The sequence below is a fragment of the Homalodisca vitripennis genome, chromosome 5 (assembly GCF_021130785.1).
Source record: "Homalodisca vitripennis isolate AUS2020 chromosome 5, UT_GWSS_2.1, whole genome shotgun sequence".
Lineage (NCBI taxonomy): Eukaryota > Metazoa > Arthropoda > Insecta > Hemiptera > Cicadellidae > Homalodisca > Homalodisca vitripennis.
The window spans coordinates 128731778-129020135 of record NC_060211.1 but is presented as its reverse complement, the minus strand read 5'-3'; the positions used below and the strand labels follow the sequence as shown (position 1 = coordinate 129020135).

Below are 288358 nucleotides of genomic sequence, written 5' to 3'. Positions count from 1 at the left end.
ACATACATAACAGCTGAATGGTTTCATGCATAACCTGCTCTCTTACGACTTAGTTGGAATTTTCTTTACTGATGGAAGAAGATGTAAAAGAAAATAAAAAGTGAAAGTGAGATGGTAAAGTAAAGTTAAAGATAAGGGAAGAAGTATGTACAAGACGGTACGAATGTTGTCGTGTCAGTCGAGGCTCGGCGGGTGGTCAGTACAGCAGTGATATTGCATGGCACACGCTCGTAGTGCTACAACAGATGTATGTAGGACCAGAGCTACATCACGTTTTATATTAAATCAAACTAAACAGACCCAGATGATTTTATCGAGCTTCATAAATTTCGTCGTCGTCAGCCGGCACGATAGCTGCGCTCTTAAAAGCCTCTCTCTGGTTGGCTGAAAAGAGATGAGCATCATTCTAACGTAAAATAACGGATGCGGTAACATAGTTAAATGAATTTGTCCCTGTATGCTATTACAATTGAGAAATATTTTGAACATTGAAGTCATGATAGCTTAACAAAAGTACAGACTTTACTATATGTACTCTCTTCAACTCCCTAGAATTTGTTTCCTTTTTATTGAAAAAACACACACTCACTTAATACGTACTTACCTTCGAAACCAAATCAAAATTTTATAGATAGTGACTATGTATCAAAATATGTCAAAATGCAAATGCAATACATTGATACAATTAATTCTATCCAAGTACACAAGAAAATGTAACGCTAATGCAGTTTAAGAATGCCCAATTTTCATATGAACCCTACTATTCAAAACATTAAATTCACCTAATGTGTTAGCAACTTTGATGAAAATGCCATTTATAATTAACTTTACAGCATACGCTGTTTGCTTACAAATTTGTTTTTTCTACACTTTTCTCGTTGTGAATATGGTTAACAATTAGTCCCGATTTAAATGGTATTTTAATTGTTCCTTTGCTGCCCTTTAACCTTTAAAACCAAAATTAAATGGCTTCTTCCTTGGCCAAAGCGCCTGCCACGATTGTAACATAAGCTTCATGTATCTAGAACCTTTCTATGAGGAGGATCGCAAAAACGGACGTACTCGACAGACACGATTTTAAGAAGGACCTAACGGATCCTTAATTATGGTATTATTCAACATTAATAAAAAATTGATTTGATTGTTAACATTTGTGGTGACTGTAGTTGAAATTTTATTATATGTAATCCTGTAAATACCAAACAAAATAAGTGGTCACATTGTTATGACTAATTGACAAATTGAAGCCTCAACTCTAACACGCACCGAGGCCTATTAACACGACCCACAAAGTGGTACTTGCATTTTGTTGGATTAATGTCATGTTAACTGAGATTCAACCCTTAACTTTCAGCGCTAATTTGTGTTTGTATAAGCCTAATCGACAGCAATCGAGTACGTCTAAAGAACTTCAAGTCACTTAGCTCTGAAAAGTAACATTTTTACTACCCGAGGATAGTTCTACACAGGAGAGGAGAACCTACACAGGGTAGCAAAATCCGATGTATCACATAAGGGCAACTCAGTGGTTAATGTCCATGATGGGAACATCACTAACCATAAATGTCCAGATGTGTTGTAATGGGTGGGGCTTCCTTATTGTTAAGGTGTGTTTGCAAGCCTAAACAGGAGTGAGTACCACCCCTAGTCCTTCTTTGAGCCTGAACCACAACTGGATTTCCTTCTTCCAAGGTGTCATGACTGAGATACTGCCCACCCCAAGATGTACGTGACATAGGCAGAAGGCCACCCCTGCTCCTTCCAATCATCTTAGACATTTATTCAACCGGAAGCATTGTAAGAGTCCTTTTAGGTCTAAATACAATCAGAGTTCCTTAGCTTCTTGTACTAAGTTAACAAAGAAAAAGAAGAAAAACCCCTACATTTTTCAGTGTCAAACAGTAATTTAAAATCTTGATAATTAGTCTGTGTTGTTGTGTTTGCTGAGGCAGCTTTAAGACATCCACAGTGATCACCATATTCCACTTCATATGGTAGATTAAGAAACCCTTATTGAAGATTCCCCTAAGTCCAGATGCAAACTGATTAAGGAAACTATGAGATAACCAAATTCTGCACTATGAAATTGCACAACACATAGACAACGTTATTTGATTCGGTAGAGACGGGTCAGCCTCAACGACAGATTATCTTTGTACTTAGTCTCTTTCGCAGTGACCGATTCAATCAACACAGGCTTACCATCTGAGTGTTGCCGACTGTGTCAGTTTGCAAGTTTTCGGCGTCGTTTACCAAAGCAGTTTGAAAGTATGAAAGCATTGGAAGCAAATATATATCTGATTGCTGAATAAGCTTATCTTATTATTATTTCTATTAGTACTATAATGTATATTATCACAATCTGGGGTCCCCCAATGATGTTACTTTGTCGCAAATCTTGTAAAATTCGGCGTTGTAAAATATTGTGTAATGCGTGATATTTTTATCAGTAAAATACCGTACTCCACGGAATGCCATTGAACCAGACGTACCATCCTATGATCTTCAGGAAAGAATTGGTTGGAAAACTTGATCTAAATGGCGAGATCTTACAAAACTTTTTCCCTGAAGTGATAAATCGGTTGAGCGGCGAATCTCTATTTGTGCATCCTCATCCTACGTTGTTTGTACCATCCTACGGACGCTTCGTATTCCGAATGAGGCAATAGGCACCATGGACACTCATTTTTTCGAGCACAGTCACTTACTTGGTGGAGGATTTGTTACTTCTATCTACAATGGTAAGATATCTAAAAGCATCCCTAAGATAATCAACGATCTTTGCAGTCCTTCTATCTCTCTACTATAGATCCGGAAGTGGTTTTAAATTTGGGTGATTTGCGCAAGGAAAACTTTTGAAGATCTTAGATGTTAGATTACTGTCCTATCATTTTCAGGGTGATTCTGTAACATAAATCGAATTTGATACAGGACAGGAGCGTTCATTTCGAGATAGAGGTATAGGCAATTTTCGAAATCAACAACATAGATTTAAAACTAACAAGAGTTGAGTTGAAGAAATTTAAATAATTAAAACTCTTTTTAAAATTACCTTTTGTTGAGAAGGCGTTGACTTTGTTAAGGACACCATGATGAATCCTAAGTGTGATTGAAGGAGCTGGATTATCCTATGTATAAATATGTATATTATTACTGTGTATAAACGTTAGAGTGAGACCATAGCATCTACTTGTATAAATTTATGATTGTAATATAATATTGTTAATATCGTCTTAACAACATATATTATGACGATAATATATGTTGTTAAAAATTAAGTGAAGGCATTATTATCAACTTACTCTTAAAAAAATAACTTAAAGGTAATTCCTTTATTGTTAGTAACAGTTGATTCCGCAACGTGCCAAAATATATTAGCCTACAATAACTTTTGAAAATTATATTGGTGTGTAGTAGCCTATTAGCAAATTTTTCATTTACATGATGTAAATAATAGTCAATAATTAATTTTTAATCTTATTTTTATGAGACACTAGCGGACCCGGCGCGCTTCGCTGCGCATTTCAATAAGTTTCCCGCGGCTTCGCACGCAATTTCCCGTTGAAAACAGTACACTATATTCACTTATTCATTTTCTATCACATTTCTAAACATTGCTGAGATAATTGATAGTCGTTCCTTCGTGAGTAGCTTCTTGGGCGCATTATGAAGGTATGTACCACATTCCTGATACTTCTGTCAAAAAAAAAAACAACTAAGGTTGATTTTATAACATTCTTTATATTTGTAGCCAACGTAAGATAGTAATTATGATATCTGCATTGCTCTTCTGATCAAGCATGAGCATGGTTTATATTAAAATAAATATTGCAGTTAAAGGTGAATTTTTACGTCAAATTTGAATTGTATTATCTGGATAGTAAAGTCTATGTTTAACAGTGATTGCAGAAACAGTTATTAAACAAAATTTGTCGTTTCTCTTTAAGCTTACTCTATGCTTTAAAACTATAAGTGTAGTAATTAAATTATATATAAATATATTTTTTTGTCGCATTATATATGTTTACAAAGAACAGCTGATTAAAAATTTGAAAAGACTCTTTCACTTAATAACATATGTTTGCTGCAATGCATTTCTTACGGGTATTTCTGTAACCAGTGGGCGGAATCCTGAATCGGGAAAGGGATAAAAAGTATCCTATAACCTTCTACAGATCAAGACGAACAAATTAAAAAAAAATTAGGCGAATCCGTCCAGGCCGTTTGTGAGTGATGCTGTTACACACGAACAGTTTCATTTTTATATAATAGATATGCATTGTTTACTCTTAATTTTATGGTGTATTTTTAATGTTGGATTTGAAATTAGTCGGGTTTAATCAATAATGATGTACTATTTTGGTCTTTGATTTTTATATGTGTAATTCATGTGGTTAGTTTCACATGAGCCTATCGCACTCAAATCAGTAGTTAAATACAAAAATAATTGTTTTAAACGCCTTTCAAACGAAAATTTAAAATTATATTTAAAAACCGTTAACTTGAAATTCAAATTTTTTAAATGTTAACGCAGTATGGATGGTAATTATATATACATTTTTTTAAAGTAGCTCTGAATACTTTTTTTGTAGCACCAAATAAAGTTTGATTAGCATTGATTATGGCATTTAACCAGATGAATACTATTATTATTTAGATAGAAACCTTTTATACTAGCAGTTTAAAAATAACCGGGAATAAGTCTTGGTATTCGTTCTCTCGACTTGTTTCGCCATATCGATTTATTTACAGGAATCTCATACATGAGGCAGAAGTTTTTTTCAGATGTATCTAGAAATGTTATACTACGTTGGTTTTCCTAATGAGAATAATCGTATTTATTCTTTAGTTTTAAGTTTAATTTTTCAAAACTAAATCCTATCCATGCTGTAAAATATTTTCGGAAACCATATCAAATCAATGTTAATTTTTGTATGGTTTTTATTAACCCTAAATTTTTTAAATAATGGGAATCTTTGTTATGAATAAATTAGGAGACTTTCCTAACAAGGGTAAATCAATGATGAAAGCAAAGCTGTTTGTACATTGTACAAATGTATTGTTCCACACAGCTATTTATGGGTGAAATAGGCAATGAAACCCATATCTACTAGTACAGCGTTGCAATCAATAGATGATAACATACCTACTTGCGCAAACTTGTGCGTAGTAGAAACACGCAGGTGATTAGTGGACCTAGAAGCAGAAGAGAGACAGGACGTGGAGTTCCCGTGGCGACCCAGTATCGAGCTAACAACTCCGGCCTCACAGCACACAGCGACACACCAACGACCACATACACCAACACAACATCTCTTCTGTGTTCTCAGTGTGTCGTCCAGCAACTTAATACAATGGCAAATCCGTCAAAAACAAATAACTGAACCAGATTTATTTTCCTTTTTCTATTATTAAAATAGCAAACCTTCAAATAACTGGAAGGACAAAATATTTTTTTATTAGCATGTTACATCGCACTTTATTAAGTTTGTGTTCTCCAGTATTTGTTTCTTTACTTTTACTACAAACACTGGTCATCTTCAGCTCTGAACTCGTACAAAAATAAGTCAACGCTCAAGACGCTTAAGACCTATGCCTTCTTAATAGCAAACATATAAACAAGAAGTCCACAACTAAATATATTATTTTGTGAACGGACTGGATCTAAAAAGTTTTGAGATGTCACTCATGATAGACTCAGGCATAATGAAAACTTTTCTATGCTAGTATAGATATTTCGACCAGTGAGCATTAAGGGAATTAAACATATATTAGGCAACCTATAAAGGGTTAACAAAGTTTTGTGAAATTTCAGGAACATTCCAAAAACATTCAAAGGAATTTCAGGAACACTCAATAAGTTAAAATCCTCCCTTCTTATTACATAATTGTTTATAAGGTTTAGCATGAATGGGCAGTAGCCGTGCAAGTATCTCATTTGCCAGGATTAAAATATACATGATTAAAATATGTATATAAGAGGGGCCAAGCGGCTCAACTCCTCTTGAAACCTTAAAAGACAAACATTAGTGTTGGACACAGTAGTTTGTTTCAAGCTAGAACACATTTATAAGGTCTTAAAGCTCAACAATTATTCCTTGGGGAAAGATTTCCCCTATTTTAGGAGTGTACGTCCTTCATAGACCATTGAGTGAGTCAGCCCACCTCGAAATAATTTTCTATATACATCACTACTATGAATACGAGTATATTGCTTCACATAACATTACTAACAGTGTACTTTTATACGCAGCAAACAAGATAAAAAACACTTGGTTTTAAATTATAATTTGTTAATTATCAGATATTTTCTCTCATTTGTATCTGGTTTGTACGTGAAGTAGAATTAAAATGAAGTGCGTAAAGATCCCTATAGTAATCATGACTGTCTATTATAGAGCAAAGTCATAAAACATTATCATTATTGCAGTTGGATAAACGCTTTCTGGCCTTTATCGGCACAAATGTTTGAATTATAGACTCAAAATGAATGCCTCTAGCTAGTTTGGATTCAATTGATCAAATTCCAAGATAGGTAAACCTTAGCATGGTAGGCAGACGCGGGACCCGCGCGCGCTAATGCTTAGTGAGATATCTCTAGGTTTTAGACTCTACAAACTTAGCTTTTATATTTTGACTTTGAAAAATCTAAATTTTTAATTCGTGATTCTATGTTATAATATAATATTTTATACTATACTAGCGGTGAGTAAGTTGTTACTCCCCCCCCTCCTCCCCATGGAATTGAGCCCCGTGATTTATTTTCCTCTACCTCCCTCACTGTGAGAGTGGTATCACTGTCAACATTTAATGAACGGGAAATTTTAGTGTTTAGAGAGCAGTTTAGAGTTTAGGCTAAATAATTCGGAAAATCTACGAAATAATATATGTTTGCAGACACTAACTATATTATTAACTAATTAACTGTAATACAATTAGTAAACATTATCTTTTGAGAAGTAGGTTACAATATTTGACTATATAGTTGCTAAGATCTCAGCGTTAAAAAAATTGGTTATACCTTAAAGTTAATTACGTAACTATTGCTGTTTATACAAATAAACATAGGGATTCCCATGTAAAACGCAACAGTTATAAAAAACAATGCAGTGAATATTTGAATCAATTTACTAACATTTGTTGATGAAGAGTGCTTTTGCGACCATTTCTCTTCTGATTACCACTGTCGAGCTCGATAAGTGGTGGTAATTGACATAGTATTAGTTCGTATATAGGACTTTTGCCTTCCGTACATTAACAGGATCCCTCTGACAGCAATGAACGCAATGCCGCCAAGTACCAGGCGGTGCAATATTGAGTCAGTGCCACTAAACCAAATATCTCCCACGAGTTTAGCATAAACAGGCAGCATCATTCCTCCTCCGACGATTTGATAGTAAGACGTATTCCTAGGCTCTTCCTGTATAGCATTTGGAAATTCTTCCGGAAAGATTCTTCCGATAACTGGTAAGTTAGAGCATCTAGAAAAAAATTATATCAGTTTTATTTTGTAACACACTATTGCGCCACAGGCAAATCGTTCGTGTTTGTTGTAACTGGTTATAAAAATAGTGATTACTTTTGGAATAGTGCTTTTAACTTTTATTTTGCATTCATGAATAATAATTTCTGTTGAAATTGTTGTCTATGTGGTCGCACAAGTATTTATTTTGAATTAGTAAATAATCTCCGACAATTAATCAGTTGATGGGTTTAAGACCTTCACTGTTTATTGTTACTAAGTAAGTCAACGGAGACAAGTCTTTATAATTTGGCTGTATTTAGTATAACATTGTTTGAACACTACTTAAACCAAATGAAAATTGTGTAATAAACAAAATAAAATAATTATGTTTTCATAGATACGGGCTTTCAATTTAATGAATAAGTACTAAATTTATTGAAGATTATAGTCTCAGTTTATATTTATTTAAAATGAGTGACTAATAAACCAGTAAACGTAGTTTTACCTGTCTTTACGATTAAAAATTAAGAATTTATTTTTACGTAGTGTGACTGATAAACTGGATAAGAATACCAACAATTGCTTATGTATTTTTGCATGCATCTCAATAAAATGTTTGACTAAGGGATAGCATTTCCTTCTACTGTACATACGAGTATGTCGGAGATATTAGTATATTACTTTAGCTAAACTGTTTTAGCTCGGTTTTTTATGAACTTAATCGAGTAAATCTAACTAAACTTTTGTTATAAAAAGACACAAATATAACTAGACAATATGTTGTTTTGTGACAAATAGAATATTTTAAAAGTTGATTCTTTAAGAGTTTGAATATTCTAGCAACAAGAAAAGTTGAAAAATATTAGATTGCGTTAAACATGATTTGATTAGACTTTATCATTTTGGGAAACATTTTAAACGAGTTTTCATTTTGTCTTTCAGTTCTGGATAAAGCTAATTTTTGCGAGAGACACAATTCTCTGTTCATGAAGTAATTTCAAATGACCATGACAAACATAAAAAAGTGTAACATAAATATAACATGTAACGATTACAAATGTCCAAAATCCTATTAAACTTTAAAACCTTCCATCGTGAACAACAATCTTTAAACTAAAAACTATAAACATTTTCTACTTACGAACTATTTGTTGCAAAATAAGCACCTGCGTAAGCCATACAACACCATCTCCTCCCATGGAAAGATATCTATGAAAATGGCAGAGTAGGGTATGCTCATGCATAGCGTCACAGCAATGATTGGATGCAGGGACAGTACAATCTTCTTGGCCCCCTCTGTCCCATAGATGTAAGCAAGCGCCATGAGACCGTACGTAGTGAGTGCCGCCTCAGAAAACACGTAAACACACACGACATGAGTGTAGAAATCTAGCCAGGTGATTATTTTGCTTCCATAGGCCTCTACAAAGTTGGTCATGCACCCCTTTTTCGGAAAAATGTTGTAAGGTGAATTGCAATCCCCACACGTTGCGTTGACTCCAGGATTCGCAGCCTCAAATTGCCGTATTTTGTTACACAGGCAGCGATAGTGGAACTGTGTTTCAATTCCCTCACAAAGACATACGGCTTCCAGCCTCTCATCGAAGTCGGGTATTTCCCCATAACAAACATCGCACCTTCTCAACAAGGTGTTCTTTCTCGGTCTCCCGGGAGGTGTTTCCTGCCGTTGTATTGGCATTAGCACTGCGTTATTCTTAATAGGAAATAGGAATAAGGAAATCTTAATAGGAACTATAATTTAAGTTGAGAGATACTTTATGTTGAAGAAAATGCTTAGCAACAAATCAGTATACTGATGTGAACGTTACAGTTATTCAAAAATAATTGCAGTTTTGGGGGTTTTTCTCAACATATCAGTAACGTGTCTTCTTTGATAATGCCATTAATTTTCGTCCTTGTGTGTAAACTGTTCTAGTTTACACTTTATGAAGTGATAAAAACTATGAAAACAACCGACCAAGCCTTCCTGGGGAAACTTAGCATTTTTATAAAAAATGCTAAAAGTGGCTGAAACGATCCTTGAAGTAGCCTAACGTAGAACTCTCAGTGTTCCGATGCTACGTCTTGTTCATTGTACACACTCTCTAATGCTGTTTCTTCATATAATGCCCTACCATTAGTCCCACTATAGGACAAGATCTGTTAATAAACAAAATCAGATACATCCCAATGAGAAGGCGTATGATGAAGAAGTCTACTACTCATTCTTACACCCAGCAAGGCGCTTTTCAAGTGTTCATCAAATTCAAAATTGCTCTAACACACTTACAAATTGATTCTCCGAACGGTTGAGATTAGACAAAGTTTCATGCTAAATCCATGTGTGACTACTGAGTGTGTGGGTCTTTCAGTTCTTCAAGTTCCCGTGAGAAATGGGTTCATGGCTTGAAACCAAATAAATGTAAACATTACTGATTTCTTGTGTTGAAAAGAGAAAACGATACAGACAGGTCTTGAGCTGAATCCATCGCCTTTAAAGCTGTCTGGTTTATGATTGGACACTTTTATAGTATTACCCCTATTCCACAGAAGAGGGCAGTGACTTCTACTTCCTACATGGCTTCATCCCCACATGTTCAAGTTCCCGGGTATACACCATTAGTTTCGTTGATAAAAAATGTTTGCTGCCTTCGGACCATGTTAGGACGGATCAAACTCGGATTTGTAAAAGGGAATTAATTTGAGGCACATAATTAAGATTAAGTTGCAACTTTTGAGAAAGCTTCAAAATAACCTTTTCTGGAAAACTTCAAGATAAGGTTTGAGGTCAAGGCTGGATTGGCAAAAATTAATAGTTCTACCAATCATAAAGGGAACTTCATCCTCAGTTAATCCATCTAAAGCAATAAAGTAAACAGTGCTTACCCTATAAAAGCAGAAAGTTCTTTGAACATAGGCAGCATTGTAGTATGTCTCCAGAATGAGATAATGTGCTTGTCTGTTAAGATAACATGACATTTTATTCTGTCAGAAACCATCTTTAGAAGCAATCATTATCGAAACAACGTTTCTATAATTTATAAGATAATTCCATAAACCCAACTGTTAAAAGTTAAAAACTAAGTTTAAAACAATTTCAGATTATCAGTATAATATTTGATTGTTTGAAGTGTGTTTGATTCCGACTGTTTAAAACGTGTTATTGTACTGATAAATACAACTTTATTTTTAAACTTTGTACTTTGAAGATGTAATCCATAACACAAGAAAATGATTTACTACTGTGTTACGAAATATGTTTTAAACGAGTATTTAAGAAGACAAGATTTATGTTTATGTAAATAATAATGTTTATTCATTTGTAATAACATGAATTAGTTGGGACAACTAATATAACAAACAGTTATAACTGAGTTTTACATAGGCTGGAGTCAACACCCTACTCTTATTTAGAAATAAATACATTGACAAGACTGTATATTGTATAATGTAATTTTTCTTCGTGATCTTTATTTACAGCTAGGCAGAGTATACAGAGGAGGGGCTGGAAAAAACATTTGTCGAAGGAGCTTGCAGAGGGAATCAAGGAAGTCCCAAGGTCTAAGGATAGAAATACAAAGAATGTGTAAAATGTAATTCAACAATTTGTGCAAAACTTAAAAAAGTTATGGCTGCGAATCTTTCCTCAATTAAGAAAATTATATGACTAGTACATAAAAATATTTTAATGAGGTATATCATATACCGTAATAATATTACTATAAAAATTATAGTAACGCTGAGTGGTTAGTTTTAGCGTAACACTCAAGTTGTTCAGGATCGAATGTTGGTACTTATTACAATTTTTTTTATTTTGATAATTAATCAGTCACTGAAACGATAGTAAAATTTTCCAGAACCACTTTAAGTCACCCAAAAAGACCCAATAGGTTGTCGCATTGAGTTCTGTGGAAACGACGAACTCAGTCTACCTGTTGATTTTTCTTCTTCTGGTGGAGATAACGACCCTATTAATAAGGACGCTTGTATGCTGGAACCTACAGGATCTCGAGTATAAAGCTGTACCTCTAACTCGATGAAAAATGTAACACATATAATGAGCCTATAAGGTACTCACTTCTTTGAATTGTTACGAGTATAAATCTAATAAGTTTACTTGAACAAATAATTGAATCTGTTTTCTAAATGTATTTGTGTCTCTAACTACCAATGTTATATTACAGATACTTACTGATAAAAAAGTGACTTGCCCAGCAGTTACATATGGAAAAAAAGCTATTCAAGGAATTAATCATTGTCTTAGAACCTTTTCAAGTGACTTAAACAACGGCAATAAGTGATAAACTGAATCTAATTCCTTGAAGATAAACTTGTCGCTTGGTAAAGAAACTTGCCAAGAGTCTGTCGAGAGACTGTTACGAAGAGGAAGAATGTTGTGTGATTCAGAAACCTAGTAAGTAATAGTTACATTGTTTATTATTAATTACCTGTACTTAATAATTATTATCACTCACTGAATTTCTTTATAAATACGCCAAATCCTCTAAATGTTTTGTTATATTAGTTGTCCCAACTAATTCATGTTATTACAAATGAATAAACATTAATATTTACATAAAAATAAATCTTGCCTTCTTAAATACTCGTTTAAAACATATTTCGTAACACCGTAGTAAATTCATTTTCTTTGTGTTATGGATTACATCTTCAAATACAAAGTTTAAAAATAAAGTTGTATTTATCAGTACAAATAACACGTTTTAACACTCGGAATCAATCACACTTCAAACAATCAAATATTATACTGATAATCTGAAATTGTTTTTAAACTTAGTTTTTAACTTTTAACAGTTGGGTTTATGGAATTATTTTATAAGTTATAGAAACGTTGTTTCGATAATGATTGCTTCTAAAGATGGTTTCTGACAGAATAGAATGTCCTGTTATCTTAACAGACAAGCACATTATCTCATTCTGGAGACATACTACAATGCTGCCTATGTTCAAAAGAACTTCTGCTTTTATAGGGTAAGCACTGTTTACTTTATTGCTTAGATGGATTAACTGAGGATGAAGTTCCCTTTATGATTGGTAGAACTATTAATTTTTTGCCAATCCAGCCTTGACTCAAACCTTATCTTGAGTTTTCCAGAAAAGGTTATTTTGAGCTTTCCTCAAAAGTTGCACTTAATCTTAATTATGTGCCTCAAATAATTCCCTTTTACAAATCCGAGTTTGATCCGTCCTAACATGGTCCGAAGGCAGCAAACATTTTTTATCAACGAAACTAATGGTTTATACCCGGAACTTGAAACATGTGGGGATGAAGCCATGTAGGGAGTAGAAGTCACTGTCCTCTTCTGTGGAATAGGGGTAATACTATAAAAGTGTTTCAATCATAACCAGACAGCTTTAAAGGCGATGGATTCAGCTCAAGTCCTATCTGGGTCGTTTTCTCTTTCAACACAAGAAATCAGTAATGTTTAAATTCAATTGGTTTCAATCCATGGACCCATTTCTCATGGGACCTTGAAAAATTAAAAAGCCCACACATACAATGGTCACACACGCACACATGGATTTAGCACTTTGAAACTTTGACTGATCTCAACCGCTCGGAGGATCAATTTGTAAGTGTGTTAGAGCAATTTTGAATTTGATGAACACTTGAAAAGTGCCTTGCTGGGTGTAAGAATGTGTAGTAGACTTCTTCATCATACGCCTTCTCATTGATGATGTATCTGATCTTTTTTTATTAACGGATCTTGTCCTATAGTGGGAATAATGGTAGGGCATTATATGAAGAAACAGCATTAGAGAGTGTGTACAATGAACAAGACGTAGCATCGGAACACTGAGAGTTCTACGTTACTTCAAGGATCGTTCAGCCACTTTTAGCATTTTTTATAAAAATGCTAAGTTTCCCCAGGAAGGCTTGGTCGGTTGTTTTCATAGTTTTTATCACTTCATAAAGTGTAAACTAGAACAGTTTATACACAAAGACGAAAAAGGCATAATCAAATAAGACACGTTACTGATATGTTGAGAACAACTCCCAAAAGTGCAATTATTTTTGAATAACTATAACGTTCACATCAGTATACTAATTTGTTGCTAAGCATTTTTTTCAACCTAAAGTATCTCTCAACTTAAATTATAGTTCCTATTAAGATTTCCTTCAGAATAACGCAGTGCTAATGCCAATACAACGGCAGGAAACATCTCCCGGGAGACCGACAAAGTACGCTATGTTGAGAAGGTGCGATATTTGTTATAGGGAAATGCCCGACTTCGATGAGAGGCTGGAAGCCGTATGTCTTTGTGAGGGAATTGAAACACAGTTCCACTATCGCTGCCTGTGTAACAAAATACGGCAATTTGAAGCTGCGAATCCTGGAGTCAACGCAACGTGTTGGGTTTGCAATTCACCTTACAACATTTTTCCGAAAAAGGGGTACATGATCAACTTTGTAGAGGTCTCTGGAAACAAAATAATCACCTGGCTAGATTTCTACACTCATGTCGTGTGTGTTTACGTGTTTTCTGAGGCGGCACTCACTACGTACGGTCTCATGGCGCTTGCTTACATCTATGGGACAGAGGGGGCCAAGAAGATTGTACTGTCCCTGCATCCAATAATTGCTGTGACGCTATGCATGAGCATACCCTACTCTGCCATTTTCATAGATATCTTTCCATGGGAGGAGATGGTGTTGTATGGCTTACGCAGGTACTTATTTTTCAACAAATAGTTCGTAAGTAGAAAATGTTTGTAGTTCTTTGTTTAAAGATTGTTGTTGACGATGGAAGGTTTTAAAGTACAATAGAATTTTGGACATTTGCAATCGTTAAATGTTATATTTATGATACACTTTTTTATGTTTGTTGTGGTCATTTAAAATTACTTCATGAACAGAGAATTGTGTCTCTCTTGCAAAAAGTAGCTTAATCCAAAACTGAAAGACAAAATGAAAACTCGTTTAAAATGTAACCCAAAATGATAAAGTCTAATCAAATCATGTTTTCGCAATCTAATATTCTTCAAATTTTTTGTTGCTAGAATATTCAAACTTTTAAAGAATCAACTTTTAAAATATTCTATTTATCACAAAACAACATATTGTCTAGTTATATTTGTATCTTTTTATAACAAAAGTTTAGTTAGATTTACTCGATTAAGTTCATAAAAAACCGAGCTAAAACAGTTTAGCTAAAGTAATATAATAATATCACCGACATACTCGTATGTACAGTAGAAGGAAATGCTATCCCTTAGTCAAACATTTTATTGAGATGCATGCAAAAATACATAAGCAATTGTTGGTATTCTTATCTAGTTTATCAGTCACACTACGTAAAAATAAATTCTTAATTTTTAATCGTAAAGACAGGTAAAACTACGTTTACTGGTTTATTAGTCACTCATTTTAAATAAATATAACTGAGACTATAATCTTAAATAAATTTAGTACTTATTCATTAAATTGAAAGCCCGTATATATGAAAAACATAATTATTTATTTTGTTTATTACACAATTTTCATTTGGTTTAAGTAGTGTTCAAACAATGTTATACTAAATACAGCCCAATTATAAAGACTTGGCTCCGTTGACTTACTTAGTAACAATAAACAGTGAAGGTCTTAACCCATCAACTGATTAATTGTCGGAGATTATTTACTAATTCAAAATAAATACTTGTGCGACCACATAGACAACAATTTCAACAGTAATTATTATTCTTGTATGCAAAATAAAAGTTAAAAGCACTATTCCAAAAGTAATCACAATTTTTATAACCAGTTACAACAAACACGTACGATTTGCCTGTGGCGCAATAGTGTGTTACAAAATAACACTGATATAATTTTTTTATAGATGCTCTAACTTACCAGTTATCGGAAGAATCTTTCCGGAAGAATTTCCAAATGCTATACAGGAAGAGCCTAGGAATACGTCTTACTATCAAATCGTCGGAGGAGGAATGTTGCTGCCTGTTTATGCTAAACTCGTGGGAGATATTTGGTTTAGTGGCACTGACTCAATATTGCACCGCCTGGTACTTGGCGGCATTGCGTTCATTGCTGTCAGAGGGATCCTGTTAATGTACGGAAGGCAAAAGTCCTATATACGAACTAATACTATGTCAATTACCACCAGATATCGAGCTCGACAGTGGTAATCAGAAGAGAAATGGTCGCAAAAGCACTATTCTGCAACAAATGTTAGTAAATTGATTCAAATATTCACTGCATTGTTTTTTTTTAAACTGTTGCGTTTTACATGGGAATCCCTATGTTTATTTGTATAACGTTACGTAATTAATTTTGAGGTATGACCAATTTTTTTAACGCTGAGATCTTAGCAACTATATAGTCAAATATTGTAGCCTACTTCTCAAAAGATACTGTTTACTAATTGTATTACAGTTAATTAGTTAATAATATAGTTAGTGTCTGCAAACTTATATTATTTCGTAGATTTTCCGAAATGATTTAGCCTAAACTCTAAACTGCTCTCTAAACGATAAGATTTCCTATTCATTAAATGTTGTCAGTGATACCACTCTCACAGTGAGGGAGGTAGAGGAAATAAATCACGGGGCTCAATTCCATTGTGAGGAGGGGGGAGTAACAACTTACTCACCGCTAGTATAGTATAAAATATATATTATAACATAGTGTCACGAATTAAAAATTTAGATTTTTTAGAGTTAAAATATAAGAGCTAAGCTTGTAGAGTCTAAAACCTAGAGATATCTCACTAAGCATTAGCGCGCGGGTCCCGCGTCTGCCTACCATGCTAAGGTTTACCTATCTTGGAATTTGATCAATTGAATCCAAACTAGCTAGAGGCATTCATTTTGAGTCTATAATTCAAACATTTGTGCTGATAAAGGGCAGAAAGCGTTTATTCGACTGCAATATTATGATAATGTTTTATGACTTTGCTCTATAATAGACAGTCATGATTACTATAGGGATCTTTACGCACTTCATTTTAATTCTACTTCACGAACAAACCAGATACAAATGAGAGAAAATATCTGGTAATTAAAAAATTATAATTTAAAACCAAGTGTTTTTTATCTTGTTTGCTGCGTATAAAAGTACACTGTTAGTAATGTCATGTAAAGCAATATATTCATAGTAGTGGTGTATATAGAAAATTATTTCGAGGTGGGCTGACTCACTGAATGGTTTATAAAGGACGTACACTCCTAAAATAGGGCCTCGGAAATCTTTCCCCAAGGAATTGTTGTGCTTTAAGACCTTATAAATGTGTTCTAGCTTGAAACAAACTACTGTGTCCAACTGTAATGTTTGTCTTTTAAGGTTTCAAGAGGACTTGAGCCGCTTGGCCCCTCTTATATACATATTTTAATCATGTATATTTTAATCCTGGCAAATGAGATACTTGCACGGCTACTGCCCATTCATGCTAAACCTTATAAACAATTATGTAATAAGAAGGTGAGGATTTCAACTTATTGAGTTTTCCTGAAATTCCTTTGAATGTTTTTGGAATGTTCCTGAAATTTCACAAAACTTTGTTAGTTGATATCTTCCAGCGGAAATTCTTCGAGTGGACTACATTGTTTGTACATTTCCTGCAACATCTCTTATTTCCTTAAAATAAATATTTTTGTTAAGCACATACATTATTTTTATAAAAGGTCTCTGGATATTTTTACGATAAAAAGTCGGAGTTGACGATGTGAAATAACACTTTTTGTTTTTTGGAAAACATCATTGTTTAAAGTTTTAACTGTCAATATGAGCTAGCAGGCGAATCTCGTAATAGTATTTTCTTGAACTCGAAACGAAACGTTCAATTAATTATGTTTACTAATTAATTATTCTTTTTTCATAGAATTGAACTTTGAAAACTGTATAGAAAAGTCTACCACCCAAATTTAAAACGTGTTTTTTGTGTTCTAAGTATATAATATTTTTGTTTCTCAACTGTAATAGTATAGTACAAATTGTAGTTCTCTTGTTTAATTGCTTGAAGCAAATTACAATGGCAAATGTACTCGTATGTAACAGTCGCATTATTACGTTTCATTCACAGTTTCTCAGTAAAAGAATTGTAATTTAATTATAGTCATAGATTCAACTGTTGGACAAGGCTATGGACAACACAGAATTTGATGCGATTTTGAAAAGGTATAGGCTTAACCACCAACACAATATATAATGGTTCCTGGACTTGATTTGCATTTGCTGGTGTCGAAGTTGTTTCTTTAGATAGCAATATTTTAATTCTTTTCCCAGGTGGATGAAATACTAGTTATCAATTGTAAAGAGGTCGTATATTTGGTGAAATGCACTTGGTATTTTGGCCAAATAAGTTTGCAGTATTTCAGAGAACTATAACATTGTCGACTTATGAATTAGGGAACATTACTTTAGCCAGTGTTGTTCTTCACCACTTTCTACAAGCTAACAATTCTTTCAGAATCTAAACAAAAGTCAAAACTTAAATACGCCAAAAATGACTAGGAAAATAATAATATGTCAATTATTTTAAAATAATAGGAAAAACATCTTATATCTTAGTAAAAAAGTAATTGAAATGTGTAAATGCTTTTAAAGTAAAGTAAACCTTATGGTTAGTAAATATATTACTTTAGGCACCGCACCGCACAAATATATACGTTGACCGAAATAGTGCATTTTAAAATTAATTTTCAGTACTGAAGTAAAATAATCTAAAAACATTTTATATTAATTCGTTTCTATTTTTATTTTAGCAATTAACATTAGAAATATTTGTTATAAAGAGATGGGTGCGAGAAGAATGTAACAAAAAATACAAAGGTTGTTAAATATACATGTGTTTATTAAAGGAATGATTAAATGTGTTCTCTATAATTTTTATTCTATACCAAAATGCCCAAGGTATACACAGATTTATAAAACATTGTGATAAAGATATATAGATGACCAATACCCAACAACTGACGCCTTCTTGTAAAGACAACCATGGCAGCCTTGGTAGGGTAAGATGAAGACCTTTAAACGAACTCTTCGAAATCCAACGTGATGAATTTCGCACTGCGTCCAATGGACTCCCAATGTGGGTCAGCCGTCATTTTGGAAGATTCAAAATTGGAAGAATTATACTCCTCAAAATTCCAAGGAATACTCCTCGATCAAGGGTTGACATGGAATAATCGCATCGGCCATGTGTGCACCAAAACTGTCCTCTGGAATATATGTTTTGAGGTCCTTGGTCTGGTACTGCCTCAGCCATGTATTGATTGCAGCATATTATGGGCTAATTCACTCCTACCTTTCCTATGGGTGGTTGTTTGGGGAGAATGTGCAAGCAATCATTTACTGAGGATGTTCAAATTGCAAAAAAGCTATTCGTACTATCGCAAAATTGAATTTCAGAGAGTCGTGACAACACTCTCATTCAAGCAACATTCTCACAGCATTCAAGAATTTGCAACTGTTGACTTTTCCCATCCTCTACATTTTAGAAACATCTTTGTTCTGTTTGTCTAAATGTGCCCTAACCCGGGGACGTGACATACACGGGTATGAGACTCGAGGCAGAGATAACTACCGTACTGGAAGACACAGAACGGTGGTTTATGAGTACTTGTCGTCGCAGGCATCGCCCAATTCGACGACTTCCAGCGATGGAATTGGGTTGAGATTGGCGAAGGGTGAATAAGACTTGAATGTATGAGCAATTATGTAAATTTGGACGTGGTGATAATGTGGCGTGAAAGTTTAAAATTTAGAATAAATGATGACGTTTGTCATACAATGTGCAATTGTTACGAGCAATTAAAAGTTTGATTTGATTTGGTTGACACTAAAGCCCATCCAAACACACTAGTTTCCCAACAAGTTCAGGGCAGCACTGGTCAGTTCTGTTACTATTGTATTTAACTTGCCACTCACAAGAATAACAATGTCATATGCATTCCCCTGTGCTAAGACACCACTGTTTTTAAAGACACAAGCAGGTCGTCCGCAACTAGGTTCCACAACAAGGTTCCAGTAAATTTGTTGAAAAGACGCCATCCTGTGGACAACCCCTCGTAGTCCTTGTAATGGTGCTCGCTACCATACAAATGGTGGTATCCACCCCTATACGTGGCCATTATCTAGTGACATATTTGACTATCAATATCACATCTCGACACCGCATTGACAATCGCCTGAGTGCCTGTATAGTCAAAAGGTTCCCTCAATGTCCAGAAAGACACCTATAGCTACTTCTTTTGCTGTTACAACTACTCAATCCTGCTTATCAATTAATGCAGGGCTGATTCACATGCTCATTCTGTAGTGTAAGCATGCTAATATGGATGTATGGGGCGCTCCAAAAGAGATCTCTCCCAAACAAACCTAGCAATAATCCTCTCCAGGATTTTTAGACAGAAGAAGGACAGACATATCGGCCTAAGTACCTTAGGTCGATCAAGGCTAAACCATCCCTGCTTCGGCACAAACACTGCCCTGGATACTCTCTAGGGCATATGAATGTACTTGAGGATTACAGAGGCCCTGAACAGCCGGGGAATAAGAATACTCAACACCGCTGCAAGCAAACCGGTCTTACTACGTCTTATAGTCTAAGGCCTAAACTTGTTAATCGCCCTCTCAATCCTTATGAAATTTATTACGCAGCACGCCAAACTCTAATGTGAGTGAGTGGCGTGCTCCATAGGTCTCCCTCTACAGCTGAGTGGTTGATCCTTGTCATAAATTATACAGTCGGAAAGTATGTTTCCATCATAACTTTTAGAACTCCCTCCGGTTCAATAATATATCTACCACGATAGTCCTTGAGACTACCAAGTGAGTTTTTACTAATAGTTTTGAAAGCCTTGCACAACCCTACATACTATCAATGTCAGAGCAGAGTTTCTTCTATACGAACCTTGCGGTTGTTCAGTGCGAGAGCCTCATGGTAGCTCTCCTAAGTACATCAAGGTTTTGCTCTCCTTAATGAAGCCCTGACTCTCTTCCTCAGAGAGGCCAATTTAGAGCTCTTCCAGGCTACTTTGGATCACTTCCTGGTAATGACAGCACAACTGAGGCAAAATATATCCAAAATCACAGAAGTCAGACTGCCGGCAGATTTGTTTGTATTTTATTGTACTGTACTGTATTGTTAATCCGTTTCGGTTTAATACCATCGGATTCCAGTTGTGTCGCTAGGTTGTCCTTGGGACCCTCAGTCTGTGTTTTTCGGATGCCTATACTGAACTATAAAGTTCTAGGTCTTCGATATTAAAGCACATGTGAGCATGATCAAAGAGGAAAGGCTCGCCAGATACACGAATACCATATACCCGATTAACCATACCTTCCGTCGCCATGGTCAGTTCCACGTTTGCAATCACTAGACTACGGAACATTATATACTCCAGAAGCAAGACTTACCTCTATTTTTGCGTTATCTCTGCTGCTCCACGCCTCACTGTGCGAATTAGCAGTGCATCTAATCACCAACTCCACACCACTCCTCCCAGCGTGATCCACCAAGGCAGCCATCTCTCTGAAGGGTGTGGAATCTCCATAATCATACGAGAGATTTAAATATGATGAAATCATCAGGGTTCGTCTAATGTCAGTCCCAATCAACCTGATGTTGGAGAGATCCTCTCAAGGACAGTAATGCTGAACATGAAAATCTTGTCGTTTACGACAATACAAGCCATTATTAGCATCATGAGTGCTAAAAATTCTAATCCCTGTCATGAAAAACTCTGATACGTTACCCTTACTAATACAGGATTACATTATCAAGGCCACGTGAAAATCTGCCAAAAAGCGAAGCCACTACAAGTTGACCTGAAGGACCTTGAACCACATCATCAGCTACAAACATACCTCTATTTCTGAGCTGGATATGCTCTACACCAATGAACAACCTTTAGTTCCTAACTGTAAGAATTACTGCATGCTGCTCATCTATCAACATTACCATCACTTTCCTGTGTGGACATCTCTAACGATCTTCTAGTTCACTCCGGAAATTCCAGCCTTCTGTTTGCAATGGCCTCAAGGAGGGTTGTAAAGTCCTTTCCGACCACATGACCATCAACCCTGATAGATCTTATGAGATACCTAAAATCCCCAAAGATCACCTCTTTCCCCTCAATGCCACTGACCCTCAGCCCAGGAGGGTAAAAAAATTAGTTTTACATGTTTGATGCAGATATTGATACTGTTTACAAATATTTGGATCATTTCAGTATCTAAAAAGCAATCTAGAGATTCAATGTGCGCACTAGAATTTTTACTTCATCTGCACGGCCAGACATGTATATTGTCTAGGGATGATATTGTTGCATTGTGCTCTTGTAGTTCTCTGTAGTAAAGCATAAATGAACCGTCTGGTGAATTGGTTTTTTTCATGTAAAAAGTCTGTAATTTTCCTGCTTTACTTTATTTTTTCCTTCTGAATATGTCTCTGCTCTTTCTTGATTTAGTTCTGAAATACGAGTGCCACTATTTTCACTTTCTACGTCATATCTTTCAATAAACTCTTCATCTTCCCCATTATCATCTTTTATACACAGAATGCTTTCAATTTCTTTAAGCCTTTCACATAATTGTTACTTTGTAACCAAAAATCAATAAAAGTTAAAAAGTAGAAAAAATAAAATATTCATAAGATAACTCGCGTGGACTACAATAGAAGACCAGGTTCAATATACATAATCTGTAAAATACACTTAGTTGTCTGCTGCTACTCCACTGAGCACGGTCGGCTGGTGGGAGGATAAGATAAAGCTTCAAGGTTGTGCAATGTTTCCAACCCCATAATAGGTAGACCCAATAACCTTGGACTGCAATAGAAGGCCGCGCGAACACTCCAGTGCCAATATTTTATCAAACTCAATATTTTACTAATGGAATAAATTAAAAACGAATGTTTTCAATTTGGGGTTGCACGATGAATTTTAGGTATATGGCTCATATCATTCTCGAGATTAACTGCGGACAAAAAAGAAATCTTTTTTAATCGACAGGTAGACAAACGAAAAATTAATTGTGCCATCGTTTATTTAGTTAAAGACTTCAATGATACCCAGTCACATCCCATGAATAAACATGCACCTCTATCAACCTCAATCTCGCCTATGTAAAAATGTATTGTAGAAAAAGTTCCATACAACATTTAAAGTCTACAAACTGAATCGTTCTCAAGATATTTTGTGTATAGTTTGGCTACGTAAAGGTTCAGCCAACTTCCATACAGGGAAATGGCAATCATCAAACATGATGTTGTTTAAGTGGAAATGACGTTACATGGAAATGTTCAAGTCCAGACCTCAATTCGTTCTTGAGCAGAGACCGTCACACCGGCAAGTAGACAGACAGACATAAGAGACATTTTGCCAGAACCTTTACTGATACCAAATAAGAAATATGTAGAAGTTCAATTATTACTCAATTTATATCGAGATATCATCTACATCTTTGTCTGTATAGAGTTTTGCTAACGTTCAGCCAAATACCATAGAGGAACATGCACCATAATCAAACTCGATCTTGTCTGTCTGTATACAAATAACTGATACAACGGCGTATCGAGAGTCCTGCCAGGTAATCCACCAAATACCACAATATGTTACAATACCATTTTATTGTATTGAGTAGATTTACGAATTTGTTAATTTTTTGAAGTGAAAACTTCTTTAGGCGCGTTGAGCGTTTTGGTAGAGGGTAAAATCCTCGGTTCGCGTCACCGACATGCTAATGATACTAACCTGCATGAAAAAGTCAGTCTCGCTGTGTTAACCGTAGACTTGGCCGCGGACTACTAACCTGCATGAAAAAGTCAGTCTCGCTGTGTTAAAACTGACCCGGCGGAGTATGAAAACAGACTGCGAAAATCAGTGACCTTTACGGCTTCCTCTCGCGATTTAAAAGTGAAGCCAATGTCGTACAATTCTGTAAGATGCGTCAAATTAAAGCTCTTAATATTGGCAATCTATTGGTTACATTTTTAAATATTAAAAAAATTTCGAAATAATTTTGATTATTTTTTACATTTTACATAGCGTTTACAATGACAAGAAAAAAGTAGTAAGCGAGGATTTTTTTATTTTTTGGTCAGACAAAATTTGTCTGCGAGAAAGTTGTGTGAAAATAGATGAATATTTTTTTTTGTAATTTATCATTTTTTTATTGGAAGTTTAGTTTAGCCTGTAGTAGTAGCGTATGAAGTGATGAGTGAACGTTTCTGCCGGAACTGTAGTTGGCGCATTGGCTCACTGATACCGTATTAACTCAATAAATTAGTTTATTGTGCAATAAAAATACCTTTACGAAAGAACCAAGTTAATTTAACTAATTTATTAGTTGTAAAAATATTGTGGGTTTAATTGTTATTGCAATTATATACTTTATCCGTAGCAATAACTGTATTATTTACAACGGTGTTCAACTCACTGTTGTTCACTCGGTGTTTACTCACTTATAAATGAATAATGAAAACAACGAATATATTTTTAAACATTTTTAATATTTGTACGAATATTTGTATTTAAAATTTAGCATTATTCATTTTAATTATGTTTTTAATATTTAACCTCTTCATCATGAAATGAGTTATTACGGTATAAGATTTATCTTACTAGCGTGGTAAAATAGATTTCTAGTTATTTGATAATATTTTTTCGTGGATTTTTATTTTCACGTTGCCATCATGGTTACCCATAAAGCCAAAGTAAAAATGTTAGCTACCGTATGCACCATCATCGAAGTCGATGTTCCTCATGTAGAAATGAAACGTTGTGGAAAGTCTATAGCTCAGTTTGTTCTCGAGTAGTAGTACGGAGACAGACAGATAACCAGGCAGACAGAGAGACAAATTCATTTTCCCAGCACCTCGAGATATCTTCGCTGATGTTCGGCTTGTTATTTATATTATACCATTTTAAAGTTTTTAAAACTCGTTAGGAGCAATATGATTTATATAAGCAGAAAGGTAAATATAAGAGGGTAAGTTGGCAAATAAATAACTTTATAGGTAGGGAATTTACGTTAGATTAAACTAATTGTACGTTATAACAACCTAAATAACTATAAATGATTATGTAGGTAGTTAGGTAAGTAGATAAGTAGGCAAGTATGGCATGGTTATATACTGAAATGAGATTGAGCCAGGCCATTGAGAAAATCCCAGAATTAATGTTAATAGATAAACTTAATAATCATATTACGTTTTAACATAGTATTATTAAGACACCTAATGACTTTACTTAGTTGGATTGGTTAATAAAACTTTGTTACTTTTGTAGTTGTATCGGTTTATTTCAATGCCCCTGTAGGATTTAACTGAGAGTTTAAATAGCCTAACTATAAGCAGGATATCAAGAATGATTTTATTTCTAGTCTAAATTTTGCACCAAAACTCATTTCTACATAGGCAAAATGAGTTCGATGCTGTTGGATGTATATCTAAGGGGATGTGCATACAACTTCATCAAACCTGTTACGTGAAAATTGGTCTGGCGTACTCCTACCTTGGCCGAGTGTTATGTATAGAGGTAAATAAGTAGATAAGTTAGGTTACGGTGGTCTAACTCACTCAAGGGCATATAACCCTGGCCTACTTATCTATTTACTTACCTACATACCTACCTAAACATACTTACATAATCGCGTTAATAAGTGAGTTACTATTCATGTTCCTTCGTAGGTCTTGAAAAACTTACCAAAGTTGCTATCGGAATATATTTCAAAATATTGACCGGCAAAAAGTAAAAAGCATAGTAAAGCCGCGTTTACACAGGTGTTTAAAACACGAGTTGCAAACAGAAATTGCAAACATCTCTAAAAACGCCCATTTTAGACGAAACATTTCGCTGTTGCAAACAGTTTTCCAGTGTTTTTGTTTCCACCTGAAGTCGGTAAAGATCAAAAGGAGTTGCAAACTTTTGTTTGCAACACTGGTTTCGGTCACTATGCGCCGTTGAAACATGAAACAGAAACATTTCCCCGCCACCCCCTACGCTGCCACCTCCACTCTCATTCACGTGACCACTCGCACCACCCTGTCTCGACTCAAGTGTCATTTCCTCGCACACCTCAGGTACAAACAAAGATATGGTTGGTTTTGATATATTGAACAGGTAACTCAAGCTTGTGTATGAATCTCCGGTAGCTAAAAAGCGCAAGGTTACTGCTAGTTTTTCCGTTACAGAAATAGCCTTTCGGTCATTCGTATCCATTTTCGAAATTTTGTGACCAATCATTAAAGTTAGATAATCAAAATCCTCACTGGTTATTCTTACAAAGTTTTTAAAACTTCCGTCCGTTCTCAGTTCACCTGATAGAGGGTCAACATCATCTCTATTTAAATCGTCCAACAGGTCGTTTCCACTGTAGGCTACGTAGCTCTGGAATGCAGAGACGGCCTCACCCAGTATCGTCTACGTTGCTTTGACAACACGACACACGCCGCTGCGGCTAAAATGACATCCTCGACACTTGACATCCTGGGAAGGACTGATCCCAGGAACCAGAACATAGGCGAGTCATAATCAAGGTTGAAAGTGTTTCAAACATTTTCATGAAACATGGAAATAAAACCATGAAATAAAAATTGCAAACTTTTATTTGAAACTACTGTTTGCAACTGTTGTTTGCAATAAAAGTTTACAATTTTTTGTTTCAAACTTAGGTGTAAACGCGGCTTAAAGTATACTCCGGAAATCATGTATTTATAATTTCACCCCTTACGTTCATGTAGAATTTTGTAGAAAATCAACTTAGTATACGGTATATAGTCTTTAAATAGCACGAAATCTTAGCTTCCCTTTCGCATTTACTATGTAACCAACTGTTACTTATGTGATTAATAATTATAAGATGCACCAGCCCGCTCTGCTCGTAAACAAAAATCAATTCCTTCTAGATATTTTAAGATAATATACCGGTTCAGAGGATCTGATCGTGATTCCGAAAGATTACAGGTTTGAGAATTATAATTTTCAAAGTTAACATTAAAAGGATTATTCTTCCCGTATTTGGAAATATTATTTTTGTTCTTTTTTTATGACTGTTTCACCTATACTTTGAAGACGAAAGATGATGAAAGACACGTTTACATCTAGAACAAAACACAAGTGTCATTTACAAACTATTTTTGGAATTCATTAAAAAAAGAATTTTTGAAATCGGAGTGGCAGTTAGTAAATTCAATACTAACACATAAACCTATTCTGGTTTAAAAGTAGTTTTCAATACTCTGAGACGCTACTCTAGAAAATTGTTCGGTCATAACCAAAAGTATCACTAAATAGATCATTTTTGTGAACAACACAGAAAATAGCCTATTAGCATACAATATTTTCTCCCTTCTGGTTTTAGACACTAATCCATTTTAACTTCAACATCCGTTAAAATGGACGTTTTTGATTGGTCTTTCATAGTTGTAAGTTCTGCCGCCGACTGCTTTCTGCTCGAGAATTTTCTCAAGTTGAAGTCGTTATTCGATTTGTTGTAGGGTTATTGTCATCCACTTATTCTGTGGTTATGTACAAGTTAGATTCTGAAGCAGATTAGTTACGAGTACATTTGCGGAGTGTTTCTAAATAAATGTATGAACATATTCCTTAAACAACTGCTTGTTTAAAATTTGTGTAATGATCTAAAAGCTATATTGTTTTGTAGTGGAAATTCTTGTTTGATACTAACAAACAAATATTTTTTTCTATTTCAGGAAGTGATAAGTGGAAATTTACTAAGTAGTAGACTAGGCTAAATTCTATGAAAATTACTTCAGTAATCACTGAAGCTGAACAAGCCAAACAATAAAAAAAATGTCAACCAAACGAAATTATGAAGGTATGCAATAATATTCATTTTTGTAAGTGTTAATTTCTGTAGGCTATTGTAAAGTAATGTGCTCATATTTTCATGTAATTAAATTATTGAAGTTTTTTACATTGCTCAAAATAATCCAAGAAACAACCACATTTTAACACTGTTATAGATGTCATATCATGTTGTAGACTATTGGTGCTTTAGGTTAGGCTATTTCTTTTGTTGGTTAGGTAATTATCATATTAACGGCCGGAGCGGAAAAATACGAGTTTTGCGTTATTAACTTATTGGAATCGTCCTATAGAACAAAAAAATAAGGTTTGATGGGGTGGAAATAAGAAATAACGAAGTTCTAGAACATAAAAAATGGAACAACTGTTCACGCGCGCGCGGAGTAATATTTTCATGTTGTAGCCTACATCCACGTCGAGCGTCACGTGACCTTTTATGGCCATGATTCAACCTCGTGATGACGTCATCAGATGCGTCGCCATCTTTGCAAACGTAAATGAAAAATAATACTGAAATGAGCAGTATTTTGATCCAAATGAACAATGTTTTTCTTAATTTTGAGCTGCAAATTAATTACTTGTTATCGAAATGAGACGAGTGCTTCCTGCCATCAGCGCGGGCTTCGGCAGCACCTCCGAAAAGAAAGAAAAACATCCCTCGAGATAGTATCTATCAGTAAAATATCAAATTCTAGAGGGGCTGATCAGAAATATAGATTGAAATGTAATGGAAAGGCAATTATGTAAAGTGAAAAAACTTATTAAATCATGAAAAACTCTAATATAAATATATAGATGGATATTAACAGAGAACACTTACCATTAGTGTGTTGGCGGATATAGCTGAGCAGCAGCAACAAAAAAGTGGATTTTTTAAAATTGCAACATTTAAAACTTTTTTTACTACTTTTTCTAATTTTCCTATCACAACGAAATAACAAAGTCTCCCGGTTTAAAAACAACATGCGACCGCACGATGAACAAATACACTCATTATTAAAAATTCCATGTTCAATTAAAAGGGAAATAATTTCGTTTCGGTTAAAACGTAAACTCTTTACGTGCCCTACTAAAACACTCCGACACATACAATTCACTAGGGTTGGTCGAACTAGTGGATGGTTGATTCATAATTGTAACGCACTCACTCAATCCAACCTACTGAACACGATATCTTGTGAAGCACTGACTCATGCCCCGGAGAACTCAGATAACAGATACGCTATCAGGCTGCTATCAGTCCCGGCCGCAGATAATATTCAAGTAAACAGATTATCCAGATACGGCACACAAACTGAACATTAAAACATTAGAAACTTAACTACTTATGAATATACCCCGTAAAATCATGTTATTTGTCATTTGCACCCCCTAATACTATATATTTTTTGTTCAGGAGGGTGAGCTGAATACATTTATAACGTCAAATTCGTGATTTGCTGCCTCGGCCTTTAATCTTATAATATCCTTAGAGGTACCTAGATACTATTGAATGTAAAAAAATTTTATATTAGTGAGGTTAACGGCTAGAGTAGCCAATAAAAATTCAACTTTATTAAAGTAGTCTATTCTGCTCATCCTACTGAACAAAATTATATATGGTTTTAAGGCCTGGAAATTACAAATAACTTTGTTTATTAACAATTTAAATGTAAAGTTACGGTTATATCCATGTACTGTACTTATTGTCACCTATTATTTTTAGCTATATCTGTTCCCGATAGCTTATCTGAGTGTTCTGTGGTCAGAACACCTAGGGTAGGGTACGATAAGCGGACCCGGTTTTTTATATCGAAGAATGTAATCATCGATACCTAATATTCGCATCTCAAATCCTAGACTATCAATTGATATAAAAGTATCTGTAGTCCGCAACAACAAACATGTTTTAAATTAAAATGTGAATTTAATATTAACAGTAATCAAACAAATTATTATAAAAAATTAGGAAAACTGAAGACGACCATATTTGCTCCTCTCACAGTTACATTTGGTTCTTTCCCACAAATTTCACATTTAAAGGGTTTTTCGGTACGAGTCCTACATGTTGAAGCCACAAAAAACATGTCTTATCACCTTTCAAAGCAATATTGTGTCGTTTTCTAAAATGGACTGCCATTCTTAATAATCAAATGTTACTTATGTAAAATTGAAATATTACCTTACATGTATTGATATAGATTATTTAAGTTAATTGTCCAAAATAATTAATTAGTATCGATTGATTATATCGATGGTTATGATTGAGTAATATCGTTTGCCAAATTCAATATAAAAACCGGGTCCGCTTATTGTACCCTATCCAACACCTTAGTTAAGAACCATTAACTGCTCGTGCAGTACCCTTCACACCCTCGATAACAATGGCATTCAATCACGGCGCAACTCTAATACGTCTAATTAGTTTTGAAAGTTATGTACGTGTTTGATTGCAGATTGTGTAAGCATCGAAAATATTAGTGAATTTAAAATATTTGTTTTTTTTTTCAAGTTGTGATTCCTATAAAGCAGTAATAGCTGAATGTGTTCATCATCAGACCATTTAGAATTTGAGTTTTTAGTAATAGGTACTACCTCGAGGGATTTTTGCATGTGTTGCCATCGAGCAGGGCAGCCCTGAAAAAGCCTTCAGTGCTGCCCTGCGCTGATAGCTGTAGGCATTTGTGTCAGGCTGACTTTTATTCTTAGAAGGTCTAAATTAACAAAAACTTCTTTTATTTGGGTCAAATTCAGTATTGTTATTTTACGTGTACAAAAATGCGTAACGGTAGACATCAGCAGCAACCAATAGCAGCTCTTGTTGACTTACGATCATAATAAGACAACTTGATGCCCTTAGAACAATGAAATATTACTCCGTGCTAAAAAAGTTCTCATAATGACTTTCTGGTATTAGGTTACTCGGTAACCAGTAACAGCTAGTAGGCTAACCAGAGTTGCCATGAAATGCGTAACTGATTACTCCTTCCACACTCAAATTACATCATATTACCATAGTGCAGTTTATAATTAATATAACATATATGATTACGTTTACTAATTTAATTCTGGTAAGAGTTATGATTCATTTTCATCATTCATAGGACTAAAAATAAAATAAATTGTGTTAATGAAGAAGTAATTAATGACAAATATAATTTGCTTTGCTAATGCAATATATTATCTCACCTTTGCCAGTGTTTCACCTTACTCAGGGCCAGATGATGAGGAGAAGAAAAATGAGGAGACTGAGCAATCCGAAGACCAAAACAAAAGGCAAAAGATGACTTTTGGATTCACAAAAACCACACCAAAGATATCAAAAGGAATTAACATTAATAAACCTGTGAAAGGAATCAATATGAAGCTGGAATCCCAGGTATTTTGTAGAAAATTGTGTACATTCATAATAATAATATTATTTACAACGTATCATATGTTCAATTTTGAAACATGTAACTAGTAGACAATAGACAATATTCTTTATTTGCAATTTCTTTAAGAAATACAATGGCGTCAACATGTGGTAATTTTGCTTTACAATTTTATGTATCTATTTATTTATTAATTTTGTGTAATGTTTTGTCATCTTATAAAAGGTCAAAAAACTCCTTGGTCAAGTATAAGGGTCGCTCCACTAGCCAGTTCTGAAGTTCATTTTTTAACTGGTTTCCTCTCTTGTCCTTAAGGTTTTGTGGCAATGAGTTGATGATTTTGCGGCCAATGTATGAAGGTTTTTTACTAAATGTTGTTGTGTGGTGAATAGGAAGACTGTAGTCGGCTGCTCTCCTAGTGTTGTATGAATGTATGTCTTCATTTCTTGGAAGGTCCAGCTGATTGGTGTAGATGACAACTGCAAGTATGTAGAGTGATGTGACGGTTAAGATCTTAAGTGACTTGAATGCTTCTCTGCAGCTATCTGTAGGGCCTAGGCCTGCAAGTGTTCTAATAGTTTTTTTCTGGAGGATCAGGATTTTGTTAAGGTTGGCCTCGGATGTTGAGCCCCAAGAAATTAATCCATATCTAATGTGAGATTCTACCATCACGTAGTAGGCTGTTTTGGCTAATTCCGGGCCTCCCATCCACATCATTCTTTTAACTACAAATATCCCAGATGAGAGTTTCTTGGTCAATGCATTAATATGATCTCCCCAGGAAAGGTCAGCATCAAGTGTAAGCCCCAGTAGTTTTGTCTTTTGTTCCGTTGAAATATTGGGAATATCTGGTATTTGTTCATGTCTTCTGCTAAAATTGATATGCGTGGTTTTGGATCAGTGGCGTAGCGAAGGAGGGGTCCAGGGGGAGGAATAAAAAATAAAGCATGGAGCAGGAGAAAAAAGGAGAGTTATCATTACTCTTGTCTACAAACATTAAATTGATTGATTTAATTGATTAAAGTGACCGTTGTTAAAAATATAATTGTCCTTTCGTTTAAATCATAAAGTATCAAACGATACTTAGTCTATGGGCTCGGCCTTTCGGATAGTGTAGTGTAATCACGGTATTTCTATAGGGCGCAGTCACCTGACGTCGCAAAGTAACCTGAACTGTAACATGGCGAACAGTTTAAATTAGTGACCACTTTGTTCAAATTCGTCTTGGGAACGTAAAATTACTGCTTAGAATTAAGTTACGACGTTGATTTTAGGTGTCATGATTTTATATCGAAATAAATATAAAAAAATCACTTTCGATCGGAAAATACACTTGAAAAGTTCTACTGATTAACTAATTTGGACTTCAGTGATTTGAGGTAAACGTGGTGTTTTCGTTTGAGTTAGGACGACAATTTTTGTTATCATTAAACTGTACACTGTACCTATATAATTATCAAGAAAAAAAATCACTTCCGGTCGGTAAATACCGAAGAAAAGCTCTCTACAGATTCAAGTTTTGACGATTTTGGATTTCACTGGTTGAGTGTTTGAGGTAAAAGTGATACTTAGAATTATGTTAGGACGACCATTTTTGTTATCATTAAACTGTACACTGTACCTATATAATTATCAAGAAAAAAAATCACTTCCGGTTGGTAAATACCGAAGAAAAGCTCTCTACAGATTCAAGTTTTGATGATTTTGGATTTCACTGGTTGAGTGTTTGAGGTAAAAGTGGTACTTAGAATTATGTTAGGACGTTGATTTTAGGTATTAATTCAACGCCGACTAATACATATAATTATAATTATCGAGAAAAAACAATAAAATCATTTCCGGTCGGAAAATACCGAGGAAAAGCTCTACTGATTCAGATTTTGACGATTTTGGATTTCACTGGTTGAGTCGTTGAGATAAAAGTGGTACTTAGAACTATGTTAGAACATTGATTTTAGGTATCAATTGAACGTCGACTAATACCTATATAATTATCGAAGAAAAATTGAAAAATCACTTCCGGTCGGATAATACACCGGAAAAAACTCTACTGATAAGAAGTTCCGACTACTTTGGATTTCACTAACTGAGGTATTATTTCATTTTCCTTAGTATATTCCGATCAGAAGTGATTATTTTTGTTTTTTTTTCTCAATAATTATATATTTATTAACTTAGTCGGCGTTGAATTAATACCTAAAATCAATGTCCTAACATAATTATAAGTACTACTTTTACCTCAACCACTCAACCAGTGAAATCCAAAATCGTCAAAACTTGAATCTGTAGAGAGCTTTTCTTCGGTATTTACCGACCAGAAGTGATTTTTTTTTCGTCGATTATTATAATGGTATTCGAGTACAGTTTAATGATAACAAAAAAAATTGTCGTCCTAACTCAATCAAAAATACCACGTTTAGCTCAATAACTGAAGTCCGAAGTAGTTGATGTTCTAATCATTAGAGTTTTTCAGGTGTATTTTATTTCCGACCGAAAGTGATTTAAAAAAATTTTTTTTCAATAATTATATACTCGTCTACAGTGTAATGATACAAAAAATCGTCATTATAACTCATTCATAAATACCTCAATCAGTGAAATACAAAGTAGCCGAACTTCTAATCAGTAGAGTTTTTCCGGTGCATTTTCCGACCGTTAGTTTGATTTGTACCCGAGCAACGCTCGAAAATTGCCCTCCTTTTCTAAAGGGTTTTCGGCCGTCAGTGGCCCAATGTCCCCGAAGGGGTATTTCATTTCTCCACAGAATATAGTTGTGTCAATTATACGCTTGAGTGAAGCTCTGTTTTTTCTTTTTCTTTCTTATTCAGTGAATCCAACATCACTTTGGTGCCTTCTACTCAGTCAGAATCGAACTTCATAAAGTTTCTGTAGCTATACAAGAAAATTTTTGGTACTAGAGTTGCTGTGAGAGTTGAATATGCCTATTACATCTTTCCACTTTCTATAAGGCGTAGTTACTAAAGCTCCATATTTTTGGTATTTACCTTTTACTAGTGAACTCATTGGCAAATAACACACAAAACGTTCCCCGGATCCCCGGTTTCGGACCCCCCCGAACGAAATTTCTGGCTACGCTACTGTTTTGGATGGATTGATAGCTAAGTCATTTTGAAGACAGTATTGGAGTGCTTTGTCTGTAGATGATAAAATGCTAGTTACTAATTCATGTGATGTGTCATTTGCAAATAGACGAGTTGTATCGTCTGCGTACATTATAGTCTCTACATTGTCATCATTGATAAAAACAGAAAAGTCGTTGGTGAAAAGAATAAATAAAAAGGGGCCCATTACTGAGCCTTGAGGCACTCCTCTTCTCACTGGCAGTGGCTTTGATCTGTATACACATTTTTTTCCATTCAGATTTTGTTGAATTTCAGTAATTTGTGTACGATCTTTCAGGTAACCAGCCACCCAATCTTTTGCTAGGCTGTCAATACCTAAAGCTGAAAGTTTTCTCAGGATGAGGTCATGACCCAAGCAATCGAAGGCTTTGCTGTAGTCAAGTAGAATAGCTGAGACATGTTTGCCATTTTCCAGGTTGTCTGTGATTTTTTTCAAGTAAATTTGTAACAGCTGTGGTGGTGGATCTACCTTTGAGAAATCCATGTTGATTTTTTGTAATAAGTTCATTTCTTTCCATGTAGTCTAGCATTCTTGACAGAGCAATCTTTTCTATTATTTTTGAGAGTGTTGATATTAGCGAGATAGGGCGGTAATTCTCTGGTTTTATGGGATCCTTAAGTCGGATGCAGTTAAGCAATGATATGCTGAGTGAAGGGTATTAAGTAAATTTTTTATCTTTATTGATATACTGGTTGAAAATGTAGTAACTTATAAGATGCAAATTAAAGTAAAAGGTCACTGGAGTTTTTGTACCGGTTTGATGCACTTGTGTATCACTTTCGTAAGAGAGGTGGTTACAGGAAATCCAAGTTGTCTTTTTGAGGTGCCCGGTCACAGTAGTGTCAATGGGAAACAGATAACTGACAAAGTGGCAAAGGAAGTCTAGATTAACTCCCTATAAAGAATGTATTTTTTCTTCCGAATTGAAATTAATTCTAGGCCTATGTAAAATATGGTGCTTATTGTCATTCTATTCAGAGATAAAATGGATATTCTGTTTATAAATGTATTGGTCACACTATTTTGACTCATGAACTTACCAGCTCTGGCTTCCTTATGAGCTTACCTCTGTTTGTGACATAGTCCTGAGTGTGTAAGACATCTTAGACAGGCAGAGGGAGGGAGTCCTGTTATTTGCCAAATATTGTCATATATTTACGGATGACTTCCCTAACCTCAATACATCTTAAGTGATGGTTTAAATTAGTTTAAAGATTTGGATTGGATCCCAATACAATCCCTCCCAAAATTTCAGTCACTAGTGTATATGTGTTACTTACTTAGTTACAGGGTTAGGCCTTTATCAGTAATGGACTTTGTTGTGGTTAAATTTGTTAGATTACGTAGGTCTTATAATATGATTTAGTGTGTAAGTCCTAATCCATTATAGGACTTCTTTAATAATATTTTTAATTATTGACGTTATTAAGCAATGTTTTAGTTTTATAGGCTATATTTGTGTATTAGTCTTGACACTACCTTGATTGTGTGTCATAAATATTTTAGCCAATATTTCAGGGGTTTTGCTCTTACAATAACATTCCCATCAGAAGTCAAGGGTTTTCTTTTGGAGAGAGGAAGTATTCATTGTTTTCACTAAAGGATGAAATTTAACCAGCTTTGACTATTTTAGCTAATCGGTTTTCTACCACATTGAGGTTGTACCTCATCTACTTTTAAGAAAAGTCACTGCTAGCCATTTTAGTTTTATTTTTTGGCTTTTCCTCCAGCAGCTACATAAAATATAATAATACACTTTTTTGAATGATTAGCTGTGATGGACGTAGATGTAAGAATTAACTATTAGGCCTATCTTATAAATAAAAATGAATCACAAAATGTGTTGCTAAGCGCAAATCTTGAGAACAACTAGACCACTTTGGTTAATTCCTTTTGTAAAATGTTCATTGAAATCCATGGAAGGTTTGTATGAAGCAAAATATAAGAAAAGTTACCTTGAATATTTTGAAATTCAGAAAAAATGTAGTTTTTACGTTTCATAATCTAAATTAAACTGGCACTAAACAGTTGTTTAAACCATCACTTTTATGTCGACGAATTGGCTGGAACATCTGTTTACATTTAAATTTAATGAAATATTAAGTAAACAGTGATTGATCAGTAGTGTAATGCAGATAGTAAATAAAAAAATAATACATAAATTTACTCCAGTGACGAATTTAAATAATCTAATGCATTTTAAATATTATTTAAGCACTGTTATGTAACCAACCTTAATGAATTAAGTTATGAATTTTTTCACATACGTTACTTAAAACTTGTGGGCTTCCTTGACACTGTGATATGGCATTGGCTTATGGAAAACAGAGAAATGAATACTAACATGTCTCAACGATTCATTTTTACCCTGGCTACAGTCCAAAAAGCAAGACTTGTATAACGCAAAACTTTAATAACGAATATTTTGGAATGTTGCACACCTTACTAAGGATTTCCCCCTTATACCGAACGTACATAGGAAGTAGGTAGGCCTTCTCCGGGGCCGTAATAGGCTTTTCAGTCCTACTTATGTGTGTATTTTCTTCATCAGGACAAGGTAAACTCAACTATGTCTCTGGAAATATTTTAGACTGAAAGTACATTAGAAGCCAATAGTACACGATTTTGACCAAAGCAGATTTCCGAGAACTACATAATCAAACTTATATAATATTTTGATCGAGGCAATGTGGCAAGCTAAACTGTGACATATTACAAAAGATCTGAAGTAGGCACATTTTAACCGAAGTAGACTTCTCAGCCGTAAGTAGGCTATATTTTTTTCTTTGTCAGGACATGGTAAACTACTATGTACTGAAAATATCTTAAACCTGAAATATATGACAAGGGCTAGAAATAGACGCTTTTTGACCGAAGTTGGTTTCCGAGACCTATGTAATGTGTTTTCTTAATCAGGATAACAAGGCAGATTCAGCTGTGACGTATTTATAATTAGAACCAGAAATGCTCCTACACGTAAAAACATTATATAAGAATTAAGTTAAACTCTGATATGAACTTAAATAATATTTACCTGATGTGCCTATTTACATTATAAAATATTCATAGGACTCCACCATATTGCGTCATAGGTGCTTTTACTAAGTAATAAGGACTTCGGTTCTGAAAATTGCGTGCGAAGTCACGGGTAACAACTTGTTAGTAATGGTTTTATAGGGTGAAATTAGAAAATATGTCACCAATGGTTTATGTAAATTACAATTTCAACTCAGTAACAGTTTTAGACATTAGAAGTTAGTTATTGCTATCTGGGTAAACCTTAGATTTTCTCTAACGTTATAAGTGATTTTTTCAATGAGGTCGTCAGTAACACAGATGATCAACAACTTTGTTTCTCATTGTGAACACTAGTTTGTCCTTCACAAAATAATCGGTACCATTCTTAACTGCAGTGTTGCTCTTGATATCTTCTTCATACACAGAACACAATTTACAATGTATTTCCAAGAGTTGCATTTTCTTTGTCTAAAGAAATCTAATGGTGCTAGGTACTTCAGTGTCAGCGGGAGAGTTTATTTTTTTTTTGTCATTTTAAGCACTGTTGTAGAGTGCTTTGAAAATAGCGTAGCTTCTGCTACCTTCGATATGACACTTGTCAGAAACGCAATTACTTGCGTTACACAAGTGTGTTACACTTGTTACACAGCGCCATCCAGATAGTGCCGCTGTTCCACAAGTTTGGCAATCAGATGCCTGAACAACTTCTTTTCTTAACAACCCTCGTAAATAAATAATCTTCTTATAGGTGTTTAAAATGTACAATAAACATGTCATTTTTAGGATTGCATACTTTTTCTCAATTTTGAATCAATCTTTTTCCAGAATAAAGTTACCCAATTAAAGAAGCCATTGAAGAGTGTTTTCAATGATGAGAGCGATGAAAGTGAAGAAGAAATGCCACCAGAAGCCAAAATGAGAATGAGAAATATTGGAAGGTTTGTAACTATCATTTCATTATAATTTATAGTTTCTACAGTTAAAAGTCAATTATAATGTTCACAAAAATAATACACAAAATTCTCATCAAGCATATTTAAGCTATTGTCTACAGTTCACTGATGTTCAGAATTATGCACATTTATTTACTGAAGAAAAAAAAGATAATGTATACTTTTACCGTATGTTACAAAAATACACGAAATGTACAAAATTCTGTCTTAGGAATTTTATATTGTTTATGAGTAAAAGTGTCAGGCTTTAAAAGTATGTTAGTCAGTCACAAAAATATGGTATTAGTAACCTTTTATTTGAACTCTGTACAAACAAATAACACATAACTAATAGTTGCGCCTTGCAGGAAGTTCTTATCAAAATCTGTCCAAAAATGTTAAAAATTTATGATATTTTATAAATGCATGTAAAAATTGTTTATACCTATAAAAACATATCTTTTGTTTTAAAACCTGGATAGTCAAAATATATAATAAAATTTACTATAGCACAATTTTGTAATTGATCCTCTTTTTTAATAGTAACTTTACTTCTAGGATTGTCGACTCTCTTTTAGTTGATTCTTAAGTGCAATCAATCATAAAATGGTAAATTTTAATATTTTAGTAAAAATCAATATACGTCCTTGATACTGAATACAAACATTTATCACATGCAAGTGTGTTAGTTGCACTTTCTGTTTAGTGACCTTTGATTTATTTACTGAAAGTAGTTTTTAATTTATAGTATTTCTCCAGTTTTTTCAAGTGGTCCGCCATTTTCACGAACAGAATAAAAGGTTGTTGCTTGTAAACAAACCATCTTGATATCATTTTGTTCATTAAAATTATGTACACTAGTGAATTAATTGTGATTTTTTTAAATTGTGTTCCAATTATAATCAACCATGGTTTATGCCTGTTACATCAAGTGATATTAGCAGCATTATCTTGCACTAACCAAAAAGTAGTTCCTAGTATTAGTAGAATCTATTGATTCGAAAGATTATGATGTTTTCATGGCAAAAACTAAAACATTACAGCTTCAGTAAAAAGTTAATACAAACACATTTCTATTGCAAACACACATATATATTTTCTACTTTCAGTTTTCAATTTGTCTTAATATTGTCAGTGAAAACTGTCCTGATGTTTTACATTGTATAAAATGGTATGTATTAATATTGATTGGGCAGCTGAACACTACACACGCACGCACAAAGGTTAATTCGGCTGAAGACACCATGTCTTGTAATTGTCAAATTTTTATATTAAATATGAGTATTCAGAAGATTCAAGACTAGTGTACACCTTCTAGAAATTTCTAAGGCAGGGGTGTAAATTCCAAACACCTCAATATAGTGCATAGAACATCAAGAACATTTTCCTTATAAATAATAAGTATATATGTATTTTTAATGTAGTAAACGCAAACAAATTAATTCAAATTTTTGATTTGTACAAAAGTCATGACCAATATAGAAAAAAACTAATTTTCAAGAGATTAATTTTCAGTAAAACGAATAAAAGTAAAAGGTTTATTTTTTTACTATTAACGGTACAATAAAAAAGAAATATAAATATAGATGGTTAAAATCGCAACTTGTCTAAAATATTACACTTTAATTTGATTATTCTAGTCTTGTAGCTAATTTTTATTCAAATATTTTCAATTTTAGCTTATAGTGCAAAATAAATTTTACCAAGAAAATAAAATTCCTCGAATATCACTAGAATAATCGTGGAAGTTACAAACCATTGTCATAATAGTAATAGCTCACCAAAACATACAAGTATTAAATATTACTAAATGTTAATGAAAACACAACTTTTCCAAATTGTTTGTTTTTTGGACAAGGCCTTTCGAAACCAAAAGTTTCATCTCCAGGCAACTCCACAAATAAATACATCATACAATACATAAATACAAAAAAAGTAATAAAAGTATAATCTGATTGGTATAATAAAAATATCTGTATGAACCAGCTGATTAAACTCCCAAACAACTAGACATAGGCCTAAGTTAAAAAAGCCTATGAAAAATTATAGCTCAGACAAGGTAATAGCCTCAATAAATTGTTCAATGTTTAAGGACAAAAATGGATGGTTCTATCTTTCTTTATATTGGAAACTAGACCAAATATACTGTGCATTTCAGAGCATTGGCTAGTTAAAGATGAAATTGATGTGTACACCCAAATTGAAGATTTAATTTTGGCGGATGCCTATTGTAGACAGGAACATAAAAATGGAGGCCACAGCAGTTTATGTTAAAAATAATCTTAGATATAAAAAAACTTAACCTTGAACAATTTTGTAAAGAACTAACTTTAGAAATTGCCGCTATTGAGCTCTTGGACTCTTTAATGATCATCATGTCGATTTACCGCTCTCCTGATGGTGATTTTTGATGAGTTTATCCAACTTCTGGACAAATGTTTTACTTTTCTTTCTCGAAATAAGAAAAAAACTTGTGGTCTGTGGTGACTTTAATGTACACCTGGAAGAAAAATCACGGGAAGAGAACATTTTTACAAACATGCTCATTAGTCATGGCCTATACATTTCAAACAGACTACCCACAAGAGGCACAGCGTGCCTAGATTCCATGGCTACAAATTTTGATTCTTGGGATTATAAGGTGGAAGTCATTGAAACCTATGATTGCGGACCATAGTGCAGTTATGACAATAAAGTCAAGTTTGGGAAATGGTAAACACAAAGAAGTTTCATGGCATGATAAGTATAGTTTTACAAAGCGCGTCATCAAGGATGGAGCAGCTGCCTTTACTAAGGAGGGCTCTAAAAAACGGGGCTCTAAAAAATTGAATTGGGTGATCACTATTTATCTGAGCAATCCTTTGATAGATTTCTTCAAACCTTTAATTACAATTTTGATATATTTTTTCCATTAAAACCTTTAAAAAAAAATCCAGAAAACGGAACTAAATGTCAGTTTAAAGATAAATCTTGGTATACAGCAGACTTGCGCAGACTTAAAAAACTTAGTAGTTCTTCTAAATGATCATTATAAATCAGCAGTCTCACCAAAAGACCGTGATGAGTACTATGCATTATATTGTAAAACAAATAAACAATACAGACTGGAAGTAACAGAAGCTAAGAAGGCCTTCAACGTCCACACCATCAGGGTCATCCTCCAACATGTGTAAAGCGGCCTGGGATATTATAAACTCCACACAGACCTAAGAAGCCATATGCTTCCTGCTCAGAAAGTCCTGACAACATAAACAATTTCTTCATAGAGGCTTGTTGAAGAGATAGTGACAAACCTTCCGGAGATGGACTTTAACCCTCTGTATATTGCAAATAGGCCTAAGCCTATATTAGACCATTGGTTAGAGGTGCGGCCACTAGATATTATAAAAATAGTAAATAGGCTAAAGAACTCTAGAAGCCCGGATATCTATGGTGTTCCTTGCTTTGTTTTGAAAGCGGTGATCCATGAAGTAGCAAACCCTCTATCAGTAGTAATAAAACAAGTGTCTTAGTCGAGGTATCTTTCCAGATGCTTTGAAGATTGCACGCACAGTCCCCATCTACAAGAAAGGAAATCCTGAGGGAACTGGTGAATTACAGGCCAGTTTCAGTTCTGCCAGTGGTGTCTAAGGGTCATGGAGTCAATAATGAAAAAAACAGTTGGTTTGATTTTTTTGAGTCCAACAATCTGCTCAGCAACACCCAACATGGCTTCAGAAGTGGACGTTCTACAACCACTGCCTTATTATCCATAGCATCAAAGATAATGGAAACTTTCGAGGCTGGCGAATCAATGGCTCTTGCGCTCTGTGATCTGAGCTGAGCATTCGATTGTGTTGCCGCATAAGATACTACTTAGCAAGCTAAATTCCTATGGGATCGAAGGAACAGTTCACAAAACTATTTCCAGCTATCTCGAAAATAGACAACAGAGGGTATCGCTTGGTGGGGCTACTTCAGGAAGTAGAGAAGTCATGCGTGGAGTGGCCACAAGGTTCCATCCTGGGACCTTTGCTCTTCTTAATTCTTGTGAATGATTTAAGACTGGGAGGCAGGGCAGTTCTGTTTGCAGATGACCCTACGCTCCTGTCCAGAGGAAAGCTGATACACTCCGTGCTTCAGGAAGCCGAGGACTTGTTAGCAGATGCCAAGAGGTGGTTCACCACAAACAAACTAAAATTAAACGAAGAAAAAAACACAACTGATATTCTGTACTCTATAAAATGGAAACGTCATAGAGGACTGTGATGAGGCCGTTAAATTACTCGGTTTCTGGCTGGACCCGAAGTTAAATTTGGAATTGCCACATAGACAAAGTTCTGCACAAAACTCTCCAGGGTTATCTTCTTGCTGAGAAAACTGAGAACGTGGTACCAGAGCGGTGCCTGGTAACGGTGTACCACGCACTTTTTCACAGCCTCCTAGCCTATGGTATTCTGCTCTGGGGCCATGCATCAGCATGCAGCAGAATACTTGTTCTCCAAAAGAAGGCGCTACGCATCATTACATCTTCAGACCATCTGGAGCATTGTAGGCCTATTTTCAAACGCCTCAGGGTATTAACGGTTCAAGGCCAATATGTAATGAACTCGCTTATATACGTACAGGGGAGAATGAATCTCTGTTTTGGGAGAAGACAAGATGTCCATGGCTACAACACCCGCCATGCAAAAGACCTAAACACCCTAAAAATGTAGACTTTCAAAATCGGTTGAACAGTTTTCCAATAGCAGCGGTCAAACTATACAACAGCCTACCGGAAAGCATCAGAAATATGAACACTATTAAGTTCAAGGAAGCCATATGGTCCAGACTTACAAGTAGGCCTATCTATGCACTAAAGGAACTTGAAGATGACCCACTGTTCTAGTCCTGCCACCATAAACCTTTGTAAATAGTGTATATAGTTTTAAAATACTTGACAAATTGTTCTGAACAAATTGCAAACAGTTTTAAACAAAATTGACACAGTCTATCTGGTTTTATCAGTCAAAGACGAAGACATCAAGTATCAAGTAAGTAAATATCAAGTAAGATTTTTCATAGCGCGCGCAGCTGTGCAGTTTGCAAAAACATAAGAAATAGTTCCGAGATTATAAAAAGTAAAGATGTGTAATGGAGCATGAAAATGTTTAAAAAGTTTATGATTTAAGTAAATTTAAGATTTCTCTTTCTATCAATATCAATACCAATATGTTTTGATCATGTTTTACATAAGTCATAACAAAAAACAAAGGTCATATTAGAAGTGTAACACCAGATGTGATATCCACACTTATTTATTTTAGTTTTCACGGGTTTGCTTGGTACGATGACGGATACTAGCCTCGGTTAAATTAGGAAATTGTAATCAAAGAACTCTCTCTTTGGTTGACCGAAACAGAATCTTATATTTTAAAACCAATTAAACAAAAACAAATTCAAAATGAGGTAACAATTCAATAATTCAAGACAAACTTAGAAATGTAGAGAAAGTGTGATATACATAAGAACTTAATGCGTTCAAAATACCGGCACAACTACACCAAATCATGGACCTCCCAACAGTTTACTCTTGTCTGAATGGAACAGTCCAAATGGACTTCTCTCAAAGTGTTATTGTTGCAATAACATCTAGCTAAAATTTGCTAAGCAAATTTCAACATATTCCTGTTTGTTTCTACGACTTAATTGTGCACCTATTCCGTACAAAAAATATTAATAGGCTAACTGGTGACACTACTGGACTTAGAATTCATATGAGTATGCTTTACTAAATAATAAATATCTTGTCCTCCTGCAGTACTTAGCCTAATACAACTGACTGTATTATATTTTTAGTGTATTATTACAACCAAACCATTAAAGAAATGTTATGTTGAATGAAAATAAAATATATTAATAATTTAAAATTCTAAAATTGGCTGATTGAGGCCGTTTAAAATGCTATGGGTCTGGCCTTACAAATACAGTAGAGTCCCGATAGTTCGAGTCTCGATAGTCCGAGGTTCCGTTAAATCCGAGCCAACACATGTAAAAAAATAAAATGTGAAATTGACATATTTGTACAACACACTCGAGCGCATGTCTGTAAACTGAGTGCTAGGGCTACTTGGAGAAGCCGGCCGCCTGACTCATCAGTTGCCACTTCATTTGCAACGCCCCACCCCCACCCTATTGTCAAGGCCACGGAACATTGCGCCCCGTATTGTCTAAAAATAAATCAGTCCGTTGCTCATCACGTTCGACTGCGGTACGGTTGTTATAGATTACGATAGCAGTGCGCTTACCCGGCTATTTATTTACAACGTAAAGTACTTGTTGTCTAAATATTAAGTTTTAGTATTTTCTGAAGTGTTTATGTGTTTCATTGTACAGTGAACTATGAGTTCAAAAAGTAAAAGAAAGTTTTGTACCGATAAAACAAAACTAGAAGCTCTTAAAAGACTTCATAAAGGTGAAACGTTAAAAAATTAGCTGCCGAGTACGGAGTTGGTGAAGTGACAGTTTGGTGACTGGCGAAGGAATCGCGATAAAATTGAAAAAATTTGCATCAGAAAAGTTCTCGGAAAAGTGTACTAATGAGCGGAAGTCTATGAAGAAAGCAGAGTATGAAAAAACTAGAGAGGCCCTATTTTTATGGTTTTGTCAACAAAGAAACAAAGGTTGTCCTATTTCCGGACCTATTTTACAGGAAAAGGCATTGTACTTTCGCAATGAAATCAATCTAGGTGAGGAAGATTTTACGGCAAGTGTAGGATGGCTTGACCGTTGGAAAAAACGTTATGGCGTGAGGCAGTTAGAAATTTGTGGGGAGAAACTTTCGGCGGATTCCGAGGAAGTTGTTCAGTTCTGTGAAAAGTTAAAAAATCTTATTAAAAGTGAAAATTTAAACACCTGATCAGATTTACAACTGTGATGAAACTGGTTTGAATTTTAAAACTTTGCCATCAAAAACTCCAGCTTCACGGAAGGAAAAAGCTGCTCCGGGTCACAAAAAAAGCAAAGAGAGACTGACTGTGCTAGCCGCTTCAAACGCGTCGGGAAGTCATAAATTAAAACTAACTGTCATTGGCAAGTCTGCTAAGCCTCGTGCATTTAAAAACATGTCTAATTTCAACGCTTCCAGCAACTTATACAAACCAAAAAAACGCATGGATGGACAAACAAACTTTTAAAAACTGGTTTTTTAGTAAGTTTGTTCCTGAAACCAAAAAGTTTTTTGAAGAAAAAGCAACCTACCCTCTAAAGCCATCTTAACACTTGATAACGCAGGATCACACCCAGATGAAGGGGAACTGCAATGCGATGGCATACGCACAATATTTTTTGCCACCGAACGTGACCCAGCCTAATTCAGCCTATGGACCAAGGCGTACTTGAAACTTTGAAAAAAAAGTACAGACGCCGTTTGTTGCAATCAATGTTTCAAACAATTGAAGGAGAGGCAATCATAAAAAGATTTCCTGAAAAAAGTCACAATCAAGGATGTTTATTTATTGGATCGCTGAAGCTTGGAGCGAAATTAAACCAGAAACAATCCAGAAATCATGGAAGGAAGTCGGAGTGTGTAAAATTGAAAATTATGATGAAGATGACGATCTACCGTTAGTAAAATTTAATAAACATACTTCCTGGTTGCAATGGGACAAATCAAACTGATATTGGAGAGTGGATGAGTAGGGACGAACAGTTAGAGACAACAGACGACACCATAGTTGAGATGGTCACAGACATGACAGCTGACGGGAGTGACGAAGAAGAAAGTGTGCAGGAGGCAGACCCGGCAAATGACTCACAGCGCGACGGCTACGCGGCACTGGATGCGGCCCCTGCGCTACGTAGAGCAGCAAGCAGAGGCGACAGCGGCAGATACGTTATTGCTGCTTCGGCGGTGGAGAGACATGGCTGCCCGCAAAACGCTGCCATGTGGTGAAACAAAAAACTCTAGACTGTTTTTTTTAAGTAAAAATTTCATCTTTGGACCTCGGTAAGTAATTTCTTAATGCTGGTATATGTAATAAAAGCATATTTCTTTTGTTTGCCTTCAGTTTCTAATTATAACCCAATTTTTTCTCAAAGTGTTCCGTATAATTCGAGTTCTTCACAATTCGAGGTACATTCGGTCCCATTCACCTCGGATTACCGGGACTCTACTGTATATGTCGAAGATCGTCACAAAAGACTCGATACCGTGGGCAGGGTCAGATTTAAGCATGGGCCCAGGCCTAGGGCGGAACATTTTTAAGGGTAGCAAATTTTGAAGGCCAGTTAAAATTTTGCTAAAAAATCTAGAGTGTTTATACAGAATTTTTGTTTTCATTTAGATTAATTCACTAATTAAACTATAAAAAGTTCGGAAAATTTTTTTAATACATTAGGTATTTTATATTAGACTTAACAATTATTTTGCGTAGTGCGTCACTGCGTAGAAAGGGGAGTTGGGCGCGACTAACTTATTTTGTCCGGCTGGGTGCTGGTGTCAGATGATGAGTAGGAGGCGGTGGGGAGGGCAGCATCGATTACTGTATACACTCCCACCGCATTCGGCCAGCTTTGTTGTGGTTCGTTGCTATTCGGGTAGTGGTAAATGATTGTTTCTGCTAATTAGAACTTGCTTTAGATCCTGATTGACATAGCTGAATAACGTTAAATGTTGAAACGTATACAGTGCTGTCAAACGCAAGCCTGTTTATTTCTCAGTGTAAAACATTAGTGACACCATTGTATTTTAAAATTGATATGTAGTAGATTTGATTCCCTGCAGAGGTTTAAACTTTTATAAGCCTCCAAATTTAGTAGGATAGTGGAAAGTTTCGTGTTTTTATTATTTCTTTAAAAAATTGGATAGTCGAAAGATAGCAAATGAAATAAATGAAAAATAACTGATGAACAAAACGGTGAAACTTGATACTTTTTACAAGCCCAGTGTTCAGATCAGAGAACCTTTTACTTCCTTTAATATTACTGCCGACATCAATGCTTGAAGACTTGAAGAGAGAGTGTATGATGTAGTAGAGACGAAACAAGATGAAATTCCTCACGTAAGTAATGAATGAAAAGAAGTTTCAGAATCGTATGCTTCCAATCCTGATGAAACTAATAACCCTAAATCTAGTAATGATCCAGTGCATTGGAAAGAAAAGAATTGGACTATAGAATACTTTGTAAAACATGAATTTGTGCAAAATAAAGATTGTGATTTTGAAAAATCTAAAAGTGTATACCTTGAAAAAAACAGGTTCCTGTCGAAATCATTGATTGAAAGACAATTTGCTAATGGAGATAATATAGTTAGCAGAGTTCATTCTCCTAGTCATGGGTCGGTGTTTCATGGTCTGTGCGAACTATTTTGTAAATCTTCTAGTCAGTTCATCGATGGAGGGTTCAGAGACTTAGGAACGTGGTTCACAGCTTATAAAAGAACTTGAAAATTCAACTCCTCATCTCGACAGCTTATTAACGTTCAAACAGAAGGCTGCTGAAATGGGGATGATTAATAATCAATTTATTTCTCAAGTTGAGGAAGAGATCAGCTATTGAAGGACAATTCTGCATAGGGTTGTTTGTGTTATAAAATAACTGGCATCAAGAGGTCTTGCTTTTAGGAGAGATGGCGAAGTATTTGGATTGCAATATAATAGAAATTTTATGATGTACCTGGAAATTAGCTATTGAATTTGATCCATTTTTAAAATCACGTATTGATAAATACGGAAACCTAGGTCAAGGAAGGTCATTGTACAAAAAGTGTTTTTACACATCTTTAATGAACTGAAAAAATAAAATATTTTCATTCATTTGTTGAGTCCATGCTGCTCATTGTGACAAGTTTTATTCATTTTAAGGTATGTAAATGAAAATGGACTTCCAGAAGAACAGTTTGGTGGTTTCATGAAAATCCAAGGCCATAGAGGTGCACAGTTAACTGAATCAGTACTTGAATTTTAAAATATGTGCGGTCTAGATATTCGAAACTGCTGTAGCCAGTCATTTGACAACGCCTGAAATATCTCGGAAATTTATTTAGGCGTACAAGCTAGACTGAAAGAAGTCAACTCTTTGATGTTTTATGTGCCTTATTCAGCTCATTCTCTGAACTTGCTTGGATCTAGTGCAGCAGATGTGACAGGTAAAATTACGACATTTAAATATTCGCGGGGAATTAGCAGACGGTGAACCAAATGACCGTGACGCAAGTAAATCACATGTTATTGGAATTGAGATTTATTTAATTAGTTATAGAGAAATATGTTAAACTTTATACAGGAACAAATTCAAATAATTAAACTGAGCTAAACATAACCAAAATTTGTATTTACTAAAAGTACCAAATAAAATTACGCAAAAAAGCCAATAGTGGGATAAAATGACTTGCGTATTGATGACATCAGAAAGCACGTGTTGCAAAAATTTAAATAAAAAGCGATAGAAAAATAGTTAAAGAAAATAGAAAGACTTAAATTGATCAATTATAGTGAACATGATAAAATTCGATAATTATGAGAAAAAAAATTAACTTTTTTTGGTTTTGGCCCCAGAATCTTTCTTCTGTTTCGAGAGCTGAAGCAGAGAGGAGGTATCAACTTCCAACGTCTGTATAGTTCGGACTTGCCCTTTTTATCATTTTACTGGCTATCTATTAATTACTAAATGCTTTTAAATTCCATAGACTTGTATAAACAGATATATTTTCATCAAAATATAATCGTTTGTAAAGCTTTAAATGACTTGAGAAATTGCAATTCATCTCAGCTGACTGCTCACTGATTGTTGCATACAGCTGTATTTCTCTATGTTATGAATATTCCACTTTATTTAATGTTACTAGCTGTTACCCGCGGCTTCGCACACAATCTTTAGAAAAGTCCTTACATTACTTAGTAAAAGCAATTATGCGCGATTAGCCGCGGGTAACAGCTAGTTCGTCAATACATTTGTAGTATTTTATAACGAAAACTCTTGATTTTCAATAAAATACCAATTACAACCAGATATTCAGTTACCCACGGCTTCGCACGCCATTTCCTGCAGAAAAATTGGGACATAGGAGGCATATTTCTTTTGAAAGTCCTTATTACCCTTCTGAGATAAATGGTCACTGAAAGATACTCCAAGCTCATGGACTATTTAAGATTTAAATTTTAAAACAGTCTCAATATGCACTTGTGAAATAACTGGAATTTTTCTCTAATATTCTATGATTTTTGTATACAATTGAACTATATTAGCCCAGCGTGGGCAGGAGTCAAAAGTCGAATTCATTTGCACACATACGATGTAATAAATGATGGCGCTCAATGTAATTTTAAAACGAAAATAGGCATTTATTAGGTACATATTATTACAGTCTAATGATTATGAGCTCCAGATGTTTAACGAAATTGCGTATGGTTTTTATTTTATTGAAACAAAATTTGCTGATTCTCTTAAGCTTACTTTATGCTTTTAAACTATAAATGTAAAGAAATTGAAAATCGTAATTAAATTATATAAATATATTTGTTTGTCGCATTATATATGTTTACAAAGAACAGCTGATTAAATTTGAACAGGCTCTTTCACTTAATAACATATGTTTGCTGCAATGCATTTCTTACGGGTATTTCCGTAACTTTTAGAGACCAGTGGGGTGGAATCCTGAATCGGAACCGGGATAAAAAGTATCCTATGTCCTTCTCCCAGTTCTTAGCTACCTCCCTACCAATTTTCAGCCAAATCGGTTCAGCCGTTCTTGAGTTATAAATAGTGTAACTAACACGACTTTCTTTTATATATATATAGATTAGGTTAAACCAGTACAGCTGTTAAATATTAGTTTTTTTGCTTATTTTATTTGAAAATGAGTAAAAGGAATTCCTTAAAGTTTCCTGCAATCGAAAATACACCAATAGCTAACTTAGTGTTGCGGATGTGGGCAATAGCAACGATTTGAGTGATAGCTATTTGACATTTTTGAAGTGAAAACTTCTTTAGGCGCGTTGAGCATTTTGGTAGAGGGTAAAATCCTCGGTTCGCGTCACCGACATGCTAATGATACTAACCTGCATGAAAATGTCAGTTTCGCTGTGTTAAAACTGTCCCGGCGGAGTATGAAAACAGACTGCGAAAATCAGTGACCTTTACGGCTTCCTCTCGCGATTTAAAAGTGAAGCCAATGTCGTACAATTCTGTAAGATGCGTCAAATTAAAGCTCTTAATATTGGCAATCTATTGGTTACATTTTTAAATATTAAAAAAATTTCGAAATAATTTTGATTATTGTTTAAATTGTACATAGCGTTTAAAATGACAAGAAAAAAGTAGTAAGCGAGGATTTTTTTTATTTTTTGGTCAGACAAAATTTGTCAGCGAGAAAGTTGTGTGAAAATAGATGAATATTTTTTTTTGTAATTTATCATTTTTTTATTGGAAGTTTAGTTTAGCCTGTAGTAGCGTATGAAGTGATGAGTGAACGTTTCTGCCGGAACTGTAGTTGGCGCATTGGCTCACTGATACCGTACTAACTCAATAAATTAGTTTATTGTGCAATAAAAATACCTTTACAAAAGAACCAAGTTAATTTAACTAATTTATTAGTTTTAAAAATATTGTGGGTTTAATTGTTATTGCAATTATATACTTTATCCGTAGCAATAACTGTATTATTTACAACGGTGTTCAACTCGGTGTTTACTCACTTATAAATGAATAATGAAAACAACGAAAATATTTTTAAACATTTTTAATATTTGTACGAATATTTGTATTTAAAATTTAGCATTATTCATTTTAATTATGTTTTTAATATTTAACCTCTTCATCATGAAATGAGTATTATTACGGTATAAGATTTATCTTACTAGCGTGGTAAAATAGATTTCTAGTTATTTGATAATATTTTTTCGTGTATTTTAAAATTGGAAAATTAAAAACGCGTCATATTTACAATTACAGATGTACTGCTACTATAACGTATTGTTAATTACTCTCAACTTAATAGTTCCGTTTTCACTTCTATCGGCAGTCCCACGACTGCTACTGTTTTTTTTTTAATATATTCTAGATGTGTACAAATTCTATTAAAAGGTTTTATGAACTTTTTAAATACAGGCTATACATTTTTTAAAATTATTTGATCAGAAATAACTGTGGTTTTAAGTACTATGAATTTCCAAGCTCGTATTACATATACTTGCACAAAAATGGCAAAAAGGAAAAAATGACATGTCCTTACAAAAATTTACATTATTCGACTTGTGAATAAAGTAGGCCTATAATTTTTGTTTTATGAGAATAAGAATTAAACTTAACATAAAATAAATATATATTTGTGTATCAAATATTTTTTAGCTGCATGGTTTTCATCAACAAACTCGAAATTTTAATTTATTTTATATAAATAAATATTTAAAAAAATAAAACAATTTCAAGATATTATTTAGTTTTTTTTAATATATATATGTTTGTGAGCTACATTTAATAAGAACTAAAACTAAAAGAAAATTAGCTTGATATCTTAAAAAATAGCTTTTTTGAGTTTTTATACAAAACACTTTCATTTCCCCAAAACTGACGGGATTTTTGGCACATAACTTGATATAATAGCCGGGGTTAAAATAGTTAAGCAATAAAAAGTACTAAACTTTGCATTTTGTTATATCGTTTGCAAATTTATGCATTTGTTATATCATTTAAAGTTGATGAAAAGTGCTAACAAAGTACAAGTTTGGTCTTCAATAGTTAAGAGTTAAATTTGCTATAGCGTTTAGTGTAATAAATTTTGTATATTGTAGCTTTACGGTTTACAAAGTTGTAAGAATTTTTTATTGAAATGTATTATTATCTAAATACTATGGAAAATTATTTTATATTTTACTAGTTATAAGAGGTACTACAACAGTAAATAATTTACATAACAGGTAATGTACATTATTTATTAATGTGCAGAAAAGTCAGCAAAATCTTTGTTTGAAAGTCGATAGAAAACAAGATAAGCCTTAACTTAGCTTTACAATTGTTCTTTTTAATGTACATTACATTAGTTTCAATAAAATTAGTTTGTACATGCATCAACTGAAGTATATTTTCCTGGAGATAAAAATAACTTGTGGTATATGTGGTTTTCCTTAAATCTTACCAACATATCAGGAAAATTTTGTTAGTTTTAATAAAAAGATAGTAGAGAATGTCAAGATGTAACAATGATCAATGTTTTTCTGTAATGTTTGTGCTGTTTAGAGCTTTGCCAAACCATTCCACCTGTGGAACAATTGCAGTGTTGGTGACAGCCGTTAGAGCGATTCTGTCTAACAGTTCCGTTGTAACGGAATCTTATTCATTTCGCGGTCTGAGCAGGAACAAAGGCTAGGCATGACAAATCTCTGCTGAATTGAATCAGTTGTTTGTGAATTCAAAATACTGTAGATTAAGGAACAGGTATCCAAGTCAGACATGAAAGTTTTCATGAATAGGGTCCATATTCTTTGGCTGCATATCAAAGATTGTTTTGAACACATCAACTTAACTTATGTGTTTGTAAAGATTGTATAAACACTCAGTTGTACTTACAAGATAAATTTTAAAATGTTTAACATTGACAACAATATAACATCTGTAAAATGTGTCTTGTTTTAGGGAAACTCCAACTTCCGCCGGACCTAACTCATTTGGCAAGACTAAACAGGGGTTCTGTGATGCAAAGAAGGTGTTTGAAAAAAATTTAAAGAAGGCAGCATTAGAAAACTCTGGGGATGAAGATTCAAAGAAAAATACTTGAAATAATAAATTGAAGAATGTTTTTTATACTGTACCTTATATTTTTAAGAAGTTATTTTTAACAATTGTTAGTTGCAAATTTTTTATTTTAAGGCTGCAGTGCATAAATTCATGAATCTTAGTTAGTTTGTTACTAAGAAAGTTATTTTCATGTTTTAAATGTAATAAATTTACATGATATTATGTTAATATGGTTTTATTTGACCTTTGGTGTGCAGTTATTTTTAATATCCCTCTCATAATTTAATGGTTATTCAAATCAAATCAAATCAAATATCCTTTATTTCCATCAGACATGTAACATGCATGCATTGGATTGCGTCATAAATATTAAAAAAAACCACATGTACAGTTTTGTATCTATAAAATTATTATTAATCAATTATTAATATTTATATATTATAATTAATCAATTATTAAAACTAATTAATTTTACATCATACAGACTATTTATTTCCAATAAATTCACTGAGGGTGTAGAAACATTTTTCTATTAAAAAAGCCTTCAGTGATCTCTTAAAGACCATTATATCATTTACATTCTTTAGGTCCACAGGAAGAGAATTATAAAAAATTACGGCATTATAAAAAACAGTGATGTTTGAAAAAAGAGGTTGCATGGGGGGGAATATTTAATTTGTTGCTATTTCTGAGACAGTGTCCGGACTGCGGAATTAGTGACTCGAAAATGCTCTGGTTTTGCTTAAAAAAGACCAATGTGTGGTAAATATATATACTTGGAAAAGTAAGCAGATTGAAGTTCTTAAAGTGTGATTTGCAGGATTCTGATTGACGGATGCCAGCAATAGCTCTCACCGCTTTCTTCTGCAAAAGAAAGACATGGTTTGTTCTGCAATTTTCAAAACCCCAAATTTCAACAGCGTATGAAAGGTAGGGATAAACTAATGCAAAATATGAAGTTAGAAGCACATCGGTGCCCGTGAAAGATGAAAGTCTACGAAGAACAAAAATACCAGCACAGACTTTACGTGCGACATGATTTACATGAAAGGAGAAGCTAAGATTCCTATCGACAATTAGGCCTAAAAACTTGACCATTTGCTCAGAACAAACCTCTGTATCGCCAACCCAAACACTCAAAGAGTCATTGCGTCTTGATGAAATTGAAAAATCTAGCAATGTAGTTTTATCAGTATTCACGGCCAAACCATTACTCTGAAACCACTGGACTATTGAATTACACTGAACAAACGTATTTATCTCCATATTGAAACGACAAGACTCATCAATTACAAGTGATGTGTCGTCAGCAAACAAACACAACAAGCCCCTCGAAACACAACTGCTGAGGTCATTCACATACAAAATAAAGAGGAAGGGTCCAAGTATGGAGCCCTGTGGCACACCCGTCTTGACAATCTGCTCGTCAGAAAAGCATCTTTTCCTAGTATTTATGTCAACGTATGGAATTTCCACAACTTGTCTACGCTGACTCAAGAAAGATGACAGCCATTGATTTGCCAAGCCACGCACACCCACTCTGTCAAGCTTTAAATTCGTTATTAAAGAATAATTTTACTTAAATGTCTATGACACCACTAGGAAACTCTTCAGTCACCTATAACTGATGACGAATATTGAAAAATAATGTGGCACTTGAAAAATATAAAAAGGTTTACCTTTTGGTGTGCAAAAATAACTCATATTGTTAATGAAAAATTTAATAATGGAATAAAGTATACAATGGTGTTTTTTCAACAAATGAAACTGCAAAACTAAAATAATATATTTGTCCTTATAACGAGCTTAATAAAAATAAGAACACACTGAAATCAATGGCAAAGAGAATAAGGGCAGTTATAAAATTGCTCTGAATAAAATAGAAAATGTGCATAGAAAAAGGCTAGCAAAATTTTAATAAAAAAAAACTCCAATAGTAAAACAAAACGTTACTGATATGCAAAAACTTTACTCTACTCTACTTACCGAAGCTACCTAGAACAAGTCTCATGTTCCTCAAATTCTATCTCTACTCAAACAGTGGAGACTGCTTTAAAAATACCTACTTGTAAACAAGCAATTTAGTACTGACGATACACTTTCAATTGCTCTATCAGTATTGGAAAATAAGTTGGTGACTGAAGACTCAATTCAATTATATTATGACACTTAGGTTTCGCTGTTTTGAGGCTTGACAACAATGTTACATTGATTGACAAACACTTGCCATAAATGCCTTGAAGGTACAAATCACCTCTTAGAACCTTTGGGTTGTTTGTTATTACATAATAAAACACATATTTTTTCCCTTTTCATGATGATCTACACAAAATTAGTGAAAGTGATCCAGAATACATGAAACCTATTTAAAACAGAAGAAACTCATTGGAGCCTGATGATGTTTGATAGAGCATTGTATGAGTTTCTATATTTTAATTCATGTGGTACTTATAGTCTTGCTCATGCACAGCTTGTTACCAAAAAGGGTTTATTAAAAAAATTGGATTGGAGACTGAAATCCCTCTTCAAGTTGTTAATGTTCCACATTAAACTAACACTGTTACTTGTGGCATTTATGTAATATTATTTACAAACATCCTCTTACAGCTGGTAAATTCAGACTGAGGGCACTTTTGGTGCAGGTGACAGCAGACTGCCTTGTTTATTGAAACATGCAAACAATTATAACAAAGCGAGCCCAACTGGCTTACTTGTGGTACAACTACTGGTATATACTCTTGAATTCTCACATGGTATCAGAAATTATGCTCAAACCTTACTGTTTAAATAACAGTGGAATATTGAAGATGGTAGCATCAGTACGCAGCCAAATGAAGTTTGGGTTACAAATAAAGACGATAGTAAAATGTTAAATAGATTTAATTAATTTACTGATGAAACCACTACTGATCAGAAAAATCAAGCTGTAAATGTTGATTCCTTGGGCACAAAAACTAATTATAAGAGTGAAGTAAAGAATAATACCAATGGGCAGAATTGAGAAAGAAACTATCCAAGTAGGGTTTTCTTTCTGATAGCCAGGGGAGGGATATACCTGAGTTTGTTGGTATGGTTGGTTCAGTAATGGAAAAATCCAAGTAGATGATTGATTGGTTAAGCCGGGTGCAGATATTCAATATGTATGCAGTCAGACTGGCAAGTCAAATTAAGGACCTCAGATTTTATTGAAAAAAAATGGAAAGTGAACGCAAAGTGATGATTGACAACAGGATAGAATTTACTATTTTTCCTAGGTATGATGTCAAACCTGAGAATATGATTCATTATAACATAGATCTGACAAACAGCTATATCAGGGAATTAGCTCTCAAATAAACAATGTTAATCTTATTAATCTAAACTCATTCTAAAAACTTCATTTCACGATCAAAGGCCTACATCTGAATTACTGTGGAAAGAAGAAGCTTGCCTCTGTGGTTGTTAATGTTAACCTAAATTTAAATATACAACAAAATAGCATTACAAGATATACATAATACCAAATAAACAGTAATAACATAAATATCACTGAACAACGTATGAGAAATGTTATTAAGTGCTTTAGAAATGTCAAAACTGTTGGTTTTGCTCATATGTCAGGGGATTTTGATGACCCTCCTAACATGTCAACAGGTGTTGCTGTTGTCTTGACTAGTTTGGATAGCCTAAACATTCACATTGTGTGACAAATCATCTGACTGTACAGAACAATCCAAGAGTGCACTAGTGTATAGTCTTATAACAGAGAATAAATAAATGCAAGCCAAGCAAACAGGACTATGCACTGCTTTCTATGATCTGTCTGACAGTTTTAAAAGTAAGGGACTAAGAGATAGGGTGAATTTTATCTCATTTTCTAAATAATGTAATAACATTTCAACAATGAACAGAAGCTGTACAACTGTTTCATTCTTTACAAACATTTTTCCATCACTGAGTGTACAATCAGTTAATTACGTAGTCTGAGGGAAATTCCTTGCATGGCCCTGAGCAACATGGCTTCAAAAAATATAGATCAGTTGTCATTACGGGAGTTGATTTGATAGAATATATAATGAATTCTCTGGATGAAAGAGAGAAGACTTCAGGGATGTTATTAGATCTTAGTTGAGCTTTTGTTAGTGTGTGCCATAATTTACTATAAGATAAACTAAACTCTTTTGGTATTGCAAAAAATGTCTAGTCTGGTTTAAGAGTTATTTGACAAATAGGTGAAATTATGTTGAAATTAAACATGAAGTTAACAATACAATAACATACAATTAATCTCCACTATTAGAAATTAAACATTGTGTACCTCAAGGGCCTATTTTAGGACCTCTTTTGTTTTTTATTTATTTAAATGGTTTTCCACAGTTGGTCAGTGATTACCCACTAAATAAAATTTGCTGTTGATGCTAGTGTTAAGCTCAGCAATTTTAATCTATTTGACTCGGAATTAAAATCTTTAACCGTTCTTAATGATGTAAATTCTGCTCTAAATGAACATAAATTACTAATTAAACAAAGAACAACTAATTTTAGTGTATTTTCCTCTAAACACACTAAATTAATCAATTAGCCAGTAATAGCGTTAACAAACAACCTATTGTTAATTCAAATTATTGGAATTTGCATGTTGATCAAGTTATTAAAAAAGTACCTCCGGTTTATTAGTATTTACAGGATGTTTAAAATTTGCTACCTTTATTACGAAACAATCACTGTTATCATACTATACAAAAGGACAGTATATTATTTGGAGTGGTTTTTAATATCATTTTGTCGTTTTAATATAATAAATAATATACTGTAATTAATGTTGACTATTATTTTTTAGAATGATAAATAATATGGTGTCACTGAAGAGGATTTATATGTTGCGGATTGATATATGGAGCTGATAATTTATATAAGTAACGTAATGAGGTATTTAGGATACATAACAAAAATTAAAAGCATAAAATAATTGTTGATCTATCTTAATGTTCATTCTAAAACATACAAATTGTTAATAATGAAAGGTGGGACTGAAACTTGTATATATAAGACCCGAAGTACAGTAAATAGAAAGTTGTTATTGTTTGTATATCAATGGAACTGTTTAAATCACAGCAGTTCCATCTATATAACAGATTCAAGAGTAGTAAAACTCCATACGATTATACCGGTATATACGAGTATATTTGTCTGGCTGTATTATTTCATAATCTGTATAAGAGATTGTAATTTCCTATGTCAGCACATAGCCAGAATTAGAAAGTGATTAATGTAATTGTAGTGCCAGAAAAACATCTCTGAACAGTATGTGGTACGCGTACTTACAAGATTAGTAATTTAAAAGACACAGATGGGCTTAGGACAACGAGGCATGTAAGGATTGACGTCACTCACTGATGTGGTTTTTTTTCTCCTCTCATTCACCCGTACGACTCGGCTGACTTCGCATCCTCCGGAGGGCTCCCATGGGAACGACTCTGTGTCCATGGGTTGATGTGTAGTTGGCGACACAGCTAACACTTAACAAAAGTCACTGGCATTGGGGGAGGGACACATGGTACAAAGGAATTCATCAGTCTCTGGCTAAACGAAACTCCACAAATCTAATGGGTGCCAAGGGGGGTATCGTGATACTTCACATCTTATTGAGAGAGAGAGACCGCTTCTGAGCTAGAGAGAGAGAACATGCGAGATATAGACCCTTCCGTATGGGTAATATCCTAATTACCCATATATCCATATACTGCCCCGAGGAACGTCCAGGAAACGCTGTACCGACCAACAGACCATCACGTGATCTCAGGTGATATCAATTGGCCAGTGGGGAATGATCATCTGATTTAACGTCAGATCCATAGAGCAATTCAAACCAGGTTATTGCTAATTTAGACAGAGAAGACAAATACGAACCAAATTATTCTAGATACTAAAATTTAGTCCTTTTTCATAAAATATAATTGTAAATATTATACAATTCCTATCATCAGAATAATCTTTATTTATAATCTTAAAGATTACAAATGGTGTCAAAAATTATACTTTGTGCCTACAAGAAGTAATGTTGTTTAGGGTAATTTCAATTTGGAAATTACTTTTATGTAGACTTGAAACTGCAAGTATTGTAGACGTGCTTGCTAAATTTTGGTCGTGAGTCAAATGTAACCTCTCTAGAAACTAGCTTTAAAACAACATTAAAAATCCAGTGGAAGATGACTTTAGATACCTATGCTGTATTTGCTTACTGAAGATTTTAATTTTAACATTCCTAACACTTCATCACTTCCCTAAGCTATTATACTATTGTTTCTTTATTTTCTTATTTTTAATTGATTAATAAATATTTTAGTCTGTTTTAGTTTATAGTAATATTTTATTCTTTAATAGCAGAGAGACAATATATAATGGTAATTGTTTTGATTCATATTCTTTCACCACATACAGTCAATCAATATTCTTGCTATTAAAATCCTTTGAAAAATCAAATCTCTCTATTGCACATAATATTAATTTATTTAAATCCTTTTCTTAGTTTCTATAATAGTATGCTCATCATTTCAGGAAAGATCTAGCTCACATGTTTAACCCTTTGCACTCCCCGTCCGCATGACAGTACTTGTGATTTGCACTCCTCTGGCCACCTCTTATGGCCCAAGGTCATATCCTCTACAACTCTGAATATTTTGTTGTGAGCCGTGTCGTTGCACTCCTCTGTCCATATGTAGTGGCCGATGCTAAAATGCTCCTAAACTCCTCTGGCCACCTCTTATGGACAGTGACATTTAACTATATTAAATTTTTTGTAAATAATTCTGTTATATATATAATGTTCTGCCATATCTTGGCTGATTCTAAACTATATAATCAACAAGATTGTACAATTTTTTGGGGGAAATGTTATTTATCTGTTTCTTGAAATACAAAATAAAATAACCCTTTCTATTGATGACTAGAATATAGATGAATAAAATATTTTTTAAATAGTTTTATTAATTTTTATGCCACTTATTTAATGTAAAACAGCAGTAATAAATATGAAATAATATTTTTGAAGTCTGTTTTGTAAGATGATTGCCCGCTGAAACTCAGCTGGCAATTATCAGCTGGGTGACTCATGACTATTTAAACAAACCCAAACAATTACCTTCCAGTGAGCTAACGTTGTTGTGACAACCAATGAGATTCTTGTTTTTGCTTGTATGTTATTTTCGTTCAGATATTTTGTCACAGTTTGATGACGTAGTTCTAAATAATTTAAGGTTTCCATGTTTTCTTCTGTGGGTCGTCCCCCCATGGTTGGCATGTCATGGTAATAGCAAGGAAAAATAGTTTACATAGCCATATGACACTGTGCAAAGTTTATAGATGTTATCTGCTATGGTTTGTAAATTATTAAGCCGTACCCAGACTTTTCAAACACCTATATATATATTAAAATTTGCCTTAGAATTAACTACTTATATCTGTGGATTTGCTTGTAGTAATTTTGCTTTTTACCTTTAAAGAAATATATCTAAGACTTTTATTTTTAAATCCATGCAAAATATATTAAATAATCAATAAGAGAAAAATGAAAGCAACGCTTTAGCATAAAACGATCATTTAAAATTGTCCTTTTAAAATGCCCCTTTAAAATCTCCTGTTGTTGTGATTGTGAATAACATGTCAGAGTGGAACAGACATCTGGCACCATCTATATTCAGTGTAGTAGAGAACATGACCTTGGGCCATAAGAAGTGGACTGAGGAGTGTACGGACACAGCTGCTCCGAGAATTCACAGAGTGCAACAGGTAAAGCACCATGTCCATCTCTTAGGGACTGAGGAGTGCAAAGGGTTAAAATAAATATTAATATTTCATAAAAGTGTTAACCCAAACTAAAATCCATCTAGCAGATACTCGCTGCTTCACATGTAATTTCACAGGTTTCCCATCTGTATGAGAACTTCTGGTTTAAGTGAATTATATTTTCAACGCCAATGTTAAGATTGCCTTCTTCCCACGATCATATGTTAAAAAGTGTATATTTATGGTAATTATAATTTACTCCAGTTGTAATATCTTTTTTGTTCTAAAGCTGATTTTGCCTCTCTCCCGATCAAGAAAATATATGTACAGCTCTGAGAACCCTGCTTTTGTCAAAATATAACTTAGATAGCTTTCATAACAGTCTTTAAATGTATAGTAAAAGTTAGACTACATTATCTCTTACATCTGCTCTGCTAGCAGTTACCCGCTGCTTTGCATGCAGTTTAGTAGGCGTTGCACTGTTTTGAGTGAATTATATTTCAATTTTGAGTTTGCATTGTTGTCACGATTAAAAAAATACTTCAAAAGCTTATAATTATAGCTATTGTAATTTACTTTGTTCTTAGTATGTTATGTTCCATAGTTGATTTGTTGTTATTTCCCAATCAAGAAAATAGATCAGAGAAGCCTACTTCTGTCAAAAGAGAACTAAGAAGGGTTTTATATCAGTCTTTAAATTTATAGTAAAAATTTAGTACATTTAGAGCTAGAATTGGTATATTAGTTCAAAAGAACAGTCCAGCAAAATTTCTTCTAACATAGCTGTTGTCAACTGCTTCAAAAGGAGTCTTAGGAGTCAAATTCTAAACTTTTTATGTTTTAGGACATTTTATGAGGTAGATTAATACTTGCCTAATCGCTGAAATAAAAAATGGCGTTAAAAACTATGGTTACTTATTAGAAAATTGCTCACTATAAATAAATAATATATAATCTTTATTTAATATATATATATATATGTATTTTGATATATATATGTATGTATTTTGATATATATATATATTTATATATATATATATATTTATATATATATATATTTATATATATATATATATGTATATATATATATATATATATATATAAATGAATGTTTGTCTGTACAGTCTTTTATAGATTTGTAAACAATTTGACCGATCATAATGAAAATTTGCGCTGCAAAAGATAACAGTTTGAAACCGCCTGAACGCTAAAAACTGCAATTACGAGACTATATGTTATTAAATAGCCAAACACTATTTGAAGGCGCTAATTTATTATGTACATATATTTGTTTTTAAGATAAATTTCTGGTTGAACTTAAAGCTTGAGTGTTCGACCACTTTATAATAAAGCACATGCACGTGTACAATGGCTATAACCATACATATTTTCTTGATTGTGGCAACAAGGCAATCTCAACATCGGCGTTGGAAATATAATTCCCTTGAACCATAAATGCACATAAACGGGCAAATCGTGCGGAGCCGCGGTATTCAGTTAGATGAAAATAATAAACAATGTTTACACAGAACAGGTGATTACATTTGACATGCTCATTAAATATTATTATTACTCAACTTTACAGATCGAAATGGGATTTTTAAAGACAGTGGGGAAAGACCTCGTGGCCCTGAGGGATTTTCGAAATAAAAATAGGCCTATATTCATTCCAGGAACCGCAAGTATGTCCATGTAAAATTTCAGTACAATTGGTGGAATAATTTACGCGTGAAAACAAAAGAAACAAACAATGGCACTTTCACATTTATAATATTATTAGGATATATTAGGACGCATGCATTAGCATGTATGTATTTTTTCAAAAGTATATTTAGAAATTTTTAAACGTGTTACCGCTTAGAAAACCTAAACTAACATGGAAGCAACTAGTGTAATTATTCCTGTACTATTTATTTATTTATGCCTTATAGGATAACAATGACGTTATCATTGTATAGTTATCATATTATAATTTGTTCATTACGTAATTTACAATATATTAGTGCATGCAGCAGTGGGTAATTTTTACAAAACAAAATTATTATTTCAATTTATCAAACGGTAAACAAAACATTAAAATTTAATACGTTTTGGGTTGGATTCCTATTGCACACCTTAATACTTATTTATAAGAATATTATGTTAGTGGTTTTGAATAGCGCCTGATATCTCTGCATATGCAATCAACATTCTTATAGGTCCAAAGTATCATGTCAATAGAAATACAGGCGTGAAAATAAATGACTGTTTTTAGTCAAAATAAATTAGTATAGCTTATTAAATATTAGTTATGTAGCGGATGCAATTTCAGTTCAGCAACAATACTTACATTTCTACCTCTTGTTTAACGTAGCGCTTAGCTGTGTTCATTACGTGTTTACTATTTGGCTGTGTTCACAATACATTGATTGATTGGCCCGCAAATCTAATTATTCGAGGGGGTAGAAAATTTCATTTCGTTTCGTATATCTGTCCGCACCATATCTTGAAAATGAATTAACCTATACACTTTAGATTTTGCGTGAATCTTCCTTTCTATACAGGTAACATTGAGTTCGACGATGGCGCATGGAAATTGTCTGGATGTTCACAAACATGTTCCGTTGGTCTTATAAGTAACCGCATGATAGCAACGATAAAATTGCAGAATAAACAGATTTGGAAGCAAACTTGATTACTTTTATTTGAATTTTTTAGATGTGACAGAAACCGATGTGTGTGGGAGTGCCGATGGCCGAGTGGTCTAAGACGTTGGACTTTGCGTCTGAGTTAGAGATAGCGCAGGTTCAAATCCTGTCTGTGACCTTGCACTTTTTATCAGTACCATCGACCTTGTACCGTACCGACTCTCCCCCTTATTCTGTTTGATAAGATCCTCGCACAGGCCAGTGGCCCATTAGGACGGGCAGAATGAGGCATAAAGGGAGATCGGTTTCTCCTTAAAAAAAAAAAAAAAAAACCACACACACACACATAATAAGGTTAGTTTATTCGAAAAATTGGTAAAACTTTATTTGAAAAATTTAAGTTTTGTCAGGTTCTTCAGTATTTTGTTTGATCGTTTAATTATACATGTTAAGTGAGAATTGGATGATGGTGCATGATCCTTCGTTTGAGCTATAGACTTGAAACTTAATTGGAACCTGTTTGGTTACATATGGTCTAGCACACTCCTACCTATACTTAGTTAGCAACAAGTTATATTCAAATTATCTACTTTATAATAGCCAGGGTCAGGTCAGGTGATAATAACAATGGAGACCTTGCAAAGTGAATTCTATAGTGTTGGTGACATTTATTTTGTCTTTCAGCACTTGCACAAGGCAAACATTCTGCTTTCAATATAAATCCTGGTGAGTGTTAAAATTGACCGATGGTGGTTATTGCTTTTAAATATAACCTCTACACTCCGCAGTGAACAATGTTGCCAGTTTTACGTGTATGAAAAATTCGTGATCCGTTTCGACATCAGGGAACAGCTGATGGTCAGCAGCGATTTGGCAACACCGCCTCAAATGTAATTTGACTATTTTCGTGCGGGCTTCTGTAGTAATTATAAGAACCACAGTTTCGAACCCCGGTTTAGATACGTCATCACAAGCCAACAATTATTCTGTGAGCCTAGCGTGAAGAAATGCAATAAAACGCTCTGAGCCAGGGATTATAACACATTTCGTTATATCATGGGACGTAAATTATCAATAAATTATGTTATTGCTCGTAACATCTAACTACAGTTGAATGTGTTTTAAACGCTTAATAGATGTTATGTTTGGTGACAGAAAACCAAATACATAGAGAAAAGAAAATAATGTGAAAACTACTTTTGTGAATACGAGGCACGGGTTCGATTCTCGTGATCAAAATTAAAAAAAAACTCGTGCATCCCGATTTGATCGGCTCGACGAGGCTTAGATGCTTTGGAACGAGACCTTGGTCAGTGTATAATTTTATCCTGTATATTTAATATATGTAACTTTGCCTGTATGCCTGTATAGTTGTATGCCTGGTCACCATTATGAGTGAGAACCACTGCTAATACTGAATGGTAAGTGGTAAACCCCAGGAAGTGAAACGTGTGAGTACCAGTTCGTGCCCAACGTATGCATGTGAACTAATGCTGATTACTGTATTCGTCTATAGTCGTGGCAAGCGTGACAGTTTACTGTTACGGCAAGCTCATAATAATAATAATATTAATAGTAAATCTCTTTGTAGAAAAGTTACAATATAATCATTGTGCCGCCATCGTAAGTTTTTTTTTAAATATAACTAAAATGTTTGCATTCATTCTTTCTAGTACCTTATGCAGACATGTCAAATTTTTTATTCATTCGGTTCTCATTCATTCATTCATTAATTTATCACCTCCAGCTTCGGGATCAGTTACCTAATCATGTGGTGTCCCAGTTTTGCGCCTTAAAATCTTCTATAGATTAAAAATGCTTCCTGAAAACCAAACGAGCTTTAAATACTTTCGGTATTGTGGTATTTTTTTGCCGTTTCCGGCAAAGTACTGAAAACTTGAGCTCCAATTGAGCAGACAAACGTTCATAGACTATCAGTCTGGTAGTCATCCCTGCCTTCAGCTGCATACGAGTGTAAGTATCTCCCTCTTACGTGATCGTACTTTGTCTTGAAAGAAAATTATGTATCCAAAATATAGAATTGAGTCAATAGTTAAACACTTCTTAATGGTAGCTCGCACGCCTAATTCTGAAAAAGTGTGTGTTTGCACATCCTCCCCACAAGATAACACCATATGCGAGACATTAACAGATGATTCCATAATATGCCGTCAGTAGTATCTGCATTGGTTTATATTCGGAAAGTGTCTGGGGCTAGTTTTAAACACGCTTTGTCGACGTGACAACCCCATGTCAACTTTTTATCGAGATGTATACCAAGGAATTTAGTCGTGTCGACTTGTTAAATCTTATCGTCTAAGACGACTGTTGGAGTAATATCTAAATCGGTTTGCCGGTGGGAACATTTAGTGAAAGTTGATTTTGTTGAATTTATTTTGAGATTGAGCTCACTAAAGTGCTGGATTACACAGTCGAGCTTAATGACTGTCACGATTTCGAGTTCACTTTAAGTAAAGAGTCCTATCATCTACTATTATTTTAGTATTATATGGCGGCGGAAGGTAAGGATCCACAAGTCAATTAATTAGTGTAAACACTTTCATAAATCACTTAATACTAACTTAAATAATACGATCACTTTTCTACTCAAACTGTCTTGTATCGTTTGTATCGTTACTCTTCAGAAAAGTTACGTGAAAGTATACATTAAGTTTAACCATAAATGAGAGCACATTACGTAGTTGTACAGAATAAACGTTCTCATATTAAAACCAGTTTCACAGTTCTCTCCTAGCTTGGCCAGTCTCATTGTCGCATGCTGTAGAAATGGTTGTTAGTTTTTGGTAGATCAATCTATCTTTGAAACAAATATCAAGAAATTATATTATATAAGAAGTTATATCAATTAACCCTAATTATGCATTACTTGGATATTAAAATCATTTAAAGACATTTTTACGCGAAGAAAACTTTATAAGTGAGAATAAATACAGTTATAATTTATCATTAAAAAATCAGAATTGTGATTAAACCACATAGGCTTACATAACTAAAACCCTTTATATTTTATGCCATCCACATTGCAACCTATCCTTGTAGGCATTTCCTCGTTGACAGTGAAAATGTTAAATTAATATAGTTATCTGTTCAGTATCAATTAGCTGTGCTTGCTTTCTTTATATTTAATAGTTTAAAGAGTATAGAGCAGCTCTGACACTTTGTGTATACTCTATATATAATTTAATTAAAGTTGTCATTAGTCTGTGCATGTGTCGAGAGCCAATGTTTACAAGTTTTAAATTGAGACAATCAACACTATAACGAAAATTGAAAGCGTTAATAAAAATTAACTTACAATTAAAAAAGATAATTATAAAAACAACAACGAGGATATGGAGTAATAGGAACTTCTGTGTCCTCACACAGAAAGAGCATTTGGTTGCGGATCAAATTAAGTTATAGCAAATTAAAATAATAATAATAAAAAATAAAATAAATAAAGTTTTATTTAACGAGGCATTATAAATATTAACAGTAAATATTAGGTCACATATCCAATTAGTGATGAGAAAATAAAATATATGGGATTGATAGTGACATGTAGACCGATCTGATGACAAGGGAGATTTTTAGTTACGGGTATACACAAGAAAACTTTATATTTGTAGCTTCTACAAGGCCACAGTTTGATGTTGCCTCATTCTATTGGTTGTCGTTTTCTTCCTTGGCAATGAGCATCCTACCTTGGTCCTGATCGCTTTTCGATACAGGCCTGACATAGAGGCATGGTATAATATTCAACCTGGATCCTTATGGACGATTGTACAATGTCATTTTCCAATGAATCCATTTGTTTTTATCTATATCAGCCTAAACTAAATTTTATTGTAAGTTAAGTTATAAAAAGCATTTTAGATGATCGTGGTTAACATTTAAAATACGTTTCGCTAAGAGCAAACAAAGTTATTAACTTAGTAGTCGAAAAATTGTGTTTTAATGTCTGTCTTATAGCGTAGTTTCTTGTCAATTGTAAAAACCAGAGTATTCAAATTTAGTACGCCTATATATCATTACTATTTTAATATTTCCATTCATTCTCGCACCTCTGAAAAATTATCCAGGAGGAATCAATTAAATAATGTAAATGGAAACAAAGTTAATTTCTGCCAAAAAGTCTGTCCTTATTCTGGCACATAAAGTCTGACATTCATTTAAATTCCATTTCCGTACCTGGTTCTCGGCTCTAGACTGTAATTACGATTACCTCTGACATGACCGAATTACACCCAAAGTAGACAATTGCATTTCAAATAATTGAATAACTAAAGAGGTAAGACGAAATATCAAAAGTAAGCACGCAGTTCAAGTTGTGTATTGTATTGATAACTAATCGAAGAGAATTATTGGTGTACATATAACAAATAATAAAAAATAAAAAAAAAAATAAAAAAAAAAAAAACTGTGGAAATGTAATGTCTTTAAACACTGATGATATCAAGGAAAGCACAGTTAATATTCTGTATGATGTTTAGTATCGATAACTGATTGAAGAAGATAGTCAATCTTCTGACGAGGAAACCACTATCCCATGGGAGTCGCGTGTTGTGTCTGCAGAGAGCGCCAGTTCTTGCGGGAAGGAGAGATTTCAGGTTTGACAGCCAATAATTGACATGTTACTTTCCCTATCCAGAGATGCATTTTGCATTAAACGTTACGAGAAATACTCAATAGTAAAGAAACAGTTACATAGTTTAGTTATAATTCTTGTCTTTTGTGAATCACTTTCCGTTAACACAATAGAGCTCTTGTTGTGGTAGTATGTTATTATTATGAGGATACACACATGCATATACACACAAATATGCAGTATTATTATACTAGTTATTATTATTAGACTACTTATTACAAAATTTAATATTTTATTAAAAATTATATAATATCATATTTCAAACACTAATAGCTTCTAAAATATTTACAACCTAAAGTATTGCAAGAAACTTTTCATCATTTTAATTTATACATTTTTTTAATTGTTGACATTCCTTTAAAAACCATGTTTATATAACAAGGCTTTGAATATTAGGTACTAATAAAATAAAATTCATACTTATTTAAACAATATTTATTGAAAACAAAATCTCAGAAGTTAATGTCGAGTGAAGATTGTTCAATAATTGTGCGTTAAGAGTAGCAGTCTTTTTATATTTATGAATTGGTACCAACGTTGAGTGGCCCCATTCAACAACCTTTATTTTCTATTCGCTAATCCGTTATTATAACAAGGCTCTGATAAACATTTGTTATTTCCTCCTGTGACGCGTTCTTGAGAAATCCTTGTTAGAGGTAGAGAGTTAAAAGCGAAAGTTGACCGGGTCAGGAGTTAGTGGGTTAGCGAACGCGCATCTCCACCACTCTGCAAACCGGACTCTTGCCTTGCTTCACGTCGTGGTCGTGCTCTTTGCTGAATTGTTCTATTCCTGTCAACGGAATGTTAAACATACGAGTAACACATACAAGAGTGTGCAAGGGTTTCACTTCCTTCGTCTTTTCTCAGCTAATCCTTTAAAATACAAAATAAGAAATAGTTAAAACGACATTTTTATTTAATTTCTTCTTTTTATCTGACACCACCTGCCTCCAACTACCCCAGCCAGGTTTATCAACTGCCTCCTTCATTCTCATATTTTCGAGTCACTCTAACATCGTCAAATTCTCGTTAACTTTTCTTCCTTCTCTCACCTGGAGTGTTCAAGAAGGAACTTGCACTTGGCATGGTCATCTCAGCCTATCTGTTATCATAATTGTGAGTGTCTGGCTCCTTAATTAACGTAAATAAGCTCTTCATTTGCCTTATTCTCCTTCCTATCCCACCATTCATTGGTCCAAACCTGTCAATATAACCCCAATCGGACGAATCTGCATAGAAATATCATTAGTCAGTGTTATTACCTATTCCCAAACCTTCAAAAGTTAAAGTGGGAAGGACTTTTAGGAACCTTGGTATATAATACAAAACGTTATTAATTAACACAAGTACGTTTTTGAGTTTTTGATAAGTGGGGCATTACCTTTTTGGAAACCAAGACTTCATTTCACGGAAAATTGAAAAAAATAAAAGCGTTATATTTTCGAACAATTTCGCCTTAACAAGCACATTCCTTGTCCTATTATCTAATCAATATGTGCGCATAATAACTCTTCAACAATTATTAACAAACATATTTTGAAATTTATTAGAAAAATTACAATATAGTCGTATACCAAGCTATATAATAAACTTGTTGGCAATGTTTTGACTACCGCATCATATGCCACAGCACGTTTCCTTTATTGATACACAGAAAGTCCTACACCTCCAAAATATGTTTTCGCTTTTAAACAAAATAATTAGTTTGAGAACTATTTAGAAGTTAATATGTGATTAATGTTTTCTTATCTAAAATCTAGTCACAAACACTAAAGTAAGATATTGTGAGTGAGACTTGATAATGTTAAAATATAATCCTGATTTATCTCAGATCTCATCTTGAAGGTCGTGACAGAAGATGAACATTTTTGTAAAATATAGGCTTTTATATCAATATTCTTGTATGCACTTATACTGTGACAGATTCACAATCACGCCTAGAAAAGATGCGTCACAGACGATCCGTTTGACAGATATAGACGTTGGTTTTTTTAGGAAATTATATCGCAAACGCAAACCCTCATTATTCACTCCGATCTGTACTCCATGATGCTGGCTTGTGGAAGCGATAACTGTCGCAAAAAGGTTGAAACTTCGTACAAAAATTGATCTTATAAATGTCTCGGCTACGTTCGTTGGCCAGCTTGTTACACTGTTTGTTTCAATATGGCGGTAGTTAAACTAAAAAATTCACAAATCCGTTATTTATGAATCTATAGAAAAAGAAAAAAAGTGTTCCGGAGGTCTTAGAAGATATACTAAGTTGTTGTGACAAACCATTTTTGGTATCTCGACTGTTTTCGAGGTATTGAGTACATGTAGGCCTAAATACCAAGAGAATAAATTAATAATATTTCAGTTGTCACAAAATCTACCTACTTCTTCCGACTGAGCCTAAAAGTCTATTTAATTCTAAGTACGTTCCGTTATTTATAGCATTTCAAATTTTAAATTTATGCAAAAGTCATAATGGTAATTTTCAGTTAATAAGCACTTATGGCTTAGCTATTTATAAAGTGTACTCGTATCCCATATTTTGTAAAGTTAAAATTAATTTTTCTTTGTTTTCTCATAAAATCGACACCATTTTGTCTTCAAATATGCTATTAAAGTATGTTTTTTCCGTTGGGTTGAGTCAGTAGTTAGCGTAATGGACTAATATAACCGAAGGTCGCAAGTTCGATCCTACCGTTTCCTTCGTCTAATAGACCTGTATTTGCAGCAGTTGGGATGGCAGAAGCGAAAACTTGAACAAATGCAAGGTTGGGCAGATTTTAATTTGTTCAGGATAACAATTTTTCGAAACACTTTTTACACAGTTAAAATTTGGACATATTTTGATCATTGTAAAAGTGTTAAACTAAAACTGGTGATTTAAGATTGCACTTCACAAATCTAGATGAACTCAAAAATTAAATGACAGTCATTACATTAGTCGTGTAAGCTTAAAAATTAATATCCAGCCATTTGAAAACTATAAATATTTAGATATAAACGCGGGAAAGTTATGTTTAAAATGTCATATTTATGACTCACAGCAACATTTTATTCATTAAGGATGTTTTTAGAAGTTACTAAACTTTAAAAATGTATAACAACTATTTTTATTCATAAGAATTAGGTTTTCATGAGATCGATGGATAAATATCTCAACATAGTAAAACAGATTTTATATTCTTGTTTATTTATATATTTTGATCAGACGGGATATTAAAAGAACACACAATGCATATTAATATTGTAAAAGTTATTTATACAAATTTATCGGTTCGGAAATGTTTAGATTTGAAATATGTTCTGAAACGAATAGCTCCAGTTAACGAATACAATAGCAGATGAACGGGACGAGGTATATAACAAACACCTTTCGAAGACTTTCGATTGGCGAAGGCGCCTCGCAGAGGTGTTGAGAATCGTTTTGTTGCCAAATGAAAGTGGTTTCTGCTCGCATCGCTTCACGTTCAAGTTCACGAAAACCTGTCCTAAAAGCTACGCCGTGCTACGACCCCGACACCATTGTGGCATTGTGGTGAGCATTGAATGCACTAATGTCTCTATTTCATTCACTGCCACATCTGCTGCCTGTGTTACACTCGAGGGCAGTCAAACCACGTCATCAGTCTTACCACGCGTTCAAGTTTCAACTGCATACATGCAGCTTTCCACTGACATTAGATATATCATAACTCACTATCGCCCCTATAGTCTCGCTTTCTAGAAAAATAAACCACCTTTCACTAACATACTGTATTTAAGGTCGCCTTTATAATATACTGTCAATGTGTAGTTTATAATTAAAAATGTATGTATTCATTCTTTGGATTGTAAATCTTTACAAATTTCTTTTTGAAACACCAGTGAATAAATATTTTTTATTTAATTATGATGCTTTTCATTTATAAATACTATCCAGATTCTTTTAAATTTATCACTGAATAAATGAACATTATTACTGTATTTATAAATACTACCCTTTCCATTAACAAAATTCCATCTCAATTTAACTAAATTAAATTTTGGAAATGCTCGAATAAAAATTTTAAACAAAGGCTGTATGAGAAACTGGGTACCTAACCCCAAATAAAAAAACCATTACATTGAAATGGTGGTAATAATTGAATTTTGGGTCAAGAAATTGTTGTATTTATTGATTATGTGTTTAGAACATCAATCACAATAATAATGGTACTGCAGTTTATCTTTTGGAGTAAGAAATAACGTAGAATTTAGTAAAATACTCGAGGTAAAACACTGACAAAAAAGTGTTTTGGAATTGATCACTCATACGAGCTTTATTTGAACATTGTCGAAAAGTTTCCTGAAATAAATGCATAAGTTAATATTGTAAATGGTTAAATCCCATGCACCGCTTCAAGGGAGTTGTTGTGTTTAATAACCTAGTAATCATGCAAATAAGTGCATTTATAGAGTTTAAGACTACAAACAATTAGCATAATGCTATGGCATGCTAATCAGCTTATCGCGGACTCCATCTTGCCATTACAAGCAGAGTTCATGAACACTAATTTCTGTTTATCTGTTAAGCAGAGATGAGGATTAGAAATGACTTGGCACTACCGGTCTAACGTAAACCCTTTCACTCACTGTACTAATGTTATCTATAGAGACGTGACAAGGCGCAGGCGTGATGCCCGGCCGGTGCGATGTCGACAGGACACCGGTCTGTGGTCTGCTGGTGACCGAGTGACCCTTGCCCAGGCTGTCTGCAGAGGATGTGTGGGTTTCTCCGGCTATGAGTGTTTCGTTTCACTTTCTGAACATAAGATTTCTTCAATTACTACGACAGTTCATCATGTTGAGTTCTTTAATGATGGTAATGTTTTAATTCTTGCTCTTTTAACACTGATATCATCGATAACCCAACATATAGGAAGAATTAAATTATTCTTCTCAATCTTTCTTTAAATAAAGTCTACAGAAATGTGAATAATTTGACTCAAGTTTAATTTTTATTGTTTTCGACTTATTTTTATTAGTTTACTGTTATAAATTGCCTTTGGCTGAAATTAAAAAAATTTGTGAGTTCTTAGTTACTTAACTTTTTCTATCTTATGTCAGCTATACTTTGGAAACACTCCATCATATTCAAAATCAATCAACAGTAAAAAAATGTTGGACATTGTTTTCACTACTAAGAAACACAAAGCAAGAAGAATGGTGTACTCTTCGAGGTCAAACTAAGATAGCTTACTGATTCATTAAATTATTTCCTTCAAGGAAATTCCTAAGTCTCGGAAAGCTAGTGACTAGTCGCACAACAGCCTTCAGGTTACCTAGACAGTCACTCAGAACGTCAACACTGTTATGAGTTCAATAATCGCCCATCATCATCCACACCAGTAGATTTGGCAACACTCAGATTACTTTAGCCTTTTCAAGTAAATGACGTACGTGTTCAGGTTTTCCTCCTCGTTTGTTAGCGTGAGTCAAATAATGATGTTGATCAACCGTCTTAAAACCTCTTAGTCACTAACCTATTATTGTTATTGAATGGAGAAAAATATCTGGATTAAGCTGGGAAATGTCGGAGAGTGTATGAAAAGGCTTGTTTCGCAATAAGCTGTGGGAATAGAAAGTGGGAATTATAACATGGAATGTACGCTTTTCTTCAACGAACACTCCACTGCACTCTTTGACGTCAGAGCACGACAGCAGTGTGAATATGGAGCTTCAATAAAATTGGAATAGAAAAAGCTGATATTTCAAACTATTACCATTTTCCTTTGAGTTTGACGAGGAGGTTAAAACACTTTTACGAACTTTCAATCGTATGAGGTTGATTATTGAAGAACTACGAAGGTGAGTGAAATAGATTAACTACCAAATACTGATCGGAAATACTGACTTATTATGTCTTAATAGACTATTCGTCGTACATCTACAACAAGAGTCATAGTAAGAAAGTATTTCACGGCAATTAAATTAATGAAATCAAGCTTTCATTAATAAAATTAGTTACTATATGTCTCTCTTTATCGAAATGTATGAAACATTATTGTTACATAGTTAATCATCACATCTTGCTGATTGGACTAACTTTTCGATACCCACTTTTCACCATTACCACAACAAAATCATACTACAAATGGCTAGTCACCGTTGTTAAGCTACATTTATCTCAGCTAACATCCTCTTAAACTAGTCTATCACTTTTCAACGTACTTTTAATTAGTATGGAATTAATTATAAACTAGACTTGACCATAAACAAACTGATTTTGTTTTTGGCCAAAACCATTGGGTACCACTACCTGATGACAACAGCATCAACAAAATCTTAGAGAGAACTGTCTATGGCATATATGGAAATAGGCAAATAAAAAAATACCTACTAATAAAACGATACCGACATCAAAGAAGGCCGACTCATTCGAATTCTTTAACTTCCACTTGGATTAAGTGTTAGTTTAGAATAGCATTTGTAAAGAAACTTACCTCGTGTATACTATTGTTCTGAGAAATCCCATTACTTAATCCTCCAAGAGACAAGTACTGATATATATATATACATGCCTTTAAAACATACAAACTTTTATATCAAGAGTAATACAATGTAATCGTTATAATACAATGCTTAGGAGTAGAGATTAAAGCCCAGCAATCGCACTCATGTTTAGCTGAATGGCTTCTTCAGTCAACCGTTATCTCCGTTTCAAACCGGTATGAAACGCTAACGAGCTGTGTCAGTTGTGAAAGATTTTACAACTTTATCCAAGTGAGAAAAGATTGCAAAAGGTTTTTAACAAAAGTTTAACATAGTTAAAGGGCAACAAATGAAAAAGTGTTGAACTTCTATTTCTGACATGCATTAAAAAAATGTAATAATTATGTCAGTAATGACCAGCACTGACATCATGACATTGCTGACATGGAAGGACGTGCGCTATGTGAGGAACCCCGGCGCCGCGTTCAAGCAATAAGGTGAACTATTGCTTGTTCACCTTATTTGTCAATACCACTGCGCAGCTGGCCACTGTGACGTACTCGTCGTAAACTTAAACGAAGTTGCTGCTGGAAATCAGGATATCTTTTACATGCTGATCCAGTCTATAATTAAACGATGCAATTCCAAATTCAGAGTTGTCGTAGTAACTTCACCACATCGCCACATCTCCTTTACGACAATACAGTCAACGAGATCATCACGCAGTATTAGAGTACGGTGGTGGATGAGGTCTTTGTGTTTATGTCATTTGGGTGTATCACTCATTAGCTTTCGTCTGACAAAGGATACAGTTGCAGAGGGCGAGCGTGTACGAGATACGGTCCAGTGAGCTCTAAGTTGCTGGCATCTGTCACCGTGACGGAGGGTCGCCCATGAAATCCAACACCATTCAAGCGGTAAGGCGATTCAAATTTAATGTAAATATGGCTAATATGAGTAAAAGATATGTTCAGCATGTCCTGAGTCCATTAACAGAGATTATCAAATACTTTTTCAGCGTAAGAATTATCTCTAAAAGCAGCAAAGTTTATACCAACCTTTATAACATACAATTCTTAGTCTATCACACATGTGTTACTAGTTATAATACATTCTATGCTGAGGAAAAGTTTCTAGAATATTTTTCTTGAAATTTCTTCAAAAACTTAACTTATCCAAACGATCTAGATTCACGACTGTTTGTGGTGGGTCGTGAACATACGTTCCTTAAACTTGCTTTTGATTACGTAGACCTTTCTTATTCAAAAGCTAGACTGTCTCTTGCATGGTTTAAGTTTAACTTAGAAAATGTATCACATTCTGTAAAACGAGTCACTATTACAAATATAACTGAAATATACCATCTCCCAAGGGCCAATAAGCAGTTTCTTGTTCTTTATTTATGTAAATGAGGCTGACTCATTCAACAATACAGAGATCTCATGCATTTTACCAATTACATGCTTTACCTTTTAAGTCTTCCTTCAGTTAAAAATTAGTGGAAAATGCTATGTTCATAGAGCTAAACAGCTACATCCTACATGCTAGTAAAAATAAATCAACAGAAGCAAATTGATGAAATCATGACTGAGATTGAGTTCCCACGAGTTTAGTTCGACTGTAATGATCTATCATACTTGTTCATAGATTTATTAATGACTAAAAAATACGAGAACAATATTTGAGTCATTAAAAATGTTAGACAATGAGTCATGTAAGCTAGCTTTCAGAAACCTAGGGCTATTGACATTACCTTTCCTCTACATGCTCGAGATTTGCAGGTTACATACGTAATCACGAATTAGAGACAGGGGTAATTTAAGAATGGACAACACAAGACCGTCGTTTGCACACGCTTTCCGCTCTAGTGTTCTAATCGACTCACCAGTTCTCTGAGAAGAACTCACACGACCAATGCATTCAGACCTCTCTCAAAAACTTCAATTAACGTACGTAGCCTTTTACTCGGTGAGAGAGTACCTCTCTCACAGTTATAGGACCATTTATATATGTGGCTAAATGTAAGGTATTTGTATTTATGTAATGCGAGTGTGTTAGAGTTTATATCTAGATCTATATCTCAGGTTAGTGAGTGATAGCCAGCCGTACGTACAATGGCGTGCGTGTTCATAACTCATTGTATGTAATGCATAACTTTGTTGCTCTATCAATAATTTGACTGACCAAAATCGCACTATTTTTGTTTATTTAGATGTTACAGTTAGTTATCTTTACAGTTCTGTCCTCTATTCGATATTTAATTAGAGAATTGTATACAGGCAGGCAACATTCATATTTTTAGAAATGTTCGGTTATTACAATATAAGTTAATACCAATTTACAAACTAATACAACGTTTTAGTTTAATTGGGTTTTCTGGAAATAAAAATTTCCTTAACAACCTCAAAAACATTCACGAAAAAATATTGGTATTTTTAATACCAGTTTTAGTTTTCAAACGGTCAATTTTCAATACTATCACTTGTCAAGACCAGCACCCCTATACACTCACCTAGCAAGAAAGTATTTGGTCTTGCAAAAGTTCAGGTATTTGTAAATATTTTATGTATGCTTAGTGTTGGAACATAGTCTGTGTACAAATTCTGAAAACTCTTGTTCTTAGGGGCTTTTTACGCTATAGCACCAAAACTGTGCTATTATAGAACTAGCTGTTACGGATGAATAGTAAGTTCTAACATCTCTTAGAACCGAATAAAACGTATAATGACGCGAGTACAAAACAGTAAATGTATTTTTATAGTTTTAAATTCGCATTAAGTTTTTCAAAACTAAAACTTCGAAAATTGTGAAAAAAATGTTAATTCCCAAGTCCAGTGCTAAGCTATGCGCTTATAATGCGTTTTAATTCTTATTCTTAAACATACGAATTACAAAACTGTGATGTACAATTTCAGAGCAAAACTGCTATTGTACATTTTAGTATACTCGTATACAGTCTTTCAAATTGTATTCGTGGTTAGAGATGTTGGTTGCCAATATCCGCTATATGGTGAGGATTGGTATAGAAAGTTAGCTGATAGTTTTGTGGTTTATTAAGAAGAACTGAATACACCTCTCACTGAACTTAGTGCTGTAAAGGACCATTGCGCTGCTTCCGGAATTTATTCAGGAAGGGTAGGGTTGTTGGTGGTAGTAGCCGCCACCTGTCGAGTTCTCATGTTACAAGCATGTGGGAGATAACAGATAGGCCTACTATGTCTCAGTCACGTCACCTTTGAACAAGGAAACACTAGCTCTGTATAATCCTCTTCACTCAAAGCAGTCGGGGAAGATTCTCGCTCATGTTTAGATGTAAATAAAACATCGGTTTTTGATGTTTGAGTAGGTTATTCTGGTTATCCATATGAGATGGAGATCAGATTGCAATCCCTAAACGTAGTGTTAATAATTTCTTGTATCGCATAAAGATGGCAAATGCTTTGAAAACTCCTTTTTCTTTCACATCCCTTCTATCGCAAAAACGAACTTTGATCGCCGAATGTGTTGATGATCTTTGGTGACCCGACCTTCAGACCACTCTGGATTGGATAGAGAAAGCAGTGTCATCTTAGAAACCTTTCTTTAAACGAGGAAGAATAGAATTTCTTGTCTCTTGTCTCAACAGGCAAAATATTGTATAGGAAAAGCAGCAACCTTGCATGTCGCATTTATTAAAATTTTCATGCATACAGAGCACATCATTCACGTCTTTCAAACTATATGTACCAAGTAACAGGGGTAGAAAGTGATTTCACTACCACCCAGCGGCTATTCATTCTGTTACACTTTCTGACATGATGGCCATATAATTTTCTGTAGATATTATAAATCTGGAGTACATTTTAGCTTCAAAAGTGGTAGCAGAGTATAATATCAATAGTCCTATACTTTCAAAAACATCTCTATACGACTTGTAGAGTAATGGTTGAAAAGGTTCTAGAGTATGAATGAGTTATCAATTCTTCTACGAATTCTTAGAAATCACCAATAACAGTTTTTGATCACCAATAACAAATCACCAAAATTCAAGAATTTGTTCAACTGTATAATCACTAAGTTTAAAAATATAATATACACAAATATTTATCCTCTTTTGGTACATTATTTGCCATTCATCGCCTTGATGGTCGGTGATGGTTGTAAACATCGTTTAACTCTGCTGAGCTGAGGACACGGCATACGGACATGGGGAGGTGGTTGCGACAACCTATAGCAGAGCCGGTGCTGTGCGGCGCGGCCAGTGAAAGTGTGAGCTAGGAGTCAGTGTCAGTGAGCTAGTGACTGCCGTCTTCTTCTTGTGGTGACTCTCTCCTTCAGCTGGTCACCATCACCGCTACAGCTACCATGCTTCCCAGGTAACCACTACAACTCGTGTATTACACTTTATAGTTATATTTATTTTCAAACATTTTAAATGTGTATTTAGGAAGTTATTTAAATAGCGAATTCTATCTCATAGAGGACAAACAAAATACTTTCCTTTTGACTTGTTTGTCTGAATCTATATTAAGCGATTAGTGAGCTCAACAATAGAAAGGCAAGAGCACTTTTTCTATTTCAGAAGTTAGATAGTATATACATAAATTAGGAGAGTGAAACTTATTAATTTTCTATACTACGAATATTAATAAGATGATAGATTCCCATTTCGTTACTATAAAATATTAAAAAATCTAGCAGCTATAAAGAAAAGTTGGATTTATTTTATGTATGTCTGGCTGGTTTGTTTAAAAGGTTTTTTCAAATTATTTTTGAAATTGTTGAAGATAGTAGGTGAACATTTTTTATTTTATTTTTAACATATAATAACAATTTTGGTAATTACAATTTTTGTATTTGAAGGGATTATCAAACAAACTATTTCAACCTTTCTCATGTGAACTCATATCTACTATTTCACATTTAGTGTATTACACATAGTTAAGATATGATCGACTGCAATGCTCGTATGGAATCCTTCTCTACTCTCTAGTATGTGATCTGTACAGTACAGACTGTGAAAGGCGCGAGAGCCTCTATCGGTAAGTATTATATAATTATCATTCCAGTAACAAAGGTACGCCATTCCGGGACGGGGTCGAGGGCGACATCACCCAGTTTAGTCGTAGAAAAATGCTAGATACACCGCGAGCACACTGAGACCTTCCGCAGCCCTGCGGGTGCTAACAGATTCTCAGTTTCTTTTGAATCGACTTTAGACGGTAAATATTTAAATTTAGTTTACTTGGATTCTTTTTCTGTCAAACATAATATTCCCCTCCCAAAAATGGCATTTGAAGTCGCTGATGGCAAGATTTTGTATTTGTTAATTTCAAGACATTTTCAGTTCGATATTTATCTCTGACTCAAAATTGCATGTGTTGTTTTTTTTCCGTGAGTAGTAAAATTTATTGAAATTGGAGTATTCTAATTCATTGTAAGATCAGGGAATACCATAGATCAATCAGTGCGAGTTTTTCTTGATAATGATACATATAATAATATATATTTGTATATGGGGCAAAAAGTACTTGCTCCGCGGGAACTCGAACCTGGGTCTCTCATATATCCTTAGCGTTCATATCTTCTCAAAAAGATTTAATTTTGGATATAAATACAACAGAATATAAAAAATATTAATCGTAAAATATGCAGTAAAAACATGAAATATAATAATTAAATAGTCCTTGTACAATTACTGTACATCAAAACCTATAAATTATGTATATGAAACAAATTTGGAAGTAACTTACTACTATAAATTAAATATTTATTTCAATAAAAGTGGACATTAAGTGAATGATGAAAGAATGACATGAAAATAATAATGCCACCGGATGTATTTTTATACATCCGGCGAGTATAGTAGACTTTAAGATTCAGGATACCTATTTTAAACGTCAGAGGTAAGACATTTTGTAGCATATTCTATGTTTGTTTGGTCAACTGAGTGTGACTTTTTAATATATTACCAATTTAATAATACGGAAATATATATCCAGGTTAGCGGAAACGGCACAATGCAGGATAACGATTTGTTAGATTGCACAAAGTGCACGCTCACTATGCAACAAGTAAAACATCCGCTTTTACATCAGCACATGATGTTTTGCCCAATCACATTGCTTTCCCTATGAAATATGCATAAAGTATTGGGAAAGTGATAAACGTGTTCTGCCATTTGTTCCGCATTCTGTGAGATCGGCCTTGTCTCAGAGCTTGGAGAAGGTGAAACAAAGGCATCGGATCCCAGCACCAACTCATCCCCCAGCACAACGCGGCAGTTCTTAATACTTACCAGAAACAAACAAGCAATCATGGCGATTTATTTTTTTTAATCCAAAATCTACGCAGTTACAACGGTAACAGTTAGTAACTTAACAATTTGGATACTTTCGTTATACCTAATGTGTAATCAAATGTAACTGTATTTTTAATGTGTTGCACACTATAGGAGAAGATATATCATTGCAAACCTGGTCGTTTCTATAATACTTTTGAATAATTTAAAAAGATTTCAATTAACAATATTAATGCCATTACGATCACAAGTAAGCAATATTCTATACGCATGCGCAGTGAATACATCTCAGGTCTACGTGCTGTCAATAACAGTTTACCACAGCCCAGGTTGGAAATATTATGTTTTTGTATTTTGAATAAGAAATATTACCTGCATCTCTAAAATGCTACATATGATTAAATTTATTCCGAAGGCATTAAAACTGTTGTATATGTTTTATTATTAACAATGAAGGTAATATACCAAATTTTGAAAACCAAGTTGTAATCAAATAGTTACATATTAAATATTTAAATAAGGAAGAGGAGAGTTGATACAGTTACTGATAAAAATTCACAGAAGATTTGGACCTATGCTATCTCTAAATTACTTCTACCATCCAAACAATTTTGTAATGGTTGATAAAAGTTTTTGTTTTTCAAATATAAAAGTTAAAAGTTTATGCGTTTAAACCATCTTAATTGTGAGTTCTTTATCTTAATATTTGTTTTTTTTTCACTTGTGTGCTTATTATTATTGCACCGTGATCCAAAACGTGCTATACCGAATCCTTGTAATAAATTTATTACTTTGATGCAATAAAGGGGCAATAGTTGTTTGTATACCCAAGTGAAGGTAGAGTCACCACATCAACCTCACACATGGTGGAACCGAGGGTGCCAAAACTGGCAAGTACGTTTCTTACACATTCAAAGAAATTCCAAAACAAATCAACCAGCGATACAACTGACTATCGAATTAATAATATAAAGAGCAGACGGTAACGCTTTTCCTAGATCGGCAACTTTTAAGGGCAGTAACTTTGTTGTCTTTGGATTTTTTTACCCTAAAATGAACAGAGTTCCTTCTTTGACTAAGAGGACTCTACTATGTACCAAGTTTAAAGACACTACGTTAAGAAGGACTTGTCACATCCTTATTCGCCTCGCAACTCAGTACTAGCGTGATTAGAGCGAGTTCTCGAACCAATAGAAATCTCACGTGGTTTCCAGCACTTTTCCCTACACCGTAACCGAGGCCAATAGACAACCCTAAACGGCAAACCGAGCATTCCAGAGATAAGTGACGGTTCTTTGCATCTCCGGAAATACTTTCGAATCATTGATGACAAAGTGGTTGGCCACCTTGGGGTTTCGGAATCCTGAAGTTAGAGCCAAGTACTCAGTGACCAGGTGTGACGTAACAACAAGGTCTTCAATACATTTCACTTAGTAGATCCTACTGTTACACTTGTTGCTATTTTTACATACTCTTATAAAGTATGGCATTACTAGCAGTTACTCGCGTCTTCACACGCAATTTTGTATGACCATTTATGGTTCAAGTGATTTATATTTCCGATGCCAATTTTAAATTTAAATTGTTACATTTTTAACATTTTATGCATATTTTCTGAATAAATTGTGAACACCATTGATTATGTTTTCAACCCCAAGATTTTTTCGTTGGTAGTTATTACCTGCAATCTAATGGATATAACAATAAATCAAATGTTTGAGACTACTCTCCAAGAAGTACAGTTAGGCATTTAATCCTTGGGAGTAATATTCTACTTTGATTAACAGCTGGGGTAAAATTATCTTGTACTTAATTATTTTGATCTAAGAAGTAAAGCTAAAACGCTTCACCAAAACTGTTGAGTGAACTTTATCAGACGACCTAGTATTTGGAAGCATCTGGTATGGATCTCTTTCTTTAGACAATGTATAACCTTACTAGTATTTAAGTCTAGAAAAAATAAAGAAATTTTAACTATTTTTAATATAACAATTATATAATAAGTGCCCAAGAAGACACTTTTTAATTTGACCTAAATAAAACATTAACTAAATTTCCAGCAAAATAAACGTAAATGTAAGAAAAAATATAAATAATAAAGGACATAAAAGGTCCTAGAAGGTGTAGGTTTAGTTGACTGGAATACTACACTTTGGATGAATAGACGAACTTTATCTACAAAACTCCGCGGCGTTATTGCAGCTTTGTCAACCAATTCCATGAAAATGCGACGAGTGGAAAGGTAATATACTGATATAACGGAGTATCGAAGGACGCAATATAACGCAAGGAATGCGTTACCGCAAAAACGAACAGACATACGGATGGAACTCCTTTCCTGGACCAAAATTATGATCCATGTTTCAAGTCTCTAGAACAATTTAATAAAGCTTTAACGCACAGACGTATATACTGACTGATCTTTTTATTTTTTATCTCGAAATCAATAGAGTTCTTTTTTGGACCAAGAGGAGCTATATATAAAGTTTAAAATCTCTAGGACCTTGCTATCAAAAGCTATGGCACAGGCGGACTGACAATAACACGATAGGAAGAAAGCACTGTTGGTCCTTAGAAGACGTATTTCGTATTTATAGGAGTTATTTTCCTATTCTAGAGACGTTTAAAATGGCTCAAATTGCAAGCTTAAAATTTCCTCCTAGGTTCTTGTCACGTTCTTTCTTGTTGTTGTGTCCAACATAAACGAACTGAAGATTTATTCCAATTCAATTCGGGTTCCCAAAAACCAATATCTATGCTATTGGACACCACAAATTTGAAAGTTTTCTAGTCTACCAATTTCCCTACTTCTACCATTGGTTCGTTGTAAACAGTTATCCACCAATTTCACGAGTGAATCATTCTGAGCTCAATTCCCTCCTCCACTCACTTGTAATAAAATATCGCTGTGTAGTTTTGCAGCACGCTAAACACCAGCCGAGGGATGGTGAAAACCAGGGAGGGTACACGTAGCGAGTAAACTAGTTTACATATCACGTGCTAATTTTTTGTAAATATTAACGGTTTTTAGATGTCATATTAATTTCAAAGAATCTGAAGTAATGTCCATCAGGTTTGCAGTTTTACAGATCCGAGATACTTATAGTTTCGGGAAGCCTACAAGATTTTGGGAATAAAAAAATAGTACTCCAAAAGTATTTAAAATTTAAGAGAACTTGGTTTGAGACAATTCAGATGCCTGATTAATGCCAGAAAGTTTAGAGTCCCAGATATAAGATATCGAAGAGTTTTTATTTAAATTTAAATCCAAATACAATGCCATTGCTTTGTCAGCCAGCAGCGTATACAGTAACAATGCTTTAATATAAATTATCCGATTCCTAATCGTGCAAAATTAGTGTACAAAATAACTACTCTTGAATATCAGCAGTTCTAAAGGTCAGTTAGTTCCAACTATTCATGTGAGCACCTCGAAGAAGAGTCATGCAGGCTCACAAATCTTGAGGATCCAGAGATCTTGGAATATTGGAAATTAAATAAACAAAAGACTGAGAGTGCAAATGCGTCGTTAGTCATGACAATATAGAGATCTGGCGTGGCTAGAGCCTTGGGGTTCTGTGAATAAGTGCAAAAGGCCCAGATGTACTACTGCGAGCTGGGGAAAGACAAGAAAAGCAAACCGGGAATCTTGGAAGGTCTACTTACAAAGAGAATCAAAGATGAACTTTTGCTGAAAACACCGATATGCTTTTCCTCCCAAGGATATATAGAAGTATTTATGGTATATGAAAAGATCTAATCGCCTTTAAGTAGAAACAAGAGTACCACGATGATTGTTTTACTGCAATTAATTAATTAAATGGTAGTTGTAAGGAAAACGATCACTGACTGATTTCATTTTTTGGGCCCCTAGGCCTGCAAAGATTTGCGCCTCACCCCCTCCCACCCAAACGTTTGTTTGTGAGTTGTTCCACGAAAAGGTGGTAACAAATTAAATTAAATAACACTTATAATACTTAGTTTTTATATAATTTTACGGTCTTCAAAGAAACTTTTTTAAATTACCAAACGATTGTTTTATAATCATTCAAATTACGAATAAAGATTTAACACTTTTTAATTTGGAATGTTCTTACATCAGAGGTATTTATTGACATAATGGATAAAACAAACTTCTTAAAGCTATAACAATGTTAAGAGAAAGAGTTGTCAATAGCTATTGCTCACTGAATGTCACCTTAATGAATTCACTAATAACAAATTCACTAAACAAATTATAAAAATAGCTAAAAATCTAATGTTGCTACCCTTTTTGTTTGGTCCGGATCTTGTGGACCTATTAATAAATCCGTCATTTGTAACTATGAAGGAATAATTTAAAATATAATTAACATTTGCGTCATGAAGCTCATCAAAATCAGAAATTTTAGATTAATTTGCTATGTTTTTTGCTTTGTCAAAAGTCAAAAACATTTTTGCTAGAAGAATGTAAAAACATACTGGAACAAACTGACATATCTATATAGATGTTTATTGATTCGTAAAAGTCTTGTTTTTGTATAATTTCAAATTTATCAGCCAAACTCTCCTCTTTGTTGTTTTATTGTATTGTCTGTACTTAATACTAAAAATTATACGAGCGTTGTGTGTGTATATATATATATATATATATATATATATATACATATATATACATTTATACAAATTTAATGTGAATAAAAGTCATTTGACAGGTATTTGGACTTCCGATCATATGTTAGTTTAGTTATTTAAACGCATATTGTGACAGATACGGCCAAATACAAAATAATTGAATCGTAAAAAGTAAGGGCTCTGTGGTGTAGTCTAATGGTAGCACATTCACCCGGCAAGTGAGATATCCGGGTTCGAGTCCCGGCGGAGCAAGTACTTTTTGCGATTCTATGTTTATTGAAATTAAATAAGGCTATTGCCATTTATACAAATTTAATGTATATATATATATATATACATATATACATACATATATATATATATATATATATATATATATATATATATATATATATATATATATATATATATAGTCAACGTATTGCACCTATATTTTTATATTAAAGTTCACATTTTTATCAACTTTTTCACATAACAGCAATCGGTATTAAGGTACATCGAATATTGCCACCTGGTTTAACAACGACTGCAACGCGACCATTTTTACGCTATTGTCGTCGCGGCGCTGACCGTCAAGGCGCAACTTCTGGTGAGAAAAAATAGTCACTGGGCGCTAAATTGGGGATGTTTGGGGGATCGAAATTGCTCCTAGCAGAATACTGCGATGAGATATTCAGTTTGTTTTACCGCATGTGGATGGACATTGTCATACAGCAAAACATTTTTCTCGATCAAAGTTGTCTTGGATAACTATTCTTAAAATTGAAGAACCTCTTCTGATAACGAATAAATCGAGAAATGTCTGTTCATTTTCACTTTATCATTCATTTTCTGCAAAACCCGTTGGTGATCATTGAGGGTCACCCACTCTGTTTCTCGCCATGAATATTTGTTCTGCCATCTTTTAAAGTTCTTACCCATTTTAATAGCATTCCATCACTCATAATATTTTGTCCATATACTTCACAATTGTGATGGTGAATTTCAACCGCTTTGACGCCTTTAGCGCATAACAACAAATTACAGCCGTGTCAAGCCTTCACAGCTGTAAATTGGCGAGGGCATTTGAAATATACATTAAGAGATGTAAAAACTACTGATTTTTAGATGTGAAATTTCACAACAGGACTTACTTTAGAAACAAAAAAAACGCCTCGTATTTTAGAGCAGCTATTAATAAATCGCTTGAAGCGAATTAAGAAATTTGCCTAAGGGTATACTTAATGGGGTCTTATTATTTATAAATATGTATACGTAATGGGTTTCCCGTGACAAGTTACGAATAACTGGTCATGCCGGTTGTAAAAATAGCCTTCTTGTGAAATCACTCTACATTCGTTCTTAACTGAAAATGGAAACTATTTTGACTGGTTTATCTTAATACTTATTTCATATACACATGAGGTCTGAACAAGTATTATATATCATTAGACACCAAATGTTTGCGAAATATTAAAAAAACAATGGTAAATCATTGCGTTTGAGTAATTTTGTAATATGTGTGAAGTTATCTTTCTGTGCTATTCTTGGGTTTGAGTGCATCCTTAATAGTTTTTATGAGATAAATAATGATTTAATAATAATTTCAACCGATTAGAGATTGTATTAAATAAGACACAAATGTAGTTGACGTTAAAACTTACAGTAGCATCTCTTCTACTACTCAAGTACGTACGTATATACGTACAATACTCTACTACAATACGTATATTTCTAAGAGTATTCGTTGACTGTGAACAGATCTGCTTTATGAGTAACTCGTTTACATCCATGAGTAATGGTTGTGTTATGCACAAGGACGTGAGAGAATTAAAATAAGAATGGATGACCCATTTAAGAAGTTTAGGCCATTGCAACTACCACTTTCTTCGCGAACACTGGCAGAATTAACATCAATTTGTCATAAATTGTAAAATATCTGATGGTTAGATATTTGATCCAATAACCTGTCCCCGTAGCTTGAAGCTACTTTGGCAATATTCAAAAATGTTAACATGCAAAATTCCACTAATGCCAGTTTCTATGATTGTAGATGTCCACAAGGGTAATTTTTACTAAGAAGCTTATTTAAATTTCACGAATTTGAAAATATTTTCAAGAACATATATGGAAGCATTAAGTTGCGTTATGATCCATTATTTCTTTTGAATTGGTTGAATAAGGCATTGTGTTTTTTTATTACTAAACAGAATAGTAAATGCAAACGTTCGCTCTATCGAATATTTTTATTCATAAATATATACATTTTACATTTAACAACCGATTAAACCGTAACATTTAATTCTTATAGGTTAAAAATGCCATACCTATTGTTTTAATAGCGCTCTCTCGGCGTTCGAGGCCACCGGCCAAGGTTGGTCCTAAAATTCTAAACCCCAAATAATAATGAATGGACCTGTTGTTTTTAGAGTACCCTCAATCATTAATGACAGCACCTGCCTTGAGTTAAAGTTTGACTGTTTCGAAACATCCGTGCTCATTTTGAAGGTCTTTTGGTACTCCAGAATTTCAGGATGTGTCGATTTAATCGAAGATGATTATGGATTAGTTAACAGAATCAAATTTGTGTTCTTTGTTTTGAAGTTTATTTTTGACGATGGAATGATTATGAAGGAAACAGGATTTTCCGGACATTTGCCATCGTTCAGTGAAACAAAAGGTGGTTCAGTCGAAGGTGGTTGATCGACGAATGCAGACGTATTGTGACCTGTATTCTGTAGTTTAGTTTAATGATTAATGTGTTTAGTTTTTTATTAAGTGCATGTTTTAGAGTTAGTGAAGTTGACACACTGCATTGTGGTTGTGATCCTGACTTACGCGTGTCACAACGCTCTTTTATGATTTGTTTATTTTAGCTTAGTTTGTAATTATGATTTAGGTTAGTTATTTACCTGAAGAAGAGATTAGATTGCAGATCTCGAAACGTAGTGTTACTGATTTTTTGTTTCACTGAACGATGGCGAGTTTGTGTATTCATTTGAAGCTTGCGCAAACTCCTCCATAGTGCTGTGATACTGATTGTGTCAAAGGATATTGAAGAATGCCTGTAATACTTCTGTGGTATTACAAAGACCAAAACGGGTAGTTATCTATGCGAGGCAGCAACCGCCGCCGCCTAAAGGTGAATGGAAAGTTAAAAGAGCGATGAAGACACGGAGGCGCGGCGCGCTGTTACTTGAATACCAACTGACAACAATTACTGCTCTAGGACACTGACGTAATGCGGCCTGGTTACCCACAATCAGCTGACATTTACACCACGTGGTCATAAACAGCTGATTAACCTACTGGCGGATAAAATAATTATAAAACGGTCGACCGATGGAGACGAGCCGCGGCTATAGAAGTTTTAGCGGTGACGTCGATGATCGTGACTGAAACGTGGCCTTCTGCCTTTCTCCCAACCTAACCTTGTCTCCAGCAGCATCTTCATTACGAGTTGCGCAGTATGTATAAATTGAGTAACTGGGTTAAACTTATTGGAAGGGCTAATGCAATCGAAGCGCCGAAACATTGGATACTGCTTAGTCCAAGAGCTGACAGCCCAAGAACACCATCAGTAGAGTAATCTTCCCTAAGAAAAAAAAAACGATCGTCAGCCGCGATAGGGTAGGTTGAATTGGAAGTGTATCAAAAGTGGTAAAAATTTGGTCATATTTATGACCAAATTTGATCTGATACACATTTGTGTATCAGATCATATTTCCTTGGTGTGACACACTTAAACTAACAATCAGAGCCCAAAGCGAAGAACCATCATACAAAATCAGATCCAGCCTATCCTGTAAAGATAGGCGACTTTTTGACTGAAAGTGACGGTTGGTGAGATCTGGAACGATCATTTTTTCTTACGGAATGATTTGATTTTCTTTCTTACGGAATTCCCTATCGATTTCGCGTAAAACTAGGTTGTGTTCGTATACAATACAATGTGGTCTCGGCTCTTGAACTCTGTTTTGTGTCTGCTTCTGAAAGTTATTAAGCGCTGGGGACTTATTTCAAATGTCAGGTGACTTTCAGGGATAACGAGAATTCACATTCCTTTGGTTGAATGGATCGAATAAATTTCTTTTCTTATATAAATAAAATTAATAAGGTATATGGTAATAGTAAAACTAATATTGTCCTGGTATATTAGTATAAAAATATTTTGGATCCTGCATATTTTGTCCTGTTTTTGTACAGAACTCACATTTTTATCTCTAGCAACTATATTTTTGTCGGTATATTTAATAAATATGCTACAATAATTAAATCATAACATATATTCAACCTTTTCAATTCCAATAATTCTATTAAAGTTTGGTTAGTAAGGAATGATCTTCTTAAAAAAAAAGAAATACCATAAAGTAAAAAAATGAATTTAGAAACATCAGCTGTGAGGTATTTTCCCCTGTTTATTATTATATTTCAGTTATTTTTCTTGTTTATATTTAGTTAGTTTCATTATGTAATTTGGAAATATTTATACACTATTTATTGTTATCTGATGAAATATGCAAAAGACATACGAAAATTCATAAAGAGTTTACAAATATTTGGTTTTTTTTATTTTTGCATGAAGAGAATATATATATATGTATATATATATATATATATATGTATATATATATATATATATATGTATATATATTATATATATATGTATATATATATATATATATATATATTGATTAAATTGTCAAGGAAAGGCACGAATACACTATCACTGTACTAGACTTCCCCCCTAAATTAAAAACTGTAATTAACCAATTCGTTTCCCAAAATATAATGGGTAATGCCATGGCCACTGCTAACTACCTGTAAATTACGTTTTAATATAGCAAATTGGTATATTTTAAAGAAAGAAATTGAAAAAAACTAATTCATCGATATCAATTGCATAGATCAAAGTGAGCTCGTGACGATAATCATAGATGGAAGAGATTTGAATCCACAAAATGGAATCACGCGTCTTTGTCCATATTACCAGAGAGAAAGAGAGAGAGCAACCAAACGTCAAGGCTACAAAGCAGTCAAGTGGAGCGCGAAATTCAACATCAATAAACAGATCAATCGTCAAGAGAAAAATGTGTCGTGTGTGAATCTTCTCACTCTCAAGCGCGTCTTTATACCCACCAGAGTACCCAGAACCAATGAAGACTCAATAATGCACGGTTCTTCTTTTGTACATTTTGCAAGCTGTAAATATTCGTCATAATCACAGTAGGTAGAAAAGAGATACCACTTGCTGTTGATTTCAGATCGTCATTAAACATCAGTATTGAAACTGATAACCTACAAGGTTCAATTATATTTCATCTCTAGAAGACTTTTCGTTGACCATTTATGTAAGTGTCACGTTCCTACTCCACAACGACCCTTCAAAATTTGAAAAAGCGTTATCCCCTAAATATCCTGGGCAGTGTCTTACCTCCGCAACCTCTGGATTCAATACAATCAATAACTGTCTTTTTTACTCGCAAGTGGCATTTTTAAGAAGGCGATAAAACCTAAAGGAAACGAACTTCATATTTCATTGAGGAAATGTTTTCTAGAGGAGACCATATAACGTCCATGTTAAGTTAGGCATTTTTAATGCTAATAAAATATTTGTTGTACGTTTATTATAGGCATCTATGTTAGTTAGATAACAATTCTAACAAGAATATTGTAATCTGTGGTTTCTGGTTTATATATTTTAAACTTTTCGTAACTAACAACTATTTAAATTTGGTGACACTTGATGTTTTAACAAATTTTTTAGATATAACAATTAATATTTTAATTGGTATTTCAAAATATGTAGAGGAAAACTCGCTAATTTGATCAAAATTACAAAAAGTAGAATTTTATTCCAGTAGAAGAACATTCTCGTGGAAAATATTCCATTACTATCAAAAGTAACTACAAGAACTACATGATTTTTATTGTAAAAAAATAACAAATAAATTAAATATAACTGTGGTGAAATATAATTTTGTGGACCGGTTTCTTAAAATAATATATTTGGCATAAAAAAACTAAAGTAGTGTTAGAGTGGTATTTTCCTTCTATAGAAACACTTAAGTCACGTTTTGGATTCTGTTTAAAAAATAGCCAATGGGGAGATTTTTATCTATAACATTGAAACCTATGAAAATATGTTACAATAATTTGCCATGTTAGTTAGGCTAGTATATCATCCATGCTAATATATCATCCAGAATATTAGTATTGAGACCGGTCAACTGTTCTGCATTTAGCCCAGAGTGAAAGTCTCCAAATCGTTATGCAGCTGCATCAGCTCTTCTCTCTCACTCTTGGTTACAAACTGATGCTTCTCTCTTCTTCCTCTGTCTCTAAAAAAAAAGAAATCGGTTTATGACCCCGGCTCTATCGCTTTCTCGAGCATAAACCAGCTTGGTGCTGGTAGCACCCAGACCGTCGATCCGTGTACCTCAATTTGTTTATAAAATCCAAACTTTTTGATAAAAATTGGCTTACGTTTTCTGTGGCGTTTTTTTTAAAAAGAATTAGTAATTAATGTCTTCTTCGGATTCAGTCAAGACTCTACGATAAAATTTACCTTATCCATAAACTAAATCATGTTATTACTAACTGTAGACCATAACTACTTTGCATATTAAAACTGTAACCACGAAATATTAAAGACAGGAGTATTAAACTGACAAGCACACAAACCCCCAAGCAGGATATTTCTACACTTATCAATTAGTAGGACTCTTTATTTATTTTGTTTAAATATGAAAATTTCTTGGAAAGGTTTCGTATAAAACATTCCTTTTAAATTAAGTAGTCACTAAAACCTGGTCATATAATAACTTTTTGCAAACATGCAGTCATACTGCTGAACTGCCGGAAAGATGTTTGCTGTGATATCATTAAACATGAGTTCATGAGCTGCTGGTCTCTGCTGCATCACCTCTGACCCTGAGTTTATCGACGAATCAGCGAAGCGCAGAGAAGCAAGGTCATCCAATAACTTGTTGTAAACATAAAGCCATAGTATTGAAGTGCCATGAAAGACTTTGTGCTATGATGTCACTGACTTGAGGTCAGAAGCTGCTGATCTCTCTGCTGCACCACCTTCGACCATATTGACCAATTAGCGGAGGAAAGAAAAACAAGGTTATCCAATAACTTGTAAACATGCAGCCTAACTATTGAAATGCCGTAAAAGATGTTTGCTGTGGTTTCACTAACATGAGTTAAGAAGCTGCTGATTCTCTGCTGCAACACCTCCGACCCTGAATTTGGTGACCAATCAGCGAAGCGCAGAGAAACAAGGTTACCAAATAACTTGTAAACATGCATTCTTATTACTGAAGTACCGTGACAGATGTTTGCTCTGATGTCACTAACCTGAGATCAGAAACTGCTGAGTCTCTGCTGCATCACCTCTGACCTTGAATTTATTGCCCAATCAATGAAGCACAGAGAAAGGATAGCGCTATCGATGACAGAGTGGCTGTTTTACTAATGACACAACCTCTTATAAAGCCGCCAATCACAAGATATTGCCATGTTTATTGCTTGAGTAGGACGCAGTGACACCATTCGGAAAAGGTATTCTATATAGCCATATAGAATTTACAACTGCTTTCAGTTTCCAAAAAAGATTAAGAATTTTAAAACATTTTTTATATAAATAACAATATAATTTTGAATGGATTGTTGGAGATGAATTTATAAAATAAGGAATGCAAAACATTACTAAATTGCCCTTGTCGTATAGCGCTTTTGGATTATACACAGGCCGCAATTTCGTGGCAACTGCAAAATGTTTCAAACTTTCGATTTAGCTTTTAATGTTTAGTTTTTAAACAATTTAAATTATTTATTTCATATAAACTTAAATAATAATTATAACAAATGTATGGATTAGTCACCACGTAAGCGTGAGAGAGTAGTGCCATATTCCGGAATACGATAGCAAAGAAATTTATATTTTAAACATACGACCATTTAATACCGAGATGATTTAGTTACAAGAATTTCTAATACAATGTTACAATATAGGTCGAATACTCACTTATATTGCAACATATAATGATTTATATATAACAAGAAAATTACATTATGAATTCAATATAGACAATAATGACATAACTTCCAGTTGCAGATACGCTTCTTATTCATGGGCTGTTCCATGACACTGTAAAACATATGTATTGATAAGCTAATTTTATAAATTGACTAATATGGTTGAAATTGAGCTTCATTTTGTTAGGAGATATCTAAGTAAAAATAATATCGATCCACTTTGCACACAATGTTTGTCATAGACTCTACCGGAAACCCATGATATAATTCTCTGGGGTCGATTAGCAAATGTAAAAATTATCTTTCCGTTGTTTCGTTGTTACTTTCATTAAAGGGCCGCAAAAATCAAGTAATTGCTACATTTTTTGCTGTTAATTAATGCGTATAGCTCTATAAATGTAGATTTTGAGCTATTAATTCTCATGGACAGTCAAATAATGAAGATTTGTTTCACAGGTGATTAGCTTGATATTTCTTTATAAAACTGTAAAAATGCAGTAAATTTTTTTAAGAAACCAACATTTTTTCCTGTAGTCTTAGAGCGTATGCATGTAATAGGCTACTTAGATCCGATCTACAGGATTCACGCTAAATCTATGAAGTAATTATCGACGGAAGGCTTATCTATAGTGGTCATGAACACTAATTACTTCTAATCCTGAAATTTCCTTCCTGTCTCTTCATGATGCGTAGGCTGCGTAATATCCTGCTGCATAACAGCTTCGCCGCGCCGCAGAGACCTCCTTCTAGAGCGATGTTATGCTTCTAAGTGAAACCCCTCCCCCACCACTACATAACAATGACTTGAGTCGTCTTCACCACTACAGTATGATAGTTTCTAGAGTAATGTTAGTAGAGTTTCAACTGATTAAATCTGTGAAATGGTTAACTGTATACTGACCTAAATAGTATCAGTGAAGTCTTCATGAAGTATACTTCACGCTCAACAACTCATTTTATTGTATGAATTACTGTCAGCAATGACATCTTCTTTACTTGTACCATAGTTATTTATAAAATTATAGTTACGTATTCATCACAGAAATTTGTGATCGTTGGAATGGTATTTTTGGAATATCTACATTTAAACGTATTTTTAAACTTGGCGTTAACTGCTAGTAGTATGATCAGCCTGTTTTTGAGAAAAATTGCATATAGGCCTATATTTCGAAAATATCCACCTCAAGCGTTTAGCGTACTCACATGTTTTCTTGTTTAAAGATGTTGTACGTATTTATAATCATATTCAACAAGATTGGAAGTTAATTTTCAGGCGGTCGCAGTTAAGTAATCTCAGATTATTGAGACAAAGTACTGTACATCTTACGGATTACAAGCTACTTACTATGCTCAGTGGAACCAGCATGGTTGGTATTATTTTACATTAAAAGTGTCATTACGGGCGAAGACTATACTCCCTCGTGTTTAGGCTTGGAAAAGATTTAATATTGAAATAGCCCCAACCACACCCAAAAAGTCCTTCACAGTAAACCAGAGCTACCAACCAACTCTTTTTCCTTATACGTATATCGAAATTTGCGGATACTTATTTGCCGCTCCTGGGCATCCATTGGATTGCCCAGATTTAAGTGGCACATGGGTTTTTATGCACCTGGTACAGATTTTACTGACAGGTATAAACCCTCCTGGAAGTGAATCAATCTGGAATTTGTATGGCAATAAAATAGCCTTTCAAGATTAGCTAACCCTAGCCTACTCTTAGCTAAGCCTTAGATAACCCTACGCTTCGGGTGATAAGGTGAGAAACCAAACATGATAGGTGCGTGTGCATATTTCTAAATGGAATCCCCAGCCATTTATATTTTATTCTAATAATCCTGTATAATAGTTTTATTAAGGTACTACTCCCTTGGAAGTAGGCGTTACAGAATTTTTACTGATATAAGTTAAACAAGAGGAGAGTTTATTACAAAATCGGAACGCTATAAAACAGGAAAGTATACGACTTTGCGCTTGAGTAATTACACTTTTTGCTCGGCTACTTCTCAAGGCGCTCCGTTATGTTTACAACGGCTTGCGCAAGCAAGGAAGCAACAAACATGTCAATAACTTAGCCGGTCAGTTAGGACTGTTCTAAGGATGATCTGTTAGAAAATATTCTATACTATTCAGCGAAGATATTTTGGGTTCCAGCAAATTTGAAAAATTGCTATATATTTTGACTTAAAATTAAAATTCTTTGTATTGTAAATATATCGTAATAAACGGGTACAATGGGGTATTGAAGGATCACTGAGAATGTTTCAAAGAGTTATCGCACAGATGGATAGGAAGACAGACCGTCTACCTTTGACCTTTTCGACCCTAAATGAATGTAGTCCTTCCATTTGCTAAGAGGAACCTATGTGCCATGGTTAAAGTCTCTAGAGCAATTCTACCCAAATTTATAATCGGCCGGACAGACAACGACATGATTATAAAAAGGATCCATCATAACAACATTTAAATTATAAAAAATTGTATATTATGTTTTTATAGTAGTAGCATTCCGTATTAACCTGGAATTTCACAGGTGTCTAAAGTTCTACTTATATTTAAAAGGTTGAGAGTTGTTGCTATTTTCTACTATATTCCCTTAACGATATTTACAATTATCATAAACACTATTGGCTTATAATATCAGCTTGTTAGCATGAGCTACAAAATCAAATCGAGTAAATCAGTTTATTCCGAAAACTTAGTTGTTCGGAATGTTACTTAACCCGTGTACAAATCTAAGAATGTTGACAGTTATTGGAACAGTTATGTTAACAGTTAGTCAGCTCGTTTCTGACTAACAAGTTAAGTTAATGTTTTGAAACAAATGTAAGAAAAACTAAAGGTACAAAAAAGCACACTCGCTGTAAATAGACTGCCTGGTCACATGTCAGTCACTAGCATCATCAATCTTTCCCACAGACCATCTAGCAGCACATCCCTGATCTTCGTCGAAGCGTGCTCGACCCTCTGTATTTCTAATATCATCAAGGAAAACGCTCAAACTCAGTAAGTCAAACAGTAAACGACGTATTACAAATTTTTATCGATGAACAATCGTGTTGACCGATCAATTCTAGATAGTGGCTCCCCTTCTTGTGTGTTGTTTACTTATATCGGAGACAAAATTGAAATGATCGAACAGATAAAAAGATTTGGTTTTATCATTTGAATGCTCAGTTGAAAGAAAATTGAATGTACGTAGTATTTTAAATGCTGTGAGTTGTATCTCCTGAACAATTTTGTTTAACGTGCTCATTACGTCTGAGATTAAATATAAATAATACAATAATTCCAACAAAGCTGTAGTCTGTCCGATTGCTTAATAGAATATCATTAAGTACGACGTCACAGTACTTATAAATGTCTTAAGCAGCATCACCTTAACATTGAATGGCAGATACAAGAATCTCGTTTTCAATTACTGTGGATGCCAGCAAAAACTCTGTTGCATTTATTACAGCTTGCGCACTTCACTATAGGTTTGTATTCATTGTTAGTTTGAAATTTTCCCATTTGTTTTGGTAATTTAGTTCACAACTAACTGTTGATAAATCTTGCGCTACCTACTGTTTTGTCTAACATGTAATAATAGCTTCAGTATCCGGGTTCAGTTGGTACACAAAAGTGTCTAATTTGTTAAATAAACAATAAGTTTAGTCAGTTTTTAAATTTCATTTGACAATTATAAAAACCAAGGCTACTAATAAACCTGTAACACTTCACACTCTCGTGATCCAGCATAAAATTATGTCGTGTTGCTGAAACTTAGTTTGTTCAAAACTGTCATTTAAAACCACTTATTATGCGTATGCTAAGGAACAGAAATTTTACTTGTTCGGATGGGATTGTCGTAAGTATTGTTCAAAGGTAAATTAATCTATTAACAAATTATATCTTACCACGGGGTTTTTCCATTTCAAGAGGTTGAAATTATTTTAAATTTCCAAAATGGTCAAACTGTAAATGTTGTCTGTATATATTTCATCACGACATGGACGTATTATCAGCAACAGTTTTGGGTTTATTTTGTAGTAGTGCCCCATTATAAGTGTTTGTAATATTGTGTAATACTGTTTTGGGTCTTATAGTTAATTTAGTCCAAAAAGAGTCCGTCTATTTTATTTCGTTAAGGACAATAATGTGAATATTGTCGTCATTTCAGAGCCTACACGTTATCCATATGAACACAACAACAAATAAAATATCCACTTCACTAAAGACAACTTCTAACTATTCATGTTTGTCATTACACTACACACACATTTTACATTTACGTCTTTGTTTTAATGAATGCAATTCTAACCAACTTCCAGTTGTAAGGTTTCGCTCACAACTCAAATATCCTGTTAATATGTATCGTTGGTAAAGTTGATTGTGATATTTTCACACTGAAGTACGTTAGATAATCACTCGACTATTTCACTAGACTTACATTTGGGGGGGGGGGGGGAATGAGATATGCACACTGGTAGCCAGCCAGTAGTGTAGGACTCCATCCATCAAAATACCTCCTCTACACTTTTGGATACTAACCGGGAAATATTAATAATTGAATCAAGCTAGGCCTATTTTTTTAAATAGACCTTCGGGTCTCACAGGACTGGTGTCCTGGTCGACAGAAACTTTTTAAAACCTAGCTCGCAATTGATGATCTTAATGAGTTTAGTGTTTTAAAGAGTACAATAAATTGTTAAGATCTTTCTCCGGAATCTACTTCCTATACCGCCCGTTGAGAATTCTGTAATTTACTAGTGGTGGGGGGGGGGGGGGGTGGGGGGGGGGGGGGGTGGGGGGGGGGGGGGGTGGGGGGGGGGGGGGGTGGGGGGGGGGGGGGGTGGGGGGGGGGGGGGGTGTTTTAACCACTATTTTCTATTTGTTTACATTTGTAGTCTTGAAAGCATTGCTTGATAGTAGCCTTATTTAAACCTTTTCTGGGAATGCTGTTACACAGAGCACAGAGTAAGACAATATCCAGATAAAAATATTAAAAGTTTTAGTACAAATATACTTTTAGCTGTACATTTTCTCAAATATAAAGCATGCAGTGTTTGGTCAGTACTGTCATGCAGATATCAAAGACAAAGTTACTATCTAACTTTTAATATAAATTTAAAGCCTGTTATAAAGCCGTCTTAGTTGTCTTTTGACAGAAGTAGACTTCTCAGAGCTGTGTATATGAGGAAACAAGACATACAGATACCGGAGTGAATTGCAGTGGTCATAAATATATACTTTTTGGCTATATACTATTATATAGTTATGTAATAAAAAGTTAAATGTTAGTTAATGTTGCTGTTAGTTAAGTTAAAGTTAGTACAGTAATTACACGAAAGCATATCTTCTTCGTGCGTAATTCCTAAAACGTAAGATTAAGCGTAAGAAAGCAAAAAAGAACATGTCAATAATTAATTAACCATAGTCAAAGTTAATTTTGTGCTTCAGTTTTCAAAAAGTCATACATCATTCTTTATAAGATATAGCAATGGATAATTTCCGTAATCCTGATATCTTTTCAAAACATTCATCGTATATGATAAATTTTCCAAAGAAGACAAAATTGCCATTTACGTTTAAAACTGTAGTTTTCTAACCGAGTGGTCACGGATTCCATGTTCGTGGATAAACATTTGCAAGTACTCATAAGTTTGGACTGTTTCCCCTGAGCATATATTTAATATTCTGGATTTACATGGCACTGTCGTATAAAATTCCCCTTAATAAAACAGTTTACAGGTTTTAGCAAAATTTTATTGATAGCTGAATAGGTTATTCAGGAAGTAAAAACTTAACTAATACTTTAACTTAAAACGTGTGTCACTAATTTCTAGTATAAATAATAACGTGTTAACTTATTATTCTTTAGTTATACAACAGCTCGCTTGGTTACGGTATTATTACTACTTTTATTACAAATTCATGTAAAGGGTGAAAATTAGGTGATAGTAATTTTTGTGATTTTCTTAGGTTACTAATAACCTTTTCAAGAAGCCTGGCCACCACTACGGTCTAGATTTGGTGGCTTTTAACATGCAGAGAGGTCGTGACTTCGGCATACCGGGCTACATGGAGTACAGGTAAACAGCATTTCAAAATAAAATTTTAGATGATGGAAAATATAGATTACATAAAAACGTAAGATTGCCATTTTAATATATAACTTTACAATAAATATGTCAAATTTTGTAAAGTATTTATTTTATTTTTATACTAACAAAATATTATTCGAAGTTTGCTAACTTAAAAATATGCTTTTACAGGAAGTTCTGTGGACTGCCTGGTGCAGATTTCTTTTGTAGGGCTGTTCGGAGCCATGCCTAACACGACCATCAATCGATATACTACAATATATGAGTAAGTCCTAGCCACATTACCAGTACATTTCATTATGATCCAATATTTTATGTCTTTGAAGGTAACCCTAGAATGGTAGTTTTTATACTGGGTTTTGCTCTAGTGTGATCTTCTCAAGACTGTGTCGTTGACCAAATATATGATTTAGAGTATTGATGATGATTGTTGAATGAAGGAGTCCTGCCGATGTGGACTTGTGGTCTGGTGGCGTCTCGGAGAGACCTCTGCCTGGCAGCATGATCGGGCCTACGTTCGGGTGCATCATCGCTACTCAATTCAGTTATGCCCGGCGAGGCGATCGTTTCTGGTATGAGCTTCCTAACCAGCCTTCATCATTTACACCAGGTTAGTCTCTACACGAGTATGCATATATGATCATACAATATGAAAGGTCCAAGAATTTTGAAGTAGAAGAGAAGAGCAGAATGTGTTTAACAAGATGTCTGTGAACAAATGTTGACACACTCTATATTTATCCTATAAAAATTTAGGAGTAATCAAAGATCCATAGCTACAAATAACTGTCTTTAACCCATGGTTTTGGCAACAAAAGTCTTCCATAATGGAGGAAGATCCTGAGGGTACCTCAATTTTATCCTAAGTGGTCCTACCCCCTTATCTGAACTGTATTTGTGCTCCTACTAAAAATCTCTGTGTACTCGTAATATTAAACAATTGGTTCGTGAAATAAACCCCACCTAATTATTCTTCGTCAAATAAAATTGAAATAAATAAAAACGTAAATATTATTCACATATTTCACAAATATGAAATTAATCATCCTGAAAATCAAGATAAATCACTAAGTGATGTTTGATAATATACAGTCGTAACACAGGGAAGTTGACAACAAAAAATAATTTGTGTCCTTTTTGTTGATCAATATTTTTGTGGAGAAAAATGAATGAAACATTTAAATGCATTCTACTGGATTTATTCCAAATAAATTTAGGTTAAGCTTTGTTTGCTATTTTAAGGATTTTGTGGACCGAACTCAAAAATAATAACGAAAGTTCTTAGTTATAATTGAATTATACAAACATTACAAATGTAACACAAGTAGTTTCTACAGAAAAGCTGTTTCTTATTTCAGAACAACTTCAAGAGATCAGGAAGGTGAAGTTGGCAAGAGTGATTTGTGACAATACCGACTTAATTGACACAATTCAGGTTTATCCCATGGTCCTTGCTGACCATGAAATGTAAGTACTTGGTGTATTACTCCTACTCTTATTCTGTGAAAGGAAGTGCAAGTGTAACAATATAGATGTGCAAGGGAAAAATGTCGCTGACAGTATAACCAGCGAGTGGGGTTAAAATGTTATTTTACATAGTAATGTAAGAAATTTGTGTAATCATCTAACTACATCATTTAACTGTTGAAAGATTTGAGATATCGGAATAAAGTATTGGAAGTTTTAACTACTTCATTACTAACATCTATAAGACTAGAGCCTAGATGTCGTGTTATATACGTTTACTATTATTTTTGCTATTAGCGTACATGGCAGATAAAGGGTTGTTTAATGATGTTTTCAAAAGTTACATTAAAAATAGCTTAATCCACTGAAATTGTGATAATTTTGTGTTCCAGCTTTAAATAGCAGATAATACTAACACGAAATAAATATCAAAACAATTCTACTGCCTTCACAAACCATCCACATCTAAAAGCAAATTATAAATATAAAAGTCAGTTTTTGTGAACATAGTCAATACATTACTTTGTTTGGCGATACTGCAGAAGGGGAATAAGTATAATATGTGATGGTTTCCTTGGATTTAGGGCTTTAATCTACTAAAACCTGCTCAATACTCGATAACCACTACTACTTGAGTTTAAACTGTACAATGTATTTGCCTTTGCGTTCTTGTGCCATTGGCTTGTGTTGGCTTTCGTTTTTTAGTTTGTCTAGCACCTCCTGTGAAATTGTATTATGTTTATCTTTCTTTATTATTCTTAGCTCAGCAGATCTTTGGTCAAATTAACGTTATTAGTTTCACTTCTTAGTATTCTTTAATTTATACATTTAATTTGTTAATGATTTTCGTCATAGTTGTTTCATAAGTACCATTGATCCCTTGCTACCGTCCACATTCTGTAGTGCCCTCTCGATTGTGTCCAATGATTGCCAACCACCTTTAGTTTGACGTGTGTTGTGACGTGTTGCAGCAACCCACGAGTGCCCTGTCGCAGTGGTGTGTTGCCCAGCCTGGATCTCACCAAGTGGGCAGACTTCAGTGGTTCTCCCACAGGACAAGGCGCCTTTCAACACTCCCGTTACTGGGACTGCTTTCGACCCTCTTCTCGGCAAGAAATAACCACCCAGACATGTGACTCTCCTGCGTACTACTACTGATCATGCGGTTCTTATTGGTCTATAGGCGATATTAATGTTAAGTTATTCCTGGAATATTATTGTTTTATATGGTGCTAATCTGTGCTTGATATAAAACACAGAGTTGTTCTATTCCGAAATTAAAGATCTCAAATGTAATTATCCCCTACACTAAATACAAAAATTGTTTTTATTTTGTTATCTTTGTATAAATTACATTTTTCTTTATTAACTCTAAAAGCAATGTTGAAAATACTTTTATATGATTAATTTAAAAGTACCCTTACACATAACTCAACATATGCCATTTATTGACCAAACTTTATACTGTTGCTATGTACCATTCGTTATTTTTAATAAATTGATCACTGATACGTAAGAGTGACTAAAATTGTTTATCAAATTGTTTAGAATGTAAATAAATAAGTTTCGATTGGTAATGTTCATCTGCTCAGGCAGTCTAACAGAAAAGCGTCATTACAAACTCTGTGTTTTACTTGAGATTTAGATGGCAAATTTGTATATTTAACGATGTAAATACAAATGTATTTTTTAATAAAATGGGATATGGTTGTTTTGTATTTGTTTTCCCAACACTTTTTCATCAGAATATTGATGTAAAAGTATCCATAATATAGATTTACTTCTGTATTTACATCTGCAGAAAAACTGTTCTTTTATAATATTTCTTCAAATAAGTTACTAAATAGGTAACTATAGTCTTTGATAAATGCATGCATTCAAACAGTTTTTTTAACGTTTTAATGATTCCAACATTTTTGAGTACGAGCCGTTGTTAAATTAAATGCTTAACAATTATTTCTATAAAATTCACCCAACACACATCAACTTGTATTAATAACTCAGAATATATTTCTTTTTTAAGTTATAAATAATAGTTTTTAATCAAAGCGTGAAGTAAAACAATTTATATAACTTATTAATACAGATTAAAAAACCACAAATATTAAATGTATTAAACTATCGATTACGTACATTTAAAATTTAGAAAATTGTGTAAAATTACCTGACACTCAATTTGTCCGCTAAATTTAGATGTTTCAGTTTAAATGTTGAAATATATTCCAAAGTTGGTAAATATGTTTTTATTTCACAACTTTGTTTTATTAATATGTGGTTATCGATCATTTCACTGTTAAAAATACCATGTTTTCAGACCGCTAAATTTGTTTAGTAGCAACTGTCAGTGAGTTATTATGAAAGAAATATCTCGCCTAACTAAACACTTTAATAAGACGTCTAATTTCCAAACATCTTTAGCCTAATATCTCAATAACAAGTAAACAAACTGACACTAATTATGGAAATTTCAGTTGGTACAAAAACATATTATTGGCTGAGCGTTTTAGGGAAGCCTCTCTCGCCAGATGCTGACGAACAAAATCTGATTTCTGTCTGTTTGAACTTACGCGATTATTGATCAACACGTGATAAAGTTATAGTCCAGAAGCCTAGAGTCAATTTGCATTGTATAAGCACAACCTGGTTTTTCTTTGAAATTTATAGAGAAATTTTTCGCTAAGAAAGAAATCGACCGTCAGCCACTCTAGTTTTGGTGAGGGTCGAATGGGTAGGGGGAGTTAGTATCAAAAGGATTAAAAATATGAAATTACATTTTTTTCCAGATCGTATTTTTTAGTTTAACAAACTTAAAATCAAGCGGCATATACGTAAATAAATGTTAAATCAGGATCTGCTAACTATAAATAGACCCTTAAAGTGGCAGATTTCAGTATCTTTATACAGTTGCTTGATGGTGACATCCCTATTTTATTTATATATATATATATATATATATATGTCTGATGGTCAATTTTAAGCGTATCAAGTTAGGAAAAACATAATCTGAGGAAAAATTACCATTTCATATTTTAACCCTTTGAATCCCCTCTCACTTCGACCTTCACCAAAAATAAGCGTGGAAAGTTCACGCACAAGACGATTCATTCCTTAGGAAAGATTACTCTATCGATTTTAAGAAAAACCAGGGTCTGTGCTTATACAGTGAAAATTGGCTCTGGGCTCATAGACTTTCAATTTTTTTGCTCAATTAGTTTTATACACAACTGGAACATGATTTTAAGCTTAATCTACAATGTAATTTTTAATAGTAGGTAAGGTAAGTAGTAAACAAAAAAAAAAACAATATTGCAATATGTTGCGAAAAAGTATCGTTTCATATTGACTATTAACGTTTCTTGTCTGTTAAGTACAAATAATTTATTGATTTTAAAATAAACTTTGCAAATGCCAAGAGTCGTGAAATTTGGAACATGACTGTTGGATAGCAGTGCGATAATATACAATAAACAGCTTTACATAATAAACACTTATACATTCTTATACATGTGTGCGTATTACTAGGATAGTGTCCTTAAAACATACGGGATACCTTCTATAAATTACAAGTCAATTGTCTGTCACTGAATGACACATTTTTTTATTTTTATTTGCACGGTTCTGTAGACAAACCTGCAAAAGAAGCTCCTGTTTGACAGTCGTCGAGTCGTTTGGTTGATCAGACAAACTTTTTGAATACTAAAAATCCAATTGTACCACTAGCCAATAGACATTGGAGAAGCTACTATATTCAAAACGAAGTTGAGAGAAAGGAGCTCCAGGATGTTAACTCTAGACAAATGATGAAACATTTTATTGGTAGTCTACAAATGTATACTTATTTTCAAAGCGTTCAGCTAATTGATTATAATATTCTGAACTAATTTGAGGCAATATTTCCTTTGTATATCAGCTAAATCACAGGTATTAAGTATGTTACCCAGATAAAATGACATTATTGGAGTCTTTAGAAACGGTCCCAAAATCACGTATTAACCTAGTTAACTAAAATGCGGAAAGAAGAAACATGTTAGCATTATTAAGGTTTGTTACAGTAGATACCGCGCCGAATCTATTCCGTTAAAAGATAATGGCATTATTGTTCTTTCTGTGCTAATCTATTGTTTTTATATTAACTAATGCAATTTTTTATCTAATAACTGTTAAAAATGTGGTATTGCATCGGACACCCTTAAAACCAAATCCTCCTTCCTCCAAATCACGTCCTTATCCTCCGCCACAGAAATTGCTAGTTATCTGACAGATAAAACAGAATGTTTTATCTCGTAACAGTATGACGTTTCAACTTAAGTTATATGCCTATTTATTTACATAATTACAGTATGGTTTATAGTAACATGTTTTAATTATCATGTGTTAGATTTCTTGATTAAACAGGCTGTGTAGCCAACTTAGGCCTTTGAGAGCTTTGTTGCCATGGTTACGATTGCGTTTTTTTTTTTTTTGATCGTTGTTTATTTTGGTTTTAGAAGAGTGGGACTATTGTAATATTTTTTCAAGTGTGGCTGTTGAACTAAAATATTACAGAATTTTTGTGTGGTAACTGTTTATAAATGTTTTGTGGAACTAAAGTCTTTTTTTCAAAACTAAGTTTACGGGTCTAAATATAAATTTTAAAAATGTTATATTCAGATGTTGCGTTGGAACTTTGATCTAAGTGAGATGGTGTAAAGTTCAAATCTATCTTTGGAATAGGCCCTAGTTTATAGTTTTATAGTAAGCTATTGCCCTTTGTTTGACACTATTATATATATAATATAATTTTTGGCATATATGTTTAATTCGTAGAGTAGTAGGCTTTACCTTTGGTGGATAATAATTTGTTCAAGGCATTTGTTTATTTTTCGGATCCTTTAGTTTGTTTTATGTCATATTTTATAGGTTTATTCTAATCTCGAAACAGATTCGAAAATGGATAAACCACAAAATAATATGTCACATAGAAAAATCTTTACCTTTTACTTTGTATGATTCTTTATGGATACCGTCCTCAAGCAAAATTTTGTTCTTCTTGGATCACAACCGAGAGGCTCAGGAGTGCTACAAGTGTAATGAAATCAACGAGGGAGATGCTTCAGTGATCAAAAATGTAAGCTCCTTCAATTAATATTTATAAATGACTGTCAAAACCTTGTTTTTAATCAGGCATTATTGTATTCGCCAAATTAATAGCGGTACTTTTCTGGTTTGAAGCTGTGGCTGTTATAATCTTCAGAAAGTCCCGAACAATTTAAAAAATTGAATATCAGTCGAACTGACAGTAATGCCTCCGTGTTGTCCATCATGTTGATAGTACCAATCAGTACATATCATAACTCTGGAGGATCTGATCATGAATCCTTGAGAGGGCTAAACAATATTTACAAGATACGTAAGGTAAGAGTAAGTACTAACAAGCCCACAGTAGACAGATTATTTATGAGCGTGCTACTGACCTTGACCCGATTCAGTGTGTGCTGCAGCTCCAGCCAGATATAACTTCCCCCATCTTGGTAACTATCTTAAAGTGAATAAAAAATGGGGGGGTGGGGGGGGGGGGGGGTGGGGGGGGGGGGGGGTGGGGGGGGGGGGGGGTGGGGGGGGGGGGGGGTGGGGGGGGGGGGGGGTGGGGGGGGGGGAAGGTTTTAAAGTGTAATAGGATTTTGGACATTTTTAATCGTTTACATGTTATATTTATGTTACACTTTTTTTATGTTTGTCATGGTCATTTGAAATTACTTCATGAACAGAGAATTGTGTCTCTCGCAAAAATTATATTTATCCAAAACTGAAAGACAAAATGAAAACTCGTTTAAAATGTTTCCCAAAATGATAAAGTCTTATCAAATCATGTTTAACGCAATCTAATATTTTTCAACTTTTCTTGTTGCTAGAATATTCAAACTCTTAAAGAATCAACTTTTAAAATATTCTATTTGTCACAAAACAACACATTGTCTAGTTATATTTGTGTCTTTTTATAACAAAAGTTTAGTTAGATTTACTCGATTAAGTTCATAAAAAACCGAGCTAAAACAGTTTAGGTAAAGTAATATACTAATATCTCCGATATACTCATATGTACAGTAGAAGGAAATGCTATCCCTTAGTCAAACATTTTATTGAGATGCATGCAAAAATACATGAGCAATTGTTGGTATGCTTATAAAGTTTTATCAATCATAATACGTAAAAATTAATTTTTAATTTTTAATCGTAAAGACAGGTAAAAACTACGTTTACTGGTTTATTAGTCACTCATTTTAAATAAATATAACTGAGACTATAACCTTCAATAAATTAAGTTCTTATTCATTAAATTGAAAGCCCGTATCTATGAAAACATAATTATTTATTTTGTTTATTACACAATTTTCATTTGGTTTAAGTAGTGTTCAAACAATATTATACTAAATACAGCCAAATTATAAAGACTTGTCTCCGTTGACTTACTTAGTAACAATAAACAGTGAAGGTCTTAACCCATCAACTGATTAATTGTCGGAGATTATTTACTAATTCAAAATAAATACTTGTGCGACCACATAGACAACAATTTCAACAGAAAATTATTATTCATGAATGCAAAATAAAAGTTAAAAAGCTCTATTCCAAAAGTAATCACTATTTTTATAACCAGTTACAACAAACACGTACGATTTGCCTGTTACAAAATAAAACTGATATAATTTTTTTATAGATGCTCTAACTTACCAGTTATCGGAAGAATCTTTCCAGAAGAATTTCCAAATGCTATACAGGAAGAGCCTAGGAATACGTCTTACTATCAAAATCGTCGGAGGAGGAATGATGCTGCCTGTTTATGCTAAACTCGTGGGAGATATTTGGTTTAGTGGCACTGACTCAATATTGCACCGCCTGGTACTTGGCGGCATTGCGTTCATTGCTGTCAGAGGGATCCTGTTAATGTACGGAAGGCAAAAGTCCTATATACGAACTAATACTATGTCAATTACCACCAGATATCGAGCTCGACAGTGGTAATCAGAAGAGAAATGGTCGCAAAAGCACTCTTCATCAACAAATGTTAGTAAATTGATTCAAATATTCACTGCATTGTTTTTTAAAAACTGTTGCGTTTTACATGGGAATCCCTATGTTTATTTGTATAACAGCAATAGTTACGTAATTAACTTTAAGGTATAACCAATTTTTTTAACGCTGAGATCTTAGCAACTATATAGTCAAATATTGTAACCTACTTCTCAAAAGATACTGTTTACTAATTGTATTACAGTTAATTAGTTAATAATATAGTTAGTGTCTGCAAACTTATATTATTTCGTAGATTATCCGAAATTATTTAGCCTAAACTCTAAACTGCTCTCTAAACAATAAAATTTCCCATTCATTCAGTGTTGACAGTGATACCACTCTCACAGTGAGGGAGGTAGAGGAAATAAATCACGGGGCTCAATTCCATGGGGAGGAGGGGGGAGTAACAACTTACTCACCGCTAGTATAGTATAAAATATATATTATAACATAGTGTCACGAATTAAAAATTTAGATTTTTTAGAGTCAAAATATGAAAGCCAAGTTTGTAGAGTCTAAACCCTAGAGATTATCTATCTCACTAAGCATTAGCGTGCGGGTCCCGCGTCTGCCTACCATGCTAAGGTTTACCTATCTTGGAATTTGATCAATTGAATCCAAACTAGCTAGAGGCATTCATTTTGAGTCTATAATTCAAACATTTGTGCCGATAAAGGCCAGAAAGCGTTTATCCAACTGCAATAAGATAATGTTTTATGACTTTGCTCTATAATAGACAGTCATGATTACTATTGGGATCTTTACGCACTTCATTTTAATTCTACTTCACGTACAAACCAGATACAAATGAGAGAAAATATCTGATAATTAACATATTATAATTTAAAACCAAGTGTTTTTATCTTGTTTGCTGCGTATAAAAGTACACTGTTAGTAATGTTATGTGAAGCAATATACTCGTATTCATAGTAGTGATGTATATAGAAAATTATTTCGAGGTGGGCTGACTCACTCAATGGTCTATGAAGGACGTACACTCCTAAAATAGGGGAAATCTTTCCCCAAGGAATAATTGTTGAGCTTTAAGACCTTATAAATGTGTTCTAGCTTGAAACAAACTACTGTGTCCAACACTAATGTTTGTCTTTTAAGGTTTCAAGAGGAGTTGAGCCGCTTGGCCCCTCTTATATACATATTTTAATCATGTATATTTTAATCCTGGCAAATGAGATACTTACACGGCTACTGCCCATTCATGCTAAACCTTATAAAACAATTATGTAATAAGAAGGGAGGATTTTAACTTATTGAGTGTTCCTGAAATTCCTTTGAATGTTTTTGGAATGTTCCTGAAATTTCACAAAACTTTGTTAAACCCTTTATAGGTTGCCTAAAATATGTTTAATTCCCTTAATGCTCACTGGTCGAAATATCTATACTAGCATAGAAAAGTTTTCATTATGCCTGAGTCTATCATGAGTGACATCTCAAAACTTTTTAGATCCAGTCCGTTCACAAAATATATATTTAGTTGTGGACTTCTTGTTTATATGTTTGCTATTAAGAAGGCATAGGTCTTAAGCGTCTTGAGCGTTGACTTATTTTTGTACGAGTTCAGAGCTGAAGATGACCAGTGTTTGTAGTAAAAGTAAAGAAACAAATACTGGAGACCACAAACTTAATAAAGTGCGATGTAACATGCTAATAAAAAAATATTTTGTCCTTCCAGTTATTTGAAGGTTTGCTATTTTAATAATAGAAAAAGGAAAATAAATCTGGTTCAGTTATTTGTTTTTGACGGATTTGCCATTGTATTAAGTTGCTGGACGACACACTGAGAACACAGAAGAGATGTTGTGTTGGTGTATGTGGTCGTTGGTGTCGCTGTGTGCTGTGAGGCCGGAGTTGTTAGCTCGATACTGGGTCGCCACGGGAACTCCACGTCCTGTCTCTCTTCTGCTTCTAGGTCCACTAATCACCTGCGTGTTTCTACTACGCACAAGTTTGCGCAAGTAGGTATGTTATCATCTATTGATTGCAACGCTGTACTAGTAGATATGGGTTTCATTGCCTATTTCACCCATAAATAGCTGTGTGGAACAATACATTTGTACAATGTACAAACAGCTTTGCTTTCATCATTGATTTACCCTTGTTAGGAAAGACTCCTAATTTATTCATAACAAAGATTCCCATTATTTAAAAAATTTAGGGTTAATAAAAACCATACAAAAATTAACATTGATTTGATATGGTTTCCGAAAATATTTTACAGCATGGATAGGATTTAGTTTTGAAAAATTAAACTTAAAACTAAAGAATAAATACGATTATTCTCATCAGGAAAAACCAACGTAGTATAAAATTTCTAGATACATCTGAAAAAAACTTCTGCCTCATGTATGAGATTCCTGTAAATAAATCGATATGGCGAAACAAGTCGAGAGAACGAATACCAAGACTTATTCCCGGTTATTTTTAAACTGCTAGTATAAAGGTTTCTATCTAAATAATAATAGTATTCATCTGGTTAAATGCCATAATCAATGCTAATCAAACTTTATTGGTGCTACAAAAAAAGTATTCAGAGCTACTTTAAAAAATGTGTATATAATTACCATCCATACTGCGTTAACATTTAAAAAATTTGAATTTCAAGTTAACGGTTTTTAAATATAATTTTAAATTTTCGTTTGAAAGGCGTTTAAAACAATTATTTTTGTATTATTGCCTATCTGATTTGAGTGCGATAGGCTCATGAATTACACATATAAAAATCAAAGACCAAAATAGTACATCATTATTGATTAAACCCGACTAATTTCAAATCCAACATTAAAAATACACCATAAAATTAAGGGTAAACAATGCATATGTCTCATAAAAATAAGATTAAAAATTAATTATTGACTATTATTTACATCATGTAAATGAAAAATTTGCTAATAGGCTACTACACACCAATATAATTTTCAAAAGTTATTGTAGGCTAATATATTTTGGCACGTTGCGGAATCAACTGTTACTAACAATAAAGGAATTACCTTTAAGTTATTTTTTCAAGAGTAAGTTGATAATAATGCCTTCACTTAATTTTTAACAACATATATTATATTACAATCATAAATTTATACAAGTAGATGCTATGGTCTCACTCTAACGTTTATACACAGTAATAATATACATATTTATACATAGGATAATCCAGCTCCTTCAATCACACTTAGGATTCATCATGGTGTCCTTAACAAAGTCAACGCCTTCTCAACAAAAGGTAATTTTTAAAAGAGTTTTAATTATTTAAATTTCTTCAACTCAAGTCTTGTTAGTTTAAATCTATGTTGTTGATTTCGAAAATTGCCTATACCTCTATCTCGAAATGAACGCTCCTGTCCTGTATCAAATTCGATTTATGTTACAGAATCACCCTGAAAATGATAGGACAGTAATCTAACATCTAAGATCTTCAAAAGTTTCCTTGCGCAAATCACCCAAATTTAAAACCACTTCCGGATCTATAGTAGAGAGATAGAAGGACTGCAAAGATCGTTGATTATCTTAGGGATGCTTTTAGATATCTTACCATTGTAGATAGAAGTAACAAATCCTCCACCAAGTAAGTGACTGTGCTCGAAAAAATGAGTGTCCATGGTGCCTATTGCCTCATTCGGAATACGAAGCGTCCGTAGGATGGTACAACAACGTAGGATGAGGATGCACAAATAGAGATTCGCCGCTCAACCGATTTATCACTTCAGGGAAAAAAGTTTTGTAAGATCTCGCCATTTAGATCAAGTTTTCCAACCAATTCTTTCCTGAAGATCATAGGATGGTACGTCTGGTTCAATGGCATTCCGTGGAGGACGGTATTTTACTGATAAAAATATCACGCATTACAAAATATTTTACAACGCCGAATTTTACAAGATTTGCGACAAAGTAACATCATTGGGGGACCCCAGATTGTGATAATATACATTATAGTACTAATAGAAATAATAATAAGATAAGCTTATTCAGCAATCAGACATATATTTGCTTCCAATGCTTTCATACTTTCAAACTGCTTTGGTAAACGACGCCGAAAACTTGCAAACTGACACAGTCAGCAACACTCAGATGGTAAGCCTGTGTTGATTGAATCGGTCACTGCGAAAGAGACTAAGTACAAAGATAATCTGTCGTTGAGGCTGACCGTCTCTACCGAATCAAATAACGTTGTCTATTTGTTGTGCAATTTCATAGTGCAGAATTTGGTTATCTCATAGTTTCCTTAATCAGTTTGCATCTGGACTTAGGGGAATCTTCAATAAGGGTTTCTTAATCTACCATATGAAGTGGAATATGGTGATCACTGTGGATGTCTTAACCTGCCTCAGCAAACACAACAACACAGACTAATTATCAAGATTTAAATTACTGTTTAACACTGAAAAATGTAGGGTTTTCTTCTTTTTCTTTGTTAACTTAGTACAAGAAGCTAAGGAACTCTGATTGTATTTAGACCTAAAAGGACTCTTACAATGCTTCCGGTTGAATGAATGTCTAAGATGATTGGAAGGAGCAGGGGTGGCCTTCTGCCTATGTCACGTACATCTTGGGGTGGGCAGTATCTCAGTCATGACACCTTGGAAGAAGGAAATCCAGTTGTGGTTCAGGCTCAAAGAAGGACTAGGGGTGGTACTCACTCCTGTTTAGACTTGCAAACACCTTTAACAATAAGGAAGCCCCACCCATTACAACACATCTGGACATTTATGGTTAGTGATGTTCCCATCATGGACATTAACCACTGAGTTGCCCTTATGTGATACATCGGTTTTTGCTACCCTGTGTAGGTTCTCCTCTCCTGTGTAGAACTATCCTCGGGTAGTAAAAATGTTACTTTTCAGAGCTAAGTGACTTGAAGTTCTTTAGACGTACTCGATTGCTGTCGATTAGGCTTATACAAACACAAATTAGCGCTGAAAGTTAAGGGTTGAATCTCAGTTAACATGACATTAGTCCAACAAAATGCAAGTACCACATTGTGGGTCGATACGAGTTAGAGTTGAGGCTCCAATTTGTCAATTAGTCATAACAATGTGACCACTTATTTTGTTTGGTATTTACAGGATTACATATAATAAAATTCCAACTACAGTCACCACAAATGTTAACAATCAAATCAATTTTTTATTAATGTTGAATAATACCATAATTAAGGATCCGTTAGGTCCTTCTTAAAATCGTGTCTGTCGAGTACGTCCGTTTTTGCGATCCTCCTCATAGAAAGGTTCTAGATACATGAAGCTTATTACAATCGTGGCAGGCGCTTTGGCCAAGGAAGAAGCCATTTAATTTTGGTTTAAAGGTTAAAGGGCAGCAAAGGAACAATTAAAATACCATTTAAATCGGACCAATTGTTAACCATATTCACAACGAGAAAAGTATAGAAAAAACAAATTTGTAAGCAAACAGCGTATGCTGTAAAGTTAATTATAAATGGCATTTTCATCAAGTTGCTAACACATTAGGTGAATTTAATGTTTTGAATAGTAGGGTTCATATGAAAATTGGGCATTCTTAAAGTGCATTAGCGTTACATTTTCTTGTGTACTTGGATAAAATTAATTGTATCAATGTATTGCATTTGCATTTTGACATATTTTGATACATAGTCACTATCTATAAAATTTTGATTTGGTTTCGAAGGTAAGTACGTATTAAGTGAGTGTGTGTTTTTTCAATAAGAAGAAAACAAATTCTAGGGAGTTGAAGAGAGTACATATAGTAAAGTCTGTACTTTTGTTAAGCTATCATGACTTCAATGTTCAAAATATTTCTCAATTGTAATAGCATACAGGGACAAATTCATTTAACTATGTTACCGCATCCGTTATTTTACGTAGAATGATGCTCATCTCTTTCAGCCAACCAGGGAGAGGCTTTTAAGAGCGCAGCTATCGTGCCGGCTGACGACGACGAAATTTATGAAGCTCGATAAATCATCTGGGTCTGTTTAGTTTGATTTAATATAAAACGTGATGTAGCTCTGGTCCTACATACATCTGTTGTAGCACTACGAGCGTGTGCCATGCAATATCACTGCTGTACTGACCACCCGCCGAGCCTCGACTGACACGACAACATTCGTACCTTCTTGTACATACTGCTTCCCTTATCTTTAACTTTACTTTACTTTACCATCTCACTTTCACTTTTTATTTTCTTTTACATCTTCTTCCATCAGTAAAGAAAATTCCACCTAAGCCGTAAGAGAGCAGGTTATGCATGAAACCATTCAGCTGTTATGTATGTAGTATCTTTGATTGTATTAGTGAAGATGGTAGGTATGTATTTGTTACTCACCTAATACAATCAAAGGTACTATACTACCTCCATGTGATTCCTCTAAGTTATTATATTTTAATTTTAATTATTAGAACCAACCATTTTTGTAAACGTCTTTAAGATCAGTAAATTACAATTATGACGAATTAGTCATAGCTATTCTATATAAGTAATTTAAATGTTTCTTAAAAAGAAATAAGGCGAATAAACATAAGATTCGTAGAAAATGAAGGCGCATACGGATAGAATCTTTGTTTACGTAATACAGCTTATTTATAAGTTGGTACAAAGTGGAAAATCCTCTATTTATTGTAACTTTCGCTCTTACATAATGTATTTCTCGTTTTCCAATGCACATGTAGGTAGTAATGAGTAAGTAACATTAAATTCTGTATAGGAAACAGGATTTTTCCGGGCATTTGCCATTGTTCAGTGATACAAAAACATCAGTAACACTACGTTTCGAGATCTGCAATCTGATCTCTTCTTCAGGTAATTACAAACTAGGTTAAAATAAACAAGTCATACCAGACCGTTGTGACAGAACTCGCACGTCTTTAAATTTGTTATTATACAACCGGTTTTAAATATTTTAAAATAAAGTACTAAATTTTATTTTCTAGATAAAATAATTCATTACTGCAACTTTTGTGTACATTTCGCGTTAAAGTCACAAATAGTAGGTGTAGTAGCGTTGATAGTGTTGATGTGCCTGGTGGTTATATACGGGATATCAGACCACAGCGTAACAAGCAAAGAATCGAGTTTATCAAAACCCACCCTTGTGCGTGTGTGCATGTATTATCACGCGAGATGTCAGACCAACTTCCTGGCCACAGCGCACCTTTCATTCTCATCATCATCATGTATACACACTCCCTTATCTCGACTCCAACCTGACTTTAACCGCCAACCGGATACGCGAAAACGTATGATCTACGCAAATATTAGATAATTATTCCGCCTTATTCTATCAACTCTAACCAATAAAAGTTGCTTCATATAATGGGAATATTTTGCCATACTATATTTTATTAACACACTTTAGGGCTTTTAGTACGGAAATAATCATTTTTAACTCATTGAATCATAAATTAGCTGTTATCCGTGGCTTTACAAAAAAATTTTAAAATCGAAGTCCATATAATACATTCAACCTGACTCATATCATATTTTGCACGTATAAAAGCATTTCTGATTAGAATTAATTTTATTTCCACCGTCACAGGGAAGTCTGCTTGCGACAATCCCAATGAAAAATACAAATGCATAGGTCTTGGAAACCTATTTCGGTCAAAAAGCGTTCACTTCAACCCTTGTCATTTACTTTCAGTCTATTTCCAGTGCCATAGTAGAATTTGTCTTATTGCCCCGATCAAAAAAGTATATACGTATGTAGCTCTTAGAAATATACTTCCAACTACTTCCGGCTCTTGTAATCTACTTTCGATCTATGGTATTTCCAATTCCATAGTTGATTTAACCTTGTTGTCCCGATGAAGACATATACATAGTACATACGGAGGACTGAAAGCATATTATGGTCTAGCAATTCACGCAACTATTCTAAATAATCGTTTATAAGGATTGCGTAAGTTTGGAGTACAGTATGTGAAACATTCACAACGTTTTTCATTGAGGTGGTTTTTATAATAGTATTTAAATACAATTTGCATGAGGTGTTTTAAATTTATCAAGGGTGCAACCTAGAGTAAAAGTTTAAATCTAAACAGATGTTTCAGCTTATTTGTCGAACTTCAGCTGAAAGTGTCAACAGCTGTTTAGCGTCAGACAATTTTTCTAAATTTCCAAATATTCCAAGTAAAATTTCCAATCTTTCTCTTCACCTTCTTTCATTCGTTAAACCTTCCTAGGACTTCAACGAATATTTTACAAAGAGAATTTGCTGAATCGGTCCTGCCGTTTCGAGATAGGTACTATATAGCAACACATTTTGTGATCGAAAAGCCTGTGTTTAGGCATCTGATACTTTTCAATTTTCATAACTAGTGAAAATAGGGCATCGGACATATGGATAATTATTACTACAAAGGCGCCATGTGATACTCTGTTTTACCCCATGATCCAGAAAAACTGACAGGAATTAATTCCATTTCGCATAAAGGTCAAGTAATTATGAACTTTTGGTTTAAGGTTTTAATAGATTAAAACTTTACATTTTCGACCTCTGTGAGTGTCTGTGTCTTGCATCTTAATAAAAAACCATACGTTTTGGGAAAGGTGTTGTTTTACTTTTTACAGTACAACACACTTTTTACAATTTGTGGGTAAATTGGGTAATGTTGGTTCAATAGTTTTGTGAATATTGATAAATTGTTTCAAAATACTATTAAGTTATGTTATTTTTAAACTTTAACATGTAGTGATAAAATATTGTATTTGTAGAAGTATTTTTAACCATTATTTAGAGTGTTTTCTTAAATAATTGGAGGTTAAAACTTTGTTTTATGTTTGGAAATGTTGGTAATTATAGTTTTACCTTGAACTTTTGTTATTGAACAATACGTTTTGGGGAAAAATGCTATTTTATTTTGTACCGAATGACGATAACACATGGGGGTGGTGACTTCTGAGGTCGTAGTAATAAATACTCGAATTGCAAAGTTTACTTATAAGTTCAATTTAATTAATGAGACTTACAAGCACCACTTTTAGTTGGTAAATAAAATGTATGTCTTGCCACGTTGCTGTCAATTAGAGTACAAGAACTAAAAATGTATATCTGATAGGTGGGCCTAAAATATCCAATGTTCTATGGAATTATGGCTACGATATTTTACTTTATAAAACTTTAAGATTTTACTTCCCTTCGCAATATGTAGACTCACAACCCGGGCGTCGGCGTCTTGGCACGAGACATTGAAGCTGTAGTCTAAGAAGGGTTATTTCTAGTCGGTAATTACTAGAAGAGGAGTAGAAGTTATGAAAGTGGTAGCCATCTACTCAAATAATACGTGAGCTCGCCTAAAACAAATTCGCGACGGTATTAGCCATTTAATGAGGCAAAAAACTTATCACGACAACGTGCTTGTCAGAAGGACGACGCCACAACTTGTATCCATTTCAATCAAGCAAGTAAAAGATCTTCAAGGGTAAGTTACTTTACTATTACAACTTTACTTTACGTTACATTCATTTTTATATGTTTGGCATCAAAGGGCTAGTTTAATAATACGAAAATATAAATTTTACTTACGGACATAGCGCGCGAGGTGAAATCGGTCACGTAGTTGGGCTGCTACGAAGGGTTACAATAAAATATTCATACGCGTGCCAATTAGGTAGTTAGTCCATCGATAATTTAGTTCCGGAACATTGGATAAAAAATAATATTAAGTTGTACTGGCTAAATAGGTTGTGAAATGTTGCTTTATATAAAATGGAACTAACTAACGGTACAATTTTTAAAGAACAAATACATTTACCTCAATTTGAGTGCAAACCCGCTGGTGTATACATTTTAGTTTAGTATCAAGTACCATTAATAATTCAAATGTCTGGAAAGTAAAAATAATGTGACATTTTAACCTAAAGCACCTAAAAGTTTTACCTAAAGCACTAACAAAAAATCAGCAAGTAAACCAGTTTACTTCCTAAATACTAATATATTCTTACAGTTTTATTGCAAATTGGTAAATGTCGATTTAATAGTTTCATAAGTGTTTTACTATGTTGCTTCTATTTACACTCTTTTAATTTAGTTCTAATGTTTAAGATTGTACTAGTAGTTAGCCAACACATTCACACAACGTTTTTATACTTTAAAAATAACTTTTTATATTACTTCATATATTAAGTACTTTATTTATTGTTTTCAAACAGTTTGGAATTTTTAATCGAAAATCAGTTACTCAAGAGGAAAACTTTGAAGGAATGATAATACGTTATATGTTGCCGAAATGTAACGTACCTATCCTGTTGTAGTCGAGGTCTTGCACCGAGTGCAGCTCGCCGAGCTAGTGTCTACAGACAGCGGTGGCTTTACCAATCGACGCGATGAGGGGTGGCGGCGCGCTGCTCAAGAGTGTCTCGCTGTTCCTGTCCAGTGGGCGCCGAGCCTCCCGCAGCGCCGCCCCACAGCCGCCGCCGCCCTCACCGCCTCGCAAGCAGCAGTCGCCGTCCAAGCGTGCCAGCGCCGCACACGCGCCCGCCCCCGCGCCCGCCGCCAACAAGAAAATGGGCGATGAGAAGTCGCCGGCACAACAAGCCATCCTCAACAATACCAAGTCTAGCGCTAAAATTATCGACTCTCTGAAGAAACAGACTCACTTCTCCAGGTGATTAACATTTTGGTTCTTAGGGAAATAGAGTTATTTTTTGTTTTAATATAAAACTACCTGACACAAATTTTTATCGGAAATATTTAAGCAAATGGCACCGCTTTGTATTATATTCATCGTGTAGATATATGAAACAGAAACTGTAAGATATTTGTGAGTTTCTTTTAGAAGCAATAAAAATTCAATATTTTATTAGATAAAAATTTAAAGCTTGTTTAGGTAGAAATGATAAGAGCGTTTTTGACATAACAATTTCCAATACTTGTCTAATACCACATTTTTATTTATTCACTTTTGGCATTGTCTGCTTCCTTTCCAATTAAGTGCCCGAGATAGTTTATAACGACTGAAAATAGGAAAGACTTCGACCCGCCGATTTTATTAATTAAAGATATTTCTAATTTATACTTCATAAAATGTGCCACGTTTATTAAATGTACGTATAAAATAACTACAACCAGATTATCCATCTTATTATTGAAATAAAGTTAGACTTTATTTAAATTATTTAATCAAATGAATTTTTATAACGTTAGTTAATTAATTTGTTATTGCGTCACGAGATTAGTAAATAAACGGTAAGAAAATATATCTAAGTTGATGAGTCTTATCGAGAAGTATACAACTAAACCTCAATGGTACGATGACACTCCTTGATCATTAATAGTAAAATGTAATTAGTAATCTATAAACAATCTAAGACTAGACAGTTTTCTATCGCATTTGATGATTTTGTATACATTGGGCCTCCACAATGCAGGTTGAATGATTTTTGGAGGGCGGGGCTAATCCTAATGTTTTTTTACTGATTTCTTTTGTAAAAGGTTATGAGCTTTACACTAATAACCAAGTGAATAAATACTTAGAGAGCATATAAGTGATGTAATATATGAAAGCCGCTGTTTTTCCACAATTAAATAAAATGTACAGTTTCGCGATCCAGAATAATTTCTGATAATAAAATGATAATATCAGTACTAAATTAGATTATATTCGTCATTGCATAACAAAAAGTAGACAGTTAATATAGAATAGTGGGACAATATGAACACCAAGATTTCCCTTATTTGTGGTTCTGATGAGGAGAGAGATACAGTGCACTTTTTACGGCTTGAATTCGTAATGTGAACATTCGATTAGATATGGGTATTACGAAATGATCCGGAAATATAGATAGTAAGGACCTTTAATGTAATACCTTTAAAGGATTCTGCTGCCAAGCGACATAACATACTCCTTCCATAGACGACCTCTGATGCTATATATCATACAGCAGATTCGGGCAATATGGAATGCTATGGTTACAATTTTGCTTGAATCCGCTGTCAAGAGAAAACACCATACACCCTTCAGACGTGCATGATGCATTGTAATAAAGACCAATTGTTTATCAGTTTAACTTTTTCAGGTAAGTTCCCAAAGAAAAAAACCTTTAAATATGTGTGATTAAAATAAAATAAAATGTACACCTAAAGAATTTTAGTTTTCATGCAGAAGCCATGTTTCAGTTAATAATGTTTTTGCGAGCAGAGAGGTTTTTCAAAGTAGTGCATCCGATCGTAAAGTATACTAAAACCACAGTATTACGTATCAACCAACAAAACTTATTTGTTGAAAAGAAAAAAACCATGAGCACTCATTTTTGTTATTATAAAATATTAAAAACAGTGCAGTATATGATTTCAATTTTAAAAAATAAATTCGTAAGTTATACATAATATAATTTCTTTTCTATAATTATATAGCTCCTATTATTTACTACACCTTTTTTTGGTAAAATATTTTAATAACAAATAAAGTTTTAATTAGATTTCAAATGTGAGTGGGAGTTCGCTGTTTATCTTATCGTGGTAGTAAGGAATGTTCAGAAATAATATATACATATTTATTAGAATATGTAGTACAAAACAAATGTTCTGAAATGCTGTGGGCGCCTGAGGATAAATAATAGATCAAACTTTTTAAATTTGTAGGATAAAAGTGATTGTTTCATAAATCGATATTTCATTTAAATATGATGATCAGATAATAAACAATCAGCAAATGTAATACTTCTTTAATAATAAAGAAAAAAAAGCATACTGACCCGTAAAAAAAGAAAAGAAAACTTGATACTTAGAAGTTATAGGCATGGCACGTCGTTTATAAAACTATCAAAAATCAATATTATAATGTAGTGTCCGGGAGTACCCTTACTTACTCCTAAGTAATCGTGCTAAAAGTAATCCATAAACGCTACTTTTAAAATCCATAAAATGGTTGAGGTTTCACTTGAACAAGAAAAATAAATGAACAGTATTAGGGATCTAAGGAAATACATTCCATCGTTCAGTGATACAAAAAAAATCAGTAACACTACGTTTCGAGATCTGCAATCTGATCTCTTCTCCAGTTATATAACTAACCGAACATATAATTACAGTCTAGGTTAAGATAATCATACTGGAGCGTTGTGACACGCGTCAGTCAGAAATCACAACCACCAATCAGGCAGGAATCCTCCACTAACTTTAAAACTAAAACATGCACTTAATAAATACTAAACACAAAATGAATTATTAAAACTAAAATACAGAAGACAGGCCATAGATAGATCTGCAGCTGTCGACCAACTACCTAGAACAACACCTAGTTTCTTGTATTACCGAACGATGGCAAACTTCCGGAAAATCATATTTACTTCACAACCCTTCACCATCAGACACAATCTTCAATCAAAGAATTGGTATCTACACATAACGTAGCTATGGAGGAAAGGGTTGATTCAGTGTGAACGTTGGGTTTAGCTCCAGTTAAACTTCCTCTTAGCGCAGCGTCTGGCATCTGACGGTGTCACAGACTTGATCCTTGAAATCTGGAGAAATAAAAACGTCGGAATAAATAAAAACCGATGAGAAAGGAACTTAACATGAACTCTTTGCATAATTTTTACTTAAGAGACACCTAGACTGCAAAATATAGTGTGATCTACGTCTAGAGGTTTTCTCATTATCTCATCACGTGCCCAACTGAAACGATATTTTAGACAGTAGAATAAGGATATGAAGTTGAAAGTTTAATCGATTAAGAAGCATGTACTGTAATAGCACGATTCTTATGCGGATCAATTTAATCCTGTTATACTTATAAGAATGAAAATAAAATGGGCCCACGGACCCCTGCATGACCAAATATTCTTATGGATACGGAAAATTTTTAAGGAATTATATTTTTATGTATTTATGCATAAGCTAAATGTTATAAACAATATATATATATATATATATATATATATATATATATATATATATATATAAATAAAGACGTCTTCTGTTTTATTATATACATGAAATGGAGTTGTGATTTTAAAAGTTTTCAATGTCAAGATCCTTACCAATAAAAATTATTCATAATTTTGCAATTTACAAATTATTGTTTCTTCTGTATATACGAGTAAAATAAACGAAAAAGTACTTGAAAATGGAAAATGTTTTATGATGCAAATAAATTAAAGATTTCAATAATTTCAAAAGGTTAAAATTTATCGACAAGTTCTACATAGTACGTGCTAACATTATGAGACAACCATAACTTCTTATTACTGTTTATTTAGTGGGAATATTCATTTTATTTACCATAGTAATGTCGTATTCACTTAACATTGACGAAGCTCATTGCATTCATCTTGTTCTTCAGACGCCAGGCATAAATTCTTTTTCATGTAACGAGCAATTATACATCTAGGGTTATTTTTCTAACCAATGAACCCTTAGCCCATGGCTTTCTAGTTAACTCGTACAATTTGACAGCATTATCACAAAAGTGACTAATAAGAGTGGAAAATTTGTGTTTGAATTTAAAGATTTAACTGTATCTAAGTTTTTTAAACAAAAATACATGGTAAAATTATATATATATATATATATATATATATATATATATATATGAATGTTTGTGTGTTTGTCCTTTATGGAATCGCAAAATATTAGACAGACCATTATGAAAATTTATATGTATACGTATTTTTCCTTGGAGAAGGTTTATAAGCTATGCCCATTGATGTAACTCACCACCAAGCAGCGCTGCAAAAGATAAAAGGTTTAAAAGCGCCTGCACACTATAAACTGCAATTACGATACATTTACGTATATTACATAGCCAAACACTATTTGAAGGCGCTAAGTGATTATGTATATTTGGCTTTAAGATACATTTCTGATTGAACTTTAAGTTTGAGTGTTAGAGCACTTTATAATAAAGTATATGTACGTGCACAATGGCTATAAACATAAACAGATTTTCTTGATCGTGGCAACAAGGCAAACTCTACATCGGCTTTGTAAATATAATTCAATTAAACCAGAAGTTCACATACACGGGCAAAGCTTATGAAAAGCGTGCGAAGCTGCAAGAAACAGCTAGTGTTTTATAAAATTTCAAAGAAGTTGGTTGAGGGGGAGGGGAATTAGATTGGTGTCTCCAAATATTGCCTTAAAAGTTCTAGCATTATGGATCAATTTAAATTTTTCTAAGTATAATTAAGTTTAAAGGACAGACTAATAATGTTATGAAAATGTTTTGTTCTTCAACAGTATATAATTATTTTTGTTAATAAATACAGTATAATTAAATTTTGATTTTGAAACCATTAGTATAAAACAACTGTTTGTAAAGAAAGATAGCCGTTGCTACATAATAAATTTGAATTCACAAACGCCAAATTATAGCTACTTAATTTTAATCTACTAAACCTCGATGTTATGTGCAATATTGCCTGAAACAATACGGTTATTGTATCCTGTGGGACAACGTCGCAGAACTTTCTTGGAACATTATAGAGTCAACGCTTTAATATATGCTATTATATAAACAACTGTATTATCGTGGTTTATAAATGATTAGAGTGGCCATGCTATAAAATAGACGGAAACCGGAAGGTCGCCACGCAATCCCTTTTACCGGAACACAGATTATACTTTACCTCGTCATGCTAAATTTTAGTGTTTGTAAGCCTTCGGATGCTAGTAGACTCGCTTTCTCGAAATTTCACTTTAAATTTTTTTACTAAATTTGCCTTACAGACCGTATATTGTCTCAAAATCACTACCTTACGTGTTTTACATTATTTTCTATTAATATTTTATATGTTTTTATATATTTTTCAAATATTTTCGATGATTTTACACCCTCATAAATCCGTCAACATATGCCGGCTTGTTGGGCGTTCCACACTTCTTGGCAAGGTATTAACTCAAAGCAAGATATAATACTATTTTGCATACATACTGCAATGTTTTACATATCAATTTATCAAAGGAAACTGGTTCCGCCCTGGTCAGAGTGGGTATATTTATTAAGCAAGACGCGTAAAATCAATTTCATGCTGATAGAAACGGAAAGTAGTTATAAGCAAGCATTAGAATGTAATATACTTTATAACTTATTTAATTATAATATAATATATAATAATAAGGAAATAAAACAATTTAATATCGGTAAAAAGTGATTTTGTCAAATTGTAATCCACAACATCTACATCAAAAGTGATTTGTATTAAAGCGAAAATTGTATTTAATCAGAAACGTAAATATAGAACCCTAAAATAGATACCTAAATATATCTTCATTGTATTTGTATCTAAATGAAGATTATGAACACTTTACCATATTTATTAAAAAATTTCCTGTGTAAGTGTACATTTTTTGTGTGTATAGTTGTGTGTATTGATATAACGGACTGTTGAAGGACTCGATGGAACGTAACAAAGTCTACAATAAAAATGTATCTCCTTTTTTGCTGAATACCTTGCTATGAAGAGATCATTACGAGTTAATGTCCCATCTTTTAATGAAACCAACAAATCCAAAAAAATGATTTCACATATGTTGCAGACTTATTTAAAATGTAATATTGTTGTATTATGTGAATAACTGCTTAGTAAACATGCTTTGTAGTAGTTACCGATAAACCCTTTGACATTTTTAGTGGAAATTTCACTGCTCTTTGACATTTTAAAAACAAAATGTTAAACTTAAAAACGGATATTTTAGCGAAGAATTTTTAAAATTTTTAAATGAAACATCACTGGTTTTTGATTTTATTTCTGATTGGATCCTAATAATATTATAAATGCAAAAGTGCCTTCATTTGTTTGTTTTGATTTCACGCATAAAGCGTTCGACCGATTTTACTGAAATTTTACATGAATATTCTTAGGATCCCTGGGATGAATATAGGCTTGTTATTATTTCGAAAATACTTCAGTAGCATGCCCCAATGATCTCTAAAGCAGTTAAAAATTCCATCATGGTCTCTAAAGTTGTGAAATATTAACTGAAAGTGCCTGTTAAATGTAATCAACTGTTCTTTGCACACATTGTATTACGGCAGCACGATCATATATTCATAAATGTAACCACAATTGTTTATTTGATTATATTTATATAGTGAAAACAAATCTAAAGTAACAATACTTCCTATTTCAACATCGTAGTAACAAGATAAACCAATTAATTTACTATGGATTTTATATAGTCAGGTAGTGAATTTGTGTTCCTTAGAAATATTTGACCGGCATATTTACAGTAGCTGAATGAACAAAACACGGAGGGACTAGGTGTTAAATGATTCAACAAACCAATCGCTCCGTGACTAGAATTAGAGGAAACAAGCGAGCACAGTGAGTCCATGATTATAGCAAGTGGAATCACAAAGCAATACACAAAACACTAAATTTAATTTGTATGACAGAAACTCGTGGAGGGGCATGGCATCTATTTGTCGCTGATTAGGTATACAATACTGCTTAGGAATATAAATACTGATATCATTCCTAGACTGGACCGAGTAAACATTATTATAAAGAAAATGACTTGAGAAGCAAGAACATGTGCTTTACTGTATCATGCATCATTTTTACATATCGATGACAACTGTCATAATTTAAGTATTGAAATGTATTAGTATTATTATTGTTTAAGTTTTTAATTTTCAACAACAATATATATATATATATATATATATATATATATATATATATCCATACAATTTAGAAAACTGTACTTTTTTAATCCAACCTCATTACAAAATTAGGGATATATATATATATATATATATATAATATATATATATATATATTCACTTCGGTTGTATGATGCAGAATTGCTCTATTATAACAAATTAGACTTCTTAGTTTAAATTTCCTTTAATATTTCGGCTTTGCCGTTTTCAAAAAGGTATAATAAAAGGTATAAAACAAAAATAAACACAGCAACAAAATTTACACAAGTAAATAAATAAACATTTGCATGAATAAATAAATAAACCGGAATTTTTGAACATGTGATTAACACCAAAGAGAATATATATATATATATATATATATATATATATATATATATATATTGTTTCTCCCAAAAAAGCAAACTCCAATTCTGTGTTGGAAATATAATGAAAAGTTTGAATTAGAAGTGCAAAACCTAAAATCAGAATTAATCACAATTTTGCTTTATCTCTGGTCTTCTTAATTATGAACACTGATAGAAGGGTACATGATGCATGATCTATGAATAATTCCATTTTTTAAATATCATAGAATGCTATCGTATTACATTACAAGTGCTTTCACTAAGAAAGATTTGTTCTTTAAATTTGGAGTAAAATAGTTCAAGTGTTACTGCAGCAAATCATATTTCATATAATGATAATTTTATTGAAATAAAACTTTTTTTATATATTTCCCAGTACAAGACAATCACTTGTAGGGAGAATAAACTTGAGAGGGAGAGCAATAACATTAGCAGGAAGATAATCGATGACAATCTCGATGGACAGATTAAACGACGGTAAACTTTTTTAAAGAGATGTTGCTCATAAAGAGTCATCAGGAGATAGTTGTTAAAAACTTGTAATTTTAATTAAAAGTACTTACTTCTCAGTGCTAAAATGTGCTCGACCTAGGAGCATGCAAATGGTAACCAATTGGGGAAAACATTATAGAAAAATATTTTACCTTCTTATTCGCGCTGGATGTGGCATCTGCTGCATTACAGAGAAGGAATTTACAACTCACTCCATGCCAAACTTTCTTGTAATATATAAGTAGAAATTCAGTTTCATTTATCATTTATATGTATAGAATAATTCATAACTAGACTGTATTCAATATTAATATGTGACATGTAAAACATATTTAACCTATTAATATCGCATTTCATTTCTTGGAATATTTATATACAGACTGTTTTGAATTTATAAATCGACACTCGCCTTTGAAACATAATTAAAATAAGAATAAATGAATGTGAAGTTCAAAAATAATAAATTGACTAACTGTTATATATTATGTAGGAATTAACAACTTTGACATTAACATAAGTTTCGGTACAACGGAGCTTTTCCCCAATGCAAAGTACCTACGATTGGGTACGTTGTATGTGATAACCATTTATCTAGTTTTTGAAACGGTATAAAACTATTTACGTAACATTTTATTGCTGAAATAATAGAGATTAGGCTACGATTATTTCAGATTGTGATTAAAATTTGCCTACTTTATTCAACTGCTATGTAAAATATTGTATGAACAAGATAAAAATTACTTCTTGGCTTATATTTAAATTATATCAATAAAGCTTTTAAATTTATACTTGTAAATTATATGTATGGAACGTGAATAAGAAAGTGCAAACAAATCTCTGACTAATCTCTGTTAGTTTTCAATAAATTAAACAATATTCATATAAAACTAAGTAACATCAGTTTATTGTTCAAGAATCATTTTTAGAATGGCTCATTGTAAAAAATGATTAACTGTAATGCTTTCAAGGACATTTTTTATTTTCATATTGTTTGTTTTAGCAAGATATTGCATGTTATTTTATTAAAAAAAACACGGAAATACATTTAATAGCAACTAGAATAGTGATAGCTTTTGTTAGCTTTCTGTTATACGGTATTTAAAAACTGTATACTACGTATTTATAAAAAAAGAACAAATTTACTTAGCGATATTTTACATAATTTCAGTTTTTTAACTGTACCGGTATTCTCGAAGTTTCGCGACCTGCTAAAAAAGGTATTATTTAAAATTATTTATTAATCATTTCGCATGTAACTGGTTTAAAAACATTTTAACGCTTTGTTTCGATTTTAATGAATCAATGCCGATTATTTCAGCTTTAAATTTAGAACACTTTATTATTATTCTTGAATAATGTAATATGTAACAGAACACTTTTTAGCAAGTCTTCTTTTTTATTGTACTTTTGGCGAATAATCACTATAAGTACAGCATATATTAAAATTTTTTACTTAGTTATCCAGAATAGTTGCATAGAGAAACTTTGCAATATAAAAAACTAAAATATTCAAACCAAACGAATTATACTAATGGAAAACGCGCTCTGGGCCCGGAGAAACCGAACCGAGATCCTGGGCTGCGTTCCGAGTCTGCAGGCGCTGGAAATGGGCAAGAACTCACTCCACCCATATGGCAGGCATTATAGTAATGAACTAAAATCACTTTAAAACGCCTTCTAGATTTAATAATATTGTTAGATACCACATTTTATTTATTATTACAAATGTTAATAAACTGCTTTTTACCGTGGATTTTTATTTTTTAGTTAAAAAACAGATTTCTGTACAATATCAAAATAACTGAGATTTTGACTTGGTATTTTACTTATAAAGTCGGAAACGAAGATGTCTGTAACATTAAAATATTTTCCAGGTGAAAAAAACAACTTTTTTATTGACAGCATTTTATTTCAAAGTGAACTACGTAAAATGTACAAACATGGCATACTTAATCTATGTGTTGGAAAATAAAATTATTTTTACAAATTGTTGCCTTATTCCTAAGTTGGATATTTTTTAATGTCGAAAGTTTTTCTGTTTTGCGATGTGATGAGATATTATTTAAAAAAATAGTTTAGTTACAGTTTTAATTAAAAATAACTCGTGGCTTCCAGTGAATTCGTCATTATTTAAATGCCCCTTGAAAATACTACCAGTAAACTGGTTACAAACTCTCAATGCCTAATTTAGAATTGGTCGCATTTGTTTGAGATCACTTGAGCAAATAACTTTACAATTTTTCAATACATCATCCCTTAATCTACTTAATTTACCCTTAGGTTTTAAAATCAATAAGAAGTTAATGTGTTCTAAGATCAGAATCATTGGCATAGAGGACAGAAATACAATCGTTACATTTAATAACATTTTTCAATACGTCTTACAATAAACGCCACAAATATAGTATATAATTTCATCCTTAAAACTATAACTATCATATTTTCAATGATATACATGGCACTCTCAATTTTCGTCATCCAAAGACAAATCCAAATCACATTTATCAGCATTAGGTAGCTCAATGGATGCCTTCTTTCTGACAATAACCTCCTTCGTTTCTCCAATGGCTGTTGCATATGAGATGGAAAAATAAAAAAATGTTGGAACTGCTTCACTTTTGACACATTTTCTTAGTGTGTCAGGCAAAATTAAATGGTAATCGTGTTCGGTAAAATGTTTACTGTATAAAACAGTATGTTTTGCTGGCTTGAAATTGTTTTCTCTTTGTCGCAGTAATCATCATTTTTAGTAAATTTTCATCATTCAATGGAAAGCTAAAACAAAAAACAAATTAACAAATAATAAAATACAGGTAGCTGAAAATCACAAAGATCCAATAATTATAAAGTAGAGTAGGCCAGTAGTTATTGCTTTTTAGCAATGATTTATAAGTTTATGCATTATAAGTGCTATAACGACCAACGTTGATATCTTGGATTAATGCGGATGAAATAATTGAGTGATAAGCATGTTTTTACCGTACTTGTAATTATTTGGGTAACCCAGTTAATAATTTGGCAATACAGAAAATAATATTGGTGAAAATTACTATTTTGAAAGTTTCAAATAAATATTGACACGGTTAATATAGTAAGAACTTACTTGTGAGAAGAAATATGGCTTGCCTTTTAGTCCATCTGGACGTGCAGTTGTACGCAGAACAACTCTCTTCACCATGTCACGAAATAACAAACATTACTAACATTGACAAATAAAAAGAAAACAAACTAGTTGAAATGCTCAGATCAGACGTCTTGACATAATAAACAGGAAGAGTTGCCAACAACGCAAATAACAACAATGATTTGTGTTTCGGTATGAAAAAGGCGTGATGCCGTATCGTCCCGTTGATCGCCGCACAACTCGGTAAAATTCTTGCCCACTTTAAGCGCCTGCAAGTCCATGGATACACCCGAAACGCACAGCTGTGTGCGACCGGAAAACACAACATGTGGCCTTATGGGAAGTGCGCGTTCCAGTAGTATAGTTCGTTGATTCAAATAGGCAGAAAACTAAAACATAATAGGATATTCTTTTATAGAACATTTTTGTTTTATACCAGCTGATACCCGTGCCTTAGCACGCAATTTTCAAAATCAAAGGCCTCATTCTACTTGAAAAAACACGTATCATATATTTGGAGAAGTTCTATGACATTTTGTAGGCATACAACAGATAGATATTACTTAAGTGTTCATTTTTAAAAGTATAAGAGTTTAACCTGAAACTTTTATCACGTTTTGCACGTGTTAGAGCTTTTCTGGATCAAATTAATAACTTTCATTTAATTTAATAATTAACAAAGTCACAGCTGAGTTTGCCTTATTGTTGCCCCGATTAAGAAAATGAAAACAACAGGTCTCAAAAACCTAATTTTGGCAGTGTCTGCTTTCAAATTCTTGAAATCTACTTTCAGTTTAAAATATGTCCAGTGTCATAATTAAGTTTCAATTGTTGTCCCGATGAAGAAAATATACATAATTACGTAGGACCGAGAAGCCTATTACGGCCTAGAGGGAAATCCTAACCTACTTCCGTATAAAAGGGAATTATATGTCTTAAACTAGTCACTGGCGCAACCTGGAGTATAAACTATTAACATTTATTTGTTATATACATTACACTCAAGCACTGTATACTTAATATTTTATACAATTTAAATTTCAACATTTGTTTTAGCGAATTTGTCAAACTTTAGCTGAAAGTGGCCGGCAGCTGTTTAATGTTAGTTAAGTTTTGCATAATGAAATATAAATATTACATTGCTTTTAAGTTTAAAAAATATTACAGGTAGTTTTTCTAATCTTTCTCTTCATAAAAACCTTAATCGAATTTCAATTAATATTTTACAAAACAAAATTAGCTGAATGGACCAACCGTTCTCAGTAAACATATTTTGCGATTCATTTTAATTTATAAGATTATTACATTTAATTATTTCCTGCAATTTAACAGCCTATTTTACAATCACCCTATTTACTACATCATATGGAGTATTTATGATTTTAGAAGTAATTTTTGACTTTTAGTGTTATTACATTTTTGAAATCATAGTGCGAAGGAGATATGTTGCAGATAAAATTTACATTTTGTTTTTTGCACTCGTATATTTTGTTAAGAATTTACCAGTTAAATATCTATAGGATGTAATGTAATCGAGAACAACATGGAATGTTCCGGAAGATTAAGCTTCCAGTTAGTACAAGGTGTATTTGATTATAGCGTGAGATACAAATTAAGTTGCTCGCTACGCAATTTGTTGCATCTGACTGTGGATCGCGCCCTGCGTGTTCCACAAACTTGGGTATGCATGCACAGCCACAACAAACCCCGGCATTGCGATGGTTTGTCAACCTCATAAATAAGTAAAATTATCCACAACTCTTTTCCTAAGTCGCGTGCTCGAGCTAGACATCACTTGACTCTGTGATGTTTTCGCCGACTTGGTCTCATAGGTTGTTTAGTGTCGCTGGGTCGTGTCAGATCCATCAATACATCTTCTATCTGGATAACCACGACTTTTCCTAGATACAGTACAGTCTATGTTTAAAACACTGTTCTTTGTGAAGGAAACAGGGGTTTCCTGACTGTTCTTTGGTACATTAAAAAAGATAAAACAGAAACAGATGCAAAGATGTTTTTTTTTTGTAGAGGATGTAAACAATCACCGAAATCAAAGCAAAACAATTAAATACCACTAAACCAATGCTATAAAGCAAATGAATAGAATTAGTGGAAGGCTGGTCGTATAGCTCACCATAGCGGTACATCTTTTAGTAGATACAATGCTTTTCTTCTTTAGCATACGTGCTAGAGTATAATGAAGAACATAGAAAGCTAACGCCTAAATAATAAATGTGAGGAGAAAAAAGAAACAGTTAAGAAGAGTTGACCGTTTGACAAAGATTTAGAATTTTAGTTCCTACATTTTTAAGTAAGGTAATCCAATGTGAAAGGTGATAAAGGGATTCATTAGTGAATAAGAAACTCCTTCTATCACCTGCTATTGTCTTTAGGAGGTATTTCTTTCATGTGGCAAGAAGCAATCTACACACACTCCTAAGTATGAAATGAAAATCTAGTTTCAGTTTTTTTTTTAACTACGTTGAACAAGCATATGTTGACATATCGTAGTTATTGAATTTACGAAAGAATGCAAATCAATAAATTAAGGCTTCGTGCTCATTAAATAATCAAAAAGCAAGTGTTTCGCAGTGGAATCATCTTACACAATACACAGAATGGATTACATCTAATTATACCCTTGTGAAAACGTGTTCTCAAACATCTGAGGCCTGTAATTAGGTTTACTATCCGAGAAGAACAACATCTGCTCAAAGAATGATCAGATTTCACCATATGCGAAGGTTAATGAAGAAAACGTTTTCTTATCGCCCGGCATCAATTTCCATGTTATAGTACGTTCAGTGTTCACCCAGTTCAAAATAAATAAGCTACAAATGATAGCTCATGATAAATATTTGTTTTAAATGGCGCACAACTGGGAAGTCTACAGAATGGTGAGATATTTATATGTTTGCTGTTGAGACCAAGTTTTTTAAAGCTTCAACCCTTTTATTTCTGACGATTTTTTCGATGCCTGATTCCTCTCTCCAAATAAATACAGTAATGTTGTTAAATCTGCCAAGAAAAATAACAATCCGATACACCGGGTCGTTGCTTTGAACTTGAACATGCATTATGCCAAAACCTTCGAAATTGCATGTTAACAGTGGTGACAATTATCGACGTTCCAATGCACGGCAGACGAATATTCCCACAAGCACACGTCAGACGAATATTCCCACAAGCACACGTCAGAATGGAAGCACACACACTCTGCTTTAAAAACACAAACGAATTACCAGCTCTCGCAAATATAACACTGGCAACTATTTAGCTGTGATGGGGCCTGAATACTTGTTCCCCCAGAGGGAGCAATCAAGCTTCTTGTTCAGAACCAAGCCTCACTGGCGAGATTCACAACTCTGACAGTAAATGATGAATATTCTACTGTTTTATCCTGCTTGATGTGGACTCAAGATTCCAGGAGTCAAATGCCTGACAGTGTCAGATTTCATACTGGACTTGGTAAGGTGAAATGGAGCTAAACGCAATATTCACATTGAATCAACCCATTCCACCATACCTGTGTTACGTGTATAAAACTTTGAAGGGTTTGTCAAAGGAAGGTTTTGATACAATAAATCATCTACTTGGATCACCTTGCAGATTTGTACAACACTTCAAGGTAGCGGCTTGAGTGGTTGGTCCAGACCCGGTGATGGATAGGCAACAAATTTTCTGTGTGTTGATGACCTCTCCTTAATCTCACAATATACAATGTCGACGTTATTTATTAAACTGTGATAAAAAATTGTTTTCACAGCATCATTGCAACATCAGTATCCCGAAACCTCTCTCTCAACCTACTTCGTTAACACTGAAGTGGTTTGTAAATAATCACCTTCCTGATAATTAATTACTCTTATCTTGCCATCTTTAAGATGGAATTGTGCGCACCTGTTTAGTTGCCAAACCCATGTCGTTAGTATCTAAAATGGAATTTGTACCTATGCCAAATTTACTATGTAATTGAATAGATTTTGTCTAATCAAAAGATAATAAATGTATTAGAAGTATGCAATTTATAAATATTTATATTAAAACCTTTAACTTGACAGTGTTTAGCAAGTGAGTTATACTAATGAACATGTAAAAGGCTAAGAAGCAGCAATTTTTTATCTTAAAGGTTTTAAAAATTATTCTTTCCTGTAACAGGTGTTTGGATCCTAAAACGATGACCCAAATTTCAGCTTATTTCAACTAAAATTTCATCAGGGTGTTCTCAGACTAAAAATTGTTAAGTGAAATAATGAAAGTTGCGGCTGTTTTGGTAACTATTGAGTTTCTAAAAGTTTGAATATGATATTTTGGTTTGTCTTTGGTTCATGAATTATACTAAAGAGGTAGAGGTTGATAGAGTGTTCAGGGTTATCCGGTAAATAAGTATAACATACTGTCATTTTATCCAGCATTTAAACAGATTTTTAGTAGCCAATCACAAATGTTTCATCAGAAAATTACTTTCATTTCCCAGCAGTAAGACAAGGCAACTAAGACACCAAAGGTAACCACTTAAGTATAGTATCCCTTCATTTCCTATATAAGTAATGGCGATTCCTACACATCATTATCTCTAGTACTAATAAAGTTAATAATAATTAATAAATAATATATATAATAATAAAATATATATATATATATAATAAATAATACTATTTTAATTTTTAATAAATTAAAATATTGATTAAGTAAATTAAAAAAAAAATGTATCTCTAGTACTAATTCCGAGTGACTGAATTTTTAAGTCCAAAAGACCTGTTGATTGTTGAATGTATTTAAATTAATTTAGGTATAGATTAATTAATATTTTTTTTAAATCACTGTAATTTAAACTGAATATTTTACATTTTTGAATGGAAAATACTTTTGCGTATAATACAGCGGCATAACTTATGGGATTATGCGGGAGGAACCCCCCAAAAGCCCTAAAAATAAAGAAACGAATAAAAGTAAAGCATGTTTGAAATACAGTACTAAGATGCTTAACTTTAAATTGGGTTAATCTCATTCAATTAAATTTAATTTATAACATACAACTTCTCCCCACTCACGTTTGCTGATGTTCACTCCAATCTGATTCATCCCCCCCCCCCCCCAAAAAAAAAGACGAAGTCCTAGTTACGAAACCGATACTAAGCCTTTTGTAGTTGTCATTCACGTTAAACCTCCTTAGTTAGTTGGTAATTTCCATTTTACTTTATTTTACTGTACTAGTTACAAGTGTGTACTAACAACAAGTGTATAGTATTCTTATTGCTTTTATGAGTTCTCTCTGGTATAAAGTGCTGTGACTGTTATTTTTTATAATCTGGTCTCACTAGTCCCATGAGTAAAGACAGAATGAGAGAAGTATTTAAGGCGTATATTTGGAGTTATAATGTGATAAAATAATCAGTTTTTACTATATAAAAGAACTTGTAAGGATAGAAAATTAAAATATGAAATATAATTTTTAAAACATACATAAATTGTACCCACAGTCTGTTTTTATTCTGTGTGTGGATGAATGGTCTTGCTTCCCCCATTGTCTTCGACTGTTCAGTGATGTTATGTCAAATATGTCTAGTAGGCCTACTATAAAGTTTGTATGAAATTAAATGCGAACTAATTAAAGTGATTAAAACAATAATTGTAGTAATCACTTGTAATGTGCTGAGTACAAAATCCATAGCTGTTTTTCTATAGCAAAACAAAATGAATGAAGTTATTTTATCTTGTATATACCCACACATTTTGTTCCAATAAATTGTATACCAAAAACGATATACATGTTAATCTTGGAACTAAATAAAGTTACAGTTAGCTACACGGCAGAATTATGTTGCGTGTTTGTTAAAGTTTAAATCGGTTTTAATAGAAATCCGTGTTGAGAGTTAAAGGATGGTGACTGGCTGAAACACAAAGTGGCAATGACCACAAATGTGCAGGGACGGGGATGTGGAGGGGATGGCGTGTGTACGCTACTTGTAGTCAGGCTGGTGACAGACACCGATAATCTGGCCTATTATAGATTGGTTATACACAAAACGTTTACCCGATATCGACAAGTTGCCCCCACCCCTAGTACTGGCAGTGCCAAGTATGTGTGGTGGCGCGACCACCTGATATGTCAATAATGTTCTCTCAGGAGTAGTAAACACTATAATGGAAGTAGGTTTTCATTTCTTCAAGAGTAGTACGCTTGTATACAAATTTGAATAAGTATCCTTACAATTAGGTTGAATCTTATTGTTTTTTTTCATTTTTTTAATAGTTAGAGATTTAAAGATATAATAATAAAGATAAGGAAGATACCATGTATCAATTATTGAAGTTACAGGATTTTTTTTAAACACGGAAAATGCCAATAATAACCAGTTTAAGAGCAGATCGTACAAGTAAATAAGGTTAAGCTAGATACAAGTACAAGATCAAGCATACTAAATAATTGCTATTACTTGCAGAATTTGGTGAATGAATGCAACAAAATACAACACAAGAATTAAGATAAATACAATCAATAGAATACAACACAAATAATTGAAATAAATACAAGTAATAAAACAACAATAGAAATAACTTTTGCAGTGAGTAGTCTACGAAGAGAATTAAGTGAAGTGAAATTACAAGGTATGAATAAGTGATGAAAAATATTAAAAGATTTCGGAAACGGCTCTCTATGCTCAAACTATAAAACGGTTAGCAAACGAAATCACAGTGAAAGAACTAGTACTGACCCATTCACATACTAATTACTTGAAGATAATTACTTGAAGATCATTAATTTAGTCACAATAATTGTATATAGTGCAGTAAAACAGGTAAGACTAAGTTGCGTACAGTAATGAACAGTGATAATAATTCTAGAATGAAAAGGTTTGTATGTCTAGTATATTACAAATCACTCATTAAAAAGAACATACAGAGTTTCCGATGTGGAAATGTTTTCAGATCTTAAAAAAGCATTATATAATAATTATTAGGACTAAATTCTCCAACATTTTTCAATCTTACAAGTTGTTACTAAAATTTAAGATTCTGAGATATTCAGCTCTATAAACTTAAATAATACCCTGTGTAGTAGGCAGTGATCTACCTGGGATATATAAAAGATAAACGTCCCAAAAATATACATATAAAGGAAAATGATAAAACAAACTTAACGACTAAATTATTGTTTTGAATACGCGGTCTTGAATTCAGGGTAACTTTAAAAGTCGCTTCAGGAAAGATAAATTGCCACAAAAAAGTCAAACCCAGCACACAGCTGTTCCCTTGATGATGGATCCTGGTGGTTCTGCGGAATGGAGAAGGTAATTAATGGAATAATATCTGCAGAAAAACATATCACAAGGACAGTTGGATCTAGAAGCACACAAGTCGACCTGGCTAAGATCTGAACAGTCTATCAATAACAGTTTCAAAGTTGGTAGTATTTACTGGAAAGAATTTACAGCTCTAAACGAGGTTTACCATAAGTTATTATAACAGATACATTCACCTCTGTACAACTTAGGCTGGTACTATACGGACGCTAAATGCGTCGCGTTAACGCCAAAGTTCGGCGCATATAGTTGGACTACTAGTCCAGACTATACGGACGCAAAATGCGTCGCGCTGTTTTTGCGTCAACGCCCCGCTGGCCAGACTATACAAGCGCAGAAACCGCCACGTTGCTTCCCAGATCACTTTATTCCAAGTTGCCAATATGGATGCAGTGCAGATCGGTGCTGTAGGGTTTCAGTGTCTACTAGAGATGTATTTGGAAAAGACCAAAAGGCAGGATAGACGTTGGGGTACCCATCCCGTTCTAAGCAGCAGATTGACAACAGGTGCGTTTCATTTGATGTTTGAGAAGCACAGACAATATGAAGACAAATTTTACCAATATTACAGGATGTCTGTTAGCTCATTTGATGAACTTTTACATCTTGTCAGTGACGGTCTGATGAAGAAAGATACCAACATGAAAAGGAGTATTGAGCCAGCTGAAAGACTTGCTATAACCATCAGGTAAGCCGTTTATGGGTTAAATCGAAGGGTAGATCCATGTCAAGTGTTCCACTGCGACTGCGGGCCACGCATCTAGCGTCCGTATAGTCCGGCCCTAGCGTTGCGCAGCGCTATCTACGTCGCGCTGCTAACGTTTTTCCAGGGCTGGTCGCGTAAAAATGCGTCGACGCCGAGTTGGAGGGCAGCGTGCCGCGTAGACTGCGCTCGTATAGTCGCTCAAATTGACTTGCATTGCCATCCAAAATTAAAAATAGCGCAGCGTATTTAACGCGACGCATTTAGCGTCCGTATAGTACCAGCCTTACAGGTTTGTACTACACGAACTGAGACTTGTACGTCAACCTCAGAAATACCTGATACGGCAATTCAATCACATTTATGGACGTGTTTAATGACAATGGCTGCCCTAAACATAAAATTCGTGTAAAGAAAAACGATGTCACCCACAGTATATATAAAAACCTATCCTCACAAGCTTTGTTCTAAGAGCTAAGAATTGATTGATGTACGGTTGATTATGACTTCCAAATTTGTGTACAATCATTATCATAATTAACAGAAGATATACTACAAATTGATTAAATGTGAAGTGACTAACCTCAAAAATTAAAATTATGTTTAAGTGTATAAAAGGATCATAAATTTATAACCATTACCATCCTGGATTGTACATAATAAATACAATTACAAAACCCACCCACCTTCTAGAGCAATATCCAGAAACAATCGAATCTAAAAAGACTACCAAACTTGAAATTTGTATTAGGTCTTCCAAAATTATTCTAAAAACGAGAATAATCCAAATTCCATGCACAAATGCCATCTATATAATGGATATTAAATCTACAAACTTTGGCAAAAGCAGCATCGCCAAGAAAATAGTCTATTGCAGACCAAATTACCTATAACAGTGAAAATAAATTATAATGTCAACATTGCCCTAAGGAATATTGCAACATCAACATCACTCAAAAAATGATGAAAAACTATCGTGTCTCCACATGTTGCCTTCATCATAATCAAACTTTTGATAAATGTTACTTTGTACCGTTTGACGATAACACATGAGGGTGGTGACTTCTGAGGTCGTAGTAATAAATACTAGAAATGCAAAGTTTACTTATAAGTTCAGTTTAATTACGAAAACTTACAAGCACCACTTTAAGATGGTAAAGGAAAAGTATGTAATGCCACGTTGCTGCCAATTAGAACACAAGAACTAAAAACGAATATCTTCTAAGTGGGCCTGAAAATATCCAATGTTCTCTGGAATTATGCCTACGATGTTCTACTTTATAAAACAATAAGATTTCACTTCCCTTCGCAATATGTAGACTCACAACCCGGGTGTCGGCGTCAGGGCACGAGACATTGAAGCTGTAGTCTAAGAACGGTTATTTCTAGAAGAGGAGTAGACGTTGGGAAACTGGTAGCCATCTACTCAAACAACACGTGAGATACATCAGGTACGTGACCTACGTGAACTCGCCTAAAACAAATTCGCGACGGCATTAGCCATTTAATGATACAAATTACTATTTATAACAACGTGTTCGCCATAAGGATGACGCCACAACTTTTATCTATCTCAATCAAGCAAATAAAAGATCTTCAAGAGTACGTTACTTTACTATTTACAACTTTACTTTACGGTATATTTATTTTTATATGTTTGGGCATCAAAGGGCTAATTTAATAATACGAAAAGATAAATTTTACTTAAAGGACAAAGCGCGCGAGGTCTGATCGGTCACGTAGTTGGGCTGCTACAAAGGGTTAGAGGAAAATATTCATACGCGTGCCAATTAGGTAGTTACTCCGCCCAATAATTTAGTTCCGGAACATTGGATAAAAATAATATTAAATTATACTGGCTGACTAGGTTACGAAAATTACATTATATGAAATTTAATTAATCAATTAACGGTACAACTTCCTTCATTGGTTCCAAGAAATACAAAAATAACAACAACAAAAAACACCAAAATATTGTTGAGAATGTATGGACAAAACACATAATGAGATATAGTTCAAAATGAGTAAGAAATTCCACGTAAAGTATAGTCCTTACTTTACCGTCCTATAATCCTATAGTCCTATAATAACTTGTTATTAATATCTTGCTTAATTTACCGTCTGCCAATTTCTTTGTAGGGAAAACCAATTTTGTTATTGAATAAGGGTGCAAAATTTCAACTTTACACAATTATTAGTCTAATTAAGACCTCATTTTTCTACTAGTTTCATAACAAAGTTCTATAAGGTTTCAAGTCATACAACATTGTTAAGCTTTTATAACTCAAAAAGGGATGTTCAATGAAAAATATGTAAGAGTAGTGAAATATTGATTATTTATAGAAGAAAATTGTATTGCCAAGACTATTTCGCTGAAACTAGTAATAACCGTGTAGTGTAAACCGTTTTAAGTTATTACATTAAAAAAATTATTTATGACCACTATTTGGCAACCTGATCTGATATTTTTCTGAAACATTAATGAAACTCGGGTCTTAACTAGACAAAAACTGTACAGATTTTGTACTGTATAGTTTTATTCAATTAAAAAATAATATGAAATTTTCCTGGAAACAAAGGTTCAGAATGACGGTAAACTAAGCAATATTGAACCATACTTTATGTAACTTTTCTTAATTATTTTGATCTGAAAAATCGATCAATGAAGAGAATAATACATTATTAACACTCTGTAACATTTCTTTTGTTTTCTGTGTAAGTTAAGTTTATTATTTTATTTGCTTTATACATGTTTTTGAAAAGTTCTCTATAAAGTGATGTAATATTAGACAATAAGTCGAAAACAAATGTTACTTTTTTTATCTAAAAATGTATATATAATGTGGTATGTGGAGAATTAAAAATCTAGGAGTTAAACCAAAGAATTTATGAATCAAGTTAATAGATAAAACTGGTGTTAGTGTTAATAGATACATTGATTTATAATAGTACGTTGGATATAGTTTAATTAAATACTAAGAATTGTTTACATAGTAAAAGTATGGTACAATACTTATAAGTGTGAGAAATATAATGTATCTGTTATTTGCAGACAAGAAATAGAAGCTTTAAGTAAGGTTTACAAGAAGCTTGTGGAATCACACAGTCTGAACGGCCCAGTTCCTGCTACTCCTGCAGTGCATATCTCAAGTATACAGGCCAACATCGTCAAGGGTGAGGTACGTAGCTGGCGAGAGAGACTCACCTCACTGTCGTTACAGCTGTAAAACTGTGTATGTGGTTGAGTACATGAATTTAGCACAACACATTGTATTAAAAACATTTTGTTCAAACGTTACTCCTGAGTAGTAGTACTAAGTATTAAGTCAAACATTTTATATTTAAATATATGAATGTACAACCTTTCACTCAACTTTCCTATTATTCAATCATTTACTTGGTGATGACTTAATAGTGAATTGAAAATGGTCACCATATATTTAATAGATAAACATATTGTTTTACGTTACATAGTGTAATATTAACGATGGCGAATGTCCAAAAACGTGTCAATGATAAATTTAAAAAAGCACCCGTAGTGGTTTCCAATATGAACAGACTTTGCAGGGTAGTTTTTAAAACTGACCTCTCTTGTGGATCATTCGATTTTGTACATTGAACGCTCTGAAAAGCTTGAATAGGGCAATACATTACATAAATAAATACCGGAGGTTAATTTTAAGTAAACGTGATCGACTTAATAATTTCATTTAACACCTCAATGAACATAATTTCTATGGCATTTTGAAAAATTACAAGGTTATATAATCAAAGTATACCTAGCGTTTAAACATAAAGAACGTTGATTTAAAAAAAAAGTAATTTGTGATCAATCATGTAGAAATTTAGGACACAATTCATGATTGTTACAAAAGTTTTGTTCCTAACCTATAATGAAATTGGAACTGAGTGGAAATTATACATTTAAAGTGGTTTAGAGCAATATTTTGTACACAGATGGTAATGTCTTTACACCGCTACAGGTCTTTTAAGATAATTATTTGGAGTTATACTTCGAAATATTGAATCTCAAAGTAAATTTAAATAAATAAAAAATGGTAGTGTTTAAAAAAAGATCAGCCTTAGAAAGAAATTTGAACAGTGGTTTTATGAGTCAAGAAATGTATGCAGTAAATTAGTACGAAGTAATCATCTTGAATTTAAGCCCAAAAACACTGCTTTTTTAACGAGTCTATAAAATAAGTTGTAATTTACGGCTCAGTTTTGGAATTATATTGGTAGCAACTAATTGTAGTTGAATCCAAAAAACTCTTTTTTATGAAGCTAGGCTAGAGAAACCTTGTTTGTTTACGTTAAAAATCAACCTAATTTATTAATAAACTGTGGAACCAACTCAGAGAATAGGTTACCCAAAATATTTTCACAACAAATGATTGAGCGTAATATTTACTAGGAGTAGTGTGAATGCTGCTAGACACGGGTAGAGGAGAGGTCCATACTCAGATGTCAAGTTTACTGAAAGAAATGTGAAACAAATTGTGAGCCAATTGTGTTGGTAAATGGTAGGGCAAGAACTTCCATATATCACAGCAATATCTTACTCTGGATATTGATCTAGGCGATAGGACCTTCCTTACAGATCTCGTTGATATCAGTACTATTTTATATACAGGTTTATATACTAGACTGTTACTATAAACCTTGGCTGCCGGAGAATATAAGTTTACTTTATAAAAGGAAGAAGCAGGATACCGTATATAATTTAATTGCATGGATTTGTTTTTTTTATAAATTCATATTAAACATAAAAGAATCCGTAAATAGTCTAAAATAATGTTCCACCTATTGTACGCTGTAGCTTTAGTCCCTGTTAGCCCCATAATTTATAATACATTAAATTACTTTAGAAATTATGTATTGATACAAAATAGAAAGATAACTTTGTACCAAAAATGTTATAGTTACGAATAGACATTAAACAAATAATTATGTGCAGACCATATTTAATGTAAAATTTATACGGTTTCAACATTATACAGATTTCACAACTAAATAGTATGGTATATGGTCTGGTAATAACGAAGTATGTCGGTCCTTTGTTGAAGAAACACAACGGCGGGAAACGTTGCATGCGGTATTTACGTGCTGAAGCCCAAGGTAATATTACGAAAACGCTGAAAGACTAATTTGCCATTCGTGTAAAACAAACATCAGCAAATAAATGAGTTTGGCTACAGTTTCATCCAATCTAAACTCCGCTGTATTTATGTGAAAGAGTATAGCTAGAACCTGCAGACTGTTATTTATTTTCTGCTTACTTGAGTTAACTACTGAAACTAGGATTAGCAACTACTAGAATTTCATCGTTTACATTATATGGAAAATTGTTTTGCGTTCTTTTAACGCTACTGGTGTCCTTAAATATACATGAAAACTGTTAAAAAAAACTCATAAAAACCGATAATCTAAATGATTAAAAGGTCGATTCTTTATTTGTACTAAAATAAATAACTGAGAGGGGAATAAATCTCGTGAAATTGCCATCCAGCCGCCGTAAGAGTCACTGTGTCTAACAGTTTAGCCCTATGTCTCATCTCACATAATATCAGGCCTATTATAGTACGAGGCATATCATGCAAGCCTGGACGATAGGCTGTAGTATTTATTAATAGTGAAATAGACCTCATTAGCCATGTAGCCTAGTACTAGAGTTATAGCATAAAACTAATCTTATGCGAAGTTTAAACAATATATCTCTATCCTAAATGCATTAAACACCAATTTATTAGCCACAAGCCAGGTTTGCAATGATATGTCTTGTATTTAAAGAGGTTGACATAAAATATACTAGAAAAAATATTAGAGTGGAAAGTGAACTCCAAAAGTCTGCAACGACACAATTTCAACGCACTCTCGCGTTATTGTATCCTCCCTAGCTCGTCTGACACTGGAGGCCCTACTTTCCGGTAACTTACATGTGACGTTAAATTTCAAATTTATTAATACTATATTGATAATACCAAAAAATATTAATGATTCTGTCGACATAAGTTTCTTCATTTTTAGCTTCAATCGTTCAATTATTTTAAATTGTAACTCGTTAAAAAAATAAATCAATACACTTCAAACTTGAAAGGTGTTAATAACTTAATGGAACTAAGAAAACTGCGTCTTAGAGTACCACAAACACAGTTTTCAATACATTTATTTAGAATTTAATTGGAAAATATGGCAATGTTGATAAATCAAGTAAAAAATTGTACTGAACAGTAAGAATTCTAAAACACGTAAATAATAAATGTATTATTTAAACGAAATTTTGATATAAATACTGCAGTATAAAACCACAACCGATCAAAAACTGTAAGATAGCATGGCCTCATCCACCATAATATGTGATTTTACCGGTCCTGACCAGAATCAATTTAAAGCTTGTAAATAAGTAGCTGTTTAAGTATTGTTATTTTTTATGTAGTACTACAAGGTATTATGGTTGTTTGTCTATCACATAGAGACATAGATGATTTTTACCAACACGAACGCACGCACACACACACACACGCACGCACACACACACACACACCACACACACACACACACACACACACACACACACACACACACACACACACACACACACACACACACAAATTAAAATTGGATGCCTAAAATTCTAAACATAAAAGCCGACATTTGACAGTTTATTTTTAGTCGTAATTTTACTAACTTAATTCTGTTGATTTTAAAGCAATTCACACCTGTTTTAAACGTTTCTGTGGAATGATGAGAAATAACAACCGGAAAGTTGTGCTTGCAGGGTCTAGATCGCATGGTGTTCAGGGAGCTTTTACACAACACGTTCGACGTGGTCACCGAAGAGGTGCTGATGGACCGCATCTTCTGCGCCTTCGACCGCTGCAATGTGGGCCTCATCCGCCTGGAAGAGTGGGTCTGCGGGCTATCGGGCTTCCTGCGCGGCTCCCATGAGGAGCGAACTGCCTTCGCCTTCTTCGTGTACGACCTCAACAGTGACGGGTTCATCAGTCGCGAGGAGATGTTCCACCTGCTCAGGCAAGTTTTTTTCTACATGGCACTTTTGCCATCTAGATATAAGGTGACTCTCTAACCGAGAGGTCGCAATTGGGAGGCTCCCGGGAAGGTCACTAGAATATGTAATGGCACATATTTTCGATACTCTCTTTGAAAATTCCACTGGCGTTGAAAGAGCCCCTGAAATAAAAAACGAAATTGAAACAGTTTGTTACAGAAAATTGAAGAATTAAATAAGGAGTACTATATTACTTTATTATTTTTATATGCATTATCCATATTATTGTAAATTAAAGATCGGCCTTTTTATTTACATAAAAGTATTTGGTTTTACATAAAATATACACATAATTTTTATCACAATCTATAATGGCGATTGCCTAAGTTCGTTTTTTGTTCAGTTTTATGTTGGTCTTACCTAAGCCTCAACATTTAAGAAAATGTCCAAATATTTCATAAACAATATCAATTAATAAACCTATTTTTAAAAAGAAAACAATTTGGTTTGCTTGGAGCAGAATATTGCTAACTAACAAATTAGCAATATTATTATACATATGCAAGTTATAACAGTTTAGAATCCTCCCCCTATAGGATTTAATGCTTCGTATTTAAAAATAAGCTCACATTTCTATCCATTAATTCACGAATCCAATCACTTAAAATATTAAAATTATAATATACTATTATATTACAAGTAATTATATATAAATAGTAATTATTATATACAGATAAATATATTAATTATATATAAATATAAAAGAAATTATATAAAAATATAAGTATATTAAATCTAACGATTAAAGAAACAGGCCTCAATATGCCCACATATAATAATGTATTATAATCATGCAATAAAAATCAAACAAGAATATCAAGAAACCTCCAAATCACATTTATTTAGGGATGGAATATAATAAAATGAGGAACGACTTAGGTAGTCCAATTTTGAACTATCCCATACACCAAGTATTGTTTTTATTCTGTGGCTGCCCATGACGATAGAGCAATACGTTTTTTATAGTTTACATTCATTTCCAACGACACTATAATTGTTTTTTCGTGTTGGCTGCCAACATTTGGTATCATTAACAATGCTTTGTTATTACTGTTTTTCTTGTTGGTATAATTTGACTTTATATTTTATAATAAGAGTTTTGTTATTTGTGTTTAAATTTACCATTCGTGTGATTTAAAATTATCTGGATGAAGTTCAAAAGTGTTTTAAAATGTACTGATTGACTTATACGAATGTACACGTAAATAAATGATTATGTAGTAAGAGAAAACGATCCTAACCTGGCGGTTTTAGAATTTAGGCCTTAGAATATTTCTATTAACACCAATTAGTAATGATACAACCATGAAGGAGTTTTAGTAAGCCTTTATTGGAAGCCTTGCAAGCCATAAATCTAACATCAAACTGTAAATGAGAGAACTTCCCTCACTTTGGAGGTTTACAGTTTTAAAATAACCACTATTTTCCAAAATAAGTATAACATTTTTAGTGGTAATTGATTGTTAATAATCCCAACCGTACAAAGATACAGAGAAACAAGGGGGGGATGAGATAGTAGAGGAGGGTGAATGTTTTTTTAATGTGTCCGTTAAAGTATTATACATATTACATATAACAGAAACTTTAATACCTTTCCCTTGTTTTTGAAAGTTAAATACTTTCTTGAAAGCTTTGTTAATGTATACCCTTTTACAATATTGCGGACTTCTTATGATAATTTCGCACTTCATTCAAGACATTATTATTCTTGAATAATTATCGATAATCCCAACCGTATACGAGTATTGGGAGCCAATTTTAAAAATATAGGTATCTATTAAAAGTGTGTAGGCGGTTTGTTTATGGTAGCTAACTACATTATCGATTAGGCAATTTCATCTATTACAGATCGAATAGTGATAGCTAAATCGTACTCTTTTAATTCTGTCTCCTTTCGATGGCAGGAACAGCCTGGTTAAGAGCCCACAAGACGAGGACCCTGATGAAGGAGTGCGGGACTTGGTGGAACTGGCTCTCCGCAAGATGGATTATGACCGCGATGGCAAAATCTCTTTCCAGGACTTCAAAAACTCTGTGACAGATGAGCCTCTACTACTAGAGGCCTTCGGCCAGTGTCTACCAGCAGACACCGCCTGTCAGACCTTCCTCTCCACACTACAGTGCTGAGTCGATAGACCGTTACACTAAGTTAGGTTAGGTTAAATACTAGAATATATTCAAATCAAATTATTTTAGAGAAATAATTGTTGGATTAGTGGTAAGAGATTTATTTTATAGTACTGCAAACAAAAATACAATTATTGTGGAAGGTAATAAAGTCAAGTTGTTTCGATTGCAATATGTTTGAAAATATATGAAAACCCTGTTTTAATTCTTATATAACGAGTAGGAAAATCAAATACATGATATATAGTTTTTATTATTTAAGATCTAAGAAATTAATAGTTTAATATAAAAATGTAAAAACGATTGTTTTATGACATAAGCCTTTAAAAGGGGTGAAAATTTGGTTGACAACCTTTAACATAAGCATAGGTCAAGTTGTATAATTATAACCACTATTTTTTTAAAGTTCACTTTTAAGGACGGAGAAATTGTAAAGTTAAAAATTCTTTTCGATATTTACCATTGTTCAGTGATCTAGAAATCAAAAAAGATCGTTTCAAGATCTGCAAATTGAAACGGTATCTCTTCCTCTCAGGAGGATAACTAACCTAACACACAACTACAATGTCGGCTAAAAATATACAATTCATGCCAAAAATCATGTAAACAATCATGCTGTGACACACATAAGTCAGCAATCACAACAAACATGATGTGTGACAACTCCATGTACACAATCTATAAGACATTTACTTAATGAAAAAACGCAAACTTTTAAAACTGAACTAAAGAATTCACAATCTTATTTTACTCAATAACCAACCACTGGAAATAAATTGATCGTTAGCCAATAGCAAATGGCGTCATCGTCTTGACAGAAACAATTCTGCGGCAAATCGAAGCACGGGAATTGGCATTTTTATTGGTCAACTCTAGATAAACTTTTCAAGCCATGATTGTTCATAATCCAATATGAATTACCCAGGACAGAATGGTAGTCATTTAAGTTTTTAAACATAAAAGTTACTGTTCCGTCAAATTTATTACAAGAGATATATCAAAGAGATGACTAAAACGTGAAATTGGAATAGTGAGATATAAAAAGTTCTAAAAAATATTATAAAACGTGCTAAAGTATATTTATGTACATGCATATAATGAAGTAGGCCCTGGAGGTTAAACCATAGTTTTCAAGAAACTCCGATTCTGTCAGTATCTATTCTATCTTGAAGTAACTATTTACTTTCTCTATCCAAAAATACCTTTTTAGAGTTCGTTTTTCATAAGCCTTATATACAAAAGTATATTAATTATTTGGTTTAAATTATCTCCATCGTAGCTCATGCTCAAAAATAATATGCAATTAGCTTAAGATTACATTAAAGATTTTCAATTTTGCGGCCTCCTTATAAGGGGAAGAGAAACTGAAAAAATAGGAGAGTAAGGGGGAAATGGCATGGAAAACTGGTTTCTATAATGTTATTCTGAGGTTAATGTACAACTATTTATTTCTACGAGTTTAACGTTTAAAAATATCAACCAATTCATATTAAGGGTTGATAAGGGATAACTGATAAGGGTTGATAATCTTTTATGGAGACTTTATAAACAGTACATAACTATTTTGGTAAATATTGATTTGAATATGATTTATATAAAACCATTTAAATTCGTTCATGATGGACTTGTTATAGTAACCTAGAAGATGTTGTTAAGTAAACAAGAAACTACTACAGGGAGATTAAAGTAAGTTTTTCAGATTGAACCTATTAGTTTAAAGCTTCAATTTAATTTAAATGAGGTTTCTTACCCTCAAATATAGACAGCCGTACTACCTTTCCCAAGTTCTCTCCCACACTGACTGCTTGGAGGAATGTGCGTACGTCCGCCCATGGACATCACGAACCTGTGTAACCTAAACTGGCGATTAAGACATTGCCGCTTACAACACACAAGGACCCGGTAGAGACACGCCGTGTGCGCGTAGTAGCCGAGGTGGAACCCCTGGCTCATCGGCGCGTAAAACGTACAATACTCTAAATACAGGCTTCACTCAACGAACAATGCTATACTGTAGAGAATGGAAGCTTTGTCCATATTGCGCACTTATAATTCAGTAACCAATAGAAACAATATGACATTGTACACTCAGCAACTCAATATACACGTTTGTTTATAAAGTGATTTAGTAAGAATTTTGTACATTTTCAGACATTTAATTTTATTTTACCAACAGATCTCTCCTAGGACTCTACAGTAAACCCTCTTTTGAGTTTTATTTAAACAAGATTGATTAACTTGAATAATTATAAATCCATGTCCACCTACATTTAAAAATGTACGCTCTACTGCATGCCCAAAAATATACTTTTGGGGAGATTGGGTCTATTTTGGAAATTGGTTAAATATGAACATAGGTGGTGTTACACCTCATTGTAAAGGTCCACAACCCCAGATTATTTTAGTACAATTGTTTTTTTTTACGGTAACCGTATTTAAAGGGTGTGGCGAAACTTCTAAACCCTGTTTTTACTGTACATTTAATTGTAACGTAAATGTAAATAACCGGATTTTTTAATCTCCCAATTAAATCCCCTTTCTGAAAATTATAATGTAAGGACATGTGTTGATCCTGAAACTACAACTTCATCGCATTTAAGGATTCAAAAGACCTAGTGTTAGTATGAACAAGGTGGCGGGAGCGAGTTGGATACAAGTTTGAATAAGATACTTTACTCACTGGTCTAGAAAATTCGTAGGGGGATACATACTTCACAGTCTCTAAAGATACCATTCAAAGTCCTAATGACAGTATTAGACTTACTATACTTAAGATACTTTCCCTTGCAAAACTGACTCATAAAAATGATCACAATTTTGGTACGGGTGAGGTGAATTTAAAAAACCCGATTTAGTGATTCTACCAGTTCCCACCACACCATTTCCTAAGCTTATACCTCACCCCAAACCCCCAATTGCAAATGATACCCTGCTAGTTTTAATTTTCGAAGAATAAATTTTTAGAAATATCAATAAGACCCTAGCATGCAATACTTGAGTAAAAGTGTTAAGCTGAGTGTGAGTCCACATAGTGAACGAAATGAATTTCCTCTGCACAGCGTTAGCGTACTTATGCGCTGGTTTTTGACTAACTATATTTGTATCATCAGTTTTTCATTAAAAATGTGACCTACTGGATCTCAAACCTACGCTGTTTAGGTGATAAAAAAACTGCTAGTACTCTTTTTTGTGGACACCCAAATGTTCACGTTTGTATGTCCTTATTCAATTTTTCACAATTAAATTAATCGCTTTGAAAATGTGGTTTTGTAGACATATTCTCCAAATTTCACTTAAATGAATGAAATTTTATATACATACATATATATATATATATATATATATATATATATATATATATATATATATATTATTCCTATTTTAAAAACCTCGGTATGTATGTATAGAATTACATATATTATTAATATGGCTATATTGAAATAAATTTCATAATGTTATCAATACTAGTTTAGCTTTTTAGTGGTGAACATTACAATTATGGATATTATGTATGTTTCAAACCCATTTTTTTCTCACACATTATCTGCCCAATCCTATCGTATTTTTGAGATTTTACTTCTAAGCTTGAATAAGAATATCAGACAAGTAGCAAATAGGTTGTGGGTCTTTTTTTCGTGATTGAATATTTTCAATTGAATATATAAGTTTTAGTATATTCATTAAATTCAATTGTATTAAGTAAAATAATACTTCAAAACGGTGTAAAATTATCAACGATCCCACAGCTATTCCACTGCTTGAAAAGGACAACAAATATAAAACGTTCCAATTATGATGTAAGATATATACTGCACTTGTATTTAAATATTTGAAGTGAACTTGTTCAATCGAGTTGATACTGTAATTTATCAAGCGAGAGTACCGAGACAACGTATTGTAGAACAAAATGTAAAGACGATACAATTTTTAAGCAGAGATTCCTCAGTCCAGTTGGGTTATGACCTGTATGACCTGGGGACACCGAGCGGCGGCGCGGCGGCAGTCTCGAGACCCAGGCGATGTTGCAGTAACGCCATTAGCCAATCTACGTTGTATAACATGGAACCATTGGATAACCCGAAATCTCGAGAAGATGCCGCTATCCACCTGATGTAATAATTAGAAACCTATTTTTATACCTAGAACGAGCATGTGCCTACACCAGTTGTTTACATTCTACATGCATGCAATTTGAACTAATTCGACGTATTGTCTGTATTTCTCAAAAATATGTTTGAAAATAGCCTGTACAAGTAGTATTTTAAAATAAATCATTGAAATGTAAACACATTTATAGTGCTCATACTATACACGATTTGTTTTAAAGTGGGAAAATATTTTGGGATATACGTCTTATTACAATGTTTCTTTCTGCTGAAAAAATTAATCTAATTGTGGCCTTCAATATGGTGGCCTTTCAAAATTTACTTTAAACCAAAATTATACGAAAATGAAAAAAATGGTCAATCTACTTAAAGTTAATTCATGAAAATAAATAAATTTTAATACCTTATTTATTATGAAAGGGTGATAAATAACGTAATAAATGCGTGTGTGTTTACTATTCTCTTGCAATTCACTTCAGTCAATAAGCAGACAGATACATATTGCACAAAAGTAGTAAAACACGCATTTATTACTTTATTTATCACCCGTGCATAACAAGTTGGAATATATTTTAGTGTCAAAGGAACTTTTTAGTTTATTTTTACCTGTTAAACCATATCCCAAAATGTATTCCCACATATTTTTTAACATTCTGTACACGTGAGATCAACGTGTTGACGACTATGGCTTTTAAACTGTTTAATTAAACTAACTAGATTTCCTTTATTTTAGCATAAAACAATTTATACACGTAGACAAATTTTATAAAGTGCAGTTGTAAAATAATTAAGAATTTGGCAGATCATTATATTTATGTTATAGTCATCATGATCACGTGATTGTCTATCCGTCTAGCCGTGCAAAAACTCGATAGTAAGGGCCTATAAACTTGGTACCTCTTGTTCCAAAGAACTCTGTTGATTTTAAAAGGTCAAATTAAAGGTAAAAATAAAAGTCTAGCATTTTTATTGGTGTGATGGATAATCATGATGGCTACGAGAAAGGTACACAATAAAGATATATTTCAATCAAACTGAGTACAATAATATCACGTTTTATCATGTGACAAAGTAACATATGTGACTAATGACTAGTGACACATGACTAACTTCATTGGACTTTTTAGTAGGAATTTCGTTACGTTCGATACACCGTAGCTTAATCAGTATTCTCCTCGACTTAATTTTCAAACAATGTACCGTTTTCAGACAATACCTTATTAACGCAAGAGCTAGAGATAGGCAAGGGAAGGCTTTCTACTTTACTACGAGTGCAACAAAGTGATAATGACCTCCATGATCCAATATTATTTTCGGTGTCAGATTGTTTTTAAACTTAAGTGCCCAACAAAATAAAGATTTTGGATTAATTGTTAGAGCAGATTGAATGCGCTATAAAGCATATTGTAGATGCATCCTTAACGATATCTAGTTAGATAAGCAACACCTTAATATATCTACGCACTCATGCTTTAATAGCTGCTTGTACTAGCGGCCAGCTTGATTTTAAACCCCATAAGAACAATTTTAAACTTCAAAACGTTTACAACTTTATTGTAGACTTATCGGAAGTGTATTATTTTAAATATATAGTTATTATGCATTCAAGCGATTTTTTTCGTTTTTAGATATTTTTATTGGTTATCCAGAGCGAAACTGTAACTTTTTTGTATTTCGTTGTTTGAATAAAAAGGATAAAATTTACAAAAAAATCTAAATAGTGTTTGGATGCACAATAATTATAACTTTAAAATGAGACATTTTCCATTATTAAACAACCAAAAATATGGACGTACGAGTGTTTCAAGTTTGACATTGTTGTTATGGGGTAATACATAGGGTCGTTTCATGTTACTCCATAGGCTGGCTCTTAGTGTGGATTCAGTCATACATGACGAAAATCTGCGATGGTCGATCGCACCTGTTCTATACTGATGGCTACACCTGTTGGAAAGGTATTAATTTCAAGCGAAACTGTCCTTCACAATATTTGTTGACAACCAAAAACCAACACTTGCTCGACGTAACGTGGTTTTTCGGTTACCTACCCTAAAGGTCTCATAGCGACACAAGATTACAGCGTGATCAATCACAGGGCCGGCCTGGTTGTCAGATTACGGTTATTGGGTCGAGACATTCGCGAGGCAGTGGCAGTGGCGGCGGGCGGTGGTGGAGGCAGAGGAAGAGGTTAGAAAGTGTGAGTGAGGGGGTCTGACCGGTCCTTAGTCAGTTGGTGAGAGCGCCTCTGCTACGCTGCCGCACAGTCGAGCTCCAGCACCAGGTCAGTGTTATCACTGTTATCACAACACTCTCACTCCGCCTCCTGCTCGGTTTCTCTGGCTTTCTCGTCCTCCACCTTGCCACGGCGCGCCATGCCGCGTCCTCTAGTTCTTACTTCTAGGTTAGAACTGACGTCTGGAAATGTAAACTCACACGTAGTCCAAGTCCCCGGTGGAACTCCGAACTGCTGCCGAGCATCCACATCTCGGAACTAGTTTAGTGGTTTTTTCCATTCGTTTTGCCGGTTACGAAACCGAATCTGACTTTTACTTTTGAATCTTACAATTGCCGAATCGTTTTACGGCGTAGAGTGATCCTCATAGCGGTAAAAACGATATAAGACGATTTCTCTGGTAGAAAATGAATAGCGTAGATAACGTGGATCATTGGTATGAAGCTGCTGTTTTATTTGTTTCTCAAATTTTATTTTCTCTTTCAACAGTTGGCACTGTTAATTATTTCTAAACAGTTAGACACTGATGATTTGGCTTCTGTTCGATATACTGTTAAGTATTACGAGTAAAAACTGCCCCGAATTAAAATATTATGGATTCAATTCAAAGTGTGTGGAGTTTAAACAGTTTTTGTGAATGAGTATTAATATTTTTATTGGCCACAAAGAAAAAGCCAGTCATAACTATTGTGTAGTTATAACACAAATTGTAAACGTAATGGAATTGTTATAAACTGAGAACATATTTGTGAAGGAATAGTGATTATGCGTCACTCTTTTTGCAAAATCGGATTAAACATACAACACTGCTGTTGTGGTCTACTCAACATCCATCCTTAATAAGCTCAAAAGTAAAAGCCAATAAATAATGTAAATTATGTATAATAGATTACATCATATAATAGATTATTTAATACAGTTAAAATCACAGTCATGTATTTTTCTTTTAAAAAGATCTTAGTCTATTTCATCAACTTCATTCTTAATTTAATTCTGAGCTGTTTTCGTTACGCCTGTTAAAGTTTGCATGTGTCGCATATTAAAGAGTTTTAACTAGCCACAGTATTTGTTAGAGAGAACTTTATTTTTAAATGTAATATCATTAATCAACAAGGTCATGCTTGACTGAGAGTGTTTTCTGCATCAATGTCTACACAATTGCGTTTTAAACACTCGTTATTTTAACATAGTACATTAAATAATCGCTCTTTAAAATTGTATGATTGTATGAACTATTTTATACTTTATTATACTCCTATTTTTGCAAAGACTAAGATGTTATTAGCTGGGATTCTGTTTCGTATTATATTATAATTTATTATATTTTCAGCTCATGCTATTATGGTAATCTAATAAGACAAAAAATATTATTTTATATAATAATATATATAATAATTTTCTAAATAAGCATTCTAATAAAAAATCAACTGGTTTGGTCATTGCAACTGGCATTCATAATTAGCCGGTAGGAATTATCTAAAGTATAACTATAGCAGGTTCAAGCCCATATTAGACAAAACTCGAGAAATGAATTTGGAGATGTCAATGCATTGTAAGCGGTGCTACGTAGGTACAAAATATATAACGGGTTACTCTACCATAAATCATGTTAAAATCTATTTTTTGGGATAGGTTGGCGTGTTTAGACCTGTTGTAAACCATATTTAATAAGAGTAAGTAATTCAGTTCATCTGGTCTGGGTAGGAAAATTTCGAAAATTTACCATCCTTACACATTATAAACATAGAATAATACGTTTCAAGGATTGAAATCCATTCTTCTATTAAGGAGTTAAACATATAATACATAAGGTTAAACAATCACAATTCAATTACGTATTGATTAACTCTCCAAACACAAATTTTATTTTGTTCACACCTAAAGAAGAGGATAGATTATTCAAACGTAGCAAGGATCCAAGCCAGCAATTAATAGGATCCAAGGAGCCTGGATCCCCAAATTTTAATTTTTTCAATTACTTTCTTAGTAAACGATTATTATTATTTTAATAATTCAGTATTACTGACATGTACTGCTGAAAGATCGTTCTCAACAAAGAAACTGGTCAAGAAACTTTTTAAGGGAACAAAATGGGGCCTTACTCTCTGTCCACTACGGGAAAATATCAGTTTTCTGGACCCCTTCAAATTTTCTTCCTGGCTGCGTTCTCGAAACGTAGTGTTCTGTTTTTGTAACATATACAACTTTGGAAAATTTCTAAAATTCTGTAACCCCTTCAAATTAAGTATCGTTAATAATTCCCATTCAAACAAACATTCAATGATGTATGGTTTTTAATTTATACTATTGTATAATCAAGCGCTATTAATTCAATTCTGAAGCTGCGGAATCCCTCATTCGGTCAATACAGTGAGTCAGAGTCAATCAGCGACGCAGAGTGTTTTCTTGTAGGCTATTTTATTTATTTTTTTATTAAATTATTTACTGTTTTAAAACATATTACATAGGTGGTCGATCAAAAATAAATTGCTCTAAACCTCAATCGACACTTCATAAAATACCAAAGATGTCATAATCAAGTAAAGTACCATGCATTATTACAACGATTCTGATTCTTTAATACATTTTATTACATAAGTAAATTTATATTACTTTTGATATGACCAGCCATTCATATTACACACATTCTATGTTCTTCTTTATGTATAAAAATGCAATATCACACAAACACACACCCGCGAGTGCGCGCGCACACACGCACTCACGCACACATATCACATCTTATACATATATTCTAGAGCCTCTTGAAATTCTAATATAGTTTTTTTTTACTTTAGGATAATTACTCTAATTCTTGTGGTTCCGTGTTTGAATTTGTGGCTTTGAGAATAACACTCATCATGGCCATCAGTATAACACAGTACTCTGACATTTATAATGATTTTGAACTCCACAACCTGTTTTTAGCACTTTTTTGTAACATTTATTTAACATTTTTAGCTCTTATGAGTTGTGTTATAATGTACTATGGATCCATGATTGTTCTAAATATATCCTTAACATAATTTGAGAAAACTATTTATAAAAGTGTTTATAAATAGTCCTTTGAAAAATATAAACTGATACCCACGGCTTTGAAATGAATTTGCTTCCTCAACCAGCGCGTTAGTAGCATGCACAGCAACCCTGAAAAAGCGATGGTCGATAGAAAGGGAAGCCTGTTTGTTACTGAGCACTTATATGAAATAACGTAGAATTCTACCAAACTGTAGTAGCGGTTTAGTAGTTCCTGACATGGCATTTAGTTAAAGAGGCAAACCCTTTTACGTCATTACCTTTTTACCTCAATACCAAACAGGCTTCATTCAAACGATATAAAAAGACGATAGCAAACTGAACGTTTGTATTGGTGAGACATGCAAGATCAGGTCTACACTTTTCGGTCTCAGAAACTGTTTGTATGGTAGTAGTGACGGTTTAAAGACGCTAAAAGACTCTAAACTCTGTTAATGTTTATGCTAATTACTATTAACACTTTAAAACCTTGTCATGTCTTTGTTTCCCAGCAATGTTTATTGTACGATTCTTCCTCATATTATGTATCCATATTTATATAAATATTTAATCATCATAATTGTTAAACAAATTATTGTTATTTATCACTAAACTGTTTGTAATTTTACAATAGGAAACATGAATAGTACACTACAGTTTCAAAAACTTTTCAATATTCGATCCACACCAAGCAAGTAGATTGTAAGACTAAGCTACAATGTATATATTTTATAAAAGATTATCGTTTCTATTTTATATGTATTGCTTTCGTTGATTTTTGTACAAAACAAATATGAAAATAGATCTAAAAAAATTTTGGCAAATACTTGTTTGGCTAAATGAGGACTAGTCCTACAAATATCTGAGTCGGATAGCTCAAAATTAACTTGATCCAATTTGACAACATTTAAATACATAGTTTGTATTGTAGAATACAGCGCTCCGTTCAAACAATAAGCACTTCAAAAGCTTGCTATGGTTTACAATGCTTGGCAGACACTCTGTTTTACAAAGGTTAACATTGTTCTTATATATAAACTTTCACCACTTATTTTCACAATAAACGATGCATTGTAAGCAATTTAATTGTTCTTATATGACAAATTACTAATCTTTCAAAACCTACGTAAGTCGTGAATTGAATTAAAAGAAATGTGTACCTTTTCTGAGTCGTAATTTATTTTCAAGAAAAATGTTTAAATACGAAGATTACTAATAAATAATATTCAAAGGTTGTAAAATGTATCGAAACCTCGAGGGTAATATTTAATCATATTTTGCTTTAACACAATACACGCGATTTTTCTTAAAGATATATGTATATATATATATATATATATATATATATATATATATATATATATATATATTTATATATATATATATATATATTTATATATATATATATATATATATATATATATATATAATTTCAATAAACATTGAATCACAAAAAGTACTTGCTCCGCCGGGAGTCGAACCCGGATCTCTCACTTGCCGGTTGAATGTGCTACCATTACACCACAGAGCGCTTACTTTTTCCGATTCAATTATTTTGTATTTGGCCGTATCTGTCACATATGCGTTTAAATAAGCAAACTAACATATGATCGGAAGACCAAACACCTGTCAAACGACTTTTATTTACGTTAAATTGTATAAATATATATATATATATATATATATATATATATATATATATATATCTTATATATATATAAAAAATCTTGAGTCACGATGTATGTTGCCAATAAACTCCAAAACGACTGAACCAATTTCAATCAAATTTCACATGTATCCGTAATTTAGTCTAACTTAGAAGATAGGATAGTTATTATCTGAATTATTCGCTTATGTCGTGAATATAAACGAATAAAATGAAGAAAAGTTTTCAAAGCGCCTGCACATTATAACCTGCAATTACGAGATAGATACGTATATTAAACAGTGAAACACTATTTGAAGGCGCTAAGTTATGATGTATAATTGTCTAAACAAAAATTTTTGGTTGAACTTAAAGGTTGAGTGGTAGACCACTTTGTAATAAAATACATTATGCATGTACAATACATTTTTGACATATTTTCTTGATCGTGACATCAAGGTAAAATCTACATCGGGGTTGGAAATATAATTTACTTCAACCAGAAATGCTCATACGCGGGCAAAACTTACGAAAAGCGTGCGAAGCCGCGGGAAACAGCTAGTATATATATATATATATATATATATATATATATATATATATATATATATACATATATCTTTAAGAAAAATCGCGTGTATTGTGTTAAAGCAAAATATGATTAAATATTACTCTCGAGGTTTCGATACATTTTACAACCTTTGAATATTATTTATTAGTAATCTTCGTATTTAAACATTTTTCGTATTATATATATATATATATATATACGTAAATAAAAGTCGTTTGACAGGTATTTGTTCTTCCGATCATATGTTAGTTTGCTTATTTAAACACATATGTGACAGATAAGGCCAAATACAAAATAATTGAATCGGAAAAAGTAAGCGCTCTGTGGTGTAATGGTAGCACATTCACCCGGTAAGTGAGAGATCCGGGTTCGACTCCCGGTGGAGCAAGTACTTTTTGCGATTCAATGTTTATTTAAATTATATATATATATACATATTTTTTATATGTATGTATTTTTATATTGTATGTTTTTATATGTCCAATAAATATTAAAGGCACAACTGGCATACTTTTTTTTGATTATATATATATATATATATATATATATATATATATATATATAGGTACATCCCTCTCATCAGCAACTTAACCTCACAAATATATTCTGATTCAAATTCAGTTTTGTAAATACAGCTTTGAATGTAATAATTGCCGACTCGATGATAATTATTTTGTGATACGGATTTCGAAATAAAGATTCTCCCCACTACTCCACTCCAGAACAAAATTAAATATGTACATAAAATGATGATTGACATGACTGGATGGCTTCGGCGCAGAAAATTCCATGGTTTTGCTCTAAATCTATATCATGTGCTTAAAATATTCCAAATATTAGCAGATTCCACATTGACCGATTTTTTTTCATTTTTGTAAAAGAGAGGCCTATTCTGCCCCTTTAAGCCTCATTTTGCCCATCCTAACGGACACTGGCCTGGGCGTGAATATTATCAAACTGAATAAATGGGAAATTCGATACAGTACAAGTTCCGTGGTACTACTAACTAGTAAAAAGTGCTACCAAAGTGTCACAGACAGTTGTCGTGCGTTATCTCCGTACAACGTCCGACGTCTTACATCATTCGGCCATCGTCAGTCAAAATTAAGGCTAATTTACAATCTTTAAACCTACTTGTACACTACTATTATTTAGCAACTGTGGTGCTTAAGTACAATATTTCAAAATTCAATACCATTGACTCCTTTTGTCCAAGATATGATCGATGATCAAGGTCCAAGAATATTGGCAATTGTATGTTTACACTTTTGAATTTTTATGTTTTGAAAGAAAATACTCTGTTTTGTTAGACTTTTACACAGAGCTAGACACAATATTTTACAATATCCCGTTCTAAATTTCAACATATACGAACAAGGAACTCAGTTTTTGTAATTGTTTAACTTTCCAGTTAAAATAATTTAGTTTTGTTTGGTTAATTTTTTTCCTGTAGTAACTTCTAATGTAGTAATTTTTAGTCACATTTATTATCTTAAGTATAAATTATATCATAACTTGTGTTAATAACTTAAATTTATATACCTTTACAATGTATAAATACATTATTTTAAGTTCATTCTCAGTTTATATTGAACCATTGTGGCAGAGAAGTTTTATTATTTGCGAACTTAAGAAATATTAAATTTATAATCAATTTAATACAAATCAATTACTGATTTATGAATTAAACGAAATATGTTGAGAACCAACACATATCCCACAAGTCAATTACTTTCCCAACCCGGCTGGTTTGTCATTACAAGGACATAACAAGGGGAGTTGAAAATGTATTCGATCGATTCACAGAATGCGATAAACTTAGTTTATTGACGATACTAAACATTACGCAAGTTAAATTAGAGCATCAAGTCGTACCTGAAAGGTTAATAGAGTAATAAATTGACGTGGATGTAGTTAAGCATGGAACAATCTCTGGCATCCATCTGCTACAATCGCAGTATAAAGTAATGACAACTATTATCGGTCTACTGATATTACCCAAGCACGGTTGGTACAAAACTTGGTCACCTTGCACACCGTTTATATCCTTGGTGTACAAGGCTACCGCTCCAGAAGTGGGTTATGCCATGAACTGCACTGCAACTCTACACCATCACTATAATTACTCCTAGTACACCGGGTGTCTTTGATGTACAAGCTACCGCTTCAGAAGTGAATAGCTACCGCTACCGCTCCATTACTAAACGATAGGGCTACGGCATCACTATCATTGATCCGCTGATATTACCCAAGCACGCTTGATACAAGATGACTTGGTCACCTTGCACATTGGCGGTAATTTTATAGCCTTGATGTGCACATCCATCGCTCTAGATATGGGTAGCGCTGTGAACTTCATAGTAGGTCTACATCATCAACAATATTAAACTCTATCATTACACGGTAAATGCAGTACTACCTGTTTCTTTATAACTTCTAATTTAAAATGCTAATAACCTAGATTGCTTGATATACGAGTAACTTTAGCGAGAACCTCGCTGTTGTTTGAATCCTAAGTTTTATATTTATTTATAATAATAATTATAAATATTATATATACATATTTTTATATGTAAATATTCATCTAATAAATATTAAGGCACAACTGTCATACTTTTTGTTTGATTAAGTTACGACTTGACTTCTTTCAATTTAATGTACAATTCAGTTCTTTTAAATTGTAATATTCTGTATAGAGCATAACCCTGTTAAAAGCGACAAAATTAAGTTTTCCAAAATTTGAGCATCGCTTATGAACATATAACCTTTAAACATCGAAACCATACAAGTAAATGCTCACAATACATAAAAGAACACATTTATATCAATTAAGACATGTTCTTTTGTTATTTGGTTACTTGTCTTTAATTTTATTCACAGTTCCACTTATTTTAAACTATTAAATGGGATACTCTCATAATGGTGTTATATAATAAATTAAAGTTACTAAAGCAACAGAAAACATCAGCTTTTGATACATTACAGCGCATGAAATACCTACCAATCCTAGGCTTTACTCAGTGTCTACTAAGCTCAAAAACTATACGCCGTATCTATGTCGAGGTTTTCATCAAACACCCATAACAGTACATATATTTGTCATTACATATTTTACTGCTAATGCTACCGATATGTCGGCCTACTGTATAACGACCTTCCAGCCCACAGTAGCCAGCATTATGTGCGTGACCTTTTACGGCTTACGACTCTGTGGGAGGATTTAATGATCAATGGTTTCTTTAATATGTCCAATATAAATGGCTCAATATAAACTGAATATCGCAGGACATGACAAAACGGAACGAACGAATTATCGCACAGGAGGACAGACAGGCGGACTGACTGTCCTTTGACCTTTTGACCTCTATATGAATAGAGTTCTTCCTTAAGCCAATAAGAACATATGTACTTATGGTTCAAGACTCTGGGAATGTTGTATTAAGAGTCATAGCACTAGACTGGTTTTGACATTTTGGTCCCAAAATCAATAAGTTTCTTCTTTAGACCAAAAGTACTATGAAGTTTCAAACCCATACGACTTCTTTTTAAAGAGTTATCTCACAGACGGGCATACTGACAAACTACGAACTTCCCTTTGACCTTTTGAACTCAACATCAATAGACTTCCTCTTTAGACTAAGAGGAAATTTTGTACAAATTTTCAAATCTCTAGAGCTTTTCTTTCAAGAGTTACCACACAGATAGACAAATAGTTCCTTAATAAACTGAATCACTGACTGACAGATAGTTCTGGCTCACTCACTGACTGATAACACCATGCAAAAGCTATAAAAGATAGATATAATATCACATTTTATGATACCAATTTTTAAGTACTTGGTTGAACCTCAACTGTTAAAAAAAGTGTCTACACGGAAAAAAACGCAAAATCCGAATGAGTTCGTCAGTGGTTCCAACAGTTTTTGTTAGAATAAAGATACTACAGTAAGGTGTGGCAGAAACAGTAGCAGGTTTTAATTAAGGTGCTATGGTGAATTGAAGACTCTTAGTGGGTTAGAAAGAACTGCATTAAAATCATGCAAAATTGGATCGAATCAGGATACGTCATGCTGATCGAGAGCTAGACGAACTGTTGAAGAAGGCAAGAGGAAATACATACACAGCTAAAAGAAGGTTGCAGTAGGGGTAGGAAGCTGCTCATGAAGAAACTAGGTTATCATACTCCAGTGGAGTTTACTAAATATCATTCCGTAAGTTTTAATTCACCATTTCTGAACATTAGTAAATTTTAATACTTATGTACCTTAGAAACTGCTACAGATATTGATCCAGTTTTATGAAAGTTTTCCCTATATATGAAGGAAATGAAGAGTAAGTTTGTTTTAAATGGTTTGCATTAAAATTACCAAAAATTAAACATTTTAACAAAACAATTATATACAAAAAAGTTTTTTACTTGTTTAATTTTCCTTTCTTTATTTATGCCCTTTACTCCGTAATTTCGAAATACTTAGGCTAGCATGGTTAAAATATTCACCACTGTAACCCTTAGAGTTCCTTAAAGTACACATACATAAGTAGTGCTGAATTAACATTCGGAAGATATGACTATAAATGCCACCTTAAGGAATATCAAATTAAATATAAATTAGCCTATATGTACTCTAAAATAGAGTACTAATTTAATGTACTCTATTATACCTGAAACCTATAATGGGTTTATTGATAAATATCCTCATCTCTACTCTTTTCTGTCCCTGCGTTCTAGGGCAGTTTCCCAGCCTCGAGCAGGAATCAAGCCTCAGAACACTGACAAGACGGTGAAATGACCTGAGGTCATTCACGGTCACAGAGAGAAATCGCCTTCTCTGAATATTATCCTTTCGCTTTGCTTCCAACAGAAGTATCATTCAGTATATCGGGATTAACTGTAAACTATCGCGTTGGAATTTTAAGAACAGGCATTATTGTGGCAAAATTTCAACTCTGCAACGTCTCTTATTTGATAGTTCAGAAAAGGCTTCCAATAGACTCTTCGGGGCAGTCGTTTGGAAACTTGATCAAAGTATTGATGGGTATCACTGAGATTATTCAAGATCCAGTTGGAGCAATTCCGACGGAGACGACCTTTATTCTAGTCTGTTGGCTAAGTTGTGATAGATTGGTTGCATGAGTATTAAAGAGTGGACCTCATAAAATCCTAGTAGGAAACGGAAAAGCGTTCCTTAGAATCTCTGATATCAAACTGATATAAACATTGGAATTAATCCACGTGTCTGCAGAACAATCGGCCTCATTATTTCATTATAGTTTCCAGTCGGCACGGCGTATAAAAGGTCTTCACTTGAAAATTTTTAATGAACGAGAAAATTAATTTCATCATTCATGATTATTAGGGGGATTCCCGTATCCTCACACAATTCTAACTCAATATTCGTAACAAGTTTGCATGTGGTCTCCATCCTGAACGTCACCTGGAACCCTAACACGAATCGTTATTTTTCAACTAGTATCATTAAAGTTAATGGTCTTGGGGGAAATCCCCATCTTTAGACGTCATCCTGTACCTCTGCTCCAGAATAGTAGTGAAACAGACAGTGACCTGAGTTCAAACGTAGCTGAAGGAGAAATTCTTTTCCTTGCTCTCATTCCATCGCCATGTCTCCATAATAGCCTCCATATGCATCCAAGGGATTTACTGAGACATTGTGAATTCTTTTAGCATCTCTCAAACGAGGAAACCACTATCTCAGTAACTTGACATGAAAACCTGTCCCCTAACATTACAATGATCAGTCTCGTTATTAGGAGAAAGTACGATCTACCAAGATAGATAGTGCGAACCTTCATGGGGCAGTTATCCAGAACTATTGGAGGAACAGGAAAGTTCCTCGTAAGGACTTTTGACACCAGTAAAGGTCACTGGGAGGAATGTTAATTTCCTCATTCTTAAATGTCTCCCTCTCTGGTATAAGACTCAACCTCCATTGTTATTACCTTTTCGCAAGCACATACGACATGTAGAACATGAGCTCACAGAGTACGTGACTTTCGTTATTGTTTGGAATTAGATAAACCTACTAACATTTCTATAGAAGGAGAGGTATATAATAAAAGTGACAGATGAATACCTGAGAACGCTTCTCAGCCCCACAATGCGGTGTAGAATAGAAATATTCACTTTCGCTGTACATTAATATAGTGAAATGGTGCTGACAGTATTCATAAATTATACTGTACTACAGCGGAAGCACGAAGCCATAAATTACTTGATTTATTTAATTACCTCCAACCTTGGATTCCAAAGTCTGGATTTCTTTATATCTGGTTTTTATTACATCAAAACTGCCAAGACTGTATATTTTATCTGGAATCTTTTACAACGTCCAACAACACAATTAATACTACTTACTTCGTTCGAATGCATTTTGTTACATTAATTTGTACATCACACGTTTTAATTAAGTTGTATAAAAAATAATTTAAAAACAACGAGACGTTGACGATGCATTTAGTTTTCTGTGTAATAATTACGTAAATGCATGTGATATTCTAATGTCTACCATATCATTAAAACTCGCATTCGTCAGTAATTTTTGTCTTGTCGGTATTTTTGTTCTCTAATTACCTTTCAGCCTTCATTTTAGAGAGTTTTTTAATAGTAATTTTCCTGTAACTGAAATCCTTCTAGTCATACTGTAAGCGTCTAATCAACCGAAAAACATAGTAGTATAAATAAGTGTTGCAAATAACCTATTGTAAAGTTTTATGTTATCTTAACTGCGGGTTACCACGAACTTCCAAAAATGTATTTTCTTTAGAAATTTGCAAAGAGGATTGACTTTGTAGGAAAGTTGAAGGAAGTGATTAAGGTTCAGCAGTATCCTCTTATGAACAAAATTTTAACTCAATTCTCGCTTTAAGTTGTTTAATTCCGAATCGCTGTCACAATAACAAAAACCACGTGTCCTCCGCATATAATATAAATATCTTATAAAGTTTTTCAAAACACACAGATCTCATTAGAAGTATTTATATTTCAGAAACAGTAATTTACGTTTAAATGTAGGGTAAGAGATGTTCTACTATTTTAAGGAAACTAATGAGTTCACACAGTTAGCTACTACGTTCCTATTTCTATTAAGTAGGCTACGCCTAGTATTTGATTAGCGTATAATTGATACAGAATTACCATACTCGATAACCTTAATATATCTAAGGTCTAATCAAACCTGGTACGTCAATTGCGACACGAATGTTATTATTTGTACATGAATAAAAATTGTAAAACTAACACTGTGCTAATAAAGACTGACAACTTATTAGCCTACAGCTCAGAATGTAGAGTGATTCATTTGACATCATGAATATGAATGTTGAGATTAGCTTCAATAAGAGGAAGGTGAACTGGAGGTAAACTCTGCACTCACGTTGAATCAACGCTTCCCACCAATTCTACATCATGAATATTTTGTACCGATGCGATTATAATTATGAGCAATAGCGATATCAGTTAGAATTATTATAATACGTAGTTCTTAGAATGAAAATTTGTCTTGATTGTGTATGACATAAACTTATTCAACCCTAATATGTTACAAATGCGAAAGTGCCTTAGTTTGTTTGTTTTGATTTCACGTGTAAACTATTCAACCGATTGGACTGATATTGTACATGGAAATTCTTACGGTGCTGAGACGAATATAGGCCTATTATTATTTCGAAAACCCCCCTGAGCTACGCCCCACTGGCCTTTAAAGTAGTGAAAAATCTAATTTGGTCTCTAAAATTGGGAAATGTTAATTAAAAGTGCATGTATAATGTAATCAACTGTTCTGTGTAAACATTGTTTATTATTATCAGTTTGTTAACATTCATAGTGAGTACATTCTCTAAGGAATAACAAAAATTTGTAATGCCGTTTTAGATTTCAGCAATTAGGTACTCATCTACCTTACAAAATGCCCTAAAACATAAGATGCTCAGAATTTGACACCAAAGACTCCCTTTGGTGGTCGGCAAGAACTATTGAAACAATTAGCTGATAAATTCCAGCTATAAATATTCTAAAATATTAACATTTTTAAGTTCATAAAGAAAGAAACGTGTAGTGTCATTATTAATGTACTTGTAACAGTACATTTTTATAAAATATTTAGTATTAGATCTAAAAGCCAATGTTACTATCTAACTTTTACTACAAATTTTACTGATTTTCAAATCCATCTTAGTTCACTTTTGACAGAAGTAGGCTTCTCTGATCTGTGATATGTATATATATATATATACTTAAACGGAAAACAAGACAAAATCAAGTATGGAACAAAACATACTAAGAACGAAGTAAATTACAATGGCCATGAGTATAATATTTTTGGCGTAATTTCTTGATCGTGGCAACAAAGCAAACTCAACATTGGCGTCGGAAATATAATCCACTCCAACCAGCAGTGGTCATACACGTGTAATTAATCCTAGATTGCGTGCAAAGGAGCGGGTAACTGCTAGCGACTGTTATAAAACCTAAATTAGTTGTCTTTTGACAAATTTAGGTTTCTCAGAGCTGTATATATATTTTTTTTGATCGTGAAAGAAAAAAAATCAGCTATGGAACAAACAAATACTAACATTGAAGTAAACAACAATAACTATAAATATACTTTTTAACATATTTTCTTGATTTGGAGAAAAATTAAATGAATTCAATATTGGCGTCGGAAATATAATTCACTTGAACCCAAAGTGCTCATAGGTGCAAAACATGACTTTGCGTGCGAAGCCGCTGGTAACTGCTTGTAAGTCATATTACAGCTATTAAGTAAGTTGCTGTTTATAGTCTATCTCTGCTCCCCTATGTATGTATTTAAATCATTGAAAATATAATTAAAGTACTGCATAATTTATCAATCCACTGCTGTAGCACTGGAATTTGCGTCACAAATTATAAGTGACCTTGAATCATCTATATAATTTTGTACGTTAATAGTCTGTTTTTACAATGATAGAACCACCACAGTGATCATGCAATGTGATCAATCAGTGCCGGAACTATGGAGGGGACAGGTGGGGCATTTGCCTCGGTGAACAAATTTGGCAGAACCGTTAAATTACCATGTCGGAGTTGTTATTGATGGTAGATAAAAGGTTTTAAAATTACTTACTTGATATTGTTGGGGTACAAATTCGGGTGAAATATTCCTTCCTATTATGTAAAACGTTGGGAACCAGAAGCCGCCCATCCGGTACACAATTGGGTATCTAACTCCTCAAATGATCTTCATTCCAAATAAAGTCAGGGTAGACGAACGTTGCGAAGCTCTGACGGACGTTAAGACTTTCTTTCTTTTCCCCATCCTTGTACTAAAAAAAACTTGGTTGATCACATTAAGTTATACGCTGACTAGTTTACATTTAATTACTAAAAACTATGGATTTCAGTACGTGAATGTACCATTTACATGAGATCCTATCAAGATCTCATGTAACATCCCCATGGGGTGGGATTAGCGGACACTGTACTCAGTCATACTAACTTCCAGGAAAGGGAAAGCTCTATATCAGCTTCTCAAACCCAGGCACCGAGGTAGTACTCCTTCATTTTTAGACTTACAAGAAACCTAAACTCTACGGGAACCTACTTTAACAATCACAATATTAAAATAGACCTATCAATCAACAATTACCCCAATATATCGATATTTACTCTCAGTGATGTGTCTACCTGTCCTGGAAGGTATATCCTTCAACTGGAAGGTATAACCAGCCAGAAGTAGTCCCTTTTGGGGATATATATGCGAGGTGTTTATACAAAAATGTACTCAGATTATTTATAATTGTAATTCATCAATAGAAATTTAACCGAGATGAAAGTGCTAGGAATTGAAGGATGACAACAAACTGAGAGGAGTTGTGAAACTACAAGTCCGTGAGAGTGCGTCTTGTTCACACAAGCTCACGTCTGACATGTCCAGCAAATGTACGTGTCAGGCTTCCGGATCTGAACAACGTAATTCCACGTGTTGTCATATGTAACCCAGTTTCATAACAGTTCTTTGAGAAATGTTCTTTTAAGGGCTTTGGTTTTATTTCGTTCATAAAACTGTGATTGGTACTTGTACAAATGTAATGGGCTTAGAGCGTCGCTAACGTCACGCAGCATGTAACCCACACTTATGTTACGTGTATCAAACTAACTACCCGCCTAGATTACTTGACCGACAGAGCGAATAGGGGAACAAAGTCGTTATACTTTGGTTACGATGATAGCTGAGTGTTACGACTTTTGATACGTATTGGGGGAGTTGTGTTAAAAATATTCAGTTCTAAAAATCTTTTGCAGGAACCAATGTTCAATCAATGTTCCCCTAAAGTATATTCAGCTTACTACCGGAAGGACCATTTTGGTAAACAATTTATAATTTCAAGTCGTTTATTTAAGCTGGAGAATTGTGTCCACCTTCATAGGACTTATACTATGAAGTTATATTACAGCTTGAAGTTTGGATGTCCTGTTTTACATAAGAAAACCCCTATAATATATATTCAAATTCAACGTCGTGGTAACATGGTTACTGTCTAGGAGCTGAGAGACAATTGTTTATAAGCAAACAACGAGATATTTCTTGATATTTGTAGAGATATTTCCTTTAAGAAAGAAATTGGTAGTTAGCCAAGTTAGTTTTGATGAAGGTCGAAATGGGAGAATGTCAAAATGGCTACGAATAAGGAATGATAAGTTTTGCTCAGATCATATTTTTCTAGGCTTGACACACTTTAAACAAACTGTCATATACGTATAAATCAAAATCAGCTAACCACATATAAACCCTTAAAGCGATGACTTTCAGTTACTTTAGCTAATTATCATAAGTTCGTAAGTTGTAACTATTATTTATGAGACTGAGGTCACTTTCAAGGTTATCAAGCTAGAAGAAAATATTATTCGAGAAACAAAATTAAATTTTTATATATTTAACCCTTTAGATACCCTGAAATTTCGATCCCCACAATAATTAGCGTGGGTAAATCCTTAAATTGACTTCAAGAAATGCCGAATTGTCTGCTTATACAGTAAAGGAGGGGTAACGAGTACATCGTTCTCGACTCCTAGACTATAACTTTGAGATCGGATTTTTGGAGTGGTCACAAACCAGATAGCGTTGGATTGATGTATTTGCACTCATACATGAGATTGCTTTTCTTTAATACATTAGATTGTTTTTCATTAATTCTCTCAGATTTGATGCAGTGATGCAAAGTGATGCAGTTTGGAAACAAATATATGTATTTCAGACGGGAATCTTAGTGGTTTATCACTAACAATATTGTGACAGTATTGTTGAGGAACAGCGATTGCCTTCTAATTCAGCGTTATCGTTTACCTTAGAAATTCGTCCATTGGAACGAATATAGTCTGCGTATTATACATTTGTAGGTGTTTAAATATGTTATTAATATTCTTCTTCGATATTTTAAAATTCTGTAACTGTTATACCTAAGAGATATAAATGTTTAATGTAACATCTCTACTTTTACCTCCATAACTAACTTTCCGTACTGCGGTACAAGTTACAGTACAGAACTTTAACAGTTGGGAAACTCTCTCAAGTAATTACTAGTCCCAATAAAGTTGTGCATTAGTTCAACGAGGTAGTAAAACTAGACTGGATCGATCTGTAAACTTTAGCCATTTGTAGGCATGCGAGGCTAGGCTGTTGTGCAAAGTTTAGCGTTGTACAAGATTTTTACATGGAGAGCAATTTCCATCAAAATACTTTATTAAGAAAACGTTCACTAAACACGATAATTCGAAACTTTCCCGTGCATTCTAAGCGGTATCTTTGACAGAGACTAATTTTTAGTTTTATGTCCTCATAATAATTTCAGCGGTGGCGGTTTTATATTTTCTACCATGTAAACAGTATTTGTTGAATGATTGATTCTCCCCATGTATAATACAGTTCCACAGGTGAGTTCAAATGTTACTATTTGTTGAGTAACCATCATTATCAGCATCGGGTAGTCCGGTCAGGTAGTTGTCCCGTTCCTTGTCTCGAAGAGGAATTGCAACATGATGAAGGAATGGAGGAATGTCTCCAATATGCATGTTGAAATCAAACAGCTTGCTATTAGGATATTTTCCTGTCATCTTAAATAATAGAATTCGAATTATCTAATTATTTACAAAATTTTGAGCATAAATGACTGATTAGCACATCAATGATTCATTCAGTACTTTATCAAAAAAATGGGCATAAAATTTTCACAAATACATTTGAATAACAACTGAGTTCTATGTTTAACGTTTTTAATTGACGATGGAAGGTTTGAAAGGGTATGATTACGGAAATTTGCAATCGTTATATGGTAGAAAATACGAGATAACACAGCGTTTCGAGGATTAAATCTATCCTCTTCATCAGAGAGGGAGGTAGCACATAAGAAAAGAAAGAAAAGAAATAAAAAACCTCGAAATATTGTGTTATAAATTTTGTAACATATAACAATGGCAAATGTCCGAAATCCTATTATCCTAACAACTGAACTTTTATTGAGGAAATGTGTTTAAAAATGTCGCAAAACCATGTCAATCTTTGAAGAGAATATACCTGAAGTAAAGGTGTCAATGCTCCATTAATTTAACAGGATATACCATGTTGTATATTGTACAACATTAAGTTATAGTATAGCATTTATGATATTTTAAGTAAAATTTTCCGAAGGATTCTTAAGGCTCTAAATAAAAACTGATAAAATATATTTGGAAACTAACCTGTAGAGATTTACAACAAATTTCAAAAACTTAATGTAGGTAATATAACTGTTGTAATATTGATGTTTTATTTACAAGGAACTGTTTAAATAGTCCAGGAATTATTGCGTGAAAAAAATATCCATACCAGATCAATGTATAGTTGCTAAATTACGAGAAATCGTATTACATCATTGCAAAATTATATTATTTTATTAATTCTACTCGTTATTGTATTATCCTACAGAGTATTGTCTACTTGGAGTTCAAGAAAGTGTTAGTTGTTAACCATGGATTTGTTTGTATTGGCCCAAGGCCTTCGACAAACTAATAATCCAAGATTTATACAAAACTTTTATTTGATTAATAGAATTAAATTCAAATCACTTAAATTTAAGTGATGAGCGAGGTATTCCTGTGAAAGTGTAGAAAATAGATGATAAAGGAAGTTTTGCTCTCCGCCATTCACTTAGAACCCATTAAACATGCAGTTGTAAGAATGCCACTAAAACCTATGTGGGCGATTTTAAATCCAGTTGACATGTTTGATTTATTTTTATTCTGAGGAATAAAAATAAAGAAAATACTGTTTTTTATGCACTGTAATACATCGTTAGAAAGTATCCAGGAGTCTTTTTGTCCGTTTCATAGAGACTGAAAGTGGTGGAATAGCTTCGGCCTTTAAATGTAGTAACTTCTGGATTGCTAAGCCAAATATCGTAAGTCAGCAAAAAAATCCTTTTCTTCAGCCATCGAGGCATATAGCTGGTCGGAGTAGTCGGTAGCTAGTTTAATGCAACTATTGAGATTACTTCAACATTTTCGAGGCTAACAAATTGGATAATCTTCTAGTGGATTACTATGGCTTGCGGTTGTGTTTAGCTTGTTAGATATCCTGATCCCGGATCAGCTATTTAACGTAATGGTGTACCTAGAAACTGAACTTTTCCAATGCATAGAGTTAACTCTCCATTAGTATTCTACCGAATGTCTATGCTTTAATCGCGCATGCGCATAAGCTGTTTGATTATTCTGCGCAACTTTATCAGTCTCTTTAATTTATCACAGCCAGTAAATAATGTTTTATCTACTCTTTTACTATGGCCTTCTAGTCTAGAAGCCGAAATGGTTAAATTATTATTATTATTATTATTTTTGTTATTATGTTATTTCTTGAGATCAATTCCTTTATCGATTTCAAATTAAACCAGGTTGGTTTGCTTATAGAGTGAAAATTGGCTCTGGACTTATACGTTCCACGATTGGAAATAGCCTTCCAATGTAAAAGAAACAGGATTTTCCGGGAATTTGCCATCGTTTAGTGATGAAACAAATCAGTCAGGCTACGTTTCGAGATGTGCAATCTGATATCTTCCTTAGGTGAATAACTAACCAAATAAACAACTTCAATCTAAGTCAAAATAAAGAACTCATAAAAGAGCGTTGTGACACCAATAAGTCAGGAATCACAAACGTTGTGTATCAACTCCATTTACATTAATTATAAATCATACAATTTATAAAAATAAAACACTAGTTATTAAAACTGAGCTACAAAACATATGTACAATTGGTCTCGCAATATATATGCTCGTATAATCGCCTTCTATGTACATAGCCTCATATCAAGTAGCGTAGTTGCAGTTTGCATATGTATAAGACCATGCTTTTCAAAATAATTTTTTTGCGATTGGCAATACTAACAGTTGCATGTATCGAAAAACCAAATAAACAATAGTTATTGTGTTTTCTAGCCATCTATGATAGTCGCTTACCACAATAATACAGTTTAGTAATAATGGCAACAATTTATATTCCTTACTTTAGGACCAGTATCAAGGGTTAAAAAGATATACAAAGGCATGATGATCACATAAACGGAAATACGTGCTTATATGCCCCATATGAGTCATCGGTATCAATAATTTTGGATTAGACACTGTAAACTTTTACATTTACTTAACTCTATTAACTATACTAACACTGTAATTCCAATTTTGCCTGAAATAAACGTAGGTTTAAAATTAAATTAGACTGTGAATATAAAACTATTCCTAAATAATAACATTGTAAAATAACATGAACCCGTTATTAATGGCTTTAACAAAAGTATTAAAAACGGCATTAAAAGGAATGAAAACAAACAAACATGTAGTACTATGACGTTGGTCCCTCAGACCGAAGTAGGCCACGCATAGGAGCCACGACAGTTATTGGGTATTCGATCATTTTTTGTGTCGTCTGCAGAGCCCACACGCCATGTTCTACCATCAAACTTACTCTGGCCCTACCTAACCAGCAAGTCACGATGCAATTACAGTATTTCTGCTTGTTATAACTTACAAATTGAGGATGTGGAAGTCGTCAGCTGTTCGGAATGGTCTGGGTTTGTCCTTCATTTGCAATGACCTTCATTCGCTTCCGTGAATTGTTCCTTAGATTCTCAGTACCTCGTAATTATGACCTTTCAAACGTCTAAACGATAGCGTTAAATAAGCGTCTTTTACAATTTATCAGTTTTATGAGGAAAGTATGGAAGAGAGAGCATAATGTAAGGTGTGATAATTTGTAGGTGTGTATATATTTACTAAACAGTTTTATCTAAGAGGTATTTGCAAAATTATGATGAACAGAACGTATTATGACGATATTTGAAATTCGGTTTGTAAATGAGTTTGAAATTAGTTCATTACCTTCCCGTGATCAAACAACTCATTTTGCCATAAATGCTGAACTAGTATAACTTGTAATTTACAAACGTAATATAGTTTCCTGTTTGAAATCTCCACACAACTCTGTCTAGTTTTTCTCAAACTACTTTGAAAATTATACTTGAATGTTCTAGGATTTGAGTAATGTTCTTGAGTAATTGAGTTCTATACATTTTGTTAATGTAATTCCCCATCTTTACTATTTTAAATATAATTATTTTATCTTGCGCATCATAGTTATCTTAACATTTTAGTAAAAAAACATGTATTTAATCTTTTACCTGGCTTAATCACAGATGTGTATATGCCATATATTCTATTAATACGAAGCTTAGTACATCTGACTGATTTTTAAAAACATCGACGAATGTGAGGATCAAGTTGGTAAAGCAGTATGAAATAAACTTAAAATTTCATTCCGAACCGTGCATTTATATAATATATCTGCTAATCTTTTCAGGCAGATAAAAAAAACTTGAAGTCTTAGGGAGAAATAATTTTAGAGGTTTTTTCATAAATAGTAAAAAAAGTAGAAGGCTATTTGTGAGAACAGGTTATGCGGATATCGTATTGTGTAACGTATGGACATAATAGATAAAATCTTCCTGAGAGTTTGCGTGTTCACATTAGAACCATAGCACAATGTATACTACGTTATTAAAATTAATTACTACGTTTCACACCCAACACTTAATCTTTTTATTCCCACAGTTTGCGGTGTTTGCATAAACAGTGTTGTCTGTTAGTAAGTTTATTGAAAGTTCTACATTTAATTAACACTAATTTTCTATTACTTGAACCTTCCTAGAATATATTTCATATGTAATGTCTGAAGAAAAACTATATTACATTTACTGAGACAAGGTCCGTTGGTTTGGTGAATATGATAAATTTCAATTCACTACGAATATTTATTGACGCAGGTTCAAATTCTGTACGTGACCTCTCAAGCTAGCTGTTTACAAGCTAGTGGTCCATGGAAACGGGGGAATTAAGAATTGAAAGGGGATCGGACTCTCTATTTTCCATATGAAAAGAAATGAATGAGTCCTTTTAAATTAAATTCTAACTTTTAAAAAGTGCTTGCTATCGGAAGCCCTATCGAATTGTTTTCAACTTTAAAGTTACATTTAAAGATTTAAAAGGTGGCGTTTTGGTTCATGCCCGTGTTTATAATTTGGATGATCGAACTTCTACGGGTGGAGTTTATATGGTGGCTAAATGGCAAACAAGAGATTGTAGTTTTACTCTGCGGAATGCGTTTTGTCTTATCGGTGATTTTTTGTTGAGAACCTTCGTTGCTTGGAGATGCACAAAACTTTAAGATTTTGTGAGTATTTTGCAATAAATATTATTTTTGTAGTACAATTTTAGCAATAGATATTGAGTTTTAAAATCAGGTCATTCATTTTGATACACGCTGTATTGAGAGCCACTGGAAATCTTTGACCTTTAATGATCCTCTCTTGTATGTTGAGTCATTGAGACCTCTGTACTGCTTGCAGCAAGCTATGCTTCTACAGTCATTAGTCCTTAATCTAGTCCCTTATCTAGCTCAGGGCAGTGATTATTCCAATTTATCCCTCCTAATGAATGTGAAAGCACCTAGTTTGTTTACCACAGAATAATGCACATGGACGAAAACTGTATTTCTTAGTCGGTGTTATCTCGGTGTATACAAGTCTATCGGGATCGAAATAATTACTTATTATAATTTAACTTGCGTATAAATCTGATAGCAAATGGTCATCAGACCAACTTGTTCCAGCTGACCTCAATCACTTTGAGCTCCTTCCCAACCTCTTTATATCACATTGTAATATATTTTCGGTATACAGTATATGAAATATCAGTTTGTTGCAAAATGTCAATATATTTGCAAAATGTACTGACATTAGCGACCAGTCATTGAAATCTCTGGTGAACTGCAGCTAAATTCTACATTAACATTGAAATCAGACAGGGAAATTTTAACTTTCCCATCATAGTTACTTTGCTCCACCGTGCTTTGAGATCGTGTCTAAAAACTCCTAGTGTACTCAGTTGTACACCTAATGAGACAATGATAATACCGCTTCACCTATATCACACTATATTTTGTAGTTCAGATGTCCCTGATGTCGTTGTAAGCTTCTTCATCGCCGACTTTCAGGAGTCAATTCAACATCATATTTCAGACGGTTCAAATTCAACATTCACAGTATTATACTGTAGTACTTTTAGTACTACAGTATAATTAGTACTTACTTAGTACTTTTATTACCCTGTATTACCATCACAAACATTGAAGTTGCATCATACTGCACTAATATAAGCTGTTTTTGATACTTAAGTTGGTTCATGGAGTGATCGTATTTCGTTACCTTATAGGAGGGATCTGAAAAATCAGCTGGAATTTCAGTGCGCTAACCTAAAACTTCTGTACTGTCTCAATACATTAAATAGTAGCTGTGTTCATACGTGAAGTAGATGCTATGCCATGCTTTATTATTATGTACTATTTTTAACAAATAAAGTAGAACTATTTTAATTTTTTTTGTTTGATAAGAACGTTGCTCACCACATGAAGAGTGCTCACCACTAAACTGTAATACTCGTTTGCCATTTTCTGTAACTTAAAAACACATGTGATTAGAGTATATACTTAGATTTGTTTGTTTTATCTAAAAATAGAACATTAGGTTAATCTGTGATCATGTTGGGTTCTGTCGTGGCCTTGCAACACTCCGTTGCGTCGATTTATTTGTAACCTAATACAAAGTTTTTGAATTTGACCGTAAAATACAAAATATGACGTAGTGTGTATTGACATTCAGTTATCTCTAGAAAATGACTTGCTGATATGTTACTGTGGTGTCGGTGTCACTGATGACCTTGAACTTCTCTCATCGCGTGGTGTTAACCACCTCAAGGTCATCCGCTAAACCGTGATTTGCAAGCCGACTCACCTATTATCTTAATTAACGTTTATAATTTTGGACAGGATTTTTTTCTATTCTATAGGGGAGCCTCAACAAATTATGCATAGGAATTTTTTGTTGAGGTCATTATAAAGTACACCGCCCAATTATTATATCAAGATTGAAGCTGGGTTATATAATACTAGTTATGTAACAGTAAGCCATTGTTTTCTTTTTCACAACTTAATTATTTTGTATTCTCAAACCTCAGATGATTTTTTCTGTGCATACATAATAATTAATCTGCAGATGACAAGGTTTTTCCTGTATTTGCTAATTGATACTACCTTATAACGAGCACTATTATTTTTCAATTTGCATGGAGCGATAAGGAAGAAAACGATGCACGGTCTGAGTATCCTACATCTAATAAAACTGTGATATTAAAATACACGACTGAGAAGATAGAGCATAAATTATTTCGATACTTACTGTGGGAATTCAGAGGTGGCGATAATTATTAGTGTAAATTTACCATTTACTATTTCCTCAATCTTAATAATATATCACTATAAATCTTAAAACAGATTTTATGTACGCACACTAAAATTCACATTAACTTTCCAGACAAAATGTTAACAAAACCTATATAACTGGAAACTGTTAACTATACTATTTATTACTAGCAAAAATATCGTATGGCATTATTATTTTTTATTGTTTAACAAAGCTTTGCATTCTTTTCTATCTGTTCGTTCACTGTTCAGGCATGTCGCCTATGGAACTCTCTTCCTGATGATATCCGTATTATAGAAGGTCGAGCTCGTTTTGGAACGGGGGTCAGGGACTTGTTGCTGGGCGGTCTGTAGGGGTGACGGGTGGCGGTGCTCGTGGCGTGCTTGTGGTTAGGCTGTGTGTTTGAGAGAATGAATGTAGCAATAACAAGAAAATTATTTAAAAAGTAAATTGTTAATTTAAGTTTATTTTTAATTATTACATAGTAGTATATATTTTGGCGAAATTTAAATTTAAAATGGAATTTGTTATAGTTTTAAGGTCATTAAATGTAAATATGTATATATATATATATATATATATATATATATGTGTGTGTGTGTGTATATATATTATGTGAGGTTGAGTGGTAGAGAGGGCTAAATAGCCCTAACTCCGCCTCTTGAATAAAGGCATATTTCATTTCATTTCATTTGTTCTTGATGATGCTATGGGAAAGCTCTTTTCAAAAGTTTTCTTCTCCAGAGTACATTTTACGTGCACTTTCCGCAGTAGGTCGACGACGTAGTGGGAAAATACCTGTGCGTTCCATTTCCTCGATCCTGTAACCCCGATGCTCGTGGTCTTATCAGCAAATTGGAGAAGTATTAATATGTAGTTAGATTGACGTCACACGGCAGGTTGCATTTTTGTACTAACCAGGCGTATGAATTGATAAGGTTCAATATGGCTTTCTGTCTTCAATGTTGGTGTCATCAGATAAAATACATATCGTCCTAAAAATGAAAAGGGTTACTTCTTTGTAATGTAATAAAGTTAGAAGTGGTTAATTTACACTCCTACATTATTATACGAACTAATTAAATAAGCCCATGTCTACCAAGTAGTGAAAAAAGCTAATGAACTTGAAATAGCTTCCCCAGCTTAGTCAACATGCTTGTCACAGGAATGTTTGGAGCTATTGTTCTACTCTTCTTTGATTTGAACTTTAATTTTTTGCCTCTATAGTTAGAGACTTCCTTCACAACTGCAGAATTAACTTTTGTAAGAATGTTGAGGTTCTTATTTTCACACTCTAACAACTAAAAAAATCGATCACAACAAATAATTTCTCTACTTGAGGCAGGGATAACACTGTTGTCAATTAAATACATAAAATGAATATACATAAACAATAGAACAGCCCGCACCAAAATAGTCTGATGATATTTGAGGCAGTGTTGCCATATATATCTGCTGAACACCAGCTGTTCTCTGATGTTGAGACGGATCAGTAATGTATAATATAAGTAAAACTCGCAGCAGTGTTGGGTGCAATGTGCAGAGGGGGGATTAAAACTCAACAGCTACTATCGGACTATTTAGGGGCGGGCTACTCTAATAATGTGATTAATAAATAAACGGATCAGTTTGGTAATTCAAAAATTTACATCTTAAAATTCTACATCGTGCAAATATCAAACGTTTCCATATTGATTCCACAAAATAGAATATTTCTCATTTTTGAAATAACACTCGGTATACAAATGCTTAATTAACAACGTCTATACACTAAGTGTAATATTTTGTTTTGAGGTATGATCAAACTGTTTCTAAGACATTTCACGCCTTTTATCTCAAGCACATGATGGCATTAGTAATAAATAAAAGCCGAGATCATATTTTCGCAGTGGAAGCAGACATCATAGTATTTCTTAGGAAATAAATCATCGCCAGTCTAGCTAGATTTAGTGGAGACGAAATGGAAGATTATTAAAAGGTTGACCAATATGAAATGATGACTTTTTTCTCACATTATATATTTTCTAGCGCGGTAAATTTACAACTAACCGTCAGGCATACAAATAATGTTTATATCGCCGTTAGAGAACTAGATAAATAAAATGTTCACGTCAAGAGGTTGGTTTAACATTTATTTGCGTGTCTGGCGACCGGGCTTAAGCGTGTAAAGTTAAGAAAAGTATGATCTGAGAAAGAATTATCATCTAATATTTATAACCCTTTTGATGACCTCCCATTTTGACCTCCACTAGCAAGTCTGATAATCGGTTCCTTTGGGGAAACCTATTTATAGATTTAAGTACGTACAAACCAGGTTTTATGTGTATACAATACAATTTGGCTCTCGACTCCTGGATTAAAGGATTCAACTATTGTATGGACGGATTGTTGTGTGCTAACAGACTGATTGTTGAATATACTTGACGGTATGGGTTAATATAGCTCATTAACGGTGTGTATTGAATAATTAGAGTACAAGCTGTAGCGCAGATCGCTTATAACAGGTTACTTTCTCCGCCCGGAAATAATTATACACTTGAACGTTATCCATTAAATTTCAATCAGTTCTGTTTATATTCAGTATAACTTGTTATTAGCTAAGCGTCATCGAAGCTTATCATTCGTGGGGCGTTCTAAATAAAGTTTCGTACTATTCGTACGAAAAAGGTATTTAATGTTGATAGAAACAGTTTCACTGAGCATTCTAAGTAATAATACAATTTTAGACGACACATTTGCTACAACGTTTCCTACAAAATTCTACTTATTTTAAATTTTAAACGTAACTTGGTCTACTATAGGCTATCATCGACAATTAACAACATACGAGTAGATAAAGAAAATAAATGTATTCAAAAATCGATTTACAACGTTGAACGTGACACTCCTCCCAAAAACGAAAAATCAAATTATTCCTTAACTTAACCTATACTGGAAAGTGGGGCGTAAATTCGCACCCGCAGACGCCCACACAAACGCAACGCTACAAAACATACTCACATAGTTCTTAAATACATCAACAGACCAGTAACTAGACATATTAGTCACCGGTTGTCATTGACACACTCCAGTCACTTCTCGGGGTAATAAATGTCTTGTATTTATCATGTTTTTTATTGCGCAATGAGTAACAGTTACTCAGTGGGTGGAGAGGGGAGTTACGATGGTGAGCGGTCTAAGAAGTTGGACTCTGACCGAATTAGAGAGATAGGTTCAAAATGGTTAATGGTGGTACCTACATTCGTACGGACACGAACATTTTCCAAACTACTATACCTTCTTAATTTTTTCAAAATGTTAGGGATTTATATTCCTTTATTAAGTTTGAACTATATTACTAATTTTCCATCAACTGAAATTATTATTGCTGTTCTTGCTTGCATTCAGCGTATTGGTTCAGAAGCTCACCTACTGTTTTCTAAACTTTCCAACAGTTACTCAGTGATTGAGAAAAATAGTGCCAGTATATTTTTTAAATATCTTTAGCAATAGAAGGCAAAATTACAATAAAGCAGCAGTTGAAATAATGTGGCCTACTCTGAAATAAAATGTTTTGGGTCTACAATAAGTAGAAGACGTGTCGATAAACAGCCTTCGCTCACGTCTAAAACTCATTTCATTCTCGAAATGTCCCTGCGGACAGAAAGACAGACTGTCATATACAAAAGTTTTCCATTTTAAAATGTTTTATTTTAGAGCTTAGTCTGTTCAAATTTCTATTTATTCTATGACATGGTTATCACTAAGCCCAATGCAAAAATATTCGATAACTCTTAGCCAAATCCCATAGAATACACTATCACTGAACTAGATGTTCCTTCTCTATACAAGATTTTTTTTGTAAATAAAGCTTCATGAAAACTTTCCAGTCTACAGATCTGTTCGTTTTTTGAGAAATTGTACAGATAAACATACAGAGAGCGATTAAATTTTATTGTACATTTTTATTGTATTTCAACAATATTGCTTTATGGGTGGTGAAGCAATTTTAGTAGGCTACTTAAACAAGGTACGAACTAAACGTGTTCAAAATTAGCGTAATGTAACAATTACGCTAATTTTTTTGTGTGAATTAGTGGTTACAGCGGTTGTTACTGAAACAATCAAGCAGGGATGATCGTGGAGTTGTCCTGGCTTTGCAGGCGGCCCGTATCCTCTGCCTTAGATGATAATGAATTTAGTTCACTAGTCACTCTCTAGGTCTCGATTTTAGATTCAATACCACCTGCTGTAAACTAAGACCACCTTTTTAACTTTTTAATTTGAAAGTTTATCTATTGCATTCAATTATTCAAGGATCCCATCCCCACAGCAAGTATAAATCCTCCAATTTCTCTTGATCCAAAGGTAGTAAAAAGCAGTAAGGAAGCAGATACTGCGGTTTATTTAATAAATAAAATTATTTATAACATTTTTGTATTTGGTCACAAATATAACTTAAATTATTTTTTTCATAAGTCAGAGATTGTTGGCATACATTTTAAATAAGACTTTAAAAAGTAATAAATATATAAAATTATAGATATCATGGATTATTATGGATATTCTGAGCCATTTAGTCAGTATCGCACGACATTTGTGATACAACTCCAGGGTTCGTGTTTACAGACAAATAACAAATATTGTCAACTGTCACGAATATAATGTCACTGTAACGCGAGTCCTGTAACGGTTGTGGGGCGCTTGTAATTATCAATTAGAAATTAGACTTAGGTATAATTTACATATTAATTTGTAAATGTTTCCAACAATTTAATGTGTAATGTACACAAATTTTAATTTTCGAAAGTCCGCAATTTTTAAAAAATTAAACATTTTACCGTAAATAATAATTAATACAATAAATATTCATATTATAAATTTTAAGTAAACACTTAACTAAGAAGACGGATGGAAATCAATAGAATCAATTAAAATAAACTTTTAAGATGTCAAAAAAAGGGTGAAATAGATGAGAAAATATTGAAATAGATAATATTCGGTCACGGTAATGAGGCAAACTGTATTAACCTGAGTTATAATATGAGTAATTATTTTTTTACAGCTATCCACTATTACAGAAAACCATGGATTGGATTCGATCGCTAGCAGCTTATATCTAAATTTGTATTTTAAGTATTGATGTATTCTTCCCATTTAAATCAGATGCACTCGGCTTCTTCAATTTGAAAATGTAAAACGTTGGAAATGCTACGATAAATAACATTATCATATGTCCCATCTCCAGCACGTTTAGTCCGTACCTCGTAAGTAGGCTACTAAAATTGCTTTACCACACATAAAGCAATATTTTTGGAGTAAAGTCACATTTCAACTCTCTCTCTATATGTTTATCTGTACAATATCACCAGATATACCACTATAATTTTAGTGCCATAGTTTTATAACATTGATTTTCAGTACAGATATTTTCAATTATATGTACGGAAATACACTGAATATACAGAGTGTAACAAAACTCTCTACGCAAACTTTAGGGTATTGGTCCATAGACCAAGAAGATCCAAGTAAATACAACCAAGGATATATCTCTTTTCGATTACAGACTGTCTGGACGCATGTGTTTTGTTTTTATTTTTGTTTCAAAACCCAGTAAAAATTTAAAACTTAAATTTAGTACAATTATATCTCTTGCAGTGACAAATCAAGAGAAAAATTTACATTATATTATCATTTGGCATTTAAAAATGGCGGATGGTTGAAGTTTTTAAAGCTTAATACTATAAAAGCTAATAAGATAATTAATATTTTTAAAGAATAATGAGATTTTAAAATCTAATTACAAACATTTTTACACCTATGTTATAAATTTTTGTCAGTAAATAATGAAGATATAAACTTTTAACGGTTGAAGGGTTATAATGCATTGTTAATTATACCGTAAACATGTAAACAATGAACATTTTACCATGCATTACAACCGTTAAAAGCTTTCATCACAATTATTGTTATGTTTAGGTGTCAAAATTGTTGTAATTAGATTTAGCACATTGTATTATTCTTTAAGAGTTATCATGTTTTTAGTTTTATGGTGTTAAACTTCAAAAACTTCAACCGTCCGCCATACTGAAACACGATATGTTAATATAATATTAATTTTTCTCATGTTTTTTACATTGCAAGAAAATTACAGTACCAGAGTTTAGTTCTAAATGTTTACTTTTTTATGAAATAAAAACTAAAAACTGTGAAAAAACACATACATACAGATAGGCGGAAAACGTAAAAAAGGGCTCTGGGTTGTACTAACCTTTTAGATCCTATTGGTCCATGAGACAATATCCTAAAGTCTGTGTACAGAGTTTAGTTACACCGTGTATAAGACGTGTATAAGACTACTATGTTGCAGTATTATAGCTTACGGCGCGGCGGCGTGTAATTAGCATTACCTCGCGCGGAACCTCATATCAAAAGGCTGTTTCACACCGGACGGGGAGTGCCACTTACTGATTTAGTTCAATTTATCACGCATAATTATCCTCTCACTCATTACATACAATCTACATAGGATCAAGTCCAAGTGTACCTCACAATGTGTCGCCTGGCACCAGATAATTGCGTATGTACGCGAACACGGCACAAATTGCAGTCCTAACAACCTTGAGGTGACGATGCTTCGTCAGTTGTTCCAACTTTGCAGCCAAGATTGATGATGACGTTAATCGCTCAAATAATTAAGGGACATTACTCTCGTGACGAGGTCTTCAGGAGGAGTGGTTGAAGACCAGGACGTGTGACTCAAGGTCGTGTTCTGAGCTTTTCCAAGTCGAGTTATAAGGAAAACAACGCCTTTTCAAACGAAAGTTTGATTTATAAATATTATTTCCTTAAATTTAAGTCTTTGTCATACCGTCATATCTCTAATGCGTATTTTCACTACTTTGCACACGCGTTTTGTACAATGTACGAAGTATATTTGGTTATGCGTAAAACAGATGTTTTGCATTACTAAAATATAGGTCAACTGGTCAACTAGATCAGACTCGCTGGAAGGCTCACCCCTTCCCAACCTCCCACTCCTCTTCCAACCTTAGCCAATCTGTAACAAGCCAAATCTGATCGAGCTCGGTTACATTATTGATCATTCTACTTGTTCTGAAATACGAAGTTCAAAATTGTAATTTTACAATAACGTTACATTTGGAATGAACTTTTACTAATTTGCTCCTCCTCGGGCCATTCTAAGTATTTTATTTAATAACTACTGAGTACATCGCCCACTAAGGGAAGACAATACCGAGCACAATTACGGCATACTAAAACGTTATCTCAGTAATGTTCACTATTATTTTGTCGCATTGATGACAAAATCTATATTGTTTATAAGACTCGGAACTTCTTCTAGACGTTCAAGTAATCATAGATTGATCAAATGCTTGATCTCCGTCGAAGATTTTATTTCAACGATCTGTTACTAGAGATAAGGTAGACAAGCATTCATCTCCTCCTTCTTTCAAACGTAGTTTCAATGATTATAGTATTTCACGACTTTGATTGAAATAAAACGTCATTTTGAGCATAGGGGGGAAGGCTTTCAAGACGAAATCAACTTTCATTAACATTGTTCTTTAAGCTCTGTTATTAAAGGATCCTTTACATGACTTGACTTACAATAATGATTCTATGACTCGGTTTTAATGTAGGACACGAGTTCAATCAAATATGATCAGATGAGCTGAAGTCTTAAAATGTGAAGAGTGTGAATAATGCTACTGATCTGGGCCCCCTGCCTAGATAATCCTATACAAACTTTGTATGTATTTTATATCTTTACGCTTTTACATGGAGGTTAGAATAACGAAAGGGTTCTGATCCAACATGGCATCCTTTATCTGTAAAGAAAACTTTCTGTTTGGTGTTGGATTTAAAAAAGAAACTATTCTAACCGCCTGATTTATTTCTACTGTTATGCCTGAAACAAATCAAGCACATTTTGAGGAGCTTTGTTTTGCATGGAACAAACAGTGTTAATAAACAACTGTGACCAAAAGTGGCGATTTATTGATTCTTTGTACAGTCTGTTTTGCGATTCACAGAGCGTATACTTTGTATATTGCGTGAGATAACAGAAAAATTACCATTTCCTCTTCCATCCTAGTAAGTCGACCATATCAATGTAAACTACACCTGTGTAACTATGGCTGTGAAAACCTCAATCTAATAAAACTGTATGCCGTGGTAGTACGAATTAATGCTACAATATCGACTGGTTACGTGATAAAAAAGATAAAAAATATCTTTTTTGATACCCAACGGCTAGGCCTAGTACTACTATAACTATAGGTGGCCCTAGTCTAAAAAAATCAATGCGACGTCTATGTTAGAACTCATTTCGTTCTGAACATGCAATAAGATTTATATTATGTTTAGTCCAAAATATAGTCCAACACAGTCTTCTCGCTGAGATTAGTAACTAGTGTCAGTCAAAAAGAATTCACTGGTATTGCTCCAGCTCCCGTAATTGGTATTACTTGGCCTAGCCACAGAACCATGCTATAAAAGACGTTGCTCCAGTTAGACTTCTGTATCGTATCTCTTCTAGTTTACTGGTTTACCCAGTTCTGGTTAGGTGTATTCCGTGAAATGGTGGGGAGCGTCTGGACGGTTTTTATTGAATTCTGACGAATGTTATTAGCTACTGTTAATATCCAAAAATACTAGCACACGAATGCTCTTGAGAGCAATTCAATGACATGATGGGCATAGTATTGAACTTAGCATTGAACTGAGTTCTTATGCTTTTCGAGTTTGTGATGCGGATTTATACGTGGAAGTATAAGAGGAGAATATGTGGTAACTGTATGATGTTACAACACCGTATAAATTTACTATTCAAATTCCATGCAGGTTCAGAAAATTACAAACCCATTTGAGACGGCCTTAATTAACTTTAAATTGTTAATCAATATCAGGTTATTTTATTATTATTTAAATTAAAATTATGTCATTAAAAAAGTGTCTATATAATTCAGTTTATTTTGGACTAGTTTATTTTATTTTAGACTAGACAAGTTCATTTGGGTCTACAATGATATTTTACCACTTATGAAACATTGTATTAGTTCACAGTTTTCCTCATGTCTTTTGGCAATTTTTAGGGCTTTGTTCTTGTAAAAAATAACCTCAATTAATAATCAGTATACAAAATTCATTTTTTTAAATTGTTGATCAAATTTTTATACATAGAAAACACACCATATCCACTCCTGGACTTAATAACTGTTGACTATTGTGATTATCACAGTATTAGACGCTGTGCCTCTCGGCTAATAATAGCTAACAATGTTAGTTGACCACATCATATATATATATATATATATATATATATATATATATATTGTACTGCTAGAGATGTGTAAATATGATCAGGCAATATGAATAAATTAGGATCTTTATATACGAATATATCGCTTTTAGTCCATTTTTATGCATTTGTCGACTTTCCTGGTGAGGTATAACATAAAATGTTCATATATTCACAATCGAATAGATGACAAGCGCGTCATTTTATTTAATCCTGCAACGCCCTGGTCACCACCGAGGATAAAACATGTGTATTAGAGATTTTTTGTTGTTTCAATTATTTATTCTAAACTGAATCCCCAAACCTGAACATTTTTTTGTAAAATTCTTGTTACTAATTTCCAAATAAATCCTTAGCATCATTTTCCGTCTGCACGACACAGGAAAGTGCTGTGTCGTACTTCTGGCATGTAAATACACAAAAATAAAGGTATTTTTTCACCCGGACTAAGTGAATTTTGCATGGTACCTGTTATTTGTGTAAAATGTAGAGTTAGAGTTTGTGGAAACATTAGTTAGCAACCATAATTTCATCACAATACTAGCATCGCTTGTAGAAAGTTTGAATCCTTTCAAGTACACCTCAAAGAGAACCATACTTTGCCTTGTTGTTGTTTACACCTGTGTGTATCTGCCATTGAGCCCACGATCGCATGTTCCAGGGAGCGCAGCCATGACTACGACGGTGAAGAGGAAGTTGCGCAAGACCTCCGAAAGCAATGCGGGACCCAAGGACCCTGCGGAGTACGGGTATGTAGCCTCACAGTCGCTAGTTGGCGATGGTCAGTCAGTCCTAACCTGCTCCTAGTGGCACACTTCGTTGCATAACGATCAATGAATTTATCTCACGAGTTACGTCAGGGTGGAAAGCCTCGCCAGGAATGCCACAGCTACAGGTTGCTCAACCTGCGGAGACTACAAGTGCCATTTCTCTCTCTCCTTCCTTCGTCTCCTGGCCTTCACAACACCGTGTTTCAGTTCCCATAGCACTCTCCGTGCAAAGGCGTGGCTACGACACATGAGTTCAATTAGGATCTCTAAATGCTACTCTAGCTGCTTATCGCTTGGTGTTGTGTTTTACACTTGATTTCACGGAGCATTACACCGAATTTGCATATTCACTGGCAAGAGTTCATATAATTTTCTGTCCAGTTAATTAGCACAGTTATCAATATATTATTCAAACCGTTTTGCAAAGTTGCAATAGGAGTCTATACAACAGCAAAGTCGACATCAGTTGACTGTATGACATTACTTGAATAATCAAGTTAAAAAGGCATGACCCCATTAACGGGTAATTGGATTAATTATTAACGCTATGTTAATAATAAAAATAGCGATCATAATAAGTTGTAAATTTTTCAAAATATGGTCCCAACAAATAGGATGTTGAATTTTCCGGGATTTTAAATGCTGTATAATAAGATATATAAACATGCTATATTTTAAATGTTTTAACAATAAATAGATATTATCAAATAGTTGAAGATCGAAGGAGATATGCTAAACACCCAAATTTAATATTTACTTTTCTAATATTTTTCTTGTGAAGTTTTTCATAAATCAATTTAGTAATTATAATGTTTTACATTTTTGTGGATTGCTTTATCATTACAATCCAAAAAAATACCCTACCACCACAATTTATGGGAAAAGTCCATACTAATTAACGGAAGATATGGATTTTTGACAATCGCAATAAGAGATCTGTAAAAAAACTCTTTACAGCTGTCTAATTAAATCATTCCGCACTGGCGAAGCGCTGTTGTATGCTACGTTGGGTTTGACTCGTTTAAAAGCGCAATACAAAAATACGGCCCTTGTTTGTTTGCGTCACTAGCGGGCGAGCTTGGCTATAATTTGCACAAGAAGCCGAGTCACGAGCCTAGCCAGCAGCGCTGTGAGGACATCGACGCGGCTGAAATGGCAAGGACGAGGACAGGCTCGAGTCCTGTAACACTTGATCATCTGTCGAGTTGACGGGTGAACATTGACACCTAGGTCCGCTGCCAATCACCATGCACACGATGTTCCCTCAGACCTTGATGAGGGCCTGACTCACATGGTGATGTCGTGACTTAGCCTTGACGCCTGCCACGATTCAAGTTCGATTTGAAGATTGATGCCACTAATTAGTCCCAAAACACAAATCTTCATTCAAGATTTGATCTTCAATCAATATAAACTTGTGATATCATCAACCCAATGTGATGTTTCAGAACCGTAAGAGCGCTATGTAGAATTTGAGATTTATACAACGATTGATTTGAGCCTTTTTATATTACAAAAGCTGTATTCCGGACGTTATTTGTGAAACGTTAATGTTAAAGAGAGTAATCTTGGGTTTTACTACATAACAACAATGATAAATTTCAAACTTTTGCTCCTTCGTCTTTGGTCGTAGAATTTTGGTACGTGACTCAATTTAAAGATATGTTGGATACGCATACAAGCGCGTATTTTAGTTGTTCTTGTACAGGGTATACGTTTGAGTATTGAAACGATAAATTACATAGATTTGTGTTTGTCCTGGATAAGTAATAAAATATCTTGTCCTATTTTATATTATGCATTTTCTGTGCAATTATATCTGATAGTGAGCAGTTAGTTGTTTGGTTCCACATCTGAAGTAATTCACTATATTTAAGCTAAACGTCTAAATTAACGTCTGTGAAACCATATGAATAATGCAAAACGCTATCCAAAACGGCCATCTGGTTGTGACAACATATATTAGTGCGTTCTCTCATTACAAACACAATACAATTAGAGTAGAAAATGTATTTGTTATGATGATGATAAAAAAGAGAGTGGAGGGGCACCATCGAGCCAATTCACTCGGGGCGGTTAGACTTTTAGCTGGATCAGCGCGGAACTATCCAGCGTGACACATTGATTAGGTACGGTTTGTCGGATTAATCTATTAATCAATACTAGTGGATCTTATAGCAAATGTGAACCCACTCGAGTGGATCTAATAAACTGAGTCAAACACTATACCATACTTTGTGTAAGAATTACCTACATATACATCCTCGATGTACCTACATATTAATGCAAGGAATATAAATCTTTTAGACGAAGATTTATTCACGGTTACTGTATTCTAATCAGTGTGGATCTGTTAAAGCTCCTCTTTGCATAGTCCTAAAAGTCCTTCATAAGTTCTTCCACTATTTAAAGTTCGCTCCATACAAAGTTAGGTACCACTGTTTCAACATGACATCGTTAAGAAGAAGTTGTGCAAGTTATAACATCTATCATTGTTTGGATATGATTTAATTAATAAATTTCTTTAATTAATAAATTTCTTAAATCTAAATATGAAGTATAAGTGACTAATTTTTTTTAATACGGTAAGTGTAAGATAATGACTTGCAATTTAGATACTCATTCTTAAAGCTAGAATTAAAATAAATAAAGTTATTTTACACTCCGCATAACGAACACACATAACCGTTTCATGACGGTTGTATGTCATTACCTTACAGGAAACAGATTGTGTCCATCTTCCTTGATTACTTGACGTACACCACCACATTCACTTTCCGGTGAGATTGGTAGATGAAATCATTATACTTCAACCACAGGCCAGTACTTTCTTCCTCACTGGCCACATTTGTGTCAAATTTAACTAATAGCAGCGTTACTGACTTACGTAAATAAACTGAGAACCGGCCGAATTCGAGTTAGACGCTCTTATTCAACCTTCACTGTAGTGATGTATATTATATTTAAATTTACATCACTATTAATCCGATTTCACACAAGTATGATCAGTGACATAGATATTATAGTGTCTAGGGCAAAGCACACATATATTCAAAAGTATGTATTTATACAATATCAGTATTCATGGGATGTACAAAAATGTTTGTGCTATGTTTATGAAATTTATAAGAATTTTTTGTTATGTTTTTTATATGTATGAGAATATTTCTGTTATGTTTATGAGATGTATTAGAATGTTTGTGTTATTTTTATGAGATTTATTAGAATGTTTGTGTTATTGTTATGAGATGCATGAGAATATTTGTGTTATGTTTATGAAATTTATGAAAATGTTCATTGCCAACACTTTTTTTGGGGGTTGAGGTGTGTTATGAAAAATTCACTACTGACCCATGGAGAAATATTTGGTCCTATGAAGGAGCAAACACACAAGTACAGAAAATTAAAAAACAAATACGTTAAATTACTTATTATTGGATTAGATTTAGTATAGAAGTATTCAATTTTCAAATTGTTAGAATGGCTGGTTTTGACAGTCAGCAAGAATGTCAGTAACACACTTATTCAATAATAAACCAAAACCGCGGAATATCGAAGTGTCCGACAGAAAGTAATGAAGCATTTCGTTTTAAGTATTCACAAAACGTACCAAGTTTCAAGTCTCTAGTACTCTAGGAGCTTTCAAAAGCTGTAATAATTTCAACGACATGATTTTAAGAAGGATCTGTCGGTTTAATATATATCGTATAGAGAATAAATGTGGAATGGAGTAGTCTATACATATGAAGCACAAGCGGTCGAAAATCAATAATAGACTGTTGTTATAATTCTATGGAGCTTAAATATTATGGAGCTATACTAAAGGTTATCGAGTACGTAAATTACTCACATATCTGAAATGTGACAGACAGACAGAAATTAAGTCTTTTCCAACCCTTCGAGTGATGGGCCAATAAAAATTTAATTGTGTGTGGGGGGTTTACTCAATCACGTAAAAAACTACTGGACCGATTGTACGGAAATTGTACATGAACATTCTTAGAGTCCCTAGCTAACATATATAGGCATGTTCCTAAAGATCCCTTCGGGCTGCATCACAGATCTTAAAAACTCCCATAGAGTAAATAGCAGATAGTAAATGTGTGTTTAATAAAATGTCAAAGTCAACAATAATAAATATAATTATTTATAGGCCTACATTTGTTTCACAGAAAATGTTGGTTGTTATTTATCTCTCAAAGGCAGTTACATTTTAGGAATGTAATAATACATGCAAAAGGATTTCTTTGTCTAAGTTTGTATTTTTAGGAACTTTAATCAAGTACAGTAAAATACCATAGTTTATTACATCATAAGTGTTTTAAATACAGAGCTAAGGACTTAGACTTTAGATTCCCTTTAGACTTAAAATTTCACCACACTGGCCTAAGATATTTCAGTTTCTATTAATCATGTTGGAGGTATTTACTTAAATATCATGACAAATTGAAGAGATATTCTGGAAATTTTAGAGGTATTACTATATTTAAACTTAAAGTTTAAAATGGATCAAAATATTGAAATATCATTCAGTGACATCACTTATCTTAGGTTTGTGTGGAATGCCGTTTAAAAATAACATGTCTATGATGTTTCTTTTTTCAAATTGGAATATCTAACTTCTAATTTTTTATGATTCGGTTATGGAATTTCCATTTATACTAACGACGGTAAGTTTGTGAGAGCAGTACATTATATCTGATGACAATATATAAATATATCTCTTATATAAAAGGAGTTATCTAAATTTAGTGATGTTGAACGTAAGACTCGTGTTCATTGGTTATGAAATCCATATATGTATTGCATATTGTACGATGATTGTACTGTGAATGTTGTAGGATCGCCTGGGCCAAGACCTTGTACACAACCATACTCCTGCTGACAGAGCTCCTGGTCCTTGGGTTTCGTCTGGTCTGCTGCTCACTCGAGTCTCTCTACCACTTACTGCTTCCTCCCGTCGAGAAATCTCTTGCCAATGAAATAGTTCTGGTAATTCTGATCAAAACAGTTTGAGCAACTGTTTATGTATTATACTGACACTTAGGTTATGACAACCAACCGGTTCTAGGATACTCAAGCTATGATCTAATCATCAGAACAATACACTGGGTTGGGAAATCTCCGTTTATAATGAGTACGGCATTTAGTGGGAGCAGTATACTAAATATGATGGTTACGCTGGAATAGTTTGTTTTGTCGTGAAAGGGAGTAACATTCATATTTAGTACGCATGTCTTGTATAATGTCCGTTTACTCCACAACCAAAGGTGAGTACGTTATGTATGTTTTGAATCTATAAGTTAAAAAGTACAACCAGTTAGTAGATTAACACTTAGCTATTTGAACTTGTCAGACCACGTTATAATTAACAGGTAGAATGGGATCAAAAGTATCATATATATATATATATATATATATATATATATATATATATATATATATATAAAACTGATTTATATTAATTATAGTAATTTTAATATTTCTGACCTTATTGTCATCGCTGTTGTATTCTTGTCTATTTTTTAAGTTCCTTATACAAATATAAAAATGTGTCAAAGTAATAATGTTATTGTAATATTTTGAGCTATCATTCTAACAGTTTATTTATAAATTTGCCTATAATGAGTGCAGAAATATGAAGCATATGAGCGATTTCTAATAAACTGAATATTTTATGAAAGCTTTGAATATAAATAACAGTAATCGATGAATATAGCCTATCCTAATCGTTAACACATAGCTCCTTGAGGGATTAAGGCATTTTCATAATCATTCAAGTCAAAAGATATTTGATATTTAGATATTTTAAGGAAGGGTATTGCTGGAAAAAGGATCGAAAAGATTATAATGCTTATAAAACCATTTAATGGGCTAGTAAGTACAAAAGAGGCAAAAAAGTTTTATTCCATATCGTTTTCATATGCCAACGCCAAAGACTAAAAACGATGTATTTCAAGACGATTTAATAAGTATTTATCTAGCCAATGATTTAAATGAAAAACAATAAAATCCACATGATCCACGAGGTAAAATATTGGTTTGCCATGTTTACAAGAAACTGTTAGCAAGAAAGAGGTGAGAAAGCAATGAATAATTGATTGATTTATTATGAAAAGCAGTTCGAACCAACGAGTTAACTCACATGATTAGAGCAGAAAGTCCATTTGACCAACTGAATCGATTAGTCATTTGACAAACCAGTTCTTAAAACAGGGCAATTTTCTCCACAGTTTCATACATATTGAAATCAACTGCCCAATATAACCAATCCAAAAACTACCAGTTATCTAAGATCTATACGCCGATTGCTTGTTTTATCATAATACTGAAGAATATTGAAGAGAATCAGTCGGTTATACAAATAAAGTTATTTGAAATAATTACCCAAGATAACAATCTGGCTCCAAGGGAAATCACACAAACTAGGTAAACTTTCTCTTCAGAGATAAAGTATTTTTAAATATCTTATGCTGTTCGATCACTCCCAAGCCAATTCATCAGTTACGAGATGCCTTATTAACATTTTAATAGAATTGGGTTTATGATATTGGAAATGATTTTAGATTCTCACATGAAAATACATGGTGTTCAACAGGGCTGCTATCTTGGCTCCATTTTGTTTGCTCTCTATACAAATGACCACTCTTCAGCTGTGCAAAATTGCACAGTCCAATTATTGGATAATTATTACACGTATTAATTATCCAGTGCACCTGCCTATCTGGATAGATAAAGTATGTACCTATTCAGTTAACAATGGACTGAAATTAAACGTAAATAAGTGCATATAACTGGTCTTCATATACCACAAGCTCTACGTTGAAATATGGTAGAAGAGTTACTCAGTGGTCAGAACATTGTTGGTTTGTGAAAATAAAAATATTCTGTCGGCATCATGTCATGTTAGATAACGTCACCCAGTTTGATAACGTCAGTCAAGTCATTCAAAGAGCGCTGGCTGATCTGATGGGTCCGGAATCTGAAATATCACATATCCTACCAGTGTGGCTATTGTTATCCTGCTTGTATGGACTTATTTCAAGAATATACAAAAAGAAAGAAATAGAGAACAAACGCTACTTGGTTTGTTTTCTTTAAAGCAAAATATTTTGATCTGCTCACATTTCGAGACACTTAATTTAGTTCCTATGGAAGTAAAGTGCAGGGACGAAACTTGCTGAATTGTTCATTAAAGCGTTGTTGCTTTTGGGAGTCTGGAGCCCCAAGGTCTGTGCTAAAGGCTCTAATACCCGATAGAGGACGCTCAACACAGTAAAAAGCATAAAATAAGCATAATCAAATAGCTTTTCCAGTTTTTATTTAAACCTGTACCTCTACGACAACATAAAAACATAGGTATTTCTAAAATTATAAAAATAGAATTACTTATTGTAGTTTTCGAAATTTTGAATATTTTTTGAATACATACAACAAAGTTAAATATGTATTGAATGCAAATTTTGGTATGTATTTTCATTTTACAAAAACATAACTTTCAAGTTTTAATAATGATTATTTGTGTTGTGTTCGAATGTTATCGGTATCTGCACAAAGTCTTGACTTTAAAAATTTTACGCGATAGTTATCTAAGTAAAGTAAACAATATTTTAAGGTACGTGTAACAATAATATTAACATTACATTTAACGAGTACATACTTTAGTACAATAATATTAATTACAAAGAAATGTTAACTCATTTTAATAATAATAATGTTTTTTGTAACATTTAACGATGTACAAAATGTATATTAACGATTACAATACAAATAAATATAAAACATTTAAGACTTCAAATGGTAAAAGTAGTATAATTAAACATGTTTGAGTATTTAATACAGAAAAAAACTTTGTAATAATAATCAACCATTAAATCAACATTTCAGTACAAAAAAATAGTAGGTATTTTAAATATAGATAAGGATTCCTATACAAAGAAATAAAAATTATTTTTCAATTATTGTACAACGTAATATACGAGGCAATACAATATTATATATTATAACAACAACACTTTAGGTTATTGCAAAAAAGGCCGAGAACGAGAACGACATACATGTTAGGTGTGAAGATACCCGGTTTTTACCCTTACTGCATGTGTTTATCTGACAAAGAGCAATGTACGAGCATGTGTCCGTACTACAGTTAGCACCTAGATGCGATGTGCGAAGGTGCGAGGGTACTGAGAGTGTACGCTTTACAGGTAACGGGTACGGGGCATGGGATTGGCCGGGAGTTGTGCTTCCAGTTCGCGCCTCACGGCTGTACCGTGGTCTGCTGGGACATCGACTCCAAAGGCAACCAAGAGACCAAGGCCTTGCTTGCCAAACAGGGATACACCAAAAACGTACACGTGTACACGTAAGTAGCTTACTGGTGATAACTTTTCGTCCTTATATAACGCTATGTACAATAAACTTTGTAGGCTTACCGAAATATTTATTGTATTTTTTACATTTAAAAAGATAATATACATTTATTGCATTAGTGTATTACTAAATTAATTGTATTGTAAATTACACCAATTGAATATACAGTATTTGAATTAATACTTATCACTGTACTGTTTTACTATTATATTCGTCTGTTACGTATGTTTATTAATAGCAATAAAACCAGTTGTTTAAAGTTCATAATAATATGTAGTTCAATCTTAAACAGTTTATTTTTCTATTTTAATAAGTACTGTATATTTTTAAAGATGGCGAACTAACTGAAAAATAATAAATTTACACCTTGAAATTACAATAAATTTACAGTATTTTGGTGATTATATTCAACCATTATAACTTTGAAACACTAATTAAAATGTCCTTCAGGTTTACTCTTTACTTTTTACCGGAATATGCTATGCTGGCTGCTGCTTAAATAAGCATTAGAACTCGTCTTTTCGTATTTTGTCTATAGTAAAAGAATTCATTGGGCAAATATAAAACCGATATAATTTTGCACTTTTAAGGTTGTACCCGTCCTTAAATTACGATTTTTTTTATTGTTTTGTCTTTTCATTATTGAACATGCTTCCGTACAGTTTAGCCAGATTACTTTTACTGTATAACTGCAGAATAATAATTATATTAAGATAAAAGTCAATCCTTCAATTTGACTTAATAAAATTATTATACAACTTTACATATAACCATTTCCAGTTGACAAAAACGTCCTGAGGATATTGGTTTTCTAAGATGGTTTTAAGATGATTAAAGCTTCATTTCCTCACTCGTAGGAAGAAGGTATACGTTAGGATCTTCAACATCATATATTGATACATGTGGTATGTTGAGTGCTAACTCCTAAGAAAAAGCTTTGCTCTATAGCACATAATAAAAATGTAAGTTTCCCTATGAAAATCACATCTCTAGGCATCATGACTTCTAAAAAGAAGTATCGACTGACAATACGAGATATCACCTACATTGTGAGATATTAACAGCATCTTTGAGATCAGCATATTACAGTTAAATATTAATTGAAAGTGAGACGATTCATCTCAAAACATCTCAAAAGTCTTTTATGTTAGTTATGATGCATCATCCCCATCCGTCTCGAAATACCATGCCAGGGAATTTGTGAATGCCGCGAAGAGTCTTAGCGGAAAAATTCTATCTGGACGGTCAGATATTCCCAATAATACAGTAGTAGAGGTGACACGTCGTTGGCGGGCATTGCGATAAATTCACACTGTAACACCACATTTGCATAAAATAGGCCCAATTACTCGTAACTTCAGATTCAGAAACCCGTGACTTTTGACAGGAACTTCATAAGATACCATTAACTGGATTTCATGGTATCTCTAATCATCCAGGCGATTGGCGTTAGAATTAGTGCAATTACGAATTCCACTTTATTGTTGCCAGACATAATTTCGTGGCCTTTAACAATAAAATAATATATAATAGTATTTCTATTTTTAATATATTTCCAGTACTTAGAACATTTAAGTTTAGAAAGACTCATATTATGACGTTTTAATAATAAAATGATTATTTTATCGTCACACATTCTCTTAAAACATGGTGCTATATTTCAATTTTGTACTTCTGGCAATAGTTTTGGTTACTAAGATTGAAATAGTGAAGTTACTGTAAACTGATTAATGAGATTGCAGGGTTTAGAATCCTTTACCCATTATTATTTTAATTCTTAACCTGAGAATAGAGATTGATGACGATGTCTGTGTCGGCAGGTGCGATGTCTCCAACAGGAACGCCGTGCTGGCGACCGCCGCCAAAGTGAAGGCCGAGGTGGGAGACGTGACGGTGCTGGTTAACAACGCGGGAATCATGCCCTGTCACCCCTTGGCTGGCCACAAGCCGGAGCAGATACAGAAGATCTTTGACGTTAACGTCCTCGCTCATTTCTGGGTCTGTATCTGATTCAGATGGACATCTTCACGTCAGAATATTTTGCAAATCTTCGCTTATTATGGTGACTCCAAAGCCATTCGAGGTCCAAAACCCAAAAAGACACTTCTTTTATCAAAGCACTGAACAATTTCAAGTTTTTAAATTCGAATTCGTATAATATCATGCCGGTACGTCCTATCAAACGCTATTTTAAAAATACATTTATTTTGTTTTCACAATTACCTTTAAATTTGCGACTCCTTATCGTCCAAACGATTAAAGTTTGTTTTTTTATGATGGAAGGATTGCGCCTTCAGAAACAGTATTTTTCCTTAAACAGGATATTCCGGAGATTTGCCATTGTTCAGTAGAAAACAAATCAGTTACACTAACAGTTAAGTTTCTGTTTCTTTCACGTTCAAATGTGTTTTAGTAATCAATTGAAGTTTTGGATATACGCTTTTACAATAAATTAACACTACACGGGGTTTATCCTTACTCGCAGCAATAGTATATTTACAATGGTTTTCCAATCCTTTACTGTTTGGAAATTATGTTTACTCTCTCTTTTTAGTAAAACTGAATTTTTGAGACTTTAACTTATATGATATGATGGCAATTCTACGTCGATAGCTGTGTCATTAGGATATGTAGACTGTTCAAATCTGCATATTTTTACTTTGCTTAGTACAAGTTCATCAAATATGATTTGGAAGCAAGCAAAACGAACGGTCCTTGTGACCTGATATAAAGAACATTTTCTGTTGTATAGATGGTGACGTTTTAAAAACTTTGATTCCAAAATTTATTAATAATTTTAACTTATATGTTATTTTGCAAGCTCCTGAACACGTTATTCATTAGTGCGTATTTCAATTAGTATTATTTATCATAGATTTTTATGAAACTAGATATGATTTTGAATTTATAGCACAATCTAATTATGCTATGGTTTGTATTAGATATTTTACATTTATAAAGTTTCATGTAGGTGGCCGATGAAACTTTCAACAATATATATGGTAACAAGACCGACAACGGAAACTTATTATAGCAATTAATTAGGAAAGAAATATTTTTTTTAACTTTTAGGTCCATTGATGTATGTTGATATAGGCTAATATAAATTTATCACTCAGTGTTAACAATACTAGTTATGTAATAAGTTACCTTGAACACTTTATGTCCATTGAATAATGACGTCATTCTATTTAGGTTTTAATAGCTTGTAATAAGAACAAAACATACTTTACTATTGAGCAATGAGGAAAATTGCTGGATTAAAGACACAAGTGCTACACAATTAAAACTGCTTTGAGGAAACTAATAATTACCGTCACACCATTAAGATGTTTTTATAGTCAAACACACAGAACACGTTCTATAAGTAAACATAACCATTATTACAATAACCATCGAACTGTAGTATACCTTGTTCTGCTCTTTTGAGTACAAGGTTAGGTAAATATCTGACTATAATTTTAGGTGAATGCTATGGAACTATGTATGAGTAAAGAATATATGTTCCTCAAGATTTATCAATTTTTCACGGTTGCCCTCAACATATCTGTCTTTAAAATAATCCTTAGCCATTAACGCCACAACCTGGAAAATGAAAATTATTGTTTTATATAAAGAGTAGAATAGTGGAGAACGAAAAATAAATTATTGTATACTGGATATGATTTGTTGAGTTTAAGCCAACAAACTATTGATATAAAATTGTCTTTTGGACTTTGGAAATTGTCTGTGTATGGACTACTTTTACTATCCCTAGAAGGGTTCATTTCTTCCTGTTTTGTAACCACCAGTTGAATCTACACTGGGTACAGCATAAACCGATGTTTTTGTCCCTAACATCTGGGCAACCCCAGGTGTCCAGGAACAGCACATGACTAACTGCAAATGTCGAGATATTGGGGTGCAAGGGTGAATCAACAGGCCTAACCCTTTGCGGAGGGTGACTGTTGGAGTGATTTGAGCTCCCTTGGTGTTAAATGTTGTTGCTAGCTTACATAAGGGAGTACCTTCCCTTACCCGCTTTCATTAGGAGAGGCTGGAACATAGTTATCCGCCTCCCCTTCTCCCGGGGTGACATGACTGAGAAATAGACCCGCTATCCTTCTTCACGAGATCTTGACAGGAGGTGGCCTCTACTACCAACCTTACATATCCTGAAATCCTATTACTCCGGGAGCAAGCAAGAAAGATTAAGTACAATTAGGGGTTTCCTCAGAGTTTTGTCCTAAGTGAACAAATAAATGCTTATACTAAACACTTGAATAGTGTAGATGTTTACAATTGTTAGAAAGTAGATTGGGACAGAAAAAATTATAGGTCCAGTTGCTATTAGTGAAGGTATACTGATACTCTTGTAGTAAATGTGTAAGGAGGCTTTTTTATCATCACATCACTACACAACTCTAATACCAACCATCATACAATAAGTAATAGTTAGTGTAATATTAATAAGCTTAGAGTCAGTGTAACAATGATATAGAACATCTCAAATTGGTTTCAGCATTTAGTTTAAGTATTCATGTATGTAGTTTTAACTACTACCAACACAACAAACACAGTAGTACTGATTACCATTGATATATACATTCAAATTGTCTGGGCTCATTAATTTGTCTTTCACGTTGTTGGAATTAAAAGTTAAAACACTGAAAGAAATTTATGTGTATGATATAATATCATACTTACTTCAACATACCGTGATTTTACACTCTGACTTTGATTATTATTAAAAACTGTGATCAATGGAGATGTTGATACAATCGGAGACTCTTTTTCACCGTAAATATATAACTAAATTCAAGCTAAATTTTTTTTATTCTGTTTTTAATTACCTTAGCTTTTACAACATCAAAATATTCAAATTTAAAACCACAATCTTTAAGTCCTTACTGTTACTGAAAATGCGTAATTATAAACGATCCTTATTGAACATTGTACATAGGTTCTTTAAATATTGAATGAACAACGTATTATCTCCGATTTAGGCCTGAAAACCTCGTGTGTTGAAGTAAAATATATAAATGTGAACTGTTTTATCATTAACAGGTTGGCTTACTGCTGAAAATCTTTTAGCACGTCAGCATCCATCATATTAAAGAAAGTTCCACTTTGTTTGAGGTCCAGCATATAATCTTAGCCCGTAGTCTTAGGCAGCTTATTTTATAACTAACATCAAAGTGCTACAGTTCGGTTCGCATCGCGTCGAAACATTGTTTACAGAATTATGTCTTGGGCTCTGATATATTTTGGGCTCGGTGTGGAGAAGAGCCATTTTCAGTCAACCAACAATCGGTAGATAAGATGGCTCTCCACACCGAGCCCAAAATATTTCAGAGCCCAAGACATAATTCTGTAAACAATGTTTCGACCCGGTGTGTAAAGGAAACCTTTGTTAGTTCAGTATATGGCTTCGATCGGTCACCCGATAAAACTTTTAATGTTGACTAACAAAATGGCTTGTTTTAGTAATCTGTGTTTCTGTCTAATAGACGCTGGAAGCCTTCCTGCCGTCCATGGTAGAGAAGAACCACGGTCACATAGTAGCCTTGTCGTCCATGTGTGGCATTATGGGGATCCCCAACGCGGTACCTTACTGCGCATCAAAGTTCGCTGTCAGAGGTCAGTTTTATACTGCGTCATTAATATCTGTACTTGCCTCAATGACCACTTGAAATTTTAATTGATTATTGAAGTGAAACGAAGTTTTTGAAGAATTTTACTTGTGTCCTCATTAACTGCAGCAGTAAAACATTGCAGCACTCCCAACCATTAATTGAGTTAAGTGAAAAGATAAGTATATTTTAAATTAATTATTTGTATGAAATGAAATTGTTTTATTGCAGTTCTTGTGTATTGTTTGTCAGTCGTTTAATTTTACAAATTTTTATTAATCCAGCACATTCACACTCCAATTTACACTTACGGTCATGCTGTAGCACCAGTTTTATCGTTATTCTTATCGATAAATAATCTTGAACTTTGAAGGTTTTGTGATTTTTTAATTACCACATGGAGCCGGTTGATAAGTGTGTCACCAATTTGAGATGGAAGGCGCTCATGTGGATGTTCTATGCTATTGGCCGCGAAGTTGCCTCTAATGTAACCGTGGATCTCTACGGTGGGTCATCTCACGCCAAAAGAGGCAGTGAACTGCTACCTCGAATTTGTAGAGCCAGGGTAAAGTCAGTAGGGCAAGGCCCAGAATGCACTTTTGCTTGACACTCTGTCTTGTTATTTTTAAAGAATTCGAATAGCCCTTTCTTGCTACCTGAACCAACCTTAGAACAAACAATAACGACTTGATCGTTCCAGGTCAGACCCCTGTCCAGGTAGTATATTCCTCGAGTATGGAGTTGTCTACCATTACTATTGGTCTACTTCTCGAAATATCAAAAACGGACGTTTGTAATTTGATTTGGAACGATTCGTCTTTACATTGATATCGCTGAAAAACTGAATACAGAAAATTAGCTGTAGATACTGTATATTTTATCTTTGAATAAAGCAAATTATAAAAGGAAAACACGTTATTAGAGATCATGTAACAAAGTTGTGAGGTATTAATTGTTGTGATCTTTCTTTCACTCATAGCCCAGCATCTTATAAAAATATCAGTCAAGCTTGAATAAACATATAAGCACTTATCAGCATCGTGGTCTAATAGTAGAAACTACTTATTCAATGGGGAAAGTTCACCGTAAGTTTGGTCATTGCTGATTCATCTGAATGTGGAAAATACTGCTAGGAAATGGCAGTCATGCGAACCTGAGTAAGCGAAATCGTTAAAAATTATCAACAAAGCAGTAATGTTGAGGATTTACAGTGTCATATAGTCAGTATATCACGTGGGGTGGGCTCTGACTACATAGACTATATTGAAGGTAAGATTACTCGGGGAATCACTGCCTTTCCATCTTCTATTTCTTTTCTTATTCGCATTTTCCCCAACCGCTCCCACTCACGATGCTAGTATTTAGGTTATTTAAACACAAGCGTGTATTTAAACAGCTATAATACAAAATAATGTAATACAAAAGTGAAGGCTCTGTGGCAAGGTCTATGTATATCACGACTCTATAATGTATTGGTAGCATGCTCGCCCCGCAAATACTAGAGATGCAGTTTCGAGTCCTGTTGGAGCAAGTACTTTTTATTATGAATCAGTATAAAGACATCACTGTAACTACATTAGACCGTACTTTTGGCAATGAGACTGATCAAAGAGAGAATAGAATGCCAGCATTTTCAATCAGATCAGTAGGTAAGTCAGCTATAATGAATCCAAAAACTGAACGAAATCTACATTGACTTTTATTTTCCTTTTTCTCAGAGTATTTTACTGAAAACGAAAACCTATAAGATGTAAAATTCCATATTTATAATTCGGTTCCATTGTTCATACTCGAAACCTTGACAGCATGAATATCTGAACTTATATTAAATTGTTCAACCAATGCGTTCAACAAATAGGTTTAAGTAATTCTATCTTTAAATTAATTGCTGCATAACCTTGAAACAATGATAGCGTTTGCTGCATAATCAATCAATACCTGTTTGCGCTAACTCTTTGAAATGAAGAAAAAAATGTTATAAGACTCTTTAAATTCAATTTTTCCTGTTTTCCAAATATAAGTATAACCGAACAAAAATATATAAATATTTTACACATAGAATTTAATCAAATATGCATAGTATAACATGATTTATAACAATCTGTGACAGGTCTGATGGAGGCGCTATACGAGGAGATGAGAGCCTCAGACACGAGCGTTAGGAAGTCACAGATCAAGTTCACCACAGTCTATCCCATCATGGTAGGCACTGGTCTAGTCAAGAGGCCTAGGAACAGGTGAGATACAATATCTGACATTGTTCTAAGTATCGCTACTAACGAAAACACAATTCCAGTGGTTCATAAATAATTTTATTTTTAAGGCTAAACACTCACTGTCCATTCACTAATTCTTCCACTAATCAATACCGTAGAAATATGAAATTCAATAAACCAAAAAAACAGAGAAGCTAAAACAGTTCTTGGATAGTACTCTGAGTGCAATGAAAACTAGGGGTTTTAGATATTGATTATAAGTACATGTTGTTCTCGTTAAGTACTTCCCAGAGGCTTTTTCTAATCTGAATTTTGTGATTTAACCTTCGAACAGAGACATAAATATGGATTTAATCTTCAAACATATTCCAAGTGTTTGGCGAGAAAATTAGCTCCACTGTTTATAAAATGATCTCGAAAATGTTGAAGAAGTATTTGATGATTAACAAAATTATGAAATTTAGCATTTAAAAGCTTAGGTGAAATGTACATATTTCTATATTTACCCTAAACAGGTAGAAAAAGTTAACAAGTATTTTTTCCAGCAGGCGTCTCTCAATTACTAGTTTTAAGGGTTATTAGAGGCTTTTCACTGATTAAGTTATGGGTTTTTTTAAGGATCTCTGAAGAAAAGTAAGTAGTTTTACGAAATGAAAAATTAACGGTTTACGAAATAAAGTAAGGATATTAAAAAATCGGTTGTCCTGGAAGATCTGTGGGTCCAATACAGAAAACTAGTATATTACGACCAATTAATTTTGATGACATATATATAGCTTTTTGCTGAAAATCCTCACAAAATATAGTGTAGAGGGTGGATTTCCTCATATTATTACAACGTATTATAGTCATTCCTGGAATTGGTGAGATCATATCACTTTTCGTGTATGGTTTCTGGCTGACCTCCCTGCTGGAGGCCATGTGGGGCAATGTACTTCTTACAATAAGGTATAAATGTTTGTAAAAAATTAAATTTTTCGAATGATAATAATCTATATTAAAGATTGAGAGGAAAATTCCCCTGTTTATGTCAGGGTTTCACACGACGGTCCACTGGGAGGCCTTTAAACATGAGCAACGAGACCTAGGCCTAATAAGTGGCCGAAATGGTTTACTCCTAATAACAGTCCGCTAAATTTCCCTGTTCCGCTAAGTTAACTAGTAAGGTTCCTTTTTGAGGAAATATGTAATTGATTTTAGAGCTAAGATATAAGACTGTAGAAATTGAGGTTACTTAAGAAAGAAAACAAATGTGTGTCATATGTTGTGGGTACATGTCACAGTATCGCATGATGTCCCCCAGTTTTCTTGATGTAACATGAAACCTGTTGAGAAGCAGCCAGACTGACTAGCACTAATTAATTCTACGTGAGTTGATATTAAACCGGTTGCTGACTTAATGGGATGTTCCACGTATACTAATTGGCACAATATCCGATTTCAGCGATTTTTTTCCAATGGATCTTTTTTGCCGGTCAACCCAAGTGATCCCCATCCAGTTTTTAAATGATGGAACATTAAGTCTATAGCCATTTATTCATTTTTTCAGTATTGTGCACAGTTTAAAGACTGAAAAACAATCTTCAACAAAAGACTGTGGGTGTCTCTTTAATGATCTTATCACAACAACATGAGGTTGTTTACTGAGCGGTAATAGGTCATTATCGGCATTTTAAAGGTTTTATATTATATATAATATTATTTTACGATATATATTATAGCAAACCTGATTGTTTTAGAATAATTTTCATAATTTATGTATCAGAAAACCTTGTAACAGACAGTAAACACATGTAAAACCTATCAGCTGATTGTAAACAGATATTTGACAATATGTTTATGTAAAAATATGATATGCTGTAGACCTGATTTTTTCTTGTCATCATTTGGAATACTGGATAAAAATGTTTTTTTTATAAATTTAAACTAATTAAATTTATTGATTTTTTACATTCACAGTTTTGTCTAAAACTTTAAACCAATAAAGTATATATAAATGTCTCTGACGGAGTGAAAGTGCTAAAATAAAACGTATTCTTGTAGAAGAAGGGCTTTTTCTTAATGTCAACTAATTGTTGTAGTGCATTTACTATTTAAATTTTACTGCAAAACGACGATTGACAGGTTTCCGGCATTACTGGATCTTCTGCCACCTGACAGAGTAGCCTCCAAGATTGTCAAAGCCATGAGAAGAAACTACAAAGAGCTCAGTCTGCCCACACCCATGCTCACTCTCGATAGAATATCAAGGTATATGTCAAGTTATCTCTAGTTTAGCTAAGTATATTCTAGTCATTGTAATTATATATATATATATATATATATATATATATATATAATTACTTTGAGTAAATATATATAATTACAGAGCAAGTACTTTTTGCGATTCTGTGTTTATTGAAATTAAATAAGGCTATTGCCATTTATACAATTAAATGTAAATAAAAGTCGTTTGACAGGTATTTGGTCTTCCGATCATATGTTAGTTTGCTTATTTAAACTCATATGTGACAGATACGGCCAAATACAAAATAATTGAATCGGAAAAAGTAAGCGCTCTGTGGTGTAATGGTAGCACATTCACCCGACAAGTGAGAGATCCGGGTTCGACTCCCGGCGGAGCAAGTACTTTTTGCGATTCAGTGTTTATTGAAATTAAATAAGGCTATCGCCATTTATACAATTAAATGTAAATAAAAGTCGTTTGACAGGTATTTGGTCTTCCGATCATATGTTAGTTTGCTTATTTAAACTCATATGTGACAGATACTGACAAATACAAAATAATTGAATCGGAAAAAGTAAGCGCTCTGTGGTGTAATGGTAGCACATTCACCCGGCAAGTGAGAGATCCGGGTTCGACTCCCGGCGGAGCAAGTACTTTTTGCGATTCAGTGTTTATTGAAATTAAATAAGGCTATTGCCATTTATACAATTAAATGTATATATATATATATATATATATATATATATATATATATATATATGTGTGTGTGTGTGTGTGTGTGTGTATATTCATAGAAACAGGTTATTCTCTTCACAGTTATAATGGTTCAAAACATTTGTGAATTTTTCTGAATTTAAAAACACTTCTTCACATAAATATAAATTGTATCAATATTTGCAACAAATATGACAGAAAAAGAAAGTAAGAAATCAAACAACAAAAACTTTTGTTTTTCTACGTCGCTATGGAAAATGTGAAATCGATGGCCAGTCACTTGTATACGTAAAGAATTCTATGTTCTGTAGTTTGTTGACAAATTACAGTTGGACGTCCTGGAGGTGGTCTAATAGCTTTATGGATTTTTCGAAAAAGATAGAAAGTGGGAGTTCTGGGAATTTCGGGAGTTAATAAATTTATTGTTTTGAGGAATAGCTCTTAATTTTCGCCATGTTGTTTAAGAAATTGTTTAGTAATATTATGAAATTAAATATATATATATATATATATATATATATATATATATATATATATATCATTACTCGCCAACTTCTCGATGTCCCAGGAAGTTTTTGCGCACGTATGGCTCATGATTTAAATAGAAAGTTTAAGCTTTTACATAAAACTCAAACACCCATAGAGGTTAAAATGGGGTTACTAAATTTTCCTAAAATCGTTCTCAACTTCTTGGCGTTCTAGAAAGATGAAATTCGACACATACGTGTCTTACGCTCTCAACAGATAAATGAAAATCAACCACTCATAAGGGTTGAAATGGAGTTGCACCTCCCAGAAGAGCTGTATTTTTGTTTTTACAGCTTCCCAATGTCTTATATAGATGAATTCAACATACAAGTGCTTGATGACACAAATAAAAGCATTTTCAAGTATTAAAAACCCATAGGAGCTTAAAAAAGACTGCAACCTTTTGTTTTTCAACTTTTATATGGTCTAGAATGATGGAATTTGTCACACGTTTCTTATGCTCTGAACAGTGTAAATAATTTTAATGAAGGGATTGAAATAGTGTTGAAACCCCTAAAATAACTATAATTTTATTTCCCAACTTCCAGATTTTCTAGAAGTGTGAAATTTTACACACGTGCTCATGACTTACAAATAAAAATGGAAGCATTTTCATAAAGATAAAACATTTATAGGGGTTGAAACGGGTTGCAATAAATACTAGGATATATTTAATTTGCCAACTTTCTGACGATCTAGGATGATTTACAATTTAAAAAAAAACGTAGCTTAAGTTTTTAATAGACAATGTATTTTTTAATATAAACTACCCATAGAGTTGCTGGAATAGGGTTGCAACCTTTAAAAGAACTATATATTGTTTTTCACATTCACGCTGACGTAGAAAAGTGAAATTTGATACACACGTGTATATGACATCATGATACTACGGGTATCTGAAATACCTTAGACTGGAAGAGATAGTGATTAGAAGTTGACTATTTTTCACCTAAGAATTTCCAGACCATGTTTTTAAATTTTGATCAGGGCAACAATACAATCGCTACTGGAACACCGAGAATAAGTTTAGACAGAAGTTGGATTACAAAAGCCGAAGGTAGACCATTTTAAAGTAGACTTCTCAAACCGAGTATTTAAATATTTTATGATTGTCGCAACAAAACAAACAACACACAATGGCGTTTTAAATATAATTGATTCGAACCAGAATAATGTTTCTTACGCTTAAACCTTAATTAAGAGCTTTTACCAATTTAGTGTAACTGTTTAACCATTTAACTATGAACATTGAAATAATACGTATATATCATAAATATGTATACTTACGAATTAAAATTATTATGTTACTATCATATTTCATCATAAAGTGCTCCCATTAAGATTACTATGGACTTGATATTTTTCCACTATGGTCAACAGTAGTTCAAGTTTTACTAAAATTTTTGGAGCAATTCATTCCAATATTATGAAATATTGTAGATAAATTGTGCATTTCATTAGTACTCATAAAAATTGTTTCACCCTCCGACTAAGTAACTAAACCTAAAGTTTTAATCTTACCCTTACTATACGGCTTTTGCAGTTTGCTTATGTTATTATAAAGTTTGTAAAAAGTTGAAGCAACCTTAGTCAGTATCTCGAGTCGACATTTGTTAATTATCCTCTTATTCATTTTGCTGGTATTGACACTGATCTGGTCCTACTTTCTGTGAATCTGCCGCCTACTATTCACTGAAGGCTCTCTTTAGGTACTCGTGACCCTAATGCTTTTAGGGGAGGTTCCTCTTCCCTACAGCTTCCTCTTGATTCTCTCCCCTTATACAAAACTATCATCGCCTTTCTAAAAGTGCACATTACGTTGCAACCAAAAAGCTGATTTCATTAGAGTCTCATCTTTCGCAGACCGTACCGAGTTTATCACTGTCGAACTAACTAGCTCTTGCACCATAATACAGCCAGCCGTGCGTGAATCAGCCGTTGTATCGCATCATCATTATCCTGAGTTTGATAACTTACATTGTAACAACACTGTATTATATATACAGCGGTCACTTATACAAACAGCGCGATATTAGTGATATAAAATTAAGTACTAAATTATTAACAAATTTTGTGGAACCTGTCCTTCTGTGCGTGGCCGTAACAGTGGTCATTAAAAATGCCCTCGTGGTTAGATGATGGAGGCTCAAAAACTACACTGTAGTCAAATAAACAACGTGAAATCTCATTACTGAAATATATTTTAGGCGTGAGAGTTTATTAATCAAATAACTGGGTTTCTGTTAAAAAGAAACAACATATTTTTGAAGACAAAAAGAATTAAAACGTTACCTCTTTCCTAGAGTGCCGCAACCTCACCACATTGATCAGTTCAAATATTTACTGAGCTAAAATTGTTATTTGTAGTGTTTTCTTTCATTTGCGTGTCTGGAATTATGACAGATTCGGCCAGTTGACATAAGGGTCGTACCAAGACTTCTTCTCTTGTTCGGCTTCTCTAAGTTCTTGTTCTTGTTCTCTCTTGTTCTTCGATGTTTTACTCAACTAGCTCTCTAGCTAGTTGAGTAAAACATCGAAAGGAGCGCTAGTCAAAGTACCTAACACTCGTAAGGCTGGAAAAATTCCATGTCTGTCTGTCCGCACGATATCTCGAAAACGAAATTAAGTATAAACTTGAAATAGTCCACGAAGCTTCATTTCTATACGAGGAACCACAAAGGTAATATACCTCCTTAGTTCACAAATTTCAAGAAGTTCACAACATTTGTTTTAATATGCAGAAGTATGTTTTAAATAATAACCACCATTTTTTAGATATAAATCACCGGGGATCATTTTTAGTAGGTATTCAATACATTACTTATGTTTTCGTACACACTTGAAGTTTTTGTAATTAATTCTATTATAGGGCATGTCACTCCATGAGATTTGGCTGAGCGTTAGCAAATATTTTTACATTGTTCTTATGGGTAGCCATGATGGCGTTGAGAATATAGGAGAATAAATATATTTGAAAACAAACTCAATACACTCATTGACATGTAACATTATTAAAACATGTAGTCTAATTTGGATAATTAGAGACGAAATCCTCCCTGATCCCAATAAATTTAAATACCCAACTTATAAATATTAATAGAGTATTGTAAGTTGTTACGTATATAAAATTCAATAAAATGTACAAACTGCTACGTTCTTTATGTAAGTATTAAACAATAAATTGTATATTTAATTTTATTTGATAAAAATTAGAGTGTTTTAATGCACAACAGTTGCTATAAAAAATAGCAGAATAAATACATTTGTAACCAAACTCAATCCACTCATAAGAGATTCAAACATGTGACATACTAATACGCGTAGTCTAACCACTCCAACACATCCAACATCATTTTATTGTGACGTGTGTGTGTGTAGTCTTTTATTACTTAAACACCGTTGTGAAACCCAATTTAACTAACAAAAATATGGATGTATTATATGAAAAGATACTTCCAGAAATACTTCATCTGTAGACTTGAAATTTTGCAAAAGAATGAGTTTTATGAGTTCAACCATGGAATTTGCTAAGCGTCGTTGAAGCATATAACTCAGTAGGCTGTAAGGATTTGTTGTTTGCTGGAGGATGTAAAAATATCTTTCTCGTGTGTTTGCTTGTCCTTCTATCTGTCAATAATGAAATGAGCCATAGACTTGAAATTGTGATCTTTAAAATGAGACTTCAGCTATAAGACCAAACATGAGACCGTAAAATTGTTGAAGTGTAACATTGTTCTCATGGAGCGAAACTCTTGTTCGTTTCACTTCAGCCTTCAAACATTTTATTTATATGTAAGCAAAATGTATACTTTTTGATTTTACTCAAAATACAGAACAGTTTGAAATTTTTTTCCTGCACAACTAACAAAAATATTATTTTAACTAAAATATGTTTAGATGAGTATTAACCTTGATTTAGAAACCTCAGCAGGTTATTAATCATATCTTTAAAATGAAAAATTTTCCATAATTCCAGGATTAAAAATAGTCGTAAATTTTGTAGGGTTAAACTTTGCACTTATGCGGCCAAAATAAAGATGGCTGTTAGTAAAACCATAACTTAATTGAATCAAACATCAACGGCCCATCGACAAATTTAAAATTTTGCCAAGTTATGGGTGCTGGAAACTAGGGACCTGTAATTTTGTAGTTAGGGAAGGTATAGTGTTACGTGTGAGAGTGTAGTGCTCAATTTTTTTAAGGGGACAATTTCATAAATCTAAAACTATTGAGATAGATCCAGCTGTGATTCCAATCTATCAGGTGACCGGATATTGTCTATTTGGAGTGTATAATAAATATTTCGTGTATTAATAACACGATAATGAACTAAAAAGTAGTTCACAAAAAAGGAAATTGAATGGTTCACCAGGTCTTTTGATGATATCGGCTCGTCCTCTTAAAAGTGATTATGGCTTTAAATTTAAAAAATCAACAATAGCAGTAGCAAAACATAAGTATTCTGCTGTTATCCTCATAAAAGTAGTCCACTTTTACAACTTGTCTTTAAAATGCAAAAAATATCCATCAGTAAAAATTGTTGTTAATGTATATATTTGTGTGTAGGTTACTACCTGGTAAATTTATCCAGCACACGAAGGACTTTTTGGACACCGGAGTGGACCCTGAGGATTGACCGTACTTGAAGGAAACCAACCCAAGAAGACATGTTATATACTTACAACAATGCAATGCATTAATGATCTCTTGAGTTGTATTGTTGATCAGTATTAGCCTACAATGGATTGAACAAGTACCTGTGAATAATCAAATATGTAAAATATATTTAAACACTATTGCTTTAGTTATGGTGCAAGAAAATACATGTAAAGAGGCCGATTCCGATAGTGTTATTACACAAGAGATAACTCATACAATACTATAAATCGAACACTCAGACAGCCCTATATGGAGTGAGAGACTCAGGTATTTTAGGTAGTAAATATTTCAACACAAGCAATAAAGTGGCGCAGCACTAGCGTCAGACGTTAGAACTAACTGAAAAATCCCCCGGGCTTCATACAACTATACTCGTACATTTATTACCTTTGTAGCTTAAACTAATACAATCAAAGGTTTTAGACAACAGAGAAGAGACGAGAATAATTTTTCTGAAGGGTCTTCACTGACAGGGAATCTAAAAAAAATAAGAAAATAAGAAGTCTTAGGAGAAAATACTGTGAAAAATGTGTATTTCGTGTCTGATTTAAATAAGTAGTTTTGTAATTCAATTTTTAGTACTACCTAATGAACTACATTCGCCTTTACAGCGTTCAACTGTTTATATTATTAACCCCTAAAATATTCAAGAAATTAAAAATATGATCGGAAAGGATTCAAGTTTTTCTTAGGCCTTTTCATTGTTGCCAATGGCAGGCTTCTATTTGTACCTCATAATTGTACTATTTAACGTTAACAATAGTATAGCATTAAGGAGCTATTTTTACATCGTAAGTTCTTCTCACCACTCATATACTTTAAATGATTAATTTAAAAGTATCTTATATATTTAAATGTTTTTGATAATCTATGAATTACAAATTAAAACACCTGTTATAATAGAATTACGATTGATAAGCACGACTTTTCTCTTGTCTAAAATACAATTACTCCCAATAATCTTGTGACTTTAAAAAAAATAAGATTAGATTTGATTTATTTTACAATATACATTAATTTTGTTCATCATTACCTGCTATGAAGATATAATCTTTAGATTAAATAATATGATCAGAGCTATTGATTGCCATGACATTTAGAGCATGTTTTAATTTTAATTTTAGGTTATTTTAGATTTGTATTAACAGTAGAAGGCACGTAATATACTTTTTATACGTAATTGTTAATTTCATTTTGGCTGGTAGGAACACTTCCAATCATGCAATTATGTTTATTCCAAAGGTGTTTGTGTCTTATTTAAGTTATTTAATGTGTTAGTAGCACTTTATAAATTTAAATTTATGTATTATTACATGAATAATATATTGTAATGATAGCATGAATTAATCTTTTGAAACTGTTAAATAAAGTACGTCTGTTAATACATTTTATTTGTTAGCTTTACACACAAACATGTAAGTTAGTACTTTTAGCTTTATTAATAGCGTTTGTACATAACAATAAATTTAATTCGAATTTTGGTTTGACTGTTTCTTATTACAATACTAAGGAGAATGTTTTCCTAAACCAAGTTTTTAATCTTTTTTTACCTTTAAAAGACCTTTAAACAAAGCACTACTATTTGTTTCCAATACTCGTAAAATGTATCTAGAATAGTGTGAACTGGAACTATTTTGTTCAGATCAGGTTAAAAAAAATGCTTTCATCTCTTGTTTTTAGAGAAGGACTTGGGAGTGAGAGGAAATCTGAAGTTTTAAAAGGGATTTGAAGAAAGAAGTTCAGTAAAGTCCATCCCCAAAAAAAAAAAATAGTGAGTGTGTTTGAAACCATGAAACAATTTGAATCAAAAAAAGTATCAATATCGTGTGCGAATAAATATTTTTACATGGGATGAATTGTATAATAATAGCCAATAATCAGGTGTGCAAGATCATCAATGAACAAATGAACTATGTGCTTAACCCTAAAATAAGTATTTCTTCAGCGTTTTTAGTGAATCTAATTTAATTTGAAAGGGCAAAATGAGATGAATAATAAAAATATTGGAGCCTGCAGAAAATTAAAAATCGGTTAACGAAAGAGCCTAAATGTTTGTACTATCTTATTTATCTATTGATAGGACTGTTAGGAAATAATTTCTCTTGTGCGGGGAAAACAAGATAAAAATTATTTTCTTCACACTATTTACACAGAACTGGTTACACGGTACTTCATATACAACATGGTGCTAACAACACAAAACAGTTTCAACAGATATTTCTGTCAGAGGAAAGAAATCGATCTATTATAACCAATGATTTATTGTTCTTGTTGCATTGTGTACGTTCCAGTCAAGTATCAAATCAAGAATAGTAACCACAAAAAACCAATGAATGGGGCTAATAACAGAAACAAAATGTGTAGATTACACTGGGGACATTAATCATGGTAGTAAGTTAAATGTTCTCTTGTCAAAGTACATAGCTGAGGAAGAAAATTATTTATTCCTTTCCTTATTTGTGTTAAAACATAAAATTGAATATTAAGACAGCAAGCTTGGGGTTTCTATTAGAATGTCTCGAAAACCTTCACAGAACAACATAAATTGTACACTTACTGTTTCAGATAGCTGTATTTTCTTTCTCTCAGCACAACAACACATACAGATTTTTATTAAGTGAAGCATTGTCTAAATGTAACACTGATCAGTAATAGGTAGAATGAGGGTTGAAAAAATAATTGTAACTTCTTCCCTTAGTTAGAAATAATAAAATAACTGCTTGCGAATAGCTTTTCATCTTACTGTTTCCATTTGCAAGGAACAGGATGTAACCAAAACACTTAATACCGAAAAACTTCTTAAAATGCTCAAATATGTGGAAGTGACAAGATGGTAAACTCCATTCACTGATTTATTGATTCTTTGCGACATCCTAAAAGACAATCTTCAAAATAAGGAGTTTTTTTTCTCACTGGACAAAAGGATGAGAAACCCCCTCATTGCATTTAACTCTTTGAGACTGCTTCCGGGCTGATATAATTTACAAGATGGGTAAGGTTTGGTGGTAGGAGCCACCTCCTGTCGAGACCCTCTGAGGAGCGATAACGGACTCTATATCTCAGTAATATCTTCTTCGAAAAAAGGGAGGCTGACTCTCTTCCAGTCAAAGCGGATAGAGGAAAGATACTTCCTCATGTATATAAACTACCTGTAAACATGCTAGTGGCACAGTGTAACGGTTACGGCAGTTATTGCAAGATAACTAGATCAAGCAAAGTCGAGTGTGGCCGCTACTTAGATGGGTGTTCGCTGAGCGATCTGTCCTTGCAAGCAGCCCGCTTGTCCGGCCATTAGTCCCCAGGTTAAGTGTTAGAGAGGACTTATTAGCCCTAACTTCGCCTGGCATAGTAAGATTTTATTTGCATTTGTTTTTGTCTTTAACACTAAGGCAGCTCCATTAAGTTTCCCAGATGGTAGTGACACATCGGTATTTGCTGTTTCCAGTGTAGGTTCGCTTGGAAGGTATGAGCCAGCCAGAATGGAATCCCCTTAGTAACAAATGCCTAATTTAGGAATAACAAATTTCTCACTTACTATAGAAGACCTCTGGAGGAACTAATCTGCATATATGCAGACATTAAACATTAAATCTATCAAGTACAAAGGCAAATTTAACACCGGCAGTGCAAACGTCCAGTCACGAGAGATCAAGTGATAGTCACTATTGGTCCCACTATTTTACACATGATACTGAAATGATTACTGATGTTGCTTATTCGCTAATAAAATCAAACGTTCACCAATGTTTGTAGTATATTCAAGAACTTAAAAGATAGACTATTGTGCCTTTAATACTTTCATAACCTTTTTCTTCAGCACAAACTTGGATAACACAATTTTCATTTCACATTTAATGTATATTTTTTGGTGGATTTTTATTGTATTGTTTGGTTTTGTTTTGTAATTTTTACACTATGGCTATAATCACATAAAAAAACTGATAACACGTAACCTACAATTTTCATCCTCTCTTTTAAAAATCCCGATACTCTAGATCGTACAACGTTGAACCATTTACTACTAAGAGAAGTACATACAGAAAACAATGCCGCAAGGTTGAAATTTTTTCATGTCATGGTTGGCCTCACTTTTATTAAACTGACAACAGACATAGTTATATATAGAATTTTACCAATAGTTCTCACACAAACTACCCTGAAAATGACGTGTCTCAAAACTGATTCTTTATGTGTAGCCACAACTTAGGTTTATTATAGGCTGTTTAGGAGGTTAACTCAATAAGTTTTATACGGTAATAAAAACTACTACAGTTACGTACACACTTATTTAAACACTAATAAAAATCCATTTAATTGGTTCGGTAAATCCACCAATATAACTTTCAATACTTCAAAATTTAAATTCAACATTAATTTTTAAAATGATTAAGAAAGTGTTTATTCCAACTAAATTGTTGAATGTATTCGTACTTAAAATTGTGAACAGATCCATTACATATAAAAAGTATTTTTCATTGATTAAAAGGAATTTTTATTGTAGAGCGTCTTTATTTTAACTCCTTCTGCCAAAATTAAATTACATTTATTAAAATGTGCTAAGGTCCTTACTTGTCTTTAAAAGATGGGTGTTGAACGATTCAGTTAACAAGTAAATCAAAAAGTTTCTGTAGAAACATTGCACAGCTTTGGCGTTACAAATGATCCAAAATGGACTTGAAAACGTGGGTGGAGGATGGTGTTGAAATTTACATCGGTACTGTATGGACTCTAAGTAAAAATAAATGCAACTAAAAAAAAAACAACTAAACTAGTTCAGATCAAAATAGGTCTGCACTAAACGACCAACAGCTTAAGACTAACCGGGGGCCAAAGGTTTTCTTGTATCACCTAACAATGACAAATGTCCGGGAAAATTCTATTTCCTCTACAATCCTCCGATCATGAAAAACATGAAATAAAGAAATAAAACTGAGTAGAATCTATGTTATTTTCAATTTTGCATGAAATTTATTTCTACATGCATAACAATGAGTACTTGGCGATCCATAGGATATGGCTAAGCGTTGTTGAAGCTTATCACTTAGTAGGCTGGCACAATTTCTCTTTTGCCTCCGGGGCATCTATAAATATTCTTTTCTGTATGATTGTCTATCTATCCGCAGGACATCTCGAGACAGAAATAATCTACAGACGTGTCATTTTGGAAACACCTCAGCGAAAATTGTTAAACGACACGAAGCGTATTCGTACCTTTTAAAACTCTATATACAATTATTGATACAGAATTATTGAATATTAGGGTTTTTACAGGACACTGTGAATATCATCTTTAAAATAGTACAATTATAGTAGTAATATAAATATGTTATTGTAAGTCGTACACTCTAAGATCAAATTATATCTTTCAATTGCTATTTAATTCCTTAATACATTAGAAACTGGCCGTTAAACACATCTAATATTTATATCCCCGTCAGACAACTATATAACTGGAGACTGAAAGTCGCCACTTGAGGGTTTGTATATGGCTCATGAGTTACCATTTCCGTGTCAGACTCTTGGTTTTAAGTGAGTCAAGCTAAAAATATATCATTTAATAAAAAAAAATCATTATTATTATTTACGCTATTGGCACCCTTTCTCTCACTGCGTCAAATATAAGTTGCTGACGATTTATTTCTTTCTCAGATAAAATTTCTATATTGACTTCAAAGAAAATGCAAATTTACTACTTGGCTATTGGATTACAAAGTATACTCTATTAAGAATTATTTTATTATTGAAAAAAATACATTCAAAATGCTATTTGTTATTCGTGAAAGTTCAATTTTGTATAATAATCGTGTGCCCGTGTACTTTTAAAGTACGTGTTAGACCCTTTAAAACACTTTAGTTTTATGTTAATATTAATTTTCATTTCAGTACTATTCATACCTGGGGATAATGATTCATTATTTTAGAAATTGCTCGCTTCGCTTTTGTTTCTCATTCCTCAATCTTAGCCTCCAAACACATAAACTTTTCAGTCTCTTTTGTTAATCCTGTAGAACAAATTGAGTACATTATTTTCATTCAAGTGCCATTATACTAGATACGCCAGACTAAATGTCCGCGTAGCAGGCTCAGTTGAGTTTCAAGTCCATTAACGATAAGTCAATGACATCGTTGTGGGAATTGGTTTCTCCCACTACACGAAAAGCTGTCCTGACCGATCACCAAGTGTTTAAGTTACCTGTAATCATGCCAGCAGGATTGTTACCTCCAGAACATCCCATATTTGAAGGCAATGGGCGCATCCCTAACGGCATCCTGACCATCCAAGTGTCACTGAAGGACATCGGTCTTGTCCACGAAGAAATGAAGTTTCATCCAAATGTTAAGCCCATACGCTTACTCGTTCTCAGTATAGTCTCTTCAGTGAAGTGCTTGGACAAATCCGATGAAGTGTCATGCACCAATATCGAACTGAAATTTGCCTAAGTAGAAACCAAGTCTCCATTATCAAACTAGGCTTTTCCTGTGTAGAATAAAGATAACACAAATTTAAAGGCATTAGCCAAATTATATATAGACATATTTCTAAGAATTATAGGCTTCACTATCGCTCGGCCAAATCCCATTGACGGATATTTACCTTCATCGAACTCGGCCTTGTCTACCTGCGTAGACGCTCAATTCATTCTCGAGATAACCCCCTGAGTGATAAGACGTGCTAACGCTCAGCAAAATCTCATGTAGAAATGAAGCTTCATAGAAAATTTCAAGTCTATAGCAAATTTTTTCTCGAGATATCCCGTGGAAGACTGACAGACGTAGGAGCATTTTGTCATAGATAACAAAATATGCAAAGGTCCAAGTACATAGCTCATGCCGTTCTTGAGATATAATGTGGAAAATGAGGGTTATGCAACATAGAACATGATACTGCCTATATAAAGCTACAACCAAGATTTCAAGTCTGTCTGTCAATTAGTTTTCTAGATTTCTTACGGACCTATTAACTCACACATTTTGGTATTTTGTCATTATGTTGAATAAATTTATTTCAGGTTAGTACACTTTTTAGCACACATTTTAAATCAAGTTAAAAAATTATAATTATAGAATAAAATTAATATTATTATGGATATGTTGAGTGATGGAACCAATACGACACGGGACACGCTACGACTACAGGTTTCATGTTTACAGACAGATGAAAAATGCTGTTAACTGTTACGATTATAATGTCACTGTAGCGTTAATGGGGCACTTTTAATCATTCTCATTAAAGAACTAAATGTTAATATTTTAATCGTGTCATAATTTATGAATTAAAGATACAAATATATATTAATAAAATCCGTGTAATCTAGAGTAATGTTAATTTTTGAAATTTGACACTCTTAAAAGTAAAGTGTTTATAGTTTATAGCTAAGATAAATAATTACTAAGCCTTACGAAATATCTTTTGTGGATTAAATACTTGTATTAGATTACAAGTAAAGTACCTCCTGATTTGGCATTTATAAATAGTGGAACAATCTGAATTTGTTGACGTTTCAATATGTATTTACTAAAAAAAGAAAGCCCTGATCTCTGGAAAGCACTAGTCTTTATCAGGCTTTGGAGTTTTACATCAATAGGTCTTAACTGTCTCAGAAGGCTCTGAATAGCCACATCTGGTCATGAAAGCCGCCTTTATCGTGTACAACGTTTATGCACAATATGGTTGAAATATTTCTACCGCAAGACATTTATAGTATTTGGGTATAAAACGATTTCGGTCTGGTGGTTTCGCTTTCTCAACTCCAAAGCTGGCTATGGACTTTTCATGGTTATTATTTGTCCAGTAAAATATATATAAATAAAGTTTGGCTAAAACCAATCTAACAGCAAGGCTTTCAGAGTAATTCTACATATCATGGATTTGATCCTAGGACTCCACCCCTTGTTTTAAAGGGTGCTGAATCACCATACTTGGTTACTATTTATTATATAGAACGTTCAGGTATGGTTAAAATAGATCCAACCGCAGGCATCTACTGCATAGTACTTATACATAACACTGTTTTGACCTAAGGGCTCTGCCTTCTTACCTCCACAACCAGTGATGATAAATCCTTCGTAATTACTTGTCGTATAGAATATTTATATCAATTTTGGATTAAATCCATCTAAATACTAGCCTAATTATTGTTTCTAAAATTGTTTTAAATTGGGGCTTCGCTCCCTTCTCTCAATGGAGTACCAAAATCCATAGGGTTTACAATGTACATTTCGACTGAAATCTATCCCGCCACATTGCGTCTATAGTATTTGGGTGGGAAAAGTTTTGACTCTGAGACTTCGTCCTCTGATCCGAATGGTCTCAACTTACCCTTGCCATTCGTATGTAGAAGTTCATATCAGATTTCATAAAGATGGTATAAAAATTACATCCGTACTCGTGATGATTTATAGATTGAAAATGTTTACATTTACACAATGCAATGGGCTGTACTTAAAATTCATTTCCGCCAAGTATTTACGAGACTAACATTATGACATTATTTATAAAACGAGCCAATAGGCTATCTTTTATTATCAAAAAAGGACATAACTTAGAACTCTTATTTGAACAGTGAAATTCACTTTACATTACAAAAGCTAATCGAATTTTAGTATCAGTATCTTCAAAGGAAGAGTGAAATCCCCTTTACACGACCAAAGTCAGAAATAGTTTAGTGGTGGAACTCATGGTGTAAGTTGGAACTGAGTATTAACAGTGAAACCTTTTTACAACACTGAGCAAATCATGCATTAAACCCTATACGAAACGTGTCTTTGCATCGTTAAAGCGTATCATATTTTACTTTATTAATTATTTTAATTTTTTTCTTTATATATGTGTAATAACTACTAAATCTACAATTTGCACAAATAAAATCGGGCGCTATCTTGAAACGTCTGTCTGAGACTGATTAACGGACTGATAAAATCATATTTAAATACTACTCGTACTTATGTGCCAAGTATTGTAAAACTGTTATAAGCTACGCTAATATAGTTTTCATTCTTATTGCTAGTATGTTACTGTATCTATCTCAAAACTGTTTAAGATACTCTCCTCCGGATATCGAAAAATGTACTAGTTATAAACAACCTAAGAATTTAAAACCATTGCTTATTTCCGTCAACGATATAATAACTGAAGTTTAACTATAACCTTCCAAACCTGTAAACGGCCACAACATCAAAACCTTAATATTTAAGATAGTTTAGGTTCCAAATCATTTTAAAGTTAGTTAAAGCTTACAAAAATCTCTTTTAATTTTCACCTGTATTGTTTAAAACATTGTATAACTCCACGACACTGGACCTGTTTAGCAAGTGAGGCAGGTTAATGAATGTATCAAGGTGTGTATACAAGATAGTGTTATATCCATAAATAAAAGTGTATATACGCGTATGAATGGAGTAGTTTTTTATTACCATAGACGCACTAAAGATATATAAACATTTTTGACCAGACTGAATGAACTAATTTCCGATTCAGGTCCTTCCTCCTTGTGATACCACACAAAACGTAGAGGTACAGTAATGTTATTCTGACCCAAGAATAGCCTGTATAGAGGAACAGTGTGCAGTGGGTAACCTTTAACACCCACTATCTCGTCCTGTACAGCACTCGGGCCGGATGTGGAGAGTTACAAGTTCAAACTAAACTTATTTGGTTAAAGACTAAACCTGACGCCGGCAATCAGTCGGGTCGTATTTTGTTTATTCATTCACTTATAATTGCTATGTAAATTGCTTTCACTCATTACTACGTATGATGGGTGCGATTATACAAACACATTCAATAAATTAAACTTTAAACCTACCGTAAACAGTGTTATTTTCGTTAGCTTGTTTGCTTCTGTGTAACACCTAAATACTCAACCTTATTCTTCGCATTATTGTTGTATTAAGTAGGATACTTATGAATTTACAAGACTCATCAAATTATTTATATTTTAAGAAAATTAATTCACAGTTCATACTTACTTTTTTGTATTTTCATATTCATAAAACAAATTTCCAGACACATTTAGGAAATAACATAACTGTTCAGAGGGGTTTCTTTAATTTTTATTTGCGTACATGGAGTAATAAAATTCTAGGTATATAAAAAAGTCAACCAACAAAATAATGGACAATTATATGACTGAGGTGCTATTAAAGAACGTTGGGATGAGATCACATTCTATAGTACGGGGTGACACAGAATAACGGGAATTTTTTTTTTAATTCTAAAAAATAAGAGTGATGGAAGAAAATGGTTTTATTTGTATTAAATGAAACATCAAAACTTGCCTTTTATGAAACACTGATGGAATTTATGATTTTTTTTTAAACAACGTCCTTTAGGTGGCGTCCTCGTCTACGAATGCATTCTTGAAATCTGCGGTGGAGATTCCTTATTGACCGCTGCAACATCTCAACTGGAATACTGTTAATTTCATCCCGAATTCTATTCTCTGTTTTAACTAATTTACAGTTCTTGGTCGAGTTGTGAACACTTTAGTGAACACTGTATTAAATAAAAATCTAGTGGTGTCTATGTTTGTGTGTGTGTGTGTGTGTGTGTGTGTGTGTGTTTGTTTGTTTTTACTCAACCACGCAAAAACTACTAGACCTATTGTATTGAAATTTTACATATACTTTTTTAGGCTCCCTGGTTGTCACGTATGCCTATTCTTATCTCGTAAATCCCTTCGAGCTACGCCTAACTCCCTTAACACTCCATTATATTCATGGACTTGGCGTTATCAGCAGATAGTAAATGTGTTCATAAAGTAAAGTCAAGAATGATAAGTATAATATTTTAGACACATTTAAATAGGTGTTAGTAAATACTTGTTGTGATTCATCTGTCAAAATTAGTTACACCTAACAAATGTAAAGTAACAGTAACATGCAGAAGCATTGCTTTGTCTGTGTTTGTTTTTATTTGGGTTTTAATCAACGACAGTAAAATGCCATCATATTAAATCATAAGTGTGTTAACAGAAAATCTAAGGATTTCGACTTTAGTCTCCCTTTAGATTTAGGATTTTCCTACTCTGCCCTAAAATAATTCAATTGCTACTGAAATCGTTGGAGTTATTCACTAAGATAGTAATATCAAATGCAGTACAGAGAATTAATTACTACTCACAGTCTGGTCTATGTATCTGTATAACAATACCTATTACACTTCATAAAAAATACATTTTATAGGAATACAGTAAAGCCTGCAGTATGTCATTTATTTCATTAGTATGTTAATTTGTATGTCATTAGTAAATAAATATGACATACATATTCGTTACCTGAAATACGGTAACGAGAACCCGTTTCTTCCGACTCAAAAGTGCTTTGTGTAGTCTATGAAAAAAGAATAAAATTGTTCTCTGTACTAAAAGGATTTTTATACAGAGATAAATATACATTCTGTAATAAAGTATATAACGGGAATATATATGTTATGGGATATGGCCAACAGCGTAAAAAAGTGATTATGCCTGAATATCATATTGTTCACTATATTAATTATATTAGGTGATATACTTTTGAAGTTAAAATTTAACATGTTTGTTTATTTTATGATCTAGACTTACATTAAGACAGATTTACAAAATTTCTCTAGAAAGCTGTTTAAACTGTATTTTCTTTATATACGCACTGTTTTTTGCACTTTATGTTCACTTCTCGAATAAATCTGTAACAAAGATCTTCGTAAAATTTATTTGCATAATTAATTGCAACTACACTTTACTCAAAAACTGTGATCTGTTAACTATCTATTAAATGAAATATTGAATGATAGCTTATGATGGTAGCTCATATATTTACAATGAAGGAGAAATAAAACATGATTTAGCCTTCAGAGTAGTAAAATACCTTATTCAATTATTTGTATTGTTATGAACTACCATTGAAAGATCATGAGCTTTTCAAACCACTATTTATTAACTTTAAAGAACGCAACGTTTTCTAAAACTTATTACTTAGGTGGGTGATCTAAAATTCGACATCCTTATAAGCTATTCGACTATGTTTGCATGTTTCCGCATCCAATCTTGAGAACTTGTAGGGCCTTGACGTTACTAATTACATTATATCTTCGTAAAAATATCGCGCTAAAGTTGGTATATAGAACTTTCTCTTATAAAATGTATGTAAAGAAACGATATCATAATCTCACAAAATACTTGTATAAATATGTAAATATAATTGATAATTTTATTGACAATTTTCGTCATAATCAAAAGCCCCTAAACATTTAAAATTTACTCTATGATTCCTCATAAGTACCACATTTGTTCCCTTTAACGATCATTTACTCTACAGTTGTAATACATCTAGGGAATTCGCGGAAAATCGTGACTTTATTTACTTATTTACTCATAATGAAATCTCTAACCTTAGCAAACATTGGGTACTGATGCTTGCAAACAAACCGGTGTAATGTACTACTATTAAACTGCTGTCATGCATTACTATTAAGCTTTCGCCATACACTATTTTAAACTTTCGTCGTACACTAGTTTAAACTGTTGTCGTACACTAGTTTAAACTTTCGTCGTACACTAGTTTAAACTTTCGTCGTACACTAGTTTAATCTGTTGTCGTACACTATCATTAACTATTGTACACTATTATAAATTGTTGTCGTTATTATAACACTATTATACATTATTATAACTCACATCTGCATGTAGGGTACTGTTACAATGATGACTAAAGATTGTTACTACATCATACCAGATGTCCGATTTAGGTACCAGTAGGATAATGTGGATTAAACTCTAGTCATACTCTAGTATAAACACGGAGGTGCTCTTAAGTTTCAAGAGCTACTTATTAAATAGTTCTAAAACTTTTCTAAAGCGGAGACTTGCGGAAAAACACATATTTTCATAACTGATTTTATTAATATAGGCCTGTTTTTACAAAATTAGAAATTAGCACTTTGACCTCTTATTAGACTACACATTCACATAATTATTTACAAATCACGTTGTTTGCCTGCTTTCGTGATCGATTGTGGCTATTCACGGAAATATTTTGTGTCAGAGCGCTATATGTCAATACCTTACAGTAGCCACGAGTGCACACGATCTTCTGAATCTATAGGAACAGCTGAACTATGAAATGTTACCTCACCAAAGGGCACTAAAAAACAAACGGGTTTGGTACCTGACCTCAGAGCTCTTAAATATCCCACTGACCTTGAACTACTAAAATATCAGAAACTAATCGATCAAATATTTCTACCTTTTGCATAGACAGTTATGGTATCTCATAGTTTTTCTCTAAGAAAATATATTTTTTTTCTTTGACGTTTATTCACCATTAATGAGATCTTTTTACTCACGTTTCAATTATATTAGCTTTGTTGCGTTCCTTTTTTAATTCTATAAAGTATTCCTTTATCACCTTATTTTCATTTTAGAGATAACCTCGATAATCTTAAGCTCTTAAGTTTATAGAACATTTCGTTTATAGTACGAAAAAATCGTTGTATATTTCATGTCTTTTTGCCAATTTTCTTATTTTAATGATTCAAAGTTTACTTCTGTTTTAAGAAATATATACGAATTTCTAAATTAATGAGGACATGTTTATGTGAACACTGTCAAATCCAACATGTAGAATAAGCGTTAAAGTAATAAAATTTATTTGTGTTTCAAAACTTGTTCCTGTTAAGATTTTTGTCCATTCCTATACTACCAATACATTCATGAACTCACGGCATAAATACTTATACCATATTTGAATAAAATTATTATAATTTGTAAGAAAACAATACTCTAGAGTAGGCCTACGTGATGTATTGTGTACACGGATTTTATGTTAGCAGTATCCTAACACTGAAACATACTTTTAAATAAAATAGAATAATACAATTTTAAATTTTAATAATTTGAGTTTAGTGTTTAAATTTGGTAATAATATTGGCACAGGAAACAATTTAATCCTCTATTTCACATAATGAAATTTTCGATGTTCCAGGATGACTCGTCAACTTCCCCATACTAATGTTGAAACTATATTATTATCGTTTCCCTTGGTATTTACATACTATAATGCAGTACATTTGTTTTTGTACTAAATGTGTAATGTTGTGCATAAAGATTAATGAAGTGGTATACATTATATACTGCAAGAGTTCTAACATTTCCTATCGTTGGTACAACATTCCTTAACGTTGCTTTATCAAACAGGCAAATTAGTAACGCATTTTAAGGATAGTAATTAAAGACCAATTATAGTAATGTTTAAATACAAGTATATCGTAACACCTTTGCATCCAGACACTTAAATTACAAATTATATGAATCTATATTTGTTAACTAATGAAGGTAACCGACAATTCAAATATAAAAAGTGAATAAACTACTGATAAAATTTAAAATTATAAATTTACTGGCGGCTTCATACGCAATTTCGCAGGTTTTGCTCCTGTGTAAACACTTCTGGTTCGAGTTAATTATATTTTCGACGCCTAATGTTTGCCTTCTTGCCACAATCAAGAAAATGTGGTAAAAATGTATATTTACGACCATTGTAATTTACTTCGGTCTTAGTAATTTTGTTCCATAGTCGATTTTTCATTTTTTTTCCGACCAAAAAATACATATACAGACACAGCCCTGAGAAGCCTATTTAGTGGGCATTGCACGTGTATGACCACTGCTGGCTTGAATGAATTATATTTCGGACACCAATGTTGATCTTGCCTTGTTTCCCGATAAGAAAATATATATCACAGATTATAGAAGCCTACTTCTGTCAAAAGACAACTAAGATTAGTTTTATAGCAGCATTTTAATTTATAGTAAAAGTTAGATAGTACATTTGACTGTTACATATAATACTTAACATTTGCTAAAATGTGCAGTTAAAATCACATTAACAATGACACCATACACGAGTTTGTTTCTTTATAAACTGCAAAATATTTACCCTTGGTACCTACTTTACTTCAATATCACAGAAAAACAAACTCTCATCTAGCATAGTTCTTGTCGACTGCTTCAAAGGGAGTCTTCAGAGTTAAATTCTGACCATCTTATGTTTTCTAAGGGCATTTTTTAGGAAGAGGAGTACTTTCCTAATCGCTGAAATGTAAAAAAGGTGTGAAAACTAATTAGAGAATCTATACATTTATAAATGTAAACAAATTGAAAACAGTGGTTAAATTAATTAAACATTTTGTTGTACTGTCAAAAAATAATGTTTACACAGAACAGTTGATTACATTTGACAGGCTCATTCAATTAATATCCCACAACTTTTGTGACCAATATGGTATTTTTCGCTACTTTAAAGACCAGTGGGGCGTATCCCGGAGGGTTTTTCGAAATTTAATATGCTTATCAGGGACCGTACGTCCACGTAACTTTTCAGTACAATCGGTTGAGTAGTTTACGCGTGGAAGAAAAAAAAACAAATAAAGGCAATTTTGCATTTATAATATTATTATAATAATTATATTTTATAATAGTATACCGTATATACTAATAACTGTTAGAGTACCTATACATAGTTGCTGTTTGCTCTTCCAGAATAAGAACATGCGAGGTGTAGTTAATTCATTAATCGAGAATTCAGTTCTTATGACTATATTTAAGTAATTTGTTTCATACACGTCATCTCAATTACTATTTTCAGATACTAGGGTCTCGTCGCGATTGTAGCATCTCTTTACTAAAAGTAGTAATCATCTCTTGACAGGTCAAGAATCTCTTAATTTATATCTCACAGTTTTCACTATCACAACATGAGACTGACGCTTATTAATAGAGAAATAAAAGACGTCCTTCAAAGTTAGAAATTTAGTAAATATGCAACATTTCAGTGATATTTTATTTTAAAATACCAATTAAGTCTCTCTTTTAAGTGAAGCAATACCTTACAATCCATTATATGTATTATTTTCTAAACTTGTTATTGGCGATGGATGATTTGAAACGATTAAAAGTTGGCAGAAATTTGACATAATTAAATTTATCAAAAATATAACACTTTGTTGAGGATTGGAATCTATCTTCTTCTTCGGGTATCGGAAACCTTACATACACCATTAGGTCAAGCGTATATAAAAAGTAATTAATAGTTATTTAAATACTATTTATATAATTGTTTCAATACATTTCATTTGTATGCCTTTAGGTTGTTTGAGACCTGAGGAAGAGTAGATTCCAATCCTCGAAACGTTGCATTCTATTTTTACAAATTAACGATGGTTACAAGTGGTCGTGGTGCTCATCTCCTGAAGGATGAACACTAATACAAGTCGTTGTAAGTTTGACCTCGGTCGGTTTCACGCAAGAGGCAGACCTGAATGTACATTATAGTCGATGTGGAGGAGAGAGCGCAGCGATCAAACTAACGGTTACCTAACAGCACTTGTCTATTCCGAGCCTTGCGGGTCGCACTGGGCTAGAAATATTTACTTGTCAGGTCATTACTCTTTCCACCCCCTGTTCGGAGAAGTCTTCAATTGTCATTTGGAATCAATAGGCTAGTTACGGAAATAAATACCTTTTAACTCTTCGGCGTTGTTACACTAACTTGATGGACTCGGTGTCAGTGTCTATTCGTCCCTTCCCTGCACCCTCTCACCCTGTTGTTATTTTCGTACTTAGGTTGACCCAGGGGCCCACGAGGCTGGTATATAAGCTCAGTGCTCTCTAGCGGCGCTCGCACACACTAGAGCTGCAGTGAGAGTAAGTCGAGAGTGAGAGTGTGACTGCCAGCCGCGCCGCCACACAGAAGTCACGCACAGACCGTCTCAGGTTAGTACCTGTGTTTACTGCCTTCGCCTTTCACGTAATGGAGCATGTAACGCTCTCGCCTTGCACTTCATCTCTGATAAAACAGTTTCTGTAACCTACAAGTGAGATCGTAGAGTTGGTCTTTTCCAGTTGCCTTTATCAATTTCTTTGTTACTGCTCATATATTTCATGTCTAATAGCTGTTTTATATACATTAAGTATTTAAAATACCAAGGCATGTTTTATAGTAGAATATTGTTTGTAGCCATCAGCATAAAACGTAAAGGCAGTCGCTTTACCTCATTTTACTCAAATTTAAATTTTTTCAGTTTTTGTCTCAATGTTTCTAAAAACGGGAAAACGCAAAGCGATTTCACCAATCGCCAAAACATATTAAACCATACAAGCCCAGTTCGTGAAAGAATATATACAAAATTATTAACACTTAGTCATACTTTATGAAAGAACACATGTTTCACTCCATGATTAATTGTAATCTAAGCCATTTATTATTTAAAAACTAATTTTCTTTAATTATAATTTTGTTTATATTTTTATATCGAGTAATATTTGTATCAAGAAAACGTTATGTAGTACTTTTAAAAATATAAATATATTGTAAATGATAGGTGAGTATTGTAGTGAGTGCACTACTGTACTACTGGAATAATGTCATCCCACAAGGAAACGACATTGAGCGGACAAGTTTTTGTAGGAATTTGACAAGGAATGTCTACATCCAGTTTTTTCATATCAAGGTCATTTACAAATGTCTGCATTCTTTGCAATTTTTTAGGCTTTATTGATCTAAAACATAATATACTGATAATAAATAAAATAATACATTTTTGTTAATTATTATTCTTCAGACGCACACAAATCCCCAAACAAGTGCTACTAGTCTCCCTGTAATTAATGTTAAGATTTTAATTAGTTATTGCATAAAGTTGAGAATATATACAAATTAATTAATTAATGTTATCAAAACTATTAAAATAAATTATAAAATATATTTTCTAAAGGTATTCTAAAGACAAGTCATCCATAAAACCCGATGGCTAATATACATTTAGGCTAAAGTGAATTTTTATAATTTCTGCACTAAAATATTTTCGTTTTATATATTCAAAATAAAATACATTTTAGAAAGAAAATGAATTGCCAAATGTATCCCTAAGCGCTAATTTCGAGAACAGCTTAACCAATTCTGAAACTTCTTTTACAAGATTCGTGGGAGCTCGAGGAAGGTTTTTGTAAAGAGAAAAATTGGAAACTTCCCGAAATATTTTAGAATATGACAAAATTTCCGAAATATAATTCGAACTGACAGTAAACAGCTGTTGACAGTTTCCGCTGACGTTACGAAGAGGCCTTTGTTGTAAGACACATTTGTTTATATTTCAGTTTTAGATATATACTGCTTGATCACTGGTGTTTGTACATGAGATACTTCAAACTGGTGACTCCATTGACACTGTGTATAATATTTTACTGTGCCTTAAAAAAACAACAGGAGACAAATAAGTTACGGTAAGGAGCCATTCTTTCCAAGACTTACAATCTGAAAAACAACAAGACCTACATCGTGCAATCTCATTATAAACGATTATTTTGAAATACTGCATGAACTTAGTTTCAATGATTTTGCTCTCTTTATAGTGGAAGCAAAACAGCTAACGTATGTATATTTTTTCATCAGAGTACAAATTAAAAAATAAAAATCAGTAGACAGAAAGAGCACTAGAAATATTATAGATCAGGTAGAGGCTCTTTAATCGAAGTTGGTTTCCAGGACCTACATTATATATATATATATATATATATATATATATATATAAAATGTATACTGTGAAACCGTAAACAAATTAGATCGGAAGTGAATGTAAACCGCCAGAATAGACATTTTATGATTGCAGTAACTTTTTATTCGCAGATAAACTCAACTATGGCGCTGGAAATACCTTTTACGACTCTAATTAAATTTAAATGGCCTTAAGTTAACACTTGTTAACCGAGATAGTTTTCCGAGACCTTTATATGATCTTAATTGTAGCATCAGGGTAGACAAATTCAACTGTGGCGTCAGAAAAATAATTGATTTGAACCAGAAATGCTCATGCACTCGTAAACCTGAAATAAGAACGAATCAAAATGTAATTTATCTTTTGAATTTCTTAATCATTGACAATGAAATAATAAGTACTATATATATATATATATATATATATATATATATATATATATATAACAAAAATAGGAATATATATATATATATATATATATTCCTATTTTTGTTTGAAATATATCATAGGCATCCATATTACATAATAAATGCTTTCGCTAATAAAACTGCGTCCTTCGAATTTGAAAATTGCTGTGAAGGCAACTGATAACTAATATCAAACCATTTTTAATTTCCAACATTTCATGCTGCTCTAAATGTTTAAATAATGTTTTCTTACCAAAAGATATGTTTCCTAGTTTAAATTCCTGTTTAAACTGTTGAGTGCTTTTTTATACATTTCCTTCCTCGTTTTCAAATGTTACTAACACTGCAGAAATATAAAACCATATTGTATAACCATTTGTATTATGATTAAGTTTGTGCTTACTATTTAAGTTCTTCGGCTTTTTTCACATGTCTGTAGCAAAGATAAGGTTGACCTTGACCTTCGGTCATTATCCTCATCGATGATTTCTGTTGTTACGTGAGTGACATTGGACAGGAGCCAGTAGTGAGTGTATCTACAGTGAATAGTGATCATTTGTGTGGTTGTTTTCCTGAAGCCACTCAGTTATAAATATGCAGATGCCGCTCTAGGACGTAAAATACGATATAGTAAAGTCAGAATATTGCAAATGATTTAAACACGTCTGGCATACATATTATTGATTAATTTATTTTGTATGATACTCTACAGATTATTGTATGTGAATTATATATAAATAAGTATCAAAAAAGTTCCTTTTGAAGCGAACAGGATTTTTTCGAACATTTTCCATCGTTCAGTGATACAAAGAATCAGTAACACTACGTTACGAGATCTGCAACCTGATCTCGAAACATTGTGTTCATTGTTACCCGTATCACTAAACGATGGCAAATATTCGGAAAAATTATATTTCCTCTTCAGTTTTACATCGAGAAAATCATACTTCAAACAAAACGTTCCATAATTATATCGCAAGGATTATCATTACTGGTATTCAAAGTTTTACTGATTTTCTTTCTTTTTTAAACTTTTGCTGGTTGTCTATTCGTAAACAGTTGAATGATATTTTCATTACTTCTGAAGGAATAAAAAGGTTTTTTTGAGTAATTTATTTGCCAAAAAAAAAACTTTTAACTATTTATCATATAGTAAAATGATAATATTGCAATTACACACTGATGGCAAATATGTCGTATAATTTAAGTTCCAATCGTGAGCTAGTAAAGAAGCTGACATTGAGATGTGTAGAAATACGAAACTACTAATATGCGATCCTCGTACTACCCGTTCTACAAACATTTCCGTGTAATGCCTTAGACGGTTCTACGAGCGTGAACCAGATGTCAGTCGCAGCAGTGTCACAACACAAAAGAAGAAAATTTTTCAACTGAAAGAAACGTGTTTTAATTGGCAGAAAAGAGAAAATATAAGTCTCACTTTAACAACTGTTCGCAGTGCGATCCGATGCCCAAGCCTAGTACTAACACCAACGGGAAATACTGTAACAATAACGTATTCTACTGACTGGTTCAAGTTACTAAACTCAGCAAGATATTTAGGTTTTTTGCAATTTTCAGTTTACGTACACACTTTTTCAGTTTTATTTTTGAGATCAAGGCGAAACCACCAGAGCAGAACCCGCTTCATCGGCATTTTCTTCCCTCTTTTTTTTTGTTTGTTCATAAACCAACTCACGTGCATATATATTTGATGACAACGCTTGAAAATAGTCAAATTAATGCATTAAAATTAGGGTTAGAGGAGTAGTTCGTCAAGCAGCATTCGCTTTTAATTTATTCTCTCTTTAGCTTAAACCGATATAAATTTGTTTTCAAGGTTGTTATTGAAGAACGAGAATGATATTATATCTAATTGGCAAAGAATCATTACTGACATTTAGTAAAACAAATGCTATATAAATCCACACAGTACTTTGTGTTATGCTGGAATAACGTGCTGGAATCTAAGTCTGAAGATCTGTACAGTACTATTCAACACTTTGTTGCACTTAAATGGTTTTACCTAATATCAACCTAATGCGTTCACAGCCGCCATTGTGTAGTTTAAGAAGCCAATCTTTGTCTAGACTTAGTGATTGAACAATACCTTGCTTCATCTATTGTATTCACTTAATGCTCAATTCAATTGTGTAACCATGTTAAGCCGCTTGGTGTTAACGTACGTCAAGACGCATTGCGTAAGGGATTGTTTAACTACTGACGGCGTAACCGTAATGGTTCTACAAATTATAATGAAACAATTAAACAATTGGAGTTGTATGCTAGAGAGAATCTATGATGGACATGAATTCGTTTCTGTAATTTCAATTAATTTGAAATCGACCATTTTTTTTAAACTAAACGATAGTTTAGTTCATTCATCTGATTGAAATTTCTGTAGAGCCATAATTGTATAATATTTTCTTCAATAATAGTGTCTTTCCATACATATTCATTTTTCAACTATCAATTTTTGGTTATTATTTAGTAGGTTACGCTAAATTATATATTTTCTTATATAACATTTTCTGTATGAATATAATTCAAAAGATCTACATGAAGTTTTGCACCGTTTACCCTATTATGCATTTAACCCTATTATTTTTCCGTATAAGAAATTTCAGCCATGTGTTTTGTAAAACAGCTTCATTATTAAAGTAAAGAAGATTTAATTCCTGAAATTAGGACTTTAATAGTGGATTTCAAGCTAAGTGTACATGCAAGACTAATAATTATTCACGTGAGAATGCCTTCAAATTTGATGAGGAATAACAGAGGAAGAGAACTGACTGAATGTTTCTATTGTTCCTTAATTGTAACTGATTATATAACAAACAAGGGCTTTCAGTATTAAAATCATAAAAAACACCACTTCATATTAAAAGAAGATTTGATGTAATAGCTAGGCCTACAGTACAAAACTAGTATCAAAATTTCCGGCATTCACACAACTGCAGAAATCTAGTCGAGCAAACTATACATCTTACTGCATCAAATCTACTGCATCTTCCTAGGTACAACAGCAATGCACGTTATCACTAGTCGTATATAAATACAGATATGATGACATTATTGTTCAATTCGGTACAACTGACGCTGACATTTCTCATGATAGGTTAACCGTATGTTAACAGGTACGCTTACTGTTATTATAATTTCCAACTTATTGAATTGGAAAAGCAAATTAAATTTATGATTCCTTTTTCAATGTAATTATATAAACGAGTCAGGATTTTCTAGTAGAATGGTGTGGCTATAGGACAGATTAAAATGTGTTATGATGCATCTTATTGAATTGAAAAAGAAAATTAAATTTATGATTCCATTTTCAATGTAATCATATAGACGAGTCAGGATTTTCGAGCAGAATGGTGTGGCTATAGGAAAGATTAAAATATGTTATGATGCATCCTATTAAATTGAAAAAGAGAATTTAATTTATGATTCCATTTTCAATATAGACGAGTTAGGATTTTTTAGCAGAATGCCGTGGCTATAGGAAAGATTAAAATGTGTTATGATGCATCTTATTGAATTGAAAAAGAAAATTAAATTTATAACTCCATTTTCAAGGTAACTATATAGACGAGTTAGGATTTTCTAGCAGAATGGCGTGGCTATAGGATAGATTAAAATATGTTATAATGCATCCCATTAAACTGAAAAAGAAAATTTAATTTATGATTCCATTTTCAATGTAATTATATAAACGAGTCAGGATTTTCTAGTAGAATGGCGTGGCTATAGGACAACAAAAAACGTGTAATGAGTTCGGTTTCCTACAAATCAAGTAAAATCGCACTATCAGATCTTTTTATTTGATTGTTACTTCGTTTACAGTTGTGATTCTTTAGTTGTCATTTGTTTTTATAAAGACTAAGTTTGTTCTGATTTATTGTAATTATATATTCTTAACTGTATGAAAGCAAGAAAATTAATTTTTTAGATAGTTGCGAATGTAATACACATGCTTTGAGACAAGGTGTCGTGAAAGTGCTGTATGTATCTATTCTATTCTTTAGGAACGTACTCATATTGTCCCAAAATTTTTAGAACATCAATGGCAACAAAATAAAGAATATTTCCAGGTAAACCACCCAAGGATTAATCAAGAGGTTGATGAATTTCTCTTGCATGGTTGTAACAGAGGCCTGAACAACAAGTCTTAAAACCGTAAACGATCTCATACAAAATAGGTTATCGTTGTAGAGAAAATTATGTTTAAATGCTTCCCAACTCAGGGCATAACTTGTTTCAAGCGCATTCAAATATTGAAGCGTTCATTAAAAGTAAAATATTTTCACAACCAATAACTGAGCGTAAACTCAAACACAAAAAGTTATATAAAAGGATGGACTGAACAATCAGCACATTACAATCTGCGATTACAACGTCACCGTAACTTGGCGCCCGCGTGCAGCTTCATGTCGATAATGACATTGCCAGAGAAGCCTGCCATGTGTTGGTTGATTGTAGGGCGTCAATCTGAAATAAACATTCTAGTCGATACTATTAACTCATTACTTTAATCAGACAAATATCTTATTTATTAACATATTCACCTTTATAAGTGATACCTACTGGTCTTACAAAATAATAAGACCTCGAATATAAACGCTTATAGAGTTCTACGTCTTTAACGTATTACTTTGTTTCAAACTATTATAATAATACGACATATTTATTGTATGAATAATGTTACAATTAAGTTACTTAATATATTTTCTAATTTCAAAATTTACAATCTCCCTCATTACGAGCGTTAATGTAATACACGATAAATGTAATTCTAAATCGTTGCCTGGGTCCCACACGGTTAGTAGTGGCTAAATTGAATCAATTAACGACTTCAAGTTCAACTTCACTACTCGTAAGTGCACAGAAAAACCAAAACTATTCGCCTCACAGTTCAATTGCGTTTGCAAAATTCATTAATGTATTCAGATATGAATCTTTTAGGATCCATTGCCAAATTTTACTCCTGTTGAAGTACAAAGTATGAACGCAGGAAATTTACATTGCTTATATCAACAATGGTCGACTGTGTCAACAATATAAAGTTACACAAACATTCCGAAGGACGCTCCTTCGGCTATAAACATGTTTTTTTTGTCTGTCAAGGTAGTAGCAATTTTTAGACATCTATGGTCAAGGACGAATAAACACGGCCGTTCACCCTCGGAAACTTTTTCCTCGTATATTATTCCAAGTAAACATAAACTTGGTTCGTAAACGTCCATAATTAGTCATATAATCTGATCAAGGTTTTAACACTGGGATAGTATTTTCTACTAAAACATAGACCCATGCAATCTTTACTAGGGAAGAGTTGTTTGTTTTAGCTGAGAAAACCTCTCATTCAGTGAGTCCAACTTAGGGATGTGCCAAAAAAAGCATAAGCAGCTTAAAAGCAGCAGCTTAATGAAGTAAGCAGTTTAGCTACTAAACAGATGTTTGAGAATGCCTGCTTTTCGGCAGCAGTTTAACGCCGCCTAGGAGTCACAGTCCACAGATAAGCAGGTTGGCCATAGCAGCAGCAGCAGCAGCAGTTAGCACTGAGCAGTAAGCCCTATTAATATAAGTTGCTGTGATCTGTTGCGGCAAATGTGAACTCACTGCTCACTGCTCAGCTGTCTTCCTTTCGTGTTATGACCTGTCTCTACAATGTTGCAGGTAAACAGAAACAACGTGCCGGTATGTGTATTGCTAAGGGTAACTGCTTTTAGTAAGCAGCTTAATTAAGCAGCTTAATGATGGCAACTGCTTTCAGCTAAGCTGCTTATTTGAAACAGCAGTTTGGCACATCTCTAGTCCAACTCGTAAAATGGTCTCTGCACTGCACTGCTCCCGAAGTGATAAAATATACACGATGGATAGCGGGCTCTATCTCGGGCATGTCACCTTGGAAATGTGGAAATAAATCATGTTTATTTCAAGATTGTATACAGTAAACAAACGTAACTGAGAATATTATTTAACTCGGCTTTCCTCTAACTGTAAGTGACGACATTTGCAAATTTTTCTAACATCACAATGTCATAATGATTTCCCTTTAAATTTAAAAAAATATATTGATTTCAGTTTCCGTGTCCTTGTTGTTTAAGGTGCAGATAAAAGGTTTAAGTATATATCATTTCAAGACTGTATCATGCCACACCAAGTGTCACATAACAGGCCTCTCTTAGAGTGTATGCAAATTTCAAACTCATTTCGTGCTCGAGATGTTCTGCGGACAGATACAGACAGATGTTCGTGTAGAAATAAAATGTACTTTCACCGGTAGGTAAAAGAGAAATTGTGTCAGCCTACTGAGTGATAAGCTTCAATGATGCTCAGCCTAATTCGATGGAATTCGACGTGTACCATCATATAACTTATTCTAGTCTATGAAAAAATGAAGTTCCATGCAAAACCTAAAGTCTATAGATTAAATCTCTCTGAAGAAATCTTGCTACATGCTGCATTCACATTAAATTTGTGTTCAAAAATTGAGTTACGTAGCAATTTTCCAATAATAAAAGGTCCGATGAGCTACGGAGGATATTACAACGCAAGAGTGCGCTAAAATAAAATTTTCTCAACGATTTCTAACATTGTTTTTCCACTCTATTATTAAAATTTTCATTTTACTCTCATATGATTATACTTAGTTTGTTTACAAATGTATTTATTCTGCTACTCTCGTTGCCATCGTGGTTACACCATGACACCAATGTAAATATATTCGCTAACGCTCAACCAAATCCCATGAAGTAACATAAACCATCATCGATATAAGTGTTCCGTTTATGAAATTAAAGCTTCATTCAACATTTCAAGTCTGTATGTCAGTTTGTCTTCGAGTAATCATGCAGACAGAAATGACATTTTTTCCAGTCCAGGAGTTATAGGCTTCGTTCCCGTCAGCCAATTAATGTTTATTAATATTATAAATGAATACATACATTATTAATAATCCAAAGTAATAAACAAAATTATTTTATTAATGTTATTATTGCTACCGTATACCATAAAATATATTATGATAATATAGTACCTGACAAAAGTACAATGCCATCTGAATCATATATTTTGCTCACTCAGTCTAGGTTATCATTGTTTTGTTTAGTATATTTAGGTTATCTCTTTGTTTCAATAAGATAAACCATCACGTAGTTTCTGTTACTAAATTGTTAGATTACACAACATTTTCTGTTTAAGACAAAACGAGTGACAATAAATTATAAATTCGTGTAATAGTTACCATAATAAATCTTTTTTATTATTATAAACCTAAACTCACGTTTATATGAAGTAAATTTTCACACACTTATAAAACTACAGTAATTTAAAACCCTGTTTACTAAACACAAAAGTAAAATAGTCTCCTTCAAGTCCTCCAATCATTTTTATTAAACATTATAGTTTATAGAAGATTATATCAGTTTGATCAAAACACAGAGCGCAATTCGTAATAGAGGTCCATTGAATCATTCGAAAGGATGTCTTTCATAAGGATCAATAAATAATTAATACGCGCAATTAGATAAAAGTTATGTTCCAATTGTAAAGAACTAATGATATTTATAGATTTAATTATAAGTTTGTATATCATATAACCTTAAAGGTGTTTTTCACACTTAAGGTGACACAGTACTCAACATTGTTTTTAAATTCGTTTTTTTTTTTTTTTTTTTTTTTTTTTTTTTTTTTTTGTTCTCCGTTTAATTCTGAATCCACTGATGTATAATATATGTATACACGATTTTATTTTATACACAAAATAAATATTTATCTGGAGGCCTGCAATGAGTTTTATGGCCATTTCAGGGCTGATGCCGCCCGGTACTTCGTTTTATAGTATACATCCTCTTATCGCCTGTACTATTTCGTGTTTGTGGGTTGGCTACTCTGTTTACAGTATAGAAATTCATCAGCAGTCTGTAGTATGACATATGACACATATTATTATTGTTTACATCTTGTTTGTGTTTATGTTCTGTACAATCTATTACTGTTTCTTTGAGAAGTAATTCTTGTGAATTCATATGGTTTATCTTGAGTGTTTCAAGATGCCTAGGATAAAAAAAGTTTAATAGAAGACGTTTTGTTGGAAATAGATATTCTTTTTACCCAGGCTGAAGAAAGGGTTAGGCCTAACGACTCATTGTCAACGGACGTGCCAAATACAGAAAGTACGCCTAGGCCTAGGTCTAGATCATCAAGTCCTGAGTCTAAAAAATAGGTGCATCTAAAAGAAAGTTGAAATATCTAACTTTGACAGGTGAAAAATCTGAGTATGTACAAGAGGAAATGTGTAAAGGTAACATCCTAGCTGACTTAGAAATATTATGTAAAGAAATTGCTAACTTCACAGTTTGTCGTAGTTGTTCAGGACCAATAACATTAGTAGAAAATACAACTAGACGTAAAGGGCATTGTTTTTCCAGTTTAGATTTTGTCCTGTAGTGAATGTGATGAAAAGACATCTTTTTAAGTCATCGAAAATTACAAGCTCTTCCCATTACGAGAACAAACTTACGCCTTGTGTATGGTCTTCGAAGTATCGGAAAGGGCCAAGCGTCGGCCTGAAAACGTTGTGTTCTGTCATGAATATGCCTCCACCACCTAGTAAGTTTTTCAGATACAACAATGTACTTTTGAAAAGTGTTTGGAAAAGCAAGTAGCCTACTGATTCCATGACAACTGCCACGCATGATGCTGTGATAGGAAATGGTGGAAATAGTGACATTTACGTTGCAGTAGATGGAACGTGGCAAAAAGTGCGGACACACTTCCAAACATGGAGTTATTACAGTGACTAGTATGGAAAATGGCAAAGTTTTGGATTTTTTGTCTCTAGTAAGTACTGTCCAGTTTGTAAAAATGAAAAAAAGATCATGACAAATTGCTTAGCAAACTACGAAGGGACAAGTGGCGGTATTGAGGCTGCCGGTGTTTTTGCAAATCTTCCAGCGGTTTGCCAAACGTAACATACCTGTTAGGTACACCCAATTTTTGGGGGATGGAGACAGCAAGGTCTATGATACTGTTGTGGCCCACAAACCATATGGTGATTGTGTGCCTATAACTAAGCTTGAATGTGTTAGGACATGTTCAAAACCCGTTTTTTTTAGGCGCACGTCTTAGACGTTTGCGACAAACTTACAAAAAAACAAACTCTGTCTGATGGTAAGGCTCTGGGGTGGGGCGTGGCGTGGCAGGTTGACTGATGATACAATTGACAAATTACAACAGTATTATGGTAATGCAATAAGATCTACCGTTTAGGCAAAACTGTTACTGCTATGAAAGAGGCGATTTGGGCAACTTTTTTTCACAAAGCCTCGACTGATGCTGAACCGCAACATGGTATGTGCCCCACTGGCGGAGATTCATGGTGCAAATATTAACAGGGCAGCAGCAAGAGGACTTACATGTCCTGAACACACTAACTCCTTGCCATCAGCTGTAATGGAAGTCACATCAAACCTGTTTATAGAGACCTCACTGATAATAGCCTACTCATTCGCTGTTTGCACGGTATGACACAGAATTGTAATTAAGCTTTTAATCAACTGGTTTGGTGTAGGCTACCTAAAACTACATTTGTGAAATGGACTGACAATAAAACTTGGAGTGTTAGATGCTGTGCTGTGTTATAATGAGGGGGCTTTGGGTAAAGTCAGTGTTTTAGGAAGACTTGTGTGGAGAAGCGGGACCCAATTGTGTGTTCGGCCTCAATTGCCCAAAAGCAAGATTCGAGGCGAGTAAAAGGTGCGGAAAGAGCCTTTTGAGGAGCTCAAAAAGAAGGCAAGAAAGGCAAAGAGAAATATCAAAAGGAGGCTGGAAGATGAAGAAATGAATGATGCAAATCCAGAATATGGTGGCATGGCCTATTTTAGTTGATTGTTGTGGTGAGTAAACCCTCTTTCCCGAAAACTTAGTTTTTATTCACATTGGTACCATTATTTACCCCAATTCTTATCAGATCAAGCTGGAATTTTGCATAGTTGTTCTCTTTTCAGTTCTCTTAACAAAAATAAGAAGGTGAAGGTGTTTAAAAAAAATCTAATTAGTTTATATTTAAAAAAATTTTATACAATTTGATTTTGAAAAATATTGACTGTCTTAAAAAATTATTCCCATTTCTTTATTTTTTTTATGTAACAAAAATCCTTATTATTATTACTAGTAAATGTGTACAGTACAGCTGTAAAACTTTCAGCAACATTGGATAACTTTAAAAAAGTTATGTGTACCTAAAAAGTGCTGATTTAACATGGTGAAGATAGGGAGTACTGTGTCACCTTAATAGCCAAGATGGCAGTCTGTGGTGTTAATACTCGTATTGATATCTAATGTAGGTAAATATAGATATTTTTAGATAGCAATATAGTCTGGTGAGGCGTGGTGATCAAAGAGTGGTTAGAGAGGAAAAACAATAATACGTTGCGTTCGCCTTCGCTCCTCAGTAACAGCCGCTAATGAATATTAGTATCGATTGCATCAGGAAAATATTGAATTTTATTTAGTTCTTTTTTCTATCAATCGGTCGATACGTTGATAATACGACTAAAGAACGTTCTCAATATACTATACTTTACAGGAGAACCGAAGCAATAAAATTAGCTAGTAAAATAATATGGAGATAATATAATTCTCGTTAAAGATATAATTTATACATTTATTCACAACATAGGTAATGCAATGTAAAATCTTCATTTTTGGGTTGTGATAAGGGTTTTATCTTAAAAAGTAAATTGTAATGTACTACTTATTATTTTTTACACTTTCTCTTAGTACACAATTGAAACCCTCTATTCGTTTGTACTTCAAAGTAAATAACTTTTTATAATTAACATTCATAATGTCTTCATGAATGTCTTAATGTCATATATTACTTTCAAAATGTATATATTGTATTACTAAACAATCTATTTTTTTGAAAACTGGATTAGGAAATATTACTGTTTTGTGATTCTGGATATTAATTAGGAAATTACGTATATACCACAGAGATGAGATTGTGATAGCAAATTTATGAAAATATAAAATTTTAAAGAAATTCTGTTGGAAATTAAAGGACAACGCAGTATTATTGGCGATAGTTCTGGATGGTTCTATCATATTATATCGTAATAGAATAATTTAATAATTTTCAGTATACATAGATAATATTCATGGCGAAAGAAGGACAACAGCGTCAGCCTTACTGTATGTGCACTGCTATACAGTATAGATGAATTGTCACCTTGTTGCAATCATAAATTACAACGAATATTGAATAGCATGGATATCCAGTATGACAACTTTATTGTGCGACTGGTTATAAACATTTGGTACTTGCGTTCGAAATTGGTCCACATTATTGTAAGAAATTGGTTTCATCTCTTGATAGACTTTTGAAACGAAGTACTAGCGCAGCCAGCACGAAAATAGCCGATGATGACTGTTGTGTTATAACCCCCCCCCCTTCCCACTACACAACACGCTAATCTTACTAGTTTTTATGTATTAGAAATTACTGATCCACCTCAACATCAGGAAACAGCTTTTGATCAGCAGAAATATGGCAACACTGCCTCAAATGTCATTGACTACTCCAACAAAAGGTTGGGGAAAACATGATTTTTTTTATTTTTAAAGCAACTCCTTCATTGCTATTACACAAATAATGTACACTTTGTAGAACATATGTACATTGTCTGTGGATAATAAAGAAAAGTATGCATTTAAACATGAGTTTGAGTTGTTTTGTTTCAATTTTCGATTAAAATAACGTCTAGAGGGCTATTTTATTTCCGATTTACCACAAACAAGCACATATAGCCATTGATATCAATGCTTTCATTACGGTTACCAGATAACTCGGATGAGGGTAATTGACCCCTCTGATTTGATAACCTCGTTAGACAGTTAAACAAAAACAAATGGAATTATTTTCTGTCTTCTATCGCGTATTTGTGTATCTACACCTAATTTAGAAATGTTTGTTTACTAGATCTTTGGTGTTTGGAAAGTAAATATACGCCAAGCCTCTCGTGCCCTTTTTGGTAATATCGTGTACGTTGTCAATGTCTTGTACCCACTAATGTACTGGGACTGATAACTTCATTGCGACTTTCTCTATATGTAAGTGATTACGTAAAACGTTTATGATTTCCTGTTCTGGGAGCACATGAGTCACTCACCTGTATAAATTCTGTGGTATCATATTCAATATCAATGTAAGTCATCTGGTATATTTGCCAGTGCTTTCATTGCCTCTTCTTTCTGGAATGGCCTATGTCCAATTAGCACAATAAATTGTTTTACTGTCTGTAAAATGTGCTGTTAAATTTTAAATATTTAACTTCCTCTTGTAAAACAAGGAGCTGATCTCCGTTCGTGGACATGATATAACAATTTCAATATTGAAGTATAGTACTGAAACTCTGTATTTTCGTTTACCATTCACGGCAGTTCACATATATTTGTTTATCAGTTACTACATTTTGTGAAGTGACCTTATACTCTTCACAAGAGTCACACGTCATTATCTGTGGTATCATGTGGTTTTATGAGTCTCCTGAGGAAAACCAAGTTGAACTCAGTCAATAAAACGTGTATTTTTGAACATACTTTTACGAGACTAACATGATCTCCAACATGCTTTTTTTATCTCCTTTACATACATATGACACATTTTCATCATACTCAAATTCAATCTGAGGTACAACCGTTTAGTTTTTGACTAGAACAATGTGACATGCATGACTGAATGGCGGTAAATGAGTTAATACGAGCTTTGTAATTTCTTACTTACGGTTTTGATATTTATCGGGTTATAACGTTGACCATTAAATTTTTATGAGTTACCATTTTGGTTTCTGTTGTTGTGTACACTATATATTGTCTTTTGGGAAATGAAAATGGTTCAGGTAAATATTTAACACACTTTAATATAAATGATCAAACAATAAAGAAATATCTGAAAGAATGCTTTTTTTATTGTGTTTGTATTTGTAGCCCTAATAGTTAAATTTTAAAATGTATTTTGAGAAACTTTTCAGTTTACCTTACTTTATAAAACACTGAATTGAGCTTTTTTCTTATCTATTGGTTCTAATTCCACTCTTACTGACAGCTTATTTATAGCTTATTTTACTTATATAAGTTTCAAATCTAACCAAGAACTAGGTAACAACAATAAATGAGCAATGCTCACAAAATAACTCAGCTGTTTACCGCCAAATATAAGCATCTGGTACATTTGGCCAAAGGCAGTTGGAACCTTGTCTCACGGACATGTGAAACAAAAAGAAAGTAAGCGTATGACGGGATTCCATCTGGCAGATGGAACTTTCATTTCAGCTTTCAAATAAATTTATTTAAAACAGAACTTTGGCATTCCTGCTAACTCTGGAATGGGCCAAAAAGGTAGTGTGTTGTATAGAAAGGCTCAGATGAAACTTTGTGATGCGAACAACTAACATTTCGTGTTTTTAATAGTTTAAGCCTTGTTATTATAGGATAGCGACTTGTCATAAACTACCTCAAATTGAATACGGGGAAGGAATTCACGCAACAAATTTTGTTTACTGCCTAAAGATACACTTAGACTCACAGGTTCGTATTGTTAAATTTTCGATCATAGAACTGGGTTATACTATGAATCTTTTAAAAGTAATGTTAACAACTTTATTAGACAAGACAAAAATGTGAAAATTATCTATCCGTTTTTTTTTTAACGTGAACTATAAATATCAATGTTTTAAACACGTGGATACTTATAAAACACTATGTATAAAAAAGTAAATAGAGATATGTGCAAAACTAGAAACGGCAACTATTATCGTCATTAAAGGAGTGATTAGAAATTTAAAATTCTCGCAACCAACACAAAAATGTAATATTGAAGTACTTTGTGTTGTAGACAATTTAAACATAGAAATTAAAGGCAAACATGTTTAAAATTATAAGTGATATGCTTATTTCTCCCAAACATTTGTTTATTCATAAAACTTATTCAGTCTTATAAATGTTGTGACTATTTTATTAACATTTGCACACACACACACACACACACACACACACACACACACACACACACACACACACACACACACACACACACACACACACACACACACACACACACACACACACACACACACACATATATATGCACGTATATGTGTATATCACTTTTCATGTACTATTTGGCCATTTTTAAATAACTTACGTGAAACTCCAATTAGAGTATTAAAATCGTTGTAAGTCTTTTATTTCATCGGTAGCTCTGTTACATGGAAGACCTTGTCTGTAATGGACAGGTAGTGGTTTTTTAGTCACTCTCCAAGGTTGCATTCTGTCACAATTTCCTTAACTTGACTTGTAGTTTAAACTCAAATAGTATAGTATTTTATAGTGTATGCCTTGTATTTTAGAGTATTGTGCCAAATCTAAAAGAGAACAACGTAAATCACTGGGAGTATCGAAATATTTTTACCTAGATCCGTTTACACTGGTTCATAAAAGTTGCTTGGTGAGGTCACAATCCACCGACCTCAGCGGTTACCTGTGTACAAAATCGTGCAGGACCCGTCAGATCAGAGCCTTCTCAAAATCGTCTCGTTTTCCTTCCGCCTCTCTGTGCGATCTCTTGAGTTCCAAGATACTTTCAACTTGGTATTCAGCTTCTAACAAGGAGAACCCGTATTAGTTTTGTAGTCAAAAGGTCAAAATTAAAAGCGAAAATAGAAGTGTAACATCTTGGTCTAATGAGTAAACATGATAAGATGGCAACGATAAAAAATGCATATTAAGCAAATTTTTACGAAAAAAGTACAGTCATATGACGTTTTTAGTAAGCTACCAACACATATGATGAAGTTACTTTGTTGGATTACCGGTAAGACGTTCGTTAAGTTATCTCGCGTCTATCGATATTTCGTCGTACTGATTTATTGAAATTTGAGGAAATTTAAGGTTTTGATTCTTGACTTTTTCAATAAAATCATTCTAGGTGAAAACTATCTATGAAACATATTATCCGTTGTTACGTTAAAGTTAATTAGAGGATGAACCGTTAAATATTCAGCAAATGTTCAACTCCAACGAAAGTCTCTTTCTCAGTATTGATTTTTTTCGATCACCTGCACAGTCTAAAATGGTGATATGCCTATAAAAAAACTAATTGTTTAGCGAGTTTCCGTTAGTTGTATTGTGTTTTAGCTCATTTGCATGTTTAATGAAACAAAAAATACTTTATTAACTTTCGTTCTTAATTGTTTACCTTTCAATCTGTTATATGACAGCTAAAAAATCTCTATCATCTATGCGTTTTCTGTTGCGTTTATTTAAAGTTCCGAAGTAAACAAACTATTGACACTAGTCGGTTTCGGAAAATCCTCAACGGTGTTCGAATTTTCATTTAGCTCAACAGGTTTTGAAACTTAATCAAACTATTTGTTGTCATTAAAATAATGCAATCAGTTGTGCACTTCGTAATTTTCCTTAAGTATTAGGAAAATCCTAGAATATTTACAACGTTTTCTTGAAAATTAAGTCTCAATTTGTGTGACAAAAAATCTCAAACAGCACACAATAGGCACTCATCTATTATATAAATATATACACAGCATATATATATTATATAATTATATAAATGTATACACAGCAATATATTTCCTTGAACCAAATGGATATAGCGTTTGAAATATCAAGGTATTCTTGTCTGTAAATTAATTATTTTGCATTTATATTGAGGTTGTACGTCGTCATGCCTCATAGATATATAGTACGGTGTTATTAACCTAAAAAAAGGCCTAACCTTGACATCCAAAGTAAAAGTTTTATTCCAACTCCAAATTGTTCTATATAACCCTCTTATTGTTTTGTAAAAAGTTACAAACCATTTTGAGCGTCGGGTTTGGGGGGGAGGGGAGAAAAAGTAGGAAATTTAGTAGTTTTTTTAGTTTTTTGGAAATTGGTTGAAAACTAAGCTGTTTAGCACAAAAAGTGTTATATAAAAAAATATTCTACATGAAATTTTAAACAAAAAATGTCCTATGCATATTCCCTGTAAAATTTACGGTTCATGAGTTGCAGACGGTGTAAAAATAAAAATGATATAATTTTTAAGGTTTTTTTTTCCAAATAAAGCTATATAGAAATAAGTAAATGATTTAATTAAAGAGTAATAATATACTACAGTATTATAGTCAAAAAGAGGCTAAGAGGCACCATAGAAGGTTGAAAAAGTAAAAATAATTGTTAGGAGAAACGTGGTAGTACAAGCAGGCGTGGCCGCAATCATAGTGACCTTGGAGCGCAGGCCGCAACCAATGGCGGTTCTGTCTTCTGCACCGATAAAGCATTTGAAATAGGAGCCATATCCATCAAAGCTATTAAAACAAAACATTTAAAGAAATACACATGAAAAGAAAGTTTGCTGTCAAGTCTCTAGCCTCTATAACAAAGTCGGTGAAAATTAACAACGACATGGTAATGTGTAAATCCTAACACTCTCTTACATCGGATGGTGTGTACAGTAAGGAGTGATGAGAGATTAGAGGAAATTTTTTCAGTTTGAACTCTGTGCATATCCTTCATCACTGTTTGACGAATCTGGCTTGATGAGGAAGGGGAAAAAATCATCAATGGTGACGGTTTTGGTTTCAGATTCAAAAGAATCATCAAACATCGATGACCCAGTGAAAGTGTCCTATATAATTGACGGAGGCCACCTCCTACATCGTGTTGTCTGGCAACAGCCTGCTACATTTAAACAGATTTGCGAGCAATATAGTGATTACGTATGTACTCATTATGGAAAAAGCTACTGTTGTTTTTGATGGTTACGAAACGAAGTAACACAAAGGATCAAGAACACCTACGAAGATCACGTTCCAACATTGTGGTCAAAGTAGAAGACTCAATCCATGTCAACATAAATCAAAATGAATTTTATAGCTAGTGCTAAAAACAAGATGGGTCTAATAACCCTCCTTTCATAGCACTTGCAACAATGTGGTTGCACAGTTCTTCAAGCATCGGGTGATGCTGACCTATTAGTAGTCTTAACAGCTATTGATGAAGCGAAGAAAGATGTTCAAACGTGTGTTATTGGTGATGACACGGGACCTTATTAGTACTGTTGACTGTCCACGCACCTTCAGGGAATAAACTGAAAATGGTCGTACCTAAAAAAGGAAATCACCAGGAAAAAGTGTACATTATTTCTGACATTCAGCAAGGCATTGGGGATATGAAAGATGTACTTCTGGTTACATACGCCTTCACAGGATATGACACTGTGTCTGCTGTCTATAAGAAGGGAAAAATTGCACCTTATAGGAAAGTTCAAGCCAACAACGTTCTTCGTGAAAAACTTCTGGTCTTCAACAACCCCAAAGCCGACCCCAGTGCATTGGCTGATGCAGGAAATTACTTCCTACTTGCAATGTTTGGAGACAAGAACACTGAAGATCTAGATTGTCTCCGCTACCAGTCCTACTTGAAAGCGATTGCAAAGCAGCCTATGCATTACTGAAGTTGGATGCACTACCCCCCACTTCAGGAGCGTCCAGGACAGCATTCATTTAGAACCTACCACCAGGTACAACAGTGGCTGAATGAAAGATAAGGATCCACTCGAGTGGGGTTGGAAGAAGATTGGCGACCACCTGACACCAATTACAACAGCACGTCCTGCAGCCCTCCAGGAATTACTGTCCCTTATAATGTGTACTTGCAAAGATGAATGCGTTCGTAATTATTGTGAATGCAGAAGGAGTGGTCTAAACTGCACTAGCATATGCAGCAATTGCTCAGGCCCAGCATGTGATAACATGGACAATAATAACATCTTAGACGACGAGCTAGAGGAGGAGGATAATGTGCTGGAGGATGATGAGTGAAGTTAATAAAGACATTGAACATTCCAAATTTTAAAGATATTTATGCTTAAGAAGTGAATTTATGTTGCAATGTTCGTAGAAAGTTCAGGGTGGGTTTCTCCGTACCACAGGTTTATATGGCCTAGGCCTGTGGAAGCCTCTATTCCCTTAAAAAAGAGTGCCCCTTGATAAGGTGGTGAGGTTGTCGTTCCTTCAAGGGCTTATCACTAACATACCACCGGCCACTGAAATAGCAACACTCTTTTACGAAGCTTATCTTTTTAAAAAATTATCAAAATTACGAAAAAGTTAACATTTACACCGTCTGTAACTCTTGAAACCGTACAATTTAGAGTGATTATGAAAAGGACCATTCTTATTTAAAATTTAACGTTAGAACATTTTTGTATATAACAATGTTTAGGATAAACCACTTAGTTTTTTGAAATATTTACGAAAAAACTAAAAAAACTAGTGATTTTTTCAAATTCCCCCCCCCCTCTCACCCCCAAACCCGACGCTCAAAATGGTGTAACTTTTTACCATAGAATAAGGGGACTATGTAGAGCAATTTGGTGTGTTGGAGGAAAACTTTTACTTTGGATGTTGAGGTTTAGGTCTAATTACACCGTACTAATATAGTCTTTCTCTGCACCTTGCCAGTTTATGACCTTATAAATCACACAATACGCCTTATCAACTGCAATAAAATTAGCTATTTATTTATATTGCATATTTTTTTATTCTTAAGTATGTAACATGTTATTTTTTTAACATACAAAATTAAATTTAAATTAAAAATATTCATTAGTAAAATTGTAAAATTAGAACAGACATTTTTTTAACAATTACGAACAACGACTTGAGTTTTATAATTATCATAAAAGGAGCGAAATAATTATTTTACTGACGATGAGTCAGACGCTATCTGGCAGGTCCGTGCCCGCACGGATATCGCCGCTTCCCCTCCGATCACGGCGAGAGGAGAAGGCTTCCCCCACCCCCGCGATCGCGCGAACCTATATAATGACGGCCGATTGAAGACACAGGGAGAGACAGCCAGTGATCGCGACACCGCCGACGACCGCTGCTCACCACTACTTCGACCCCTTCCCCCGACCCCGCTCGCTGAACGACTACATCGCGACTCGACGCCCGCCGCCGATATCCAGCACCAGGTAAGGAACAACGACCCTGTTTCCTTACTAAAGTGTTTTATCTCCGCCCATCAACAATTCTTCCAAATTTTTATGTGAAACAGAATTTAATATTTTTATTTGTCATTTATGAAAATTAATCGATCTGAAATATATTATTAATGTTTGATGGTTATAAATTTATTTTGATAAGATAATTGTTTGATTTTAAATATACTCTTAATAAATTTATTTGATTATTTAAGGGTATCATTAAATTTGAATAGAATATATTTGACTTTCTCAATTTACTGAAACTTTAATTACTTTTTCAACTTGAATTACTAAAGTTATTCTTTTCTTCAATTTAACTTATATTTAGAATTTCAATTACTCAGATTATTTTTTTTTGTCATTTCGACTAAATTTTAATTACTGTGTTAAAATTTTCCTTTCTAAATTTTTCAGATCTCGCATTTCTTTTCTGGCGATCGATCTGACACCTCATCCCGAGTTTCCTTTACGAACTTTCCTACCAATTATCTCCTACCCGGAAAAAATTATAACAGTCGGGACTCGCCTTACCACTGCTTTCTTTCCGGCGATAGTACTGGCATCCTATACCCACAACTTCCTTTTTATAAATACTTTCTTCCCACTGACCCCGTCCTCATAAACTAAAATCTTATGTTCAATCGATGTAAATTTTTATATTAGGTATAAAGTTTTCTCGACCATCATTCTGTTGTCTGATTATTATCACATTTCTTGGCGAATCTCTAATCTACGCGGAAATATTTTTCTTTCTTATTGAAGTTCAATCTAATTTTCATTTTATTAATTATTTATATTTTTGTAAGTGATTATCTTTATTTTTCTCCTTTATCTATTTCGGGACTCGCAACCCTTTCTTTTTATTTTTGCGAACGTCCTGACACCCTCACCCCGATAACCTCCATCAAAATATTATTTAACGATATTTTAGTTTATTTTTCTGGTGAACTGTGCAGATAGGGTGAGTGTTTCAATTTTTCTTTGATATTCATAGAGCCCTAATATTTATAGTAATTTAGCTTAGTAGCCTTATTGCCATAGTTTAAATCATTTACCTTTATCTTAGCTTGCATTATGGTAGGGTAATTCTGCATGGTGTGTTATAAGTGATTACTTTGTTTTTTTATTTTCCAAAAATTATATGCCTGAGAAAGTAAACTTGATATTTTATTTTGGAGCTATACACTTGCCTACAGAATAAATACAGCTTAGTATATTTTTATATTATAAATGCATCTAGCTTTTGCATCCGTAGAAATATTTTTTGTTAATGGTTAGTGCTTGCTTTATGTATATAGTAGTTGCACTGTGATATTGGTGCATGGCTAATTTTTAATTTATAAGATTGTATATTTGCTATTGGGGTTATTTGAATATTGCTTTTGTTTGCCATTGCTATTCATACTTTGCTTTGATTTTGTATTTTGCTTCTACTAACCATCATTATTTAACCGATTAATTATTCCAACCCCGGGGCTCAATAATTACTGTAGACGACTCCCCGACCAAGTTATCAGTGGAGACTACTCAGCTTACTTGTAATTCCTCACTGACCGACCGTATTAATAAACAATACAGTTGTTTTCGAAAAATCGAACTCGCTTGAACAATAACTTTCCTAGAACAAGAAATTTTTATTTTTCTGAGCAAGATTATTTTTTTTTATTTTTCACGTCTTCAAAATTTTATTGGAGTTGACGTGATGAAGTAAGCCCAACGTTATTTTGGAAGTATCAATTCCTTCCGCAGGGCCCTCTGATTCGACTCCTAACAATAAATAATAGTTATATGAAATTCTCGAACCCTGGAATTTTCTAACCCAGCTCGACTGGCTATCTGGCAAGTTGCGAATATTCTCGCTTGCCCCGAAAATAACATCGCAAAGTGGCGCCCGAACAACTGGGACTGTAAATATACGTTAATTTACGAACTTTACGATTTACTTTACACTTTTTTGTGAATATACTTTACAATTTACGACTAAAAAATTAACTCTTTTTTTTAAAGAAAATTTTATACGTACAATAATGATGTACTTACTAAACCTCTTTCTCCGCCCTTATCAAATTCTATTCTTTATGTACGTAAAACGGAAATGATGGACAAGGGGACGCAAACAAACGAAAAACAGCTACGATACTACGACTTCAACTCGAGTTACGACACCACAGGCTTCTGTTTGTACATTACCAAAACTTTGTCCCCCTACAGTCGCACCGATTACTACTACGCCTACTGCTACTATTATCACCACCACTACTACTAGTACTACTGCTACTAAATGGGCCTACCGATCCCTCCTACAACCATTCCCAATCCCCAAATTATGCTTCCTTCCCCTTCGGAGAATGATCCTCGTGTGGGCTGGATTTTATAAACTACAAAAGAAACGACCTACTACAGGAAGAGTTAAGAAAATTTAATCTGAATCCGGATGGTAATGTGGCTGAACTACGAAAGCGACTTGTAACTTTTCTTAGGTCTGGAAAAACACCTCCTGAACCTCTTCCACTAAGAAGAGGATTATTGTCATACGGACAAAACCTCGCGACCAATGTAGTTTCCTCAGCATTAGGACCGATTAGTGCCTCTCATATTGATGGTCATATACAACATGAGGAAGTTAGCATTCGAGAAATGTTAAACCTCCCTCCTACAGCTAGTTTTAGACTAGTACAGGAACGATTAGCCCTTTTAATGCACGAAAAAATCTGTAAATTTAATAGCCCAAACAAACACACCAGATATAACAACACCTCACCCGTTGAGAATGCCGACAGCAAGATCCCTCACAGGTGATGAGCCTTGTGACCCGAATTTTGGATTGGACAGTGACGCTAACATGGCAAGCAGGCCTACATCTGAACTTAGACAACCGGATATCTCTCATATCTGCAATCAAGTTCGGAAATGGAATTTGAGATTCGATGGGGATGGAGACCCAGTCTCTTTCATTGAGCGTCTCAGTGAACTTGCCGAATCTTATGAAATACCTCCCGATCGGCTACTAAAAGCATTACCGGAACTTTTTAAGGGAAAACGCTCTTTTCTGGTACCGAAATAATAAAGTCATTTTGGACAAACTATGACGACTTTGTAATCAGCTTCGAAGAGCAGTATCTTCCTCCAGATTACCGACGTAACTTGGATGAGGAAATAACTCGAAGAACTCAGGGCGAGAGTGAGCCAATGCGAAAATTTATTGTAGCCCTTACGACTCTAATTCGACGACGTGGTGGCTTCTCAGTAAACCAAACACTAAACCGATTATATTCAAAACATGAGACCTGAATACAAATTGACGATCAGAAGGGAAAGTTTTCACTCGATTAGTGAATTAATTCATCTTGCCGAAGGTTATGAAAGTTATTTGCGAGAGAAGAATAGTTACCGACCTCCTCCAAATCCGGCTCAATCCATGGTACCTGAAACAGCATACGACACAAAACGTAGAGTTTTTAAGTCATACCCAGTTCAGATGTAGATAGATAAGCCAGAACTGTATCACGATAAGCCCAAATATTTTACGATAAACGAAGGTTCGAGCCCTCTACAACTGTCCCGATTAACACTACTCAGCCAAGGCATCTTACTACAGATACAACGACTGCCATTCCTATTTGTTGGAATTGCGAAACTAAAGGGCATAAATATCACCAGTGTCCTCTCCCTAAAACCATCCGCTGTTTTAACTGTAAAAAAAGTAGGAATCCGAACCGTCCAGTGTCCTTGCAGGCAGGGAAACATTTCCGGAGCCCGGAGCGTCAGAGGTGTCCCGGGGACTCTTGGGGCAACAAATCACCTCAATCGAATGGCCCAAGTGGCTCAACCAAATAAAAGAATTGAACAAAAGCAGCTGTGCAGAAGTTAAATCGAACGATCCTAGACCATTTGTATCCATTAAGATTCAAGAAACTACCTTTTGTGCACTGCTTGACACGGGATCGATGGTGACTATTATAGGGGAAAGAGTAGCTCATCATCTATTACAGTTAGGCGTTAGGCCTAAGAACGTAAATGTTAATGTTAATATGGCCGATAGCACAAAATAGCCAGATATCTCAGGCCTTCGAATTTAACTGCGAGATAGCCGATATTAGAACTAAGGTACGCGCCCCTGTTTTCTACCAGGCTTAACTACGCCGATGATTTTTGGGTATGGACGTTATAACGCCTTTAAAACTGATCGATATCACTCCTCATGAAAGTACTGCAGAAAACAGTGACTAGATGCGATAATTCAAAGACTATTCATACTGATGCCGTTATGACACTAACAGAAGTAGAAAGTAAAAAAACTGAAAGAATTCCTTGATTATCAGTTGAATTTGTTCGATGGTTTTATTGGTCGCACGACATTAGTGGAACATAAAATTCGCCTTAAAAACTGATACACCCATAAAACAGAGGTATTATTATCGCAACCCGGCAATGCAGGCGATCATTAACAAAGAAGTTGACAAGATGCTGGAGTCAGGCATCATTGAACCATCATCTAGCCCTTGGGAGCTCTCCACTAGTGCTGGTTAAGAAATCGAATGGAAAAGTAAGGTATGTTTGCATCGACTTAAGGCGAGTTAATGCGGTCAGTGAGAAGGATGCATATCCCCTTCCCCAAATAAGTGCGATACTCGACAAACTGAGAAATGCTTGCTATATATCCACGATCGACCTAAAGGATGGCTATTGGCAGGTACCTCTCGAAGTTAACAGTAGACCCAATTACGGCTTTCACCGTTCCCTGGCAGCGGGTTATTCCAATTCAAGGTCATGCCATTTGGCTTACACTCTGCTCCGGCTACCTTTCAGAGATTGCTAGACCAAGTGATAGGACCTGAGTTTGAGGCCTTTACGCTTTTGGCCTATTTAGACGATTTGGTGCTGGTTATCCCGAACTTTCGAAGAACATTTAGAAAAACTTCTGAAAGAAGTGTTTGAACGCCTTAGAAATGCAGGATTATTACCAAATATGGAAAAAATGTAACTTTTGTAAAAAGGAGTTGAAATACCTTGGGCCACGTAATAAACGAGAAAGGAATCCAGACGGATCCAGAAAAGGTTAAATCAATTGTAGTTTTTCCAGCACCTAAAACTGTAAAACAAGTACGGAGTTTCTTGGGACTTTGCGTCTTGGTACAGGACGATTTATCGAAAACTTTGCAAACATATCTATGCCATCATTGACGAAACTCTTAAGAAAGGGGAATAGATGGGAATGGACGGATTCTCAAGAACGAGCATTCAATTCCCTTAAAGCAAAACTTTCTACCGCACCGGTCTTAGCCTGCCCTGACTTCAAGGAAACTTTTACGGTCCACGTGGATGCCTCCAATGAAGGTTTAGGGGCTTCGCTTACCCAAACTTTGGCAAGCGGGAGAAGGCATATGCGAGTCGACTTTTACACGAGAATGAAAAGAAATTTTCCGTAACCGAGAAAGAATGCCTAGCTCTGGTATGGGGCCGTTCAAAAATTTCGTCCGTACCTCGAAGGGTACAAGTTTATTGCGATAACTGACCATCAAGCTTTAAAGTGGTTGATGAGTTTGTAGAAACCATCTGGAAGACTTGCTCGCTGGATGCTGGAACTACAGCAACATGACTTTCGAAGTCCAATACCGCAGGGGAGTCCTGAACCGAGTAGCAGACGCACTCTCCCGGTATCCGATCGACACGTCAAGCTGTGATCCTGTAGTCGGTTCAACCGTTGGTTGTAGCACCGCCAACGAGAGTTCGAATAACTCTCGGAGGCAACTATCGCTCAAAACCAAGGAACCAAGGCTAGAAAACAGCTTCAGGCGAACTTATGCCCGATTGGCACTCGAAAATGCTTCGGAAGGTATCTGCAAGTCCGAATAAATATGCAGATTACACCATTCGAGGAAATAAACTATACCGAAAAATCGATAATAAATCATCTACCGACCCAAACACCAATTGGAAACTTTGCGTACCAGATTCTCTAAAATCCGATGTACTGAAAGAAAAATCATGACAGCTCAACAGCTGGCCATTTAGGTGTAAACAAAAAACGATTCAGAAAATCAGTGCCAGATACTTTTGGCCTGGATGGGAAAACGATATTCGAAAATATGTAAAAAATTGCGACACTTGCCAGAGATACAAGGTGGAACAATGTAAACGGTGGGGAAAATGCATTTTCAGACGCCCCCAAGGACCTTGGTTCACAGTAACCAGCGATCTGATGGGACCTTTACTCGATCTCGTAAAGGAAAACAGATTTATCCTGGTGTTCCAAGATACCTTTACCAAATGGGTAGAAATTGTAGCATTACCATCAGCAACTGCTAAGAAGGTGGCAGAAAAGTTCGAAGTTCGAAGACCTTATATTGATGCGATATGGTGCTCCAGAAGTAGTAATGACAGATAACGGGAACGCAGTACCTCTCGAAAATCTTCCAAAAACTTACAAGTGATTGGGAATAATTCACGAAACAACCGCACCTTATAGTCCGCAGAGTAATCCAACAGAGCGAACGAAACCGCGTATTAAAAACTATGATTTCTCAGTTTGTGCGAAACTGATCATCGTAGTTGGGATCAACATTTAAATGAATTTAGATTTGCGTTGAATACATGTTGTAGCGAGTCAACAAAATTTACCCCGGCCGATGCTCAATTTTGGCAGAGAGAATTAAAACTCCAAACTGTATCTACGGTCAGGTATTAGAGAATGCCACTCAAGGTGCTGTTAAACCTAGCGAAATCGATATACATGAAACTCGAATGAACTTTCATGCTAAAATTAAGGGAAAAATGTAAGCTAAACATGGAAAAAAGCACACACTCGCCCAAGCTCATTACTATTAATCTCAGAAGAAGAGATAACAGTTTTGTAATAGGCCAACAAGTTTTGAGGCGCAGCCATACACTTTCCTCAGCGGCTGAGAAATATAGCAGGAAAATTGGCACCAAAGTTTGAAAGGACCATACATCCTATATAGAAAAATAGGATGGAATATATTCGAACTTCGAGATCTCCAAGGAAAAGACGTAGGCCGAGCCATCATACGAAGGATCTGAAGGCGTACTCTTCCTTGGAGGCACACTAGATCCCTGTGTTGCCCCGAAGTGTGCCCATAGTTTTCCTTTCTACTAACCTATATTATTGTATGATTTCTTTGGTTGCCGATGTGTTTTTTTTTTGGCGCCAAGAGTTGCTTTAGTAGACTAGTATTCCTACAACAAATCACCTTTCTATCCCAAATTCTTCCTTGTAAGACTGCCACTCTCCTGTACCGGCGTGTCTAATATCCCTTCCCTTAGAGATTTTATATTTTCGAGTTCGATTTCTGTTTATTTTTATTAGTAAAGCGACATCTGATTTTGTTTTCTGGTAATTATATGTATTGTGAAAGGCTGTGCCCGTAATATATTTTAGTGTAAATTTTAGTTTTGTTAAATAATTTTTTGTTTATGCAGATTACAATTTGTTTTTAGTTTGTATTTTCTTACCAGAAGATGTTATTTTATCTTATTTTATTCGTTGATTAAAACATTTATTTCGTGCGAAGAGTATTTATTTTGTGTAATTTCTTTTCAGAAAAACTATCAAAAACGGTTTACAAGAGGGGATTAAAACTACGGTAACCTTTTTTGTTTATCTATATACAAATACCACATTGAACTTTTTTTTCTTCTTTTTTTGTTTCCCGAAGTACAGATGGGGTGTAACATGTTATTTTTTTTAACATACAAAATTAAATTTAAATTAAAAATATTCATTAGTAAAATTGTAAAATTAGAGCAGACATTTTTTTAACAATTACGAACAACGACTTGAGTTTATAATTATCATAAAAGGAGCGAAATAATTATTTTACTGACGATGAGTCAGACGCTAATCTGGCCAGGTCCGTGCCCGCACGGATATCGCCGCTTCCCCTCCGATCACGGCGAGAGGAGAGAAGGCTTCCCCCACCCCCGCGATCGCGCGAACCTATATAATGACGGCCGATTGAAGACACAGGGAGAGACAGCCAGTGATCGCGACACCGCCGACGGACCGCTGCTCACCACTACTTCGACCCCTTCCCCCGACCCCGCTCGCTGAACGACTACATCGCGACTCGACGCCCGCCGCCGATATCCAGCACCAGGTAAGGAACAACGACCCTGTTCCTTACTAAAGTGTTTTATCTCCGCCATCAAACAATTCTTCCAAAATTTTTATGTGAAACAGAATTTAATATTTTATTTGTCATTTATGAAAATTAATCGATCTGAAATATATTATTAATGTTTGATGGTTATAAATTTATTTTGATAAGATAATTGTTTGATTTTAAATATACTCTTAATAATTTATTTGATATTTAAGGGTATCATTAAATTTGAATAGAATATATTTGACTTTCTCAATTTACTGAAACTTTAATTACTTTTTCAACTTGAATTACTAAAGTTATTCTTTTCTTCAATTTAACCCTTTGAACCCCAGACCAAAATATTGATGGTGGAAAAAAACGTACCAAAATCATTTGACCTAAGAACTACCGAGAATCCCCGGAGCAGAAAACAGCTCTGTTTTGCATACTGTTTGTAAAAAAATTAATACTTTTGCTATTTTTTATGCTATTGTCTTGTATTACACACCAAAATGTCCAGAATGAAATTGTATACACAGAAAAAGATTAGTCTGAAGTATAAAAAAATGTTTAACAGCATTAAAATAATTTTAAAATATATGTATAAAGATTTTTAGGCAAAAAAATTGATTTTAAGATTTTTTAATTAAAAAATAAGAAATTATTTTTACCATGGGCACCCACATTTTATTTTTCTAAAATTAGTTTTGTGTATGTACAAAAAAAAATTATATTGATATCTCTAAAAATAAACTTTTTTTGAAATTTTTATATAAAAGTATGCGACTTGTAAAAACCTCTAGGCGTACAACACAAAAATCACTGATTATTACCTAAATAATAATAAATTAGTAAATAATAAATAAAAAAATTAGTATTTTAATAAATACATATAAATATGTATTAATACTCATAAAATAAGTATTTTACGATTTCAAATAAATATGTATTAAACGCATTATACCATGGCGACGATATTACGTCGCCCGGGGATTCTCGCAACTTCATTGGCGACGATACATCGTCGCCGCGGGGATCTTCGCATATGTTCTCGGCGACGATATTTCGTCGCCTGGGGTTCAAAGGGCTTATATTTATAGAATTTCAATTACTCAGATTATTTTTTTTGTCATTTCGACTAAATTTTAATTACTGTGTTAAAATTTTTCCTTTCTAAATTTTTCAGATCTCGCATTTCTTTTCCTGGCGATCGATCTGACACCTCATCCCGAGTTTCCTTTACGAACTTTCCTACCAATTATCTCCTACCCGGAAAAAATTATAACAGTCGGGACTCGCCTTACCACTGCTTTTCTTTCCGGCGATAGTACTGGCATCCTATACCCACAACTTCCTTTTATAAATACTTTCTTCCCACTGACCCGTCCTCATAAAACTAAATCTTATGTTCAATCGATGTAAATTTTTATATCTATATAATATAAATGAATGTTTGTATGTTTGTCCTTTATGGAATCGTGAACTATTGGACCGATCATGATGAAAAATTTGTACGTATATGTATTTTTCCACGGAGAAGGTTTATAAGCTATGCCCATCCCTTTCCCGATTCAGGATTCGCCCCCACTGGTTACAGAAATACCCATAAGAAATGCATTGCAGCAAAACATATGTTAACGTCTTTTCAAATTTTTAATCAGCTGTTCTTTGTAAACATATATTACACTTATAGTTTTAAAGCATAGAGTAAGCTTAAGAGAAACGACAAATTTTGTTTAAACTGTTTTTGCAATCACTGTTAAACATAGACTTTACTATCCAGATAATACAATTCAAATTTGACGTAAAAATTCAACTTTAACTGCAATATTTTATTTAATATAAACCATGCTCATGCTTGATCAGAAGAGTAATGCAGATATCATAATTACTATCTTACGTTGGCTACAAATATAAAGAATGTTATAAAATCAACCTTAGTTGTTTTTTTTGACAGAAGTATGGTTCTCAAAAAACTCCGTGTGTACATATTCTCTCGATCGAGACAAACAAAGCAAGCTCAATCGTGGCATCGGAGATATAACTAATTTAATCTAAAATTTATTATAGTAAAAAAAAAAAAATTTACTAAGTAATATAAGGACTTCGGTTCTTAAGATTTGCGTGCGAAGCCGTGGGTAACAGCTAGATAGAGGCAGGAATATGGTACATACCTTCATAATACGCCCAAGAGGCTCACGATGGAACGACTATCAATTATCTCAGCAATGTTTAGAATGTGATAGAAAAAGAATAAGTGAATATAGTGTACTGTTTTCAACGGGAAATTGCGTGCGAAGCCGCGGGCAACTTTTGCAAAAAAAATTATTGAAATGCGCAGCAAAGCGCGCCGGGCCCGCTAGTTAGGTATAAAGTTTTCTCGACCATCATTCTGTTGTCTGATTATTATCACATTTCTTGGCGAATCTCTAATCTACGCGGAAATATTTTTTCTTTCTTATTGAAGTTCAATCTAAATTTTCATTTTATTAATTATTTATATTTTTGTAAGTGATTATCTTTATTTTTCTCCTTTATCTATTTCGGGACTCGCAACCCTTTTCTTTTTATTTTTGCGAACGTCCTGACACCCTCACCCCCGATAACCTCCATCAAAATATTTATTTAACGATATTTTTAGTTTATTTTTCTGGTGAACTGTGCAGATAGGGTGAGTGTTCAATTTTTCTTTGATATTCATAGAGCCCTAATATTTATAGTAATTTAGCTTAGTAGCCTTATTGCATAGTTTAAATCATTTTAACCTTTATCTTAGCTTGGCATATGGTAGGGTAATTCTGCATGGTGTGTTATAAGTGATTACTTTGTTTTTTTTATTTTCCAAAATTATATGCCTGAGAAAGTAAACTTTGATATTTTATTTTGGAGCTATACACTTGCCTACAGAATATAAATACAGCTTAGTATCTTTTTATATTATAAATGCATCTAGCTTTTGCATCCCGTAGAAATATTTTTTGTTAATGGTTTAGTGCTTGCTTTATGTATATAGTAGTTGCACTGTGATATTGGTGCATGGCTAATTTTTAAATTTATAAGATTGTATATTTGCTATTGGGGTTATTTGAATATTGCTTTTGTTTGCCATTGCTATTCATACTTTGCTTTGATTTTGTATTTTTGCTTCTACTAACCATCATTATTTAACCGATTAATTATTCCAACCCCGGGCTCAATAATTACTGTAGACGACTCCCCGACCAAGTTATCAGTGGAGACTACTCAGCTTACTTGTAATTCCTCACTGACCGACGTATTAATAAACAATACAGTTGTTTTCGAAAATCGAACTCGCTTGAACAATAACTTTCCTAGAACAAGAAATTTTTATTTTTCTGAGCAAGATTATTTTTTTTTTATTTTTCACGTCTTCAAAATTTTATTGGAGTTGACGTGATGAAGTAAGCCCAACGTTATTTTGGAAGTATCAATTCCTTCCGCAGGGCCCTCTGATTCGACTCCTAACAATAAATAATAGTTATATGAAAATTCTCGAACCCTGGAATTTTCTAACCCAGCTCGACTGGCTATCTGGCAAGTTGCGAATATTTTCGCTTGCCCCGAAAATAACATCGCAAGTACTCCAGATATTAATTTAAGCCACAAATACTACTTTATAGTTTGGGTAGTCTTTTTCGTCATTTGATATTCATCTGTTACAAAATCGCAAGTATCTCATGTTGGTCAATTAATATTCGTAAATGAATACAACTCTAAAATGTCAATTTTTAAGTTTACTTAATTTATGAAATAATCAAAACAGTATTAATTACATGATTTTTAGATTGTAGCTAATGCAGTAGTAAGCTCTGTACTAAGTTCTTCGTCAGTGGAGCTTAGCGGATTTTTAATTTATAACATAAATTCTAGAGTTATCTTTTTAATATAAAGGCATTAAATCATAAAAATCGAGTGTAACAAATTATACACTACAATATAATTTAAAATATTGATATTAGTAATATACTGAGCAGCATGAACAAATGCTCCAAAGAGAAGAAACTACATGAAAGGAATTTTGGAAATGACTTTCGTAAGAAAACTATTCATATAGAATATTTTATTATATTATATTAGTCCCAGAATTGACACATGATTCATCAGGTACGCAAACGTGGATATTTTGTACTTATATATTGTGTGTGTGTGTGTGTGTGTGTGTGTGTGTGTGTGTGTGTGTGTGTGTGTGTGTGTGTGTGTGTGTGTGTGTGTGTGTGTGTGTGTGTGTGTGTGTGTGTGTGTGTGTGTGTGTGTGTTATTTATGTTTTGAACAGGAATAAAATGAAAAAACTTTGTGTTGAAATTTTATAAATGTAAAATTTATATAAAACAATGTATTTCCCATTAATTTCTTTACCAGGGGGTTCTGGAGTGTCTAAGTTAGGACACCGTTTGAGTCCTCATGGCTTTGATTGATTTATCCTTATAACATTTTTTTTATAATTTTTTTCGTGTTTAAATTGCTATTTTTATATAAACAACTACATTACAATTAATTTTTAAAATTAAACCCCGTTCAAAAATTGACTATTTCTCTGTAGATATTTATAAAATAACTTAAATACTGAATTATATTAAAACCATAACTTTATCGATAGTCACACTGATCAGTTACATTTGTTGAAAAATAATTTCTAACATTTGGTCATATTTAAAATTCTTTTACGCATATGAAAGCCACTTTTTATCTCATATATTCCCGGAACACAAAGTTCAAATGAAAACGAAACTTGTATTATTAGCAACATCTTAGTATAACGTGTGGGGAAGAAATACAGCTGAAATATTGTCTCCAGGAATCTTTTTAAAATTGAAAACTCCCAAATATCCATCCAAATTAAAACTAGACTAAGTTATAAATATACTTTAATTTGTATCATGTTTATATAAAACATTAAGTATTGTTTCATATTAATTGGAGAACATTTCTTGCTTCGATGCAAAAGAGGGAGCGCTTTGTATAGAATAGTGTCAATTGTAAGGATAAATCTTAACACTTTTGTACAACATTTATATACTTACATGGAAATCTTCGTAAAATATTTCGTGGAGGTAATTATATAACATTGTCATGTATAAACTAATTGTTAGAATATTGTTACTGTTCGTCTTCTTCACTATATGTGGATGTCCGTACATACTATTTTGCAATAATTTCCAAACAGTTAAACAGACTGAAACAACGTAACTCCTGAATGTGGACTTGCTTCTGATGTGGAAAGTGTAATTAACAGTTTTAATCTAGTAATACTAAACATTTAAAACTGGCTAACACAGTGGGACCCTAGCCGCAAGTCTCTGTTCATCTTTCTGGTCACCAGGCCACTGTTAAGTCCCCAGATGTTGACTTGATAACATGTAATTATAAGTTTGTGATCATCGTTCATCGTTATACTGCATAGAATCTTCTAGATTGCTTACGAAATACTGTAAAAACCTAGCAAAGTAATAGATCCGTTTCTACCTATATGTTATAAGCTAATTGATAGTAGAATGTTAATATAACCCTATAAAATAGATTACTCGTATCATCATATCCAGTATCTTCGGAAGCACTAGATCGTTTACATTAAACATATAGTGCATTAAAATTGTAATCACTGATTGACACGAGCATTATGTACCGCAAAGATGACCCTGACTGACCGTATTCTTTCGATTTACGTCACACGACATACCAACGTTGTGACGTACACACTTTAATAGTGGCCCTTTGTAAGTGGGGACTGCACTCTGTCTAGATGACGTAGGCCACTGAAGGACCCTTGCCGACACAAGCTTCCTAGCGCGCGTACTCACAACACTGGGCTTCCCTTTCAATCACCGACTTTGTTTTCGATGTGTATTTACCAATTTTGTTCAATCTTATTTGTCTCAGTTACTTTTATAAATTGTACACAATGTATCATCTTAATACAAAAATAAAGAAAGTAAGTTCAAATAGATTGTATTTATGAAAGTAAATACAATCTATTTGAACATATAAATGTCCCCTACCTAAAGGGGCTATGCTAAAATCTTCATTCGATTTATAACACGTAACGTAACATTTCCTTTCGTTTTTCATGTAGTAACATATTTAATCAAATAGTATCAATACACTAAGGAATAAAGTACCTATAACTATACTAAGAATACTTAAGCTAAGCGTAAACAAAAATGTGACAATTTTGAGAAATTATTACAAATACCTTTAATACTTTTGGTTTCAAGAAGGCCGTTCAAATTTTGGAAAAGATTGATTATATCTCAAACATGCATCATAGAGCAAAACGAAAAATGGTTTGAGAATTCTCAGGTCATTTACAACGCACAATTTTGTGTATTAATACTATTTTGACGTGACAACGTCTTAAATTAGGTTGCAGCTCGGAGTCACTCATGAAAAAGTGTAACGCCCGGTAACGTTACGATGCCCGTCCAGTGGGTCCGCCGCACGGGATCCGCACGGGATAAAGCAGATAACTGTGGGTCCGCCGCACGGGATAAAGCAGATAACTATGTTTATTCGTGAAAATGTGGAGTGCTTAGATTTGTCATTTACAACAACTACAACAATAAAGGTAAATAATTGTACACTGATATTTCATTATCGTAAACTATGATTGATTGATTAATTGTTAGATTGACACAAAAGTTGAGAAACTGAGTTTATAGGTTATGTCATACTATTGACAAATGTTGATAGTGTTAAGTAAATTATTAGTTTAAATCACTCTGCAATCAATCGTAATTCAGTCGATTGAGAAGAAACAGCGCGTATTGCTAGTCAAACATTTAACAAATTATAACCTCTAACCTGTCATAACAGTGCGACCAAACAAACGAACTAAACCGACCAATCACCACGCGCGGAGTTAGAATTTAACTGTGTTTAGCAAGAATTTCAAATTCCAATTTTAGTAAATGTTTTATTCAACTTTACCATTTACAATAACAAATTTTAATTAATTTCAAATTATATACAATGTTTTAGTAAACAAAATAAATTTCTATAGTTAAAATTTGTGCAATTCTTATTTTCATTCAATTCCTTGTTCCTATTGTGCAATTTAATAATATTCATATCAATAAATATTCTACCGAGAAAAAGACGTTGTCACGTAAAATCTTCGCCCGTAAAACCGACTTTACAGGCAACCATAATTTTTTTTGATACCTCGAAAGGTTTCGAGATAATGATCACACAAAACTTTAAGAAATATGCAATAGCGTTGAATCAATATAGTGAATTTCGTAAAAGCAAATAATAATTCTTATGAATTACAACTGAACCAAGTCCATAAGTTTCTAGGAAAAAAGGTATATGCTCATAACGATTAACATTCCTTGATGTAGTTCACTTCGACTTGTAAAATCAATTAGGCATATGTATGACTAACATGAGATGAGATAAAAAAACTTATTATTGAAATTGTAGCCTCAGTTTATATTACGCAACTCTTGGTTCAGACAAAATGTAGGATGAAAGACAATCCTGACCACATCGACCTGTTGACAAAGCTTGTATGGCGGTTAGGCGAAGGATAGTGGTCAATAGAGGACATGTTCTCGTCTTTATTTCATGGCAGCTTTAGTTTTATTTGAAGCTGGTGAAGACGATCTGCATCCTTCTTATTCCATTACAAAGAACCAAACAAAAGAAATTCCTGTCCAAACTTGATTTCGATGCTGCAACTGTATGTGTACTGTTCCAGGAAGGAATAAGAAAAATAAGTAGTAGTAATCTCTCCCCATCCTGAAAACGTGAATCATTGCGTCCTAAAAAAGAATGCAATTTTTATATAGTGAAGAATGGAACATAATTGATCATCATAAAAATATGACTCCATCGATAATATGTAATAAGAGTGGATGTTACCGACAAAGATAAACATTTAGGAAGAAAAGTTCAAGGAATTCAACTACAAAGTATGCAGGAACTGGAATACTTTAGGGATCTTCTTCTCCGGCTTTTAATTATACAGGATAACAAAAAGGGGGTCCTTAATTTAAGAAATAAATAACTAAGTCCAAAGTAGATTCACTAGTGTATTAAAAGAATTAAGAAAATCCCAAAGTGTATTTTAAAATAATGTGTTCGTAGACACCTACAGTCATTTCAATACAAGTTTCTCTTTTTACACTACGCACATCGTAAAAAAAAATAAACCCTCGTCCAGACCCCCTAAAGGTCGGAACACACATATCCGCACCGTGCCGGACACGTGAGTCGGCCGAGTGTCGGTGCGGGCTCGGCTCGGTTACCGTGAGGCCACACACGTCCGTACGTAGTCCGAGCGCAACAATCTTACTGTTTAGACAAGAGCATGTTTCTATTGGATTTCTAAGTGACAGATACTTAAAAAATATTCAGAAGATTAAGTATTACTTGAGATGAAGAATGTTAATTTTATTGTTGTAATTTTTATTAATCGCTGTGGTGAATAAAGGTTGGGACACACATATCCGCACCGCGCCCGACACGTGAGTCGGCCGATTGTTGGCCGTCATACGGTGACAAAATTGCAGCGCAGTATTCAACCTGCAAGTCCACACATTGTCCGCACCCGACACCAGACCGTCGTGGCCGCACCGTGCCCGCACCGTCACCGATATGTGGAGTTTGAATTTTGACGGGCACGGTGCGGTCTACGAGCGGCATCATATGTTGTTTACTGTTGCGTTCTTCTTTTTAAAAATATTTAAGTAGTCTACACGTTATATTTTATTGAATTATTTAGTATAGCCCTACAACCTCTACATCCTGTGTTCGCGTACAAAAAATCATATTTATTGATAAAAGTATTAAATTTTTCTTTCCTTAGAGTAAACTAGTCATATTATCTTATTGTGCATATTTTCTTATTACAACAAATTTGAAAACCATGTTGTACATTAAGTGATTTTAAACAACTAAATTCGAATTATGAAAAAATCTATAAACATTTTTCATTGATTAAAAAATGACAAGCATGTAATTATTTGAGCAAAAATATTTTTTTCTTTGATGTATTGAAGTTACTTGATAAATTTATTCCGGTATTTTGTAAGAGTCATTTAGAATGTTTCTACGACATTTTTATTTTTTTTATTTCTTCACTTTAATAAAGTAAAAATAAAAATATTTTATTTACAATATGATTTTCAAGCAAGAAAAAACCCATGTTTAAAATAAATAATAATAATAATAAATCATTTATTTCCCCATAATAACAAACTGAATATTACAAATAAATATTATTGCCAGTGCTTAGTAATAAATAATACTATGACATAACGTATTTACAATAGCATGTAAATAACAAATACAAAAAAATGTTTTCTACTTACTTTATTTCTAATTTATGTACTTTAGAGCAATAAAATATAAAAAGTAGGTTACATCCTTTTAGATTTTTCTTTTTTTTTTAAACTGAATAATTAGGCCAATAGATTTACAAAATAAGGGAAATTTAGGTACCCCATAAAAGGCTGTGCCTGTGTTGGGATACTATATACAAAAAGGGTAAAAAAATAAAAATAGCGGAATCGAGCAAGAATGAAATGATAAAAATGAGTTATTGTAGCTTATGTAGTAAATAATATACTATTACGCATCAAAGTTTAAATTTTTTTTAGTATAACTAGTATGCTGTATTACACAAAAAGGATTTATGCATGATTTACAATTCAAATATTAGGCTTTATACATGCAACATTAAATATTATATTATAAATAATTATTTTATATTTGCTCTAACGTGTCTATTTTAAATATTATTATAATTTACCAGACAAGACTAACCATCCTAATTTATTATCTTAAACTTATACTCATTATCATTTTGAACGATCATCCATACTCTAAGTTTTTTCAGAAAATATATTTATGTTTCTAATATTTTTTGACTAATTCTTTGACAAATAATGTCCTCGGATCTATAAAAGAAAAAAAATGTGTAAAATGTGTTTTTTGTATGTTCTCCAGTATATATTTTACAAATATTTAGTATGTTTTTACAAATTATTATAAACGGGGCTTGCAACATGGCAAACTCTCTGGCATCACACAATAGCTCTTGGGTTTAATACAAAAAACACCAAATATACTGTTTATAGTGTATTTGACCGAAATTCACTGCAATGAAACACAATGAACAAGAATTATAGGGATAAAACATGTAACCAAGATAATGATATTTACAAATTTTACATACTAGTTGATTGTACAAAGCTTTACTGTAGCATTGCAATGTTTCATTCATCACAGAGATTAATAAACATAACAACAATGAAATTAACAATTATCTCAAGCAATACTTAAATCTTCCGAATATTTTTTAAGTATCTGTCACTTCGAATTCAAAAGAAACATGCTCTAGTACAAACAGTGAGATTGTTTGCGCTCGGACTGCATACGGACATGTGTGGCCTCACGGTAACCGAGCCGAGCCCGCACCGACAATCGGCCGACTTCACGTCTCGGGCGCGGTGCGGATATGTGTGTCCCAACCTTAAAACATTGCAATGCTACAGTAAAGCTTAGTACAATCATGTAAAATTTGTAAATAACATTATCTTGGTTATATTTTTGATCCCTATTATTCTTGTTCATTGTGTTTTCATTGTAGTGAATTTCGGTCAAATACACCATAAACATTATATTATTTGGTATTTATTGTATAAAGCTTGTAGTGTGAGGCAAGAGTTTGCCATGTTACAAGCCTTTTTATAATAATTTGTAAAAAAAATAGTACATATTTGTAAAATATTGGACTAGAGAACATGTTTTTTTCTTGCATGAAAATCTTATTGCAAATAAAATATTTGTATTTTAACTTTATTGTAGTGAAAAGAATAAAAATAACAATGCCATAGAAACATTCTTAATATGATCCATATAAAATACCAGAATAAATTTATCTAGTAACTTCAATAGGTACATCCAAGATAATTAAAATTTTGCGCAAATAACTGTACCCTTGTTATTTCTTAATAATGAAAACTTTTTATAGATTTTACATAATTCGAATTTAGTTGTTTAAAATCACTACAACAATAATACTACATAATTTTTAAATTTGTTGTAATTTGAGCATAATAAGAAAATATAACTAGTTTACTCTAAATGTAAAAAATATTAATACCTACCTACTTTTATCAATAAATATGATTTTGTACGCGAACGCAGGGTGTAAAGTTAGTAGGCTATAATTCAATAAAATAGAACGTTTAGACTACTTAAATAGTTTTAAAAAGAAGAGTGCAACAGTAACCAACATAGAATTATATTTCAAAACTCTATTCAAATTTATGCTTTTTCAATTTCTCATTTTCCGTAATCTTCTTCCACACATTCTCATTATACTCTGCATTCCGATATTTTTCACTTGATTGATCATAACTTTAAATAATATGATAAATAAATAACAGGATAAATAATAGATAAATAACAGGAAACTTCCTTACTTCTTCGATTGTTCTATATCCATGCCTGATGCCGCTCGTAGACCGCACCGTGCCTGTCAAAATTCAAACTCCACATATCGGTGACGGTGCGAGCACGGTGCGGCCACGAAGGTCTGGTGTCGGTGCGGACATGTCTGAACTTGCAGGTTTAATACTGCGCTGCAATTCTTTCACCGTATGACGGCCAACAATCGGCCGACTCACGTGTCGGGCACGGTGCGGGCATGTGTCCCGGCCTTAAATCATGGTCACAGTTGCTAATGATCAATTTGATCGTACCCTTTTTGAATACTGGGTGGCCATAAGTTAGTTGTCACTAGCAGTCCATTTATTCTGTTCCTTTGTTTGTTTTTAGCCAACAATTCGGCAACCTGAATCCATGAGGGTTTGAAGTTCATTTGTTCTGTTAATTTTGGAAATGAAGGATTTGATACATCTTATCTGCCAGGAGTCGACTAGCAAATGTCCTAACCCGAAAAGGAAAGGCCACGGATGGACGAACCCAAGACTGTATAAACATTCCTGTATTGAGTTTTTTTCTGTACTGTAATGAGTAATTTTCTGCTGTTTTCTTAAAACTCTCTGTTTTGCTCTCATAACACTGTTAAGTTATGTTTATAAATTATGTTAAATTTATAAAATGCATTAGTTCTTAAAACTGAATGAAACTTTGGACGGAAACTGATAGAAAGGATGTGTTGAGGATGTTACCCATTTTCAGGTTAGTAAAATACACAGTGGTCAGCACCAGTCGTAAAATTTAACAGTATACTTTACACTGAAATAATTAGTGTTTACAAAATTTATTTATTGGTAGAAACAAATGAGAACACAATTCTTCACTTCTCTAGGGTTTAAACATTCAAAATATATCAAAGTATATCTTAATAACCACTCATAAATAACTCCAATATTATAAACCAAGACGGCTGTCTTGAGGTATGTTCAACAACCGTTCAGCGAGAGGGTTATAAACAAACAGACAACTAGTTACAGAGCTCACTACCAGGGAGAAGCACTAAATACAACGGAGTTCGAAGTGCATCATAGTATACAATAATTTGTTGGTTTCTTAAAAAAAAAAAAAAATCTACTTAGACAACTGTAGAATAATTTTGTTTTTCATCTATACTATGAACTGTCTAAATAGTAGTCTAAATATTTTGAAAAATCAGGTCTTAAGAGGTTAATGTGTTTTTTTCCAAAACTTCCTCATGTAATGTTAGTTATAGGTATAGTAGAGTTGACATATCACGGAATTTCTCCTGAGATTACTGGATTTCAATGGAAAAGTATAGTTCCGGGAAAGTTTTTATAAAAACAAGATTTCTCATTTTTTACATTTTTATGCAGAAGTGCGTTGTATAACGGAAATGTTTTTGATAACGAAAAGTATTTATGTTTGTTACTTTATTATATCATGTAATGAATTCCAAAGCTAAACCTTTGATTACATTAGTACACAAGAAGTATAATCAAATGCTAAACCCATTCCCCCTTTACACTTTAAAGTCTATCGTTATTACTCTTTGTCTTTTTTTTCTGCACGAAACTTCGATCATAGCTTATAAAAGAAAAAAGAAACGTCGTTAGCTTTTACCTTTATGTACAAATCTGGTATCTGATTTTAAACCAACCTCGCAAGGACTAAGAGATTTGAAATGTTACACATAGCTTAGAACTGGATCGCAATGGAATAATGTGCAATATTAATACTGTAATACGAGTAAGAACATAGTATATATTTTTAAGTAAGAATAAAATAAAATTCTAATGCTTTTGCATTTTGTTATGAGTAACCATGACGGCAACGAGAAAAACAGAATGAACAAAATTTTAAACAGGGTTTTCTGTGAAAGTTTATGAATTGACATTTTTCTGTAAGTTACCAACACATGTGATCAAGTTACTTTGTTTTATGGGCTGGTATCGTATAAAGACTGAATATTTTAACGACCTGTAATTTGTTACTTTATTTTACTTTTCAGACACTTTTTCGTTTTACGTAGGGCGCATGATTGGTGATTATACATGAAACAACTGTTTCTTAATATTCACGACTTTGTTTAAAATTGTACTGGTATTTTATCTAACAAACTACTATACATTTTAGTACAATCAAAATGGAATCATGAACCTGTTTGAATGTAAGTTAAATAAACTAGCATAGTCCATTTTAAAAACGTGTTTTAAAGTGAACTTATTAATTGAATTATAGGCTAATTAGTTCACGATGCAAGGTTTCTTGATTTCCATTTGTAGAGATGTTGTTTTCTCTTGTCTGCCCAAAAGAAAAAAAAGAAGAATAATAGTAGATGCAATCAAAGGTAAGTAATGTGTCAAGTATAGTTTTAGATGACATTCTTGTCAAGAGTCATATAAAATAATACAGTATAGTTTTTAAGGTTTGTTGAAAAAAATAGCATTCACAATCAATTACAAAATCCATCTTGTCGTCGTTCTAGTACTGGCTCGAACTCTACAAATGAGTGGTAACTCATTTCAGTTCAAAGCTATAAATGTTAGTTATCCTTATAAACGTTATACATTTAATGTTCAATAAAAAAGGACAATGATGGTAGGTATCAAAATCTGTTACTGCAGGTTTATATTGTAGTCTAGTTTTATTAATACTAAAATATTGAATATTAGATACTAGCTGATAAGGTGGCGTCACAATTTTGAAACTTTTGCTTAACTTTAGAACTTAAATAGTAAAAGAGGAGAATCTAATCTTAAACTCAGTTAATTTCAAAGTAAAAAAAGAATCGTGTGTGCATTCTGATGATATTGTGGTTCCATATTCGCACAGACGCGGGGCAGAACCAAAGAGTAAAAAGAATAAATTACATTTTTTCGATCCTAACAGCTGACTGTATTTGTTTGTTTGTCTTTTGTGCCATTGAAACCGGGTATGTCTGTACTCCGTTGTTTTTTGTAATGTTGCAGACAAATTTTCGTGCAGTACTGGTTTAGTCATTGTTTGTTTATGTGTATGTGGGAGGAAAATAATCATGTGGTTTAGCCTTGAGTTTGATAAGCTAATAGGAGTATTTATCTTATCTACTAAATTGACTATTTGATCATTAGTCTTACACATGTACTTAGGAAAGAGTTCAGTTTGGTAGAGTAAAAGGTAATGCAATATTTTATCAACACTTAAATAGTCTATTTATTAAGTTTGTAATTAGGTAAATAATATATGACAGTTATACTTATTATTCTGATAGATGGGTGTTGATGGGATGACAATGCTAAATTTAAATCTTGTGTCAGCTCTAGAATTTTCAGTTAACAACATAGCATTAGAAACAACTAGGCATAATAATTATTCTTATTTTGTAAGAAACAAATTGTCTGATTTTTAATTTCAATACATTAAGACTTCAGTAAATAGGCTATTAATTTACTTTAGCCACTTCACACTATTTGTCAAAATTTCAACTTAAAATAAGAAAATAAATTTATAGGAGATTAGTACAATAGATAATAAAGGAAGACAGCTGAAATTGGTTACAGTATAATAAGCAGCCACCAACATAATCGGATGATGATTATCGAATACAATAATTGTATTCATTATTGATCATTGCTAGCTTTCTTTATTTAGACTAGTGACATCATTACCAGCTGTTGTTATTTCGTTTATGTAGGAGAAGGTTATTGAGAACGACAAGAACAATGGCAATCAATATGCATATATTGACTCAAAACGTTTTTATAAACACTGAGCAGTGATTTAAATGGCTGTAAGATTCACTAATCCTATTAATAATTGTGCAACATGTTACACCTGGAATAATGTTTTTTTTTAATAATTTTAATTTGTTAATTATAGCAATCCAAAAACTGGCAAGTAAATTACCTCTATTGGCAGACCACTTTTCAGGTTTTGCTTGGATATTTTATAAAAAAATATAAAAATCACTAAAAGTTATTTGATTATGCATTGTCATATATAATTTTTTCGTACTCCCTCGCTCAATACTACTGTCAAAGACAGCTAGAATATCAGTAAAATATTGAACATTATATACTAATCAATAGATCATATCCACTATCAAAAGCTCTAATTACATTTTGCAACATACTAAATTTTACCACATTTAGACGCTATTTCACGGCAATGTTTGAACATTGTATTCGTGACATTTATCAGTTGTTGGGACAATAAAATATTGCATTTTCTGTGCCTAACAGTTGTTGGGCTCAAAATTATTTATTAGAACATATGTAATAAATGCATTTTTGTGGATTAAAAGAGAAATAATCAAACTTATTTAAAAATTGTGTTTAAAATTAAATACTTAGAACATAAGGCTTCCTGTTTGTTCATTTGAATATTATGTGGTTGAATAAATGAAAACTCAAGTAAAATAAAATGTCTGTGTTTCCTACTGTGAAATGTTGATATTTCTGACAGTATTTTTCACAAAAGACAGCAATATTGATCTGGTTTTTTTAGTAATAAGTTGGTATGATTTTTTATTGGCTACCTTTTAGTACCTATACCTTACATTTTCTTTTAACTTGATTTTTTAAACATTTTTTATATAAATAATTTTTGTTTTGTCTCACAAAAGTGTAAATTTTTCAGATTCAATCTGTGAACTATGCTCTCTACAATTTCATCTTATGCTGTGCTCGTAGCTGACATATTACTTCTTTTACTGAAAGTCTTAATTGGAATAGTGGAAGCCTTGTATCAAGCTGTAGCCCCTGCACAAGAAAAATCCGTCTCCAATGAAACCGTCCTCGTAAGTTGTATTATAGAAATTTTGTAGAATAAGTTTTTTTTCTAATATAAAATGTTAAAATCTCCCTATGCAAAATACTGTAAAAGACTATGTCCCTGTGTAAAAAGAATTCCTTTAGAGTCCTGTTCAGAATCATTTAGAATCAGTACGCACCTTGGAAAATTTATAAATTATCACTCAAAAATGTTTAAATCCCTCCAAAATAAACAAAATTACAAATTAAAGCTAACTATATTTTTTGTTAACTGATTATTGGTGCACCTTATTTATAATGTTTACTGTAGAACTAAGTAAGTTGTAGTATGTAATAACTATTATTATTATCAAATAATCTTATTTCAAACCTGACATTTTTTCACTAGCTGCTGTTTTGTGTAGAGGTTATTTTGCTTTGCATGGTATGCTAGGTCAGTACTGATGGTGTCTTGCATACCACACCATTGAAATGACATTGATAGAAGTTCTTACCTAAACTTGAATTTGAAATTGATGTATTTTACTAGTGTACGGCAAAATTCTTCTTAATTAATCTGTGCACTTGGTAGTATTAAAGCTTTTAACCCTTAGAACTCTGACGTCCAAAAAATGTGCCAAAAACTCCAGTGTCCAATAGGTTGGACATTTGATAAGCAGTGTTGCTTGCTATGTATGATCCAAATGCATTTAATTTGTGATAAACCTAATCTGAATAGTTGTAAAATATAACAATGTAGTAAACATTGATGCTCTATGGAATGTTTTTCATTAATGAATGATGCAGTATCAACTTTTTATCAGTATCAGGTAGTCAGTTTATTTTTGGTTTGTCTGTATTTTTGGTTACTCTCTAAAGCTTTTTTTCTCTTTTATGAGTATTTTACTTTGTATTTTTTGCTGTGTTACTTATATAACAAAGTTTGTGTTGAGTTAACATTTGGTGATTTCATATCGTAGTTATTGGTTGGAATAAAAACCCTATGTAAATAGTAAACATTTTTCCGTTATGAATACATTTTGTACTGTTTAGATTACTTATTCAGTAAAGTTGGTAGAAAATACTGATTATAATGGAAAGCAAAAAACTATGAATTAATCATTTGTGTTATAACAAAGACAAAATGCCCGCATATCTCTTGACATTTCACTTCTTGAGAGATTTGTTAGCAATTAAGAAAACGCCTAATTTTTTGGATAATGAAAGCAAGTTCATAAAATTAAGTACATTAGTAATTAAGTTATTAGAAGATTGAAAAGTAATAATGATTTTTTATAGGTTAATGTAATTTCATTCAGTTATAAGGGCTGAATGTTTAATTTTTAAAATATATACATTTATAAAATAAACTTATAAAAAATAATAAAATAGGATTTCTAGCTAAATATTTTTATTTTTTATATGTAGAGTTTTCTAAAAAAAAAGAATCAAATCATGCCTTTATGTACTAAATAAAGTTATAGTTTTTTACAAAATTAATAAAAAAACCATGGAGAATAGGTCACGAGACAGTAAAAATAATGCAACAAAAACCATCATCCGGGATATCAGCTTACCACCAGATGACCTACTGTGGGAAACCAATTCTGCCCTGGGAGGTCACATGTGGTGAACCACAATTGTTACCAGAAGACCCCACCTGGGAACTGAGGAGACCTCTCATAGACAGAGCCCTCTAGCCAATCCGAGACTTAGAACCCCTTGGGTGCGACACAGTAGGGTAGGCTGTGCCTCCTCTGGAGAGGGAAGGCACCACCTTAGTATAAAACCCAAAACAGTCAAAAACCTCGTAAGTCCTGACCAGTGTAGATGTATCCGTCTTAGTACCGCAACATTTTGCATTCAGTCATGTCTTTGTTAGGCATCTTGATGTTGGCGCTGGGTAATTCACGCTATCCCTCGGCTCTAATGTATATCTAGTAGTCTCCACTAATATTTGGAACATGTAAGAGTAACTTTTATTCAACCATTAATTGTCACATTTAACCAGTCTTGTTTGCTTTGCTTTAATAAAGTAATGATTCTCTCAAGCATTTAAGTTTGCCCATTATTTACCATCCTGACTTAGACGGTATACCCCAACCATACTTAACACTCTGATCCTATCTAGAAAAAAAATGTTGTAAAGACTAGTACCAGAACAGACGCGCCCAAATACACCTGTGCATGACCACAACAGTTCATTTTCCTTTCAAGAATTCAATAATAAATTAAATACACAAACTAAACTTTAGAACTTAATGTTTACTAGAACTTTCTATTTTTGTAACTAATGAGAATTATAGAATCTTGTTTCATACATTCCATTCTCTATTTGTTTTAGATAACCGGAACAGGACATGGAATAGGCAGAGAATTAGCTTTACAGTTTGCTGCCCTAGGAGCCAAGATAGTCTGTGTTGACATTAATGCAGAGGGCAATGAACAGACAGTCAAAGAATTGAAAGACCGAGGCTATACAAGAGTCCATCGCTATGAGTGAGTAACTTTTTAACCTTATAATCTTTTTTTAAGAATAAGCATCTAACATTTTTGTATTTTTTATAAAAAATGCAGACTGCAACTGTCAGGGATATAAGGTTACTCCCCCTAACAGAGGGTGGTAAACACTACCGAATATAAGTTTATTTCATTCTTAGTGTTCCAGGAAGATTCTTACAAACTGTTTGCCATCTACAAATCCTTTTTTTATTCTTCATTTCAGATTGGTCTTACATGTCCTGATCAACATTACCTTCCACCTCTAAGCTAATCTTATCTCTTTCAGCACAATGAAATAAAACTAATTGGTTCCACTCATAATAGATTGTTATACATTATTATTTATCGTTATTACAGTTAACTACTCTTACATCCAAGTATGAGATTAGGACTAACTATTGATAAACAAAGAATAAGTCAATAAATAAAGCATTAATATTTTGTAATCTATTTTATAAGGCTTAATTTTGTGTTTATAATAGTCCTTTAATTATACAACTTTGTTATTTACACTACCCAAATGGAAAATAATAAGATTGTTGTACATCAGCTTCTGGCAGAGAAACGTGCAAAATTTGTATTACATTTGAAGTTATCTACCTAATTAAGTAAAAAATCTAACAAAAGTAAAAGCAAGTAGTTAAGTTTAATTGTAAAATCAAGGTGAATTTAAATCAAGGTTATCATATACATTTATGAGTTTAGCTCCAGTTCAGCTTCCTATTCTGGAATCAGACGCTATCACAGACTTGACTCCTGGAATCTTGGGTTAGGTTCCATATTTGTTAATATCTACTTTATTACCTACAATCATATGAATTATTACCATAGATAAGGCTTTAGATACTATATATTTATCCGTTTTACCTTAAATGTTTTTACCTAGTAAAAATACTTTTTTAATTCAAATTCAGTCTACTACTCAAAATATTTCATTTTCCAAACGTCAAAATTATGTACTCTTAGTATTTTAAAATTATGATTGATTAAAATTGATTACTGTTCATTTTCGTGATGTTTATAACCTAATGATGCCAGTTTTGAGTTAAATAGTAAAATATTTGTAATAATCTGGTGTTCTGTGTTTGCAACAGGTGTGATGTGTCCAGTAGGGAGAGTGTGTTGGAGCTGGCTGAGAAGGTGGGGCGAGAAGTGGGAGATGTGACTGTACTTGTCAACAATGCTGGTATCATGCCTTGTCATCCATTTACCTCCTCCAGCCATGAAGAGATCATGCGAATTTTCAACATCAATGTCTTTGCTCATTTTTGGGTGAGTAAAGATGAATGTACATATGTTCAACTAAATAAATGGGGTCTTTTGTAGAAGAGGGCCACCAGTCTTGAAATATGTTCTTTAGCAATGGCATATTGTTTGAAGGGTCTTATTCTGATTGTTAATGTTAGGGGCACTTAACTGAAACACGGAAGGCCTATAGTAGGCAAGATTCACTATTGTTGCGTTATCTTATCTTATCAACCAGTGAGCGCCGAGCCGCGCGTCGCCCGCCACTCCGTTATCTGATATATTCAGTGGTCAGTCAGTCTCGTGTATCTACTTGTTCTAATTATGTCGCTGTTCTTGTTGTCCCAAGAAGTTAATAGCAAGGAAAAAGCCGTTAGGTATCTACAAACCATAAAAGTGTTGCATAGTGAACGGGTGTATGCTGAAGGACACAATATGACACTTCAGTTGAGTGAAACCAAGGATCGCTGGCGATGCAGCTTAAGGCAATGCCGTAGGAGTGTTGGCCTGAGGAAAGTTATGTGGTTGGAAAATTCAAAGATTCCATTGGACACATTTGTATTATTTGTCTATTGCTGGTCACAGGAATACACAACTACAAAATTTTGCAATAAAGAACGTAATATGTCATCCCACACAATAACTGATTGGAAAAAATATTTACGTGAATTGTGTGCTGACAGCTTGTTGCGTAACCCAATCAAAATTGGAGGTCCTGGTTTAACGGTTGAGATTTATGAGTCATGTTTTACCAAGAGAAAGAACAATGTAGGCCGTGTTTATCCACAGCAATGGATTTTCGGCGGAGTATGTCGAGAAACAAAAGATTGTTTTCTGTATGCTGTACCAAATAGAACTGCAGCCACCTTGTTGTCCTGCATTAAGGAATGCATTTTCCCGGTACAAAAATAATGTCAGATCTATGGAGCTCGTACAATGGTATTACTAATATGCCAGGAATGCAGTATGAACATTTGACTGTTAACCACAGTGAAAACTTCGTCTATCCGGAAAATGGCACTCACAAAAAACAAAACAAAAAACATTGTCCTCAGGAAATGAGCCTGCATGGGCTATGATGCCTGTGCGCAGACTCGAGTTGCTCACGCCTGAAGAAATAACGGACTGGATACACATTTAAAAAAAATTAATACCTATAAAATATAATACACTATTATATACCACATACATACGTGAATATGGAATAAATATATTAAAAGGATAAAACCGTGTAATTTTAATATGTACCTGTTTTAAAGAATTGAATATTATTAATTTTAAAAACATTTACATATTAGCAACAAGGGTAAATAAGCAGGGTCACCGCAGATTATAATGGGGTAGTGATAATGAATAATGATGGGATAGGAGTAAACAATAGAATCTTTGTGGGCGTCAGCAAAGCGAAGAAATAGAAAAGAATGTGGTACAAGTAGGGCTTTGATAGATTCGTACCTTTGCGAGTTCATGTGGTGGCGAAGAAACAAAGATGACGATATGTTTCAAGCTGTCTGGCGGGACATGAACCTATTCTGGCCTCTACAAGAATAAACCCTTATATAGTTTGTAACATAATTATTTTTTTTCTTTAAAATGTGTTCAAATTGTGTCCAATACATATATAGGCTACTGAGTGTACAATGTGTGTTTGTTGGTCCTGTATTCATAGAAAATATTTCAAGACTGGTGGTCCTCTTCTACAAAAGACCCAATAAGTAAATCGAGAAAATTACAAAATCCAAGTCTACTGACAAATTGTGGCTTAATACATCAAATGCCACACTAACCCAATGGGGCCGGCCTATATGACATTGTCAATTTTTATGCCCTATAGAATTCTTACATAAATAGAATATATACAAAGTTTCTCCTTTCACTCAGTCACTGGATTCTCCCCAGGATTGAACTGGTCTGGCATAGTGTTCGTGCAGGTTGTAGCACTAATTTGTGAACTCTACAATTACATCCAGGGCAGAAGAAATTGGTTTTCTTTTTCAAGTTTTTACACTCACATATGGCACACAAGCGACAGTTCGTGTTGGCAAGTTTTACGAGTTCATGATCAGGGTCAGGGTCAGGAACATCCCCAGGTGGAACAACATCTTCTCTGTCTGTCTTACACAACTGTGAGAGAACACTTACTAGGATATCACATCTGCTACATGGTCTGTCAGGTTTACCTCAATCTCAGAATAAACTTCATCATCAGTAGAAATAGAATGATCCAAAAACAGCTCTCTAACATTGCATGATTGGTCTCTAAAGTGTTCACCCATAATAAACAACTAAAACTATAACCTATGAAAGCTGAACCAAGTAATAACAACACTGAAACACTACAAAATACATTTTTACATAGATACTATTGGATTCGTAGCTCCAAACAAAATCCGGCACTTGTTTACAGTTTCACAACAACAACATGGCTGACACAACAACATAGTTGATGTGTATTACATTCTCATCAGCTGTCTGTTGAGAATGATGTTCGATGTTTTACGATAATCTAAGTAAGAACAATAAATCACTACTACAGTTAATACTCTGCCAGAATATATCATATGAAAATCACTTATATAACCTTAACCCATTGGCCTTGTATCACGGAACGGTTCCGTGACAGCTAGTCTGAGCTCAAAATTTATATCACAGAACCGTTCTGTGACAAGTACAGCGCCATCTAATACTCTAATATCATTGTAACACATATGAAAAACTGCAATACTACAATTAATTGAAATTTAAATGAATAATAAGTTACTATAAGAATATTAGTGTACTACAAGAGAAAAAAATCAATATTCTTGGAATTTTCAGTATTTAGAAAAAACATTTATTCTGACAAACTATGCATATTCTAGTATTGCTAGGTAGAGAAATACATTTCAAATAAAATAAAAGCAACAATGGGATATTTTATTTTATATTATTTGAGTAAAAAAAAGTTTTGATTTAAAAAATTCCAAAAAGTTTTTGGTTTTTACAGTATTATTATTTTTAAATTATTACCAAATATATCACTATCTATTTATTATTAAAGCCCATTTCATTTTAATCCAAAAAGATATAAAATATAACCAAATAACTTGAAAAATCAATTTTTTATAAACATATAACAAAACTCTTACGTTGTTGGCATTTTTAATAGGATAACTCCAGTTGAGCTGATAGTAAAAATATGTATAAGCGAATCGGTTAAATGCTACAATTTAAATAACTGTAGATGTTTACTTTGTGGATGAATATTGGTCGCCAATTCTTTTCATGCCAGCTGTAGGGTTAATATAAAATCAACGTCACTAAATTCATGAATCAAGTTGGCAATACCCCACCTTGGGAACGTATATGGTGGAAATTATGCATTAATAATATATTTAAGTAGTAATTAACAATATTATTTTGTCAGATTATATGATACGTACCATGACTATGACCAAAAAATTATATTTGTTGATCTTTATATTTTTATTAAGGACTTATAAAAAACTTGTCTCGAACACAAATGTAGTTCAGGCATATGCCACAACATGTGTCCATGTCACCTGTCGGTATCCGTTGCAAACAATCATGTCCTATTTGCAGTTCTTTAGCTAACCTATACAACTCACTGTGTGTTTCTGACGTGTTCAGGATTATAAATCCTGCCATGTGTGAGATATGGTCAGTGATTCATTTTTTATCCAATAAAAGTATTATATGGTGATAATGCAATGATAATGTAATTTGAGAGAATAGAATATTCTAGTAACCATTCTCTCAAAAAGTATCGCTCTCAGGTGTCCATGTACTTGTATAAAATTGTGTCAAAAAAACTCAAATTTTGCTCTTGATGCATTCCCAAACTCCTCAAAGAGGACCACAAATAATTGGAATTGGACAGAACCTTGATCTTTATGACTTTTTAAAGCAAAGACAGGAATTATCTGTTTTGACAAATTGTCACAGGAAATAAAATGTTGGTATCCCATATCACCCTTGAATCCAGACTGTTGTCTATGGTATGTTGGCACACAACCTCTCTACTATTAAAGTCAAAGCCAAACATGTGACAGTGCAAAATAATGGCACCTGAGTTCTAGGATAGGGTTGTTGTTTTGCTGGTAAACTTCATTCCATGAGTAACAACCTTCAATGCAGAAGCCTACAACACAACATTGACCTAAGCTCTTTTGAGCGGTTTAGAACAAAAGACACAGACATAGGAAATCCATAATTGCTTGATATTGCTCCTCCTCGGTAGTGCAAGGCCTTACACTTAAATTCTCCCACTTCAATAACAATGAAGAAATTAAAATGGCCATAAACTTTTGGCTTTAAGAACATGCAGGAAATGTTTTAAGATAAATTTCAAAACTTGGTTTCTGTATTGGACAAGAGCCTAAATAAATAAGGCAACTATGTAGAAAAACAAAGTTATGCAGAATGTTTTTGATATATGTGTTTTGAAAAATATTTGTTTTTTTTTTGTGTTGTAAAAATACAGTCTTTATTTTAATTAATTAATTAACAACTATGTTGTGTGCCAACCTTATCTCAATGTAACATGTAGTTTTTAGTTATATATTTGTTGATATTATATTAACTGCTACAATTTTTCAGATGCTCCAAATGTTTCTACCAGGGATGGTTCGTAAAAATCATGGACACATAGTTGGTATCTCTTCCATGGCAGGCATTTTAGGATTGACCAATCTAGTCCCCTACTGTGCTTCCAAATATGCAGTCAGAGGTAAGCATCAAGAACGCTTAAGTATGTAAATCGTTACTGTATATAACTGAGAATTTATTAAATTGAATTTTAGTACCTATAATAAACACTGAAGATTGTAAGTTCTTTCATTAAATATATTTATTTTTTAAGGGAACTACTTTTGTGTTAACTAACTCATATTAACTTCCTTGTGTTGGTAGTTATTACTCGTAATACCTTCAATATAATCCCGGTGCATAAAAAGGGCCTTTTCTTCTTCATCTTCATATTTGCATTTTAGTTACCTTAACAAGCTGCACTGTTTAATTTTCTTACATAAACATTAACTCTGTGCCTTTGATGAATAATTCTGATTTGTAAATGTCCAAAAAACAGGTGTGGTTAATGGCACCTGTGCTCGGATTGGACGAGCGGGCATCATATCACACTTCATTGCAAAGTATAATAATGAAATCCTAGATTAACTAAAGTTAATTAAAACCGATAAGTAGAGTTACTACCTTGGTATATTTTAAAATCCTCAAATTTAGTTTATCAGTTATTTTATTGTTATAACATAGTAAAGAACAACAAAGTGACTTCAAGTGTGGTCTCTTAAATACATGAGAATGGAAGTGAGTTTAAACGGCCAGAATAGACACTTGTATAGACTACTTGTACTTGGATTGTAGTAGGCTTCTCCGTAATACGTATGTGTATAAGATTTAAACTCACTTCTGTTCTAATGTATTTTATGTGCCACACACACACACATACACACACATTTCTTCATTAGAACAACAAGGCAAAATAATATATATCTCTGTATGTAGATGTTTTTTGACTGAAGGAGATTTCCAAGATCTGTATATGTGTATATTATTTTAATCAAGGAAACAAATCAAAATCAAGTTTGGCACAAAACATACTAAGACTGGAGTAAATTACAATAGCCACGAATATACACTTTTTGACATTTTTTTTATGGTGCCAAAAAGGCAAAATCAAAGTTGATGTAGGAAAATATAATTAATTTGAACCATAAATGCTCAAACACGTGGAAAGCCTACAAAATAGCATGTGAAGCCGCAGGTAACTGCTAGGTTGAAGTGTAGTTCAATCAGAATTCCTCAGAAGTGCAAGTAGTGTATTTTATTATTTGCAGGGTTGATGGAGGCTTTAGCAGAAGAGTATAGAGAAGATCCTCGACAATTGAACATAAAGTTTACTTCTATTTTCCCATACATTGTGAATACTGGGCTGTGCAAAAAGCCTAAAATCAGGTAATACTTATTATATTTTGTTAGCTATTTTAGGTATGGGACAATTCCAATTTAAAATCAAGGTAATTTCTCAATTCCTTACTTTTTGAGCTTAGTTTAGATGCTGATTATTATTATACTACTTATTAGTCTTTATTTATATACTTATAATGAGTATTAAACCAACTTTGACCTTATTGAGTATTGCACTTACAATGCTTGGAGAACTCCGTTTTGAAACGTTATAGGGAGTTCTAATACTAGCGATTAAGAATCAGCAAAATGCTAAGAATTTGCTTATGTCTATCCTTCAAGACACCTTTATTCTGTTTTGAACACAGTGTAAAATGTTAGACTCAGTTGGGACTAATAAATTTTTTGTAATTAATGAATACAAAATTTTGTTCACACATAAATAAATTAAAATTAAAAATACAATCACAAAAAAAAATGAAACGTAATTTTCTGTTATATATGTTTGTTTAGGAACATAACTTTTTTAAATTTTTATGTGTAATTAATTGTTTTGTTGAAACAACTTTATTTTATTAATCCTTTTTATTTATTAGGATTAATCTTCAACAAAATATTACAACAATTATTAAATAATATTAAAATAAAACAATTATTTTACTAAAAGATAAAAATCAAACTGCAAACATAAAAATTGCATATTACAAGTTCATAGAAAAATGTGTTGATTAAAACATTATATAAGTAACTATTCTCTGCAAAATGTACATAGGACAACATAGAAGTTTTGGTATTTAGTTGTCATTGTGCTACTCAACGTTGTTGTGTGCACATGAGCAGACACTACAGTATTGTGTGTTTTAAATGTTCAGTGTGGGTTCATGTATGGTCCGGGATTGCAAGTAACCCTTTAATGTTTGCTATGAACACTTTGGCTACCAGGTGTTACATTACTAGTATGTGGTAACTCCCAACATCAGACACTGTGTTAAACTTTGTGTTCCTCTGCATTGAAGACACTGGAGGAGAGAATGAAGTAAAACTTTTTTTAGTGAGATGGAGCATTATGTACCTGCAAAAATTGGAGGAGTGGATCAGTTATTTTGGACCAGAGCACTCTAGATGAACTTTTCATATTGTTGGGATTTGCTAAATGCAATGACACATGCATTTCACGTTGTATTATTTTCATACATAAAAAAATACACACACACACACACACGTGTGTGTGTGTGTGTGTGTGTGTGTGTGTGTGTGTGTGTGTGTGCGTGCGTGTGTATTTTTTGTTTAATTCCAAGTTAAATTAAATTGTTTAAAACATCAATCTGAGAGAAAAGTAGCCACCATTATTAATAATGTATTATGTTTTGCTGACAGGTTTCCCAGTTTGTTGGGTATAGTCTCGACCCAAGAAGCTGCTCGCCAAATTATCCAGGCAATGCGGAGAGATGTCACTGAAGTGTCTATTCCTTCAGGACTCCTCACAGTCAATTATGTGTTGAGGTCAGTTATATACATTTTATTAGATTCTTTAGATTTTTATGTATAATTTCTGAATAATTACTTCCCTTAAAATCAGTATATGTGGTATTAGTAGTATGTATTACCCACAATACTGTATTTCTCTTCTTTTTTCAATAAATTTTGAGTACAGTATTTAAAGACATTAAACACAAATTTTTTTATATAGGATTTTTCACTTAAAAATCTAAAGAGTGTATGTCATATAAAAATATCAATTTCTACTTACAATCAAGACACTGTTGTACTTTTAATTAAATATAGTTTAACGTCATGAAAGGACAAAATGTTTAAGATCACAAGAAGTAATTTAGTTTCATAAAAGAATGTAAATTTAGTTTAGATTAAGAACATTTATGAAAGATCAGAACAAAATGGAAATGGATTGAAGCCAAAAAATTTTATATATACTCAATTTTCTCTTGAGATTAGTATTACTCATATGTCTTTTTTGTCTACTTATGCTTTTCAAACATTTTTAAGTGTCTAGATTTGAATACAATGAACCTTATGGGACTTTTTAGCTTTTAAAACTAAAGACTGTCTGTTACAAAAGTGCAGAATGCTATATCACAAACAAGTCACTGTTGGCCTTCAAACTAAATACCATTTAACAAGAAACTGAGTAGGAATGAATCATAGCCAACATTTTTTATTTATGCTTGCTGCGTAATGATATGGAGATGATTACACATGAGTGGAATATAACAGCAAATGAATAGACCTGACTCAGATACAGTATATTGTGAGGGGAGCATTGTTACTATAACATTTGGCACTCTTCATGACCACGTAATGGACAGAATGAACAAACAAGGACATAATACTGTATATGAGATAGGAGAAATTGTAAGTCAATGCCAGAAATATTAAACTTGTATAGCTATCCCTCTTGTATTGTACATTTCAGCTCTTGTTCCTATTCGTTTTTGTTGTGTAGTGTATCTTAATAAATAGGTAGGAATGTATGTATGAACATTTTCCTGAATTTAGAAACTATAGTTATAACTCTTTTAATTGACAGTTTACAATAATAAATCTTTGTTTATCAAACAAGTATATAAAATTGTAATAAAATTTAGAAAAAAGTCTTACAACCAATGCACACATGATGATGATGATGATATTATTAAAATGAAATATCAGAGACCTCCCTTGACCCGTTATAGTGCCACGTAGTGTATGTATATATGTATCACAAAGTGATTCATAAGTGAAGACTTACATGTCTTTTGAATATGTTTATTAATTGGATAACATGAATATTTAGTAAAATGTTATTCTTTCTCAAAATGTCTCTCATAATAAATTACAGTAATTTTAAATGTTATTTGAGACAAATCAGTTGTAAGTTGTGGAGACCATTAGAAAAATTATATTGACCTGTAAGTAAGTTAGTTTCTATTTCTATCCGTGGCACTGCTGCGCTCGCAGTTCCATGCATGTGTGGCATTATTCTGACTCAAGGAGAAGAAATGTACACCATTTTGAGATTGCTGCTGCTGACGTGTGCTTTGTGTGCTTCTTTATAATGTTAGTGTTAATTGAAAACACCATCGCTTGTGAATCAGATCTGTGATTCTTTTCTAAATGCAAAGAAAGTTAAACCAATTGAAATTTATTAGCAAATCTGCATGGTTTATGGACAAAATGCTATGAGTGATTCAATGGTTAGATGGATCAGGCTGTTCAATGAAGGACATGATAAAGAGAAGCTTAAGGGAAACCGTAAGTTTATACTTAGTGCTTTTGCTATGGAATTTCCACAAATCTCACTAATTCATGAAATTGTAACTGAAAAACAAATTTTGAAAATTTTGCTCTTGTTGGGTACCCAAACTTTTTACCGAACAACAACAAAGAATGGCTGGGCAGTGCACTTTAGTTTTATGGCTCACTACGATGGAAATGGTGATGGTTTTCTATCTAGTAGTCACAGGGTATGACATTTGGGCATCTTATGACAACACTGAAACTAATTGGCAGTTGATGGAATGGAGGCACATTTTGTTGTACCCAGTGAAGGTTAAGCCTAAGCAAATCTTGACACCTTGAAAAATCATGTGCACCTGTTTTTGGGACAGAAAAGGCATTTTGCCGATTGATTTCTTACCATGAGGCGAAACAATCAATGCAGATGTTTACTATGAGGCTCTTAAGAAATTTTGATTTTGTAATACAAATCAAAATTCTCTTAATTCATCCATGTACAGCTAGTACATGAAAGAACGTAATTTTTTTAAACTACACAACTAAAGTAAAACTATATTGAAATTCAAATTTACAATTTATTAAAATTTCAATGTTGTTAAGTAACCTAACTCATAAAAACTCCTCAAGTGTATATAATGCCAATTCTTTTAAATGCTTCTTTAAATTTGATTTGAATTTCTTTGAGCTATTTTCATTTTTTTAAATCATTTGGCGATTTTTGAAAAAACTAATTTCTTACATAAGCGGTCTTTTTTAATTCCAAATTGTATTTTTTTTTTTTGGTACAGTACACAATAAACACTGAGGATTACTGTCAAAAGGTGTTGTTTTCTCCACGATAATGCCCAACCTCACATTGCCAACGTGACTAAAAAACTCCTACAGGAATTTGGCTGGGACTTGTTTGACCATCCTCTGTATAGCCCGGACCTCGGTCCTTGCGACTTTAATCTCTTCTTACACCTGAAATCTTATCTTGGTGGTCAACACTTCAACAATGATGACAAGCTGAAAGAACATGTTATCGCATGGTTAAAAACACAGGTGGCAACCTTCTATGAAGAAGGCATACAAAAACTTGTGCCACGCTATGACATGTGCCTTCAAAATTCTGGAAGTTATGTAGAAAAGTAGTTTTAAGAGTTGTAGATTTTTGTACAATAGGTATTTTTTCTGTATCTGTTTAGGTTTTTTATATAACGTAACATAACTTACTTTGTGGAAATAACTTGCAGTAGAGTCAAAAATTAAAAACAAAGATGGAACTGAAATCATGTTTTCTCATCTCCAGTGACAACTATGGAGTGATTAACTATTTTTATGTTCCAAGTGTTGATCTAACTCTGCATCACATTTTCAGGTTATTTCCAGTGAAAGTCACTCGTTTGGTGAAGGACTTTTTGGACAGTGGTTTGGAACCACATGACTGAACCTTTCTTCTTGTGGCTACTGGTGCAGTCAAGTAGTGGAATTTGCACATTTAGTCTAAGGCTAACCGTGGCATTTGTGTGCTGTCTTGATGATACAGTACATCTCTTCATGACTTCAAAACCTTGTCTTGTAAATAGGTTAGGTTAAGTGCCTACCTTGCCTGCCAATTGTTGTAATCACTTGTACTACATGACATCACGTAAATCAATGCATTTACATGTGAAATAGACTAATCAGGGGAAATATTTTACTTTTGTTTACGAGTTCTCAACTCTTACATAACCTGTAAGGTACTTGCCTGTAACTTATTAGACATAGTTATTTCTCTATTTATCTTGTGAAGTTAGTATTAGATTACAGTTTGACTAGATTATTAGACTGTTTTTACATTTGGCTTGAATCGCCTTTTTCTTAAATTTGTTCAACTATTAGTTGTGTTTTTGTGATATTGTTAAGTATAAGCAATTTAAATATACACATGTTTTCGTACAAAGTGTAGCATTCATTATTTTAAATCCATTTTTATTATTAGGTAGATGTTGTGAACAAAATCGGCCTATTGTAATTGTTCCCATCCATGGTAGTACTTACCGAAAATGTCTGCATAAATTCACTAAACATGACACCTTAGAGCATATATATATATATATATATATATATATATATATATATATATATATATGCAATATATATATATCATAGTTTTCTTTTGTTCTCTTAGAACGAGAAGCTTTTATATTGCACCTAGTCCTATAAGGACCTTTGCACTGCTTCCGGAGTAACA

General features: G+C 33.4%; 7 protein-coding genes across 9 annotated transcripts; 6 read left to right on the top strand and 1 right to left on the bottom strand.

Moving 5' to 3' along the window:
- Positions 1 to 7121: 7121 nt before the first annotated feature.
- On the bottom strand, positions 7122 to 8962 carry LOC124363914 (E3 ubiquitin-protein ligase MARCHF5-like). Its single transcript, XM_046819184.1, has 2 exons — positions 8632 to 8962; positions 7122 to 7481 (listed from the first exon to the last, which is right to left on the bottom strand). Exons 1-2 carry the CDS (start codon positions 8901 to 8903, stop codon positions 7178 to 7180), a joined length of 576 nt encoding a protein of 191 aa, XP_046675140.1. The 5' UTR covers positions 8904 to 8962; the 3' UTR covers positions 7122 to 7177.
- Positions 8963 to 13570: 4608 nt separating this feature from the next.
- LOC124363913 (E3 ubiquitin-protein ligase MARCHF5-like) lies at positions 13571 to 15629 on the top strand. Its single transcript, XM_046819183.1, has 2 exons — positions 13571 to 14156; positions 15305 to 15629. The coding sequence occupies exons 1-2, from the start codon at positions 13624 to 13626 to the stop codon at positions 15606 to 15608; spliced, it is 837 nt and encodes a 278-aa protein (XP_046675139.1). The 5' UTR covers positions 13571 to 13623; the 3' UTR covers positions 15609 to 15629.
- Positions 15630 to 26828: 11199 nt separating this feature from the next.
- On the top strand, positions 26829 to 52623 carry LOC124362881 (PEST proteolytic signal-containing nuclear protein-like). Of its 2 annotated transcripts, XM_046817752.1 has the most exons (5): positions 26829 to 27014; positions 27137 to 27261; positions 30446 to 30609; positions 37592 to 37704; positions 52294 to 52623. In XM_046817752.1, exons 2-5 carry the CDS (start codon positions 27237 to 27239, stop codon positions 52433 to 52435), a joined length of 444 nt encoding a protein of 147 aa, XP_046673708.1. In that variant the 5' UTR covers positions 26829 to 27014; positions 27137 to 27236; the 3' UTR covers positions 52436 to 52623. The 2 variants fall into 2 exon arrangements, with proteins under 2 accessions (XP_046673708.1, XP_046673707.1); XM_046817751.1 differs by having other exon boundaries at positions 26829 to 27261.
- Positions 52624 to 98756: 46133 nt separating this feature from the next.
- On the top strand, positions 98757 to 102053 carry LOC124363912 (chorion peroxidase-like). Its single transcript, XM_046819182.1, has 5 exons — positions 98757 to 98871; positions 99055 to 99148; positions 99324 to 99493; positions 100242 to 100350; positions 101322 to 102053. Exons 2-5 carry the CDS (start codon positions 99108 to 99110, stop codon positions 101506 to 101508), a joined length of 507 nt encoding a protein of 168 aa, XP_046675138.1. The 5' UTR covers positions 98757 to 98871; positions 99055 to 99107; the 3' UTR covers positions 101509 to 102053.
- A 15661-nt stretch (positions 102054 to 117714) lies between these two features.
- Positions 117715 to 146310, top strand: LOC124362880 (EF-hand calcium-binding domain-containing protein 1-like). Its single transcript, XM_046817749.1, has 4 exons — positions 117715 to 117995; positions 140023 to 140149; positions 143749 to 144002; positions 145944 to 146310. The coding sequence occupies exons 1-4, from the start codon at positions 117715 to 117717 to the stop codon at positions 146164 to 146166; spliced, it is 885 nt and encodes a 294-aa protein (XP_046673705.1). The 3' UTR covers positions 146167 to 146310.
- Positions 146311 to 152423: 6113 nt separating this feature from the next.
- Positions 152424 to 212456, top strand: LOC124362879 (17-beta-hydroxysteroid dehydrogenase 13-like). The gene is made up of 9 exons (XM_046817748.1): positions 152424 to 152553; positions 186541 to 186628; positions 191491 to 191641; positions 194854 to 195011; positions 196840 to 197017; positions 200509 to 200638; positions 202742 to 202868; positions 204972 to 205097; positions 210883 to 212456. Exons 2-9 carry the CDS (start codon positions 186552 to 186554, stop codon positions 210950 to 210952), a joined length of 1017 nt encoding a protein of 338 aa, XP_046673704.1. The 5' UTR covers positions 152424 to 152553; positions 186541 to 186551; the 3' UTR covers positions 210953 to 212456.
- Positions 212457 to 227619: 15163 nt separating this feature from the next.
- Positions 227620 to 288068, top strand: LOC124362878 (epidermal retinol dehydrogenase 2-like). 2 transcript variants are annotated; one of them, XM_046817747.1, is made up of 8 exons: positions 227620 to 227726; positions 273125 to 273284; positions 275582 to 275736; positions 276834 to 277011; positions 281584 to 281713; positions 282840 to 282957; positions 284287 to 284412; positions 287504 to 288068. In XM_046817747.1, exons 2-8 carry the CDS (start codon positions 273141 to 273143, stop codon positions 287571 to 287573), a joined length of 921 nt encoding a protein of 306 aa, XP_046673703.1. In that variant the 5' UTR covers positions 227620 to 227726; positions 273125 to 273140; the 3' UTR covers positions 287574 to 288068. The 2 variants fall into 2 exon arrangements, with proteins under 2 accessions (XP_046673703.1, XP_046673702.1); XM_046817746.1 differs by lacking the exon at positions 227620 to 227726 and adding an exon at positions 271466 to 271663.
- The last annotated feature ends 290 nt before the right edge of the window (positions 288069 to 288358 follow it).

Coding starts and splice junctions, on each gene's coding strand:
- LOC124362881 (XM_046817752.1), top strand. CDS start 27,237: ATGTCAACCAAACGAAATTATGAAG. Junction 30,610..37,591: donor ATATGAAGCTGGAATCCCAG/GTATTTTGTAGA, acceptor ATCTTTTTCCAG/AATAAAGTTACCCAATTAAA. Junction 37,705..52,293: donor AGAATGAGAAATATTGGAAG/GTTTGTAACTAT, acceptor GTCTTGTTTTAG/GGAAACTCCAACTTCCGCCG.
- LOC124362879 (XM_046817748.1), top strand. CDS start 186,552: ATGACTACGACGGTGAAGAGGAAGTTGCGCAAGACCTCCGAAAGCAAT. Junction 186,629..191,490: donor AAGGACCCTGCGGAGTACGG/GTATGTAGCCTC, acceptor TGAATGTTGTAG/GATCGCCTGGGCCAAGACCT. Junction 202,869..204,971: donor GTCAAGAGGCCTAGGAACAG/GTGAGATACAAT, acceptor GACGATTGACAG/GTTTCCGGCATTACTGGATC.
- LOC124362878 (XM_046817747.1), top strand. CDS start 273,141: ATGCTCTCTACAATTTCATCTTATGCTGTGCTCGTAGCTGACATATTA. Junction 277,012..281,583: donor ATGTCTTTGCTCATTTTTGG/GTGAGTAAAGAT, acceptor ACAATTTTTCAG/ATGCTCCAAATGTTTCTACC. Junction 282,958..284,286: donor TGCAAAAAGCCTAAAATCAG/GTAATACTTATT, acceptor TTTTGCTGACAG/GTTTCCCAGTTTGTTGGGTA.
- LOC124363912 (XM_046819182.1), top strand. CDS start 99,108: ATGCCTAACACGACCATCAATCGATATACTACAATATATGA. Junction 99,494..100,241: donor GCCTTCATCATTTACACCAG/GTTAGTCTCTAC, acceptor TTCTTATTTCAG/AACAACTTCAAGAGATCAGG. Junction 100,351..101,321: donor GTCCTTGCTGACCATGAAAT/GTAAGTACTTGG, acceptor GACGTGTTGCAG/CAACCCACGAGTGCCCTGTC.
- LOC124363914 (XM_046819184.1), bottom strand. CDS start 8,903: ATGACCAACTTTGTAGAGGCCTATGGAAGCAAAATAATCACCTGGCTA. Junction 7,482..8,631: donor GTGTTGTATGGCTTACGCAG/GTGCTTATTTTG, acceptor ATTTTTTTCTAG/ATGCTCTAACTTACCAGTTA.
- LOC124363913 (XM_046819183.1), top strand. CDS start 13,624: ATGCCAATACAACGGCAGGAAACATCTCCCGGGAGACCGACAAAGTAC. Junction 14,157..15,304: donor GTGTTGTATGGCTTACGCAG/GTACTTATTTTT, acceptor ATTTTTTTATAG/ATGCTCTAACTTACCAGTTA.
- LOC124362880 (XM_046817749.1), top strand. CDS start 117,715: ATGAGGGGTGGCGGCGCGCTGCTCAAGAGTGTCTCGCTGTTCCTGTCC. Junction 117,996..140,022: donor AAACAGACTCACTTCTCCAG/GTGATTAACATT, acceptor TGTTATTTGCAG/ACAAGAAATAGAAGCTTTAA. Junction 140,150..143,748: donor CCAACATCGTCAAGGGTGAG/GTACGTAGCTGG, acceptor TTGTGCTTGCAG/GGTCTAGATCGCATGGTGTT.